This window comes from Convolutriloba macropyga, chromosome 11 (assembly GCF_964194025.1).
Source record: "Convolutriloba macropyga chromosome 11, txConMacr16.3, whole genome shotgun sequence".
In the NCBI taxonomy this organism is placed as follows: Eukaryota; Metazoa; Xenacoelomorpha; order Acoela; family Convolutidae; genus Convolutriloba; species Convolutriloba macropyga.
The window spans coordinates 35,015,779-35,262,091 of NC_134478.1; the positions used below are offsets into that span (position 1 = coordinate 35,015,779).

Sequence of the window (246,313 nt, forward strand, 5' to 3'; positions counted from 1 at the left end):
ATGGCCATTGGAAGGGTTTTTTGTGCGAGAAGGGTGTCCAAGTTTTTCCTAGAACTCCCGTAAACCCATCACAGGCACTTTTCTTGGATATTGTCGAAAGCCTTGAGGTCTGCAAGGGATAAGTGTGAAAACCATAGAGGAGTATTGGAACAACATAGGCGAAGTAGAGCGTGTACTTGATATATGATGGAGTGCTCCAAGGTATAGTATTGTTAAGCTTGTAGAAAGCTTTGTGGCTGTTGGTGACTTTACATTGAGTGCGCGTGCTCCATTTTAAATTTCCGTTGACATAAACTCTGAGATCCTTCTTGTACTCTTGTTGCGGAATTGTGATGTTGGCGCGCTCTAACATGGGCTCGAAAGTCACAAAATGAAATACATAGGCTCTTTTTTGCGTTGACTAACATCCCGTTAGCTTGATTCCAATTGTAGAAACGTACAAGATCATCATTGAAATTAATGGAGATGAAATTCAGTTTCACGTCATCAGCAAGTAACCACATAATGCTGTCCAGAAGAATACACGACAGGTCGTTGATAAAAATCAAGAAGAGCAGGGGCCCAAGTACTGAACCCTGGGGTATTATACTAAAAAATATTGTGTGCATCGAAGAAAACCCAGTGATTAGTACTGCTTGAAATCTTCCGATGATGTAACTTCGAGACCAGACCATTTCGAGTCCAGACCATTTTTTTGCAGTTTCACTAGTAGAACGGAATGTGGCACACGATTAAAGGCTTTCTCGTAATCGAAGTAAATTGAGAATAGTATGTCTCCCTTGTTGAGATAGAGGTAGGTGACGCATTCTAGAAGCTGAAAAGTTGTATCTTTTATTGACTGGAAACCATACTGTCTCTGATAACTTTTATTCATCAGTAGATCAAAAGGAAATGTGTGGAGTAGTTTTTTGAATATCAATGAGATCTCGGGTAGCAGACTAATGGAACGGTAATTGGTGATTTCACTGTTTTCAAGCGTCGTATCTGGCCATGTGTCGGTGAGAAAAGCAAAGTGTGGTTGGCGCTTAAGCAGGAGGGTTTCGAGGTCGGCTTCTTTTTCCAGTGATATCATTCCTCGTCAATTCAGAAGAAGAAAACAAAGGTAAATTAGCTTGTCGATTCTCTTTAACTTGTTTGCTAGAACATCTGGGGATTTGGAGTGGTCCAAAACCGGGTTCCCATGACAAAGTTTCAAATTCAAAATTTCTATTTCGTGTTTGGGGATGCCTTGATTTAAAAGCTTCAAAGGCGAATTGAGCAGTTGTTTCTCCAGGGCTCGGTTTTCCGGAGTTAGCATTGGTTTCAAAATGAACTTGGTGTTCTTCAGCATATAAGACTTTGACAGGGCTATCCGTTTGTGTCCTAATGCTTTTGGAAAGTCGCTAGTACTGTCCTAGGCTTATGATGAGGAGGGAGCTTGCCAATTCGTTGGACCTCTTCGATGGAGCAAATGGACGGAACTACTTTTTCAATCAAATTTTTTGCTGTAGAAATGTCTTTTCATGTCTTTCGCAAGACTTGGCTTATGTTCGTCGATCCTAAAAACTAGTATGGAGTGGTCCAAAATAGAGATTTGGAGAAGTTCTGGTGCCACTGCAGGCGGTTCAGAGGGGCGGGGCACGGGTTTCGAAAGTTCAACTTTGATGTTGTTGACCTCCGATGAAGAGGAATTGGCCAAGGAGTTTATCTTCGTCAATAAACGTTTGATCTCTTTAACGGATACGAAATGCTTCTTCAGCTCGTCAACGATTTCCAGACTTCGTCAGGTTTGGGTGCTGACATGGAGAGTGCTTCTTTAGCTGGACATTCACAAGACTCACAAAGCCAAACAAATCCTTGAACTTTTTTCAAATCAATTAACAGGGCTGCTTCATTTTTGGTGGAACCAAAAGTCACAAGTATGGCATTGCAGAGCTCCGTGCCCATCTTCATTGACATGCAGTGCGCAATTACCGCATGGGTTCCTAATGAAGTTGGATCTAGAAGGCATTTCAAAATAAGTCCCGAAGTCGAGATCGTGTTGCCCTCGAAACACTTAAGTTTCAAGGACGCACGCAGAAAACCCACAAAAGAACAAAACAATGAACTAACCTCAAGTCTTCGTCAACTGACTTTCTACTTGTGCTTTCTTTTTTTTGAAGGATGGGCGTTTCCGATAACCACGCTTCCTCTGGGCTAAGCAACTAAGATTTTTCGAGCTTTTAAGGACGGTTGAAAGAAATTTCAATTCCAAGTAAGCTGGTGGATGGACTAGACGAATGTCTTCAACAGTAAAAATATCTCTCCGTTTTTGAGTGGAAAGCAAACGGCTCCTGAGGTCAATTTTTACTAATTGAGAATTCTTTAATTGTTTCAATATCTTAGGAGCCGAACATCTCGCGGTGTAAACAATAGCAGCTAGTCGCGGCTAGAGTTGTTCGATAAGACTCAAAAAATTGTCAATACGACGAACGCAATTATTGTTTTAAGAATGTTTAGTTAAGGTATTGTTAATTATATCGTGCAAGATAACAATGTTGAACTTTTTGGATAACGTAACTTTTTGCAGAAGATATTGCAGTCTTTTAAGGGGATTACGTGAGGCTAGGTCCAGGGACTGCGAAACAGAATCGTCACAAGAACGTCTTCAACCCGTAGGGAGCAGTGTCGATGGCGTTTCGTAAAGAGCTGGCGCCCGCAATGAGGACCATTCAGAAGTAGAAGCTCAAAAGACACTGAAATTACGCATGATAAACATATCAAATATTTCTACCTTATAATTTATCACAACAATTAGGCAGATTGATCTAAATAATTCAGCATTGTGGCAAAAATTGTTTTGGTTTTCAACCGAAAGTATTTTGTTTCTATGTAAGTCTGCTGAAAAAGCTGAAAAAGCCACTCATACATTCCGCAAGCAGATTTGACAAGGAAGAACTGAAGTATGAAAGTTTTTGTTGACTGATTGCTGAATAATCAATAAAAGTTTTCTCAGCTTTGAGGGTTATGTCTTTAATATGAACCAAAAAACAGCTCAATATCAACACTGATCAATAAGTCCATCCCAAAACTGACACCAGATACGCTTGGCAAAAATTGAAATGTCTCGGGCAAGTTTTTATGTTGAATATGCATCTAAAGTGTGAACAAAAGCTGATTACAGTATATGTCGATGAATTGCAACGAGTTTGTACAATGGATCTTGCTTATTAAAACGAAAAAATGGAACATCTGCGTCATTATTTAGAAATGGCTGCGTCATTATTTTTTTAAAAGAATATAACTATAAAACAATTTTTGCTGACGAGCATCGCACAGAAGTAAACTTTTGGAAGTGGTAAGTGATGGTTTTCAAAGTTAATGCATTTACAAAAAAAATACACAATGCAGAAACAATGTATTATCCCTGCTGGATCTTTTTCTAACTGATACTTCAATTAAAAAATTGAAACAAAGTTGCTTCTATGTTTAATGTGACCATTGCCTCATTAAAAACGTGAAGTTTTTCGAATTTCAATTGAAACTAACATAAAGAAAAAAATCAAGGATGGCAATATTCCGGACGTTCCAGCAGCAACTTCCAATGGTAAATTTCATAGTATTGAGCAAAGTGGAGAATTCTTAAATTAACTGTTTTGATAGCAACAATTTATATAGTATACAGAATTAACTGAAAACAAGTATAGTAAGATGGCAAAAGTGGAAAATCTGGGTCATTGTTTGGAATTGGTCCTTTGGTAAACATAGGCCAAACCAAACTTGGTGAAGATGAAAATGTATACCATGTACTATTATGTGTTTTCTAAGGAAAGCATTCACAAGTGTCGAAAATTGTTCTGATTTTCTTCGTTGTGAAGGCAATCGCTTAAGACTAAACATTTTGTGTGTTATCAAAAAAATTCCCAGAAAGAAGAAAAAAATTGGTAAAAGGAATCTCATCATCTGTTTTCAACATACTAATGAAACATTCTTAAAGAGTGCTCTCGCGTCAAATGACCGACGTCTATTAGAAATTTTTCGAACAGAAATTCAAGGACAATGATATGTGTTCCTGGAGACTTGGCTGCTTCCGCGAAAAACTCAAAACGAACGCAAAATAAAATATCAATTAAACATTAACTCTGTGAGCTGTCTCTACCCCATGGTATACAAGAATACTAAATTATTTTTATACAATTAAATTGGTCTAGAGTCCTTTTTTTTAATAAAGAGAGCTCCTACTTAGGTCTAGAGATCTTAAAATCCGCAATTATTAAGACTATTGGTGATAAATGTTCCTCTTGAAAGTAACAGGATCTGATATGTACAATCGAATTGTCTAGCTATGGGTGCATCACTGATTTTAATACTGGCAGACATGTGGATGAAATAGTTTGAGGCATCATTGCAAAAAATAGAGCTCTGTGAAAATATCTTTTAATCTGATCAAAACGGGAATAGAAAAGATTGAAAACAGACAGTGACGTTCCGAGGAAAAGGAGTAGAATTTGAGCCATGCAAAAGATGTTTTCATGCCAAATGCCAAAAGATAACGAATAAGGAATAGGCCATCATGCAGGATGAGAGTCTTAATTGGAATAAGAAGCGGCTCTGAATACCAGTCTCCGGCTTTTTAGGTGTCACTGGCGACAAATCGTGATGTTCTTGTTGTAATTGAAATGACATCTTCGAAACTACCACGGTATTTAGTCCACCAAAAATCTACCTTCTTTCATGAGATCAATTCAATGGAGTTGTGGAATCGATAATTGCTTTAGAAAAGTTGCCTGGTTTCTTTAGGCATGAAATTGACTGAGAATGTGAATTTCAACAAAAGAACTGGCTCATGATTACGCCTCTGGAAATGTAGGTTTAGCAAACAACACAATCTCGTGCTCAAATAAAATAAGCTGATGAGAAAATAATTAAATTGTAGCTCTTCAAATTGAAATATTGATCAGAGCAATTATCATACTGGACAAAACTCCCCCTTCATAAGACGCGACCCCACGGAAAGTGATGCTATATTGAGCATTCAAGAATGCAGACTGGAAAAATGGAAGTTTTCTCTGATGAGTCTCTGTTTCAACACTAATGCTACAGAAACATAACGTTGTTAATCGTAAAAAGCACTTTATGCCATCAAACGAAATTTAGTGAACACAACCTTAACCAACAAGAAAAAAATCCTACAGAAGCTACATTGTGCCCATTCTCAGTTACGGTTCATAACTATGGAAACCAAGCAAATCGGATCTAACTTCAATTGAAAGCGTGCAGAAGAAAGCAGTGGCATGAATTTTTGGTTCGAAACCACAGCAATCATACAAATGTAGTCTAGTGATTCTTAAGATTTTATCATCATCGCTTTATCAAGAGTTGCATGCTGTCCTATTGTTTGCTAATATAGCGTCTGGAAAAGTTGATATTGACTGGCATAAATAAGTCTCACTTTCAGATATTGGAAGCACAAGAACGCAGACAACTCGAAATTTCCAGTGCCTCAACTTCGTTTGAAAAAATGGGAATCCTATTTTTGGAACCGAGCCTGTTATCTTGCCAATATACTTAACGATTTTTTCAAAAGCGAAATTTTGTTCAAAGAAGATTGCAAGAGTAAACTTTTGGATCTTTACTTTCTGTTCTTTTTCAATAAATATCACGAGAATATCTCACGTACATGGAGAATTGTTTGCGGTTGTACCAAATGCAAAGAAGTGAAAAAACTCAATTTCTCTTAAACTATGAGCTTAGAACTGCTAAAACTAGTCCTTCGCTATTCTTTGGTTCGGAGTGTTGAGACCTTAGAATGACAGACAGCTATAAACTAAAGAGATACAACAAACGAATGATTAAGTGGTTTTGTGTTAACGAAGACTACAGAATATCGATTTTACGGACGAACCTACTCCCACCTCTCTAATTTAAGGTCTCTAGGGATGTTGTTCTTTTCAGCAACATCGTCAATGGTCAATACAACAGCGACTTTTCAGAGCACCTTAAGACATTTGGATCTGACGAAGAAGAAGTGTTCTCTCCGAGATCAAATATGAATCCCAAAAACAAAGCTTCTGGTCTGAAGCTGTACAGGGCATAACACATAGTAAACATTCTTCAACAACAATTTGATTTCTTTGAATGCAAACTTGTAAAACTGTGCTCATCGAATTCATGTGGATCGTGAGCTTTGAAAGCCGTTGGTCCATAACAACCCTTGTACATGGAATTTCGCCTGCCTATGGCAAAACTATTGCGCCAGCTCCTTGATATAGTGCAGTGCAGTAACCTGGGTACCCACGAGCTCACCCATGATAATAATAATAATACTAATAATAGTAAAAACAGATAACCAAATCTGAGATTGGAGCTCAAATTTACTATCAGAGATCGGAGCTCAAATTTACTATCTAAGAATTCCTCAATAAAGTCAGGGCCATACTGTGGAAATTATATCCGGACCGTAAAATCTAAAATAATGACAAAAAGAGTGCACAATCCAATAAAAATTTTTTGCAAGTATTTATAAAAAACAGCATAATAGTACCAAGCAAACAGCCAAGAAAAAATAACACTAATGAAGTTTCGTCCACTTGTCAAAAACTTTCGCGGTGCCTATTATTACTAAAACTTAAATCATCAGCAGTGATTTCATTTGGTGTAATTCGTCAGATGGTCTCGAAATCGTTGTCTCTACTGTTCAGATCGGTTGTGAATAAACGCGTTTTTCTGAACAGTTGAAAATTAGCACATTCACTCCCATTCACAAAGACTAGAATGAGGGCTTATCAAAAAACTACAGAGTAATCAGTCTTCTGTTTAATTTATCAAAAAATTTCCTGAGATAATTAATTTTCACAAAGTATACAAATATGTATTTGAAAGCAGGCCGACGACAGTTTGGAATAAAAAATTAATCTCAACCTCAATTGTTAGTTTTACTTGTAAACAATTAAGCACTCTGCTATCAGAAATTTTCACAGAGCTAGCGGCACTGCATACAAGGAAAATGTTTAAAAATTACCATACGCAAGCGAAGTTGAAGTTCTGTTGCAGCTTCGTTATTTAAATGCAAATAGGACATAACTCATGCGCGTTCAGATGTGGAATTTGTAAGCTCACATCGAAGATCAGCAGAGAACTACAGATATCAGAAGCACGAGACTCGAACTAGCGTACCGCGATGTCACTCAATCGCTGCGGATTTACAATGTAAAAATCAGGACTGTATGACGGGATGTGCATTCGGTACCAATAAACGCCCCTGTCGTCTGAACTTGTAAGGAAAAAATTATACGAATCCATGATCTCAAATGTGTTGAGTTATAGCCACATACGGCACAACAAAATTGGAGAAAAGTTCTCGAACATAATTCATGATGCATGCAGGCACGTTGAGCAATCAATTCAGTAGCTAGCAGCCGAAAGCTTTAACAAAAAAGCTAACACTGATAAGAACTCGAGTTGACCGTAGAGCAAATAGCTGCTGGGAGTCTAGATTCACCAGAATTTTCTTCGACGTGACAGTTTTTTTTGTGGGGCAGGTCTTGTAAATACCAAGAACTCATTTCGAAAACTGAATAAAGTTTTTTTTGCTCGTGTTTTACTTCATGGGAAGCGTATGGTCGTCAGCAACATGCTCTATAAAGCAACTAACAGCAAATCTCTAAGACGGCACACACGCACAGGGATAGATTTTTCCACAATTATCTATACGTTGTTCTAAACGTTTAACTGAGATTCTAGCATATTACTCTAAGTTTTAACTATTGCGTTTTTCCGGTAACTTCATATACGCCGCTTTCGTGTTTCAAAGTGGGGGCTCACTATTCTGTCCATTGGAAAGCCATACCACCTTTTGTTTGTCGTTTATGTGAAGACGTAAGCAAAGAAGTCATTGAAAAGCGCACATTTTTTTTCATGACGCTCTATTGTCCGGGATAGCATAGCTAAATAGCATAGTAAAGACCTTGTGGGATTCCAAAAAGCTTAGATTCCAAAGAGTTGATGGATATAATATCAGTGACCGCCCAATCTCTGAAATGTAGAAATGTTTTCGAATACTTGTGTATGGTCTTGCAGAAGCACCGACAAGCTGTCCTTCTTGCGCAATCGGCCGTACACCAGCCTGTGCTGATGTCCAAAAAATAGCGTAATCAAGGACTAGCTATAAATGTTGTTTGATCACGTATACACCTGTGCTATGATCTTCAAAGTATGTTAGCTATCTGTGCTATATGAATTTGGATTCCAAACTTCGGGTTCCAAACATAACCATGGTTTCTATAGCCTGAAGTCATACTACTTCTTTTCTACTTAAATTATTTTCTATAAGGTTTGTTAAATTCAGGTTTTCATGTAACAATTCAAAGTATGGCTGAGTGACGAGTTCATCTACGAAAAATGGCTTCCAGCAGGCTGGTGGATTATTTTGTCATTATTGGCTACGATGAAAGCTCCGTCTGTGAGTATTCCATGGTTTGAATCATTCGGCTTCAATTCAGTGATCGACGAGTATTTTGTTTCAGTGAATTCCAAAAATTGTGGACAGGGTAAAGTTTTGTGGCAATGTCCTCCTGTTATAAACGATAAGCCGTTCTGGAATGACGGTTATTCTTTTCCACAGCAGTTGGCAAAGGTCAGTTTATATTTTGCTCAAAGGTTATTTTGACTCAATCAGATACAAATGAGCTTCAAGACAAATCATGCAGAGGCCTCAATTTACTTATCTGAACTAAGACGAGCAATTTTTATCAGAATTCACTAGAGGGTGAAACGTTTTGCGCAAAAGGCAAAATTTTACGATTATCTGAGCGGGAAATCCGAAAGTAAACCTGTTACTGATCTAAAAATTTAAATGTATATTTTGTCAATATCGGTAAAAAAAATGACCGGGTTGACCTTTGTGACCTGTTCAAAATTGGATAAACAGTTGGCATGGTTTCTGGAAAAATAACCAAAAAGAGACTGAAAATTCTATGCACTATAACAGAAGGGAATTCAGTCAATAAACCTTCAACCTAAATTTTTTTTAATCAAAAGAGTAGCCGTCTGAACTTCTGAAGTAACAATGGAGAAAACGGTGTTTCAACTGAAATTCGCTTTCTCGCTAGTGGTTTTTTGTTCACATGCGGCAATTTCACTTTGATCTTTTTAACGGTTTTGTGGATTTTTTGGATAGGATTTTTTCCCAATCCATTCATAGTTTATTCTAGGCCTAGTTTTTTGTTTGAAGCAATTTTTTTCATTTTTCTGTAGTGATTTTTTGTTCACATGCGGCATTTTGACATTGATTTTCTGTTTTTTTTAATTTTTTTAATCTGATTTTTTAGAAGAAATGGTTTTCCCAATTCACTCATAGTCCGTTCGATGTCTAGTTTTTTGTTTATTCAATGAACATTCTGTGCATTGTGCGTCAGGACTTGTCCTGCCATGTCTTTTGTTTCGTCGTCTGACGCCCTTTTTCGTTTTACATTTGTTCACAGAGCAAAGCTGAAAAAGTCAAATTTTCTGAATGATTTCTTCATCTCACTGATGGCTTTTGCGCGCGTGACGTCATTTCTCACTTTAGCAGACGTTTTTTGCATGATTAGATTTTGATCATAAGTGACTTACCTCACTCAATAAAATGACTTTTGCACTTTAAAATTTAAGTCTATTTTGGATTAGTTTAAGGTCAAAGGAACTCATATGTGTAATAAATGTCCCTAATGAAAAGGCTTCGGCGCAATGCATTTTAACAAGTGATATTAAATTATCGCTGAATTTTTTTCATAATTTTTGGAGCGGCGTTGGTAACTTTTTCAACTTATATCTGTTTCTATCTCTTTTATGTGGCACGCAAGTCTATTCTGCCGCAGCTATGCCCGCAATCTGCCGGCTATGTTTAGATTAAGGAGGCGTACAATTAATGTCAATTCTTGTGCAACTTTATATTCATAAGGTAATATTAACTATTCTGCAACAATTTTTTTACTATGCAGATGTTACTGTTGTAAGAATCAGCTCGAATTAAGTCAGTGCCTTCAAAACCAATTTACAAGCTTAAGCTCCTTACGGAGTACTTTTTCAACAACTTTCGTAAGAGTGAAACAAATTGATTTTCTTTTCAAGAGTTTGTTGAATGAAGTTACAGGCATTTATCTTTGAAAGCATTGAGAAATGCATAGTCAAATACTAGCAACTGAACTACCTGAATATGTTTAAGCCGATGATTTTGAAATCATAGACACTATTCTTTTGTCCTTAAAGAGCGACAGGAAGCAGACTCTCTTCAAATGTAATGATTTTTGCCCTCTTTGTTTAAAATTAATTATGTACATGATTACGATAAGCTCATTTCATAGCTGATCTTGTGTATTTCTAATTGCTCTCAAACAAAGTTTGTAGCATTTTTTATGCTTGTCTTTTGCTATTTTTCTACGACCAATTATTTCTATGACCACCGAGTGAAACGAATTAATCCATCATATATAAAGCACGAGTGCATCAAGTCTGAGTAGTTGTCTAAGTGTATGTTAGAATATAGTTCTGGAAAGCCTACGTCAACTAGAGCTCAGCTCGATAAGCCGAAGGATTCACAGAACTTTTTTTAAAATTATGTAGTCAAAATTTTGCTGCTGTAGGTATCAGATAACGGTGGTTTGTTGATTTTACAGAGTAACATGCAAAAAACAAAATTCTACCTCGTTCTGTTTCGCTTTGAATAAAATATTCGTACTGAGAACAGCCCAAAGTTAGGTAGTTGCATCAATTCTTCTGTTATGAACGTCACCCGTGAATTGATTTGCAAAATAAACGAAAAAATTGAAGTAGCTGGGCTTCCCATAAGTTTTTTCAAGAAGCTTGCCTTAAGGCGTCTCATCTCTTCCAAGAAGTTTGCTCGGTAAATTGCTCAATTTATACCACGCTGTAGATTACAGTTTGCTATAAAGTTTGATTAAGTGTTATGACGTGTATAAAAATATGAACGAAGCGTGCGCAATTACGTCTTGTAAGAGATATCCCTGATCCTAGAGCTCAAGTTCAGCTCTATTATAGTGCTTTTTATTCGGTGCAAAATTAGGGCCTATAAGAGATTTTACTAGTGTCTAGATATGCGTTTCACCGAATCTGTTGAGGAGACAAAATGGTGTGAAGGGTGGTTCTGAAAGTTTTCCACCCTACCCCCTGTCCACTCCTCACCCAGTGAAGGCAGGCTCCCTAAGCTTAAGCTAGCGAGTACCAAAAGCATTATCTCGCCAGTCGTTTGAGAACAATTTATCCGACGTTAGTCGGTTCTTTGTAGTTGCTTCCTTGTCATCTATTGATTGCGAAACCAAGCAAGGCATGAAGCAACTCATTATAATAAATTTAAATGGTTTTATGTGAAAGGGTCCCGAAATTTATTTTTGTTGCCTTAGATGGCGATGCCTTTGGGTTGGAGGTCGTCGCCAATATATCAGGAGCCAACCTACTTCTGCAGCCAGCTCACTAGTCAAACTGCCATGGATATAACTTTTGCCTGTTTTACAATGTATGAACCAGTAAGTAATTACTTAAACCGCCTGTTTTGACTATTTGAAAATTTTTCTTATTCTTTATTAGGATGATTTTGTTGTCAAAGATAAAGCGAAGCAATGCGAGACCAAAATGTTGACAGTCATGCGAGAATTCTGTACAAGCTCAAAAGCTGACAGAGTTTCAACGTTATCTCCTGTTACTGAAGAGAACAATTTTGAAGCAAAAAATTTGCTGAAGTTATTCATCGTGTAAATTGGCCACTGGTTGGAAGCATTGGAGTTGATAATCTTTGTTTTCTGTAGCTGCTACAGTTGGCGGACGAGACTTTGTTGCCGAGGGAGGCCCTCCTCTCTCCTAGGGCAGATGCGTTCAGTACAGTGAGCACAGCCTCTGGTGAAGATGTCGTCTACTGTCCCAAGTGCCTCATCATACTCTCTTCTCACAGATATCCCGACACATTCAAGGTTACCTAATGGCATCATTTGTTTAGTAGTGATTTTGGTCACGCCGAAACAGAAAATGGAGCGAAAAAGCGAGTGGTTTTTCGGCGTTAATTTTTTTTCGCTCTAATTTTAAAATAGAGTGAGAAAACGGTGTTTGAACAACAAAAATTTGGTTTCTCGGTAGTGGTTTTTTGTTCACATGCGGCAATTTCACTCTAATTTTTACTGTTTTTTCTTGATTTTTTGGATTGGATTGTTTTCTAGATGGTTTTCCCAATCCATTCACAGCTCATTCTGGACCTTGTTTTTTGTTTGAATTAGATTTTCATTTTTCGCTAGTGGTTTTTTTTGTTCACATGCGGCATTTTGACATTGATTTTTTGTTTTTTTTTCTTATTTTTTTATCTGTTTTTTTTTAAATGGGTTTCTCAATTCACTCATAGTCCATTCTAGGTCTAGTTTTTCTGTTTAGTCAATGAAAATTCTTTGAATTGTACGTCAGGACTTATCCTGCTATGTTTTTTTTTAAGATCTGTTCACACATTTTCATGATTTTTGAAGTCAAATTGGAGTGGTGATTTTGGTCACGCCGAAACAGGAAATGGAGCGAAAAAGCGAGTGGTTTTGCGACGTGAATTGTTTTCGCTCTAATTTTAGTGAGAAAACGGTGTTTGAACAAAAATTCGGTTTCTCGGTAGTGGTTTTTTGTTCACATGCGGCAATTTTACTTTGATCTTTTTAACGGTTTTGTGGATTTTTTGGATAGGATTTTTTTCTAAATGGTTTTCCCAATCCATTCATAGTTTATTCTAGGCCTAGTTTTTTGTTTGAATTAGATTTTCATTTTTCGCTAGTGGTTTTTTTTGTTCACATGCGGCATTTTGACATTGATTTTTTGTTTTTTTTTCTTATTTTTTTATCTGTTTTTTTTAAAATGGGTTTCTCAATTCACTCATAGTCCATTCTAGGTCTAGTTTTTCTGTTTAGTCAATGAAAATTCTTTGAATTGTACGTCAGGACTTATCCTGCTATGTTTTTTTTTAAGATCTGTTCACACATTTTCATGATTTTTGAAGTCAAATTGGAGTGGTGATTTTGGTCACGCCGAAACAGGAAATGGAGCGAAAAAGCGAGTGGTTTTGCGACGTGAATTGTTTTCGCTCTAATTTTAGTGAGAAAACGATGTTTGAACAAAAATTCGGTTTCTCGGTAGTGGTTTTTTGTTCACATGCGGCAATTTTACTTTGATCTTTTTAACGGTTTTGTGGATTTTTTGGATAGGATTTTTTTCTAAATGGTTTTCCCAATCCATTCATAGTTTATTCTAGGCCTAGTTTTTTGTTTGAAGCAATTTTTTTTATTTTTCTGTAGTGATTTTTTGTTCACATGCGGCATTTTGACATTGATTTTCTGTTTTTTTTTAAATTTTTTTAATCTGATTTTTTAGAAGAAATGGTTTTCCCAATTCACTCATAGTCCATTCGATGTCTAGTTTTTTGTTTAGTCAATGAAAATTCTGTGCATTGTGCGTCAGGACTTGTCCTGCCATGTCTTTTGTTTCGTCGTCTGACGCCCTTTTTCGTTTTACATTTGTTCACAGAGCAAAGCTGAAAAAGTCAAATTTTCTGAATGATTTCTTCATCTCACTGATGGCTTTTGCGCGCGTGACGTCATTCCTCACTCTCTTTAGCAGACGTTTTTTGCATGATTAGATTTTGATCATAAGTGACTTACCTCACTCAATAAAATGACTTTTGCACTTTAAAGTTTGTTTATTTTGGATTCGTTTAGGGTCAAATGAACTCATATGTGTAATAAATGTCCCTAATGAAAAGGCTTCGGCGCAATGAATTTTAGCAGGTGTTATTAAATTATCGCTGATTTTTTAAATAATTTTTTGAGCGGCGTTGGTAACTTTTTCAACTTATATCTGTATCTGTTTCTGTCTCTTTTATACGGCACGCAAGTCTATTCTGTCGCAGCTATTCCTGCAATCTGCCGGCTATGTTTAGATTAGGGAGGCGTACAATTAAGGTCAATTCTCATGCAACTTTATATTCATATGATAATATTAACTATTCTGCAACAATTTTTTTTTACTATGCAGATGATACTGTTGTAAGAATCAGCTTGAATTAAGTCAGTGCCTTCAAAACCAATTTACAAGCTTAAGCTCCTTACGGAGTACTTGTTCAACAACTTTCGTAAGAGTAAAACAAATTATTTTTTTCAACAGTTTTTTGAATGAAGTTGTAGAACGAATTACAGGCATTATCTATGAAAGCATTCACAAATGAATAGTCAAATACTAGCAACTGAACTACCTGAATAATTTAAGCCGATGATATTGAAATCATAGACACTATTCTTTTGTCCTTAAAGAGCGACAGGAAGCAGACTCTGTACAAATGTACTGATTTTTGCCCTCAGAGTAAGTTCATTTAATAAGTTCATTTCATAGCTGATCTTGTGTATTTCTAATTGCCCGATTAGTTCATTTCATAGCTGATCTTGTGTATTTCTATTTGCTCTCAAACAAAGTAAGTAGCATTTTTTATGCTTGTCTTTTGCTATTTTTCTACGACCAATTATTTCTATGACCACCGAGTGAAGTGAATTAATCCATCATATGTAAAGCGCGAGTGCATCAAGTCTGAGTAGTTGACTAAGTGTATGTTAGAATATAGTTCTGGAAAGCCTACGTCACGTCAACTGGAGCTCAGCTCGAAATGCCGAAGGATTCACAGAACTTTTTAAACTTACTTGTCAAAATTTTGCTGCTGTAGGTATCAGATAACGGTGGTTTGTTGATTTTACAGAGTAACATGCAAAAAACAAAATTCTACCTCGTTCTTTTTCGCTTTGAATAAAATATTCGTAGTGAGACCAGCCCAAAGTTAGGTAGTTGCATCAATTCTTTTGTTATGAACGTCACTCGTGAATTGATTTGCAAAATAAACGAAAAAATTGAAGTAGCTGGGCTTCCCATAAGTTTTTTCTGGAAGCTTGCCTGAAGGCGTCTCATCTCTTCCAAGAAGTTTGCTCGGTAAATTGCTCAATTTATACCACGCTGTAGATTACAGTTTGCTATAAAGTTTGATTAAGTGTTATGGCGTTTATAAAAAAAATATGAACGAAGTGTGCGCAATTACGTCTTGTAAGAGATATCCATGATCCTAGAGTTCAAGTTCAGCTCTATTAGAGTGCTTTTTATTCGGTGCAAAATTAGGGCCTATAAGAGATTTTATAGTGTCTAGGTATGCGTTTCACCGAATCTTTTGAGGAGACAAAATGGTGTGAAGGGTGGTTCTGAAAGTTTTCCACCCCACCCCCAGTCTACTCCTCACCCAGTGAAGGCAGGCTCCCTAAGCTTAAGCTAGCGAGTACCAAAAGCATGACCTCGCCAGTCGTTTGAGAACAATTTATCCGACGTTAGTTGGTTCTTTGCGGTTGCTTCCTTGTCATCTCTTAAGAAACCAAGCAAGGCATGAAGCAACTCATAGTTTAAATTATTATAATTTAAAGGTTTTATGTGAAAGGGTCCCGAAATTTATTTTTGTTGCCTTAGATGGCGATGCCTTTGGGTTGGAGGTTGTCGCCAATATATCAGGAGCCAACCTATTTCTGCAGCCAGCTCACTAGTCAACTTAAATGTTTTAATTCTTTTCCACAGCAGTTGGCAAAGGTCAGTTTATATTTTGCTCAATGGTTATTTTGACTAAATCAGATATAAATGAGCGGAAGAATTTTACGATTATCTGAGCGGAAAATCCGAAAGTAAACCTGTTACTGATCTAAAAATTTAAATGTACATTTTGTCAATATCGGTAAAAAAAATGGCAGGGTTGACCTTTGTGGCCTGTTCAAAATTGGATAAACAGTTGGCATGGTTTCTAGAAAAGAGACTGACAATTCTATGCATTATAACTGAAGTGAATTCAGTCAATAAACCTTCAAACTAATTTTTTTTTAATCAAAAGAGTAGCCGTCTGAACTTCTGAAGTAACAATGGTTGGCAATAGATGCCTAAACGTGCAATTTTTTCTTACCTCAATCCTTATTGTAGCAAAAGTTTTGTAAAAGCGGCAAAATTTTTAATTTTTTTCCTTTTATATGCTAATCTTTTTAAACCAATGATGGCGAAAATGTTGGAACGTATGATTTTATGGTGTAGATCTGTGGACAAGTTCCGAATTTAAGTATTTAAGTCGCTGAATTTAATTAAAGTTTAGGTTTTAGCATTAAACAGCGTTATGAATGCGAGAGCTACCCTATTTGAAGAAATCAGGACACGATTCTTCAGCAGTAATGAAACAAGGAAGTGCTTTCTTGCTTTGAAAATGCGGTTGAACGAACTGTTGAACTGAAGATGTACGTTTGGCCCCTGGGGTCATTGACGGGTGATTTGAATGCATGCATATCTGGCAAGAAAATAATAATACCAACTGTTGTAAAATCAACTGCGAAGCTGTAAGCTGAGCGTAGCTATATTGCGGTGCTTTTGGTTTTTTTACAGTTCAAAGAATTTGAGTTGTATTGGGGCGCTGTCTTTTTTAAGATCTGTTCACACATTTTTTGGATCGGATTTTTTTCTAAATGGTTTTTCCAATCAATTCATAGTTTATTCTCGGCCTAGTTTTTTGTTTGAAATAATTTTTTTCATTTTTCTGTTGTGATTTTTTGTTCACATGCGGCATTTTGACATTGATTTTGTTTTAAAAGTTTTTCTGATCTGGTTTTTTAGAGGAAATGGTTTTCCCAATTCACTCATAGTCCGTTCGAAGTCTAGTTGTTTGTTAAGTCAATGAAAATTCTTTGAATTGTACGTCAGGACTTGTCCTGCTATGTTTTTTTTACTTCGTCGAACTTTTTTTCGCTTTACCTTTTTGCCGCTTTTTCGACATTTTGCGTGAAATCTTGATTTCTCTAGGCTAGTTTCACTCTTCTTTCATTCTGCTCAATGTCCTTTCAAACAGCAGCTGCTCAGCAAAGGAATTCAAAATGAAGAGAGTCAGTATAAAAAAATCAAAGTCAGATGTAGAAACGGGATAAACCCATAAGGCCCATTTTTAGATGCCTGGTACTTGAACTTTGTTCTCATAAGTATTGATACTAGACCCTGTAGCCTCTCACGGAGAGACAGGAGTATGTTCAATTACGAAATGACATTAAAATAAATCGCACTTAAAAATGTTTTTACACAAAAATCAATTTTCGTTGATATTTTCTTTTCTTTCAATCGCAATAGAGTTATGAGAATCAACGGCGGCTATTTTCCGGCAATCTGCCGGGTATGTTTTGTTTTTCTATTTCAATCCCCATGTGCAGCAAGTGGGTCAATGGTGGCTACTTTCCGACAATTTGCCGGCTATGTTTTAACTTTAGTGAATACAGCCAAAGTGAAAAGAGCAAAATCAAAAAACGGGATCAACCGATAAAGTGGGGTCATTAAGTCACTGTGCATTAGGTTATCAAAGTTCATTTGAGTGGTTGTAGAGTGGCTTTCAGTATAGAAGTCGAATTAAGTGCAGTTTATTAGCTGCCTGTTTAATAGCTGCCGTCAGCCTCTCAACGGCCGTTATTTAAGCGCCCTCCTGTTTTTCAATTTGCTTTACCTTTTGATCACGTTTTTTGTTTTACATAAGTCACGATTTTCAGGCTTGACTTCTCTCTTTTTTCACTCACTGTTTCAACTGTCTGGATTTTAAACTTTTTCACGTATTGAATTACGTAATTTAGTGAATACAGCCAAAGTGATAAGAGCAAAATCAAAAAAGAAACGGGATCAACCGATAAAGCGTGGTCATTAAGTCATGGTGCATTAGGTTATCAAAGTCCATTTGAGTGTTTGCTAGCTGACATTGATATTAAGCTTATTAGCTTTCTGTATAGAAGCCGAATTAAGTGCTGTTTTAGAATCTAACTGAAAATGCGCGCCAAATTAGAACTCTTTTTGACGCTGAAAAACCGAAAAAATTGCTCACTTTGTCTCCTTTTTTCCTTTTTCTTTCAATCCCGCTGTGCATCAAGCGCCTCAAGACGGCTCTTTTCCGGCAATCTGCCGGCTATTTTTCTTAATTTTGTCAGTGACTGGTCTTATTGGCGCAAAAATGAGACGTCGAAGAAGCTATGTAAAAGTTTCAATGGATTTCTTATGTCTTTGACTACTTTGTCATAACTTGTTTCCAAAATATCAGCGATTTTGTTAGTCATGCCTAGTTTTGTAGTTCTTCTTTGTTTCATCACTTAGTTTCATTAATGATGGTCTTAGGTTTTATTGATTTACTGGTTTCAGTTTTTATCTACTGCTTTCATAGACTGAGATACCATTTTTTCGAAAGTTTTTTGTTGAGTTTAAGAATCTTTTCTTTAGTTGTTGAGTCTTGCCTATTTATGGTTCTATTTGTCACTTTCTCACCTTACTGAAATGCTAATGATCGTTTAATGGCTTTTTAAGTTGTATTTGTTTTGTGATTAAGGATTGTAGGTTGGGTTTTCTCACTTTGCCCCAGCAGATTTTCGAAAAGAATTTCGTTTTTGCCAAATTTCGGTTTTGATCCCTTTTTGCTTTATTTTTTGTTTTGTGTGCTTATTCTAAGGAAGCCTTGCGCCAATTTTTAAAGAATGTTATTCTTGTTGAGTTTTTTGAACTCTTGGTTTTGGGAAAAAGCTAATCTTAGTTCTGATGTTTCGGGGAAACGGTTGTTTGTAAGGTCATTAAGTTAAATATATATTTTTTTGATTGTATGTCAGGAATTGTCCTGTTTTCAAGATTCTTATACGAGCACTTGACGTCAGGAACCTTTCAAATTCGTTTTTTGTTCATTCATTCATTCAATTTTGACTGAGTTGCGTGCTCGTGACCTCTTTGCACTCTGGAGTGATTCGTTTTTTTTCCATTTGCTTGGTTAGTAGCCACCGTCAGCCTCCCAACGGTAATTATTTAGGCGCTCTCCTTATTCTCATTCGCTTTACCTTTTGATCAAGTTTTTGTCCCGCTATGTTTTACTTCGTCGAACTTTTTTTCGCTTTACGTTTTTGACGCTTTTTCGACATTTTGCGTGAAATCTTTGACTTCTCTAGGCTAGTTTCACTCTTCTGTCATTCTGCTCAAAGTCCTTTTAAACAGCAGCTGCTCAGCAAAGCATTTCAAAATGAAGAGAGTCAATATAAAAAAAATCAAAGTCAGAAATAGAAACGGGATAAACCCATAAAGCCCATTTTTAGATGCCCGGTGCTTGAACTTTGTTCTCATAGGTTTTAGTTACTATCTACAATGCTTAGTGGTATTGATACTAGACCCTGTAGCCTCTCACTGAAAGACAGGAGTATGTTCAACTACCAAATGACATCAAAATAAATTGCACTTAAAAATGTTTTTGTACAAAAATCAATTTTCGTTGATATTTTCTTTTCTTTCAATCCCGATAGAGTTATAGCAATCAACGGCGGCTATTTTCCGGCAATCTGCCGGGTATGTTTAAATAAACCTCCAATGTCAATGAAAATTTTGACAATAAGTATGTGCGTTGAAATAATAATTATTCAAATTCTTAGTAACATCAATGAAAATAAGTGCTCTGAAGGCAGCAGAATATGATAAAAATAAGATAAGTTGTTATTCATAGCTTTTTTCCTTGGCAGAACCCGCAGGTTTTTGAATGAGCTATCTCGTGCTAGTGTTTGATTTTTCAGTCCGCTCTGTACGTCCTTACTTGTACGTCCTTGTTTCAAAGTGTTCATGAGTTTACTTTGGGTATTCCAAACCCTGGGAGTTAAGTTCAATTTAGACCAATTTCAATAATTGAATTCAACTATCCAATTTTGTCTCAGTTGCGTTTCTTTCTGTTAGCGTTGCTATTTTAGCAAATTCTGTGTCAGCTGTACAATATTGGGATGCGAGAAGTGGCAATGAAGGAGAAGTGTGCTAACATTGAGACAGCAGTGGCAAATCTGATCGGATACACAGATGTTCCCACGCCTAGAATTGGTAAGAATCAAAACAAAACTTATTTAGATAATTGCAAAACAACTAAGCCCCAAAGATTCAGGGAATAAGTGAGCACGGAAAATTCTCTTTTACATCAGGTACATGCCTGAACTAATGACTGCTCAAGAACGGCTGAACTTGTATTGATGAGCTTGTACTTATCATAGAAACAGTGATTGTCTAAACTAGCTAAAAATCGGTTCCATGAATTCCATTAGTTTCCCAACGGCACTTCAGACGAGGGAATTTTTCCATGAAGGTATTTCTGTTTTACCTGTACTGAATATAATCTTAAGTTTTAGTTTTAAGTTTTTTCTGGCTGTGACGAAAGATTTTCAATGCTATCAATCTATTCATATGGTTCACGACTATTAGTGGCCGCATTTTGGAACCCGTTGTTGAGTTTTTAGGTTAAGAATTTTCATGCTTACTGTGATAATGTATTAAACTGCCTTCTAAAAAGTGCGGATAGTAGCCATTACTATTAATGCATGTAATTATAAGCCTGCAAAAAGATCAATTATGGCTGACCATATCCTACCAAATAACCCAGTTGAATGAAATTAAAACCAAACAAGCATGAAAAGTCAAGTTGGTGAAGTTTTTCCTGAAAGCGGATGCATGTATCATATGGACTGTGCCTTGCTTCCTAACCTCTGAGAGCAGACAAAATTTAATGCGTTAAAGAGTGGACGCAGCAAAGATCCGGACAGCGAAAATATGTCTGTGTTGCACTATTCATATTCAATTCAACCAAATGTGTAATGCTTTGCGCCTCTTAAATTGCATGATTGCGGAACAAGGGATTTTTAATTCCTCTCGTAGAATTCAATTATTGTAAACGTGTGTGTCTTTTTTATGCAAAATTTTCGCGTGACCGTTTTGACTTTTCGAGTGACTTTTAAGCCCTTGACTTTTTGCGTTATCTAAAATTCTCTCTCAATCAGAATTTCAAGCAGCTGAACTCAATTGGCGGCAATTTAATACTCAAAGTCAAAAAGTGCGCCGAAACTGGTGCCATTTCTCACTTTAAATCTTAATAGTGGTATATTTATCTCAAAGGTGGTTATTTAAAGCCCACTATTGAACTTAGTCCCATTTAGGCTCCCCCCCCCCACCGACTGAAGCAGGCTGCAATTGATTAGAGCTCCCACTAGTCGTACGAGAGCAATTCTTCCGACGTTATTCGGTTATGTTTTCAGACTTGCTTGACCTATAGCTACATCGTATCTGGGAAAACTGACATAGTAAAATTAAGTTAGCATAATGTATAAGGAAAAGTAATTTTATATATTTCAGCGAACTCGGGTGTCACACCGGATATTAATCATGTCTGGTCTGTTATTTTTCCGCCTGTTTCTTTCCTTTTGTTTCGATTTTGCTTTTGTTTGAACATGGAGTTATGGTAGCTATATATGTGAGTGTAAGCGAGGATTAATGTGTCCTAAAGTGATGTTATATATGCCCTGAAAGAAGCATTTCATCGCCGTTTCAGAATTTTGTCTCATGATTTCTTGACTTTTTACCGCATTTGTTTCTATGTAAGTATAATATGAACGTATTTGCTATCAACTCCTCTAGCAGATATGTATGAGATGTTGGCAATTTTTTCTATTTTCTTTCAGTTCTTAGTACTTACATTCTTTGAAAAATAAATGGATGAATAAAGCGTAAAATTTTGGAGTCGCAATTGAAATTTGTTGTAACGTTAAATTAAGTTGTCTCTCAACAAGCTGAAAATGTTTGTTCAGATAGTGGCAATTGTGTTAAGAAGTAGGAAATTCAGGGACAATGGGCTTCCTTTTTGTGTGTTGCTTGCTAAAAAAGTAAACTAAAATTTGTAATTATTAATAGCCGCCCTCATCTTCTCAGCCGGCTATTATAGCGCTCCTACTTTTTACAATTCAAAGAATTTGAATTGTATTGGGGCGCTGTGTTTTTTTTTAAGGTCTAGTCACACATTTTTTAATGACTTTGATCTTTCAAAACGGGATAAACAGGTAAAGCCCAGCGGGCATTAAGTTTCATTAGAGGTCCAAAGTGGACGTTAGTAGTCCCTCAAGTGCTTAGAGTGGTGCAGCTTTTGGGTAGCCTCAATTGAAGGTTAAAAGGTCATTTTAAGGAGTTTTTGGGCTCAAAAATGAGTTTTTTGTGATTTTTATTAGTTTTTTGTTTGATTAGTCTGAGTTTGAAGTTTTTAAAAGTTGATGAAGGCCTATTGGGAGACAAAATTACTCGTTATGACCATTTTACGAGCTATATGTTTTGGTACCACAAACACAAACATGCAAAATGATAACTATTTTTCGCAATTTTTTTTCACGTTTTTTTTGAAAATTTGTCATTTTTGAGTTTTTTCAGCTTCAGGGGGCAGGGAATCTCCTTCAAGGTTTGATAATAGGGCATTGTATAGTTTCTAGTAACAATGGATTGGTATTCAACATTTTTATGTCTCGCATTTTTTGATAAAATCGGTAATTTTTTTTAAGGTTTCCTAAAGTTTTTGTCAAATTTTTGATATTTGTCCATTCTCAAGCGTCAGGAAACGTATTCCACGGTCTGAAAAAAGTTAATGCATGGTTGTTAATTTCAATGCATTTGTTTTCAACAATTTAACTTTCCGAATTTTAAAAATTTTCTGATAAAATTTGCAATTTTTTTAAAATTTTTTTTTCAAAACATTCGTCTTTCAGTTTTTCTTGCCTAACTAGCCAGATAACCTCATGCAGGGCTTGAGAGTATGTTTTTAAATAGTTGCTAGGGTGCAATTGAATGGTTTTCAACGTTTTAATAGAACGGATTTCTGTTTTTTGAATGTGAAATTTTTAACAAAAATTATTGTCTATCGATCTTTGAACCAATTTATTTTTTAATGATTGGAATTGGGTTGCTGGATGGCCTCTACAGACACAGAAGGAATTCTTAGGATATTAATATCACAATTTTCAGCAACGTTTAATTAAAATTTGCAATTGATTTCTTAAGAAAAATTTTGGGTCATTTTCGAGTTAATCGATCTTCAAGGGTCAATGAATTTTTTCAGGCCTTGCAGATATAATAGTGCAGCAATTTCAGAAACAACAATTGGTTTTGAAAATATTTTTGAAATAGGTATTTTAAATGGGATAAAATTTGGCCTTAGGGGTAAAAGCTTCAAAGTTTTAGCAATGATTATATTTTTTTATTATTTGTTTGATTGTTAGTTTCCCAATTTTTTGATGATTTTGTTTGTGTTTTGGCTGACATTGTTCAATTGATCTGTTGGTCAGTTAGAGTAATTCTAAGTTTTTCATCTAATTCTTTGGATTGTATTTCAGGACTTGTCCTGCTATGTTTTTTACTTCGTCGAACTTTTTTCGCTTTACCCATTTTGCCGCTTTTTCGACATTTTGCGTGAAATCTTGACTTCTCTAGGCTAGTTTCACTCTTCTATCATTCTGCTGAAAGTCTTTTAAACAGAAGCTACTCAGCAAAGCAGTTCAAAATGAAGAGAGTCAGTATAAAAAAATCAAAGTCAGAAATAGAAACGGGATAAACCCATAAAGCCCATTTTTAGATGCCCGGTTCAAGAACTTTGTTCTCATAAGGTTTGGTTACTATCTATAATGCTAATTGGTATTGATACTAGAGCCTGTACCTTTTCACTGAGAGACAGGAGTATGTTCAATTACGAAATGCCATCAAAATAAATCGCACTTAAAAATGTTTTTATACAAAAATCAATTTTTGTTGATATTTTCTTTTCTTTCAATCCCAATAGAGTTTTGGGAATCAACGGCAGCTATTTTCCGGCAATCTGCCAGTCAACAAAGCTATTAATTGTTTCTTCCATTTATATATTGATCCAATTTCGTCTTTCATTAATAGCGGCTTCAGCTTATTAGCCGGCTATTATAATTTAGCATCTCGAGTAAAGGAAATGGAAAATCAGCTTCTCTAATAAAAGACAATCGCGGCATCAATTTTATTGATCTTTAGTATTTGATAGTGTTCCGGGACTTTTTTTATGAATCGATGCTAAAGTGCACATTTCCAGAGAGTAGGTCATTTGCAAAAGTAAACTTAATGGGAAAACAATGATTGAACTTAAGGCCGTAGGGCAGCGGAGAAGCATTTGTGAAAGGGCGGAATGTAGTCCACTCAAAGGCACTTTCATGGAGTTACGGTAAAAAAAATCAATTACTTCTATATCGGTGTTTCTGAATTTGTTTGGAGCTACAGAAAGAGGCAATTCTTTATCCACCGAATGAAAGAGATTGAACATATGGGCTTTTTCCAATATAATGTTTAGCGGTGAAATTGTTGGAAAGTTGGAGAGGCCGCAGCATTATTTTTAACGAAATGATACAAGGGGATCAGATTGTTTAATCTAATATCGAAAAAGCTGATCCGGCCAATCTCCCTCTCGGTGTATAAAGGAGCACTTCTTTATGTAGCCCGCAACAACAAAACCGGAAACCCCGATAAAATCAGTGATTAAATTTTTACTGACAAGCTACTTGAGAGTGCTTATGAGAAAAAACCACACTGGACGCCATCAGTCCTTTGTTATGAAGTTCTTCTCTACTTTTCTTGAGCTTTCAGCTCAATAATTATTGGTTACGATTATTTGTCAAGCTACTTGACACACTTTCAGCTATCATTACTAGTTACGATTTTTTGCAAAGCTACCTGACACCTTTTACTCTGAATTCCCAGCAAGCAGCTTCGGCACAATTTTTGAGAAATCAGAAGAGAAGGTGCGACTTAGCTTGGCAAATTATCGTAACTAATAATGACAGGACAGTGATGTGAAAGAATTGTTAGCAGATCTAGTATACTTTGACATTCCGGAGGACTTGGTAAACGAGGCCAACGTCGAGTTTGAGAAAACGGTTAATGAAGACGCCACTAACGAAAAATGCTAATTTTCAATCTCTAAATACTGACGAGATGCAAAAGTTTTGTGCCCAGCAAGCAAATTGCTTCTTGCGTACCCACGTTTCCTTGTTTCACTTGTTTAGGATCACTTCTAGCAAAACAGTGGCGGATAAGCCAAGAAAACGACTGAATCTGGTATTGCGTTATCTGTCCATATATCAACGAGGCAAACTAAGTCCGGACATTTGACAAACTAGTTCGAGTACTTTGAGACGTTCTAAACTAAGAATGTTTTGCATGTTAATTAAAGTCTTCTGAATGCTTTTAGGAAGCTGTGTAATGGGATGCGGTGGTTAACTCTTTTTATTAATCGGGAGTTTTTCAAGTCAAAGCTGGTTTTGGGCTTCACGTACACGTTTTGTAATATTAAAACGACAAACACTGACGAATAGGTTTTAATATCTGTTAGTGTGGCAGAATTGCGGCGAAGTTCTTTTCGTTTAAGCTTGCACTTAATTTTGAGGACAAGCTAGTAACCTATTATGTAGCACACTGCGAGACAACGCCTTGTATGGAGTATCATATCACACTTGAATTCACCCCGAGTTTTCGTAACTTTTGTTAATTGCTCTCAAACGAAGTTTGTGGCATATTAGTCGTGTTTTTTATTCTTTTTTAAAGCGATTTTTCTTTTGACCGATTTTTCGTCTGACCCATTTTTACTTTTCATCCTCAAAAACAGGGATAAACAGTTAGCGCCCAGTGGGAATTAAATTCTCTTAGAGCCTTTCAGCTCTCTGGTCTCCAAGTATGCGATTCATAAAAAATGTTTTGGAGACTTGTGAAGGGTGGTTCTAAAAGACGAGAGGGTGGCTCTACCCCCCCCCCCCACCACCACCACCACCACCACCACCAATCCCCACCTCTGCACATCGTTCAGGCCATAAGGACGTGGGCACGTACAGTCCCACACCCTCCCCCCCCCCCCCCCCCCCCCCATTTCCCCCTCCATCAATCCCTCCCCAGTGCACCCCCTCCCGCTGCGCTCGCCTCACTTCGCCTTCAATTATGCTAAAGCTAGCCTCACTAAAGCATAGCTAGCTACTGACAAAGCCAACCATTCGCCGGTAGTTTGAGAGCAATGAGCAATTCGCCCGACGTCAGTCGGTTATGTTTGTGTCCTTTATGTTGTTGCCATCGTTTGTTGAATTGGCTCTAAACTTAACGTTTTTTTTGCTCAATTTTGAAGTAAACCGAAAATCGTCTACTTTTTAGTGAACAATCGTTCGGAGGTATTTCGAAATGTTGAAAATGTTTTCACTTACTCTATGCAATTTATTGTGTTTTAGACAGTGCGCTGACACAACAGTTCGAGCTATTGCGTGGCCTTCCACAGTTGTCCTTCATAGTTCCGAAGGACTCCAAGATCCCTGTAACTGGCAAATCAGTCCTGGAGTTCTTCAACTATGTCGGAACTCACAATGCACTGGCAATTGTCATCGCTGTGCTGGCAGGAGTCCAGGTCATTCTGAGCAGTGTTTCGTTCACAAAACTTACGGAGTCTATACATGCTGTCATATCGCTGCTGTATCCACTGTATGAATGTGCCGATGGTCGACCGAATACTCGGATGTAAGTTACCTTTTTAACTCATCCTAAAAGGTAAAAAGACTTCGTGTTTCTCTGTGGTTTCGGTTGCAGGAGTTTGTTAGGAAATCGGGAGCGTAACGTGCTTGTTAATTCATACTCGAATATTTAGCTAAAAAATTTGAGGAAATGTAGTTCTGAGAAATTGTAGAAAATATGGACATTCGGTTATATATTGTAGGACGACGTGTGTTCCTGCACTTCCTTACGAGATTCTACCATACGTGAACTCACCCTTGCCCTTCATCTACGGGGTACACAGTTCCCTAATGGATGAGTTGAGGAGTCAAGGCGACTCGGAGTTGAGTGACAAGCTAGTGGCTGATCTGGACAACAGTGCAGTCCAACTGCCCAAGAATGAAGACGGACTATGTCTACCTGAACGGGTCCAGACTCAAGTGCTGGCTCAGCTGCAAATGGTAGGTCACTGTGAATATCGATTTGTTGTGATATTATGAGCTAAGAATGATAATTAGGTATCATATGGTAGAGACACAGGGGCTAAATTAAACGATGAAAATTCTATGACAAATAGAAACTTTGTACTTACTCAGTCAATTTATGCTATAATAACGTCATCCACTGTAATTGTTTCACAAAACTGCTTTTGTAATCTTAGATTCTGGACCCACACCTGCAGGACCGTGACAAGGCATTTGCACCCAGTCTTACAGCAGAGAGGTCAAACTCATCCTCGGATTTGCTCAACAACAACCGAAAGCCAGAAGCAATTGTAAGTTACCATCCACCTTGTGAAGTGTGATTCTTCTCCCATTACCAAACAATGCATTATATTGCTTAATAACAACCAGTTAGAAATAATTGCACTTTTCAGCAAATAAGTTGCATTAATGAAAATGTATCGTTAAGTTTCCAACCATTCCCGTGTCAACTATTTCGCGAGCTTATTTTTTAAGTTGTTCATGAGCGGGGCAGAGTACTAACCTGGCTGATATATGATTCGGAATAGTTACTACAATGTACAAAATTGTAAATGTATGAAAGTAACAGTCGGTATGTAGTAAATGTGAGGTTTGCTGTACTTCACCACTCCACATTAGACTGTACTTGCTTGAATGATGATGATCAGTAGTTTCGTTAGGAATTTGTTAATAAAATTTCTTTTATATTACAAGACAAAAGCGTTGTGCTTTTAATTGGTAAGATTGAATCTAGAATGACTCAAAGTAGGCAAAATGAAATCAGGTCAATATGCTTAAATAAGCTAAAATATGATCAGAAAATAACTCCAAGAGTTGATCACGAATCCACTTCTAAGTTCTATAACAAATCTTGATTTTCAAAATTGTAATAACTGTAATTTGATTCTGCCTGTCAATATATTACGTTGACAACAATATTAGCCTAGGTGCCAGGATTTCCGTGAAACTAAGTCCAGCTATGGCGATAATTGTTTTAGCTGTCAGTTGTGAGTATCGATAGATTTGTATCTTGAGTTATATGTTTTGTAGAGGCACAAATATTCGCTTGTATCGAGCACAGACTTTCTGTTAATTTCCACTTTCTAATTTGTGGGATGATAGTGTCATCTAAGCACCTTTTGTTTTAAGCTAAATCATCGAATTATTGTTAAATGAAACTTCTGTCAGACGTCTGATACTGTTGAACTAAAGAGGCAGCCAAAGCTCAAAATCTAGAATTAATTGCATGTAGAGGCTAATCTCGATCTTTCTATCCAATCAATTTGTACTTCAACTGAAAGCATTGTAGAAATCAAAGTGTATTTAAGATTTTTGATATTGCAACTGGATGACCGTGTAACGAACTTTGCTCAAATGAAAATGCGTAGCTAGTCTAGTTTTTGTACCCAGCAATTTTTGCTTGAACTTTGCGAGTAATCATAGATTTGCTCGTATTGCAAATTTGTATGGTCTTTCACGTCTTGTGCATCAGTCGAACCTCTTCAGAATGGCAAGAAGTTGAGCTGAGCAGATTTTTTCAAATTCTTTTGTTTTCAAATAAGAAATATTGAAGTCGAATCTGTTTCAATCCCGTCGAATCTGCCTTTTGGTAATTCGTTCATGCCATTTTAACTCAATTACGTGCGTGACGTCATTTGTCACTCTTAATGGAGCGAGTTTTTTGCTCATTCGTGTGAAAAATTTATTGGTCACACTCTCAAAAATGACTTACACACCCTGAAATTGACTTTTAATTGCTCTCAAACGAAGTTTGTAGCAATTATGTTAATCCTGTTGTTCTTTTTTAATAGCCGCCGTCAGCCTTTCAGTGGGTAATATTTAGGCGCTCTCCTTTTTTTAATTCGCTTTACCTTTTGATCACGTTTAATTGCTCTTGAACGAAGTTCATAGCAATTATTATAAACGTGCTGGTCTTTTTTATGCAGTTTCTTCGCTTGACCATTTTGCGCTTTTTCTGGAACATTCTTTGAATTCTCAAGTGACTTTTTCACGCTTTCGTTCTTCATTTTTGGGTGAACTCTATTGCTCTCACTCCGAAGTAAAGCTTGGTGCTAACATAAAATCGGTTGCAGCATAAGAAGTAGGGACTGATAGCTGAAAGCGAACTGCGTCTGGTTACTGATCGGCAGGTCAATGGTTCGAACCCCTGGGGTCAAATAGTTTTCCACCCGACTGTCGTTCAAGAGAAATTCTTCCAACATTGGTCGGTTTATGTTTTCCGTTTTACATAAGTCATTATTTTTACGCGTGACTTCTTACTTCACTCTTTCTTTCAACTGAATGGATTTTAATTTCTTTCACGTTTTGAATAACGTATTGTAGTGAACGCGGTCAAAGTCAAAAGAGCAAAATTGTGTTTTTTCTTTGAGGCGACTGATTTTCAAAAAGATTTCGATTTTTGTTAAATTAGTTTTTTGCGCCTTTTTTAATAGCCGCGTCCTCAATTCTAGGCGGCTATTATAGCGCTCTTAATTTTTTTTACTTCGTCTAACAGATTTTTTTCGTCTTACCGTGACTTCTTGGAATTGACTTTTTCAATGACTTACCTCACTCAAAAAATGACTTCTGAGCTCACTTATGAAACTCTAAATTTTATGAACATTTACTTATTGAAGGTCAATAGTGTGCATCTAAGTAGTGCCAAACATATGCCCTAATTCTTGAATATTAGAGTCTTGAGTTTTTGATTTCGAATATTAATTTTGGGATCTTTTCCGTTTGTGCCCCCCCCCCCCATATTGCACGTGCATCTGGGGGTGCAAAGAATATGCTCCCACTAAGCTGAGGGGGCACAAATGGAAAAGATCCTAATTTTGAAAAGCCCTATTAGGGCTTTCGCCTTATAGAGCTTATGTGTCTCATAAAAATGACAGTCCGAAGCTAACCCAAAAATTCTAGTGGTCTATGAAAGGACTGGTCGATCTGTCTGTTTTGTTTCTATAGTTGTTTCAATACATTTAACGCCACAAGCGTCTATCGCGGCTATTTTCCGGCACTCTGCTGGCTATGTTCAAAAACTTTTTCGCTAACCTCTCTTGACAAGTTTGTTGTATAATAAAGGAATTTTAATGATGCGTAGGGTCAATAGCTATAAAAAAATGTTATGTTCATGATTAGTTTTATGACATTATTTGGAAAAATAAATACTTCAAAATATTTTCAAACTTTGTTTTTGAGCATTTGAAGACATACGCTTTGCGGACTGAGCAGGTTCGTTCTTACTAGAAAAATGTTGATTTTCAGGTTAATTGATGTTTAAACATTAGATTGTTTTTCTGTTTTTCTATAATGCTTTTCTGTTTTTTTTTAATTCGCTTCACTTTTTAATCACGTTTTACATAATTCATTATTTCTCGTTCGGCTCTTGACTTACCTCACTCACTGCTTCAACTGAATTTTTTGTGTTTTTTCATTCATTGAATTACGTAATGTAGTGAATACGGTCAAAGTCAGATGAGCAAAATAAGAAGAAACGGGATAAACATATAAATCCCTGTCATTAAATCATAATGCATTAGGTTATCAAAGTTCATTAAGGCGATTGCTAGCTGGCATTAGTATTATGCTCAGTAGCCTCCGATTTAGAAGCGGAATTCAGTGTAAATGTTGAATCTAACCGAATGTGCAGATTTTACAGATCAAATAAGAACACTTTTTGTTACAGAAAATTTCTGTCAATTTGTATCGCGCAGATTTTTTTTCTCTGCGTCAAGTGGGGTCAATGGTGGCTATTTTCCGGCAATATGTCGGGTATGTTATGGGATTTTTCGCGTGACCAATTTTTTGTCTGACCCATTTGGCTTCTCATCCTCAAAAGTGGGATAAGAAGGTATCGCCCAGAGATCTTTAAGTGCTCTTTGAGCCCTTCAGCTCACTAGTTCTGAAGTAAGCGATTCATAGAAACTGTTTTGGAGACTTATACTTTTGGAATGAAGGGCGGTTCTTAGAAATTGATCCCACACAACCCTCCCCTCCCCAGCATCAGCTGCACTCACCCCCCCCCCCCTAATCCACCCTGCACCTCGTTCAGGCCATAAGGGCCCCGTGCAGCCGAAGACCCCTCCCCACCGTTGCCCACAACCTATTTCCACCCAGCAGCACCCACCCCCGCTGCGCCCACCTCTCGCCCCTTCAATTAAACTAATTAAAGCTATCTTAACTAGAACGTAGCTAGCTACTGACAAAGGCAACCGCTTGCCGGTCGTTTGAGAGCAATTCGCCTGGCGTTAGTCGGCTCTGTTCTTTACTTCAATTCAAGGATTTAAGGTCAATTCAGAGTGTGATACTCTATTTGGAGGTTATTTGAGAGCAACTAATGGAAGCCGAAATATATTTAACAGATTCTTCAAAAAAACATCTCGGCATTTTATAAAAAATATTGTTTTTTTGTCTTTTTTATATCTTTTTGAGACTGCAGATCTAGGAAGCTAATTCGGCTATTTTCTGGCAATCTGCCAGCTATGTTTTGAAATATTGCCAAGAAAAGTATTGATGTCTGAATAGCAACTCTCTGTAACTACAGTTTCAAGACAAAGATCTATAAGAAAATTTGGGAAATATTCGCTTTTCAGTTCTCAGTAAGTTCGGGAGCTATGTTAAGGGTAATGTGTTTTTTTGCATATTGTGTCCAAATTGTTTCGCTCTAATTTTAAAGTGGAGTGAGAATACGGTGTTTGAACAAAAATTCGCTTTATCGGTAGTGGTTTTTTGTTCACATGCGGAAGTTTCATTCTGTTTTTGGATCGTGGTTTTGTCTAAATGGTTTTTCAATCCACTCACAGATCCTTCTACACCTAGTTTTTTGTTTAAATTAAATTTTCACTTCTCGATAGTCGTTTTTTGTTCTTATGCGGCATTTTGACATTGATTTTCTGTTTTTATCTGATTTTTTTTAGAAATGGTTTTCACAATTCACTCATAGTCTTGTCTAGGTTTATTTTGTTTTTTAGTCAATGAAAATTCTTTGAATTGTACGTCGGGACTTGTCGTGCTATGTTTTTTATTTCGTTGTCGCGATGTTTGTTACGACCATATGACGTCACAACCACTTCAAATCTGCTTTTTGTTCATTCGTTCATGCAATTTCAACTGAAGTGCGTGCCTGACGTCAGTTTTTGCTCTTAGCTCAGCGAATTTTTTGTTCTTTCTCGTGATTAAATTTTTAGTCACAAGTGACTTACCTCACTCTTAAAAATGACTTCCTCATTCTGAATTTGGCTTTTCTTTACTTTTATTCGAAAAGATATGGTCAAGTGAATGTGTGTCACTCTAAATGAAGGTTATTGGAGGACATCAGCTAATAGATGTAGCAATTACATGCAGACTCGTAATTAAAATATAACATCTCAGCCTTCAATTTATAGTCTAACTTTTTTGTCTGTCTTTTTTTTACTGTTTTTTTTTGAGACTGCAGATCTACAAAGCTTTTGCGGCTATTTTCTAGCAATCTGCCAGCTATGTTCAGTTGTTGCTATTTGATTGGTTACTCGTCCGAAAAATGAATGTGAAGCTTTACCTCTTAATTTAGCTCTACATAGTTGCAGAGAAATCTCTTGCTTCATCGAATTGTTTTTGATTTTTCTATGAAACTTCTGTTTCGGTCGCCTTTCGGTGCTAGTAGCAGCGAATCGTTGTCATTCTGCACTTGGACACCATCTGTCTTTATGTGAAGTGATGAGGAGGCAAATTAGCAGAGACGCTTTTCTCTGATGCAAGAAATAATGTATAGGTTGGGTTATTTTTTTAGCAAAATCAAAAGAGGCGCGATAAACCGATGATGCCTTGTCATTAAGTCATTCAGAATCAGGTTATCAAAGTAGTTTTTGATAGCTGATATTGGTATTAAGCTTATTAGCCTTCCGTTTAGAAGCTGAATTAAGGTCAGTTTTAGATTTCAACTGAAACTGCACGCCAAATTAGAACTTTTTGAAAATGATAAAAACTGAAAAAAATTTGAGCAATTTATATCTTGGTTTCTCTAATTCGTGTTTCCTATCATTTTAAAACATAAGTATGCCTTACTGCATTTGTGGCACGCCTTTTAATTTCTGTTCTTGTTTCAATGTCAATCGGAGTTAACGGATTGAATGGCGGCTTTTCTCCAGAAATTGGACGGGTATGTTTTCTATCAAAAGGAATTGTTATTTTTTGAATAGCGATAGCTGGGGCTATTATTGGCCTTCTCTTGGTTTTTTACAATTCAAAAGAATTTGAATTGTATTGGGGCGCTCTCTTTTTTTACGATCAGCTCACACTTCATGATTTTTGGAGTCAAGGTGGAGTAGTAATTTTGTGAAACAGGAAATGGAGCTAAAGAACGAGTGGTTTTGCGGCGTGAAATTTTTTTGATCTAATTTTAAAAAAAGAGTGAGAAAATAGTGTTTGAACAAAAATTCGATTTATCGCGAATGGTTTTTTGTACACATGCGGCAATTTCACTTTGGTTTTTACTGTTTTTTTTCGAATTGTTGGATTGGATTTGTTCTAAAGGGTTTTCCCAATCCATTCATATTTCATTCAAGGCCTCGTTTTTTGTTAAATTCAAATATACATTTCTCGCTTTTGGTTTTCTGTTTCGGCTAGCGCTATTTTGACATTGATTTTCTGTTTTTTTGTTTTTTAATCTGATTTTTTTTGCCAATTCACTCATAGTCCGTTCTAGATCTACTTTTTGTTAGTCAATGAAAATTTTTTGAACTGCACGTCAGGACTTAACATGCTATGTTTTTTATTTCGTCGTCGCGATTTTTGTTACGACCATATGACGTCACAACCACTTCAAATCTGCTTTTGTTCGTTCGTTCATGCAAATTCAACTGAAGTGCGTGTCTGACGTCATTTTTGGCTCTTAGTGGAGCGAGTTTTTTGTTCATTCGCGTGATGAAATTTTTGGTCACACTTGACTTACTTCACTCTCAAAAATGACTTTCTCACTTTGAAATTGACTTTTATTTACTTTAATTCAAAGAGATAAGGTCAAATGGGTGTGTGTCACTCTAAGTGAAGATTATTTGAGAGCAGCTAATAGAGGCAGCAAAAACTTATACTGATTTTTAATCAAAATATAACAGATCAGCCTTCAATGAAAATTCGAATTTTTTGGTCTGTCTTTTTACTGTTTTTTTTAGACTGCAGATCTACAAAGCTATTGCGGCTTTTTCTGGCAATCTGCCAGCTATGTTTTGAAATATTGCCAAGAAAAGTATTGAAGTTTGAATTGCAGCTCTTTGTAACTACAGTTCCAAGACAAAGATCTCTAAGAGAATTTGGGAAATATTTGCTTTTCAGTTCTCAGTTAGTTCGGGAGCTATGTTCAGCTTAATGTGTTTTTGTGCATATTGTGTCCAAATTTGATTCTGCATTTTCCAATTTTATCTGGAAATCTCACGTTTTGCTCAGAGAGCCCTAAACGTTTAAAAGTGAATTTAAGTGCGTGGATTTAAAATTAAACGGACTAAAAATGTAATTTTATACCAGAAATTCATCCACGAATAGATTTGAATAAAAAATGCTCTAGATTTTAAGATTCGGCAAAGTGTTGTTGGCTAAATCCATTCAGAGCTGATCAGATATGTTAAAGTTACGGTAAACATTATTGGAGTTTTTTAATCAGCTTGTAATAATTTTAATCAGCTTGTCATACTTTTTTGGGATAAAGCCATTGCAATTCAGAACTAAGAGATTCCGTTTGCAACCGATCTACAAAATTATCGCAAATTATAATTTTGTCTGGGTAGCGGGCTTCGGTTAAAGTCGAGTTTATTATCGGCTAAAACCAGCTATTTACTAACAACTACATAAAATGAGCAACTGAAATGTTTTGATTTGAACATTTTAAGCCCCTATTTGTGATTTTTGTTGTTCATTATTATGCCCGATGTGGTGGTGTGATGGGTATTTTGGAGATTTGTGACATAACCGATTGGTAATTGTTCATTTTTAAGTTGGCTCCATTGTTTAAGTTATGGAATAGATTTGAGTTGTGTTAAAGCAGTTGGTGCGTACTAACACCCTCTTCACATCCTCGGGCTCTCTGCTTAACGTCTCGTCCACAACCTCTTCCTCCTCCACTCCATTCATTGGGGGTGGTGGTGGCACTATCAGTAGCCCCCTAACTTTCCCATCTAATGGGGGTGGTTACGGCTACCAAAGGGAAGCACCGCGAGAAATCCTAGCGGTATGTAATGAACGTGAACGGTTGCTGATCGAGAAAAGTTTGCTAACATAGGCGGCGGCTATACGCACTAAAATACACAAACAGGCATTTGGGGATTTACTGCTCATAGCAATGTTGTAAGCATTAAAAAAACGCTTAAATTTGGACCTGGAAATTAGATTGCCAAGGTCGACAATTGGGCGGTAATGAAAAACACGATTGAAGCGACTGCAAATCCCTGAATGCCCTATGAGTAAAAAAACGTGAAATACCGCTCGCTGCTTCATCATTTTCGTTAACTACTTCTGACGAGACTTCCTTTAATCGCAGTTCTTTTGATGCTTTCTTGCTTCGCATGCAAACGATAGCTTAACTAACATAATAGAAACATTCTCTTGATTTGGGCGCACATTGCAAGCATAGCATATTTGTGTGACGGAACTTTTTTGCTTCCATATTCAATTAAAATTTTATAGAAGCTGAATTCCCACCTTGAGCAAGTTTTCTTCAATTACAGATTACATTGAGGGTCTTATATTAATTAATGCAATTCCCTGTTCAAAGATTAGTTTCTATACCCTCTACCAGAAATTAATACAGTGGAGGTATTCTTGAAATGCATAAAACTTGGGAGAGATTCAAAAGCGTTTTCGTGGATTTTGGGGTAGAAATGAAATCTAAATGTTAGAGTTTGTGGTGTTGGAGGTGGGGAGCGGGTTCAATATTTGAGTATAAGAGGTATAGATTTGGGTTGAAAGTACATGGGTTCAAATATTCATTTGGTTGGAATTGGTCAACTATATACTTATAAACTACGTAGCATGCAGTACTCTAACCATCATAATTTTAGCTGATCATCAGGCCGTTTTCCTATGTTAACCAGTAGTCACTACAAAGTACTTTACACGTTCATGTTTTTATTATGCCTGCTATTTTGATGCTGCAATTATTCAGTAGCTGCTCATCTAATTCGAGCGAAAAGTATACAGACTGTCGACTAATTTTAGCGAAAAATGGTGTGATCGAGGGATTATTTCAGTTTAAGCCGCGCATGCGCAAGGTGTAGAAAGCTGTATTGCTACAATTCGATCTCAAAATACTCCTGAGTGTAAAAATTGCTTACAGATGATTCTAAATTACCTCGGCGATAATCAAGTCCTGTGTCCATTGATTCGTTGTCGCGAAACTAGTTAAATTAATTAATATCCACCTCGGCCTCTCTAATTAATATCGGCCTCTCAACGTCTATTATTTAGGCCCTCTCTTTATTTACAATCCAGATTTGGATTGTATTGGTGCTTTTTTTGGACTCAAAAATGTGAAAGTCAATGCCCCATCACAAAGCTAAGTGTTTGTGAAACGGCTGAACGAATTAAAGAGCAGAGAGAACTGAGAATGATCTTCAGTTCATGCAGCGTTTTTGAGAGTCAGAAATGTAGTTGAGAAAATTTTCTATTGCAGTTTTTTTAGTTTGAATTTTGCTTTTTCGGGTAAAGGGGGTTTTCTAAATCATGCTAGCTAGTAACCGTACGTTTGGAAGCATTTTGAACCATCTGTATGATATATTAGAGTTTAATGTGCAATCTGGAACTAGTTTTGTGATTTCGCCGTTTTATACGCTTTTTTTAGCGATTTTTGTACTTTTTCACGCTCTAAGTGTCCGGGTTTTTTGGTTGAAATTACTTCAGTTAGTTTTCGTGACTTTTTGATTTCGTAAATATCAATTTAAATTTGTTCTATGAAAATATTAGACTAAATTTAACAATTTTTTGCTTATTTTCTCATTTTTGCGCAATTTTCAGTTTTTTTTTGTTTTTCAGAACTTTTTCATGTTCAATTATTTACCAGGTAGGGTTATGGTTACGCAGTGAAAACAGATAAATGTTTGATAGCAGCTGTTTTATAAATTATTTTAATCAATTTTGCCAATTTGTGTAGTTTTTATTTCTTGCTCATTTTCTGCGTGTATTCAGTGTTTTTCGGTTTCGTGTAGATTTTCATTGAATAAACAGAAACTGATTCTTAAGGTGTGTTGAGAAAAGTTAGAAAGACTTTAAACAATTTTTAGATAATAGTATCAGAACATATAACAGATTTTATTTACTTTGTACTTCAATTCTTTTCTTTTTAATAGGCGCGTCCTCAATTCCAGGCGGCTATTATAGAGCTCCTAATTGTTTTTACAATTCAAAGAATTTGAATTGTATTGGTGCGCTGTGTTTTTAACCAAGCTGCCTCTCTAAACGCAGTGCGTTTGTTTATGTACCAATATCGGAGCGGCAATATTGTAGTTGAGACTAGTAAACTATTTTCTCACTCCATTCTTGGTAACTACTTGGAGGAAATTGGTTTTTAATAGCCGCCCTCATCTTCTCAGCCGGCTATTATAGCGCTCCTATTTTTTTTTTACAATTCAAAGAATTTGAATTGTATTGGGGCGCTGTGTTTTTTTAAGATGTGTTCACAAATTTTTCAATGACTTTGATCTTTCAAACGGGATAAACAGGTAAAGCCCAGCGGGCATTAAGTTTCATTAGAGGCCCAAAGTGGGCTTTAGTAGTCCTTCAAGTACTTATAGTGGTTCAGCTGCTGGTATGGCCTTAATTTAAGGTTAAACGGTCATTTTTAGGAGTTTTTGGGGTCAAAATGGTGCAATTTTTCATGTTTTTTGTGATTTTTTTGTTTTGATTAGTCTTAGGTTGAAGTTTTAAAAAGTTGATGAAGGCCTTTTGCGAGACAAAATTGCTTGTTATGACCATTTTATGAGCTAAATGTTTTGGTACTACAAACACAAGCGCGCAAAATGATACTAATTTTTACAATTTTTTTCAGGTTTTTTGAACATTTTTGTCATTTTTTAGCCCTGGGTGTCAAGAAACCTCCTTTAGGGTTTGATGATAGACTACTGCATAATTTCTAGTGGTAATTGAATGGTTTTCATCTTTTTACCATCATGAATTTTAGCATTTTTTGACCAAACTTGCAATTTTTTACATATTTTGTGACATTTATTGTCATTATTCTAGTTTCTTGAGTCCCAGGGGGCCAGAAAATCTCATCAGGGGTTAGATAATAATTTACTGAAAATTTTTTAGCTGCCACGGAATAGGTTTCAACTTTTGAATATCACAAATTTTAGCAATTTTTTTTTTGACAAAATTCGCATTTTCAGGTTTCTGAAAATTTTCGTCATTTTTCAGTTTTTCCAGCTTCACGGGCCAGGCAATCTCCTTTCAGGTTTGTTAATAGGGCACTGCACAGTTTCTAGCAACAATGGAATGGTTTTTAACTTTTTAATGTCTCCAATTTTAGCATTTTTTTTATAAAGTCTGCAATTTTTTAAGGCCTAAAGTTTTTGTCAGTTTTTGATATTCGTCCATTCTCGAGTGCGTGAAAACATATTTCACGTTCTGATAAAAAGTGACTGCATGGTTTTTATTTTGAATGGATTTGTTTTCGACAATTTAAGCTTTCGACTTTAGAAATTTTTTGATAAGATTTGCAAATTTTTTCAAGTTTTTCAAAACGTTTGTAATTTTGTTTTTTTTTCTTGCCTCAGTAGCCAGTTAACCTCATCCAGGGTTTGATAGTATGTTATTAAATAGTTGCTAGGGGGCAATTGAATGACTTTCAACATTTTAATAGAACGAATTTATCTTTTTTGAAGTTTGATTTTTTTTTTAAATAATTGCCTATCGATCTATTAGCCAATGAGTGTTTTAAAGCTTGGAATTGGATTACTGGATAGCCCCTAGAGACACAGAAATTATTCTGAAAATATTTGTATCTCGATTTCCAGCAACCTTTCTTTAGAATTTGCAATTGATTTTTTTTTTTTAATTTTTTGTTCATTTTCGAGTTAATCGACCTTCAAGGGCCAATGAATATTTTTCAGGTCTTGCAGATATAATACTGGACCGATTTCAGAAACAAAAATTGGTTTTGAACATAGTTTTGACATAGGTATTTTTCAGGGAGAAAATTTTGCCTTAGAATTAAAAGCTTCAAGAGTTTAGCATTGAGTATATTTTTGTTCAGTTTTGATTCTTTTAGTTTCTCAATTTTTTGATCATTTTGTTTGTGTTCTGGCGGGCATTGTTCAATTGATCTGCTGGTCAGGTAGATTACGTCTGAGTTTTTCATTCAATTTTTTGAATTGTATTTCAGGACTTGTCCTGCTATGTTTTTTTACCTCGTCTAACAGATTTTTGTTTCATCTTACCCTGCGTCCCGCGTTTTTGTTTTTTTAGGCCAATTGAGTGACCTACCACACTCAATAAAATAACTTGTGAACTCAATAGTGTGCATCTAAGTAGTGCCAAAGATATATGCCCTAATTCTTGATTGTTAGAGTCTTGAGTTTTTTCGAATTAATTTTGAAAATTCAATGGCCTCCAACATTTTAATAGAACGATTTTCTATTTTTGAAGTTTGAAATATTGGCCTATCGATCTATGCTCCAATGAGTTTTTTAAAGCTTAGAGTTGGGTTACTGGATAGCCTCTAGAGACAAAGAATTGATTCTGAATATTTATCACGATTTTCAGCAACATTTTCTTTTAATTTGCAATTGATTTCTTTTTCTAAATTTGTTCATTTTCGAGTTAATCGATCTTCAAGGGCCAATGAATATTTTCGAGGTCTTGCAGATATAATACTGGACCGATTTCGGAAACAAAAATTTGAACATATTTTTGAAATAGGAAAATTTAAAGGGAAGAAATTTTGCCTTAGGTTAAAAAGGTTCAATTTTTTGAGATGATTTTGTTTGTGTTCTGGCTGGCATTTTTCAATTGATCTGCTGGTCAGATCGAATACGTTTGAGTTTTTCATTCAATTCTTTGAATTGTATTTCAGGACTTGTCCTGCTATGTTTTTGTACTTCGTCTAACAGATTTTTAATTCGCCTTACCCTGACTTCTTGGAGTTGACTTTTTCAATGACTTACCGCAATAAAAAAAGACTGAACTCACTTATGGAACTTTCAATTTTATGAACATTTACTTGTTAAAGGCCAATAGTGTGCATCTAAGTAGTGCAAAACATATATGCCCTAATTCTTGATTATTAGTGTCTTGAGTTTTTGATTTCGAATATTTATTAATTTTGGGATCTTCTCCGTTTGTGCCCCCAGTACGTTATGCGCCCCTCAGTTACAGAGCACGTGCCATTGCATAGTAAGTTATTGTGTAAAAAATATTGCACGTGCATCTGAGGGGTGCAAATAATATGCGCCCACTAGGCTGAGGGGGCACAAAAGGAAAAGATCCTAATTTTAAAAAGCCCTATTAGGGCTTTCTCCTTATAGAGCTTATGTGTCTCATGAAAATGACAGTCCAAAGCTAACCCAAAAAGTCTAGTGGTCTATTAAAGGACTGGTGGTCGATCTGTCTATCTATTCTCTTTAGTTGTTTCATTTCATGGAAGGCGCCAAGCGTGTATCGCGGCTATTTTCCGGCAATATGCTGGCTATGTTTGCTAATTGCTCTCAAGCAAAGTTTGTAGCAATTATTTTAGTCCTGTCGGTTTTTTTTTTTTTGCAATTTTTCACTTGACCAATTTTTCGTATGACGCATTTGACTTCTCGTCCTCATAAACGGGATAAGGGGATAAACAGTTAGTGCCCAGCGGTCATTAAGTGCTCTTAGAGCCTTTCAGCTCACTAGTCTTCAGGTATGCGATTCACAGCATCTGTTTTGTAGAATTTTACTTATGGTGCGAAGGGCGGTTCTTAGAAATTGACTCCCCTCACTATTGCCAGCCCATCAGCCCCCCGCTGCGCTCAGTTACGCCCCTTCAGTTAAGCTAAAGCTAGCCTCACTAAACCGTGCCTAGCTACTGACGAAGCCAACCTCTCGTTTGAGAGCAATTCGCCCGACTTTAGTCGGTTATGTTTTTAGATTTGTTGTGGGTTATATTTATCTTATCAATTGTTCGTCATTTGTTGAATATAATAAAAATATACGAGACAATCTATTGTAAAGAATGATTTTGAATTTGCAACTTATGAAATTTCCCTATAAAATGCTTTTCTTATTTGATTTTTCCCAGATAATTTTTGTCTCCTTTTGTTTCAAAATAATCGGTCCACTGTAGATAATAGTTTTATGAATTTGAGGTTGGCTAGTGTGTAAGTTAAATTCAACTTCAGGTCGATTCCGAGTCTTTTGGATATTATTTGTTCTGTCCACACCTTTTTGACTTTTTAATATCAATGAGAAGTTACATTTGATTGGTGTTAGTCATGCTGATATATTAAAGGATCATATTTGCTGTTAGGTGCGGAGCCTAGTGTTTTTCAAACGACTTAAGGTGGAGTCAGAATGTGCTGTTTGTCCAAATTTATGGTTTTCGAGGAGAATTTTGTCTAGTGCGGCAATTTGACTTCCGTTTTCAGTGCTGTTGATTGCTGTTAAAAAGCTACTTTTATGTTCTGATTCCGTCTTTTTAAAATTTCTCGAATTGCTGGACTGGCAGCTAATGCATCTATGATTTTCAAACCATTTTTTATAAATCATAATGCATTTTTTTTAATACTCGCCCGTATTTTTTCTTGTTTCTATTATATCACTTACTTTCTTTTGTGGTGGTTCGCAGCGGTTGGTTTCGAGGCTTTGGTAAATCAAAATAATCGTTTCGGTTCAGCTGAATGGTTTTTTGCGTCTATTTTCAAGGCATTGAGGAAATGTTTTTTAATTTTTGCCTGTACCTGTTCTTTTTGTTGTATTATCAGTTGATCTGATTTGGAGCAGGTCTCATCGGTTGCTAATCAGCCACCAATGAACCTAATTGTTGATTCAATTTTTAGCTAGTGGCTTCTATAACCTTTACACTATCTTTCTTGAAAAAGTGTTTGCGAACTTTTGAGTTTTGCCTATATTTGTATATGTCTTATCTTTGAACTCTATTAATGGCACTTCTTACTGGTTGCTATTGAGGCATAAATTTGTTTCATTTCACAACAGTGGTGTTCATCACGTCAACACTATTTACTTAGAAAAAATGTTTGTTTTTGAGGTTTGCTCGTTTTTATTGCTTATCCTAGTAGCTAAATCTCAATAACAACAGTTTTTATTGACCTTCACGTCATTTGAATCGATTCTAAGCTATTGTTTTTAGTTTTTCTTGATGGTTTTTGTTACCAAATATTATTGAATTGTTTCGAATTTCTAAATCTTGCCTTCATTGGATGTTTTTTTGTCCTTTTTCTACCTAATGGAAAATCAAATTTTTAAACTCTTATGTAAGCTTTGCTGTGCTTAATAATTCTTTATAAAGTTTTATGATTTTTTGCTTTGAGGCCACTATTTTAAAAGATTTTTGTTTTTGTTAAGTTTGTTGGTTAAGTTTTTTGACACTAGTTTTGGAAAATGATTATTTTTCAGTTTCTTTATTTTTGCGCATTTAAAGACATACGCTTTGTTGACTGACGAAGTTCGAGGTTGCTTTAAAAATTTTGATTTTCAGGTCAATAGTTAATTAAATATTTTGGATTGTAATTCGGGAATTCTATGTTTTTTTTAATTCGCTTTACCTTTTAATCATGTTTTACATAAGTCACAGTTTTATCGTTTGACTCATGACTTACCTAAATAATTGTTTCAACTGAATCGATTTGAAGTTTTTCACTCATTGAATTCCGCAATGTAGTGAATACTGTCAATGTCAAAAAGTATTATCAAGAAACGGGTTAAACCGTTAAAGCCCGATCATTAAGTCTGTGTTTGAGGTCATCAAAGTTCATTAGAGCAATTGCTAGCGTATAGTATCAAGCTTATTAGAAGCTTACTTTGGAATCTAACTGAAACTGCACACCAACTTAGAACACTTTTCGACACAATATGTGTCTGTTTTGTCAATGGCGACTATTTGCCGACGATTTATCGGCTATGTTGTAAATTTTTTGGCTGTTTAAAGTTTCAAGATAATGGTGTTGCTTAATTGACTTTCTATGTATTTGATGGGCTGCTCTTATTGCTTGACGCGTTAAAATGTCAATGGAGTAGTTTTTCTTTATCGTGTCTGGAATTAATTCTTTGATAGCGAACATTGACTGCTTTTTTATGCTTTTTAATTGGATGGTTATCCTTTCAAGTTTTAAGTGCTCTTAGACAATATCTCCTAATTGTTTGGGTTATGTTGGCTTTTTAGTGCCGTGTTTTGTGTAATCGACTTTCGTTTAATTGGTTTTCGTATCACAGCCTTGACTTTTTGTCTCCAGAAAAGAGATGAATTGGTAATGCACGTTATCGTGAAGTGTCTCAAGTTTACAAAATTCACCGAGTTTGTCTAAAAAGAGCAAATAAAGTTTGATTAAAGTTTCGCTAAGCCAGTAGACTTAGTGATCATGTCCGGCATTTTTCAATTGGTGTCCAATTTTCAACAAAATTTTATCGGCCTAAATGTTTCACATCTTTTGCTCTGTTTTTTTTTTTACAAATGTTTTACCTTTTCTGGGTTTTTCTTGTAGTTGTCTTGTCAATTTGTTTGATTAAAGAAAGGTCCGATTGATGGCTTAAAAACGCATGAGCGATCCTCTGTAATGTTTCCTTTGATCAGCTTGAATTTAACGCCTCTTTTCTGTCTGTATTTTTTTTCTTTGAGGTGTTGTCTCTGGGGGCGACTAACGAGAGGAAAATTGGGCTCCTCAAGGAAAATTTTATTGTTTGAGGTCAACAGTTTATGCCTTTTTGTCTACAAAATGTTTAATGATTTGCTTGTTTATCGTTTTTTTACTTGTATAATTTGACAGCGGACCGCTGCCTTCCAGTGAAACCAAGTGAATCTTTGTTTATTTTAGTTTTCATCATAAAATAATTGACATGGGCGGCTATTATAGCGCTCCTACTTTTTTTTAAATTCAAAGAATTTGAATTGTATTGGAGCGCTGTCTTTTTTATTACGACTCGAAGAGGAGTATTGGAGAAGTCCTTTTTTTAATCAATTTTTGGAGTGAATTTTGAAGCGGGAAAAGAAACGCGTGAAAAAATTTGGAGTGATTTTGATGCTGAACAAAAGTAAAGAGCGGAGCGAAAAGAGAGTGGTTTTTGTTCACACCGCTGTTTTTGAGAGAGGGAGAATTTGAATGTGAAAAAATTTTTTCTAAGCGAGCGTAATTTTTTTTGTTCACGTGCGGCTTTTAAAGGCAGTTTTTTTGCAACTTTTGATGGTTATGAGGTTTGATTATTATATGGTATTCGTTTTAGGTTTGTTTTGATAGGAATTGAAGATTTCAAGTAGTTAATTTGCTTTTGATGCTAATTTGGAGGTTTTTGATCAGTTTTGCTGATTTTTAGACGAAATTTAATGATTTTTTCCCTGTTTTTTTTGTTTTACTGCTTTAAGTGGGATTTGAATAAAAGCTTGTTACCTAAGGAATTGTCAGATACCAATTGACTAAAGTTTTGTTGGTATAAATCATTTTTTTCTAAGGAAAAATTACCGAAACATTGAGAAATTTTAAACTCTTTCTCATTTTTCGCAGTTTTTCTTTTTTTTAATCTTACACAAGTATCTTACCCACCCTTTTATAACTTGCCCATTGTTTTTGCGAGTTTTCATTGCTCTAATTGCAAAGGAACTTTATTCGGCTTTATGTTTCCTTGTACTATTAAAAAAACTCATTTAGTTTTTATTGTTTTTTTTTGTTGAATTTGTTTTTGAATGCCGTTTCTATTCCTTAATTTTTCATGGCGTTTGTGGAGGTTTAGGGTTCATAATAGTTGTTCTAGTTGTTTAGTATTAATTTTGGGCAATTTTGGATATGAATCATTTTTTTTTGTTGAGAAATATGACAAAAAATGGCGAAAATTGAAACTATTTTTCTTAATTTCTTTCTTTGCAGTTTTTCGGTTTTTTTTTCTGTTTTTTGAGACAAGTTTCTTAGACTATTATGACATGTCTATTGATTTGCGAGCATCTGGATGCGCTATTGGCTTAAGAAAATTTTTCTTTGGATTTATATGCTTTTGTAATATTAAGAAATTTACCAACTTATTCCAGTTTTTAGTGCAATTTGTTTTTAAGAGCTTTTTTTTCATAATTTGGCCTCAGCATTTTTAAAACATTCACTTAAGTGGTTTTAGTAAGTACTAGTTGTTTTGAGGAAGTATTTTTGGCAGTGATAGTTATTTCGGGATCTCAAGTTATGACAAAATTTGCAATCTGCAAATTTTGTCATAACTTGAGATCCCGAAATAACTATCACTGCCAAAATTACTTCCTAAAAACAAGTTTCGGGATCTCAATTTACAACAAATTTTGATCAGATTTTTTATCGTATTTTAACAGATTTGATTTTTTTGTTTTTACTCATTTGTTTCATGGTTTTGTTTCAAAATAATCATAAATTAGTGAAGGCGAGTTTTGTTTGATGAGTAGTTGGATGGCGTTTAAATCGATTTTCTTTTCGAGTCGTTTCCGGAATTCTTCCGGCTATGTTCACACATTTTCATGTTTTTTGAAGTCAAATTGGTGTAGTGATTTTGGTCACGCCGAAAAAGGAAGTGGAGTGAAAAAGGAAGTGGTTTTGCGGCGTGAATCTTTTTCGCTATAATTTTAAAGTAGAGTGAGAAAACGGTGTTTGAACGAAAATTCGGTTTCTCGGTAGTGGATTTTTGTTCACATGCGGCAATTTCACTCCGATTTTTACTGCTTTTACGATTTTTTGGATCGGATTTCTAAATGGTTTTCCCGATCCATTCACAGCTCATTCTAGACCTAGTTTTTTGTTTGAATTAAATTTTCATTTCTCGTTAGTTTTTTTTTCACATGCGGCAATTTCACTTTGATTTTTACGGTTTTTTCAATTTTTTGGATCGAATTTTTTTCTAAATGGTTTTCCCAATCCATTCATTGTCCGTTCTTGGTCTAGTTTTCTGTTTAGTCAATGAAAATTCTTTGAATTGTACGTCAGGACTTGTCCTGCTATGTTTTTTAGTTCGTCGAACTTTTTTTCGCTTTATCATTTTGCCGCTTTTTCAACTTTCTGCGTGAAATCTTTTTGACTTCTCTAGGCTAGTTTCTTCTCTCATTCTGCTAGAAGTGAATTTGAATATCAGTTGCTCAGCAAATCAATTCAAAATGAACAGAGTCAGTATAAAAAATTGAAGTCAGAAATAGAAACGGGATAAACCCATAAAGCCCAATTTTAGATGCCCGCTATTTGAACGTCGTTCCTATATGTCTTAGTTACCATCTCTTATGGTTATTGGTATTGATAGTAGCCCCTGTGGCCTCTCTCTAAGAAACAGAAGTATGATCAACTACGAAATGCCTTCAAAGTAAATCGGACTTAGAAAATGTTTTTGTACAAAAATCTTTTTTTTTCTATCTTCTGTTCTTTCAATCCCAATCATGCTTATTGGTATCAACAGCGGCTCTTTTCTGGCAATCTGCCGGGTATGTTTTTTGCCTTCATTTGTTGGCATTCACCCTCATTTTTGTTAACTTTGACATTTTCTCGCTAACTGTATTTAAGAAACGATGCATTATTCAGGAGCTGAATATTATGATTTTTGGCTACCAATTTTAAACTGCGGTTACGTACATATTTTAATGAGGTTACTTTTTTTAAAACTGTGACGCCTTTATTTTTAACTTTTCATGAAATGTACGTTAGTTACTTTTCTTTGGTTTTCCCAAGATAATGTTTTTGGTGATAATTAGTTCGATTATCATCCAGGTAATGTGATTTTTTTAAATAAAATTATTATCATTATTTTTAAAAAATATATGTTTTCATTTATCCGTATTTTTTTCCGCTTTGTTTTTGCCTTTATTTTCGCCTCATGTGTTTTGATCGTTTTGAGACTGATAGTAGTATAGTGTGAGCAGATCAGGCCCCATTTTCGGAGCCGGTCATTAACCTATTTTGTAAGTGCTTAACTTGACGGGATTAAATTGATTTCTGTTGACAGATTGTAGAGACTGTTTGTCTGTATACAAACAAAAGATTCCATTAAGTACTGAATAGACTATTCAATTGGAGAAATGAATGGACAAAAGAAATAATTTCCGCCACTACATTGTAATAATTATAACCTGATAGAAAAAGGCTTTCAGAGAAAAAATCAGTTGTCTCATTTAACCCACCTAAGAAAGTTGTTAGAAATGGAAAAAGAAAATCTTCCTCAGACCCGTACCAGGAAGTACACTAAGAACTGTCGTCGAAAGAAAAAACATGGGAAAGTCATGAAGAAATGTATTTTGTGTTGCTATCTGGTATCCGACTGTAGGAAATGTGGACTCATTGAATGTGAGTCTGAAAACTGTCGGAAAAAAATATGTGCTGAGTGTAATTTCCAAATGAAGGCAAGATGTCCATTTTGCTTGGATTGGTTTGGTAGGGAAAAAAAACTTCCACTATTGGTACAAAGTTCTGCAAGAAAGAAATGAGGTTTAGATTTTTCCTAACTATACAACTCAGCCCTTTTAAGGGCTACCAGAGAAAAATCACCCTTAATATTTAGAAAAATATTAGGAGGTTCTTCTTTGAAAAGTTCTTAAACGAAAACTGAGTTGTTAGAACAAAAATTGCAATAAAATAAAGTTATTGATCACAACTAAAATGATGTTCCACAGCCGACTTAAACAAAGATATAGAACACACTGAACACACTTTATGTTAGATTATTCATCGAGAACTTAAAAAGCTTTTTAAACTTCCAATATAAAATTTATCTCTCAACGAAAGAACTTGAAATTTCTCGGTAAAGTAGCAAGAATTTTGAAGATCTGACGAAAAAATTTGCCCCTTTAGGAAACCCTATAGCACTATAAATTTTAACATTTTACAAAGTTTTTTATGTAAATTTCAAAATTAAGTTTCTTTGAATTTAGAGAATGTCTGTGTAAGTTTTTGAAAAATGGTATCTTATTTTACTACTTGCATTTTAACTGAGTTTTTGACTCGGAAATATCTGATGTATATCCTGGAGAAGACACGAAATGTTATGAGTGAATGGAATCTCCGTTTACTCCAAAAAAAAAATAAAAGATGACACTTGAATTAGCTATAAAGATAAAACCAAAGATGCAATGTACAATACAGAATATAATTATAGTTTCAATGGTTTTGTATGTATTCCATCATGGTCAACAATACGTTTTGGATAGAAGTAGGAGAGTCCTTTCTTCCGCATTTCATAGGTACAAATTTTCTCGCTGTTGACTGTCCGGAAACCTCTATTAACTGTGACAATCTGTTCCTGATCAAACAAGACGGATTTGTACTTCTCCAAAGGATTGTCATTGATGAGACTACACTGATTCAAACCCTTGCAGCTGATTTTAACGTTTTTGTGAGGTTCGTTAAAACAGCAGTATGTTTTCGAACATAACGCAACCATTTCGGTACACCGAAACTCTTCCTTGAATAACCCTGGAGTTCTTTGATCGTGTTTGTTGTGAGAAGTACAGCATTCCCGTGGAAAAAAGTTTCCAACATTGTCTGCTTGGAACGTATCTTTACAGTCGCTAGAGCGCAGTAGATTCCACACTTCTTTCATGTTCGGTTTGATGATTTCCCTAATGGATTTTTCGCTCATAGCAATGTATAGACTGTCAGTGTCCATTTCAAGGAACTCGAATTTTTCGGGATCGCAAAATCGATCAAAAAAGTTGTATACCAATTCAAGCATCGTAAGCTTGGCATATTGTAATATAAAAAACCCAACAATTAAGGGTTCTTTATGGTGAACAGTGCTATTTTGAAGATCAATTTCGAAAATTTTATCATCTAATTCATTGAAACTTTTGAAAAATTTGTTGTTCACTAGTTTCGAAACTGAAGGGCCAATAGCGTATTTTGTTTTTGTGTGGCGAGTCCTGTCCATGATCTGATATCCGTATGAGCTGTTTCCGATCAGTTTCATGGTTTCAGCAACAACGGTAGATTGAGAATTCAGATCTCCTTGTCGACGTGCTTCCACGACTGATTGTACGAAGGGTTTGAAACATGTCTTCGCAGTGTATTGAAGGAAAAAGTGGATTCTGTTAATGATCACTCCTTCATTCAAATAGAAAATCAGCAGTGGCGTAATAACTGGACCTCGTTCCAGTTTCATACTAGAGATCAACATTTTTCGTGGTTTACGAAGCAGATCGTTTTCTTCCGCAAATTTCATCATATGTTCTCCAATGTCATTCCTACTCACTTCGCAATTTTTGAAGATTGGTGGGAATTTTTCAAACTTTGTCTCAAGATGAGGAGGTACCTGCAGCTCACAGTCAACAACTCCGAACAACGTTCCATCTAAAATTTTTTGCAGTAACCTATTGCGGCTAAGAGGTGGGCAGTAAGGGAAATGTATCCTAAGAAAATCTCTAATGCCAAACTGATTTGTGTGCGTCCACTCTCTCCACTGACATTCCCAGATTTCGATAACAGATAAGCCTTGTTGCTCCAAGTAGTGACGTCGACGTACAGTTCTCTCGCGTCGTTTCATTCCTTCTTCAAGAGTGTTTTCTCGTACTGTTCTGTCTTGACAACCATGGAAGTGGTAAAAACAACCCATGGCCTCAAATACGGTCTGACAATGTGCACAATAACCGTCCACGAAAAATGGCCCGAACTGTTTCTGTTTTCCATGAGTAAATTGTGTTTGTATTGAACAGTCAGGTCTCGTGCCTTGAAGATAAGAAGTGACCATCAATTCGAAGAAGCTCTTTGTGTTTCTTCTAGGGTGGAATTTTTCTGTACTATCGGACCACTTCCATTTTGTATATGATCCACTTGGCATAGACTTTGTCATGGAATACGGATAGAGCTGGCTAGCATCAATTCCTACGATAGCCTTAAAAATATTCTGTGACCTGCCAATGAATGTGGTATCAACTTTTGCGTATCTAGTGAAAATTATTGAAGGTCCACCCGTGAGCCAGCTTCGTAGATAAGTATCATAATGCGCATCTTCTTTGGTGAAGGGGAAAAATTTTGTAGAAGTTGAAGAATGCAGAATTCTGTTGGCTAAATTCGGAAGTGTCAAACCCAGCTTGAGCATATCAACTTTTCTGTCATGATAAAATTGTACCATTTTTTGTAAAGCCTTCAAAGTAGGAACGACGTCTTTGTTATTATAGTACCGCAAGAAATCTTGAAAGGTTTGCATTCCGTTTGTGTTCCATACAATTTTAAGATCTTCGTAGTTTTCTTCTGCCGTTTTAGGTTGACATCTTAATTTTAGTTTTTTCTGAGCAACGTCTTCACTTATTCCAATATCTAATAAACTCTGGTAATCGTCAAAGTCTTTACCGAGTACGTTGCAGTTTTTCAGCTTACTGAAGAAACTATTGATGGGAGGCAACGATGGATAACTCAGTTTTTCTGAACTGTTGAACCATTCATATGGAAAAAATCCTTTTTGTTCTTCCATCCCATATGCCTTTAGAAACTTGTCTAGACTTACAGATCCTCCTAAGAAGTTCAAAATATCGAGAAACTGCAACCCCAAAAAATTCATTCCAATAAAACTGTTACTCCTGCGGATCACGGCTGGTGAACAGTTTCGCTCATTTAGCAGAATTTTGAGTAGAAATTCTTTAATCAGATTCAAGTCATATCTGGAACTGTTGAATCCGAAAACGGGTAAATCATCACAGTATTTTGAGACTTCCTCTTTGATCTGACTGAGTTTTCGTAATTCAGAGTTTCGTATTTTGACGTCGTAATCAATCTCGTCATCTTCTGAGATTTCTAGGTTTGCTTCAGCTTCTAAAAATGGGATGCTTGTTACCTCTATTTGATCAATTGGCTGGTTCTCTGGTAGTGTCTCAGTAATCAGATTTAACTTTTCGTCTAAATCATTGAAGACACTTTCGAACATTGATCTCATTTGAATCGAAGATTGTTGCGATAGTTCCAGAAGTTTATCCAGAAAACTTCTTGTCAATCGCATGGGATCAGGATCACACAGAAAAATTGCATCGGATAAAAGATTTGAAGTCATTGAAACACTAATTGGAACATGCTTCCCGACCCAAGAAACTGAATATGAATCACTTAGCGTCTCATCATGTACAGTGATAGATTCGAAATCAAATACTACCAGGTTGGAATATAAACGTAAACTTTCATCAAAGGATATGTCCAGTTCTGTTAACTTATCAAATATTGTTGTTCTTAGAAGGTAAGGTCCATTAGGATAGCGGTGTTTAATTAGTTCGTCACAGGTTTTGATATGGCGTTCCAGGTTAAACGTTCGGTTGAAGAACTGGTTACAATTATCGCAACGGAATTTCTTGAAGTTGATTAATGTCAGAAGTCCAGCATATATGATTGTCATACTGAACCAAATTGATTAACTTCTCATATTTCTTGGATGATCTTCTTGTTAACTCCCCGAGTAAAACATTTTCCTCATAGTAAATGGAATACAATTGAATATTACACTCAATTATTTTTTCTAAAACCTCCAATTGACCCATTTCAACTCCAGGGAAACTTTCCGTCGACTGCTTTGTAATGTTTATAAACTTCTCAAACAAAGTAACATACTGTTGCTGATATTCGGATTCACCGTAGAGGTGGTAAGCTACTGCCCGGAACATACACAAATTATCATCAAAAGGCCGATTCCTCGAATCTGATACAAAACATTTAACAAGCCGGTTTTGTATGAGAATGGACGGTAGTTGGACTTGATGACATCCCAGTGGAATATCCGTCAAGTGGTAGAGAAAAAACGTAACATTTATTAAACAGTGCAACTTCCACTTCGTGTCAGGACGTTGTCTCACTAAATCTTCAAATAAATCGTTCTTTTCGAGACTATTCAGGATTTTGTGTAAATCTCTTTCATCTGAAAGAACTTTGGGGGTTTCAAAAACTGTGTTGTTATTTGCCGGATAGAAGTATTGAAACGTTGAGTCGTCTTGAATGTTCTGAAGAACAAATCCAAACGCCAAGTTGATTTTAACAGAACAATGTAACTCGTCATATATGAATCTCATTTTATCCTTCAAAAACGTTATGCTGAACTCCTTCATTCGAAAGTTGTACACTGTTTTGTTTGAGGACTCAAATTTTTCATCAGTGAGAAAGTGCTTCACCGTCTCAATCTCTTTTAGTAAGTTAGGATCCTCGCTATATTCGGACAATGTCGACCTCAGAATGACTGTATTTGGTTCTGCTCATTTCCATATGACTTTCTTTCTTATGTTTTCTGAGTCCATAGAAAGTGTTGAACTGAGCCGAACAGATCCTACACGTGAATTTTTTGGAGATTGATTTTGAATGACTCTTTGAATGATGCTGTTTCAATTTTTTCTCATTTTGGAAGGACTCTGAACACATTGAACACTGGAGATTATGTTTGTTCAAGATATGTCGCTGTAAATTCTTATGGAGAACTTTAACATCACATTTTGGGCATTTTTGGGTCTTCATTGTCAAAAACTTGGAACTCAATCGATTTCGAACAAAAGTATAGATTACCCTCACTCAACGAATGCACCAAATTGAAGAAATCTTGGCCTATGGAAGATTGTAAAATAGATTCGATTCGCAGCAAAAGATGAGAATTAAACAAAGTTTGCTTGCAATGTCTTTTTTCCGATTGTTGCAATTGTTTTACAAATTTGAATCGTTTCCTCAGTAACCGCTTCCTAGCTACACTCGGTCGTTGTAAAATTGGAAAAGGAAGTTGTTGATGGAACTTGACTGCTGATAGTAGTTGAGTGCTCACTGGTCCAGAATCGTAAACTGAGTCTCTGAAATAAATGGAAACTGTAGTAAGAAGACAGTCTACTCGTTGGAAATAGTAATTTATGTTTTTGAATATTTTCGAAACAAGTAATGGAAATCTACTGTCGATTATAAGTAATTGATAACGGCTTTCGACTGGAAGATTAGGTAAATCGACTTTTTTCGATACAATAACGTTTTCGAAAGATGCTAAAGTTTTTGAGTTCGGACTTGATTCTAAACAAATAAGAACTGAATTGCAATTGTGTTTTTGATAAAAGTTTGGAAAACAAGTTTCATCTCCACATGCCATCAAAATACTTCTGTTGGAAAATTCTGACAAAAAATTTCCTAATGTTTAACTTTTTAAGCAGTTTCATTCACGCCCGATTAGTGTACTGGGTTTTAAATAAAATGATAAGCAATTGTTTTGAACGCAGTCTTTTAAAGCGTCACGTGAAACAAAATATATTCACGTGAGAATTTGAATCACTGAAAATTAACTCAGTGATTCAACCTCACAAGATTCTTGCCTGACTCATTAAATTGACAATAGATAACAGTAGTATTCTTTTTTCCAGGCAATAAGGATATTAATCATTCACGTGACTTTTTCTCACGTGAAGTAAGAACAATCACCAAAAGTATATCATTTTGAACTTTTACTTTTGCTCCGAGCAGTCTCGCTTCAATTTTTATTTAAAAAATTAATAGTAGAATGAGTTCTCAATCTTCCTCTACAGTACATAACTCTACCAACCTTTCAGCTGCAGAATCAACCAAAGAGACCGAGAAAAACAAATTTGGACTTTCTGTACTCAAGCAGTATCGTGAAGTAGGATTCTTGCAAGACTCTACGGATTGTCAACTTCTGTGGGATTTTATTGCCTGTCCATCTCGAGTATTTCGAATATCAATTCCTAAACAACAAGACTATGTGAACAAACCTTCCGATTGGATTCATTTTAAAATATATCGTCAATCGATAGAGCAAATGAGTTTACACCAAATTATATTATTATCAGTGAACGAAGCAAGAACACTTCTTGTTCATTTACCGAGTATTTTGCGAACAGTGAAAGAAAGTTTCTACAGTTTCGATCATAATTCTCAACGCCTCGAGGATCAGGACTATACAACAATAACACCTACCCAAGATCAACTTCTAGTTGACAAGATTTGGGAGGTTTGCCAAAGTCCCAGGAGAAAAATTAGTATTGGTTGTATTTATTATGATAAGGAAAACTTTGACAGGACCTACGTGAGTATTCGTTTGTACACAAGAGGTGCATCAATCGATGAATTCAAGAGAAAGGGAGTTCTCAGTATTAAATGGACAGAGATGGAACAACTGAACGATAAAGCAGAATTATTGATGGCAGAACTAATTCGAGAAAAACTCAGACATAACAAATTGAGCTTTCAGTGAACTCAGTAAATTTCAGACTTGTTCTTGTCCTTTTTTGTAGTGTTTTTGTTATTATTTATAAAACTGTGTTTGCAAGAAGTATGATTAATATTGGAGTCAAAAGAAAAATTTTGTTACATTTACGTCACAATAATCAACTTGAATTCTTTCACATAAAAGTTTTTGGTACACTGAGAAAGTAAAAAAAATTACAAATAACCCTAATCGAAGGAAAACTTTTACCAGTAAATTTACTCCCAACAGAAAACTTTTCTATTTCAAACGGAAGGAGACTTCTGAAAATTGGGACAGATACTACAGCTACACAAATAGAAATTTCACTTTCTCTACATAGAAACAATCATTTCGAGCTTAAACAATCCTTGGTACTTAAAACAACTGAGTACAATCAACTGATTGAATTTGTCAAGTCCTTGAAAATTCCAACTTCAGACGTTAAATTATCACCCTCTGTAACAGAAAATTTATCTGAAAATGAACCTTGAAAAAATATCTGAAATACAAAACAACATTAAGGTGAAAAAACATTTTGAAGATAACACTGAGAGAAAGAATTTTTTCCTAGCAGTTTGTTATTTTCATGATCCGAGCGTTGACCTTAAATTAATTAACGAAAAAGCTCCCTTTGGAGGAATCATAGGTATTGGAGATTCGAAATTGGAAAAAGTATTTGGAAAATTTAAAATATTCAAGCTACATGCTGTTTTGCACGATGCAGCTGGTTTTATGAAAACTAACTACTCTATGGGACCTGGATATGTATATTTCTCGAACCAATTCAGTCGCTTGAATTCATGCTTACTCGGTCACGTGAGTGGGATTATTTACTGCATATACCTTAGTATTGTCTACAAGAAAGTATATGAAAGTTTCAACCTGTAGTATTCATTTTGTTTTTAACAATGAGTCAAGTTGTTGTTGTGGAAATTGAAAAGTTTACAAACGGTGTTGTTAAGGAAATTGGATTATATAGAAATGGGATATGTATTGGAATTGCATTCAAACCACCGTACTCTTTTTCCAATATCACATCATGGGACAAAAAAAGGTGCAAATATTTGACTGAGAAGGTTCATATGCTTGAATGGAACTCAGGGACTGTACCGTACAATTATCTTCCTCATGTCCTGGATTTAATTTGCGAGTACAGAAGTTACGAGGTGCAGAACTTCTCTAACGCAGCTTGGGTTATTTTTATGAATAATATATTAGATGTAAGCAAACAAAAAAGAGCTGAGTACGTTTTCCATAAAACCAAAATGGAATTCTTCACGAAAGGAAGTGAAAACTGTACACTACTCGAAACAATTTTCAACAGACAGTTTTACGATCTCAATGTTATTAAATGTCCAGAAGCCAAGGACATTGCAAAAGAACTCTCAGAGTCATTCGAATATATTGGAGAATGTTCGTCCTATCCTCGAGAACATTCAGAAGTCATAGATCATTGTGCACAAAGGAGAGCGCACCTATATGGACTTTGGTTACAACATCAATTTGAAAAAATAAACTAGTAACTGTAAAGAAACTTAATAAACTTTCTTATGTATTAGTGAAACAATGAATTCATTCTTCCTATTTGAAATTCTTTAAACAGTCGCATAAGTAAAATGTCTGATGCTCCCGACATTGGTGGAGTGCAAAACATTGTCTTTGATTCCGACGCAAAAGAACGAAAACCTTGGACAATAATAGGCCAAAATTTTCAACGATCTCTTCTGTATTTTTTGTTCAACTGTCTTTTAGTTACCGCCCTTGTAACTACTAGCATAACGAGATTAATCTTAGCAGATAGTTGTGACGAGCGAACAATGTGGTATTCAGTTTTAACATGGTGTATTGGATACGTGATTCCACAACCGAGACCTTAGAAACTAAAATCCGTCCGCTGTTGATTTAAATCCGGCGGTACCGCCGACGTCGTTAATTTGAACCCGATCCGTTTTTGAAAAACGCCCGGCAACCGTGTATACGATGAACAAAGTAATTTCTACCAAAGAAAGAGTTTTTATGAGTTTGGTGGGTCCCAGCGGATCCGGAAAGAGCTACTTGATTTATCAGTTACTGAAAAATGGATCCTTTTATCCCGCATTTGACAAAATTTTCTATTTCTACCAACACTATCAACCACTCTATGACCAGATGACTGCTGAAATTCGAAACCTTGAATTTGTTGCCTGCTTAGACTTTGAAATGATTAACTCTTTACCAAACGACGGAACAAATTACTTGATTATATTCGACGACTCTTGCGAAGAGATTACAAAAAGCAAGGATTTCGAAAAAATAGCAACGGCTGGAAGACACAAAAAAATAAACTGTATTTATGTGAAACATAATTTATTTCATAAAAGTCCTTTAGGAAGAGATGCCGAGCTGCAAAACACTCATATAGTTCTTTTCAAATCACCTCGCGATGTGCAACAGATTGGGGTTCTAGCAAAACAGTTAGGGTTGGGAAAGCAATTAGTAGAATGGTATGCTGAGTCAACACGCGAAGCATACGGGCATTTGATGATCGATCTTAGTCCCAAAACACCAGACACCTTGCGATTTTGCACTAATAGTTCATCATTTCCTGCTACGTTTTTCCTACCGAACAGTAGCGCTCGAATCACAGAAATCAATGATCAACAAACAAAACTACTTTACTCTGAAGCTCTTTTTAGAATTCAAACCCAATCTCCAGAAAATTGTCCTACAGAATTGTTCCAAGGAACTAATTAGATTCATTTGTGAGTGTTGTGCAAATTTAGTCGAGGGTCATTTCCCAGAAATTCGCAAACGGGATCTAAAAAACTACGAGAAGATCTTGCAAAGACTCTTATCAAAGAAAACATTGCTGAAAGAAAGAAGGTTCTTATTAGCATCCGCTCGAGGACTGCAACTCATTCATCTTGTTACAAATCAGCTGATCTGTAATTTTGATGAACAATTTCAGTAAATGGATAGAAAAATCCAGAAGTTTGTACTAATACCCCACACTTATTGGGAAAATTTTCGAGATAATAGAGGAAAAACTGTACAAAAAACAACCACTTTTCCAACGGACGGATTGTTTACAGCGTTTAAACAGGGTGAAACAAATCAAACAAAAGCTCAGAGTGAAAAAGTTGATGCACTTGGAAATTCTTCGAATTATACGGAAAACGCAAACAATCTTGAATCGTTCTTTGGATCCAAAATCGGGAAAGATTACTACAAGAAACAGATTCTCAGTCTACTCTTGAAGGGTCCAAGTATAAAAATATCTAATGCCCGAACAATTATAGTAAACAATGTGGATACAGAGATTGGAGTGATTTCATTCATCAATGCCATTCGATCTCAGACAAAGGATATTACATCTTTACACGAAACTATATTGAAAGAATTAAATCTGCCAACTTCTCTTATCACGAACAAAAATGTCAGACAGAAGAGAGAAAAATGGATATCCTTCTCTTTCTGAACGAATTCATCTAACAAAACTTTATAGAGAAGGTAACGCAGCGTTTGGATCAGTTCGAAACCTACAGAAAGCAAGCGGACTCTCAAAAGCAAAAGTTGAGTATTTCTTGAATTCAAAAGACTCCTACACTAAGCACAAGGAAGCTATACGTCGACACAAAAGACTTCCAATTCACTCACGCTATGTAAACGAAATTTGGTGTATGGATTTAGCCCAAATAGACAAACTCTCAAGTGCTAACTCAGGGATAAAGTATCTCATGGTAGTGGTAGATCTCTTTTCTCGGTTTGTTCGGGTTGGACCAATGAGAAATAAAAGCGCAGAGGCTTCCAAAGCATGCTTTATAAAACTGTGCTCAGATAAAAGTAGTCTTGTGTTTCCCAAAAAACTCTGGATCGATCAAGGAAAAGAGTTTTTAGCTGATTTCAGAAATTTTTGTGAAGATGCCGGTATAAAAGTGTACAGTATACACAGTTAGAAGAAAGCACTCTTAGCCGAACGATACATCAGATCATTGAAAAATATTTTGTATCGTTACATGGAAGAGAAGAAAACAGAAAAGTATCTTCCGGTTTTACAAAATTTTGTAAAAACGATGAATCTGCGTATAAACACCACTACAGGATTACCACCAGAATCGGTTAAAAATGAGAACTTCCTGCAAGTTCTTTATAATAGTCAAAAACCTGTGAAAAAGAGGAAACCTAAGTTTAAAAAAGGAGATAAAGTGAGACTCGCTTTTGACAATTATTCATTCAGAAAAGGTTATAAATCACAGTACACAGATGAAATTTTCAGAGTGACCAGAATTGCTACGTTCCGTCCGATCCCTACCTACTTCTTGGAAAATATACAATCAGGTGAACAAATGAAGGGAAAGTACTACGAGGAAGAAATGCAAAGAGTCATTAAAAAATGAGTAGTTTTATAGTCGAGTTGGTATCTTCAGCTTCATCTGAAATTTACCCACAAAACTCCTTATCTGCTTTCACCAATTTCTTACCCGAACAACTTAATCTTGAAGGGGACTGGGAAGTTGCTTTGCTCGAAATATCATATCCATCGCTGATAAACAACGTTACAAGTGGAAAATTCTGGTACATTCACAAAAATGACAAGTACCAGAAGACAAACAATTACGTTACACAAAAAGATCTTGAACAGTTTATTCCTTGTAGGATTGAACCGGGTCTCTATCAATCGACAGACCAGATTCTTATCGCTTTAAATGAAAACTTGAAGAAAAATTGGAAAGGAAACAAAAAGAATTTTAATCTCAATTGGAGTGTTAATCAAGTGAGCAGAAAAATCGACTTCGAACTTCCTCACAAAGATTCGTTATTGGTTCTTGGAAGCCCCGATCTCAGCGCGATATTAGGTTTCCCAGTGAATTATTGTCTGGACAATACGGTTACAAAAAGTGTCTTTCCAACGGACATCCTGAGATTTCATTCTATCATGGTTTACACAGACATTATAGAATACTCGGTAATAGGGGACACCAAAGCTCCAATTTTACGAGGTTTCCCATTTGAGCAACGGCTTTCTCATGATAGAATTTCCGTCACTAAAGTCTTGAATAACTCGCGATTTGATAACTTACAGTATAGAAGATTACTGAAAAACTCAATTCATTCAATTAGAATTGAATTGAGATCACAAACTGGGGAACTCATTCCTTTTCTTTCTGTAGGAGTAACGAGGTTAACTTTAGTATTTCGTCAGCGATAAAATCATTTCCTTTAAACAAAACTTATGAAATGGTTGTTTATAACGCTTTGCCACATTTCAGTGGTGTACCCCGCCAACGGGGAAGAGGATTTGGAGCATTTGCTGGTACAGTTGCTCGTACCGCTTTTCCTATTCTGAAAAAGTATTTCTTACCCACTGCGAAGCGTATTGGACGCGATCTAATTGAATCTGCAGTACCCGAAATCGGGAATGTTGTTTCTGGTAAAAGTAGTGTTAAAAAAGCTATTAAAAAATCAGCTTCAACAACACTCCGAAAACAACTGGGTGGTGGAAAACGTCAACGAAAAACACAATCAAATTCACGCAAAAAACCCAAAGGTTCTCGAAGAAGAGCCATTAAAAAACAGTCACGCAAACAGTTCAGTCGCTCTGATATTTTTCGAAACTTAGAAGATTGATTATGTCAGCTTCTCACACTTGTCTTAACTTATTCGAAAAAGTTCCAGTTTTGGAACCAATTTTGTGGTCAAACGTTCAACAAACATTTCCAGTAAACTCTCTCAATGAAGCAAGTATCGACTTTCAAATCGAAACCGATCGGAACATTTTTTTAGATCTCTACGATACTTTCCTCTCTTTAAAATTCAAACTCGTTAAAGATGGTAATCAACCTATTGTGGATGGAGACAATACGTTTATGGTGAACAATATAATGCATTCTTTGTTTTCAAACCTGGAAGTGTATTTTAATAATGAACAAGTTTACACATCAAATGGACTATACGCTCACAAATCTTTTTTATCGAATGAGTTTTCTGGTACTCAAGGTACAAAAGATTCAATATCAGTTTGCCAAGGTTATCTTTATGAAAAAGATCCACATGATGTCGACGATGAAGCTTTCCAGGAACGAAAAAAAGTTGGACTAAAAGAAGAAATTGTTTGCTACGGACGACTTCATGCGGATGTCTTTACATGTGATAAGTTACTCCTGCCCAACGTGAACGTTAGAATTAAACTCATTCGATCGAGACCATCTTTCTATTTAATCTCTGACTTGGATAACGTACAGGCAAAAATAATTGAAGCTTCAATTTTCACTCGACAAGTGGCGGTTGATGATAGTTATTTCGGAAAAATTAAATCAACTTTAGCCGTTGAACCCGCCCGATATAATTATTTTGAACAAATTCCAAAAACTTACATTATTCCACGTGGACAAAATCAATTTATTCAAGAAAATGTTTTTAACAACGGTCCAATTCGTTCCTTTGGAATTGTTATGAATGAAAACAGTGCTTTCACTGGAGATAAGAAGGAAAATCCTTTTCATTTTCAAAAGTTCGGTCTTAGAGAAATTCGCATTGTGCGGGGTAACCAAACAATTGTAGAGATGAACTGTGTTAATGATTTCCGTCCCTACATTACAACAATGGAAGCTTTAAAGTTTAAGGAGGATGGTCCCAACGTTAAACTGGAGGATTATCAAAATCACTACCTTCTTTTCTTTGATTTGACATCGATGCAGGAATCTAATGTTGAGTTATACTATCCAGATATTGTTGCTTCCGGATTACGTTTGGAGTTGTATTTCAGTGACAACTTGAAAGAAACAGTTGAGCTTATGATTACTGGTGAAAAGCTGAGTACAGTTTTGATCAAAAACACAGGAGAAGTAACTAAACATGGATAGTGCTCAACTGTCAAAAATTATTTCACAAATTGGTCAACTCAACTACAAATTTCTAGGATGCTTTCCTGCTGATATGGTTCCAAAAATTATTCCTAGAAACAAGTTTTGCATAGTTAATTCGGATAAGTCGACTAGTTCAGGAACCCATTGGCTCATGCTAGCTAACCTAAACGACAACCTATATTTCGGAGACAGTCTGGGGAACAGGATTTCTACATATAAAAATATTCGAATATCTCAACGGGTTCTTCAAATGAATCATCAAACTCTTCAACAGTCAGACTTGTGTGGTTTATATTGTATTTATTTTGCATATATATTGTACTGTGGTATTGAAAACATTGTTGTAAACGATTATATTATTATGAGATTTTTTGCTTGTTATTTATAAGTACTTGTAATTTAACTATTTTGAACAAAACACCGTTTTACTTAAAGAAACAAACTTATGGTGAAATCTAAAAGTAGAAAACACAGAAGAAACTTATCTACTTATCACATACACATATACATAATTCATAAAAGTAGTCCCTTCAGTTTTATCAACACTCGCTGTCTGAATCAAAGATGAGTACTCTTCGCAGTTTTTGTCGCTTGGCAAAAAGTTTCTCGTTTTTTTCATCGTCGTCGTCTTCATCTGCGTCGTAGGAAGAGTTCAACTGTTGCGTTCGATATTTTCTCTTGAAAACTCTCTTCTTAGGGGCATTGAGTATTGACAAAGAAACATTTTTCTCTGCATCTGTTGAGTCAGAAAAATGTGGCTCTAAAATCGGTTTAATTGTCAAAATCTCTTTTAAAGGAGTTGATTCATTGCGGTTTGGACTCGCAAGTGTTTGCTCTTCAGATATCTCGACGTCGTCGTGCTTGTAATCAGGATCGCGATTTTCTTTCTCTGAGTCTGAACTCAATAAAACGACTGCTACAACATCGGAGTTCGGTAATGTACTGTGCGTAGTGGTTTTGGTAGCAACTTTGTCCTCCTCTTCACTATCACCTGTCAAGTCTATGACAACTGGTTCCGTTTTCTCAACTACTTCAGCGTTTTTATCCGATTCCAGATCTAACCATAGTCTGTCTAAATCGTTTACGCTATCATAAGTCAGACAGCGTCGAACCAGACCACAAGAAGCATTTGAAATTTGGTCTCCATGTAACTTTTTTGGAGCATTGGGAAGAGGTCTTTCGAAATGACTGCCGGGAGTTTCTTCTGCGTCACATAAGTTTCCTTCGTTCTCTACTTCTTCATGAACATTTAAGTTAGCAAAGAGACTGGGTGATAAAGAATCGTCAGCCCAACCGTTATCCATGTCTTCATCTTCATTAAGACACCAGCAAAACCTAATGAATTCAGCATCTCGGAAAAATCCTTCTTGGTTCTCGTATAAGTGGTGACAACTGAGCTGATAATCGCAGAAGTGAGCTCGTACGGCTCTACTCAGAGGTGTCTTGTCCGATACCTGCAATTGAAGATCTGTCTGCCGATTCTGGTAGAAGTCTACCACAAACTGCTTATAGTCGAGAGAGACTTCATCTGTCAGGCGTATGGCTGTAACATTCTCCAACAGAATACGTGGTAAAACCATCATTGGCTCCACTTTCCACTCATTCTCCATTTTTCTCTCCTTGATGATTGCTACATCCTCATTGAAATCGGGAAAGAAAAAATAGATGCGTTCTGTCTCGTTGACTTGGACTGATCTAGTTGCCATTTCTGTCAACAAAGCCAAAAATTAATGCTAGATTTTATTAATTTTCAATACCTTAAGATCAAATAGTTGTCATTTTTTTTAGTTCACTAATTACTTCAGACGACGGAACATTAGGTATTTTACAATCAAACATTGGGAAGAGTAGATAAGATTCAAGAATTCGTTTCAAAATTCAAAAAATTCAAAAGGGATTAAAAACAAATAACATTTCGTTTGTTTTCACACGAACTTCTTCTTTGAGATTAAGTTTATTAACAATACTCAAGAGAACCTATAAAGCTAACCTACCAGCCTACCAGCTAGCAAATTAAATTTATACGGAGAAATTGAAAGGATCTTGATTAAATCCTAATACTACTTTTCCTATGAAGTAAGAAAGAATTTATTTCTCCGAAGAAAAATTATACATAGAAATTTTAACAGATTATCTAGGAGAGGACAGGAGGACGAGGCGATGTTGCACTCTACATTCTTACCCTAGCTAAGTTGAAAGCAATTCGATAAGTTGAAAGCAATTCGATGTGACAAAATCGATTTTTTATTTATTTAAGCAGAAATTTTCTAAGTTCCCTAACTTCTTCAGTTTTGAGAAAAAATGTATTTTGATTATGTTTTTGAGGGTGCGGACCCTGCGAAGCAGGGGCCGTTAGAAATTTTTGATCTGTTCAATGTAGCAAACATTCACATGATATCTGAATGCATTTCATTACCTGCATATCGATGCCTTAAAAATAAAAAAAAAATTCGTTTAAAAATGAATTCACCTAACCGATTCTCTTAGTTTTTGATAAAAGTCCGAGGAATTCACCAGGTACACGTTATCCAGGAGAACCGACTCTGTTTTCATAGTATACACGATAAGGAAATAAGACTAGTAATTTTTTATTGTTAATTTCTTTACTTGTAAAGTATGAATCAGCACAAAAAAAAACTTACTACTGAAATTGAGCTGACAGTGAAGTTGAAGCTGATGAGAAATCTGACTGTGTTCACGTAATCGCTGATCTGAAGAGTACAATTAAAGTCTTTGTAAAGGACTTATCTGATAATCTAGCGTAACCAAAGTTATTTGTAAGAATTGACAGAGAAAAGAACAAGACAAAGGTAGAAGTTGCTGTTTGTTGCTGAGATTAAACTTGAAATAAATTAATTCGAATCGTGTTTACTGAGAAACAACGTTTAATGAAAAATCAACAACTCAGCTTTTCCGAAACAATAAATTACCGAGTCAGATTTATTCCGTTAAACTAGAAAGTGAATCAGATATCAAAATTTGAGATAATAAAACCCGGAAAAGAAAATGAAGAAAAACTAGTGAGTTATTAGAAAGTTTTTTTTTATTTTATCAGAAAACCTTAATAAAATTGGAAATAAGCAAATTCTACAGTAAAAATACTTAGGCAAACAAATCTGTAATGAACTGACGTAAACTGTTTTTCTCTCAACAATTTTTTTCAGGTTCAGAAACTCAAATTAAAGAACGAGTCAATGTCGTACTTCAACTGCGCAAGCGACGTTCTGTTCGAGAACAATCAGATTTAAATAATTGCGAATTAAAAGTTGTTTCTATCAACAAAATCGAAAAATTTTAAGTTTTAAAAACTTTTCAATTTTTGGGAAATTGTTAAATTCAAGGTTTTGCTAGAATTTTGCTAATGCAGAGAGAAATTTGTTAGTAAAGAGTAAGCAACTGAAAGAAAGAAGCGAAAGTGATTTAATAAAAATTTCTGAGCAGGAAATACTTCTAATCTAAAAGTAATCAATTCCTTTCCCAACCCTATCCCCCTAGGGAAGCAATTATCCTTTTGAAATTCCATTCAATTCATTATCAATCTCATTGACAGCTCTTGTCACATACTTCAGCTTTTTTAACAATTCATTTATTGTTAAGGATTCAGATAATCTTCTTTTGTAAAATCCCATTAGGAAAATAGGTTAATGACCGGCTCCGAAAATGGGGCCTGATCTGCTCACACTATACTACTACTGATGTTATTAGGTTATTAGGTTCTTCTTCTTGTTAGATTTTATTTTGGTACCTCTGATTGTAGCTTTTCATTTTGGATCTGTTTCTTATCATAAAGCTTTGTTTCTTGAAGGACGTCAGTTTGAATTTCGGTTTGAAAATTGGATAGAAGTTGAATTCCGAATCTCCTTTTGAGAGAATTAGGTTTTACTTGATCAAATAGTTATTTTGCTCGAGAAATTGTATTAATATTGATTTCTGTTTTCAACTAATTGTGAAATGTGTTACTCAATTCATTTTTTGTTAATTCTATTGAAAGCAAAAATAATCAGAATGGTATTGACCTCAGTGGTGTATATCGCTGTCCGAAAGGGAATACATTAAGTTTTACATGACTAAGCTTAATCTACCCTTTCTTTGACTTTTTCTATCTCGGCTGTATTTGGTGGGTATTAAAAAAAATGTTGAATTGCCTGTGGGAACGCGCATGGGTTGATCTCATTAATTTGCCTTGGGTTTGGTTGTGATGTAAAAAGCTAACCCCATATCTTATCGCTGATTAACCTCCATGTCTTACGCTATCCATAAATACTATTATGATGCTTTGTATCTGTGGTTTCTCTTTATATGTTTGCTCTTTGTTGTTTTCTTTATCTGACACATACGTTTTCTGAGGATATTACACCCGAGGTTTTTCTTGTATAGTTTAAATGACTCTGTAATTCACTGAGATAAACTTGCATGCCTCGGGAACCGCATGGAGTCCGAATTTTGAAGTCTTTTTTTAGCAGGGTAAAGTAACGTTTTTAGCAGAGTAACGTTTTTGCAGTTTTTATAAGCTGGTACTGTATTTAGGAAAATCTGCTGAGATATGGCATTTAAAAACGTGCACGTGAGCACTTGGTTTTAAATACCAAGGTAACGGAAACTAACTTGGAATTTAAAAAACCGCATTTGAGCAACGCCAAATAAGAACCGAATTAAGCTATCGTTTTTTTAATAGCCGCACAACGATAGCTGGGGCTCTTATTGGCCTTCTCCTGGTTTTTTTCAATTAAAAAAAATTGAATTCTTTTGGGGCGCTGTTTTTTTAAGATTTGTTCACACATTTTTTGATTTTTGAAGACAAATTGGAGCAGTGATTTTGGTCACGCCGAAACAGGAAGTAGAGCGAAAAAGCGAGTGGTTTTGTGGCATGGAATTTTTCACTCTGAATCTAAAGTTGTGAGAAAAGGGGCGGCAATTTCACATGTTTTTCACATGGTTAGTGAGAAAAGGGGTGGCAATTTTACATGGTTTTTCACACGGCAATTTCATTTTGATTTTTACAGTTTTTTTCGATTTCTTCGATCGGATTTTTTTCTTAATGGTTTTCCCAATCCATTTATAGTTCATTCTAGGCCTAGTTTTTGGTTTTCAAAATTTCCATTTCTTGCTATTGGTTTTTTGTTCTCATATGGCATTTTGATATTGATTTTCCGATTTATAATTTTTTTATCTGATTTCTTTAGAAATGGTTTTAGAAATTCACGCATATTTTGTTTATTCAATGAAAATCTTCGAATTGTATGTCAGGACTTGTCCTGCTATGTTTTTTTAGTTGTCAAGATTTTTGTTACAACCATATGACGTCAGAACCACTTCAAATCTGCTTTTTGTTCATTCGTTCATGCAATTTCAACAGAAATGCGTACGTGACGTTATTTTTCGCTCTTAGTAGAGCGAATTTTTTTGTTCATTTGTGTGATTAAATTTTTGGTCCCACGACTTACCTCACTCTCGAAAATGACTTCCTCAATTTGAAATTGACTTTTATTTACTTTAATTCAAAGAGATAAGGTCAAATGGGTGTGTCACTCTAAATGAAGGTTATTTGAGAGCAGCTAATTGAGGCAGCAAAACTTTTACAGATTTTTAATCAAAATATAACAGATCAGCCTTCAATGAAAAGTCGAATTTTTTGGTCTGTCTTTTTACTGTTTTTTTAGACTGCAGATCTACAAAGCTATTGCGGCTTTTTCTGGCAATCTGCCAGCTATGTTTGACTATTTTGAAATTATTTCCTTTTCTCTTGTCTAAAGAACCGCCTTTTGCTTTGACTCTAAGCTTTGTCATATTCCTTTAAATATATTGGTATTTTTTCCGGGAACCACAGTCACTATGGGCAAGAAATCGATCTGAGGCAATTTAAATGATAGCTCCAATATGCGATTTAATAGAAATAAATAATTATTTTCGGAAATTAATAACAGATATCTGAACATTACGAGTCATGGATGGTTCAGATTTTAATTTTTTGTATTTTCCAGCCACTCAGGTCGTCCAGCTTGGCCAAGACCCGGTCTATGCTTTCTATTTTCAAACCGCCTGTTACATCAGCCTCAACCGTGAGATATTTGATGTTGTTGCGGTAATGGCTACTTTTGCTCGTGATTTGACTTTTGGTTCGGGGGATTTTTCAATTACCCAGACACAGTTTGCTTTTATGTTGTGCAGTATCATGCAAAGTATTTCACGAAAATTGTGAGGATGAAAACGCAATGTTCAACCTATGTATCTTTTCCGTTATTTTCTCACTCACCCACTCCCCACTAAGCTTGGGGGCAAACGGAAAGCATCAAATTTTACATTAAATATGGGAAAATTGATGGATTGTGATTTCAGGTAAACACTATGGTAGGTGGTCTCTTGTTATGGACTATTACACATTACACTTAAGTTTCACCGCAATATTTGTACACACCTAGACTTAGCAGTACTTCTCGGATTTACTTGTCAATTTTATTGGTTATTACCTCCCGCGAAGTGTATTTTCGTTTTTGTTCAACTTGTGCAATAATTTTTTTCGAGACCTAAATAAATTTGGAAATAATCAAGTAAGCTGAAATATTGCAAACGGCATCTGATATGCAAATTAGTGAGAAATGTACATTTTATTTGTTTGACACTCGTGAACCGACAGCATGATTGGCGTATGAGTATTTTGTAGCTTTATCAGTGGTCACTTAGTTTAATGCGAGAATGAAATTGTGTTGACTAATTGTGAAACTTTGACCGAACATTCATCTTTGAAACCTATTCTGTGAGGCAATTGATTTGCGATGTCCTCATATATGTTGTAAAATTATTTAGGATATTCGATCATCACTCGAAGGTAGTAAATGACTCGAACGAAGGCCATATTAGCTAAATTATGTGTGTTTCTTTGTTGACGTGTTTGTGTTTTGTAGGACAAGAAAATTCGGGCAGTGTTTATGCAGCTGCTGGCACATGTGATGCACAAGTACAGACAGTGTCTGGTCGTAGTCAGGGTCCACCCGAATCCAGTACTCAAACTTGACAAAGTTAGATTCCTCGTATGGTGCTAGCGTTTCACATACTATTTCTTGCAGTTGTACAAACCGAACTTTATGAAAATGATGTTTTTTATCCAGCATTAATCATCTAATGAGATCGTGATAATAGCCTTTCCTGAAGCGGCGAAGGGATATCTAAAAGCGTTTTCTGCATGACGATAATGTTGTTGTCCAATAAGGAGGGACAACCAATCTGTCATGTCGTCTTCGCCTTGACTCGTCCGATGAGCGTCAAGATCAAAATCAAGAAAAAATTAACTTATCAATAAAGATATTGTTCTTAAGCAGCAAAAAATAGGAAAAAATGCAATGTTTTGTATTTGAGCATGTGCTAGGGGATTAGTAACTTAAATAAATAAATGGAACTAGGTTTTAAGAGAACCGCGATTTTTACAAAAAGCAAAAATCTATGTGCTTCTGTAACTTTTAATTGCTCTTGAACGAAGTTCAATAGCAATTATTGTAAACGTGTGTCTTTTTTTTCTGAGCAAATTTTTCGCTTGACCATTTTGTGATTTTTTTTCTAGAACATTATTTGAATTCTCCGAAGTAAAGCGTGTTGCTAATATAAAATCGGTTGCAGAATATGAAAGGTACGTGATTTGTAGCGCAGTGGTTAGTGGGTGTGGCTGTAGATGCCGAGGTCAGTCGTTCGAATCCCTGCGGGAGAAAGGTTTTTTTGCACATAAAGAAAAATTGGATCTATTCTGTTTCGGCCCCTAGTGTTTTTTATGACCCCCAGTTACAAATTCTATGTTGTTATTTAGCACGTTACTACGTAAGAAAATAGCACGTGCGTCGGGTCATAAAAAATTCATGCTCACTAAGCTGGGGGGGGGGGTCGGGGAACAGAGTAGCTCCGAAAAATTGATCTAGGTTACAGCCCCTGAATTAAATTGCCTCGCCTGTCGTTCAAGAGCAATTCTTCCGACATTTGTCGGTTTATGTTTATAGTCTTTTTCTGCTTCGAAATGGACGAAACGGAAATTACTCCCGGAAGAATAGTATACGCATTTATTTATCTTTTTCAATTTGCGATTATTTGCAATTTGTGATCGTTTTAGTTCTCATTCATGAAGGCGAGGCCTGATCTGGACAAGTCTTTTCTGGAGAAGTTCCTTAATGACAATATGCTATTCAAAAATTTCATTGAAGCAAGAGGCTCTCCTTTCAGAACTGTTGATCTAATGGATCACGTAAGTTGGTTTCATTGCAACATCTTAATCAGTGTCAGTGATTACGGTAACAGAATTCGGAACATTTCATTTGAAAAAACTTTTAGGGAAAAAGGGAAAATTATGCTGGAAAGTATCAAATAATCACTATTTACTTGAATTGGGAAAGTTTTCCTTCAGATGTTCAGAAAAATCTATCTGTAGTCCCCTAAATCACGCCGCATGACTTTCATGGATTGCTAATTATCGTTGCTAAAATACGTGTCATAAGACGTGATATGCATATTTTGACCGTTGTCGTTTTTAAAGGCTCTGAAACGAAATTGATATTAATATTATCCATGTTGGCAACATGATGCTGAATTTGCTGATTTTCAAAACTAGGAGACCAAATTTTCATGTGGGTGTCATTGGGCACTGAATAAGAAATATCCACTACCCAATTGTCAGACGATCAATTTTTTCGTCTCTCAAAGGGAGATATTTTTGTTAAACGTTTTTAGAACAAAAAATAAGATCACCGAACTGAAAATTTGGAAAGCTTTTTAATAACTCACATCAAATCAGATTTTTTTAATAAATCAGTCATACAATTGACTGAATTTACGTAAGTCAAGTCCCGACTTTCCTGTTTAATTTCAGACTTCCATCACGAACTGTTTCAACTGAATGGAGTTTAGAATACATTCCGAAAATTTACGCGAATACCTTCACTGTCATAATGCGAAATCTAAAGAATTGGGATAAACCAATAAAACCCGGGCACTAAAATTTATATTAACGGCTGAGTGCATTAGGTTATGAACGTTTCTTACGAGTATACTTCTAGTGGCTGTTAGTATTAAGCTTCTTGTCCTCAAACTTGGGCTGAATCCACCATATTTATTTAATACTTTGATACAGCGAACAAAAGTGGAACAATTTTTCAATCTTAAAAATTGCGCTGTCGTTTAATTTTTCTCTTTAGTATCAGACTGTTTCAATCCCAACGTCGGTCAGTGGGTGCAACGGTGGCTCTTGTCCGGCAATTTTGTCTATGTTTCGCAAACTGAAATTTGGCCTAATTTACTGTGATGATTTAAAGTCACATAAGGATATCTCAAAGTAATAAAGGGGTTATTTTTTGAGGGCAGCGTCACAAAACGTTAGTCAAAAATAATTCAACTTAGAGATTTCAAAATTTAGTAATTTTTACTTTCCTTTTTAAACCCATATGAGCATTTTTAAAGGCAGCCCTCATATTCTCAGCCGGCTGTTATAGCGGGTCTTTTGTTGAACAAAAATTTATTTCGCTTTACCTTAGTTCACTTCTGGCTCAACGTGTTTTTCAACATTCATTTAATTTAAGATCTCATTTTTTACTGAACTTTTTTTAACGTTAACAAATCATTTTGATCAGGTGTCAAACCTAATTTCATGACGTTTTGAGGAGTGGATTGACATTTTGACAAAATGCCATCGGATTTCAACAGTTATAATACATAATAGGGTTATATTTCTTGGTGTGGTAATATTTGTTGAAAATTGCAAAAGATTTTTAAAAATTAGTTTTAAAATAATGTGATTTTAATTTCCAGTTTTTGAGACCAATTCATACCTGGAGATATGTGATAAGAGTAGTTTCCTCGAATTGTGCTGCGTTTTGAACCATGTGTCTTGGCAAAATTTTACTCGACCTTTTTGTCTTTTCGAGTCATCTTTACATACTCGAAATCTTTGTTTTCGCGTAATCTAAGTTGTTTGATTAATAGCCGCGTCCTCAATTCCAGGCGGCTGTTATAGCGCTCCTAATTTTTTTCTAGCTTCGTCTAACATATTTTTGTTTGTCTTACCCTGACTTCTTGGAATTCACTTTTTCAATGACTTACCTCACTGAAAAAAATGACTCTTGAACTCACTTATGGAACTTTAAATTTTATGAACATTTACTTGTTAAAGGTCAATAGTGTGCATCTAAGTAGTGCTTGAGTCTTGAGTTTTGATTTCGAATATTAATTTTGGGATCCTCTCGGTTTGTGCCCCCAGTACGTTATGCGCCCCTCAGTTACAGAGCACCATTACATAGTAAGCCATTGTGTAAAAAATATTGCACGTGCATCTGAGGGTTGCAAATAATATGCGCTCACTAAGCTGAGGAGGCACAAAAGGAAAAGATCCTAATTTTGAAAAGCCCTATTAGGGCTTTCTCCTTGTATAGGTTATGTGTCTCATAAAAATGTCAGTCCAAAGCTAACCCAAAAAGTCTAGTGGTCTATTAAAGGACTGTTAGTCGATCTGTCTATCTAATCTCTTTAGTTGTTTCAATTCATGGAAGGCACCAAGCGTATATCGCGGCTATTTTCCGGCAACCTGCTCGAAATGTTTGCTCGAAATACAATTTTCATACAATACAAGCAGCCGAACAACTCAATTAACGGCAGTTAATTACAAGTAATCAAGAAACCTCCAACCCACTTACGATGGCCATAATAGAGCCTGCTCACAATGATAGTAGTTCGAAATCAGTTTTTTCGACGTTAGTATGTGTTTTTTTCAATCTAAAAATGTACGCATCTTTTTTGAAAGCTGTAAGCTGAATGATGCTTTAGTGCAATACTCTTGTTTTGCAATTCAAAGAGTTGAAATATTTTTTAGGTCTGGCTTTTTGAGACCAATTCACCCATTGATTTTTGAACTCAAATTGGGTAGGTGATTTTGATCTTTCCGAAACAGAAAATGCTTTTGCTCTAATTGGGGCCCCCACCTGGCGTCCAAGAGCAACTTTAGTTGGTTTTTTATTTAAAATTTATTATTGCAAACTTCAAATAGTAATATTATTTGTCTTTTCATATCATTCTCTAACCGCCCCCAATGTACAAGATACAATATAGTTTGATACACTCACTAGGAGTGAATTTGTAACTGCATTGCGCGAATAGTTTCGGAGCATAAATTACTTACCTCTCTAAATGACTTTTAGATAAGGGCCAAGTAAGGCCACTAATAATAATTGCGACCAAAATGAAATAGGAAACATCAATATTTTTTAAGAAAATATTTGAAATGGTTTTTATAGGTGTAATAGGTAACTTTATCAATGCAAATCAACTTCAATGGGACATATGATATTAGACGAAAACTCGATTAGGCGAAAGGAATTTTCGTAGTCATTAGGCAAAAAAAATCTGAACTAAGGTTTTGTGGAAAATATGCGAGTACCAATTATAGCTCCTAAAAGAGGTACTGCAATATCGGCTTGGAATTATTATGTATTTAAGTGAATATAACAATAGATTTCGTCGAAAAAATTTTAAAAAGACAATCAAAAATTGACCAGAGTTTTTGAATTTTGAGCATTTTCACGATGTAGTGTAACCAACTCCTCAATTTCTTTTTCAACCAGCAGCTTTAAATTATTCACATTAAAGCTGTCCAAAAGTATTTTAAACATTCACCATTCGGTCCCTGCTACTTTTTTTAAAGATCAAAATCATTGGCCTTGATGACATTGAGCAGAGTAAAAGAGATGCGAAACACTGCAAACAATGATACATTTTGCATGTACTTTTAACAACTCATTTTTATGTATAGGGCGATTTTTAGGGACTCTTGACAACTTTATAACATATTGAAATACCTCATATAAATGTTTTAACTGCTATTCGCCTAATTTTCACCAAAATTTTGTCCAGGATTTCGCCTAATGGCTACAAAAATTTCGTTGGCCTAATCGAATATTCGTCTAGTATCCCACCCACCGCTTCAATGCATGTACTACGAGTAAGTCTCTTTCAGATCGAATTTCTTCACTTGAGAAAATTTGTTAAGTTGACTGGCTACCTATGGGGACTTTTCACGGATAGAGGATGCGTATAACCTGATGCTCATGATTGTTGCACAAACAAAAACTTTAGTTACTTTTTGTCTGTGTTACGCTCTAACTCAAAAGTTCCATTTGTTTCAGATGATTGACTCTGATAATCTGGAGACGTTTTGTCCAAGCAAGAATTTTACCAAGAACTCCTACTACGAATCGATTGACGACTTGGCAGATTTTCTCGCACAAAATGTAAGTCGAATAGCAGTTCACCTGAGGTTGAATGATATCAAGTTTCTATCTACCTTCCTTTGCGATAAAGTGAATAAAGCGGGAGATATTGGAGACTGTTTTTTTGTGCTGATGTACTGCATGCACTTTTTCAGATTTGTTGGAGTGGCAGTTTAAAAAATTCTGAGGTTTTGCACTAAAACTCGACAACGCTGCTGATTTGAAATTTTTTTCTTTAAGAACAGGATGATCTGTGTTCTGAACATGAGCCTGGTGAATCATTGTGTAGCTTTCAACTCAGCGTAAATTGTAGGAAACTCCAAAGTCCACAACAGCGTCTATTTGTGTAACTCCATCGAGGAGGTGGGATGTGAACTATGTGTTCCCGACAGACTTGAACACTGAGAAAGTCACAGCTTCTGTCACCGAGGGTGTGGAGAAACGACAGAACCGCACATTTGAACACGGTCAAGCAAGGAAACACAAAATATCGACTTCCATGTCAGCACATGAGTTGCGTGTTGTACCTGGAACAATGCCGGAAGAAGTGGCTAGATCAGTTTTTGATTTGGACACGCTTGGCAATTGTGCTGCTGCTAACACTGTACAACTGCCAGCTGTTAAGGTCAGAAATTTTCAAACTTAATTTAGTAGGTTGGTATCCTGCGTTTTAGCGCATTGTTTGCTTTCTTAAGCTAAGCGAGAAGAAGCACTCTTTAGTCAAGGTCTATAAGAAAGTTTTATTAATAGCCGCACAGCGATAGCTGAGGCTATTATTGGCCTTCTCTTGGTTTTTTTTTTATTTCGTCGTCATGATTTTTGTTACGACCATATGACGTCACAGCCATTTTTTGTTCATTTGTTCATGCAATTTCAACTGAATTGCATGTGTGACGTCATTTTTCGCTCTTAGTGGAGCGAGTTTTTTTGTTCATGCGCGTGATTAAATTTTTGGTCACACTTGACTTACCTCACTCTCAAAAATGACTTCCTCAATTTGAAATTGACTTTTATTTACTTTAATTCAAAGAGATAAGGTCAAATGGGTGTGTGTCACTCTAAATGAAGGTTATTTGAGATCAGCTAATAGAGGCAGTAATAACTTATACAGATTTTAAATCAAAATATAACATATCAGCCTTCAATGAAAAGACGAATTTTTTTGGTCTGTCTTTTTTACTGTTTTTTTAGAGTGCCGGTCTACGAATCTATTGCGGCTATTTTCTGGCAATCTGCCAGCTATGTTCTAATTACTTTGGCTTTTTAATAGGTCTCTTTGAATTCCCAAAGTTGGAGGCACATTTGTTTTACTTTTTTTTCGCCTTTTCGGTTTTTTGTTAGCAAATACCAACAACGATACACGGTTACCTTAAGATTTTATCGGAAAATCCAAGCGTTCTCCCGTTCAGCAAATTTATCAAGAAATCTGTACTGTGTCAAACTAGAGCGAAACCGGTTCTTTAAAAACCGTCCTTCCTAAAACTTATTTTAACTTAGCAATCCACTGAAAAAAATTTAAGAAAATTAAAATTAGAAAAATTCTTTCAATTTCTATCTCTTTTTTTAATAGCCGCCCTCATCTTCTCAGCCGGCAATTATAGCGCTCCTAATTTTTTACAATTCAAAGAATTTGAATTGTATTGGGGCGCTGTCTTTTTTTTTAAGATCTGTTCACACATTTTCATGATTTTTGAAGTCAAATTGGAGTAGTGATTTTGGTCACGCCGAAACAGGAAATGGAGCGAAAAAGCGATTTTTTCGCTCTAAATTTAAAGTAGAGTGAGAAAACGGTGTTTGAACAAAAATTCGCTTTCTCGCTAGTGGTTTTTTGTTCACATGCGGCAATTTCACTTTGATTTTTACTGTTTTTTCGATTTTTTGGATCGGATTTTTTTCTAAATGGTTTTTCCAATCCATTCATAGTCCGTTTTAGGTCTAGTTTTTTTAGTCAATGAAAATTCTTTGAATTGTACGTCAGGACTTGTCCTGCTATGTTTTTTACTTCGTCGAACTTTTTTTTCGCTTACCCATTTTGCCGCTTTTTCGACATTTTGCGTGAAATCTTTTTGACTTCTCTAGGCTAGTTTCACTCTTCTTTCATTCTGCTCAAAGTCCTTTTAAACAGCAGCTGCTCAGCGAAGGAATTCAAAATAAAGAGAGTCAGTATAAAAAAAATCAAAGTCAGAAGTAGAAACGGGATAAACCCATAAAGCCCATTTTTAGATGCCTGGTACTTGAACTTTGTTCTCATAAGTTTTTGTTACTATCTTTAATGCTTATTGGTATTGATACTAGACCCTGTAGCCTCTCACGGAGAGACAGGAGTATGTTCATTTACGAAATGACATCAAAATAAATCGCACTTAAAAATGATTTTACACAAAAATCAATTTTTGTTGATATTTTCTTTTCTTTCAATCCCAATAGAGTTATGAGAATCAATGGCGGCTATTTTCCGGCAATCTGCAGGGTATGTTTTGTTTTTCTATTTCAATCCCAATGTGCAGCAAGCGGGTCAATGGCGGCTAATTTCCGACAATTTGCGGGCTATGTTTTAAATTTAGTGAATACAGCCAAAGTGAAAAGAGCATATCAAAAAAGAAACGGGATCAACCGATAAAGTGTGGTCATTAAGTCACTGTGCATTAGGTTATCAAAGTTCATTTGAGTGGTTGCTAGCTGACATTAAAATTCAGCTTAATGGCTTTCAATATAGAAGTCGAATTAAGTGCAGTTTAATAGCTGCCGTCAGCCTCTCAACGGCTGTTATTTAGGCGCCCTCCTGTTTTTCAATTTGCTTTACCTTTTGATCACGTTTTTCGTTTTACATAAGTCACAATTTTCACGCTTGACTTCTATCTTTTTTCACTCACTGTTTCAACTGATTGGATTTTAAACTTTTTCATGTATTGAATTACGTAATTTAGTGAATACAGCCAAAGTGAAAAGAGCAAAATCAAAAAAGAATCGGGATCAACCGATAAAGTGTGGTCATTAAGTCATTGTGCATAAGGTTATCAAATTCATTTGAGTTCATTAGCTGAAAAAACCGAAAAAAATTGGTCACTTTGTCTCTTTTTCCTTTTTCTTTCAATCCCGTTGTGCATCAAGCGCCTCAACGACGGCTCTTTTCCGGCAATCTGCCGGCTATGTTTCTTAGTTTTGTCAGTGACTGGTCTTATTGGCGCAAAAATGAGACGTCGAAGAAGCTATGTAAAAGTTTCAATGGATTTCTTAAGTCTTTGACTACTTTGTCATAACTTGTTCCCAAAATATCAGCGATTTTGTTAGTCATGCCTAGTTTTGTAGTTCTTCTTTGTTTCATCACTTAGTTTCATTAATGATGGTCTTAAGTTTTATTGATTTACTGGTTTAGTTTTTAGCTACTGTTTTCCTAGACTGAGATACCATTTTTTTTCAAAAGTTTTTTTGTTGAGTTTTAGAATCTTGCCTTTAGTTGTTGAGTCTTGCCTATTTATGGTTCTATTTGTCACTTTCTCACCTTAATAAAATGCTAATGATCGTTTGATGGCTTGTATTTTTTCTGTGATTAAGGATTGTAGGTTGGGTTTTCTCACTTTGACCCAGCATATTTTCGAAAAAAAATTCGTTTTTGCCAAATTTCGATTTTGATCTCGTTTTGCTTTGTTATTTTTTGTTTTGTGTGCTTATTCTAAGGAAGCTTTGCGTCAATTTTTAAAGAATGTTATTCTTATTGAGTCTTTTTTGAACTCTAGGTTTTGGGAAAAAGCTAATCTTAGTTTGATGTTTCGGGGAAACGGTTGTTGGTAAGATCGTTAAGTTAAATATATATTTTTTGATTGTATGTCAGGAATTGTCCTGTTTTCAAGATTTTTTTACGTGCCTTTGACGTCAGGATCATTTCAAAATTCGTTTTCTGTTCATTCATTCATTCATTCAATTTTAACTGAATTGCGTGCTCGTGACTTCTTTGCACTCTGGAGTGATTCGTTTTTTTTTCCATTTCCTTGGTTAATAGCCACCGTCAGCCTCCCAGCGGTAATTATTTAGGCGCTCTCCTTATTCTCATTCGCTTTACCTTTTGATCAAGTTTTTCGTTTTTACATTAGTCACGATTTTCACGTTTGACTTCTGACTTACTTCACTCCTTATTTCAACTGAATGGGTTTTAATTTCTTACATGCTTTGAATCAAAAGAGACGGGATAAATCGATAAAGCCCGGTCTTTAAATCTTAGTGCATAAGGTTATCAAAGTTCATTAGTGTTTGCCAGCTGACCTTGGTGTTGAGCTTATTAGCTTTAAGTTTGGAAGCCCGAATTAAGTATAATGTTAGAATCTATCTGAAACTGCATACCTATTTAGAATTTCTACACAGAAAAACAGAAAAGAAATTCAGTCAATTTGCGTCTTCTTTTTTTTCTGTTTCAATCCCGCTGTGCATCAAGCGCGGCAACGGCGGTTATTTCCGGACAATCTACCGGCTATGTTTAAATTTTTGGTCACGCGTGAAATAATTCGCTGAAAAACTTTCAAAATGAGTTTTTACATTTTTTTTGAGGAGATAGGGTCAACTGAGTGCAATTGAAGGTTATTTGCTAGCATCTATTAGAAGAAGTATCTGTCTTCTTAAATCTTTCTGAAACTGCTTATATGCAAAGGTATGGCGACTACCTTCTGGCAATCCGCCAGTTGTTTTTATAATTTGGGTTCCTCTGAAAATTTTGAACAATGGCAATCTCCCTTTCTTCAAGCTTTAAATTTATAAAGAATGAAAGTTTCAAAATGTCGCTTTAGAAGCGTCTGGACGGACTGGAGAAATGCATCAAGAGTATATTCGAGGGCAGGATAAGTGACGTATACTCTGGTCTGGACGCCTCATTGAAAATCCTGAACAGTACTCTGAGTGCAAAACGGTTATTAGTGCATCGTCTGAGAGAACACGCGATAGATCCGCAGTACGACAACATGCGTCAGGTGGAGTTGAATGTGCGTTTATTGCACTTTTTGGCACAATTGGTAAACGAGGCACTCGTGTTCGAAGATGGAACGGAGGTCGACCATGACATTGTGAGAGGGGTTCTCAGTATTGCCTCATGCTACTACTCGGTGAGATTTTGAGAATACATTTTACCGGGGATCACCAGTTTTCTGACAGAAAACTGGTGCCAGGAAAATGGCAAAATACCCATTGCTCTGAAACAACAGACGTTGAGTTACTTGAAAATTGCTTTATTATTTGCAATTACATTTTCACAATTGGAATATTTGCCACTAAGATCAAAAGAAATAAATTTCCTTATTGCTGAAAATTATATGACTTTGGGTATTTGGCCAATATGCAAAATGCCATGTACACTGTAGTAATATAGAGTGACCAATAATGTTTTTGTCGCTAGGAAGGCGTTGAAAACTTCAAGGCGTTGAAAGTTTTGGAACGGTTTCGAATTTATTTTTGCACAACTGTTTGGCTGAAGACTGTGCATTTATCCAGATAATTGGGACATACAATATTCGCCATCATGCAACATACTTTATAAAAAGGACCAGGTATGTTAGACCAAATATTAAATCAGATATTCCCGAGGGTAAAAAAATACTTTTTGTTCTTTGAACACATTGATTATTGCTGCAATGTTGTGCCACTTTTGGATAATCAATTTGTTCAGCCCGAGAGTTGTTGTGATGTAGCTACTACGGAAAAATGTGATGTTATTTCTCCTTTCTATGAATAAATACATCAGATTTAAGTGAGCATCTCATGGAATCTTTGCTTTCACACTGAATCTATGATCGACTAATTGTATTTTCCTTAAAAGCGCACAAATCTGTTTTGTATCTGTGTTACGCTTTTTTATTCACTCCCTGTGTATTAACATTGAAGAGATTTAATCCGGACCACGTGGGAACTCTAAAGAGGGAGTCTCCAAGCAAAAAGGTTTGATTACTGTTATTAAATTAGATTCCTTACGGGGTCTGTTTCCTAGGGTACCAAATCCAAATTCATCCCACTCCACCGTATATTTTTTTACGTTCAAGAATTAAGACTATCGTGCTGTGTAATTTTTTCATAGAATAAATGCAAAAAATATCCATCTCCAAGTTGTGTAATATATCCTTTCGCAATGGTGAATTTGTTGAAAGAATAGTTTTGGTTGAGAATGATACTAAATGAACTTTTTTACAGAGCTGGAGCAGCGTAATTGGTTTTTTAAAATGTTAATTGTATATTGTGTGTAACGGCTGTCTCACGTATTATCAGACCCTAAAAACATATGCCAAAACGTGCTTGTTGTCTTCACGGGTAGAGGGAACAGATCCAAGAGTCTGTATTCAAGTTCAAATACTTGAACTTGAAATTTACGATCAATCTTAAGTTCAAAATTTTTAAATTAATTTTGTTTCTTTTCATCTTGTCTGGTGAGTCGCAAAAGCGATAACTTAGCTGGTTTTATTTGGTTTGCGCCGTCGTTTCGCATTTCAAAAACTCAGAGCAGTAATGTAGGTTTCAGTTGTATTGCCGTTAGCAATTGACATGCAGTTCCATTGATAGGCATGATTTTTAAAGGCAAATAATCCCGAAGCGGTATCTATTATATTAAATGTAAGTCGTACTTGAGCGCAATGCTTAACAGCGCTCCTACCTTCACATGATTTAACGATCCTTAAACATGCAGCCTACTCCATCATGGTTAAGCTCCTAATCTGCAAATGTTTTTGTGCTCATTAGGCATGCAGCATAGCAAAATTGAGTGACAAAAAGCCATGACCAAAAATTTGTGTATGTAATCAGTTCAATAGATAAAAGCATCAGGCGCCGGTAGCGCAAGGGATCACACCTAGGGATGTGAAGCGAGGGGCATGGGTTCAATCCTGATTCGTTGGCGAAAAGGATGCATGATGTAATGGTTAAAAATGGGATTTCTTTCTTCTCTTTCTTTCAAACCTTTCCCTTTTGTCATTTTTTCTCCTAATGTGCACATGTTTTGCGCGCATTAAGCTTGTCAAAATAGGCGAGCCATTAAAGCCATTGACCAAAATATGCCGGATTCAGAAAGAGCAATGGACATGCAATACGCATCGGTAGAGTAAGCCATAGAACCTGTGGCTGTTAAGCGAGGGGCATGTTTTCTCACCCGAGTTGATCGCAAAATTTTTCTTTTTTTCTTGCCCCACAAAACTGAAAACTGTTGTTTCTCATCCACTCCTGTCTTTCATTCGTGCTTCATCTTTCTCTTTAAATCCTTATCTTTCTCTGTTAAGGATCTAACTGGAATGCTGTATCACCATCTTTAAGCTCCAACCCTCACATTTTTAACCGTCCTTAAACTTTCATCCTAGCGTAATGCTTGCGTTTTGAGACGAGCTATAATGCCATATTTAAGCTACTAATTTGATCATTTTTTGCACACATAAAGCGTGCCGCATAGTAAAAACCAGCAAGCCAAATAGCCACTAACCAAAAATTTGCTCGTTAGATAGGTCAATAGGCATCCGCAACAGGCATCGTTAGCGGAGAGGACAAAACCAATGACTGTCAAGCGAGGGCAGGGGTTCGAGTCTAATTAAAGGCGGAAAATTACGCATATTTTCCAGGACCACAATTTGATAAGTTGGTTTTCTTTTTCTTTCGTTAATTTTATTTCGTTTCTTTTCTTTCCTTCCAATCTCTCTCATCTGTCATATTTTGGCTTGTAATCCGCACATGTTTTGCGCTCATTAAGCCTGCCAAAGCAGGCGAGCCATTAAAGCCATTGACCAAAAATCTGCTGATTGAGAAATAGGGATAGACAAATGCAACACGCATCGGTAGCGTAAAGAGGGGTGTGGGTTCGAGCCCGAGTTGGTGCCGGAAATGGCTTCTGTTTTTGGCTCAGAAATGGTGAATGTTGTTTTTCATTAACTACTGTGTTTCCTCTTGCTCCCCTCTTCTTTAAATTTCTTTAATCTTTCTCTGTTATATTTTTTCATATTTTTATTATAATTGGACTGCTATGTCAACATGTTAAGCACCTAAACATCTCATGTTTTAAGGTTCGTCATTTATGCAGCCTAACGTGGTACAGAGGTTTTGAAACGCGCTATGCCACCTTGTATAAGCTCGTTATCTGGGCAAGTTTTAGCGCTTCTCAAACATGCAACTCAGCAGAGCCAAAAATGTTGTTTAACAGAAAGTTTTTGCTACATAGGGTAAATAGACGCAAAAATAGGGGTCAGTAGCGTAGGCGTTGAAACCTATGCCTGGAAAACGGGGCGGCATATGGGTTCGAAACGGAGTTGGCACGAAACAGAAAACCGATTTTGTTCTTTTTACCACTCCAAGAGGACTATTGGTATTTGTTTTTTTAGTTGAAGCAAATCGGCCACTTACTTCTGTTTGAAATTTTAATTAACATTGCTCAGTTTGTTTCTGAATCCTCAGCAGTTAGTAGCCTGTGGTAGTGTTTAAGGTAGAAAGGTATTTTGAGACGTTTTGAACCTCAACAGACAACCTAGGACTTAAGTTCATGATAAAAATGGCAATTGCTTTGGACTCCCGCTCCACCTTCCTCTTTGCACACCGCTCCTCCCTCCCTCTCTCACCTCTCTCTCTCTCTCTCTCTCTCTATTTATCTCTCCCCTCCCTCTCCCGCTCTCACCCTCATGCCTGTGACCAACCTCTGCTGCGTAGTAAGGACAATGTGTGCAGAAAAGTTGCGTATTCCCCTCCCTCAACCGCTTTGACCCACATATGCGCCATTTTTGCCCGCATTCACTTTTCTAAGCCAACCCAGCTACTACCAAAGCCAACCATGCGACAATCCTTTGAGAGAAATTCGTTATTCGCTTTTATTTTTTGTTTCTTTGTAGTAAATGTACATATTTAATTGCTCTCGAGCGAGGTTTGAGGCAATTATTGAGTGTCTTTATGCAGAATTTGACCCTTTTGTTCTAGAACATTATTTCGAATTCCCATCGCGAGTGACTTTTTCACGCTTGCTTTCTTGATTTTTGTGTGACCTAAATTGCTTTTAATAAGAAGTTAAGGCTGCCGCTAAAGAAAACCGATTGTAGGAGAAGCAAATACAAGGACCTGATAGCCGAGATATTTATGGTTCCGTATATTATGCGGAGGTGCTGGATTCCAACCCATCTTTTTTCGGACTTTTTATGCGCCCATGAAAAATTATCTAGGCTACAACCCCCCTTGAATTGCCCCGCCTGTCGTTCGTTTATGTTTAATTGCTCTCAAACAAAGTCTTTAGCAATTATATTAGTTTTGTGGTCCTCTCCTAACGTGATTTTTTGCTTGACTGATTAATTGCTCTCAAACTAAGTTTAGCAATTATATTAGTAATTTGGTCTTTTTAATTGCTCTTGAACGTGTGTCTTTTTTATGCAAAATTTTCACTTTACGGTTTTCGAGTGACTTTTACGCCCTTGACTTTTTGCGTTTCGCGTGATCTAAAATTCTCTCTCAGTCACAATTTCACGCAGCTGAACTCAATTGCGGCAATTTAATACTAAAATTCAAATGAAAAGTGCGCCGAAACTGGTGCCATTTTTCACTTCAAGTCTTAATAGTGGTATATCTTAACCTCTAATGTGGTTATTTGAAGCCCACTATTGAACTTTTTAGTCGCATTTAGGCTCCCCCTCCCCGACTGAAGCAGGTTGCAATTGATTAGAGCTCCCACTAGTCGTTCGAGAGCAATTCTTCCGACGTTTAGTCGGTAATGATAATGTGATTGTTCGCTTGACCGATTACCCCAGCCTCTTCAAACCCCCAATCCGAACCATTGCACATCGTTCAGGCCATTAGAACGTGCCCCCTGCAGCCATAGCGCCGGGGGCCCCTTCAATTGAGCTAAAGTGAACTTTACCCCAAGCCCCTTCAGTTGAACTTCCAATCTCCTTCAATTTAGCTAAAGCCCCTTCAATTGAGCCCCAAGCCCTTCAATTGAGCTAAAGTGAACTTCCCTAAACATTGCTCCGACGAACTGCTCGCCATCGTTTGAGAACAAGTCACCAGATGTTTACCTAATTTGTAATGTTTACGGTAAAGGTTTCCTTGTATTTTATTTAAATGCGGCAAATTTTGGATAACTAAGCTTTTTCAATAATATTGGTCCTGTTACAACAATTTTGCATAGCCAATTTGACGTCGTTTGTTTAGATGTTTTTTGACGAAACTTTAGCTTGAGTTAGCTTGAGCTAGCTTGAGTTAGCTTGAGCTTGCTTAATAACTCAAGCTAACTTAAGCTGGCTTTTTTTGACGTGTTCGCTTCCACTGAGATTTGTGATGTCTAATGATTCTAATATTAACATCAAAATAAGTCCACTGAAGTAGTATTACGAATTTGAATGATCGATTACTTCACATCTTACTGTGAATGGAATGTTTGAGAGCAATTGCTTTTTTTGAGGCATGTTGCTTTTTGCTTTGCTTTTTGATCTGTTTTGTTGCATCTCATGTAGTGGTCGGGTATCCGAAGGTACTAAGTTATATTTTGAGCCTTATGGCTCACTCTTTAAGTATGCTATTCGCCGGAGATATAGATTTATATGAAGGGTGGTTCATAGAGTTTCACCCCTCCTCCTTTACCCCCTCTCCGCCTCAAAGTTAAACGCCCCTCACCCACTTGTTACCCCCGAACACTCGGCCTCCAACCGGAGAATTTTTGCCTGATCGATTTTTTGTCTTGCCATTGTCTCGTTGTCTCAGAAACGGTGTAAACTAGTAAATCTTGGGGTCATTAAATCTCTTTTCGGTGGTTTTAGAGCTGCTTCTTCTGACGTCGTTTAATCCTTTGTTGTTCAAAACTTAGCGCAAAAATTGGTCGACAAACCCTAAGACAGGTTCTGTATCTGACAATTTTTCAGACAGTTTCCATAGACCAACCGCTGTTACATTTTGGTTTAGAAAACGGTGGAAAGTATTTATGAGGTTTTCATGGAAACAGACCCTTTTAATCTCCCTGTCAATTTGTGTTATGATAACTCATTTCCTCACTCTGCGCTAATTTTCTTGATAGACACTTAGACAGACCAGTCTGCATACTAACGTTCAATTAGATCAGGTTGTTTCCATGCGATATGTTTGATATGTCTTCTCTTTAGAGTGCAATGCTGCATAATAGCGATTTCAACTGTTTTGAGGCAATTGTATTTGAATAACACTACCCTCGCCTGATTGATCATCACAAATCTGTCCTAAATGTTAATATTGATCTAGGAAGGTTATTTTGCGGCGAATTTTTTACTGCATGTAGCTAAAAGAATAGAAATTTTTTTAAAAAGTTCAATTTAGCTTTCGTGTTTAAAAAGTTATAGGAACTGGAAACGTGAATTAAATGCAATAGATAGTATGGCTTAAAACTTTTTAAACTGTTTGATAGTCACCCTCATCTTCTCAGCTATTATTGCGTGCCTGCTTTAACGTTCCAAAGAATTTGGATTATGTTGTTGCCGTGTCTTTTTAAGCTGTTTTGACACATTTTTTTCGATGACGACTTCGTTTTCGAGGGATATTAAAGTGAAGCCCAATGAGCGTTAAGTATCATTTAGAGTCCATAAGCGGCTTGGGTAGTCTTTCAACCTTTTTTTTTACCAAATTTGAAGTGAAGACAAATTCGCGGAAAACATAAGAAAGGTCAGGTTCTGGATTTTTTGTGCATTTTCTCATGTACTTTTTGGATCGTTTTGAGGTTCTAGTTTAATGAGTTTTAGATTATTTTATAAAATATTTTTGTGGTTTGTGTTAGCAATGCCAGTTAGATATCAGATTCAAGAATTTCGGCCACTTGGAAGTAATTTTGACTTTTTTTGGTTTCCCTTCTCTTTGCTATGCCCAACGAAGTTGCTCGATTCTGAAAAAAAGTTAGTTCAAGATGATTTTGGTACGAGTAAATTGGGTTTGAACACTCAATCACCGATGAAACTGTACATATTGGAGATCATTTCTGCAACGTTTCCCATTTGTTAAAATTGTTACCCTTAATTGCTCTTAAACGAATTTTGTGGCAATTATACTAGCCATATGGCCTTTTTGACCGATTTTGGCTGGACCGATTTTTGCTTGACCGATTTTTCGTCTAACTCTTAGCTTCTTTTCTTGAAAAATGGGATAAACAGGTAACGCTAGAGGGCATTAAGATCGCTTACAACCTTACGCCTCACTAGTCTCTTATTATGCAATTCGCCAAAACTGTTTTGAGGAGACAGTTCCATGGTGTCAAGGGCGGTTCTTAATCTTAAAAGTTTGATGGACTCACTGACCCCTCGCACTCCGCTCAACCCCCTCTCCCATGCTAGCATCTAAGCCTCCTGCTACTGCTCGCCGATAGTTTTGATCTTGAAACTGGGTTACTGCGTCAATTATAGCTTGTAATGTTGTATTTGAAGTGATAAACACCAAAAATTGTCGGTGATTATTGGGATTTTTTAAATAGGAAACCTAGGTATTTGAGGCTCTAATACCAAAGGGGTCTAAAATTTAATTGCTTTTTTCTTTAGTTTGCGAAACTTTTTGTCTCTTTGGCTGGTGATGTTCAATTGGTCTGCTGGTCAATTTGACTTTTTTCAAGGTTCGAGTTCAATTATTTGGATTGTATTTCACAAAATGTCCTGGTATGTTTTTGTCAAAACTTTTTTGGTGAACCTTATTTCACAGGTTATCCAAAATTTTGCGTGAAGTTTTTTCCGTAGGCTAATTTTGATATTCTCTCTATGCTCAAAGTGCTTCTAAACAGCATTTGATCAGAAATTCAAACTGAGGTGAAAAGAGTGGGTATCGATAAACGAAATAAAGAAAATGGAGACGGGATAAACTCATCAAGATCAGTTTCAGATGCCCGCTTTTTAAACTCTGTTTTGATACGTCTCAGCTGCTAGGTAATTCGTTTTGATACTAATCCACTTATCTCGCATTAGGAAGCAGGCATGTAACTAGCTCCAGAATCCAATCAAAATCAGCAGTTGATTTTTTTCTGTTTTTGTTTCCATCGTAATTGGGGTTATGTAAATCAAAGGCGGCTATTTTCCTGTATTGTGCTGGGTATATTTTATGTGGTTTTGATATCATTAAAGGGATATTTTAAACGGCTTGAATTAAATTTGCCTAAATCTTAATAACCGCTGACATTATTAAAAACTAATTTTAAGAAAAGATTTTCTGATGGTTTTTTCAGTTTTCTGTTGGTTTTAAAATATGACCCAAGTTTCCAGGTTCGTATGCCCAGGGGTTGCATATAGCTAAGATCGGCATGATGACGTGAGAGTTTGGTTTGATCCCAAATTTTTTCAACACGATAGGTGCAAACATTGTTGTTTACGTCACATTTTTGCTTAAGCAATGTTTTTCTAAATAGTTGCTCCAGATCTGAATTTTATTTGGTACTGTATAATAGCCGCCCTCATCTTCTCAGCCGGCTATTATAGCGCTCCTATTTTTTTGTTTTTAATAGCCGCCCTCATCTTCTCAGCCGGCTATTATAGCGCTCCTATTTTTTTTTTTTTACTTCGTCGAATAAAAAAATGTTTCGCTTTACCTCATTTTGCCGCCTTTTCAACATTTTGCGTGAAATCTTTTTGACTTCTCTAGGCTAGTTTCTCTCTTCTCTCATTCTGCTAAAAGTGAATTTGAACATCAGCTGCTCAGCAAAGCAATTCAAAATGAACAGACTCAGTATAAAAATTGAAGTCAGAGTTAGAAACGGGATAAACCCATAAAGCCCAATTTTAGATGCCCGCTATTTGAACGTCGTTCCTATAAGTCTTATTTACCATCTCTAATGCTTATTGTTATTGATAGTAGCCCCTGTAGCCTCTCTCTAAGAAACAGAAGTATGTTCAACTACGAAATGCCATCAAAATAAATCGGACTTAAAAAAATGTTTTTGTACAAAAATCTTTTTTTTTCAATATCTTCTGTTATTTCAATCCCAATCATGCTTATTGGAATCAACGGCGGCTATTTTCCGGCAATCTGCCGGGTATGTTTTTTACTTCGTCGAACTTTTTCTCGCTTTACCCATTTTGCCGCTTTTTCGACATTTTGCGTGAAATCTTTTTGACTTCTCTAGGCTAGTTTCACTCTTCTCTCATTCTGCTAAAAGTCCTTTTAAACAGCAGCTGCTCAGCAAAGCAATTCAAAATGAAGAGAGTCAGTATAAAAAAATCAAAGTAGAAACGGGATAAACCCATAAAGCCCTTTTTTAGATGCCCGGTACTTGAACTTGATGCTTATTGGTATTGATATTAGACCCTGTAGCCTCTCACTGAGAGACAGGAGTATGTTCAATTACGAAATGACATCAAAATAAATCGCACTTAAAAATGTTTTTATACTAAAATCAATTCTTGTTGATATTTTCTTTTCTTTCAATCCCAATATAGTTATGGGAATCAACGGCGGCTATTTTCCGGCAATCTGCCGGGTATGTTTCAAATTTTACATGTAAAGTGGCGTGGAGTTAAAAAGAGGCGTGGAGTTAAAAAGAGAGCAATTGATAAGAAACAGTGATTAAGCTGTTCTCTACGAAGTGGGATTAAACATTAATCTATTTTCTGGGATAGTTGCTAATGTTCTTCGTTTCTGCGACTGTTTGTTGTTGGCACAAAGTTTTCCAAAAGCTGTTGCAGAGGTTTGATGAATACAGTTTCCTTTGAAAGAAGAACGGGCTGTTAAATGTTTACATTTTTGAATGATAATATTGCAAGAGTATGGGTATGCTTTCTGTCAGCAAGCGTGGTTTTGAATCCGAAAGCTTAAGACGTGATTGTGAAAATTGGGTTGTTTTAGCGTCTGAGCATGCAGAATTTCTCACAGATGCAACAGCATATGGCTAAAACTCAAACTAGCAATTTTGGAACGGTGACGGACATTGAATGTGTGCCGCCCACGCGGCTGCCCCACCAGTACCTGTGCACTCTAATTCAACATCACCCAGTGTGGCTTTCCCACCAGTTCTGGATCCATGCCTTTTACCTGGGAGTTGAGAAACAGCTACACAAAATGTACGCGAGGTGTAACGGACCAGATGACAGGAGTACAATTCAGAGAGTGGCAGACCAGGTAAAAGCTTCAAATGCTTTAGTGATGAACATATTATCTATTGATTGCGAAATCCCTTTTTTGTCAGTTGTAATCGTCAGTGGATAAGTCGATTCACTGCCAAGTGCCGTGATGAAAAGCGATGATGTGAAGGTAATTTAGTAATGGTGTGATTAGTTCTGCGCTGTTGAAAAGAAGAAAATGTGATAATGATTACTCCTTGCAATATAAGTTTCATGTGATATGATCTCCACATAGCATCAGATTTGAGTTGTCGCTAATATTTTTGAATGTACGCAGCTTAAACCAAATCGTTAAAAACATTAGCTCAGAGGAGGTAAAATTTTGTTCTTCGTAACAGTTACCTGCTGTCGATAATGTATATAGCTTCAGTTTCCACGTTTAATAATTAGAAAATCAATAAGCTGGATTGTAAAACCGTGTGCGTAGTGATGCGAGCATAATAATTGAAATCCTGAAACTGATTTTCAGTTGAAAGAAAAGCAGAAGTGGGAAATGGAAGGTCTAACCAATGGCTTCTCAGAATCAGAGATTGACGCTAATGACGAGACTAAAGAGTCATATGAGCAGAAGACGCGTGAATTAGCCAAGTCGGAGAGACAGAACGCTTTCTCACAAACCCTCGACTTCCTCAATCAGATTGTACAGCTTCAAATGCCACTCAAAACCCCAATGTTCAGTTCCAGGGTGCCTGCAGCCAAGACATACAGCTCGAAAAGGTCCACGATGGTTACATGACAATATACCCAATGCCAAAATACCCAATTTGTTCCCTTTCTATTTTTAATACCCAATTAGCACTCGGTATTACAACCCTGTTTTTCTCATTAAGTTAATAATTTAATTGCTGTCACAATTGCCCATATGTTTGTCTCATGGTAATGACTATCCTAGTCTTTACATGCCGTGCAAACTCAATTTGTACAGTTTTGCATATGATAATCTGTTTGGTACTATCAAATATGTTAACAAAAAGGTGAAGTATCCATTAACATGAATCTTAGATTTGACATTTCTCCTTAAACCACCGTTCAAACTCATTTTTCGAATGCATGGACGCCAACTAACATTTGAATGAAGTTCCGCGAGAAGGTTCAAAGTCTCATGAAATTAGGTCAACCATGAGTATTTGTTTGGTTTGGTTGTAGTGGAAGCACTGGTCGGGATGATGATGACAGGGAGACTGGTCCGGGAGGGGAGAGCAGTCCGGGAGAGATTGAGAAATTCCTGAAAAACTTCCTCAGGGATGCCATGGAGAGCACAGAAAATAACCAGCATTACACTGACACCGCATTCGCCGAGCTACAGAGTTTGTTCTTGTGTTCACTTTGTATTTTCCGCTATCTATAATGACAGCTGCGAATCTGTAAGGTGAGCGGAGCTATATCGCGGTGTCCTTGGTTTTTTCGACTAGAAGAGGAGTATTGGTTTTCTTGAGGTTTTTTTTACCGGAAGTACCATTCGTTCAGACGGCGTTTTGACCTAAAAGTAAAAGTGAGTAAAATTGCCTTGCGAACTTTTTTCTGACAGAGAGAATTTTTTTTAATCATGCGCTGCGTTCAATGAATGACTTTTTGACTTTGAAAAGCGCTTTTGAGACAATAGCGCGTATAGATAACCCTTTTCTTCGTCCAATTTGCACAGTTTTTTGCTTGTATTTTTTGCGGAAATAATTTTAAGTCGATGATGTATTAATACGCAATCCTCTGAAATTGATACCGGAGTGTTTTTGACAGCATACTAATGCGTTTTAAGTCAAAAATGGGCACATATTTTTCTATGTTTTAGTTGATTTTGTTTTCTCAGTAATTTTGTAATTTTTGGATCTTGGCGTTATTTTTGTCGCAAAGAGATAGAGTATATGAAAAATTTCCATTGATAAATCGTGGCTTGAACGCTTTTTTCAAAGTATTGTGTTTTTGTTTTCTAAAATGGTTAACTTTGCTAATCCGATTTTGGTGGTTTTTATCAATATGTTTTGTCTTTCGTTTGTAATTTGGTTATATTTATTGGAAAATGTTTGGCTGCGAAGCTGTAAGGTGAGCGGAGCTATATTGCGATGTCCTTGTTTTTTCGACTAGAAGACGATTGTTGGTTTTCTTAAGGTTTTTCAACCGGAAGTACCATTCCTAAAGCGTTTTGTCCTAAAAGTAAAAGTGAGTTAAATTTCCGTGCGGATTTTTTTTCGGAGCGAGAAGTTTTTTGAACATGCGCTGCGTTCAATGAATGACTTTTTAACTTTGAAACTTCTTTTGAGAGAACATCGCGTATAGATAACCCTTTTCTTTGTCCTGTTTCCTGAGTTTTTTGTTTATGTTGAAATATTTTTTTTAGTCGATGATGTATTGATACCCAATCCTCTGAAATTGATATCGGAGTGTTTTTGACGGCATATTTTTCCATTTTTTAGTTGATTTTTGTCTGTTTTTTCATTAATTCCGTTGATTTTGGATCTCTAGGCGGATTTTTTGTCACAAAAAATTAGAGTGTATGAGATAAATTTTCATTGATAAATCGTGGCTCGATAGCTTTTTTCAAAGTATTGTTTTTTTGTTTTCTTAAATGGTTAGCATTACTAAGCCGATTTTGGCGGTTTTTATCAATTTTTTTGTCCATTGTTTGTAATTTGGTTATATGTACTGGAAAAAGTTTTTCTGTGCACCGTCCATGAATTTCAGGTTTCTGATAACAACTGTTTTTCGGCGTTTCGATTTCAAAATGCAGTGAAAAATTGCTCCACAATTGCGATTTCAACAATATTATGACAATTTTTTTGCAAACTATTGTTTAATGGTTTGACCCGTCGAGCTCTGCGATCACTTTCTTAGTATAGAAGGAGCATGGTTGTATAAATTTACTCAGACTCGAATGCTGAAAAATGAAATTTTCTTGTCTTTCTACTTAAATTTCAATTTCATTTTTTAAATGCTATTATTTAGGGTTCTCCTTTTTCCTAATTTTCTTTACCTTTTGATCGCGTTTCTCGTTTTACATAACTCAGGATTTTAACGCTTGACTCGTGACTTACCTCATTTATGTTTCAACTGAATGGATTTTAAATTTTTTACGCATTAAATTACGCAATATAGTGAATACGGTCAATATCAAAAGATTAAAATCAAAAGAATTGGCATAAGCCGATAAAGCTCGGTCATAAAGTCATTGAGCATAAGGTTATCAGAATTCATTCGAGTGTTTGGTAGCTTTGTATTAAGTTCATTATTTTTCAGTTTAGAAGCTGAATCAGGTGTACTTTTAGAATCTAACAAACTGCACGCCAACTTACAACACTTTTGACACTAAAAAAGGGAGAAAAATCGCGGTCAAAGTCTCTCCTTTTTTTCGTTTTGTTTCAGTTCAGATCAGCACCAAGCGCGTCAACGGCCGCTATTGCGGCAATCTGCCCGCTATGGTTTCCAATTTCATTTTTCCCCAGTTTCATTTTTATTTTAATTACAAATAGTCGCTGCTGTTGCTGTCATTATTCTTCAATTGCTAGAATGTATCATTCTAGTAATACGCATAGTTTAATTTTGACTAATGTTTTTAGTTCTTTAGAATTTAGCGTCTTTCTTAGATTTTTCTCATTGTTTTTGGGGGCAATTGATTTCTAATATACTTTATCATTGAGAATTTTTTGAATTTGGATTTGTTTAGTCTACAATTTAACTACGAAGTCTACAAAGTTTTGTCTACAATTTATCTGTTGCTATTATTTTTGGAACTAGGTTTTGGTAATAAACGATCTTTTTTGTGTTTTGAGTACTTTTCTGTCTTTATGTCTGGATTCTTTGATCTTTTTAATTAAGTGATTTCATAAGTTAATTTTTGAAGTTGTTTGAATATTTTTGGTCTTTATCTCCATCAAGAGATGAGAATGTTTTTCTGTCTGAAATGCTGTGAAGCTAAAACGAAAAATGTCTGTTTTTGAGTCCTAAGTTTTAGTTTACTTTTTTAAATTATTCAGTTCGTGTTCTAAGAAAATCTGCCTCATGCATCCACTTGCTGTTTTTTGCGTCGTAGAGTTACTTTGGTTCCAAGTTCCAAAGACCTTTATCCTTTTTAGACAGTTCAGTTTTTAAGCCTATCAGTTTTTGTCTTTTTTAAAGAGTTATAACTTTTCAATGTTATCAGATAGCGATATTTTTCTCGAAATTTCTTAGTTAATTTTTCTGTTTCAATTATATTGATGTTTTGAATCCGTATCGTTTTATTAATGGCCGCACAGCGGTAGCTGGGGCAATTATTGGCCTTCTCTTGTTTTTTTTATTTCGTCGTCGCGATTTTTATTACGACCATATGACGTCACAACCACTTCATATCTGCTTTTTGTTCGTTCGTTCATACAAATTCAACTGAGCTGCGTAAGTGACGTCATTTTTCGGTCTTATTGGAGCAAGTTTTTTTCATTCGCGTGATTAAAGTTTTGGTCCCATTTGACTTACCTCACTCTCAAAAATGACTTCCTCACTTTGAAATTGACTTTTATTTACTTTAATTCAAAGAGATAAGGTCAAATGGTTGTGTGAGACTCTAAATGAAGGTTATTTGAGAGCAGCAAATAGAGGCAGCAAAAACGTATACACATTTTAAATCAAAATATAACATATCAGCCTTCAATGAAAAGACGAGTTTTTTGGTCTATCTTACTGTTTTTTTGAGACTGCAGATCCACGAAGCTATTGCCGCTATTTTGTGGCAATCTGCCAGCTATGTTTTCAATGATTTCTGATGTCTTAATTTTTTTTCTACTTCTGCTTTAATAATGTCTATTCTCAATTCTTTTTCTTAATAACGGGGTTTCAAATTTTAATTGAAACTGGTGAGGTTATAAAAATTTGTTTTAAGACAAAAGGCTCACTAGATTCCAAGTATTCGATTCAGAGAAACTGTTTTCGAGACCTATAGTTTAGGTGTGAAGGGCGGTTCTTCGAGGTTGAAGAACTCTCCCTCTCACTAGCCCCTTAACCCCTGCCCCTCCCCAGTGTTGCCCCAGCCCTCGGAGCACCCCCCTCCCCCCGCTGCGCTCAATTACGCCCCTTCAATTAAGCTAAAGCTAGCCTGACTAAACCGTGGCTAGCTACTGACGAAGCCACCCGCTCACGGTCGTTTGAGATCAATTCGCCCGACGTTAGCCGGTTATGTTTACGTTTTTGATTTCTTATTCCTCTTCATTTTGTAATGTTAGTTTTTATTGCACATCTCTTCGAGTCGCTTCCGGTATTCTACTGTCTGTGTTTTTTGTTTTGTCGACTAACGCTCTTATTTCGCCAGACGTTGGTGTGTTATGTTTTCGGTTCGGTTTTTGATGTTCCGACGCTTCGAGTAGCTTCCGGATTTGTTCAGGTTATTTTTCGTTTTAAATTTGTTCACAACGCGAAGCTGAAAAAAATCAAATTCTCTGACTGACTTATTCCTCTCACTAACTGCTTTTGCGCGCATGACGTCATTTTTCTCTCTCCCTTCTCTCTCTCTCTCTCTCTCTCTCTCTTAAAAAGTTTTCTAGTCGGTTACGTGATTACATTTTGATCATGTGTGACTTACCTCACTCAATAAGATGACTTTTGCACATTAAAACTTAAGTTTAATTTGATTTTGTTCAAGGTCAAAGGAACTCCTATGTGCAGTAAAGGTCTCTAATAAGAGGCTTCTGTGGAATGAATTTTAACAAGTTTTATTAATTTATCGCTGGATGTTTTTTAGCCTAGTTTTTTGAGCCTCGTTGATTTTTTTTAAATTTAGATCTGTATCTGTTTCTATCTCTATTATATGGCACGCAGGTCTGTTCTTTCACAGCTATTCGGGCAATCTGCCGGCTATGTTCTTCATTCAGACCCAGGGGCCAGAAAACATCCTAAGAGTTTTGACAAATTGTTATTGGCCATGGAATAGTTTTTTAACTTTTTATTGTCACAAATATTAGCAATTTTTTTTATAAAACTTGCTTTTTAACTTTTTTGGAAAATTTTTGTCGGTTTTTAGGTTTATACAGCCTCAAGAGCCAAGAAACTCCCTCTAGGGTTTAAAAATAGGTGACTGTATAATTTCTAGGTTAAATTACTTGCAAGATTTTAACATTTTAACGAATTTTAGCATATTTTTTTTTACAATTTTTGCCATATTCTAATTTTTTTTGACATTTATAGTCATTATTCAGGTTTTTGAAGCTCAAAGGTCAGAAAACTTCCGTTACAGTTTGATAATAAATTACTGGAAAATTTTTGTTGGTCATGGATTATTTTAACTTTTTAATATCAAGTTTTGCAATTTTTTAAATAAAACTTGCAATTTTTTTTAAGTTTTCTTGCAATTTTTTTGTCATTTTTAAGGTTTCTTTAGTCTCAAGAGCGAGGGAACTTCCTCTAGGGTTTAATAATATTTTACAGTAGATTTTATAGATGTAAAGCAATGTTCTTCAAGATTTTAATATGAATTTAGGCAATTTCTTAAAATATTTTCAGTTTTTTAATGTTTTTGAATTTTTTCCGGCGACAGAGGCCCTGAGAACTCCTCCAAGGTCTGCTGCTGCATATTTTCCAGAGTCTATGGTATAGTGATCAACATTTTTTATTACTCCAGTTTTAGTAATATTTGGATAAAATTTAATCTTTTCAAACTTTTGGAATTTTTTTTGTTCCAAGTGTATGGATCTTTATGAATCTTTGAAACTATTCCACTATTGCAGGCTTGAAACAGGGATACTGGATAGTATCTTAAAAAATGAAATGGTTCTTAAGATAAAAATATCTTGAATTTTGGCAAGATTTTGTTAAGTTTTTGCACTTTTTTTCCAAAATTTATCAATTTGTCCTTTTCGATGACCATTACTGGCCAACGAACTTTTCAAGTCTCGGAGATGGGTTATTTCACAGAAATTTTGAGACAAAAAATGTTAATTAACTTTTTTTACTGCGAAGTTGAAATTTTTTTGGATTTTGCCTTTTTCAGTTCTTTTCTATATGGTTTTTTTTATTCTTGAGGCTAGAAAACTAGAAGTTGCAGAGTCGGATCCAATCATGGAAAATGTTCCTGTCTCTTTTTCTCTCTGTCGGTTAGGGTTCCTTTCCTCTTCTTTTCTCGTTCACTTTTTTTCTCTCTCACTCTATCTCTCTCTCTTTTTGTTGATGCCGCACTTCAGCTGCTGTTGTGGCGTAATGTCATCATCTCTGATCCTCATTAACAATGAGTTATAGTAGAAAGTTTTTTAGTCATAGACGATCTAACAGGCACTTTGTAGGAAATCATTGTTAATTGCTCTCAAAAGCAATAAACTTTTTTGCAGCAATTGTCTCTTTGCAGTTTATCGCTTCACTGGTTTTTCGTCTGACCCAGTAGACTTTCGTCTTAAGAAACTAGATAGACGTAGCGCCCAGAGGTCACTAAACTGTGGCTAGCTGCTGACGAAGCCAACTGCTCGCCGATCGTTTGAGAGAATTCGCCCGGCGTTAGTCGGTAATGTTTTTTAAATTAAAATTTTATACTTAGTTATATTTTATATGCGCTCTTCTTGTTTATTACATTTCAAAAATTCAAATTGTATTGGTGCGCACTCTTCATCAAGATGTGGTCACGCTTTTTCTACCTCTTTCGCCAATGAGAAGTCAAATTGAAGCAGTGATTATAATCACGCTCGAGTGATGGGAGGAAAGAAGAGCGATGATTTTTTAAGGCTTCCGTTTTTTCATAAACCTTCAAACTGTTTTTGTTGTTTTCTCTTCATTTTCTGCAGGAATACTTTCAAAAGCTGAAATGTGTATTAGTGTCAGGTTGATCTTATTCAAACACCTCCAAAGGCAACTTATTGTTTTTCAGCCATCTTTGAACAATTTAGCTTATTTTTAATAGCCGCCCTCATCTTCTCAGCCGGCTATTATAGCGCTCCTATTTTTTTTTACTTCGTCGAACTTTTTTTCGCTTTACCATTTTGCCGCTTTTTCGACATTTTGCGTGAAATCTTTTTGACTTCTCTAGGCTAGTTTCTCTCTTCTCTCATTCTGCTAAAAGTGAATTTGAACATCAGTTGCTCAGCAAAGCAATTCAGAATGAGCAGAGTCAGTATAAAAAATTGAAGTCAGAAATAGAAACGGGATAAACCCATAAAGCCCAATTTTAGATGCCCGCTATTTGAACGTCGTTCCTATAAGTCTTAGTTACCATCTCTTATGCTTATTGGTATTGACAGTAGCCCCTGTAGCCTCTCTCTAGGAAACAGAAGTATGTTCAACTACGAAATGCCATCAAAATAAATCGGACTTAAAAAATTCTTTTGTACAAAAATCTTTTTCAATATCTTCTATTCGTTCAATCCCAATCATGCTTATTGGAATCAACGGCGGCTATTTTCCGGCAATCTGTCGGGTATGTTTTGTATTGAGTTTCTGGATTTCGACTGTTTTTGTAGTTCTTTTGTTGATATTTAGTTTCATTAATGATAGGTATCAATGACTAACTAATGAGGTATATTTTAAATAGTTTGCTGAAGTTTCACGGTTTTAAGGAAGTTGACAATACATAAAGTAGAAAAAGTAGCAGTTAAAAATTACTGTGACCTCTATTGACCGCTGTTCTATCACGGGTTTGTTATTCTGTCCCTTAGTCCCACTAATCACTGGTCTTGAGGCTCTAATGAATCATTTAAGTTTATTTATTCGTTTTGATGCACATATCTAACGGTTTTCACAGTACTTGGTTTAAAAGATTAAGTGATTTTCTGGAATTAGCCAGTTTTGTAGTTTTTGTGTTCTTCTGTCACTTAGTCCCCTGATGACAGGACTTTAGACTCTGTAATGAGTCATCTTTGCTTCAATTTTTTAATCTTATTTTTAATCTATGGTTGAAGTTTTGCTTCTGTTTTTTTCAATCTAACAACCTAGTAAAACCTTATTTTCAAAATATATTTGATTTTCGGGATCTAGCATGTTTTGGTTGTTTTCGGTGTTCTCTCTTGTAGTGCCACTAATGACAGGTCTCATTAGTTCTCTGATGATTCATATTTGAAATTAAGTTTTTATAACGTAAGGTTTTCTCGATCTTGACAATTTGTTTACCAAAAATGAGTTCTTACATTTTGACCACAGTTTTGTTTATTGCCTGCATTTGTTTAGTGGTCTCTGAATGGTTTTCATTCAAGTTGGTATCTGATCTATTCCAATGGATAGTGCAACAGATGAACTTTTAATGTTTGAGTGCAGTGGCCTTGATGCATGCCACTTGTGTACAAAGACAGATGTGCAATGTGTTTTACCATATGCCATGTGCGTTGTTCTTAATATAAAGTTGAAGTTTCCTCTTTGAGATCCAATTTTTATAGGTTTTTTAAGTTGTTGGTTCTTATAACTTTGATAACCTTATCTTCCTAAATAGAGAAATAAAATAAGTTTTTATTTTAGGTTTTTGTAGCATGCTTGCTCTATTTTTTCATGGATGTCGTGGTAAATAATATTTTTGCTGTTACTGACTCTTCTTTTAAGGAGGCTAATAGTGTTTTCTTCGATTGATTCCATTCTTTGAGTTATATACCAGGACTTGCCCTGCTATAATTTTTAAATTCGCTTTACCTTTTGATCACGTCTCTCCTTTTACATGAGTCACGACTTTCACGTTTGACGCCTCACTCACTGTTTCAATTGAATGAGTTTTAATTTTTTCACTCATTAAGTTACCCAGTGTCGTGAATACTGTCAATATCAAAAAGAGAAAAATCAAAAGAGATGAATAAACGGATAAAATCATCTAATCAGTGCATTAGATTATCAAAGTTCATTACAGTGATTGCTCGCTGGCATTAGTATAAAGCATAATAACCTTCAGTTAAAAAATTGAATTACGTGTAATTTAGAATTTAACTTAAACCACACAACAAATTAGAACACTTTTTATTACCAGAAAAAATATGCATTTTTTTCTGTTTCAATCCTGATGTATGTCAACGGCGTCTGTTTTGCGGAAATTTTCCGGCTATGTTTTTCATTGACCTTCTGGTAGTAAATGAATTTCAGCTGAAAAATGGAAAGGCTGATTTTGTTTTAAAGCTATTATACGGTTAGTATTCAATTAACTGTTGTATATTTAGAAAAAAAATACGTTGATGTTTTTCTCGATAATCACGATGAATTTCTTGCGTTTTCCTTCATTACGTTTTTCTACCTGAAATTTTTTATTTGCTCTGAAACGAAGTTTGTCGCAATTCTGTCGCCTATTTATAAATATTGCAATATGGAAGCTTTGCTTGACTATTGATACATTCTTTAACAATCGGTTAAATATTTGTTCTATATTTTCTAGACATAATGGAGCAACAGGCGCAGATTCTCTCTGAGATTTACACGGCAGCTAAAGAGGGTGACGATGCTGCTTTCTACCCCCAGAAGTTTAGACCGGTCCTCCTTCCTAAGGAGTTATACGTCTCTGCTACCAGCCCGGAATTGAGTGGCGAAGAAGGTATATGGAGAGAAAATAAGAGTGGTGAAACGTTGACTAAAATTTTACTGTTTTATGGGGGAGGGGTTACTAGTTAAATTTCTGGTTTGGCGATATGTACTTGTCTACAGAAAAGGAATTTTAAAGTATGCAGTTTGCAAAATATATAAAAATAATTTTGGCAAATATTTTTGGAGATAATGAGACACTGCGGACTTCGGTTCAATATTCAAAGAGGCTTATTGCTTTTGTTTCGGGTGTATTGGGTACCCAAATTGTAATGGCCTTGGATGTAAACCTTGCCGTTAGAAGCCGAAGTTTATAAATAACCAAAGTTAACTCAGCGTTGTTTTTACAGGTGTGCCTATTCGGTTGCTGGCAGACACGAAGACGTTGATGAACCCTCTGAATGCAGATCTACCCTATCTGCCGGCCAATGGCAATATCTACCTGACTAACTACCGCCTCATTGTAATTGCGCACCCCAGACATGTGCTCACGTGTGACCAACTCATCCACAAAAGCTTCCCACTCTCAATGTTGCTCAAAATGGAGAGGGCGGAGGAAAAAATCAGAGGCGAATCTTCAGCAAATGCTTCCAAAGAGGTCACCTTTCACAGAAAAGTCTGGCAGTTCGTCTTCACAAATTTTCAGGTTTGTTATTGAAAGCCGTCGTTAATTAATCAAACGGCTATTATTCGGGTACACTTTTTTAAACAAAGTAGAAACGCTGTGATATTTAGTACATAGGCTTCAGTTTTTATTTTTTTAGGGGTCAACATCCGCTTTCCTCCTGCAATTTGTCGGCTATGTTGTTTTGTGCTGCAATTAAATGAAGGAAATACTGAATTTATGTCGGTTGAATGACTCAATGTAAGATGTTTAAGCTCAATTCAGTTTTAATTGGTTGGTTTGCTTGAAATGGTCCATTGAAATGGAACTTACCTTTGAAATGGTCCATTAAAATAATGCAGAAAAGAAAAGAAAAGTTGTAGAAGTCCTTTGACCGTTACAGGTAATTCGAGTTGTGTTTGACGCGGACGTGGCAGCTCACGTGAGTGACAAGAGAGCGGAGGCATTTGTGGACAAGGTGAAGGAACTGAGAAGGTGCAATGATAATTACTCTTATGCATTCATGCCCCCCTACATCTTCGAGTGTGCAGGGGGCATGAGCAATGTGAGTGGGAGAGACCACGGGTACCACGATGGTCGGGAGTTTGTCATGACCAGCAAACACAAGAGCAAAACTGCTAAGTAAGTCCACTATGAGAAATTATGAACTATCAACGAATCTGAACTAAACCCTCACGGTAAAGATCCCGTTTGAATTAAATCGATCTCCAAATTTGTGTGGTATTAATTCGGTCGCAAACCGGATGATTTACACTTGAAAATGATATTACTGTAGTGAGGTCCAATTTTCTATTGTACCTAGGACGAATACAAGGTCAGATACAGGAGCAAACATTTTTCTAACTAATTGCATTGCTTATGAGCTTGTCTCTTATTTCCTGCTCAGTTCAACTTAATTTTTAGACGCGCAAGCCTTGGCTTTTTGTTACATTCTAAACTGCCAAAAGTTTTCGTTCAGCACAAGGCTCTCGTTGCATTGAGAAAGCCAGATAATAATAAGCATGATTAATTGCTCTCCAACGAAGTTTGCAGCAATTATATTAGTTCTGTGGACTTCCTATGTTTCGCTTGGTCCTTTTCGCTTGATCGATTTGTATTCTGAATCTTATGACTTTTCGTCCTGAAAAACGGAATAACAGGTAACGCCCGAAGCGCATTAATTTCTCTTAGAGCCTTTCGGCTTACTGGACTCTATGTATTTGGTTCACCGAAACTTTTGGAGACACATTCATGGTGTAACGGGCTCTCCCCTCCCCTCCCCCCCCCCCCCACACACACATATATATATATTACCGCATCACCACCCCCCCCCCCCCCCCCCCACGACCCTTCAATTTAGCGAAAGCTAGCCTCCCTACCCAGTCGTTAGAGAACAATTCGCCCGATGTTAGTGGGTAAGTTTTGGACAATAGCCATAGGTATGGTAAAAATAATTACCTTTGTTGTTTGTTGCTGGCCTTTAACTCACTGCCTAATTAATATTCTAATCGATGCTTTTGCCACTTTTACAGCACACTTCGATCATCCAGATATAGGTTTGTAGATAAGCCAGTAAATTGATCAAATAACAACTATACTGATTATGCAAGCTTTTCCATGCGTAAAACACTCTTCATTACTAAAATTGCGCACTACCAATCGTTGTTCATATTTTTCGTTTGGCGAGCACTGTTGGCATAACACAAAAATTAATGGCACTTTACCATTCTACAAAATTTCATGCGCGCCAAATTATGACCGGTATAGTATTTTGGGTTATGATTGGTCTTTTAGTTGCTATCTAATTGAAAGAAATCTAATCTAAAAGAAATTTATAGTGAATATTGATTGCTCTCAAGCGAAGTTTAAAGCAATTACTGTAAACGTGTTCGTCTTTTTCATGCAAAATTTCCGCTTGACCGTTTTGATTTTTCGAGTGACTTTTGCACCCTTGACTTTTCCGTTTTCGCTGATGTTAATATCTTTCAATCTCAAACGCCGGCAGCTGAACTGAAGTGGAGACAGTTTCCTACTAAAATTCAAATGAAAAGTGCGCCGAAATTGGGGTAATAAATAGCAGCCATCAGCCTCTCAACGGCTATTACCTTTTGATCACGTCTTTCGTTTTACATAAGTCACGATTTTTGCGTTTGACTTCTGACTTACTTCACTCACTGTTTGAACTGAATGGATTTTAAATTGTTTCACGCATTCAGTTACGCAATGTGGTTAATTCAGTAAAAGTCAATAGAGCAAAATCAAAAGAGGAGCGATAAACCGATGAAGCCTTGTCATTGAGTCATTCAGAATCGGGTTATCAAAGTAGTGTTTGCTAGCTGATATTGTTATTAAGCTGATCAGCTCTCACTTAAGAAGCTGAATTAAGTAATGTCTTAGAATTCAACTGAAACTGCACGCCAAATTAGAACACTTTTTGACAATGAAAAAAAAACAGGAAAATTTCGGTCAATTTATTTCGATGTGCATCAAGCGCGTCAGTGGCAGCTATTTTCCGGCAATCTGCCGGCTATGTTTTTTTTATTTCCGCCCTTGATAATTTTGTCCGCGTCACTTTTTGGCTAAATTTATAGTTTAGGATTTCCTTCTTGAAAATTGTTTGTCAAACAGCTCAGAATTTTCATTTGAACTTTTGATTTTGTTTATATTTAGTTGCCGTTTTAAGTTTTTATCTGAATTTTTAAGAAATGGTTTTCCTAATTGACTCGTAGTCCGTTTTATTTAAATGGTATCTTTGTTTTTATGATTTTTAAGTTTTCACAAAAATTTTTGTAAAAAGTGAAAAAAAATTGGACAATTTATATCTCTGTTTTTGTTTCAATCCCAACGTGCAATAAGCGCGTCAAAGGCGGCCAATTTTCTGCAGTTAACCCTTCTGTAATGATAAGTTTTTAGTTCTAGTTTTTTATAGTTGCACTTGTTTAAACCCCTCAATGGCAACTAATTGTTTTTAAGACCTAGACGCTGTTTGTTTTCGTAAACTATTAATGATTGTTGGATCGTTATTGTTTCTGCAGATCTTTGTGTTTTGTCACGTTTTCTCACTAATGACATGTCCAATTAGTTCTCTGGTTAGCCGTACTACAATTGATTGAATCGTTTCTATTCATCTAACGGTTTTTAACTTCCTGTTTTCGAAAAAAGTTTTAGGAAGTTTTTGTGGCAGCTTGTTTTTTATTTGGCTCGTTTTTGTTGTTCTGGCACTCAGTTGCTTGTTTCAAGCTTTGTTATATTTTGTCTTGTGTACTAGGTCTACTATTTATTTATGTCGATACTAATACGTAATTCCTATCATTACAAAACAAGTATGCCTTACTACATTTTTGGCACGCATTTTAATTTCTGTTCTTGTTTCAATATCAATTGGAGTTAGCGGAATGAATGGCGGCTTTTCTCCAGAAATCTGAAGGGTATGTTTTCTATCGAAAGAGATTGTTCATTTTTAAATAGCCGCACAGCGATAGCTGGGCTATTGTTGGCCTTCTCTTGGTTTTTTTTTACAACTCAAGGAATTTGAATTGTATTGGGGTGCTCTTTTTTTCAGATCTGTTCTCACATTTTCATGATTTTTGAAGTCAAATTAGAGTAGTGATTTTGTTCACGCCAAAACAGGAAGTGGAGCTAAAAAGTGAGTTGTTTTGTGGCGAATTTTTTTTTTGGCTAACTTCTCACTAAGAATGGTGAGAAAACGGTGTTTGAACAAAAATTTGTGTTCTTACTAGTGGTTTTTTGTTCACATGCGGCAGATTCACTTTGATTTTTAAAGTTCAATTTTTTGGATGGGGTTTTATCTAAACGGTTTTTGCAATCTATCTATTGTTCATTCCAGGCCTAGTTTTTGGTTTGAGCGAAATTTCTGTTTCTCGCTATTGGTTTTTCGTTTACATGCGGCATTTTGACATCGATTTTGTTTTTTAACTGATTTTTTTTAGAATTAGTTTTTCCAATTCACTCATAGTCAGTTCTAAGTCTACTTTTTGTTTAGTCAATGAAAATTCTTTGAATTGTACGTCAGGACCTGTTCTGCTATTTTTTAAAATTTCGTCAAGATTTTTGTTACGAGTATATGACGTCACAACCACTTCAAATCGGCTTTTTGTTCATTCGTTCATGCAATTTCAATTGAAGTGCGTGCTTTACGTTATTTTTTGCTCTTAGTGGAGCGAGTTTTTTGGGTCTTTCCGCGTGATTAAATTTTTGGTCACAAATGATTTACCTCTCTCAAAAATGACTTCCTCATTCTGAATTTGGCTTTTCTTTACTTTAATTCGAAGAAATAACGTCAAGTGAATGTGTCACTCTAAATGAAGGTTATTGGAGAGCAGCTAATAGAGGCAGCAATTACATACAGATTCGTAATCAAAATATGACATCTCAGCCTTCAATGAATAGACCAACTTCAATGCACCCCAACTGTCTTTATGTGAAGTGATGAGGAGGCGAGTTAGCAGAGACGCTTTTCTCTGATGCAAGAAATTATGGATAGGTTGGGTTATTTTTTAATTGAATTTTTGGATATGCTGCACGTAGGGTAACTTCGTTACTATGATTTTGTATTGAGTATCTGAAGCTAATTTTCTAGTAATGTTTTCAGTACGGGACTTGAGCTCTGGTAAGTGAGTGACCAAAGAAACAAGATTGTGATATTTACTTTTCAAGCGATTTTTATTTGAGAAAATCGTTGTCAATTTATCAATTGCCTTCAGAATTGTTATGTACTCCAGCATTTGTTTGTTATTCAAAGCTGTGTATATGTCATCACTTAAGAAAATATTATAATAATTTTGTAGCCTTTTCTTTGAAGACGACGGAACAATTACGCTTTTTTAGTCCATCAATGATCGTCTTCAGTCGAGAAGTTTTGTTCCTTGTATACTTTGTGTTCTACTGCTCTTTTGCCTGTTAATCAGAGGTGTTTTCTGTATCTTTTAAGATTTTGAATTTTTTGAACTCGATATGTTGGCAACGATCTCTTTTAACTTTTTAGCCTGTGACTTTTACTTACCTAACTATTTCAACTGCATGAAGTATACAATCATTTTCACGGTAAATAATGCCATCGCGCCAGGCACGTGTATAAATGTAGAATGACTAGAGCGAGTTGCTATTCTAAAATAAATGCAGTCAAAGTCGAAGTGGAAATGGGCTAAAACCGTGGAGTCTATATTATTATCAATTGCTCTCGAACGAAGTTTGGAGCAATTATATTAAATAAGTGTCTCTTTATTAATGCAAAATTTTGGCTCGACTATTTTCTATTATTCTTTTGATTTTACTTTTTGAGTGACTTTTTCGTGCTGGATTTTTGGGTCACTTAAATTGATCTTTTCCAGTAATTAAGTATTGTTCCTAAACAAAATCAATTGTAACATAAGTTATCACTGGGACCTGGTAGCCGATTGGTTAATGATTCGGTATATTACGCCGGAGGCCCCTCTTTTATTGGAATTTTTCGCACCCATAATTATCTAGGTTTAACATCTGCCGTGTCTGTCATTCGAGAGCAATTTGTTCAGTGTCAGTCGTTCACTCTTTTAGCTGCGAAAGTGCAAGCTGATGGAGACCATATTGTGGTACTAGTGGCTGTTCTCCTTAATTGCTCTCAATAAAGTACGTAGGAATTACATTAGTCCTGTTGGTTTTAATGCAATTTCGGCACTACCGACTTCTGATATTTGTCGTCTCGTCTAAACATTTAAATTTGTCCTTAAAAATGGGGATAAACAGGCAGTTCACGGAGGGTGTTATGTCGCTGACTAATTCTCACTTTGCTAATCTCAAAATGTACAAATCTTTACACATTCGTTGACCCCAAGAAACTCTTTCGATATGTTAGTTTTTAACTTCACACTTTTTTAGGATGTTTATGGGAATTTTGGCTGCAAGCTAGCTTTTACCACAAACTCACTCAGCTCCATGACCTCATTCGATTTTTACTGAATCTAACTTGTAGGTGAACTATAAAATTTTTGGTTAAATTTTGGAATTCTGATGAAATTTATTGATTCGTTTATAAAACTATTGTTACTATTGAAGTGTTCAATCGGCAAGAAAATTTGAGTAATGTAGCTTCAAAAATCATAAATAGGCTGTAAACCAGTACTGGTTAATTTCTGGCGTGATACATTTGTTTTAGATTTTGGTCTTCTATTTGTAATAACCGCCGTCAGCCTCTCAACGGCTATTATTTAGGCGCTCTCCCTTTTTACAATTCAAAGAATTTGAATTGTATTGGGGCGCTGTCTTTTTTACAATTCAAAGAATTTGAATTGTATAGGGGCGCTGTCTTTTTTCTACGACTCGAAGAGGAGTTTTGGTTTTTACGACTGGAAGAGGAGTATTGGTTTTCTCTCGGTTTTTTTTTTACAGGAAGTAGATTTGTTCACGCGGCATTTTGACCTAAAAGCGCAAGTGAGAAAAGCTGTCTTGGTGAACAGATTTTCGCTAAGCGAGAGAAGTTTTTTGATCATGCACTGCGTTTAGTGAATGACTTTTTGACTTTGAAAAGTAGTTTTTGACTGAATTGCACATATAGATGACCACTTTTAGCCGTTTTTTCGTCTAAGTGGCCCAATTTTTTTGCTTTTAATTTGGTTTCTTCTGGAAATAATTTTTATTCGATACTATATTAAAATGTCAACCTCGGAAATGGATACCACTGTGTTTTGCAGAGCCTGAAAATGCGTTTCAAGTTGAAAATTGGCACATAATTCTTGATTTTTTAGTGAATTTTTGGCTTTTTATATTAATTTTTTCATTTTTAGATCTTTTAACCGTCTTTTTGTCAAAAATCAGTTAATATGGCAACTGCTCTTTGATAATTGCTATACTCAACGCCTCTTTCTACCTCGATATAATTTTGTTTCATAAAATTGTACATATGCTAATCCGATTTTGGTAGTTTTTTTCCGATTTTCGTCAGTTTTTCGTTTGTCTTTCAGTTGTAATTGCTGGAAATAGTTTTTTTGTGCAACGTGAGGGACTTTAATTTCGTTTCAATAAAAAATCAGTCCTTTTTCGGCGTTAATTTTTGAAAAAAACAGTTAAAAGATTTTCATAAATGCAGTCTTAACTTAAAAGTTCTTTGACCATTTTTTTGCAAAATGTTTCAATGTTTCGTATTTATGAATTCTGCTTTTTCCTATTTTTGTTCTCTTCAGGAGGATAGATCTTTGTATCGGATGACTAGTTATCTTTTCTATGTCTCGAATGCTGAACATTGAAATGTATTCGTTTTTCTTGAATTTTTAAAATTGATTTTTAACTTTCAAAAATCAAGAATGTCTTTATGTTACGGTGTTCCTTACATTGTGCCCATATTTACATTCTAGTGAGTATCATTCTAGTTATGTCCTGGCACCTGCATTTATTTTCGGTATATTGATTTTTTGAGTTGTAAAAAATGAATGATTTCAGCTTTTTGTTAGATTTTCGTCATTTCTTTGGTTTGCAATTAGTTTCATTCAACATAAGGCAGTACTGAAAGTTTGATAGCACGCTTTTTCCAAAACTGCCACTTATGACTAAGTGCTACAGTTTTCTTCCGGCATCGGTAATAATGAAAACGATTTTTTGCCTTAGAATATTCTGCTGCTTATGTCTTTTCTAAGATCAATTTTATTTTTGATTTAGTATGAAATCATGTTTTCTAGCTTATGTACAAGAAAACAGGTGTGTGTTGTTTTTTTGTCTGAATCGCAGTGATTAGAAGTGTAATTATAGGTGTTTTCTGATTCCTAAATTTGAGCTTTCCATTTTCTAAAGAATCAACTTAGTTTCTAAGATTATTATCTGCCGTTTGCTTTCGCAATTTTTTTCAGGTTAGAATCATGAATTATTTGAGGGCTATTGATAACCTTGTCAGCTTTTTCAGACTATCAGGTTTTTGACCACCTTAAATATCTTTGATTTTTTAACGTTACCAAACGTTTTCAATAATATAAAATTTTGCTGCATTTTGTTTCTCTTGTTGACAGTGGTTTAAGTTTCACCAATTTTTAGAGCAGACCTGGAGAGGTAGTGAGTTAACGGTTTAATACAAAAGGTAGTGGCTTCCGTTGCAATTACGGTTTTGTTTGTGAATTTCTGACGCTTCGAGTCGCTTCCGGATTTCTTCCGGCTATGTTCTTAAGGTTTTTTTTTAACGGAAGTAGTATTCGTTCAGGCGATGTATTGACCTAAAAGCGAAAGTGAGTGAAATTGCCTTGTGAACTAATTTTTTCTGAGCGAGAGAAGTTTTTTGATTATGCGCTGCGTTTATTGAATGACTTTTTGACTTTGAAATGTAGTTTTTGACTGAATGGCACATATAGATATCCGTTTTTAGCCGTTTTTTCGTCTAAGTGGCCCAGTTTTTTTGCTTTTAATTTGGTTTTTTGTAGTAATGATTTTTATTCGATGCTGTATTGAATTGTAAACCTCGGAAATTAATACCACAGTGTTTTGGAGAGCCTGAAAATGCGTTTGAAGTTGGCACATATTTCTTGATTTTTTAGTTAGTTTTTGACTTTTTTTGTCTAGCAATTTCTTCAATTTTGGATCTTTCAGCTGTGTTTTTGTCAAAAATCAGTTAGCGTAGCAACTTTCCTTTGACAATTCATATACTCCACGCCTCTTTCTACCTGGATGTAATTTTGTGTTTGTAAAAATGTACATATGCTAATCCGATTTGTGTAGTTTTTTCCCAATTTTTCTGGTTTTTTTTTGTAATTTGAATTTAATTACTAGAAATAGTCTCTTTGTGCAACATGGGAGATTTCAATAAAAATCTGTTTTTGGCATTCATTTTTTTGGCTTTAAGTTTTTGAAAAACAGTTACTTTTTTTTCATAAATGCAGTCTCAAAAATTTATTGAACATTTTTTTCTGCAAAAGGTTTTAATATTTTGTTTGTTTGAATTCTGCTTTTTCTTTTTTTTGTGTTTTGTTCAGGGGATGGATCTTTGTCTCGTTGTCTTTTCAACATCTCGAATGCTGAGCAATGAAATGTATTCGCTTTTTTTGATTTTTTGTAACAAACAACTTTTCTAACTTTCAAAAATCAAGAATAAGTCTTTTTGTTACGGTTTTCCTTACATTGTGTCCATATTCATCACATTCTTGTTTTTATCATTCTGGCTTTGTCCTAGCACCTTCATTTATATCCGTTATATTGATTTTTTCAGTTGTTAAATTTTGAATCATTTCAGCTTCAACTTAAGGCAGTACTGAGAGTTTGCTAAAAAACCTTTTCCAATTTTTCCACTTATTACTATTTATTGCATTTTTCTTTGGGCCTTGGTATTGCTTTAAAACGATTTTTGGCCTTTGATTATTATTCTTTTGCTTGTCTTTTCTATGATTAGTTTAATTTTTGATTCAGTAAGAAATCATGTTGTCTAGAATATATACATAAAGGAAGAAGTATATGTTGTTTTTGTCTTAATTGCAGTGACTAGAAATCTAATTGTGGTGGCTTTTTGATTTTTAAATTTGACCATTCTTTTTTTGAAAAATTTAGCCTGGTTTCTAAGATTGTTTTCTGCCGTTTACTTTCGCGATGTTTTTGATAAAAGAATCATGAATTATTTGAGGACAATTGATAGCACTGTCAGCTTTTTCAGCCAGTCCGTAATTTGACCATCCTCAATATTTTGGACTTTTTTAACGTTACCAAACGTTTTCACTAATATTAAATTTTGTTGCATTTTGTCTCTCGTGGTGACAGTGGGTTAAATTTCACCAATTGTGAGATCAGACCTGAGGAGGTAATGAGTTAATGATTTATTATAAAAGGTTATGGTTTCAGCTGCAATTAGGGTTTTCTGTGAACTTTTGATGCTTCGAGTCGCTTCCGGAATTCTTCCGGTTATGTTTTTTTTAAGATCTGTTCACACATTTTCATGATTTTTGAAGTCAAATTGGAGTAGTGATTTTGGTCACGCCGAAACAGGAAGTGGCGCAAAAAAGCGAGTGGTTTTGCGGCGTGAAATTTTTTCGCTCTAAATTTAAACTAGAGTGAGAAAACGGTGTCTGAACAAAAATTCGCTTTCTCGCTAGTGGTTTTTTGTTCACGTGCGGCAATTTCACTCTGATTTTTACTGTTTTTTCGATTTTTTGGATTGGATTTTTTTGTAAATGGTTTTCCCAATACTTTCACAGCTCATTATAGGCCTAGTTTTTTGTTTGAATTAAATTTTCATTTCTCGCTAGTTTTTTTGTTCACATGCGGCATTTTGATATTGATTTTTGTTTTTTTTTCTTTTTTTTTATCTGTTTTTTTTAAAAATGGTTTTCTCAATTCACTCTTAGTCCATGCTAGGTCTAGTTTTTCTGTTTAGTCAATGAAAATTCTTTGAATTGTACGTCAGGACTTGTCCTGCTATGTTTTTTTTAAAGATCTGTTTACACATTTTCATGATTTATGAAGTCAAATTGGAGGAGTGATTTTGGTCACGCCGAAACAGGAAATGGAGCGAAAAAGCGAGTGGTTTTGCGGCGTGAAATTTTTTCGCTCTAAATTTAAAGTAGAGTGAGAAAACGGCGTTTGAACAAAATTTCGCTTTCTCGCTAGTGGTTTTTTGTTCACATGCGGCAATTTCACTTTGATTTTTACTGTTTTTTCGATTTTTTGGATCGGTTTTTTTTCTAAATGGTTTTTCCAATCCATTCATAGTCCGTTTTAGGTCTAGTTTTTTTAGTCAATGAAAATTCTTTGAATTGTACGTCAGGACTTGTCCTGCTATGTTTTTTAATTCGCTTTACCTTTTGATCACGTTTTTCGTATTACATAAGTCACGATTTGCATGTTTGACTTCTGACTGACTTCACTCAACTGAATGGATTTTATTTCCTTTCACGTATTCAATTACGCAATGTGGTGAATACTGTCTAAGTCAAAAGATCAAAATCAAAAGACGAGATAAACCGATGAAACCTTGTCATTAAGTCATTAAAAATCAGGTTATCAAAGTAGTGTTTGCTGGCTGATATTGGTATTCAGCTGATAAACTTTGAGCTTAGAAGCTGAACTAAGTAAAGTTTCAGAATCCTACTGAAACTGCACGCTAAATTAGAACACTTTCTGACACTGAAAAAAAAACAAATCAATTCGGTCAATGTATCTTTTCTTTTTCTGTTTCAATCCCGATGTGCACCTACCTCGACAACGGCGGCTCTTTTCCGGCAATCTGCTGTCTACTTTTTTTTGTTTCCGCCTTTGATGATTTTGTCCTTCTCACTTCCTTGCTAAATTCATGGTTTAGGATTTTCTTCTTGAAAACTGTTAGTCAAACTGAGCTCAGAAGTTTTTGCAGGTAAAATTTTGATTTTATTTTTTATTTAGTCTCCTGTTTTATTTTTGCTCCTGTAACAGGAATTCATTTCATTGCTATACCTAATCTTTGGTTCTAAATCTTAAACTTATTGGGTTTTTTTTCGATAGTTTCCTTTTCTTGCTCTACTTTGTAAAAGATTGAGTAGAATATGAGGGAATCGGATGTCGAAAAAATATGCTTTGTTTTTACTTTGCTTGATATTTCACTTTACTTGTCTCTAGTCGTACAAATCTTTAAATAATTACACAATCGTTGTGTTGTTTCCGTAAAAGTTCTCGATAGGTGATATTTTGAAATCACTATTTTTAGGATGCTTTTGATACAATTGTTAGTAAATTTGCTATGATTACAGCGTTTTTAGCCAATATTGAAACCTTGTACGTGTTACTAGTTGGACATGACTGTTTTTTTTGAAAGTCCAAAATGTTTTGCTTTTTAATAGCCGCCGTCAGTGTCTCAACGGCTTTTATTTAGGCGCTCTTCTTACTTTTACAATTCAAAGAAATAGTTTTAGAATGCAACTGAATCTTCACGGCAAATTAGAACACTGTTTGACACTGGAAAAAAAAAACAAAATTCGGTCAATTTTTCTCTTTTTTTCTGTTCCAATCCCGATGTGCGTCAAGCCTGTCAACGGTGGCTGTTTTCCGGCAGTTTGCCGGCTATGTTTCTTTTTAATAGCCCCGAAGTGATAGCGGCTATTATTTTGGACATCGTGTTGGACATTTTTTTTAATTCGCTGTCTCCATCAATGATTCATGCGAGCAAACTTCTTCGTATTGAGTTTTTCAATTTCAGTGACTTCTACTGCTTTGCAGTTAAAATATGTGTGCGTGACTTTACTTGTACTGTTTTTATATCAGTTGCCTTACTTACCTCACTCAAAAAAATTACTTCTGAACTCGCTGTGTAAACTTTGAATTTTTGGAACATTTACTAGTTCAAGGTCAATAGTGTGCATCTAAATAGTGTCAAAGATATATGCCATTTTTGAGTATTAATGTCGTGAGTTTTTGAATAATTGCTCTCAAAGAAATTGGTAGCTATTATACTAGTCCTGTTGGTCTTTTCTTTATGCAATTTTTCGCTTGACCGATTATTCGTATGACCCTTTTGACTTTTCGTCCTTAAAAACGGGATAAACAGGCAGTGCCCAGCGGACATTAAGTTTCATCAGAGGCCCGAAGCCTCGTGTACTAGTCCTTGAATTCCTTAGAGTGGTGAAGCTACTGTGAAGGCCGTCGTTGAAGTTTAAAAATTTTCTGAGCCCAAAATGTTGATATTTTTTGTGGTATTGTCATTTTTCGAATTTTGTGCTGGACGAGTCTAAAATTGAGGCTGGTTAAAGTTGATAGAGGTCTTTTGCAAGGCATGTAATTTTTATGACCATTTTAAGAGCTATTTGTTTTGGTACTTCAAACGAAAAAAAAAACCCAAATTTAAATGTTCACAATTCTTTCAGGTTATTTAACCTCCTCTACAGTTTAATTATACGCCACTGCTTAGTTTCTAGATAAAACAGAATGTTTTTCAAGATTTTAACATCACGAATTTTTTTGACAAAATTTGCAATTTTCTTTTTCAATTTATTGTCATTCAGTTTTTACAGCGTCAGCGGAGAGAAAACCTCCTTAAGGGTTTGATGATAGATTACGGGACACTTTTCTGGCCATATTATATTTTTCAACTTTGTATCACAAATTTCAGAAATTTTTTGTGAAAAGTTTTAATTTTTTAAATTTTTCAAAATAATTTGTTTTCTTAGGTTTCTCCAGCCTCAAGATCCAAGGAACCTTCTCTAGAGTTTAATAATAGGTTACTGCATAGTTTCCTGATGTAATGGAATGTCTTAATGGATTTTAATAACTTGAATTCAAGCAATTTTTGCAAAATGTTTTCAAATTTTTAAGTTTTTTTGAATTTGTTTTTTTTTTCAGGTTATGGATCTTTACAAGCCAGTGAAATTATTTAAGGTTTGAAATAAGGGTATTAGATAGTCTCTTGAGACAATGGTTTTGAAGATTTTAATATCTTGAATTTTAGCAAGATTTTGTTAAAATTTGCGATTGTTTTACGATCATTACTGGCCAACAAAGCTTAGTCGGTTATGTTTTTATTCATAAAAGTGTATTCATAAAAGTTCTGTTTCGTCTTTACCGGTTGTATTGTTTTTGTAATACCATTGCTGACCTTTGTAATTAGTTTTCTAAGCAAGCATTTGTTAACATGTACAATAATTTCTGTTGATAGTAAAATGTTTATATGGCTTTGTTTTTATTTGTTGAATTTTATTTGGTCTCAAACTAAAGACTTTTAGAGTTTTGCGCATATGCGTCGACCGGTTGGTCGACGTCTATGTCGATATCGTTTATGGCAGGTTCAACTTAAGTTATAGCGAGGCAGAATTAAATCTTTTTAGTGGTTTAGTGGTCTTATTCGTTTCATCAATATTGATAAATAGTTTTCAATGTTTTAATAACTCTAGTTTTAGCAATTTTTGATAAATTTTAATTAAAGTTTTCGGAAAATTATGTTCCAAGTTTATGGATCTTTACGAGCCAGTAAAACTGATTAAGGCTTGAAATAGTGATACTGGATAGTCTCTTAAGACAATGAATTTGGTTTGAAGATATCAATATCTTGAACTTAAGCAAGATTTTGTTCAAATTTGCAATTGTTCAAAATTTTTCAATGTTTGTCCTTTTCTGAGTTTAAAACTCATTACTGACCAACTATACTTTTAAGTCTTGCAGATGAGCTACTTGACAGAACTCCAGAGTCCAAAAATTTTTTTGAACTTTTTTTCACTTCAAAATTTTTGAATATTTTTGTCCTTTTCTGAGTTTAACGATCATTACTGGCCATTGAAAATTTCAAGTCTTGCAGATGAGAAACTCAACAGAACTCCAGAGACCAAAAATTTTGGTTGAACATTTTTTTCACTGCGAAATCTGGAAATTTTTCTTTAAAAGTTGTACTAATCAAATTTTTCTTTGATTTATATACTAACAAGCTTAGAAAACTGAAAGTTGCAGGGTCGAATCCCAGCATGGAAAATACTCCTAGCTCTCTCTCTCTCTCTCTCTCTCTCTCTCTCTGTCAGTTGGGGTTTCTTTCCTTATCCGTCTGGTTCACGTTTTTTCTCCCACTTTCTCTCTTTCCTTAACTCTTTTTGTTGATGCCAAACTTCAGCTGATGGTATGCGGCGTGAGGTCGTCATCAATCATCCTCATTTTAGCAGAAATGTTTATATCATTGTTATTTGCTCTCAAAGGCGGTTCATAGCAAATAGATTAATCCTGTTTGTCTTTTTATGCAGTTTTTCGCTTGACCGATTTTCTGTCTGAACCATTTGACTTTTCGTCCTCAGAAATGGGTTAAAGGGGTAGCGCCCAGTGGGAATTAAGTTCTCTTAGAGCATTTCAGCTCAATAGTCTCCGAGTATGCGATCCACAGAAACTGTTTTGGAGACTTGTACGTATGGTGTGAAGGGCGGTTCTTAGAAATTATTCCTCAACCACCCACCGTCACCTCACGCCCCTTCAATTCAGCAAGTGTTAGCCTCACTTAACCTTGGCTAGCTACTGAAGCAGCCAACTGCTAGCCGGTCGGTTGAGATCAATTCGCTCGACGTTAGTCGGTTATGTTTTTGAATATTAATTTCGAAAACTCCATTAGGGCTTTTCCTTAGAGAGTGTATGTGTCTCATAAAAGTGACAGTCCAAATCTAACCAAAAAGTCCAGTGGTCTATTTAAGGACTTGTGGTTAATCTGTATCTTATTGCTTTTGTTTCACTTCATGGAAGGCCTCAAGCGTCTGTCGCGGCTTTTTCGGTAATCTACCAGTTAATAGCCGCGAAGTGATAGCGGCTATTATTGGGGACATCGTTTTATTCGTCGTCTCCCTCGATGATTCTCGAACTGACTTCTTGACTTGACATTTTCAATTACCGTGATTTCTACTGCTTCGAAGTTGAATTTGTGTGCGTGACGTCATTTCTGCTTTTAGGTCAATTGTGTGAGTTACCTCACCAAAAATTACTTCTGAACTCACTAATGGAACTTTAACTTTTATGAACATTTACTAATTAAAGTTCAATGGTTTGCATCTAAGTAGTGCCAACCGTATATGCCATAATTATTGAGTATTAGTCTATTAGTTTTTGATTTCGAATATTAAGTTTGAAAGAGCTCTATTAAGTCTTTTTCCTTATAGAGCGCATGTGTCTCATAAAAATGACGGTACGAATCTAACCCAAGTCCCGTGATCTATTAAAGGAGTGGTGGTCGATCTGTCTATCTTAACTCTTTAGCCGGCAATCTGCCGGCTTTTTTAAAAGAATTTTTAAGATGACTGTTTCACGCAAGATCACGGAGGGTATTAAGTCGCTGAGTATTTTGAGAACTTTTGTGCAATCTCTTAAGTCTTAATCGTACAAATTACCAAAGCTACCGAGAAGATCATTGTAATGAGAGTTTTTGAGTGGTTCAAACCTCCCCTCTCGCTTTCGTGCTACGTTAGTCGGTAATGTTTTTAATCCCCAAATCGCATTCTTTGTTTTTTTTCTTTGTCATATCGGCATGGCTCAATTTTGTGCGCAATACCATGTTTGTTACGCTTGGACGTGATTTTCCAGCTACATTCCGTTTTAACTTTTGTAATAGACTTTTTTGCTTTTTAAACGGCTTTTTAAGGATACCTCAGGTTACTATAATCTTTGTCAATAAAAGACAACGGCTAATTGAAGGCCTGTATTGAAATTTTGGTAAAGAGATAAAAAAAGCATTTGGTCATGTAAAATAACGAATAGTACATTTCTATATTATAAATGTCCGTTTCAGTTTTTTATGGATTGCAGCATCGAAAATTCCACTATTTTAATTCGATACACTTTGCTATGTCAATACTATGTCTGTTTCGGCAGTCTGCCGGCTATGTTTCTTTACTCTATGCAATTGTGTTATTACTATCCTCCCATATAGAGGCTGGATTAATATTGAACTTTTCAAAGCTTGTGCACGGTTTATTGACTTCTTGATATCAATGAAGAATTGGCCGGTCCTTCTGATGTCTTAATGCAGATTTTTTTTTTACCTATTAGAACCTGTATAATGTTATCAGCTAATGTTTTTAATTGCTCTCAAACGAAGTTTGTAGCAATTATATTAGTCCTATCGGTCTTTCTTTAATGCAATTTTTTCGTCTGAAGCTTTTGACTTTTCGTCCTCAAAAACAGGATAAACAGGCAGCGCCCAGCGGGAATTAAGTGCTATTAGAGCCTTTCAGCTCTGTCTCAGATCAAAATGTTTTGGAGATTTATACTTATGGTGTGAAGGGCGGTTCCTAGAGGTTGAAGACACCCCCACTGTTGAGCCCCCCCCCGCACTATTCCCCCACCACGCTGTTGCCCCCTACCCCACTGTTGCCCTCTCCACCCCCATCCCTCCCCATCAGCATCAGCATCCCCCCCCCCCCACCCCACCCGTGTCTACTGACGAACAACCGATCGCTAAAAAAACACGTAATTTTGTACTAATTTTGACAATTTTTTACAAGCCTTTGTCGAATTTTTAGGTGTCAAGGAACCTCTTCTAGGGTTTTGTAAAATAGAATACTACATAGTTTCTAGTGGTAGTGGAATGGTTACAACATTTTAACATCACGAATTTTAGCATTATTTCGAAAAAACATGCAAATTTTTTCATTTTTTTTCTACTTTTTTTTCATTATTCACGTTATTCCTGACGCAGGGGCCCGAAAACGTCCTTAGGGGTTTGATAATCAGTTACTGAAGAAAATTTATATGCCCTGGAATAGTTTTTCAACTTTTTAATGTCACAAGTAGCAATTTTTTTGATAAAACTTATAGTTTTAAGTTTTTTGAATTTTTTTTTGTCATTTTTTAGGTTTCTCCAGCCTCAAGAGCCACATAACCTCCTCTAGGGTTTTTTTATAGTTTACGGCTTAGCTTCTAAATGTAATGGAATTTTTTTCAAGATTTTAATGTCCGCAATTTTTAAATATTTGCAATTTTTTCATTTTTTTCAATCTTGTTGTTTTTTATCGTTTTTCCGGTACCAAGGTCATAGGGACCTCCTCCAAGCCATGTTGACAAGCTGTCGCGTAGTTTCTAGAGTTAATGGAGTGGTTACCAATATTTTAGCTTCTCCAGCTTTAACAATTTTTTTGATAAAATTCAATTTTTTTTCGAATTTTCGGAAAATTTTTATCATGTTTCAAGTTTATGGATCTTTATTAGCCAGTGAAACTATTTAAAGCTTGAAATAGGGATACTGGATAGTCTCTTGAGACAATGGTTTTAAAGATTTTAATATCTTGAGTTTCAGCTAGATATTGTTAAAATTGCGATTGTTTTCAAAATATTTGAATATTTTAGTCCCTTTCTGAATATAACGATCATTACTGGCCAACAAAGCTTAGTCGGTTATGTTTTTATTCATAAAAGTATATTCATAAAAGTTTAGTTTTTTTACTGGTTGTTTTGTTTTTGTAATACCATTGCTGACCTGTTTAATTAGTTTTCTAAGCAAGCATTTGTTAACATATACAATATTTTCTGTTGATAGTAAAATGTTTATATGGCTTTGTTTTTATTTGTTTAATTTTATTTGGTCTCAAACTAAAGACTTTTAGAGTTTTTCGCATATGTGTCGGCCGGTTGGTCGACGTCTATGTCGATATCGTTAATGGCAGGCTCAACTTAATTTATAGCGAGGCAGAATTAAATCTTTTTAGTGGTTTTGGTTTCATCTAACAATTTTTTGCACTGATTAATATTGAACTTTTCAAAGCTGGATTAATATTGAACTTTTCAAAGCTTGTGCACGGTTTATTGACTTCTTGATATCAATGAAGAATTGTCCGGTCCTTCTGATGTCTTAATGAAGATTTTTTTTTACCTATTAGAACCTGTATAATGTTATCAGCTGTTTTTAATTGCTCTCAAACGAAGTTTGTAGCAATTATATTAGTCCTATCGGTCTTTCTTTAATGCAATTTTTTCGTCTGAAGCTTTTGACTTTTCGTCCTCAAAAACAGGATAAACAGGCAGCGCCCAGCGGGAATTAAGTGCTATTAGAGCCTTTCAGCTCTGTCTCAGATCAAAATGTTTTGGAGATTTATACTTATGGTGCGAAGGGCGGTTCCTAGAGGTTGAAGACACCCCCACTGTTGAGCCCCCCCCCGCACTATTCCCCCACCACGCTGTTGCCCCCTACCCCACTGTTGCCCTCTCCACCCCCATCCCTCCCCATCAGCATCAGCATCCCCCCACCCCACCCGTGTCTACTGACGAACAACCGATCGCTAAAAAAACACGTAATTTTGTACTAATTTTGACAATTTTTTACAAGCCTTTGTCGAATTTTTAGGTGTCAAGGAACCTCTTCTAGGGTTTTGTAAAATAGAATACTGCATAGTTTCTAGTGGTAGTGGAATGGTTACAACATTTTAACATCACGAATTTTAGCATTATTTCGAAAAAACATGCAAATTTTTTCATTTTTTTTCTACTTTTTTTTCATTATTCACGTTATTCCTGACGCAGGGGCCCGAAAACGTCCTTAGGGGTTTGATAATCAGTTACTGAAGAAAATTTATATGCCCTGGAATAGTTTTTCAACTTTTTAATGTCACAAGTAGCAATTTTTTTGATAAAACTTATAGTTTTAAGTTTTTTGAATTTTTTTTTGTCATTTTTTAGGTTTCTCCAGCCTCAAGAGCCACATAACCTCCTCTAGGGTTTTTTTATAGTTTACGGCTTAGCTTCTAAATGTAATGGAATTTTTTTCAAGATTTTAATGTCCGCAATTTTTAAATATTTGCAATTTTTTCATTTTTTTCAATCTTGTTGTTTTTTATCGTTTTTCCGGTACCAAGGTCATAGGGACCTCCTCCAAGCCATGTTGACAAGCTGTCGCGTAGTTTCTAGAGTTAATGGAGTGGTTACCAATATTTTAGCTTCTCCAGCTTTAACAATTTTTTTGATAAAATTCAATTTTTTTTCGAATTTTTGGGAAAATTTTTATCATGTTTCAAGTTTATGGATCTTTATTAGCCAGTGAAACTATTTAAAGCTTGAAATAGGGATACTGGATAGTCTCTTGGGACAATGGTTTTAAAGATTTTAATATCTTGAGTTTCAGCTAGATATTGTTAAAATTGCGATTGTTTTCAAAATATTTGAATATTTTAGTCCCTTTCTGAATATAACGATCATTACTGGCCAACAAAGCTTAGTCGGTTATGTTTTTATTCATAAAAGTATATTCATAAAAGTTTAGTTTTTTTACTGGTTGTTTTGTTTTTGTAATACCATTGCTGACCTGTTTAATTAGTTTTCTAAGCAAGCATTTGTTAACATATACAATATTTTCTGTTGATAGTAAAATGTTTATATGGCTTTGTTTTTATTTGTTTAATTTTATTTGGTCTCAAACTAAAGACTTTTAGAGTTTTCGCATATGTGTCGGCCGGTTGGTCGACGTCTATGTCGATATCGTTAATGGCAGGCTCAACTTAATTTATAGCGAGGCAGAATTAAATCTTTTTAGTGGTTTTGGTTTCATCTAACAATTTTTTGCACTGATGCTCTTTCTTGACCTTTGCCGGATTTGTTGATTTTTTTCTCATTCTCATAAATAACAGATTTCATCTGCACTGAGATACGGTATTGGTATTTTGAATTCAATTAGTGTTTTCGCTTTATACCTAAGGTTTTTTTTTAACCATAGAAATCATCGATCATTTTGTGATCTTTGAGTCTTGCTTCCATTTGTTCTTCATTTGTCTTGATGTTGTTTGTCATATTATTGTTTAGTGTTGGCAGTGAGGTCATTAATTTTGTTGGTTACAATTGAGGACTGTTCAAGAGTTCATTTTTTTTTTCTTAATACGTCGTCTTCCTCTTATATGGTTTCATCATCTGATTACGCGCCAAGTAATCAGAGCCACTTTCTTGTCTTATACCACTCACAGGCTGAATGAAGTGAATTTTTACTCTACTCTATATTAGGATTTTTAAAATCGTGTGATTATTTTCGTTTGCTCAGTGGTGATGAATTTAGTCACTCAGTGAATTTAGTTCTAATACGCTAATGTGCTATTTAAAAATAGAGAGTTTCTGTTTTGCCGTAGTTGTTTGTTACAGCTGCAAAATTGTAAGCTGAAAGTAGATATAGTGCGGGATTCCTTTTTTTTGTTTTGTCGTCTGACGCACCTTAAATTCCTCTAAAACAAAGTTTAGCATTTATATTAGTCCTGTCGGTCTTTTTTATGCGATTTTTCGCTTGACCGGTTTTTCGTCTGACCCATTTGACTTTTCGTCCTCAGGTACCGCCCAGCGGGCATTAAATGCTCTTAGAGCCTTAAAGCTCACTAGTCTCCAAGTATGCGATTCACAGAAACTGTTTTGGAGACTTATACTTATGTTGTGAAAGGTGGCTCTTTGAGTTTGACCCCCTACATCCCCCCTCTCACTTAAATAATAGACCAATATCTATAACGAGCATGCTCTTCAAGGTTTTGGAAAGCCAGTTCTGCGCCAAGTATTTTCAAATTTGAATGAAAACAGTATTCTATCATCGAGAGAATTTCGTTGTAGTGGCTTTCTCAACGCAAGACGCTTTTTTTCACGGAAACAGTGAGCTCCAAAATTGATAATAGTGAACTGGTCTCAACCGCTAGATTAAAGCCTTTGACTCAATTAAACATGACATGCTGTATCAAAAATTGCTTTTACTTGATTTTGAAAGGAGTGCTCATCAATTTATGCAGACATTTACTCAATACTGACTTCAAAATGTTTGTGCAAAAAACACGGGAGACTGACTGGATTGAACTCTGCTAAGGTGTAAGTTATGGAACTTCCCTGGGATCTGTAAGGTCAATGATTCGAGCTGGGACATCATTAATCAATGCAATGTTGTACAATACGCAGATGATACCTTAGTTTACGCTTCCAGTATAGATCTTGAGACATAGCGAATATAAAATTAAGGTTCTCTTGGATATAGTCCATAAACAAATCGAAAAGAGATTTCATTGTTTTTGGTGACAAGTCCAGTAATCAAGTTTTTAATCAAAACATGCTCTGTGTTAAGGGTCAAAAGTTGGCAATTAAAAATGAAATTAAATGCAAGAGTTTTTTCTCGACAAAAATATAATTTACCTAGCGAAAAATGTGTTGTGAAAAATGATCTGTGAAATAAGAGCCTTTTTTTCAATCAAGAGCTCCTTGACAGTTCATACAAGATGGGCTATTCGTGAGCCATTTTCATAGTCTATAGTGTACTGTTTTTGAGTGGAATGAAACGTTCTCTTCTATGGCTAATCAAACAGCAGTTAAACTTGGCAATGAATTCTTTACAGAAGAAAATATGACACATCTCATGACTTAAAGTTACCCTATCAAATCTTTCTATTCGAAAACATTTTGAGGATTAATGAAGACATTTATTTGACCCAATTTTTTTGTCGAATAGAGCACCAGTTGTCTTAAAATTAGTGGTTCATATTCTACAGTACCAAAAAAGCGCACAGTTTTATTTCATTTGTTCGTCAAATACATGTCACATTAGCTTAAAAAGTGCTTTTTCTCAAGAGATTTGAGAATCTTGCAACGATTTCATCGGATCCAACTATTAATAATCTCAATTTTCAAACTGTGAGTTAAAAATCAGGACCCTTTTCCGTGAATTTTCAAAGTTCTCAAACTTGGTTACTGGAGCATATCATTGAGACTTTAAATTCAGCTAATGTTCATCAACTTTAATGATTTAATTACCTCAATTTCCCCCAACTCATCGTCAATTAATTTGTACATTTACCCTACACTATGATTAATTGCTCTTGAACGAAGTTCATAGCAATTATTGTAAACCTGTGTCTTTTTATAGCTGCGAAGCTGTAAGCGGAGCGTAGCTATATTGCGGTGCTCTTGGTTTTTTTGTTTCGTCCTCTGACGCTCTTTTTTCGTTTTACATTTGTTCACACAGCAAAGCTGAAAAAGTCAAATTTTCTGAATGACTTCTTCCTCTCACTAACGGCATTTGCGCGCGTGACGTCATTTCTCACTCGCTTTAGCGAAAGTTTTTAGGTTATTTGCGTGATTAGATTTTGATCATACGTAACTTACCTCACTCAATAAAATGACTTTTGCACTTTAAAACTTAATTTTAATTTGAATTTGTTTAAGGTCAGTCAAATGAACTCATATGTGCAGTAAAGGTCCCTAATAAGAGGCGTCTGTGGAATGAATTTTAACGAGCTTTATTAATTCATCGCTGAATGTTTTTTAGCCTAGTTTTTTGAGCGGCGTCGTTTTTTTTTTCAATTTAGAACTGTATCTGTTTCTATCTATATTATATGGCACGCAGGTCTTTTCTTTCGCAGCTATTCCGGCAATCTGCCGGCCATGTTATGCAAAATTTTCGCTTGACAATTTTGACTTTTCGAGTGGCGTTTACGCCCTTGACTTTTTGCGTTTCGCGTGATCTAATATTCTCTCTCCAGAATTTCAAGCAGCTGAACTCATTTGGCGGCAATTTAATACTAAAAGTCAAATGAAAAGTGCGCCGAAACTGGTGCCATTTTTTACTTTAAAATTTATTAGTGGTATATGTTAACCTTTAATGTGGTTGTTTGAAGCCCACTATTGAGCTTCTTAGTCCCATTTAGGCTCCCCTCCCTCCCCCTGCCCCCGATTGAAGCAGGCTGCAATTGATTTGAGCTCCCTCTAGTCGTTCGAGAGCAATTCTTCCGACGATTAGTCGGTTATGTTTGGCATAGTAACTAGATCTGTCTTTGGACTTCCTGTGTTTCATTTTTATACGAGTGTTTTTACACGGTTTTTAATTTTGATTATAAATGTTGACAGCCAGCTTGGCTTAATAATAGGTTTGTCATTTTGGCGTAAGCTGAAAAAAATTAACTGCTGAATACTGGTGTAATTAAGTTAAATAAATGGATCATAACTTTTTTTGAACTAAATGGGAAAGTAACGTAATTTCACCTGATTTTTTGGTTTCATTTTGCTGCGACGTGAGTTTTTATTTGCCATGCAAATGACAAAAAAGCTCCCGTTCTTTAAAAGTCTTCCATGTAAAATTATGATTGGATAATTGTTTTTGTAATGTTACGGAAATGGTGCGTTGCAGGTTCCTTGCGATGCCTAACAAGTTGCTGACATTGAGCAGTAGTGGCAACAGCAGTCAACAGCGCAAGTTTGGAGGCAGTATCTCCAGTACACTGGCTACCCATGGAGAAATAGACGACAACCTCAGTTAGTTCACCATCCTAACAAAACAACAATCTAACAAACGAACCTAACTAAAGCCTATTTGTTAATCTAATAATCTGACTTCTTTGAACTGTTTTTGGAAGAATACCATTTACAGTTCATATTATACCCGTATATTCATATAACTGTAATGGATACTGCAATCTCCTATAAGGCTCTCCAAACCATTAATATTGCTTTGACGGTCATTAGTTTGTTCACTCAGTCAAATAAAAACAATTGGCATGTGAAGGGGCACTGTTCCGTATTTTTAAAATCCAACCGTGCATATAGCGGCTGTCAATAGCTCTCAAACAAAGTTTAAGATAATTAGTGCGGGCCTGTTGCGCTTTGTTCAATATTTTTGTCTTAAGCTGTTTACCACTGACCTTAAATTGTTGACAACTTGTCAGCTTCTCAATTGAGTTTGATTTCCACAGCAATGGCATTTTTGTTTTCTTTCTTTTAGCCGATAGTGATAGCTTTCCAACAATGCGGGGTTGTCCTCAAGGCCACAACGGCTATAATAACAACTCGCGTCCGTCAACCCTAGTGTTGGAGAGAATTGACAAGGGACGAACTGTTCGAGACTATCACAGACTCGAGCTTGGAGGCTCTCTTATCGAATCAACAGGATCCTCAGGTCATACACACACATGGGGCAAGAGCGCCTCTAAGGTGGTCGGGGGAGGTGGTGCTGACAAGAAACACCCCGAGTTCAGAATATCAACAATCAATCATAATTTTGGCCTGTGTGAAACGTTAGGTTTTTCCGTATTCAATTTTATGTTCTCAAAAATAGTTTTACTAACGAAAAAAAATATTTGTGTAAATATGGGATATTTACTGCGGTTAACTATTTTCATTTGATTGAGAACTATATAGCAGCTTGTTTCGTTTGCTAATGAAAATTGAGAGTGAGTGAATTTTGAAATTCGATGCGTGAAATCTGGAACCAACGATCCGTGTAAATTTTACCATTTTGCTGGCGAAGGAATTCCTGGTCAGAGCAGCCAGACGATTTTCCTTCGTGTGATGCAATATATGCTGTATATCGTGTATTGCAGGTATCCACAGGCGGTGGTGGTACCCTCGGGTGCGACAGATATAATAGTGAAGAAGGTGAAGGAGTTCTACAGGACACACCGATTGCCTGTCATCACATGGAGAGATGCACGTGGCAATGGGGCTCTCCTAATCAGAGCATCCTGCCTCATCAACTCTAGGAATGTGTTCCAGCCCTTTAAAAAGTCACAACGTAAGTTTCTATTCTATCTCACTATTATTCCACCCTCATGGGTTATGGGAACTGTTTCCTTCTTCCCCTGGCGGAGTACGAACCTTAAGAACTCGATTTTTATCCTCATAATGATCTATAGTAATTATAGCTGTAAGCTGAGCGGTGTTCCTGGGTTTTATAATTCAAAAATTAATTATCTTTTTTTATAGCTGCGCAGCTGTAAGCTGAGCGAAGCTATATTCCGGTGCTCTTGGTTTTTTACAATTCAACGAATTTGAATTGTATTGGGGCGCTGTCTTTTTACGACTTGAAGAGGAGTGATGGAGAAGTCCTTTATTTTTAATCAATTTAATTGGAGAGATTTTTGAAGGGGGAATGAAACGCGTAAAATTTGGAGTGATTTTGGCGCTGAACAAAAGTGAAGAGCGGAGCGAAAAGAGAGTGGTTTTTGTTCATACCGCTGTTTTTGAGAGAGCGAGAAATTGATGTGTGAAAAATTTTTTCTAAGCGAGCGAAAATTTTTTGTTCACGTGCAGCATTTTAAAGCAGTTTTTTTATTTATTTTGGTTAAGAGGTTTGGTTATGATTTTGTTTTAATTTTAGGCTGGTTTCGGTAGTGGTATGAAGTTTTCTGGAAATTATAATGAATTTTATAATAATTCGGAGGTTTTTAATATATTTTGCTGATTTTCGGGCTAATTTTTGCGGTTTTTTTGACGATTATTTTGTTTTACTGGCTCAAATGGGTATTGAAGAAACGCCTTCTACTTGAGCAAGTTTATGATAACAATTGGTTACAGTTTTGTGGGTAAGAACCATTTTTTTGTTGAGAAATATGACAAAAAAATGGCAAAAATTGGAACCATTTTTTAAAAAATTTTTTGCAGTTTTTCGTTTTCTGTTTTTAATTAAGTTTCTTTGCCTATTATGACTTGCCTATTGTTTTGCGAGCATCTGGATACTCTATTGGCTGAAGGGAATTTTTCTTTGGGTTTATATGTTTTTGAAATATTAAAAAATTTAGTAACTTTTTCCATTTTTTCAGTGAAAGTTGTTTTTAAGAGCTTTTTTCATAATTTTAGCCTAAAGTATTTTTCAAAATTCACTTAAGTGGTTTTTGTAAGTACTAGGTGTTTTGATGAAGTTATTTTGGCAGAAATAGTTTTTTCCGGGATCTCAATTTATAACAATATTTGATCAGATTTTTTATCATATTTTAACAGATTTGATTTTGTTTTTACTTTTTTGTTTCATGACCTTGTTTCAAGATAATCATAAATTAATGAAAGCACGTTTTGTTTGATGAGTGTTGAATGGCGTTTAAATGGTTTTTTCACTTCGAGTCGTTTCCGGAATTCTTCCGGCTATGTTTTTTTTAAAGATCTGTTCACACATTTTCATGATTTTTGAAGTCAAATTGGAGTAGTGATTTTGGTCACGCCGAAACAGGAAATGGAGCGAAAAAGCGAGTGGTTTTGCGGCGTGAATTTTTTTCGCTCTAATTTTAAAGTAGAGTGAGAGAATGGTGTTTGAACAAAAATTCTGTTTCTCGGTAGTGGTTTTTTGTTCTCATGCGGCAATTTCACTCTGATTCTCTCATTCTAGGCCTAATTTTTTGTTTGAATTGAATTTTCATTTCTCGCTAGTGGTTTTTTGTTCACATGCGGCATTTTGACATTGATTTTTTGTTTTTTTTTATTTGATCTGATTTTTTTAAAATGGTTTTGTCAATTCACTCATAGTCCATTCTAGGTCTAGTTTTTCTGTTTAGTCAATGAAAATTCTTTGAATTGTTCGTCAGTACTTGTCCTGCTATGTTTTTTGTTTCGTCGTCTGACGCTCTTTTTTTGTTTTACATTTGTTCACACAGCAAAGCTGAAAAAGTCAATTTTTCTGAATCACTTCTTCCTCTCACTAACGGCATATGAGCGCGTGACGTCATTTCTCACTCGCTTTAGCAAAAGGTTTTAGGTTATTTGCGTGATTAGATTTCGATCATACGTGACTTACCTCACTCAATAAATTGACTTTTGCACTTTAAACTTAAGTTTAGTTTGAAATTGTTTAAGGTCAAAGGAACTCATTTGTGCAGTAAAAGTCCCTAATAGGAGGCTTCTGCGGAATGTATTTTAAAAAACTTTATTTATCGCTGAATGTTTTTTACCTAGTTTTTTGAGCGGCGTCGATTTTTTTGTTCAATTTAGATCTGTATCTCTTTCTATCTCTATTATATGGCACGCAGGTCTATTCTTTCGCAGCTATTCCGGCAATCTGCCGGCTATGTTCTCCAATTAATCTCTATCTGTTTCTATCTGTATTTTACGGTACGCAAGTCTCTTTCGCAGCTTTTCTGGCAGTCTGCCGGCTATGTTATCCCTTAGTCTTTTTGATCATGTCTCATTATCAGTTCCTAACTTGTGATGTGACTTCTGCAGAGTCACGTAACCATGCTTAAAAAACGAAAGGCGCACGTCTTAAATCGACAAAAAGCAACGGAAGTCAACTTCTGGCTAAGTAGCAACTTGTTGCATTTTAACTTCTGCACTGCAGACTTTCGGAATTTTAAAATATACACGTGTTTCGAGTAAATCTACTTAATGGCTTCAAGTTTTGTTAATTGCTCTTAAACGAAGTTTGTAGCAATCATATTAGTCTTGTCGGTCTTTTTTTATTTGATTTTTTGCTTGACCGATTTTTCGTCTGACGCTTTTGACTTCTCGTCCTCAAAAACTGGATAAACAGGTAGCGCCATTAAGAGCTCTTAGAGCCTTTCAGCGCTGTTTCAGGTCAAACTGTTTTGGAGGCTTGTACTTATGGTGTGAAGGGAGGTTCTTAGAGGTTGAAGACACCCCCCACTGTTGACTCCCCCCCCCCCCACCCAATATTGCCCCCACCCCTCCCTGCACCGCGCTGTTGCCCCCACCCCTCCCTGCACCGCGCTGTTGCCCCCACCCCACTGTTGCCCACCCCCTCCCCATCAGCCCCCAGGTTCACTTCCCCCCATGGCTACGTCTGAACAGCCGGTCGGAGGAAGTGGAATGGTTTGAACATTTTAACATCACGAATTTTAGCATTTTTTTGACAAAACGTACAAATTTTTTCAGTTCTTTGTGACATTTATATTTCTATATTCACGTCTTTCCAGACGCAGAAAGTTAAAAATGTCCTTAAGGGTCCTTAAGTTACTGAAAAAATTTTATTTGCCATGCAATAGCTTTATATTTTTAATATGACAAATTTTAGCAATTTTTTTTTTTATAAAACTTGCATTTTTTTAAGGTTTCTGAAATTTTTTGTCGGTTTTTAAGTTTCTCCAGTCGCAAGAGCCCAGAAACCTCCTCTAGGGTTTGACTATAGGATACGGCATAGCTTCTAGATGTAATGGAATGTTTTTCAAGATTTTAATATCAGCAATTTTTAAATATATTGCAATTTTTTCAAGTTTTTTTTTAATCCTATTGAATTTTTTATCATTTTCTGGCACCAGGGTTTCAGGGACCTCCTCCAAGGTTTGACCATGAACTGTTGCATAGTTTCTACAGTTAATGGAATGGGTATCAATTTTTTAGTGACTCCAGCTTTGGCAATTTTTTGATAAATTTTTTCTCAAATTTTTGGAAAATTATTATCTTGTTTCAAGTTTATGGATGTTTATGAGCCATTGAAACTATTTAAAGCTTGAAATAGTGATACTGGATAGTCTCTTGGGACAATGAAATGGTTTAACGACCATTACTGGCCAACGACTTTTTTAAGTGTTGCAGATGGGTTACTTGACATAACTCAAGAGACAAAAAAAAAGAGTTCTGAACCTTTCCACTGCGAAATTTGAATGTTTTCTTTAATGTTTTGCAATATTGCAAATTTTTAGTTTTTTAGTTGCAAATTTTTAGTTACAAATCTCAGTTTTTTATTTGAGTTATTTACTAACAAGGCTAGAAAACTAAAAGTTGCAGGGTCGAATCAAGCTAAAGCTAGCTTCACTAAACTATGGATGGCTACTGACAAAGTCAACCGCTCGTCGGTCGTTTGAGAGCAATTCGCCCGACGTTAGTCGGTTATGTTGGTGGTTTTTGTCTTGGACAGCACTTATAATCAAAAAGCTTTTGACAAATTTTTTCTGCTGGTTTTAATGCTTGTCCTCAATGATAAGTTCACAGTGGCCTGCTTGATCGGATTTTTCCCGTTTAATGGATTTTTAGCTAATGTTTTTGTTGACTTAGATACCGTTTGTTTCAAAAGATTCTTTGGAAGTTTTGAATCTAACCTCCATTTGACTGTTACCTGAACGGAATTAATCAACGATGTGGCGTATGCTCTGGATTTAGTAGCTGTTGATGTTTTTTTGGATGCCACTAGTTTTCTAAAGATTTGCATTTTTACGGGATTTCTTATATGCTATACTTAATTGGGCTATACTTAATTGCGAATTGGTCTATACTTATCTAAGGACGCGTAGTATCAATAGCTATGTAATTTGTTGTTATTTTTAATAGCCGCCCTCATCTTCTCAGCCGGCTATTATTGCGCTCGTATTTTTTTTTACTTCGTCAAACTTTTTTTCGCTTTACCATTTTGCCGCTTTTTCGACATTTTGCGTGAAATCTTTTTGACTTCTCTAGGCTAGTTTCTCTCTTCTCTCATTCTGCTAAAAGTGAATTTGAACATCAGTTGCTAAGCAAAGCAATTCAAATTGAACAGAGTCGGTATAAAAAATTGAAGTCAGAAATAGAAACGGGATAAACCCATAAAGCCCAATTTTAGATGCCCGCTATTTGAACGTCGTTCCTATAAGTCTTAGTTATCACCTCTAATGCTTATTGGTGTTGATGGTAGCCCCTGTAGCCTCTCTCTAAGAAACAGAAGTATGTTCAACTAAGAAATGCCATCAAAATAAATCGGACTTAAAAAATATTTTTGTACAAAAATCTTTTTTTTTCAATATATTCTATTCGTTCAATCCCAATCATGCTTATTGGAATCAACGGCGGCTATTTTCCGGCAATCTGCCGGGTATGTTTACTGTCTAGTTTTGTACATATTTTGTGAGCTGTTAGCAGTTTTTTTGCTTTGCGCATTTAGGGTCGTGTACTTCGTTGATGGTTAAAGTTTGATGGTGCTGGAAAAGGGATGATGTTATGTTCATTAGTTAGGTAATGATTTAGATGCTATTACAACTTTTTTTTTCTGTGATTTTTTGTTTTTTTCTCACAACACTCAGTCTTGTTTTGTCTGACTTAACCCGCTCTACGTTTCAATTGAGTTGATATTAGAATTGTGTCCTCAAATAACGCAAATACGGTCAAGGTCAAGGAGGGAAATCAAAGGAAACGGGTTAAACCAATAAAGCACAGGCACTGAGACTTAATGTTCAAAGACAGTCTTTAGTTATCAAAGTTCCTCAGAGTGTACTGCTAACTGGCACTAGTTAATATTTTTGTTCTCCAATTTGGCAACTAATTTCAACGTGTTGGTAGAATCTTTTAAAACTGCGTGCCAAATTAGATCATTTTTGACACCTGGAACAAAAACTAGGTTGTCGTCAATTTTCAGTTTTTCATTGTGTTCCACACCTGACTTCGGTCAATGGGGTCACTGGCGGCTATTTTTGTGCAATCTGCCGATCACTTTTTAAATCTGTGCAAACTTTTTCAGAATTTTTGAAGTCAAATTAGAGAAGTCATTCTGGTTATGCCTAAACAGGAAACCGAGCGATCGTGTTTTTTGACTAATGATAAGGAATCGAAAAGGTTCATTGAACAGAAAATGGCTTAAGCGATATTTCACCTGCTGCAAATTTGTCTTTTTGATCTCTTCGTTTTTACTGACACCTTTTTACTGTTTTTGATCTGTTTTTCTAAATACGTTAGCGAATCAATTGATTTTGCTCAAGCCTAAACAGGAAGCTAAGCGCAAAAAGAAGTGGTTTTGAGGCGTGGAATTTTTTGACTAATGATAAGGAATGAGAAAAGGTTGTTTGAACAAAAAATAATTTTATCTATTGTGGCTCTTGTTCACGTGCTACAATTTGTCTTTTTTTTTGGTTTTACATTCGCTTTTTTACTCATTTTGATGGGTTTTTTTAAATACGTTCGCGAATCAATTCATAGTAATTTCTTTGTCTGGTTTTTTGTTCTATCGATCAGAAGTCTGTATATAGCTGCGAAGCGGTAAGCTGAACGTAGCTGTATTGCGGTGCTCTTTTTGCGGTGCTCGTCGTATCTATATTGCGGTGCTCCTCGTCTGACGTTCTTTTTCTTTTAACATTTGCTCTAGAGCATTCTTGCGCTTGATTTTTCCAGTGAATTTTCAGACTTGTGCTTTTTGCGTGACCTAAATTGTTCACATTCAGTAATTATGTCTGCTGCTAAAATAAAATTGATTTTAAGTTGAACGGTTACAAGGGCCTGATGGCCAGCAGAGTGGTTAATACTTGTGATTCTGAAGCCCAGGACTGGGTTTCGAATTTCTCTGTTGTCAAAACTTTCTGCACCCAAAATTGTTCTCAATGATACACCCCGTTTGAATTAAAGTTAAAGTGGCCGCGATAACTTTTTTCCGAACTCATTTCCAAACTATTTTACGGCAGGCAAATCTTTTTCGCAGGTATTCGGCCAGTCTTCCGGCTATGTTAATTGTACTATGGGACTTATCCTGCTATGTTTTTTGTTTCTTCTGACGTTCTTTTTTCGTTTTACATTGCTCTCTTTGCAAAGTTGAAAACGTCGGAATGAGTTCCTCTCACTAGTGGAATTTGAGCGCGTGACGTCTCCCCTCTCGCTCTCTCTCTCTCTCTCTCTCTCTCTCTCTCGTTCTCTATCATACGTGAATTACCTTGCTCAACGAAACGAGTTCTGAACGTTACAATTTTTAGTTTGAAAGAATTTAATGTCAAAGAAACTCATGTTCAATTAATATCCCTAATAAATTAAGGTCCCGAGTCTTTTTAACTAGCCATATCAGTTTATCGCTGTCCGTTTTTCATGGTTTTTTAAGCGCCATCAATAACTTTTTATATTCATTTCTGTATCTTTTCTCATCTGTATTCTACGTACGCAAGTCTGTTCCTCAGCTTTTGCGGCAATCTACCGGCTAAGTTATAATTGCTAGTCTAATGTGTTAATTACAATATGCAATCCATTTTCAAAAATAAAACAGGCATTTTTTTGTGCAAACAGTTTTAAGAAAGCAAAACGTTTTCACCAGGGAAGAAGGAAAGGCTTGTTTTGCATTGTTTTGCCTCAACGTTTTTCGAGCAGTTTTTGAGTGTTCTTTGCTTCACGTCATCGGAGTAAAGAGCGAATATTTGATGAATGAAAATGATTTCTATCTTCGCATCTTGCCGATGATTAATTGCAAGAATTTGCGCCATTTTTTGTAACATTTTATGTCAAAGGATATAGGCCTGACCGGAATTATCAGTGGAAATCCATTTCCTTGAATCTACTAACAAGCTTCCCATATTAATCGAGACATCTATCCAGGGGCGCTTCTTGTGTCGTGCTTGTAAAGTGGTATCTGCTCTTGTGGTTCTTGGGATGTTAGTTCTCCACATGCTAATAGACTATGTATAAGTTTGAGCTTATATGTTATCTAAATCATCTTGTCATAATAGTTGAAATATCATTGCTTGAATTTTAATATTCAGGGACAAAGAAACGGAAAGTCCGGTTCTGCATAACTTGTGTGTCGCAAGGTATTGCCACCATCTTTGGCACTTATTGGTTGCGAATGCTTGATAGAAATAATCGGGCCTTTGCTGGTCAAGCTTTGTTTGGATATTTTGATGATCATGTATAAGTCTAAATGTGACGTTTTTGCACATGCTTTGTTATGTCCTTGTGATCTTCAATGTGTGTATTTTTTGAGCACCTATAATAAAATCACAAATTGACAGCAAGTAATATTTAATACTTTTTGGGTTGCATTGCACACTGGCTCTTTACATATTAGCTCATTAATCCAACAGGGGTTCTAATTATGTAATTTGCTAATAAATTTTTAAGATATGACTGTAATGATTAGACCAAGGTTTCAATTATACCTTGATCTGCCGCTCATTTTACTGTACATGCGATTTAATAGGATACAGAAGGAACTTCATAAAGCGAAGAAACATGAAGCTAACTGTGGTTTGGCTATACTTGTTTACAGTAATCAAGTTGTTGAATTTGTTCATGCTGTGTGATAATTTTTGACACACCCTCAATGGCCAAATTGTTCTCATTTGAATAGTATGACCCCTGAATTGCTACACAGAACAGTGCAGATATGCTTGCAAGCTCAAAAGTTATATAGGGATAACATGTAAATTACACTTAATTTAGCGCTCTTATCTTTTTGGGGTGTTCGGACATACGATCATAGACAAAAACAGTCTAATTGTATTAACAAAAGTTTAACTCCAAATTAAGCAACTCGATTTCAGTTTCGATCAAATTAGTATTATTAGACTTAAAACTGATTGTTAAATAAAATGACAGGTTTAATGATAATTGACGTTCCTACAAAAGTCAAAACGAGTCCCTCCCGATGTTCAGCGTCATTATTTTAACACAAAATGGTATTAAGAAATTAATAAATTAACAAAAAATTAATGGCTTTTTAAACCTTTTTAAGCCATATTAGCCACCCACAAATTGCTGATGGTGCATTTTCTGAGCGGTGCAGTAATAAAAAATTCAATGCCAGAGTCAGACTACGCAACGAACTAATCGAAAATATTTCAAGTCGTAGACATCTACCAAATCTAGCGAGAATACCACATGGTTTGAACAGAGCAGCAATGGCCGACGAATATTTGCGGGTCAACGGGAAATGAAAGAGAAATGAAATCGAACGACAGCTGCTTTGAAACAAGGACATTAGAGATAACGCAGCAGCAGCAAAACTGTCCCCCAATTAGTGAGCACCCGTCAGTCAAAGGATTTCAGATGCCAGCTGGCAAATAGCTCACAGTGGCGAGAAGGTTTTTGTATTATGAATCGGGCCAGAAGAGGTTAACGAAAATAATTATGATTTCACCCAACTTTGCTGGCCTCTGATCTGATCGAACAATCGGATGACTGGTTCTGTGTCGTGTCTAATATTCACATATGCCGCAAAATCTACCGAAATATCAGGCGTATGTTTTAAGATTGGGGGTGTGAGTGTATGTGGATAACAGTTAAAGCAAGCAAACTACTTCATATTTTTTTCAAAAATGAAAATATCTGTTAAGTTTGTCCGAGATATCTGTTTTTGATAAGGCGTAAGCATCTGTGGCTCGAATTTGTAACTTATCAACGCTCGCCTCCGCTTTTATCCGCGGCAAGAGTGTTGTCTACAAGTATCTAATTTCGTGATAGTTTACGACATATCAATTAGACCTAAACGAAAGAAAGCCTTACTACCCTCATGACGGCTCTGAAATAATTACTTAATAAATTTGAGCTTTATTTTTAGGCTCATTTAGGGAGTTTTTTGAAGGATTAAATGCCCAAATTTTTCGTCACTGGTTGCATTATACGTTAGTACGAGTGATAAAGTTCATGCCTCTTTGTCATTGATGTCCACGGTAAATTCATCGATTTTTGATCTTGGACATCTCTTACATTAAGTGAAAAAATGGGACAAATTGTTAAGTCTGCATAAGGTCACAAAAGCCTCAAAATTAACAAATATATCACTTTCAAATTAATCACCCTGAAGTTACACATTTTATTTCTTTTGCGCTGAAGGTTCCAAGGTCGTTCAGATATGTAAGTATTTTGGTCTGAGTTCTCTAACTGCTCTGCTCATTTATTTTCACAGGTTGCTCTCAAATAACTTTTTTGAACGATCTTTAGTCTTTTTCTTACTGTTGTGTTCATGTCTATTTACATATTGTTTTATCTGTCAAACAAATGGAGCTTTGACCTCTTTTCTAATGTCAACTCTTGTGGGGCATTTTCCTCCATGTTTATCAATTCAAACGTGTAAAACTTGTAAGTTTATGGAGCTCAACGTAAATAAAAATTGAAACATTTAATTAATAGCCGCCCTCATCTTCTCAGCCGGCTATTATAGCGCTCCTATTTTTACAATTCAAAGAATTTGAATTGTATTGGGGCGCTGTCTTTTTTAAGATCTGTTCACACATTTTCATGATTTTTGAAGTCAAATTGGAGTAGTGATTTTGGTCACGCCGAAACAGGAAATGGAGCGAAAAAGCGAGTGGTTTTGCGGCGTGAAATTTTTTCGCTCTAAATTTAAAGTGAGTGAGAAAACGGTGTTTGAACAAAAATTCGCTTTCTCGCTAGTGGTTTTTTGTTCACATGCGGCAATTTCACTTTGATTTTCACTCTTTCGATTTTTTTGGATCGGATTTTTTTCTAAATGGTTTTTCCAATCCATTCATAGTCCGTTTTAGGTCTAGTTTTTTAGTCAATGAAAATTCTTTCAATTGTACGTCAGGACTTGTCCTGCTATGTTTTTTTTAAGATCTGTTCACACATTTTCATGATTTTTGAAGTCAAATTGGAGTAGTGATTTTGGTCACGCCGAAACAGGAAATGGAGCGAAAAAGCGAGTGGTCTTTTTGACTTCTCTAGGCTAGTTTTTCTCTTCTCTCATTCTGCTAAGAGTGAATTTGAACATTAGTTGCTCAGCAAAGCAATTCAAAATGAACAGAGTCAGTATAAAAAAATTGAAGTCAGAAATAGAAACGGGATAAATCCATAAAGCCCAATTTTAGATGCCCGCTATTTGAACGTCGTCTATTCTTTCAATCCCAATCATGCTTATCGGAATCAACGGCGGCTATTTTCCGGCAATCTGCCGGGTATGTTTAAGTATTAAGTTGAATTTTCTGTGAAAATTTTTAAAAGCTGCATTTACTGAAAATAGAGGAAAAAGAAATAAGGTGCTTTTGGTGTCCTCTTTGGAATAGCCTCTTTGGAAAATAATGATAAAACAAAATGGCTGGTCTGTTATGTATAGCATATCAAAAACAGAAAAGAGTATGAATCCAAATCATGCTTATTCTGATTGCCTCTAGTGATAACCTAAGTATGATTATTTAAGTTAGTTGTTTAACGGTAATTAGGACTGGCAAAACAAATTTGTTGAGCAATATTGAACAGGTTATCGATTCTTTCGCTATTCGCATTACCTCTACTCTTCAGCTTCTGGATCATAACCTGTCTGTTGGCTTTTAGCACAGTAACTAGCACTTGGAATCTGTTTGTTACCCCATCCTAACGCAATTTTACGTTGTTGCAATTTATGGCCCGACAGAAGAAGAATTTATCCTATTGAAATAAAAAATAACGGCGAAGAAATTGTAAACGAGCAATTCTGAGTAATTGTTGTTCCCTGGAGTTATTAGAAACAGATCCGCAATGTTCGTTACCACTTTGAAGAATTGTGACGTCATGTCCAGCGTACACTCACTCACACTTTTCAGATAACCGTAGACTGTGTAAGTTTTGCTGCTTCTATGCCTAACACCTATCCTGTTCTCCCTTTCTTGCCAACAATCTATCTGTTGCAGCTAGTTCCATTCCTTGGTGTTTCCTTAGATATAATGGAACAATTACTAATATTCTTAATATTCTATTTATCGTTAAGAGTGTAGAAATATCGGTTTTAGATAACCATGTTGTACCGTACTGGCATAGTAGTTTTATGTCCGCGTTAATGCAATTCCTAGGTACAATTCCTGTGATTTGTTAGATGTGAATCAACTATTTGTAGGTCCCTGATAATATATCCAATCCTCCAATGGGATGTGGGGGGAGGGGGGTTGGGGTTAGAAACTCTATGAAAGAGACTGAAAACTGACTTTTTGAATATTTAGAAAAAATGTCAAATGTGTATATCCGCAATTGTGTGGTAGTTGAGTGTGTTCGAATCAGTTAGATTGTTGGTATGAATTGTGTGGCTTTAGCAACATCTGATTAATGTGCTCTCCTGTTGGCATTGTGTGCTATCGCTCCTGTGATGATTAGACAGCTTAATGTGTCTTCATGTGCTTTATTATAGAACAGCTATCTGCATCATGATGTACAATTGTTCTCATAAAAGTGGAGTGCACGCTTGCCAATTAGAACAATAGTTTTCCTAAATTTCGGATATTTGATGCAGGTTGAGTTTTCCTTTTTAAAACTTCAACACTTGTGCTCTATGAGGTAGTTTTCCATTAATATTAGCATGCCGATTACTATGACTTGTTATGTAATCTTTTTAATAGCCGCACCGCGATAGCTGGGGCTATTATTGGCCTTCTCTTGGTTTTTTTTACAATTCAAAGAATTTGAATTGTATTGGGGCGCTGTCTTTTTACGACTCGAAGAGGAGTATTGGAGAAGTCTTTTTTTTTTAATCAATTTTATTGGAGTGAATTTTTAAGCGGGAAATGAAACGGGTGAAAAAATTTGGAGTGATTTGGTTGCTGAACAAAAGTGAAGAGCGGAGCGAAAAGAGAGTGACTTTTTGTTCATACCGCTGTTTTTGAGAGAGCGAGAAATTGATGTGTGCAAAAATTTTCTCTGAGCGAGCGAAATTTTTTTGTTCACGTGCGGCTTTTAAAAGCAGTTTTTTTGCAATTTTTCTTTTTTTATGAGGTCTGATTATGATATTGTATTGGATTTGAGCTCGTTCTGATAGGAATTGAAGGTTTCAAGTAGTTAATTTGAGTTTTATGCAAATTTGGAGGTTTTTGATCAGTTTTGCTGATTTTTCGACGAAATTTAATGTATTTTGGCCTTTTTTTTTGTTTTACTGCTTTAAGTGCAATTTGCATAGAAGCTCGTATCTCAAAGAATATCAGGGATATAAATTGATTACAATTTTGTTGGTATAAAACATTTTTTTTCTGAAGAAAAATGACAGAAAAATAGAGAATTTTTCAACCACTTTTTTAATTTTTTGTTTTTTTTCGTTTTTTTTTCAATCGTAGACAATTTTTTTAGCTTGTTATGACTTGCTCATTATTTCGCGAGCATTTCATTGCTCTATTTGCTCAAAGTAACTTTATTTGGTTTTGTTTTTTCTTGTAAAATTTAAACACCTTACGTTTTCTCGTTTTTTTTGTTCATTTTGGTTTTAAATGTCGTTTCTATTCTTCCTGAACCTTTGATAGCATTTGGGGAGTTTTCTAGTGGAATTCAGTTGTTGTAGCTCTTTTGGATGTCTCTCATTTTGATTGATATTAGTTTTGAGTTGTTTTTGTTAAAGAAAATCGAGTAGATCAGCGCAAATTTTGGCCACTTTTTGTCTTTTTTTCTAAGTTTTTTTGCCGATTTCTTCCAATTTAATGTTTTTTTGTTGGTAACTTTTTCTCAATAAGAAGCATTTTTGTAGGTGTTGATTCTATGAATTTGCACTTGAAGGCTTAGCAGGGCAGTTTTCATTTAAACAAATTATACAAAACTCTAATTCGTTAAAGAGTTTTTCTTAGTCTTTTTTTAGTTTGTTGTTTAACGTTTCTCCGCAAGTACTGGGTGGGTGATTGATCTAGCCAAATATATAACTAATTGATATCTATGAGTTATTTATGGGAAGCTGCATGTTATCTTTTTGTAGAGAATTTTGTTTGGATTTTTAGAGAATATTTTTTTTTGCTTTTGTTCTTTGTCAAGTTTCCACTTCTCCAGTCTTTTCTTTGTGAATTGGTTACAATGTCTGTCGATTTGTAATATTCTGGTGATGCATCTGATTAGTGAGAATAGTCAGATTTCTACTTCGAGTCGTTTCCGGAATTCTTCCGGCTATGTTTTTTTTTAAGATCTGTGCACACATTTTCATGATTTTTGAAGTCAAATTGGAGTGGTGATTTTGGTCACGCCGAATCAGGAAATGGAGCGAAAAAGCGAGTGGTTTTGCATCGTGAAATTTTTTCGCGCTAATTTTAAAGTAGAGCGAGAAAACGGTGTTTGAACAAAAATTCGCTTTCTCGCTAGTGATTTTTTGTTCACATGCGGCATTTTCACTTTGATTTTTACTGTTTTTTCGATTTTTTGGATCGGATTTTTTTCTAAATGGTTTTCCCAATCCATTAATAGTTCATTCTAGGCCTAGTTTTTTGTATGAACCGAATTTCCATTTCTGGCTGGTGAATTTTTTTGACATGCGACATTTTGACATTGATTTTCTGTTTTTTTTTTTTTAATTTTTTCTGATTTTTTTTTCAAAATGGTTTTTCCAGTTCGCTCATAGTCCGTTTTAGGTCTAGAGGTTTGTTTGATCAAAGAAAATTCTTTGAATTGTTCGTCAGGACCTGTCCTGCTATGTTTTTTTTTAAGATCTGTTCACACATTTTCATGATTTTTGAAGTCAAATTGGAGTAGTGATTTTGGTCACGCCGAAACAGGAAGTGGAGCGAAAAAGCGAGTGGTTTTGCGGCGTGAAATTTTTTCGCTCTAAATTTAAAGTAGAGTGAGAGAACGGTGTTTGAACAAAATTTCGCTTTCTCACTAGTGGTTTTTTGTTCACATGTGGCAATTTCACTTTGATTTTTACAGTTTTTTCGATTTTTTGGATCGGATTTTTCCGAAATGGTTTTCCCAATCCATTCATAGTCCGTTCTTGGTCTAGTTTTCTGTTTAGTCAATGAAAATTCTTTGAATTGTGTGTCAGGACTTGTCCTGCTATGTTTTTTTATTTCGTCGTCATGATTTTTGTTACGACCATATGACGTCACAGCCACTTTTTGTTCATTCGTTCATGCAATTTCAACTGAATTGCATGTGTGACGTCATTTTTCGCTCTTAGTGGAGCGAGTTTTTTGTTCATGCGCGTGATTAAATTTTTGGTCACACTTGACTTACCTCACTCTCAAAAATGACTTCCTCTTTTTGAAATTGACTTTTATTTACTTTAATTCAAAGAGATAAGGTCAAATGGGTGTGTTTCACTCTAAATGAAGGTTATTTGAGATCAGCTAATAGAGGCAGCAAAAACTTATACAGATTTTTAATCAAAATATAACATATCAGCCTTCAATGAAAAGACGAATTTTTTTGGTCTGCCTCTTTTACTGTTTTTTTTGAGTCTGCAGATCTACGAAGCTATTGCCGCTATTTTCTGGCAATCTGCCAGCTATGTTATTAATTGGTCTGCAACAAGGTTTGTAGCAAGTATTTTAGTCCTGTTTGTCTATTTTATCATGCAATTTTTCCACCGACCAATAAGAATTTCGTGACTTTTTGTCTTGAGAAACTGGTAAACCCGGGAAACTAAGTCGCTGAGCAGTTCTCTTAGACTTACTGGTCTCTAAGTTTGTGCATCACTTACCGAGAACGTGTATAGTGCGAAACCCCCCCCCCCACTATCTATCCGTTCCATTTTGCTGCGTGCCGGTAGATGATTGGGATACTGACAACTACCGAAGGCAACATTTTGTCATTCGTTTGAGAGCAATTCTTCCGAAGATAGTTGGTTACGTGTGGTGTGGTCATCCCCAGTGGGTTCAAATACTCCGACCTCATATGAGGAACAAACATAAAATGAAGTTATTCATGCCATTTTCAATAGCCGCCCTCATCTTCTCAGCTGCACCTCTGGCGGATTTATGCCTTTTTAAATTGCTCTCAAAGGATGTTGGTATCAACTATATTAGTTCTGCGGTCTTTTTATACAATTTTTTGCTTGACCGATTTTTCGTTTGACGCTTTTGACTTTTTGTCCACAAAAACGTGATAAACAGGTACAGGCCGGAGGACACATAGTTCTCTTAGAGCCTTACGGCTCACTAGTTTCTGATTAAACAGTCCACCGAAAATTTATGGCGTAAAGAGCGGTACTTAGATCTGAGAGTATGACCCCATTCCTTTAACACCCACTTAACTTACCTCTCCCCTACCCCTTTCCAACCTCTCCACTGCGTTCCACGCGTAACCCCGCACCTTTGCCCTCACTCGATCTCACCAGCTGGAATGAATTGGCGTGAATTCACTTCTAAAACTCAAATCAGAAATATCAAAATTCTTTAACTGCTCCCAAACGAGGTTTGCATCAAAAATATATTAGTACTGTTGATCTTTTCATGCGATTTGTCATACTACGGATATTTGTTTGAAATTTATTTGTCTCACTATTGGAGGTGCGTTCTCAAAAGTCGCTGAGTAGTTTTATGTCTTCACTAGTCTTTAAGTGTGCAATTTTTTTTTTGAAACATGTAAATTACTGAGACTATAACCCTAAGGTTAGATATCTACATGCTCTAAAATGTTAAATAAATTAATCAGCATTGTTATTAATATAGTAATCTTCAAATTGTGGCTCTTCGTTTTTATAGGTAAAAATAGGATTTGAAGGCTCCTATTTGTCTATTAACGGGTACTTTCCTGTGTTGATCGAGCAAAAACTCGGTTAAAACATTTTTAAAGCAAGTTTTACTGTTAAAAGTTCTTATTGAAGAGGGCAATTTGTTCCATTTTTGAACGCTTTTCAAGATTAAAGATTTGTTATTCCACTTCGTTTTCGTTTTCTTTTTTTATAATAATTTGATTTGTTCTGTTGTTCTGTCTGGCGTTATGGCGACTAGTAAACATTTTAAAATTTTCGGATGTTTCCCATTGTTTTATATCTGTTTGTAGCTTCATTAGGCTAACTTTTGAGATAAACAATTCGGCTGGTAGCATACGATCCTTAATGAGAAGATCAATGGAGTGGTCAAATTTTTGACGAAAATAACAAACTTTTATTCCCCAGTTAATATGCCTGTTTATGCGGTTTATGTTTTTCACTGTAAGAGTTTGAAGGAATACTCCACTGAAAGAAAGATGAGAGAGTACAACTGACTTGAAAACATCAATTCTTACTTTCAAAGGTATTTGATTTCTTACAAGATATAAAGAAGGAATTGCATTAGCCATTTTGATTAAAACTGAATTCAGGTGATTTTCAAAGGTTAAGTTTGAATCAATTTGTACTCCCAGATAACGACATGCATGAGCTGGTTTGATAACTTCGCCTTTAAAAGAAATTTCTGGATCCGAATTAGTATGATCTGTAAAGAATAACATCTCTGTTTTATCGGCATTTAATGTGAGTTGATTCTCTGTCAGGTATTTGTCTGTTTGTTCTAATATTTTTTCAATTTTTTGGGGAATATTTTCATTACGTTCGAATTTGCATATAATACTAGTGTCATCAGCAAATTGAACAACATCATTTTCACCTTCCAGCTTTTCAGAAAAATCGTTGACATATAACAGAAAAATAAGAGGTCCTAACACAGTTCCTTGTGGAACACCATGATTAATAGTTAATTTATCTGATAAGTCATTACCCAGTTTTACGCCTTGTGTTCGATTTTCGAGAAAAGATTTGAGAAGTAAAATTGTTGATTGAGAGAGGCTGAAATTTTCAGCTTTCTTGAGAAAGATTTCATGTGAAATTGAATTGAAAGCTTTTGCAAGATCTAAGAACACAGCACCTGTGTCGTTATCTTGCTTATTTCCTATTATTTTTTCAATAAAGTAAAGAACAGCATCAGTAGACGACTTTCGAGATTGGAAACCGAATTGTTTTTTGTTCAAGAGCGCAAATTTTTCAAGATATTCTAATAACTGATTAAGTAAAAGCCTTTCAAAAACTTTTGCAAAAGTTGGTGTTACAGAAATTGGACGATAATTCGTTAAAACAGAAACATCTCCTTTTTTGAAAATTGGTGTGATGTGTGCATCCTTAAGAGTTGTTGGAAAAACTTTCTCTTGAATACAATCGTTAAATATAATCTGAAGATGTGTCCCAATAGCATATTTTCCGGATTTCAATGCCCAAGCATTGATGTATCCCGGCCCTGGTGCTTTGTTGTTGTCTAGATTGTCAATAACTTAATAGATTTCCCTCAAAGTAAAAGGTCTAAAATTAAACTCTTGAAAAGTTCGCTCTATTTTTTCGACGTTCAATGGAACAATCTGCCCTCTGTAGATGCCCATTTCGCTGAAAACTCTGTTAAAAGCGTTACATATTGATTTTTTATCTTTCGTTTTTTTACCATTCTCATCAATTTCAGTGATGTTTGGACTGTTATTTTTCTTTCCAATTTTTTTCTTAATGAATTTCCATTTCTCTTTTGTGGTTTCAATTTTCTTAAAAAAATCCTCTGAAAATTGATTTTGTGCTTCTTTTAACTTTCGGTTTACAAGTTGCGATATTTTTTAAATGACGCAAAAGATTCAGCACTTTGTGTCAGTTTGTACTCATTGAAGTAACGATGTTTCTCAGAAACTAAATGTTTAATTTCTTTTGTCATCCAAGGTTTTTCTGAAGTAGTCTTTTTTATATTAGAAACTAATTTCTTCTCTGTTGGTGCATTTGAGTATTGTCAGAAAAATTTTGTTAAACTCTGCAAACATTTCATTGCAGTTTCTTTGTTGATAAACTGTTCTCCAATCTGCAAGAGCCAGATCTCTATTAAATTTTTCCTCGACAAAATTTTTTGTATCTCGTTTAAAAAAAAATTTTGTTTTTCTTCTAACAACAAAAGTTTGCTCTGAAAAAATATTACATTATGATCAATATCGAAAGGAGGTAAGCAGACTTTCCAACTAGTGATTTGCTTATTAGACGAGAAACAGTGATCTATCAAACTTTTTTTTTGTTGCTTATGCGTGTAGGAATATCAATGTTAGATAACTGTAATCCTAGTCCCTCCGCTAAATTCTGAAGGCTTTTCTGCCCAAATCGCCAGTGTACAAATCGCCTAAGCTGCCGAGAAGACGTAAGTTTGCGGGGATGAGGGGCAGTTTTCTTGGAAGTACCTGTTTTTGATTAATTGCTCTCAAACGAAGTTTGTAGCAATTATATTAGTCCTGTCGGTCTTTTTTTAATGCGATTTTTCGCTTGACCGATTTTTCGTCTGAAGCTTTTGACTTTTCGTCCTCAAAAACGGGATAAACAGGTAGCGCCCAGCGGGCATTAAGTACTCTTAGAGCCTTTCAGCTCTGTTTCAGCTCAAACTGTTTTGGAGACTTATACTTATGGTGTGAAGGGCGGTTCGCCTCCCCCCCCCCCCCTGTTGACCCCCACCCCCACTATTGCCTCCAACCCCCACCACGCTGTTGCCCCCCATCAGCCCCCGGTGCCCCCCCCCCGTGGCTAGCTACTGACGAAGCCAACCGCTTGCCGGTCGTTTGAGAGCAATTCGCCCGATGTTTAAGTTTTGTTAATGAACTGAGAAAAGAATGGAAAACTGGAAGATTTGGAATTTCTTCTCCGAAATGTTTCGCAAATCTTTTTAGAGGGCTTTTTTTAGATGATTTAATTATGCATCGGAGGTCTTAATTAAGCTTTTGTTAAAAAAAACAATTTGCAGCGCAGTTAATGCCAAATTTTTAGCGATAGAAGAGAAAAGATATGATTATAAAAGTATAAAGAAATTTTTAAAAAAGTTGCCCTGAACTAATGGCAAACATGTTCCTTTTTATAAGATAAAGTTCATGAGCAAAGAGGAAGTTTTGAATCCGTCGTTAAGTTTGATATCATCATTTGAAGTCATATTTTTCTCTCTCTCTCTCTCTCTCACTATAAGTTTGTAATGATCTTCAACAGATCGTGTCAACTGTGTCTTAGTGTGTTTATTCGCAATATCTGAGTATTAATCATTACCTGCTCCCGAGCCTTGAAATTGAAGGCAGCATCCTGGTGAGTTTGATTGTCACACAACCTCGGATGTAGTTAAATGACTGTTTGCACTAAATTTATTATTAATAGGCTTTCCATTTTTCGTACTTTTTAACCAAGCCGCTTCTCTAAACACAGTGCGTTTGTTTATGTACCAATATCGGAGCGCCAATACTGTAGTTGAGACTAGTAAACTATTTTCTCACTCAATTCTTTGTAACTACTTAGAGGAAATTGGTTTTTAACAATTCTATTAGTTTTGCTTTCAAAATGTGCTGATTTCAAAGTAACCTTCATATTATCTATTAACAGTGACCTTTATTGTTAACCCTATTTTAGCGGTCCAAAGTGTTCAAGATGTCCAGTTTGGTCCTGGCTCAGGCGGCGCCAGTTCCTCGTCTGCGAACTCTACAAAAGAGTTCAGAGATTTCATCCGGGCTATGTTGGACGTGATCCCTGGTGCAAAAGATCACGAACATATGCTGGCTTCTCCAAACCCAATGAAGAGGTCATCTAGATCTTCAAGGTATGAGAACTGATACCTGATCAAATAAGCAGGCATTAGTATTCAAATATGCCTTAATTAGAAATCAATGCGAATGCACCCTTCACTCAATGTTTTTGAGCTAGAACTATTTTGATGTCTGTTTATAGCTTAGATGTTCTCAAAGCGATATAAAAAAATCTAGATAAAGTGATGTAAAAAATTCAGATACTTCAATATGGTAAGAGTGCAGATAATAGTTTTTATGCGCTTCCTGCATTTTGGTCGATGTTTCAAGTCGCAAACAAGTACTGCATGTTGTAGGAACTTGTTTGATCTGCAGTAAGTTCTTATTGTGTCAAGTTGAATCTGTTTCTGGGATTTTGTTTACGATCACATCCAAAATCTTGATTGACCTAATTGTTGTATAACTGTTGTTATTTGTTAATAATACAGTGAGTGGGTAAAAACTGTATGCTTATTTCGCCCTCATCTTTTGACGTTCAATTGTGATGTAAAATAATCTTAGGAAGTGATTGTTAGCAAGATTCAGCTCTCTATCTGTGAATTTTCCATCCTGATTCCTGAATTTGTTCAAAGTGAGAGAGTGAGTGGGTCTTTGGCTATTTAGTGTTGACTTGCAAGGGTACGTTTCTTTTGATACCAATTAGTCACCATTAACTTGGGGTGTAACCGACAAACCAACATAACAACAAGAATACGTTTGCTGTATAAGCTTCAATTTGATGGCCGAATATAATTGGGTTCCTATTCAAACGCTAAACTGAATTATATTTTGATGTTATTATTAACCTTTTTGTTGCTATGAAGGTTGAGTGAATGCCCGAATCCTGTAATTTCACTTTAATTGCTCGATTACACTAATTCAGTTCTCGTGTGAGAGATACCATTTACCACAACTCATATTTTGTAGAACAACGATTAATATTCAACATCATATATGAGAAAAATGAAATCAATTTGGGGGAATGTATTTCAAGCACATCTCACTATTCCTTTTGGTTTCCTTTTGTTGTGTTTCTGGGTATATTTGTTATTTTGATTATTACAAGATCTGGGACACAGGGTGATGCTTGTATGAGTTAATTTGGTCCGGTTGATCAGTTTTTTTCATACTTCTGTTTTGACGTGATTATTACACTTTTTTACAGCTGCGAAGCTGTAAGCTGTGCGGAGCTGTATTGCGGTGCTCTTGGTTGTTTTACAATTCAAACAATTTGAATTGTATTGGGGCGCTGTCTTTTTACGACTCGGAGAGGAGTATTGGTTTTCTGAAGGTTTTTTCGACTCGAAGAGGAGTATTGGTTTTCTTAAGGTTTTTTAAAACCGGAAGTACTATTCGTTCAGACGCTGTTTTGACCTAAAGTGAGAAGCATTGCCGTGTGAATTAATTTTTTCTGAGCGAGAGAAGTTTTTTGATCATGCGCTGCGTTTAGTGAAAGACTTTTTGACTTTGAAAATTAGTTTTTGACTGAATGGCACATGTAGATAACCGTTTTTAGCCATTTTTCGTCTAAGTGGCCAAGTTTGTTTTGCTTGTAATTTGTTAATTGCTCTCAAACGAAGTTTGTAGCAATTATATTAGTCCTGTCGGTCTTTTTTTTATGCGATTTTTCGCTTGACCAATTTTTCGTCTGACGCTTTTGACTTTTCGTCCTCAAAAACGGGATAAACAGGTAGTGCCCAGCGGGCATTATGTGCTCTTAGAGCCTTTCAGGTCTGTTTCAGCTCAAACTGTCTTGGAGACTTATACTTATACTTATGGTGTGAGGGGCGGTTCTTAGAGGTTGACACCCCCCCTTTGTTGACCCCCCCACCCCCACTATTGGCTCCACCCCCCCCCCACCGCGCATTTGCCCCCCCCCCACCCAGTGCTGCCCCCATCAGCCCCCGGTGCACCCCCCCCCCCCGTGGCTAGCTACTGAGCAAGCCAACCGCTCGCCGGTCGTTTGAGAGCAATTCGCCCGACGTTAGTCGGTTATGTTTTTTTTTGTAGAAATAGTTTTTATTCGATGCTAAATTTAAATGTAAACCTCGGAAATTGATACCACAGTGTTTTGCAGAGCCTGAAAATGCATTAGAAGTTCAAAATTGGCAAATATTTCTGGATTGTTTAGTTAATTTTTGGCTTTTTTTCTATCATTTTCTTTATTTTTGGATCCTTCAGCCTTCTTTTTGTCAAAAATTGGTAAATATGACAACTTCCCTTTGATAATCCGTATACGCAACGCCTCTTTCTACCTCGATGTAATTTTGTTTCACAAAATTGTACATATGCGAATCCGATTTTGGTAGTTTTTTCCATTTTTTCTGTTTTTTGTTTGTATTTTGGTTTTAATTACTAGAACAGTCCTTTTGTGCAACACGAGGGACTTTAATTTTGTTTCAATAGGCATTCATTCATTTTTTAGCGTTTAGTTTTTGAAAAACAGGTAAAGTTTTTTTCAGTCAGTGGTCTTTAAAACTTTTTGACTTTTTTTTGTATGTTTTGTATGTTTAAATTTCGCTTTTTCTTTTTTTAATCTGTTCAGGAGGATGAATCTCTGTCTCGGATGTCTTTAGCTCGTTATCTTTTCTATTTCTCGATTGCTGAACAATGAAATGTATTCGTTTTTCTTGGTTTTTTTAACTTTCAAAAATCAAGAATCAGTCTTTGCTACGGTGTTCCTTACATTGTGTCCATATTCTTCACATTTTAGTTTGCATGATTCTAGCTTTGTACTGGCACCTAGATTTATATTGGTTATATTGATTTTTTCAGTTGTTAGGATTTCAGCTTTTTCTTAGATTTTCGTCATTTCTTTTGTCTTGTGTTAAGGCCGTACTGAGATTTTGCTAGCAAGCCATTTCCAAAATCGCTACTTATTACTAATTTTTGCATTTTTCGTCCTGTCTTGGTATTGTCTTTAAACAATTTTTGGCCTTTGAATGTTATTCTGTTGCTTATGTCTTTTCTATGATTACTGTAATTTTTGAATTACTATGAAATCATGTTGTCTCGCATATAAACAACAATGAAGAAGTGTGTTTAGAGTTTATCTTAATTGCAATGATTTGAAATATAATTGTAGTGGTTTTATGATTCCTAAATTTGAGCATTCTTTTCTGAAAAAATTTAACTTAGTTTCAAAGATTATTATTTTATCTGCCGTTTGCTTTCGCGATCTTGTTGAGATTAGAATCATGAATTATTTGAGGGCAATTGATAGCCCTGGTGAATTTTTCAACCTATCAGTATGTCGACCATCCTAATTATTTCGGAATTTTATAACGTTACCAAACGTTTCATCAATATATAATTTTAGTGCTTTCTGTTTTTCTTGGTGACTGGTTTAAATTTCACCAATTTTTTGATCAGACCTGGAGAGGTAATGGGTTAATGGTCTAATACAAAAGGTGATGGCTTCAGCTGCAATTGATTTGTGCAACTTTGGCGCTTCGAATTGCTTCCGGAATTATTCCGGCTTTGTTTTTTTTTATGGGAAGTACTATTCGTCAGACGATGTTTTGACCTAAAAGCGAAAGTGAGTAAAATTGCCATGTGAACTAATTTTTGCTGAGCGAGAAAAGTTTTCTGATCATGCGCTGCGTTTAGTGAATGACTTTTTGACTTTGAAAGAAATATTTGACTGAACGGCACTTATAGATAATTTTTTTAGCTGTTTCTTCGTCTAAATGGCCCGGCCCAATATTTTTTGCTTATAAATTGTTTTTTTTTTGTAGAAATATATTTTTTTCGGTGCTATATTGAAATTTAAACCTCGGAAATTGATACCACAGTGTTTTGCAGAGCCTGAAAATTCGTTTGAAGTTCAAAAGTGGCACATTTTTCTTGATTTTTCAAGTTAATTTTTGGCTTTTTTCTATTAATTTCTTCATGTTTGGATCTTTCAGCCGTCCTTCTGTCAAAAATCAGTTAAAATTGCAATTTCACTTGGATAATTCATGTAGTCAATGCGTATTTCTACCTCAATGTAATTTTGTTTTATAGCATTGTACATATGCTAATCCGATTTTGGTAGTTGTTTTCCAGTTTTTCTGTTTTTTTGTATTTTGGTTTAAATTACCAGAACAGTCCTTTTGTGCAACGTGACTTTTTTTTCGTTTTGGTAAAAATTCAGTCATTTTTGGCGTTAGATTTTTGAAAAACAGTTAACTTTTTTCATAAATGCAGTCTCGAAAATTTTTTGACCGTTTTTTGAAATTTTTCGTATGTTTAATGCGGCTTTTACTTTTTTGTACTGTTGAGGAGGATAGATCTTTGTCTGGGATGACTCGTTGTCTTTTCTAAGTCTCGAATGCTAACGATGAAATCTATTCTTTTTTGATTTTTTAACTTTCAAAAATCAAGAATCAGTCTTTGCTACGGTGTTCCTTACATTGTGTCCATATTCTTCACATTATAGTTTGCATGATTCTATCTTGTACTGGCACCTAGATTTATATTGGTTATATTGATTTTTTTAGTTGTTGGGATTTCAGTTTTCTCTGAGATTTTCGTCATTTCTTTTGTTTGCAATTGATTTCATTCAACATAAGGCAGTAGTGAGAGTTTGCTGGCAAGCCTTTTCCAAAATATCTACATTTTACTAGTTTTTGCAGTTTCCGTCCGGTCTTAGTATTGTTTCTAAACGATTTTTTCTATGATTATTTTAATTTTTGAAATAGTATTTAATCTGTCTAGAATATATGCAAAAAAGAAGTATGTGTTGTTTTTGTCTTAATTGCCGTGATTAGAAATCTAATTGTAATGGTTTTCTGATTCTTAAATTTGAGCATTCTTTTTGGAAAAGTTAAGCTTAGTTTCTAAGGTTGTTATCTGCCGTTCGCTTGCGCGATCTTTTTGAGTGTAGAATCATGAGTTGTTTGAGGGGAATTGATAGCCCCGTCCGCTTTTCCAGCCTATCAGTATTTTGATCATCCTAATTATTTGGGACTTTTTTACCGTTACCAAAAGTTTTTTACACAAAATTTTGCTGTGATTTGTTTCTGTTGGTGCGTGGTTCAAATTTCACCAATTTTTAGATTAGACCTGGACAGGTAGTGAGTTAATGGTTTAATACAAAATGTACTGGCTTCAGCTGCAATTGCGGTTTTTTGTTAAGTTTTGACTCTTCGAGTCGCTTCCGGAATTCTTCCGGCTATGTTTTTGTTAAGATCTGTTCACAAATTTTCATTTTTGAAGCCGAAATGGTGTTGTGATTTTGGTCACACCGGAACAGGAAGTGGAGCAAAAAAGCGAGTGGTTTCGTGGCGTGAAATTTTCTCGCTATTGTTTTAAAATAGAGTGAGAAAAAAGTGTTCTCTCTAGTGGTGTTTGGTTCACATGCGGCTTTGATTTTTACGTTTTTTTTTCGATTTTTTGGGTCCCTAATAAAAGGCTTCCTCGGAATGAATGTTAACAAGCTTTATTAATTTATTGCTGAATTTTCGTTACCTAGCGTTTTGAGGGGCATCGATTTTATTATCCAATTTAGATCTATCTGTTTCTATCTCTTTTATACGGCAGGCAAGTCTATTCTTTCGCAGCTATTCCGGCAGTCAGCCTGCTATGTTACTTCAACATGAAATCAATCGATCTTATTTTTGAGTTGGCAGAATTTTTGCAAGTTTTAAAATCGGTGTTTTAAGTGCTCTCAAACTACGTTTTTAGAAATTATATTAGTCTTTTATCTTAAGCGATTTATCGATTGTTCAGTTTTTCTGTCGGACTATTGGACTTTTGTCCTCAAACACCGGATAAATTGGTGAAGCCAAAAAGAAATAAGTCGCCGAGCAGCTCTTTTCTACGGATAGGTTTTGCTGTTCTTTGAGTATACGGCTCACAGAAACTGCGGAGGAGGTATAAATAACATCATGATTTGAATATCAAATTTGGAAATTTTCAACCTACCTCTTCCCACCTATCAAATATTAACCCGCCAACCAACCAGTGCGGCTAACCTCCCTAATCAAGCTACCAAATCCGACTCATCGCCAGTTGTTTGCGAGTAATTCGGCTGATGTTATATTAGACTATTTTTTAATTGCTCTCGAACAAGGAAGTTTTATTCTAAACGTGCAGCTTTTATTCTAAACGTGTGTCTTGATGCAAAAATTTTGCTTAGCTATTTTTGTCTAGAACATTCTTTCGATTTGACTTTTCGTGTGATTTTTTCACGCTTTACTTCTTAATTTGTGCATGATCTAAGTTGCTCTTGTTCATAAGTTAAGTCTGTAAGAAACGATTGGACAAGATTTCTCAAGGGCCTGATATTCGAGTGCTCAATGCTTCGGTCTAGCACGCAGTGTTCGAGGGTTTGAACCACTCCCTAGTCTTTGGACCGATCAAAAAATATTATTTAGGCTACGCTCCTTCTGAAATAATTTGCCCGCCTGTCGTTCGAGAGCAATTTTTTGGACTTTCTCGGTCTATGTTTGTTATACCGAAAAAGAATAGACTGAGATCAGTGATTCGGGATAAATTTTCTCTACAGGATTAAGATAATGTAATAAAGCACCATCTTCTTCTTCTTTCCGTTACATCTCCATTCGGAGATCTGGACCCGGCATTTGGGTAAAAGTGTTCGGGATACTTGGTTGCTTCGTGAGACTTAGTTATTTCTTGTTTTCCTTTGTTGTACTACTTGCAGTTTTGGAGGTCGTCTGGAAGCTCTGCGGTTAACCCTCTATTGGGTAAATTGCATGGCTTCCAGGCCTTTATAAAGGTCTTTCGACAATACCTGGACGAACTCTGGATCGGCGTGGAGTCCATCGCCGCTGGTCCCGACAAACGTGAACTTCTTGTGTTCGATGAAGAGTACTTTCCTTTCTTTGCAGACTGAGCGGCACATCTTGTTCATCTCGATAATCTTACTTTCGTAGCCTTTGCGACTAGGCATCTTGCTTACCGCTACTATTAGCCCAGCTTTCTTGTACTGGTCGATGATGGATCTCACGAGTGCTGTCCAGAACCGTCTTCCCGTTTGCCGGAGGTGAATCGCCGTATTGATAAGCTTGAAGTCGGCTTCTCTCCAAGTATTGGTACAGGAAGTATCTCGTCCGGCAGCGTAGCCTAAGCTAAACGCACTGTCGGACCCAGAGCCCCCCTGGTTTTGGTATTTGCTCGTGCTTATTTACTCCGCACCCTTAAGCACCATCTTCGTGTATCTTTTTATCACTCTCATCATCATCTTTGGTTTTATTTAGATGTGAGAGTATTCAAATTTGCAAACAGTTGGCTAGCTTAACCTCTTTACCTTTGCTTTTTGCAAATACTTGCTGTTAGGAGTTAAACAAAAACTTGAAGTTAAACAAAAAAGTTTGAATTTTTGTTTTGTATATTTTCTCCGATTTTGAGCAGCTTTAGGCTCTATGTCTTTGTTCAAATTTTTGCTGAAGCCATCAGCCTACTGTAGAGGAGAGCTGAGTGAAGTCCTTGACTCTTCTGAGAGATAATGAGAAGTCTTAAGCTAGATATTTTCAATCTATTTCTTTCTAAATATATTGATGCAGAATACATTTTGGGTTTAAAATCACTTTTCTAATTAATAGCCGCCCTCATCTCAGCCGGCGCTATTATAGCGCTACTGTTTTTTTCACTTCGTCGAACAAAAAAATGTTTCGCTTTACCTGATTTTACAGCTTTTTCAACATTTTGCGTGAAATCTTTTTGACTTCTCTGGGCTAGTTTCTCTCATTCTGCTAAAAGTGATTTTGAGCATCAGTTGCTCAGCAAAGCAATTCAAAATGAACAGAGTCACTATAAAAAAGTGAAGTCAGAAATGGAAACGGGATAAACCCGTAAAGCCCAATTTTAGATGCCCGCTATTTGAACTTCGTTCCTATAAGTCTTAGTTACCATCTCTAATGCTTATTGGTATTGATAGTAGCCCCTGTAGCCTCTCTCTAGGAAACAGAAGTATGTTCAACTACGAAATGCAATCGAAATAAATCGAACTTAAAAAATGTTTTTGTACAAAAATCTTTTTTCAATATCTTCTATTCTTTCAATCCCAATCATGCTTATTGGAATCAACGGTGGCTATTTTCCGGCAATCTGCTGGGTATGTTTAAATAATTGTTATCACTCAACGTGCAGTGACGTGAGTGCGCTAAATACAAAAGTAATTTACGGATCTTCAGTAATTAATTCTGTGACTAATTGGACTTCAACTCTGTATCTCGTGAAACGATAAGCAAACTTATTTCGCTTCTGTTACGCACAAATTGGTGGTCGTAATTTTTCCCTGAATTTAATGCAATAGCTCAGCCTTCTAATTAAAGGTAAAAAACAATTTTGAGGAAAAAACGCAAATTCTTTTACTTGTTCGCAATGCTTGGGTTTGGAGTTTTTCCTATAGAGGACTTCTCATGGTTTTATGTAGTTGCTGCTGACAGAATTTTGAAGCAATTTTTGAAGTCGTGTATTTTAAAATTTTATTTATGCGTCTGTAAATATAATTATTTTTTTAAGTTTTTTTATTGTTAATACTTTTGTCTGTATTTTGATTACTTTGTCGTCCTTTTTGTTTAAGGCCTGATCCCTAGGTTCTCTATCGCTCTCACTCCCTATTAGAAGTTCTGATATATTTCCGAGCTTTTTAGGTATTATTGACGGCCACCTTCATCTTCTCAGCCGGCTATTATCGTGGGTCTTTTTTACTTTATCGATTAATATTGTGTTTCGCTTTATTTCATTTTGCAGCTTTTTCCACATTTTGCGTTTAATCTTTAACTAGTTCTTGCCTATTTTTAATTAATATTGCACGAAGTTTGAAGCAATTATTGTAAACGTGATGGTCTTTTTTGCCAATTTTGTGCTTGACCGTTATGACTTATCGAGTGACATCTACGCTCTGACGTTTTTGACCTGCGTGATCTAATTTTCTCTCTCATCCGCAAGTGTCATCAGCTGAACTTACTGAACTCACGTGGCGGCTTTTTAAAAAATCTCAAATGCAAAGTGCGCCGAAATTGGTTTGTTCTTTTCTCTCTGGGTTTTATTAGTTGTTAAAGTGGTATATAACATCTACTGACGTCATTTGAAGCCTCTTAGTGAATTTAGTTACTCCTCACTTCCCGGATGAAGCAGGCTCTATTAGATTCGAGTTCCCACTACTTTTTCGAGAGCAACTGTTCCCACGTTAGTTGGTTATGGTATTAATAGCTGAACTAGTATTTCACGCATTGATTTACGCAATATGGAGAATACGGTCAATGTCAAAAGAGTAAAATCAAAAGAAATGGATAAGTCGATAAAGTTCTGTCATTGAGTCTTTTTGCATTAGGTTATCAGAGTTCACTAGAGCGAGTGCTAGCTGCTTTTTTAAGCTTACTAGCTTTTCATATAGAGGCTGAAGCTAAGTATAGTTTTAGAATCTAACTGAAACCACTCTGAATACGAACACTTTCTTGGAACTTCGGAAAAAAAGCTGTCAATTTTTGTTTCTTTTTCAATCCCGATGTGCGTAAAGCGCGGCAACGGCAGCTATTTTCGGACACTTTTCTGGCTAGATGTCTCCGCTCATTCAGCTCAAAGTGCTCTGAAACTTCAGTTGCTCAGCAAAGCAATCTAAAACGAACAAAGCTAGTATCAAAAAACGAATTCGGGGATAAACACAAAGCCCAGTTTTATGTTCCCGCTACTTGAACTTTGTGATAATAAGTCTTCGTTGCCATATCTAATACCTGTTGGCATTGATGCTATTCGCCCTATCCTCTTTAAGAAACACGAGTGTAACTAGCTACCAGATACCAAAATCTTGATATTGTCGAAATTCTTGTGCGAGGGATTTATAAAAGTATTTCAGCTGAATTAAGTGCTATTGTTAAGGAATTGTGGGGACAGGTTTTGTGCCTGGACTTTAAACTATTGCTCCGTCGTTACCCTGGAAAGGTTTGATTTCTCCTATTTTGTTGTCAGTGTAGACCAATCAATATTGTAACCATCAGAGCTGTTTACTCCACCTTATAACTGCTTTAGCTTTAGCTGTTTCCAGCAGAAGGCGAATGCAAAACGGGAGAAGGGAAGAGTTAATAACTCATGACCCTGTAATAACTGAATGGTGTGATTTTGTTCTTGAAGGAATGGAATTTCTGATCTTGATAATCGCTGCGCTTATGATTTCCACACCCTTCTTAGCCCTTTTTTTTTACATATCAAAGGATTGTTATTAACAAGTTGTTCATGTTGTAGCCGCACTTCTAGTGAAATGCTGGGACCAGGTAGCTATGCGAGCAGTCCCAAGAAACATGGCATTAGTGGAGGCAAAATGAGCAAGCTGGCCAACAGAGTTACCCACAATCTCGGAACCCTCACTCATGGATTCGGAGGTATTCCAAAGTTATGATATTTGTGATACTGTGACCTGGATAATATGCCTAAAATGTCCCCATTAACAGTAGGAAGGTCATCATTGCACAGAGAATTAGTGACTGGATTGCATTTCGATCGAATATGTAACTGCAAACATAAAAGTTATCCAACATGTGATCTCAAGACGAAATTTTTGCTGAACGAATCAGCTTAGCATCAATCAATTCTGAATCCTTTTATTTACATTTATCGGCTGGCATAAATGATTACGCGCGATTTATATGACTTAGCAAGCGAGCAGTTCCGATCAGTTCGTCGTGTGCTTCATCTTATGGGACAAAAATTGATTTTCACAAAATTGTCATCAGCCATTGTCCGAACAGCTTTTTGTGCGTATGCCACTAGGCGGATATTCTTTTCAAACCAGAGCACCCAAGCATAATATATAGTTAGTCGCTTTTGTATGCAGCTTCGCATGTTATTGATTACTAAAGAAATAACCCAGCAAGCGCTTTCTTAATAATGGGTTACCTCTCACGTTTCGAATCAGTTTCAAATGAATTGGTGAAGACAATGTTTTCGTAGAATTAGCATTGCTCGAAAATTGATGACTGGAGTTTATACCAGCAGTTTTTTCTAAAAAGGGGACAATTGACATTGGACATACGAAATACCATTCTGACAATCAATCTGTGTTTAAAACGAAAGCTTTGTTCGAATAATGGACAGACAGAGGGTGGCTCTCAAACAACGTAGATAACGCTAGTTAGGACGTCTGTATTTTCACTACTCGAAGAGGTTTATGGGGTTTTATAGGTTGATTTCGAATCGAAAGTGGGCATTGATTTATAGCCGTTTTTAATTGCATTCAAACAAAGTTTGTAGCAACTAATTGCGTCCTGGTGGACTTTTTAATGCGATTTGTAGTTTGAAGCTTTTGATTTTTGTCCTCAAGAACAGGATAAATTGGTATAAAGTCATAGGGCATTAACGGCATGTTCAGGTCTCTGTTGCGCTTAGGTCTCTACTAGTCTCCAAGTATACGTTTACCAAAACTGCTGAGGTATAATTTCATGATTTGAAGGTCAGTTTTGGGAAGTTTGGGTTTCCTCTTGAGTTATCCCCCTTCCTGGTGTTTTCTCGCCCCGCCTCCCGCAGCCACCTAATGAGGCTGCTAACAAAGTCATCACATTGCCCTCTTCAATCGTTTGACAGTAGTTCGTTGTAGTTGATTAGAAGAGACTACTAGAAGAGATATATCTATCTCTGGTTTTCTCAACGATCAAGTGTCATTGAAATACGATGTAAATTTCACTGCAAAAAAAAATTCTTTTCAAGTGAAAAAAAAATTTTTTAGTCAATCTGCTGAAGATTTTTAAAAAAATGGTTTTTGTTCATTATTAATGGCCGCCGTCAGCTTCCTAGCCGGCTATTATAGCGCTCCTATTTTTTACAATCCAAATGTATGGAATACACTGATGTGCTGTCTTTTTTTAAAAATGTTTTTGCGCATTTTTCTGATGACTTTTAGCTTTCGAAACGGGATACAGGTAAAACTCGGCGGGCATTGAGTTGCTGCAATAGAGATCCTCAGCTGGCTTTAGTAGTCTTTAAGGTGCATAAAATACTGAATTTGCTGGAACTTCTACAAGGTGAAAAGGTAACATTTGAAGTTTTGAACACAAAAATTGTGCTGTTCTAGTTTTTGTCCATTGTTTGATATTTTTCTTGAGCAGGACTTCAATTGACATTTGCTTGAGCTCCTAGTAGTCTTGTGCAGGCTAGAATTCTCTTCATAACTGTTTTTTATATGGTATATGTTTCGTTAATGCAAACTTAAAATGTTTGTCTTTTTGATGTTTGTCGTTTTAATAGCGGCCGTCAGCCTCTCAACGGTCATTATTTTGGCGCTCTCCTTTTTTAAAATTCGCTTTACTTTTGATCACGTTTTTCGTTTTTAGGTCACGGTTTTCACGTTTGACTGACCTCACTCACGGTTTCAACTGAATGGATTTAAATTCTTTAACGCATTGAATTACGCAATGTGGTGAATACGGTCAAAAGAACAAAATCATAAGATCAAAAGAAACAGTTTCAGCATATAAAGCCCGGCCATTAATTCATAGTTCAGTAAGTTATCAAAGCGATTGCTAGCTGGCATTAGTATTATGCTTAAAAGCCTTCAGTTTTGAGGCTGAATTAAGTGTCTAAGAGTCTAAGCAAATATGCACACCAAATAAAAAAATTGACACTTGAAAAATACTATGAATTTCTCTCTTGTTTTCTGTTTCAATCTCAATGTGCGTCAAGCGGATCAACGGCGGCTTTTTTCCGACAATTTACCGGCTAGTTTTTGTTTATTGATCACTGTGAACCAATGAATTATTTTCAGGGCTGCGAAATGGGATACTGGATAGTCTTTACAGGCGGTGGAATACTTTTCAACATAATAATTTCACATATTTTAGTAATTTTTAATAAAATTTAAAGTTTTTTAGTTTTCGTAAATTTTTTTGTAAGTTTTTCGAAATTCAGGGGCCAGGTAAACTCATCTAGTGGTTAATAATTGATTACTGCATATTTTCCAGTGGCAATCGAGTTGTTTTAACCATATTAGTATCCAGATTTTTAGCTGTTTTTTAAAGATTTGCATAATTCTTTTTGAAAATTATCATGGTCCAAGTTTATCGATCTTTAGAGGCTCGTGAACTTTTTTTAGGCTTTAAATAGGTTACTCGATGACCTCGACTATCTCGAATTTAACAACAATTCATTTTCGTGTTATCTTGTGAGGTTATCGATCTTTCGGGGACAATGAATTTTGTTTTTTTTCTGGCGGATGGGTTACTGGACAGATTCGTCAGAAAAAAAGGGTTTTGAGCATATCGCGAAATTTAGAAACTTTCAATAAATTTTGCAATCATCAATTTTTTCAAATTTTTGTCACATATCACGAGTTTTTCTATCTTTGGTGGCCAATGAACACCATGCAAGGCTTGTGCGTGGGTTAATGGTTGTTTTTAAAAGGATCAAATTTGGAGTTTCGCAGTGATATTTTTGTTTAGTTTGATTATTTTAGTTTCCCTAAAACTTTTGAAACTGTCTTTTTGACTGGCATTGTTCAATTGATCTGCTGATCAAATGAAGTATTTCAATCAGTTCTTTGGATTATAATAAAGGATTTTGCCTGCTGTTTTTTTTTTAAATTCTAGAATAAAAACTTGTCTGGCTTCACCTCATTTTGTCGCCTTTTCGATATTTTGCGTGAAATCTTTTTGAGTTCTCTGGGCTAGTTTTCTTCTTCGATCATTCTGCTAAAAGTTTTAAAGAGAAGTTGCTCAGCAAAGAAATCTAAAATAAACGGAGTCATAAAAAATCAAAAATACAAGCGAGTTAAACCCATAAAGCCCAATTTTGGATGTCTGGTACTTAAACTTTGTTAATAGAATTCTTAGTCGACCTCTGATGCATTTTGACATTGATACTAGCCCTTGCCTTTTCTCTTTAGGAAACTGGAGTACGCATAACTACGTAATTCAATCAAAGTAATTCGCACTTTCAAAACGGATCAGTGGCGGTTGTTTTCCGGCAATCTGCCCAGTACGTTTCTGAATTAGAAAAGAAGTTTAAAAGCAGACTTACTTTTGACTCTTTTTTCGGCAAAAATGCTTTGCCACATCATTGAGATTTTTTACCATTTTCTCTTGACATCTGAATATCTTCTGCAATTGGGATTTTTCGTGGCATTTTGCCAATGTGTGCGCCTTTATGGTAGCCTCCTTTTCGTTTTTCAAGTCTTTACCGCTTACAGTGAGCAAAAATATAGGATGCGTTGCTAAGAGTTGTTTTTTGAATGATTGACAAGCCAGTCTTTTATGACATGAGAAAAATTGTATTTTTATCAGGTTTTCCTTTTTTGCGTTTCCCGAATTTTTTTGTGCGTTTTCTCTCTCGTAGGCATTGAACAGAGTAGGTGCATTGTTATGTTCATTAGCATGAGGTTTCTGCAGGTTTTCATTTAAAAAATGGTAAAAATGTCTTTAGTTTTTTTGTTTTTTTTCTGTTTCGTGTTTTCTGTGTATCGGTCTTATTGATTGGGCGATCAATTGCAATATCTTTTTAAAAAACAAAGCTGACGGTATTGGAGGCTTGTTTTTTAATTGCTCTCAAATGAAGTTTCTAGCTAGTCCTGTCGGTCTTTTTTTATGCGATTTTTCGCTTGACCGATTTTTCGTCTGACGCTTTTGACTTTTCGTCCTCAAAAACGGGACAAACAGGTAGCGCCCAGCGGTCATTAAGTGCTCCTAGAGCCTTTCAGCTCAAACTGTTATGGAGACTTATACTTATACTTAGGGTGTCAAGGGCGGTTCTTAGAAGTTGAAGACACCCCCTCTGTTGACCCCCCCCCCCCATTGCCCCCACCCCCCCCCCACTGCGCTGTTGCCCCCCCCACCTCAGTGTTGCCCGTAAATCAGCCCCCGGTGCACCCCCCTCCCCTCCAGAGGCTAGCTACTGACGAACAACCGCTTGCTAAAAACCCAAATTTATACTATTTATCAATTTTTTCAAGCTTTTTGAAAATTTTCGACTTTTTTAGTTTTTTATCATTCTTAGGTGTCAAAAATCCTCCTCTAGGGTTTGATAATAGGTTATTGAATCGTTTCTAGTGGTAATGGAATGGTTTCAACATTTTAACATCAAGAATTTTAGCAATTTTTTTGACAAAACGTGCAATTTTTTCAATTTTTGTTGACATTTTTCCCCTTATTCAGGTCTTTCCAGACCCAGGGGAGCCAAAGAACCTCCTCTAGGGTTTAAAAATAGGTTACTGAGTAACTTTTAGATTAAATGGAATGTCTTGCAAGATTTTAACATCACGAATTCTGGCATATTTTAAATGTTTTTTGCCAATTTGTCCAATTTTTTTACTTTAATAGTCATTATTCAGAGTTTTTGAGCCTCGAGGGTCAAAAAGCCTGCGTTAGAGTTTGATGATAATTAACTGGAAAATTTTTGGTGGTCATGGATTAATTTTCAACTTTTTGTCTTTTTTTAGGTTTCTCTAGCCTCAAGGGCCACGGATCTTCCTTTAGAGTTTGATAATATGTTACTGCATAAATTATAGATGTAATGGAATATTCCTCGGAGTTTTTAATATCACGAATTTAAGCAATTTTTAAAAATTTTGCAATTATTTAATGTTTTTGAATTTTTTCGGCAACAGAGGCCCTGGGACCTCCTCCAAGGTTTGATAATAAGCTGCTGCATAGTTTCTAGAGTTAATGGGATGGTGATCATCATTATTTTACTCCAGTTTTAGTCATATTTGGATAAAATTTAAATTTTCGAATTTTTGGAAAATTTTTTTGTTCCAAGTGTATGGATCTTTATGAGCCTGTGAAACTATTTCAGGCTTAAAAAAGGGAGACCGGATAGTCTCTTGAGACAATGAAATTGTTCTTAAGATATTGTCTTAAATTTTAGCAAGATTTTTTTAAAGTTTGCAATTTTCAATCTTTTTCAATTTTTTTGTCCTTTTCTGAGTTTAGCTGTTTAGCGACCATTACTGGCCAAAGAAACTTTTCAAGTCTCAGAGATGGGTTACTTGACAGAACTTTCGAGAAAAAAAACGATTTGAAAGTTTCCTTATTACGAAGTAAACATTTTTTTTTAATTTTGCCTTTTTCAGTTTTTTATATGATTTATTTATTAACAAGGTTAGAAAACTAGAAGTTGCAGTGTCGAATCCAATCATGGAAGATATTCCTTTCTCTTTCTCTTTTTCGGTTAGGGTTCCTTTCCTTCTCTTTCTCGTTCACGTTTTAGCTCTCTCTCTCTCTCTCTCTCTCTCTCTCTCTCTCTCTCTCTCTCTCTCTCTCTCTGTTGATGCTGCACTTCAGCTGCTGTTATGTGGCGTAATGTCATCATCTCTGATCCTCATTATCAATGAGTTATAGTTGAAATGTTTTTATCATAAATGATCTAACAGGCACTTTTTAGGAAACCATTGTTAATTGCTCTCAAAAGCAATTTTTAGCGAATATATTAATCTAGTTTGTCTTTTATGCAATTTTTCGCTAGGTCGATTTTTCGTCTGACCCAGTGGACTTTTGTCTTCAGAAACGGGATAAAGAGGTAGCGCCCTGAGGCCAACCGCTCGCCGGTCGTTTGAGAGCAATTCGCCCGACGTTAGTCGGTTATGTTTAATAGTTTTTTTTTGAAACGCAATTTGTAAAAAGGTTTGTATCACAATGAACTAAATAGTTGAGTTAATTAGTTTCGGGAGTTATTTGTTCCTCTTTTTGTCTGGATTTCCTTCGAGTTGTTCTTTTTTGTTTTCTTTTACCAATCGCTTTCGTGACGTCTTTTAATCAAAAGTTAAGTCGTCGTCTAACTTACCTCTTAGTGAATTGACGTTTACATAGAGAATTTTTGGTTTAATTGAGCACATGAAATGACACTATTTTGTTTCATTGTATCCTTTTCAAATCTTACAGAACCCACTCGGTTTAATATGCTACACCTACAAATACACTGGCCCACTTATCATCTCCTCAAACTTTCTCACGCTCGCCTATACCGATATCCTTACCCCTACCCCAACACTTAACCACCTCGAAAACAGATGACATTAGTTTTTACTTTTCAGTTCCGAGGAGTGAGAAATGTAGTGTCCTTGTATAAAAATTCACATAATAATTTTTAATAGCCGCGTCAGCAATTCCAAGCGGCTATTATTGCGCTTCTTTTTACAATTCAAAGAATTTGAATTGTATTGGGGCGCTGTCTTTTTTTTACGACTCGAAGAGGAGTATTGGTTTTCTCTCGGTCTTTTTTTTTACAGGAAGTAGATTTGTTCACGCGGCATTTTGACCTAAAAGCGAAAGTGAGAAAAGCTGTGTTAGTGAACAGATTTTCGCTAAGCGAGAGAAGTTTTTTGATCATGAGCTTCGTTTAGTGAATGACTTTTTGACTTCGAAAAGTAGTTTTTGACTAAATGGCACATAGATAACCGTTTTTAGCCGTTTTTTGGTCTAAGTGGCCCATTTATTCGATATTATATTGAAAAGTCAACCTCGGAAATTGATTCCAGTGTTTTGCAGAGCCTGAAAATGTGAAAAAGTTGAAAATTGGCACATATTTCTTGATTTTTTTAGTAAATTCTTGGCTTTTTTCTATTGTTTTCTTCATTTTTGGGATCTTTTAACCGTCTTTTTGTCAAAAATCAGTTAATTTGGCAACTTCTCTTCGATAATTCATATACTCAACGCCTCTTTCTACCTAGATGTAATTTTTTTTTTAAATTTACATATGCTAATCCCATTTTGGTAGTTTTTTCCAATTTTCGTCAGTTTTTTTGTTTGTAGTTTTGTTGGGTTGTAATTGCTAGAAATAGTCTTTTTGTGCAACTTGAGGGACTTTAATTTCGTTTCATTAAAAATTCAATCATTCTTTGGCGTTAGGTTTTTGAAAAACAGTTAAAACTTTTTCATAAATTCTGTCTTAAAAGTTTTTTTGACCTTTTTTTTGCAAAATGTTTCACTTTTTCGTATTTATGAATTGTGCTTTTTCCTATTTTTTGTTCTCTTCAGGAGAGTAGATCTTTGTATCGGATGATTAGTTATCTTTTATATGTCTTGAATGCTGAACAATGAAATGTATTCGTTTTTCTTGAATTTTTTATTGATGTTTCAAAAATCAAGAATGTGTTCTTGTTACGGTGTTCCTTACATTGTGCCCATATTCTTCACATTTTAGTTAGTATCATTCTATCTTTGTCATGGCATCTACATTTATTTTTGGTATATTGATTTTTTCAGTTGTTAAAAATGAATGATTTCAGCTTTTTCTTAGATTTTGGTCATTTCTTTGGTTTGCGTTTGATTTCATTCAACATAAGGCAGTACTGAGAGTTTGATAGCCAGCCTTTTCCACAATTTGCACTTAAGACTATTTACTTCAACTTTCTTCCGGCCTTGGTATTAATTTAAACGATTTTTTGCCTTTGAATATTCTTCTGCTGCTTATGACTTTTCTATGATCAATTTAATTTTTGAATTAGTATGAAATCATGTTGTCTAGCATATGTACAACAAGAAACAATTGTGTGTTGTTTTTTGTCTTAATTGCAGTGATTAGAAGCGTAATTGTAGGTGTTTTCTGATTCTTAAATTTGAGCTTTCTGTTTTGAAAGACTCAACTTAGTTTCTAAGATTATTATCTGCCGTTTGCTTTCGCGATCTTTTTCAGATTACAATCATGAATTATTTGAGGGCAATTGATATTCTTGTCGGCTTTTTCAGTCCAGCACTTTTTTGACCTCTTTAAATATTTCGGTTTTAACGTTAGGGCTTTCTCCTTATCGAGCTTATGTGTCTCGTAAAAATGACAGTCCGAATCTAACCCAAAAAGTCTAGTGGTCTATTAAAGGACTGGTTGTCATAGCCACAAGCATGTATCGCGGCTATTTTCGGGCAGTATGCCGGCTATGTTTATTTAATAGAGTTTGGTTGTTGATAGTTGCTAAACGGTACTTAACTTGTTCATTCATTCATAAAATTTTTGGCTGAGTTGTGACCGTGAAGTCTCTTCTCACTCTTACGGGCGTGAGTTTTTGTCATGCTCTTGTATAATTTTTTGGTCACACATGATTTAGAAAGTTTTAAAAACAAGGTCGCTATCAATTTGAGACATCGCAAATTATTCTTTTCGTAGTTTGTTTCAATTTTTCGTCGACATTTTTGAATTGCAGCTCTACGGAGCTATCGCGGCTGTTTCTGACGACTTGTCAGCTATGTTTTCGGCTCTTTTTGTTTCGGGAGGTGTTGGGTTTGGCTAGCATTCTTATCACTTATTTTCCTTTTTTTGGTAAGAGAAAGATGAAGTCGATTCTCAAATTGATTACTTAGTTGTTAAAGTATGAAAGGTGGCAAGATGTTTTAATACAACGCTCTGATTCGTTTTCGGAATTTTCTGGCTATGTTTTTTTTCAACTGAAGCACATTGGCAACTAATTTTTTTTCGAACCTTGACTTATGTTTTCGAACGTTTTTGAAGGGGACATTGAGAACATTTAGAGAATTGTTAGTTTTTTGATCTGCAGATTTTTGAAAGTTTTGATCACTTAGGCTTGACAACCCATCTATTCCTGATTTTAAACTGATCAACAAACACGAAAAGTTCTCCAATTTTTAAATGTTCTGGAATAAAGTGAGACATTACTAATAGCTCTCACACGAAGCTAATAGCAATTAAATTAGTCCTGTGATCCTTTTATGCGATTTTTCGCGTGACCCATTTTCTTTCCGTCTCACTCCTTTAGCTTTTCGTCCTCTTTATCTCCTTTTTTTCTTTTTAATCTTTTCCCCAGGGGCCACTTTTTACCTGCTATGTTTTTAATTTTAGTTTTTCGTTGATTAATAGCCGCATCAGCTTCTCAGCCGGCTATTATAGTGCTTCTATTTTTTTTACAATCCGGGAACTGGATTGGATTGGTGTTGTAACTTTTTTCGAAGATCTTTTCACACATTTTTATGACTTTGATCTTTCAAAACAGGATAAACAGGAAATGCCCTGTGCACTATAAGTTTCATTATAGGCCCTTAGCCGCGTTTAGTAGTCCTTCAAGTGCTTAGAGAGGTGAAGCTACTGGGAAGGCCGTAATCAAAGGTTAATAGGTCATTTTTAGGAGTTTTTGATCCCAAAATGGCGCAATTTTTCACGTTTTCAATTTTAAAAATTTATTGTTTGATCACTCTTGAGTTGACGTTTGTGTGTTGAAGTTGATAAATGTCTTTTGCAAGATATAATTGTGTTTTTATGGCCATTTCATCAGCTATATGTTTTGGTAATGCAAAAATGATCACAAAAAGTGATTTTAATTTTGTTAGGGGTTTGATAATATTTTTAATGTCACAAATTTTAGCAACTTGCTGAAAAAGATTTCAAGTTTCTGTAAAATTGTTGTCATTTTTAGTGTTTCCCGCCTCAAAGGCTAGAAAAATTCCTCAAGGGTCCGATAATAAGTTTTTGCATAGTTTGTAATTGCCATAAAGTTCTTTTCAACATTTTAGTGTCACAAATTTTAGCAATTTTTCGATAAAATTTGCATTTTTTAAAAAATATTTATCTTTTATGAACTTTTTGTCCCACTGGTCAGCTAACCTCCTCTAGGAATTGCTAGTTTGCTTTTGCTCAGTTGCTGAGACCAATGGAATTGTTTTCAACTTTTTATCACAATTTTTCTTCAATTTTATAAAGTTTGAATATTTTTCATTTTTGTAATGTTCCTAGTTTATCGATCTCTATGAGCCAATGCAACCTTTCCAAATTGGGTTTGAATAATTTTCTAATTTTTTTAAATATCTCATATTTCTCGATTTTTGCTCTTTATTGTCCAATAAACTTCTTTCAAGTCTTGTGAAATTGGGTTAATGAGTAGCTTTATTTGGATCTGTTTCTTTCCTTCAAGGTAAAAACCTCATGAGTTTTGGCATCGGTTATATTTTTGTTAATAGCCGCCTTCAGCCTCTCAACGGCAATTATTTAGGCGCTCTCATTTTTTTTCGCTTTACTTTTTGATCCCGTTTTTCGTTTTACGTAAGTCACGATTTTCACGTTTGACTTCTGACCTACTTCAATGTTTCAACTGAATGGTTTTTAAATTTTTTCACGGATTCAATTCCGCAATTTAGCGAATACTGTCAAAATCAGAAGATCAAATTCAAAGGTAACCATTAAGTTATTGAGAATTAGGTTATCAAAGTTCATTGAGTCTTCGCTAGCTGATCTTGGCATTAAGTTTGTTAACTTTATTTTTAGAAGCTGAATTAAGTATAAATTTAGAATCCAACTGAAACTGCGCGCCAAACTAGAACACATTTTTACACTGATTTTAGTTTCACAACTTTTGAGATTTTTTCTTTTTGACTGGAGTTGTTCAACTGATCTTCTGGTCAGCTACAGTAGGTCTTTGATTTTCAATGATTTCTTAGGAATGTATTTCAGGACTTGTCCTGTTTTTTTGTCCTGTTGCTTCTTCAATTTTTTTTACTTCGGCGTGCTGAATTTTTTTTTTGCTTTACCTTAGCTTGTTCAAACAAAAAACATTTTGCACTCTTCTATCGTTCTGCTTAAGTGTTTCTGGACAGCAGTTGCTCAGGATAGCAATTCAAAATGAATAGAGTCAGTGTCAAAAAACGAAATCATAAATAGCAATGGATAAACTCATAAAGCCCAATTTTAGATGCCCGTTACTAGAATTTTGTTCTTAGTTACCATCTCTAATGGTTTTTGATTGGTATTGATACTATCCCCTGTGTCGTCTCACTTTGAAACAGGCGCATGTTCAGCTCCAGATTGACATCAAATTAGTTTGCACTTTAAAACGGTTTGTGTAAAAAATTCAATTTTTTGATTAATTTTTCTGTTGTTTCAATCGCAATCTTGATTATGGAAATCAATGGCGGCCATTTCCGGCAATCTGTCGGGTATGTTTATCTTTCTATTATGGGGAAATTCAGTGCACAATTTTGATTTCGAATGTGTCTTCGAATCGTTTTCGTTATTCTTCGGTTTTTAGGCAAGTTTCGGCTGGATCGTTTTTTGTCAGACAGATTTGACTTTTTAATTGCTCTCGAACGAAGTTTGAAGCAATTATTGTAAACATGTCTGTCTTTTTTATGCATAAGTTTTGTTTGACCATTTTTGCGCTTGTGTTAGAACAATCTGTCCTTTCGAGCTTCACTTCATTTTGAGTGATTTTAATTGCTCTCATTCTGAAATGAAGTTTTTTTAATAATATAAGAATGATTGTTAGCGGTTGAATAACATCGCCGTTGTAGCTTCGTGGTCAAGATGTCTGACTGCTATCCTGGAGGTCGCTGGTCAGAACCCCTATCAGGTAGCAGGTCCAAGTTTTTGCACCAAAAAATTTAAGCGATGCCCCTAAATTATAAATTACCCGTGCTTGTCGTTCGAGAGCAATTGATCGGACGTTAGTCGGTTTATGTTTGTCCGATGGCTTTACTGGTCTCTTAAGAAGACTAGAAAAGGAAGACTTGGGCCCGTAACCCACCCCTCCACCACAGATAGCTCCACGTCAATCGTTTGAGAACAAGTCGTCTGACATTGTCCCGTTACGTTTTGATAAAGTACTGAATAATTAGCACTTTGATAAATTAATCAGGTGACATAGATTGTTCGCATGTGTAACACCGATAACTGCCGCAATGTAATCAATTGGTAGATGTTGCTGATTAGAGGAAACAGATACTGTTTGTAAGTAGAGAAAGGTACCTAGATGTGTGTTGATTCCTACCTATCTATGTTTGTATGTTTGCACTGCCAGGAGGCGGCAGTAGTGGTCTTGGCTCCACCCCAAAAACACTTTCCGTGCCCAAACGGTTGTTCATGGTGGGCAATAGTAGTAATAGTAACAGCAGTAGCACTACTAGTAAGTACATTTAACCACACCCCCGTACCTTCCTGCATATGTACCTACTTCACCCACTTTCTTCGCTGTTTGTCAATATGTTGAAGCTTTCGATCTTATTTGGAAAATAAATTCGAGAATGGCGTGTTATGGTAATAACGGTTTATTTTGATTAAAAAGTTTGACTGTATTATACTTCCTCTGAATATAGAACCTTGAACGAATCAATTATCTGCTCTTTTTGACAAACGTGGAAAGTTATCTTTCTTGATTTTTGGCAGAAGTTGGACGCCCCACATAAAATCGAAAGCTGTTGCAATAATTTGTAAATATCTCATCACTAAAATTTGCATCGACTTCTCAGCCCACCCTTTACACCAGACATCTCATTTCTTTCCATCTTAGATATGGACTGAATCATTAAACGGCAGCTTTTAATTGCTTGGCTTCTTTTCGCATGGTTTTGTAAAAGCTGCTGTGAACCTTTGAGTTCCTGACTTATTTTAATGCACCAAAACACTAACTTATTGGAAATCTGATTCTTTAAGTTCGGGTTTTATTCTTGCGTGGCATTTGTTGAGACAACTGTTGCTGAACAGTGTCTTTTGCGGAGATATTAGTCTTATCTGAAATCTTTAAACCGCTATATAAACCCTCGAGCGAACATAATTTTTTCACCTTTTTCTAGACTACTTGACTTTAATGCATACTATGAACTGCTAATGTAATTAGCCGTCAGCCTCTCAGACTCTATTATTTAGGAGCTACCCGTTAATTACAATTTGGTGCTCGGTCTTCTGTTTTACAATTCAAAAAGTCAAAATTGTATTGGTGCGCTGTCTAAACGACACCAAGAGGAGTATAACTGTAGCGTATTTTTATGACTCGAAGAGAATTATTGGAGAAATTCTTTTTATAGCTGCGAAGCTGTAAGCTGAGCGAAGCTATATTGCGGTGCTCTTGGTTTTTTTTTGTTTCGTCGTCTGACGCTTTTTTTTCGTTTTACATTTGTTCACACAGCAAAGCTGAAAAAGTCAAATTTTCTGAATGACTTCCTCCTCTCACTAACGGCTTTTGCGCGCGTGACGTCATTTCTCACTCGCTTTAGCAAAAGTTTTTAGGTTATTTGCGTGATTAGATTTTGATCATACGTGACTTACCTCACTCAAAAAAATGACTTTTGCACTTTAAAACTTCAGTTTAATTTGAATTTGTTTAAGGTCAAAGGAACTCATATGTGCAGTAAAGGTCCCTAATAAGAGGCTTCTGCAGAATGAAATTTAGCAAGCTTTATTAATTTATCGCTGAATGTTTTTACCTAGTTTTTTGAGCGGCGTCGATTTTTTTTTTCAATTTAGATCTGTATCTGTTTCTATCTCTATTATATGGCACGCAGGTCTATTCTTTCGCAGCTATTCCGGCAATCTGCCGGCTATGTTAAATCAATTGAATTTTGAAGTTGGAGTGAATTTGAAGCAAATGAGAGTTAATTGAAATGCGTCAATAATTTTTGGAGTAGTTTGATTGCTGGAAAAATCGATTTGAGTGAAGAGTATTATTTGTTCATACCGCTGTTTTCGAGACAGCGAGAAATTGATGTGTATAACAACTGTCTATGAGTGACGTACATTTTGTTCATACGTGGCCATTTCAGCAGTGTTTTCATTAATTTTGGTTGTTAATGATTGTGTTTGTATTGATAGTGTTTTAAAGTTTTTTGGTTTTTAGTCTTATGGTAATTTCAGCCATTTTTGCAAATTTTTTGGCTACTTAAGCTTTTTTGCCCATTAGTTTGTTTCATTGCATTCACTGCATTGGGGTTGAATAGACGCCTATTGCTCGAAAGAATTTTGAGATCTCAATTTATCAAATTTTGATATTAAACAGTAATTATTTTGAGAAATTTAACAAAAAATAGAAGAAATCTAAGTTTTTTGTCAATTTCTCGCAGTTTTTCAATTTTTACTAGAAATTGGATAGTTTGTGAGCCTGTTTCCTATTCTGTTGTTGATTGATTTTTTGTTTTCTCCATTTGATTTTAAAAATTTAGTTTTATGTGCTCTTATATTATTGGAGGAATTAATTGATTTTTTTAAAAGTTTTGTTGGTTTTTAGGCTAAATGACCCCTTAGTTGGCTTTGAATTGCTTTTATTATAGCTGCAAAGCTGTAAGATGAGCTCAGGTGATATATGTGGTGATCTTGGTTTTTTGTTTCGTCGTCTCACGTTCTTTTTCGTTTTACGTTTGTTCACACATCAAAGCTGAAAAAGTCAATATTTCTGAAATGACCTGTTCCTCACTATGGGCATTTGCCGGCGTGACGTCATTTCTCACTCTCTAGCAAAATTTTTTATATGTTATTTGCGTGATAAGTTTTCAATCATTCGTGACTTAACTCACTCAAAAAAAATGGCTTTTGCACTTTAAAGTTTAAGATTAATTTGGATTAGTTTAAGGTCAAAGAAACTCATGTGTGTATTATAAGCCCCTAGTGAAAAGGCTTCTGTTCAATGAATTTTCACACGCTTTAATAATTTATAGCTAAATGTTTTACATAGTTTTTAGGAGCGTCGACAACTGTTTCAACTTATATCTGTATCTGTTTCTATCTCTATTATACGGTACACAAGTCTATTCATTTGCAGCTTTTCCGACAATCTGCCGGCTATGTTTGCTTTTTGACAATTTTTTCGGTTGTTTTTGTATTTAGTAGTTTGCTGAAAGTTTGTTTTTGGCCGAAACGACTCTTCGAGTCGTTTTTGGAATTCCTCCGGCTATGTTTAAGATGTGTCCACACTTTTTTTCGACTTTGATTTTTTGTTGCTATCGATGTCAAATTAGGGTTTTAATTTTAGTGGATTAGTAAAAGGAGCAAAAACAGGGGTGGTTTATGTCGCGAAACTTTTCAAGCTGTTTTCAAATTGGAGGTAGATATTGGTGTTTGATCAGATTTTTGCTTTTGAAAGCAAAATTTTATCACGACCGGCAATTATACCTGCGTTTTTGCTGATTTTTATCCTGGTTTTGCCGAGTTTTTTGTGCCTATACTAAGTCTGATTAATAGTGGGTAGAGCTAGCTATCTGATGAGGCATATTTGAAGCTTCTCAATTGTTCAGCTTGCATCAATTTTTTTATAATTTGACCCTACTTCCCAAAAAATGTGGGTGATTTTCTGCTTTTTGCCCGTGTCTGTTGTCTTGTTTATGAAAGGCTTTCTTGGCTAGCTAATGATACATTACAGAAGTTATTCAAGTTTTCCAATTTATTTCTAAGAGATTTCAATACTTTGTCAGAACTTGTTTTCAAAAAATGTCGGATTTTTGGAGTGTTGCCCAGTTTGTAGCTTCTTTCGCTTTCCAGTTACTCAATCTCACCAATAACAGTTCTCATTGGCTCTCTAACCCATATTTGAATCTATTAATGTGTTTAATACTTTGACTTTGTTTCTTTCCAAAAAATATCATTAAATATTTTTAGTTTTGACCATCTTTGTTGTTAGAATTGTTTTTTTTTAACGGCCTGGTGTATGGCAGATTCGTGGCTCTCTAGTGAGGCATAATTGCTTTTTTTTCGTTCATATAAAACTGTTTTAACACTTTTATTACTAGTTTGGGAAATAATTTCAGTGATTTTTTTGAGTTTTGCTTGTATTTGTAATTTTTTTGTCCGAAGACTTAGTATCGTTAATGAAAGGTCCTCTTTTGTTCTCTTGTACGTCTAAGTTAACTCAGCCGTTATGTTAAGTAATTTTAACTCAAGTAGAATATTTTAAGTTTTCCATCAATGGTTTGTTGAATGACTTCAAGGTCAAAAAGCGAAATCAGAATTGGGGTAAACCAACAAAGCCCGGAAACTAGTACTTCATGGTTAAAGACATGAATTCGTGCAAGAAGTTTTTCAGAGTCTTTTGGAGTATATGGCTAACGGATATTGGTACTGCGCTCAATGTGCTCATATTTAGAGGCCAAATTCACCACATTTTTGAAGCTATCATTGTAAACGTTTTTTTTTTTTTGAATTTTTTGCTCGACCGTTGCGTTATTGTTAGAACATCCTTCGCTCTTTAGTGACTTCGTCACGTTTGACTTCTTAGTTTATGCGTGTTCTCAATCTGAAATTACGTCTGTTGCTAACACAAAGGTGGTTGTTAGTGAGAATTTAGCAGATCCGGTAACGCTTATGTGTGATTTGGTAAACTGCCTTCCGGGTGCGATTTTTTGATCCCACAAAGTTTTTCATAGCTGTAAAATGCCCCCAGCCCTCGTTCAGAAGCAATTTTACCGAAGTTCCTCGGTTTGCTTTCAATATCCACCGTCAACCTCTCAAATGCTTATAATTTTAATAATTTTAGTCTCACCTTTATTTTTTTGAATTCGTTTAACTTTTTTTGTTTTACGTAGGTCACCATTTTTTACTTCTGACTCATCCCACTCACTTCAACAGAATGGAGTTTTACATGAACTCAATAAATCGATGTAAATACGTTTAAGGTCAGGAAGTGAAATCAGGAGAAATGGGATAAACGAATAAGGCCCGGGATTCTAATGGTTAAAAACTTAGTGCATTAAGTTATCAAAGTCTATTGAAAATTAAGGGAAAATTGATGAGACAGCCGAATTTCTTTTGGTGACAGTGGTTTTACTTGGTGAGGTAATGAGTTAATGGTTTAATACAAAAGGTAATGGCTTCAGTTGCAATTACGTTTTTTTTTGTGAAGTTTTAATGCTTCGAGTCGCTTCCGGAATTCTTCCGGCTATTTTTTTTCTTTGTTGGACGAGTATGGTGAATTTAGCCTCTAAATTACAGGACATTAAGCTCAATACTAATAACAATTAGAGTATACTTCTAATTGTTATTAGTATTGAGCTTAATGTCCTGTAATTTAGAAGCTAAATTCATCATACTTGTCGCTTCTATTGAAGCTGCGGACCAAATTAGAACAGTTTTGCACACTTGAAAAAGAAATTCGGCTGTCTCATCAATTTTCCCTCAATTTTCATTAGCCGGCTCAGCTTCTCAGCCGGCTATACTATAGCGCTCCTATTTTTTTGCCTCGTCGTACTAAATTTTTTTTTGCTTTACCTTAGTTCACAGCTTGTTCAACATTTTGCGTGAAATCTTTTTGACTTCTCGAGGCTATTTTCACTCTTGTCTCATTCTGCTAAAATTGTTTTTAGACAGAAGTTGCTCAGCAAAGCAATTCAAAATGAACTGAGTCAGTATCAAAAAACGAAATCAGAAATTGAAACGGGGTAAACCCATAAAGCCCAAATGTAGATGCCCGTTACTCGAACTTTGTTCTTAGTTACCATCTCAAATGCTTATTGGTATTTATACTAGCCCCTTTGTCGTCTCACTATGAAACAGAATTATGTTCAGCTTCAAAATGACATCAAAACAGTTCGCACTTTTAATTTGTTTGTGTACAAAATTCATTCTTTTTCATTAGTTTTTTCTCTTCTTTCAATCCCAATCTCGGTTATGAGAATCAATGGCGGCTATTTTCCGGCAATCTACCGGGTGTGTTTCTCGTACTCTTTCAGTCCCATGGTCGATCAGTGGGCTGACCCGCGGCTTTTTTCCGGCAGTCTGACGGCTATTTGTTGTTATTAGAGGTGAATAAGTTGCCGAGGACTACTTATTTGTTTCCCGGTAGAATGTCCTACAAAGTAGCCGGACTTTTACGTGTTTCAAAATTTTTGTTTTCATCTCGTAATTTCTTAAAACTTGCGAGGCTGAAGTACTTACCGTTCCTCATACAGATGTCGTGGCTTAATCAGGTTGACCTCCTGTTTGCTTGATTATGAAATCGACATCTTCCCAAATTAATTTTCTTAAAAATTGTGGGGTGATTCTTGGTATGGTGGAAGATTGTTCAATATCGCCGCGGATACATCTGATTATACTCGAGCAATATATAAAAATAAATAGTCAATGATATAGTCTCTGGTTAAGTTTCTTGATTATCTCATTATTTATGAATTATCGTTTCCCATTCTGTGTGTTTGAAGTGGTCCATAAAAATTGCGCTGTGAACAATCGCGCTTTTTAAAATTTGGCTATTGAGCAAGCTCTGGTAGTGGGCAAATGGTAGAATGTGAAAAACATTGTTTGGCTTTGCTCCAATTAGGGTCACAGCTAGTGCTTTCAACAATCATTCGATTTTCTCGATGTCTTCGCACCTCTTATTGTCAGCGCCAAAGCTCATCACTGCGTCGTGTTCCTGCAAGATTTGCAGTTTACATTTTTAATGTTTGTTGAATGCGTTAGCAAGACAGTGTGGTTAATAATTGGGTAAATGGATGCTTCTTTTCATCAATTTCAGTTGGCTAATATTCTCTTCATAAATTTCAGGTGTTCAAAAGAGGAGGGGGCTTAAATCAAAGTTGAACGGTGGACTATCAGCCACCGATTCGATGTTCCCAGGCGACTTTGAGTCAAGTGCTAACCATGCCTCCACCTCCGCCTACGACAACGATCAGGGTTGCCATAGTGATAATTCTTCTTTCATTATGGATGGAGTTTCGGTCACCAGTCTCCCCTATGCAATGATGGAGACGAGGAATCCTGCGCCACTTTTCATATTTGTGGGAGATGTCAAAGACAAGGTAAAAATTAATTATAAACAAATTGTAATGAGTTGGTCGGGTGACAATAACACTTGAGATATTTCTTTAGATATTTTGTTAACTGCTCTCAAACGAAGATTGTAGCAATTATATTAGTCCTGCTGGTCTTTTTTATAGCTGCGAAGCTGTAAGCTGAGCGAAGCTATATTGCGGTGCTCTTGGTGTTTACTACTCGAAGAGTATTGGTTTTCTTCAGGTTTTTTTTAACGGAAGTACTATTCGTTCAGACGCTGTTTTGACCTAAAAGCGTAAGTGAGTAAAATTGCCGTGTGAACTATTTTTTTCTAGAGCGAGAGAAGTTTTTTGATCATGCGCTGCGTTTAATGAATGACTTTTTGACTTTGAAAGTAGATTTTGACTGAATGGCACCTGAAAGTAACCGTTTTTAGCCGTTTTTTCGTTTAAATGGCTCAATTTGTTTGCTTGTAATTTGGTTTTTGTAGAAATTATTTTTATTCGATGCTATATTGAATTGTCAACCTCGGAATTTGATACCACTGTGTTTTGTGGAGCCTGAAGATAGCGTTTCAAGTTCAACATTGGCACATATTTCTTGATTTTTTAGTTTTTGTTTGTTTTTTTTTTCTATTAATTTTGTCATTTTGGATCTTTTAACCGTCTGTTTGTCAAAAATCAGTTAATATGGCAACTTCTTTTTGAAAATTCATATACTCAACGCCTCTCTCTACCTCGATATAATTTTGTTTTATAAAATTGTACTTATGCTAATCCGATTTTGGTAGTTTCTTTCCGATTTTTGTCAGTTTTTTGGTTTCTAATTTGGTTTTACTTACTAGAAATAGTCTTTTTGTGCAAGATGAGGGGTTTCAATTTCGTTTCAATAAAAGTTCAATCACTTTTTGGCGTTAAGTTTTTGAAAAACAGTTAACACTTTTTCATAAATGCAGTCTTAAAAGTTTTTTGACAATTTTTTGCAAAATGTTCCAATGTTTCGTCTTTATGAATTCTACTATGACTAGTTATAGTTTCTATGTCTTCAATGGTGAACAATGAAATGTATTCGTTTTTCTTGAACTTTTTAAATTGATTTTCAAAACTTCCAAAAATCAAGATTGTCTTTCTGTTACGGTGTTCCTTACATCGTGCCCATATTCTTCACATTCTAGTCAGTAACATTCTAGCTTTGTTGTGGCACATACATTTTTTCGTTAAATTAATTTTTTTCAGTTGTTAAAAAATTGAATGATTTCAACCTTTTCTTAGATTTTTGTCATTTCTTTGGTTTGCAATTGATTTCATTCAACATATGGCAGTACTGAGAGTTTGCTAGCAAGCCTTTTCCAAAATGTCCACTTATTACTTTTTACTGCAACCTTCTTCCGGCCTTAGTGTTAATTTAATCGATTTTTTGTCTTTGAATATTCTTCTGCTGTTTATGTCTTTTCTATGATCAATTTATTTTTTGAATTAGTACGAAATCATGTTGTCTAGCATAAGTACAACAAGGAAGAAGTATGCGCTGTTTTTGGTCTTAATTGCAGTGATTAGAAGTGTAATTTTAGTAGTTTCTAATTCTTAAATTTGAGCATTCTTTTTTGAAAAGATTTATTTTTGTTTCTAATATTATTATCTGCCGTTTGCTTTCCCGATCTTTGAGATTAGAATCGTGAATTAATTGGGGGCAATTGATAGCATTGTCAGCGTTTTCAACCTATCAGTATTTTGACCGTCTTAATTGTTTCGGATTTTTTTGACGTTACCAAATGTTTTCAATATTATGAAATTTTGCTGCATTTTGTATCTCTTGGTAACAGTGGTTTAAGTTGACCAATGTTTAGATCAGACCTCGCAAGGTAATGAGTTAATGGTTTAATACAAAAGCTAATGGTTTCCGCTGCAATTACGGTTTTGCATGTGAAGTTTTGACGCTTCGAGTCGGTTTCGGAATTCTTCCGGCTATGTTTTTTGTTTCGTCGTTTGACGCTCTTTTTTCGTTTTACATTTGTTCACACAGCAAAGCTGAAAAATTCAAGTTTTCTGAATGACTTCTTCCTCTCACTAACGGCATTTGCGCGCGTGACGTCATTTCTCACTCGCTTTAGCAAAAGTTTTTAGGTTATTTGCGTGATTAGATTTTGATCATACGTGACTTACCTCACTCAATGAAAAGACTTTTGCACTTTAAAACTTAAGTTTAGTTTGAATTTGTTTAAGGTCAAAGGAACTCATTTGTGCAGTAAAGGTCCCTAATAAGAGGCTTCTGCGGAATGAATTTTAACAAGCTTTATTAATTTATCGCTGAATGTTTTTTACCTAGTTTTTTGAGCGGCGTCGATTTTTTTTCAATTTAGATCTGTATCTGTTTCTATCTCTATTATGTGGCACGCAGGTCTATTCTTTCGTAGCTATTCCGGCAATCTGCCGGCTATGTTAAGCAAAATTTTTTGTACAACCGACTTTTCAGTTTTTTTTCTGTCCATTTAACTTTTGGTCCCCAGAAACAGAATAAACAGGTAAAGCCCGTAGGGCATTAGATCACCGAGTTGTTAGTTCCCTTAGAGCCGTAGGCTCTTCTTAGTCTGCGATTAACCAAAACTGATGAGACATAAATTCATGGTGTGAAGGGCGGGGGTCCTCCATTTTCTTTGCCACACAGGGTGGTTGGTAGCCAATGCGTTCGAGCTTTTGCCGCGCGGAGGTGACACAAACATCACCACGCCCTCACTTTCACTCCCTACTCCCCAGCGGTCATCCTCCACCGCACGCTCGACCCCCCTTTCCGCTTGCACCACCTCCTCGATAAAGCTTAAACCAGCCTTCTGAAGCCGCAGATAGGTGCTGACAAACCAACCGCTCGACAGTTGTTTCGGAGCAATTCACCCGAGCAGTTAGTCGGTAACGTTTAAAAACTATAGCACAGTGTAAGTAAACAACATCTAATGTTGTATCGCATTTGAGTCCGTTTTACCGTGTCTCAAACACAATTTAAGCAACTCTCGTTGCAATTAGAAGAGTTGTATAATTTACCGATAAAAGAACTTGACGAGTACTACAGAATCTTGAGCAGTAACCAAATTCTGCTTTAGAATTAGGCTATCTTTTTCTGCCACTCTTTTCTCGCCATTGTTGCTTTATGAAAACAGGGCCAGAGTAAAGTAGTACAATCAACTGCTGTGTGGCGTAAGTAATGCAACTGTTGTAATCGCAACAAGAGCTAATTAATTGCTCTCAAACGAAGTTTGTAGCAATAATTATATTAGTCCTGTCGGTCTTTTTTATGCGATTTTTAGCTTGACCGATTTTTTGTCTGACGCTTTCGACTATTCGTCCTCAAAAATGGGATAAACAGGTAGCGCCCAGTGTGCATTAAGTGCTCTTAGAGCCTTTTAGTTCTGCGTCAGCTCAAACTGTTTTGGAGACTTATACTTATGGTGTGAAGGGCGGTTTTTAGAGGTCAATGCCCTCGGTGCAGGTCCCCCCGCATCAGCCCTCGGTGCACCCCTCCGTTCACCCGTTTATAGCTACGAATAACCGCTCGCTGAAAACGCAAATTTATATTATTTTGCACAACTTTTTCAAGCTTTTTGAAAATATTTGATTGTTTTTAATTGCTCTCAAACGAAGTTTGCAGCAATTATATTAGTCCTGTCGGTCTTTTTTTTCGGACCGATTTTTCGTCTGACGCTTTTGACTTTTCGCCCTCAAAAACGGGATAAACAGGTAGCGCCCAGCGGGCATTAAGTGATCTTAGAGCCTTTCAGCTATATTTCAGCTCAAACTGTTTTGGAGACTCATACTTATACTTATGGTGTGAAGGGCGGTTCTTAGAGGTTGAAGACACCCCCACTGTTGACCCCCCTCCCCTATTGTCCCCAATCATCCTCGGGTGTAACCCCCCTCCCGTGGCTAGCTGCTGACGAACAACCGACTTTCTAAAAACGCAAGTTTATACTATTTTGCGATTTTCAAGCTTTTTGAAAATTTTTGACGTTTTTTGATTTTTGTTAGCCCTAGGTGTCAAGGAACCTCCTCAAGGTTTTAAAAACAGGTTACTGTGTAGTTTCTAGTGTTAATGTAATGGTTTCGACATTTTACCATCACGAATTTTATAATAAGTTACTGACAATTTTTAATGGTAATGGAATAGTTTTTCAACTTTTTAATGTCACAAATTTTAGCAATTTTTTGATAAAACTTGCTTTTTTCAAGTTTTTTGAAATTTCTTGTCGTTGTTTAGTTTTTTTCAGCCTTAAGAACCAAGGAACACCCTCTAGGGTTTGAAAATAGGTTTCTGAATAATTAAGTATTAAATGGAATGTCATGCCATATTTTTACATCACGAATTTTAGCATATTTTTGATCTTTTTTGCATTTTTTCCACTATTTTATTTACATTTATAGTCATTATTCAGATGTTTTGAGCCTCCAAGGTCAAAAAAGCCTCTGTTAGGTTTTGATAATAAGTGATTGGAAAGTTTATGTTGGTCATGGATTAATTTTCAAATTTTTAAAATCAAGTTTTAGCAATTTTTAAAACTTGCAATTTTTTGTCATTTTTTAGGTTTCTCTAGCCTCAAGGGCCGCGGAATTTCCTCTAGGGTGTGATAATATGTTACTGCATAGTTCTCTCTAGCCTCAAGGGCCTCATTTTTTAGGTTTCTCTAGCCTCAAGGGCAACGGAATTTCCTTTAGGGTTTGATAGTATGGCAATGGAATGTTCTTCAAGATTTTAATATCACGAATTTAAGCAATTTTTTTTGAAAAATGTTGCAATTTTTTCCTGCAACAGAGGCCCTGGGACCTCCTCCAAGGTTTGATAATAAGCTGCTGCCTTGTTTCTACAGTTAATGGGATTGTGATCAACATTTTTTAAAACTCCAGTTTTAGTAATATTTAAAAACTTTAAATCTTTTAGTTTTAAAGTGACTTTTCAATTTTTTGAAAAATTTTCATGTTCCAAGCGTATGGTTCTTTATGAGCCAGTAAAACTATTTCAGGCTTGAAAGGGATACTGGATAGTCTCTTGAGACAAGGAAATGGTTCTTAAGATTTTAATGTCTTGAATTTTAGCAAGATTTTATTAAAATTTGCAATTTCCAAATCTTTTCAATATTTTTTGTCCTTTTCTTAGTTTAAGGACCATTTCTGGCCACCGAAACTTTTCAAGTCTCGGAGATGAGTTACTTGACAGAACTTTCGAGACAGAAATTGTTTTGATTTTTTTATTGCGGAGTTCAAAACTTTTTTTTTTAGTTTTGCCTTTTTCAGTTTTTTTTTCTATGTGATTTATTTATTTAAAAGGTTAGAAAACTAGAGGTTGCAGTCTCGAATCCAATCATGGCAGATAGTTCTGTCTCCTTCTCTCTCTTTCGGTTGGGGTTCCTTTCCTTCTCTTTCTCATTCACGTTTTGTCTCTCTCTCTCTCTCACACACTATCTCTTTGATGATTCCGCACTTCAGCTGCTGTTATGTGGCGTAATGTCACCATCTCTGATCCTCATTATCAATGAGTTATAGTTGAAATATTTTTAATCGTAAATGATCTAACAGGCAATTTTAGGAAACCATTGTTAATTGCTCTCAAAAGCAATTTGTAGCAAATATATTAATCCTGTTTGTCTTATGCAATTTTTCTTGTGTCCGGTTTTTCGTCTGACTCATTCGACTTTCGTATTCAGAAGCGGGATAAAGAGGTAGCGCCCTGAGGACACTAAACCGTGGTTAGCTGTTGACGAAGCCAACCGCTCGCTGGTCGTTTGAGAGCAATTCGCCTGAAGTTAGTCGTTTATGTTTGGTTTTTATTATACCTAGGTGTCAGGGAACTTATTCAGGTCTTTTTAATTCAAGGGGCCAGAAAACCTTGTAAGAAGTTTGATAATAAGTTAATGACAAGTTTTTATGGGCCATGGAATAGTTTTTCATCTTTTTAATATCACAAATTTTAGCAAGTTTTCGATAAAACTTGCATTTTTCATGTTTTTTGAAATTTTTTGTCAGGTTTTTCAGCCTCAAGAGCCAAGGAACCTCCTCTAGGGTTTGAAAATGCGTTACTGTATTTTTCTAGAAGTAAAACAAAGTCTTGCAAAATTTTAACGTCACGAATTTTAGCATTTTTTTCGACAATTTTTACCATTTTTTTTTGTTTTTTTTTTTACATTTATAGTCATTGATTTTTTGAGCCCCATGGGTCTAGAAACATTTGTTAGGGTTTGATAATAAGTGACTGGTAAATTTTTTTTGATCATTGATTAATTTTCTACTTTTTAATATCACAAGTTTTACAAAATGTTTTTTTAGATTTTTTGTCAATTTTTTTAGGTTTCTCTAGCCTCAAGAGCCACAGAAGCTTTCTCTAGGGTTTAATAAATTGTTACTGCATACTTTCTACTTGTAATGGAATGTTTTGCAAGTTTTTAATATAACGGATTAAAGAAATTTTTCAAAATAGTTGCAATTTTTTTTATGTTTTTGAATTTCTTCGGCATCAGGGGCCTTGGGACCTCCTCCAGGGTTTGTGATGAGCTGATGCTTAGTTTCTAGAGTTAATGAAATGGTGATCAATATTTTTTATGACTCCAGTTTTGGTAATTTTTGGATTCATATTTTTAAATTTTCGGAAAGTTTTTTATTATGTTCCAAGTTTATTGATCTTTGAGCTAGTGAAACCTTCGGGCGTGAAACAGGGATACTGGATAAGACAATGAAATGTTTCTTACGATATTAATGAAATTAATATCTTGAGTTTTAGCAAGATTTTGGTAAAACTTGCAATTGTTTACAAAGTTTTTAAATATTTGTCTTTTTCTGAGTTTAACTACCATTACTTGCCAACAAAACTTTTTAATTCTCGGAGATGGGTTACTTGACAGAACTTCCGAGGCAAGAAATGGTTTTGAACTTTTTTCACTGCTTGGTTGAAAACTTTTGCTTTTAATTTTGCTTTCAGTTCTCTATATGATTTATTTACTAACAAGGCTAGAAACTAGTGGTTGCAGAGTCGAATCTCATGGAAAAAATTTCTATCTTTTTCTCTCTCTGTCGGTAGGGGTTTCTTTCCATTTCTTTCTCGTTCAGGTTTTATCTCCTTCTCTCTCTCTCTCTCTCTCTCTCTCTCTCTTTGTTGATGTGGCACTTCAGCTGCTGTTATGTGGCGTAATGTCATCATCTCAGATCCTCATTAGTCATAGTAGAAATGTTTTCATCATAAATGACTTAACAGGCACTTTTTAGGAAATCATTGTTAATTGCTCTCAAAAGCAATTTGTAGCAAGTATATTTATCCTGTTTGTCTTTAATGCAATTTTTTATTAGGCGCATTTTTCGTCTGACCCATTTGACTTTTGTCTTCAGAGACGGGATAAAGAGGTAGCGCCCAGTTTGCATAAAATTCTCCTACTAGTCTTGAAGTCGTTCAGCCCACTATTGTTATGATTATTATTTTTATTAAGACTTCGTGGGTATGCCACTGGGAAATCACACCCCGCGTTTACAATCTAGGATTGGCACGACAGTTTGTACATAAACAAATAAATATCCAAGTACAGGGATTGTTTTCAGTCAATGTCCATTAAAATAACTCCACATGTGTTCAATAAGTTTGTTCTTCAGATTCTCCGGGTTTAAGAAATCAAGAGCTCTTAGGACGACGTTTATTCTGAGTCCAGTCCTATACCAAAAGTTTTGCCTCTGTATTTCATATCTAGTGTCTGGAAGCACAACACGTCTCCTCCCGCTGTTGGTGATGTTGAATTCTTTCGAAAAATCGACTTTGTACCTTCCTTGCAAGATGTTACTGAAAAGTAGAAGGTCTTTAAGCACTTTAATGTAGAGTGGTGGTAATAAGTTTGATTTGACCAAAGCATCCTTGTAGTCTAAATTTCCGCAAATCCACCTCAGAACCTTTTTATTGAATTTTTCAATGATTTCGAATTTCGTTTTTCTTAGTTCCCAGCATTCGGATGCAGACATTATCGACATTGATTTTGTTGATCGGTATAGGTCGGCCTTACGCTTGGTGCAAATGATCGGGGACGTACTTCTCAACCGAAAGAACGATTTTCTGGCCATTCCAACTCTTACTTCCACATGCTCGTTCCAGTTTAGTAATTCATCCATGAACAGGCCAACGTCACGAACAAGGCTTTTGTGGTTTAAATTTCTTCCATCCATAATAAAACAAAAATCTTCTGGGGTGTTCTTATTTCTACCGTACTGAAATTCGCTAATGGAACATTTTTTCAAATTGAATAGTAGATGGATTTGCACACTCCAGTTGTGAAGGGCTTGTAAGTCGGTTTGAAGTTTTTCTGAGGATTCTTGTTCAGGTCTCGCATTGTAAAGCAGTTTTAAATCGTCAGTGAATGGTAAGGCTAACGATGAGAAAACAACATTGGGGAGATCGTTTATGTATATCAGGAAGAATAATGGTCCAATACCGATCCCTGTGGTACTCCAGATGTTACAGTTCGCTCATTTGATAACTGGTCACCTATTCGCACTCTGTGTTCTTCCTAATAAATAGTCTTGTATCAGTTCGAATAAAGCCTTGGGGATGGGAATTTGATGTAACTTTTTCATCAGGATACTATGTTTTATTTTGTCAAACGCTTTGGAGAAATCAAGTAAAATAAATAAATTAACAGAGTCTCTCGAGTTCAAGTGTGAGTAAATATGAGATAAACTGTATAGTAATTGTAGTACAACAGAACGTCTTGGCCTAAAACCAAATTGGAATTTGCTTATACGATCAGCAAACGCAGTGTAAATTGGTGCAAAGATAAATTTTTCAATTGATTTTGCGACAATGTTTAATAGCGTAACTGGCCTATAGTTCAAAACTTCTCTTCTGTCACCATCTTTGTATATCGGACTGACAATACCAGTCTTCCAAGCAGATGGAAATTTGCGCAATCGCTTGATTTTACAGAACAAGTTTTTAAGGGACGTAGCTATTGATCCCCCGAATCTTTTAAACAGTATTGGTGGTGTCGAATCTTGACCTCTGCTCTTCGAGAGGTTAAGTAATTTAAGCTCTGTTTTGATAAAGTCTTCCGTAATTGAGATGTCATTTTCCCCAAAATTATGCTGTTCGCTTGGTTCGAAGTATTCATAACCGTCATCAGTAACTACCGTAGCAAAGTCATTATTGAAAAGGTTTGCTTTCTCGAGATCTGTGCTAGCTTCCCTTTTCAAGTTTTCAGATTTTATGACTGGTGGTAGACTATCCTTTTTCAGGCTTTTCAAATAGTTGTAGATTCGTCCTTTGTGTCTGCTGGCAGAAAGCTTTTGTTTGTACTCGACTCTATCGTTTATTTGCAATTGATCACATTCCTCAGTGAGCTTTTTCAGTTTTTCAGACGTACAGAGTCCCTTTTTCTGTAGTTTTCTCCGCTCAGTTTTAATCTTGTTCATGTAATGGGATGTCTCTGCTGATGTCCATGGAGGCAGTAGTTGTCTATTTTTAGTTCGAACAGGAACATGTATTTCGATCAGTTTAAGTATCCATTCATACCAGAGATTCGTGTTAACATCCACATTGCTATAGCAGTACGGCTTGAATGGGTTGGCAATAATAGCCTCATTCAACGAATCAAAATCACAATTGCAGTAGCTAAAGTATCTCGTTGATGAATTTTCTGAAACTTTACTATTAATGGATACATTAATCGTGATGGGGAAAATGGTCCGAAAACCGAGAAAGATTTCCGCACAAAGTTGTATCATTGATGATTGGATCTTCATTGCACAACACAAGATTAAGAAGGCTCTTCTTTGTTGTATTGAAATCGATGTATTGTTTTAAATTCATATCGAACAGAAGCGAAGCGATCTGATTTTCAGATTTGTTTGCAGAATCATATGTACTCCAGTTAGTGTGAGGCATATTGAAGTCACCGGATAAGAGGAGACGCTTGGAGCACGTTTCCTCAATGAGGCGGAATAACTTCTGTAAATCCTCAATAGATATCCGGTATTTGCTTCCCGCCGGAGGGTTGTAGAGAACTGCGATGTAAAAAGGTTCTAGGCCAATTAACTTGGTAACGCGAAGTGAAGATTGAACTGATAAGGGTAATTCAGCCACACTTTTTCAGCCATTTCCTCGGATTTGATTGTTTTCTGCACAGCTATCACACCTGCACACCACTGTGACGAGAGGCATCTGATTCAGTTGATATATCGCCTCGTATAATATCATAATCGGGAAGGAACAGTTCCGCACTTTTTATGTCAGTAGTGAGCCATGTCTCAGCTAAAAGTAAAACGTCGAAATCAAGTCTGTATACATAGTCAGCAAATTTAATTCTTTTGTTAAAGTTGATCAAGCTTCTTACATTGTATAGTAAGATATTGATAGATTTTAGTCAGAAGCCGAATGCAGCAAAGTTTGAAACCGTTTTTCTGCGGCGTTTTTGAACCTGTAGCTGACTTGCAGTTCCCCTAATTGTGTATCTGTAGTTTATTGAGTCGTCTCCATCCTTATTTTTAGCTTCCTCGATCATTGAATTTATTTTTTCACGGGTCTGTCTTGAGCAGTCATGAGAAACACTGATCAGTTGGAGTGTCGAATCTGTTTCCTTCAAATTTCTCAATGATCTAAAGATGCTAATCTATCCCTTTTCTCTTTGAGGACAATTTTTAGCGGTCTCGGTTTTGGTGAGCCTTCATTGCTAACTTTCCCAATTCGTATAACTATTTGTATTTGGTTTTCATCCAGATCAATCCTTAAGCCATCTTCGCAGATTTGATGAAAGACTTGTAGGTCCTCACTTTCTCTTTCCTTGGGGGTTTCGAGTTTGCTTTCTGGAACATTAAATAGTACGAGATTGTTCTCCCGTTTTTCATTGTTCTCCTTTTCTTTTTCCTGCTGTTGTAGAGTTTCTTTCATTTATTTTCTTCATGTTTGGTATGGGAGTCGGTACATTGCTTTTTTGCCATGATGTCTTGATTTGATCCGGTATCTGCTGCTGTTTTTCAATGACTAAATTGATTTTGTTCTCAAGCTTTTGTTCAATATGCAACATTCTTTCATCAATGAATTTCTGCACTGTGTTTTCAAGCTTAATCTCGTTCAGTTGTCGATCAGTTAACTGCTTTTGTTTGCAGGCTAGCTTACTGCCGATTTCATTGATATCATCGGGTTCATCTCTGAGAAGTTTTTTACCACTCTCTTCGCAATCTTTACACAACCAAATAAGCCCTGAAGTCTTTGCAGACATCTAAGGACACTTGTAGCAATGCCGGAACAATCACCGGCGTGGTACCAGCAACCACATTTAAAACACGAAACTGATCCATCTTTGCATTCAAGATTACAGGTACCACATGGGTACTTCGTTGATAGAGTTCTAGCTTCATCTCCCATTTTCAAAGAGTTCAAGAAATCAAGAGTACAAGCCCCTTCCTACCAGTTAAGGTTGCGAAGGCACTTTTATTTGTAGAATGTCGTAATCGTCTGAGCCCCTTCCTACCAGTTAAGTTTGCGAAGGCACTCTAGCAAAATCAAAATCAAACAACACACTCGTGCTTATAACGAAAGATAAACAGATCGAATAACTTTACTACTTAGAAATCGTCAGAGCCCCTTCCTACCAGTTAAGGTTGAGAAGGCACTCCAACAAAAACAAACAACACAATCAAAAAATCAAAAATTACCTATTGAGCTGTTTCTTTCCTCCTTTTCGCTTTTTCTCTCTCCTTCTTTGATGGCTTGTTTTCCTTTGGCTTACACTGTTTCGACCTCTTCTTCTTGTCTCTCTTGTAAAGGCTTTTCACGTTCTTTCTGTGCCGCCAAACAGTTGAGAGCAATCGGGCTTCAAGTTCAGTGGACGGGTGGGTTTGTTTTAGGTCGTCTAAAACTTTGAAATCTTTACTCTTGCAATGGGATAGAAGGTTTGATTTAACGTCTAATATGTTAATTTGGCTCTCCAACAATTTGTGAAAAATGTCAGGGGCTCCTTCACGTCTACAATACACAACGGCTTCGATTCGATTACTGAATTCACGCAGTATTTCGATTAACTTTTCAACACTTATGGCCCTGTAGTTGTTGCTGTTATGTTTGTTTATCGAATTACTGATAACGTCGTGCCAAATTATAACTTTGTGTTTTCTGGCAGGTGTACCCTGTCCTCTCAGTAGAGTTTGTAAGACCTTCAATGGGTTTTTAGCGTTCTCGTTGAAGCTGAGCCCTCCAAGACTGTAACTTCTGCCAAATAATTCACTTCTGAATTTGTAGGGTATCCTTTTGATTGTAGCATTCAGCGAGCTTGCACCAATTATGTAAACCATAAATGCTGGCCTCTAAAATCCCTTTCACGAAAAGGGCTCTCAATAATCCGGTCTTTTCATACAAACACTATTTAATAAGTCATCAAGTATGCGTCATCAAGTATGCGATTAACAGAAACTGTTTTGAAGACTTATACTTATGTTGTGAAGGGCTGTTCTTAAAAATCGATCCCAAACCCCCACCCACCCACCGCCCGCACATCAGTCCCCCCAATCCGCCTTTTCACCCCCGCTGCAGTGCACCCCTGGTGAGCTCACCTTACGCGCCTTCAATTAATCTGAAGCTAGCCTCACTAAACCGTGGCTAGCTATTGGCGAAGCCAACCGCTCGCCAGTTGGTTGAGAGCAATTCGCCCGACGTTAGTCGGTTATGTTTAATTGCTCTCAAACGAAGTTTGTAGCAATTATATTAGTCCTGTCGGTCTTTTTTATGCGATTTTTTGCTTGACCGATTTTTCGTCTGACGCTTTTTGACTTTTCGTACTCAAAAACGGGCTAAACAGGTAGCGCCCAGCGGGAATTAAGTGCTCTTAGAGCCCTTCAGCTCTGTTTCAGCTCAAACTGTTTTGGAGACTTATACTAATGTTGTGAAGGGCGGTTCTTATAGGTTGACGACACCGCCACTGTTGACCCCCCCTATTTCCCCCACCCCCACCGCTCTGTTGCCACCCACCCCACTGTTGCCCGCCCTCGGTGTAACACCCCCCCCCCTATGTGCCAGGAAACCTCCTCTAGGGTTTTATATTACGTTACTGCATAGTTTCTAGTGGTAGTGGAATGGTTTCACTAATTTTAACATTTTAACATCAAGAATTTTAGCCTTTTTTTTGACAAAACGTGCAAATTTTTTCAATTTTTTCGACATTCATAATTTATTATCCACTTGTTTCCGGACAAGTTGCCAGAAAACGTCCTTAAGGAATTGATAATAAGTTACTGGAACAATTTTATTTGCCATGGAATAGCTTTTAGTTTTTTAATTTGACAAATTTTATCAATTTTTTTTATAAATTTTTTTTCAGGTTTTTGTTGACTTTTAGGTTTCTCTAGCCTCAAGACTTGAGAAACCTCCTCTAAGGTTTAAAGTAGAAACTGTATAATTTTTAAATGTAATGAATTGTTTTTGCAGATTTCGACATCACGAATTTCAGCTTTTTTTTTTACAAAACTTGCAAATTTTTAAATTTATTGTCAGTTTATTATCGTCATTATTGTCATATGCTCAGGTTTTTCAGCCTAAAAGAAAATCTCCCTTAGAGTTTGATAATGAGTTACTGAAAGATTTTTGTTGGCCATGGAAAAGTTAAACTTTTATCACAAATTTTAGCAGTTTTTTTTTGCATTTTGAAGTTTTTTGAATTTTTTTTGTTTTTTTCTTGGTTTCTGCAACCTCAACAGCCACATAACCTCCTCTAGAGTTTGAGCTTAGGTTACTGCATAGCTTCTAGTTGTAATGGAAGGTTTTCAAGATTTTAAGATCTGCAATTTAAATTATTTGCAATTTTTTCAAGTTTTTTTGAGACTTCGACTTTTATCATTTTTTCCGGCACCAGGATCCTACGGAACTTCTCCAAGGCTTCGTGAAAAGCTGTCGCATAGTGTCAAGGTTCATGGAATTTTTATCAATATTTTTAATGACTTCAGCTTTTGCACTTTTTTGATAAAATTTAATTTTTTAAATTTTCAAAAAATTATTATCATGTTCCAAGTTTATGGATGTTTTTGAGCCAGTAAAACTATTTAAAGCTTGAAATAGTGATACTGGATAGTCTCTTGAGACAATGAAATTGTTTTGAAGATTTTAATGTGTTGAATTTTAGCAAGATTTTGTTAAAACTTGCGGTTGTTTTCAAAATTTTTGAGTGTTTGTTTTTTTTTCGCAGTTTAATTACCATTACTGACCAACGAAGTTTTTCAAGTCTTGCAGATGGGTTGCTTGACATAACTCAGGAGAGAAAAACTAGTATTGAACATTTTCACTGCAAAGTCTGGAAGCTTTTCTTTTAAATTTTGCAATATTTTGCAAATTTTTTAAATATCAGTTTTCTATTTGATTTGTTTACTAACAAAGCTAGAAAACTATAAATTGAAGAGTCGAATCAAGCTAGCGCTAGCTTCAATAAAACGTGGCTAGCTACTGACAAAGCCAACCGCTCGCCGGTCGTTTGAGAGCAATTCGCCTGACGTTAGTCGGTTATGTTTACAAATAGTACCGCATGGTTGTGATTGCCCTCTTGTTATGGTCCGCTTCGCCTTGGAGTTTGATAACTTCTCTTTGGTGATATCTGATAACTTTTCGTTACTGTTTGGTAATATTCATTCTCAACGATTTAAGCGTCGATTTTGTCAGTCATGAATGACAAAATCGATTTTAAAATAAACTTTTCAAATATTTATCTAATTTTGTATTTTTGGTTAATTACCTCATCTATAATAAGCTCTTTCAAATCTGTTTCAGAAAAACCCCTTTCTGAACATTGGAGAAATAGCTGAAATCGTGCCTGTGGAGGTTCTGAGCTCCAGTCGTCTTCGAGATTGTTTCACAAACCTCCTCAGCTCACTCGCCCCACCCGATGCTCCCAAGAGGTCTAAGTTTGGACCACCAGATGCGAGCGACCTTTTCTCCACTGACGCTAGTGGTGGTAAAAGTGGGAGTAGAGAGCATGTTGATAAATGGCTGCAGCAGGTGTCTAAGTTATTACACGTGGCAATGCAGGTGGTGTCAGTCATGGCACAGGGCAAGTCGGTGATGCTGTGTCTCGAGGACCATAATGATATGACTGCTCAGGTATTTAACATCATACATCGTTAGATTTTTATAGCCTTGTTTGAACAATCGTGTCCGTGAACAATCTCATTTCACATGAGACGATTTTATTAAACTGAAATGATGGCTTTCAAGACAAGAGGTAATTGACTTTTGGTAATTGACTTTTCCCCAACAACGCCTGAGGTCATTTAAAATCAATTAGAGTTTGTTTTGGCTGACATCCGACCTTCTTATCAAGTTCTCAAATATCCTCTTTTGTTTGTGATACTCTACAGCTCTTTTGCCTTCTAGCAAAGTGATGCAATTAAGTCTAATAATTGTAAGCAAGAAAGATCTGTCTTGGAATTGTTGAAAAACGTATAAAGAGAATGTTTACTTTTAGGTTGCCTCGTTGGTTCAGCTGGTGATGGATGCAGAATACAGGACGGTGGAGGGCTTTTGCACTCTAGTAGACAAAGAGTGGCTATCTTTTGGACACAGGTTCAAGTACAAGACAGGACAGCTGGACTTCCCCTCCAACGGTTTCTGTCCCACCTTCCTCCTCTTCCTAGATGCTGTCAATCAGGTGCGTCTTATAAAATTTATTGCTTTCTAGATAATCATGGCTGCAAAGGGTCACACATTTGCTCCAACATATTTTGCATTTTAGAATGATTAATTGCTCTCAAACAAAATTTTAATGCTATTTTTCGCGTGACCCATTTTTATTCTGACCCTTTTAACTTTTCGTCCTCAAAAACCCGCCTCAGTCAACCCCCCCCCCCCATCAGTCACTCTCGCCCCTACTCAACACCATGCTTGGCCGATCAATATCTTTCGAACAGATATACTGCAATGGCATCATTGAGAAGCCCCTGAAAAACTGAATCTATTGAAGATACATTTTAATTTGTTTTTATTGCTGCGAAGCTGTAAGCTGAGCGGAGCTATATTGCGGCGCTCTTGGTTTTTTACAATTCAAAGAATTTGAATTGTATTGGGGCGCTGTCTTTTTTTTATAGCTGCGAAGCTGTAAGCTGAGCGAAGCTATATTGCGGTGCTCTTGGTTTTTTTTTGTTTCGTCGTCTGACGCTCTTTTTTCGTTTTACATTTGTTCACACAGCAAAGCTGAAAAAGTCAAATTTTCTGAATGACTTCTTCCTCTCACTAACGGCATTTGCGCGCGTGACGTCATTTCTCACTCGCTTTAGCAAAAGTTTTTAGGTTATTTGCGTGATTAGATTTTGATCATACGTGACTTACCTCACTCATAAAATGACTTTTGCACTTTAAAACTTAAGTTTAATTTGAATTTGTTTAAGGTCAAAGGAACTCATTTGTGCAGTAAAGGTCCCTAATAAGAGGCTTCTGCGGAAAGAATTTTAACAAGCTTTATTAATTTATCGCTGAATTTTTTTTACCTAGTTTTTTTGAGCGGCGTCGATTTTTTTTTCAATTTAGATCAGTATCTGTTTCTATCTCGATTATATGGCACGCAGGTCTATTCTTTCGCAGCTATTCCGGCAATCTGCCGGCTATGTTATGATCTGTTCACACATTTTCATGACTTTTGTTTTTTTTTGAAGTCAAATTGGAGTAGTGATTTTGGTCACGTCGAAACAGGAAATGGAGCGAAAAAGCGAGTGTTTTTGCGGCGTGAAATTTTTCGCTCTAATTTTAAAGTAGAGTGAGGAAACAGTGTTTGAACAAAAATTCGCTTTTTCGCTAGTGGTTTTGTTCACATGCGGCAGTGTTCACTTTGATTTTTACTGTTCTTTTTATAGCTGCGAAGCTGTAAGCTGAGCGAAGCTATATTGCGGTGCTCTTCGTTTTTATAATTCAAAATTCAAAGAGTTTGAATTTTATTGGGGCGCTGTCTTTTTTTAAAGATCTTTTAACATATTTTCATGATTTTCGAAGTAAAATTGGAGTAGTGATTTTGGTCACGCCGAAACAGGAAGGGGAGCGAAAAAGCGAGTGGTTATGCGGCGTGAAGTTTTTTCGCTCTAAATTTAAAGTAGAGTGAGAAAACGGTGTTTGAACAACAAATTCGCCTTCTCGCTAGTGGTTTTTTGTTCACATGCGGCAATTTCACTTTGATTTTTACTGTTTTTTCGATTTTTTTTGGATTGGATTTTTTTCTAACTGGTTTTCCCAATCCATTCATTGTTCGTTCTAGGTCGTTTTGAGTTGTGAGTCAGGACTTGTCCTGCTATGTTTTGTTTTGTCGTCTGACGCTCTTTTTTCGTTTTACATTTGTTCACACAGCAAAGCTGAAAAAGTCAAATTTTCTGAATGACTTCTTCCTCTCACTAACGGCATTTGCGCGCGTGACGTCATTTCTCACTCGTTTTAGCAAAAGTTTTTAGGTTATTTGCGTGATTAGATTTTGATCATACGTGACTTACCTCACTCAATAAAATGACTTTTGCACTTTAAAACTTAAGTTTTGTTTGAATTTTTCTAGGTCAAAGGAATTAGTGCAGTAAAGGTTACTAATAAAAGGCTTCTGCAGAATGAATTTTAACAAGCTTCACTAATTTATCGCTGAATTTTGTAACCTAGTTTTTTGAGCGGCGTTGATTTTTTTTTCAATTTAGATCTGTATCTGTTTCTATCTCTTATATGGCACGCAGGCTTATTCTTTCGCAGCTATTCCGGCAATCTGCCGGCTATGTTTTTCAATTTTTTGGATCGAATTTTTTCTAAATGGTTTTCCCAATCCATTAATAGTTTATTCCAGGCCTAGTTTTGTGTTAGAATTAAATTTACATTTCTCCCTAGTGGTTTTTGTTCTCCCTAGCCGTTTTTTGACATTGATTTTCTGTTTTTTTTTCTTTTTTGATCTGATTTTTTTTAGAAATGGTTTTCCCAATTCACTCATAGTCCGTTCTAGGTCTAGTTTTTTGTTTAGTCAATGGAAATTCTTTGAATTGTTCGTCAGGACTTGCTATGTTTTTTTGTTTCCGTCGTCTGACGCTCTTTTTCGTTTTACATTTGTTCACACAGCAAAGATGAAAAGACAAATTTACTGAGTGACTTCTTCGTCTCACTAACGGCGTTTGCGCGCGTGACGTCATTTCTCACTCTCTGTAGCAGAAGTTTTTCGCGTGATTAGATTTTGATCACAAGTGACTTATCTCACTCAATAAAATGACTTTTGCGCTTTAAAACTCAAAGTTTAATTTGAATTGGTTTCAGGTCAAAGGAACTCATATGAGCAGTAAAGGTCCATAGTAAAAGGCTTCTGCAGAATGATTTTTAACAAGCTTTATCAATTTATCGCTGACTGGTTTTACCTAGCTTTTTGAGCGGCCTCGATTTTTAATTTATATCTCTCTGTTTCTATCTCTATTGTACGGAACGCAGGTCTTTTCTTTCGCAGTTATTCCGAGTTTTCTTTCGCAGTTATATCTGCCGGCTATGTTATTTTATCGAGGATAAAATGAGGCTCATGGGTTTTTTCCACTGTTACCTTTTCACTATTCAGAACGCCTAAAACTAATCTAATTATACTTTAAATTTTATGTTTGTTGGCTTTGGAATAGCTGATGTCGATCTGCTTAGTAATCTGAGCCTTCACTTGGTTCTTCACATTTCAAAGAGTCGTTTTCCTTATTCTACTGGCTGTGTTTTGTTTTGTCGACTGACACTATTCGTTCACACATCAGAGCTGAAAAGTTTGAATGACTTCATCCTCTCAATAATGGCGTTTGCGCGCGTGACGTCATTTCTCACTCGTTCAAACTTTTTCGACTTATGGCTGTATCTGTTTCTATCTGTATTATGGGGCACAAAAGTCTATTTTGCTGCCATCTGCTGGCTATGTTTTCAAGATTTTATTGTTGATTTTTCGGATTACATCATCAACTGTTTTGTGTTTTTTTTTTCGTATATTATTGGCTATCTGTAGTCTACGGTACTTAAATCCTTTTCTAGACGGTTTCGTTATTCTTCCATCTGTGTTGTCGGAAGTTAAAGGGATAGCCTAAAACGAGGCCAAAGTCTGGAGATCAGAGATTGGCTCTTACCTCGGTTTTAATGTAATATCTGTAGTCGTGGACCTCTTATTATCAGTCCAAAAAGGTTTTTTTTCCTTTCAAGTTACGAATTGTTCTCGGACGTTTTAAGCAAAGTTTGAAGCAATTATCGTCATGCGCAGGATCGTCTTTTTATGCAGGATTATCGCTTGACCTTTGTTTCGACCTTATAACATTATTTCGTTCGCTTGAGCGATTTACGTATAATTTCTGTCATCAGAAATGGGATACTGTATAGGAACTTGTAGACCTTGCGGGCATTAAAGTGTGTCCTAGAGTTTAGTATGCTCTTTATTTGTACGGTTCACCAAAGCTGCCTGCTAAGTAGAGCTTTGAGGCGCCAAGGAAGTTTTGCTTTAATTTAGATCTCATCCCTCTTTTTGCTGCGTCATTTTTCTATTAGTCCTCTCCAAAGCACTACAACCAAACAACTACCACTTGCCTGCTGTTCGACAGCAATTTGTTCGATGATAGACTACTACGTTTCAATTTTAACTGGACAATCAAATGATTCATTCTTTCAGCCTACGTTGGCTGTTTCTACTTATTATATTGGGTTCAACTTCGTTCTCCGCTTTCAAGAAGTCACGAGGAGCTATAATGTATGTTGATGTTTCAGGCGCTGCTGCAACACCCTAGTGAGTTTGAGTTCAACTCTTTCTTCCTGCAGACTATCGCTTACCACCACATGTCCAACAGATTCCCCACCTTCCTCGGAAACAGCGAACTGGACCGCCTGAACCTCATGGTACGCACATACTCATAATTCTACTACCGTCATGCTATGTGTTCAGTTTTGCTACATTAATCAATCTTTTATGGTGTGAAAATATAAGCAGAGTTGCGAATAGAAGAGTATAAAAGTATAGAAGAGAAGAGAAGTATCTATAAAAAGTATAAATTTTATGTACCTTATTTTGATTGTCATCGGTACTTCTAATACTTGCGATAAAGTTTCAGTATTGTGGCAAAAATTTCACATTTATCTTAATTTGTATAAGATTTTGTTTACCAGAGTAATGGAACCTCAGTTATAAGCGATGTGAATAAGTGAGTAACAGATGTTTTCTGTGTTTCAGAAAGACCTTCGATCTAACACAGTTAGCATGCATGAGACAAAATTTATCATTTTACTGGAGCAATTTGACCTCGCACATGCTCATGTCTTTGATAATTCTCTCATTTTGCCTGTTTTGCATTATTCTTCAAGAAGTGTATTTTACATCTGTGCAACTGCGTTGATATAATCCACACTTATGAAATCATTTAGCCTCGAGTCCCCAAAAATTTTAGATCTGGGTTTAAAAACTTTGATATTCTAAGACTTCTTTTGAGCGTTGAATTCTGTTTGAGGACATTTGGGTATCCACTTTAAGAAGTTAAAGAAGTGTTAGGAACTTTAAGAAAAGTTAGGAAGAGTCTCCGCTTAGGAAAATTTAGGAAGAAAAGTTAGGAACTCTCCGTTTCAAGAAGAATTAGGAACTCTATGCTAGCCAGGCTTTGTTTTGTGGATTTAGTTTTGGCTTGTCAATCTCTTTTGTGGAGAGATACGAAGGGACTATCAATGAAAAGGTTTTGAAAAGTTAAATCAATACTTGCAGAGAGTATTCGACATTTTTCAATTCTAGAAGAAAAAATCAGGCTTCAAAACTTTTAGGGTCTCTGAGCAGTAGCACCCACCCGCCTCAACCTCTCTCCACATTCCACCCCTAACCCGCACCCTCCCCTACTCCGCTCAACATCGTCTCCGCTCCCCATTGTTATTGAGCCCCTTTTTCTACACTTCCCCCTCTCAGTTAAACGTTAGCTATTACCCTAAGCGCAAGATAATAATGACGAACCCAACCGCTTGACAGTTCTTGAGAGAAAATTGCATTACGTCAGTCGGCTATGTCCTTATAGCTGCAAAGCTGTAAGCTGAGCGAAGCTATATCGCGGTGTTCTTGGTTTTAAAATGCAAGAATTGGATTGTATTGGTGTCCTGTCTTTTTTTGTAAGAGGTTTTTAAACATTTTCATGATTTTGATCTTACAAAACGTGGTAAACAGGTAAGGCCCGGTGAGCATTAAGTTTTATTAGAGGACCAAAGGCGGACTTAGTAACCCTTCAAGTGCTTAGGGTGGTAATAGCCGCCCTCATCTTCTCAGACGGCTATTATGGCGCTCCTTTTGCAATCTGGATTTAAAAGTCCATCAGGTGCTTAGAGTGGTGCAGCTGCTGGGATTTCCTTAATTCAAGGTTAAAAGGTTATTTTGAGGAGTTTGTGCCCACCATTTTATTGCGCTTTTTCGTCTTTTTTCGAGTTTTTTTAATCAATTTGGAATTGACGTCTATCAAAGCTGATAAAGATCTTTTGCAAGATACAATTGCTTCTCCGACCATTTTATTTGCTATATGTTTTGGTACTGTAAACATAAACAAGAAAAATGATACTAATTTTTTTCTTTTTTTGAGATTTGTTTGCAAATTTTTCTTGTTTTTGTTCTTTTTAGACTCAGTGGCCATAAAACCTCTTCTAGGGTTTGATAATAAGTTACCGCATAGTTACGGCAATGGAACTGTTTTCTACATTTCAATGTCACCAGTTTTAGCCATGTTTGATAAAAGTTGTATTTTTTCTAGCTTTTCTGAAATATTTGTCTTTTGTTTAGTTTTTCTTGTCTCAACGAGCATGCAACTTCCTCTAGGGTTTGATAGTAGATTACTGCATAGTAGCTAGGGGCAATGGATTGGTTTTCAACGTTTTAGTATCACAAATTTACAATATTTTGATAAAATTTAATTTTGTGTTCCTAGTTTATTAATTGCTCTCAAACGAAGTTTGTAACAATTATACTAGTCATGTTGCTCTTTTTTAATGCGATTTTTCGCTTGACCGATTTTTCGTCTGATCCATTTGTCTGTTCATCGTCAAAAACGGGATAAACAGGTTGCGCCCATTTGGCATACAGTGCTCTTACGGCTTTTCAGCTCTGTTTTAGCTGGAACTGTTTTGGAGACTTATACTTATGGTGTGTGTCTAGCTACTGACAAACAACCGCTCGCTAAAAACATTCAGTTTTGTGTAATAATTTTTATATAATTTTTTCAAGATTTTTGAAATCTTCTGTCATTTTTTGAGTTTTATTGGCCCTGGGTGTCAAGGAAACTCCTCTAGGGTTTAACAATATGATACTGTTTAGATCCTAGTATAATGGAATGTTTTTCAAGATTTTAACATCACGAATTAAACTATTTTTTGACCAAATTTCGATTCTCTATATTTATTGTCATTATTCAGGTTTTTTCAGCCTCAGGGCTCAGAAAACCTGCGTTAAATTTTGATAAGTTTTTTTGGAAAATTGTTTTTGGTTATGGATTAGTTTTATACTTTTTAATATCACAATATTCAGAAGATTTTTAAAATTTATTGTCAATTTTTAGATTTCTCCAGCCTCAAGATTGACGGAACCTCCTCTAGGGTTTGATAATAATTTACTGCATAGTTTTTTGAAGAAATGGATTGTTTTTCAAGGTTTTAATGTCACGAATTTAAGCAGTTAAAAGTATATGAAATTATTTTCATGTTTAGTATTGGTTTTGATTTTTTTAAATTTTTTTGGCACCAGAGGCCCCTGCACCTCCTCCAGGTTTTGATAATAAACTGTTTCATATTTTCTAGAGTTAATGGAGTAGTTATCAATTTTTTAATGACTTTAGCAATTTTGGATAGAAAGTTTTCGGAAAATTATTATCATGTTCCGCGTTTATGAATCTTTATGAGCCAGTAAAACTATTTCAGGCTTGAAACAGAGATACTGAGTAGTCTCTTGAGGCAATGAAATGGTTTTGAAGATATTATTTTTTTGAGTTTTCGGAAGATTTCGTTTAAATTTGTTTGTTTCAAAATTTTTGAATACTTTTGTCCTTTTCTGACACTATCGACCATTACTCAACAACGAAATTTTTCTCTTGCAGATGGGTTACTTGACAGAAATCCAGAGATCAAAAAATTTGTTTACTGCGAAATGTGGAAACTTTTCGAATTTTGCGCTCAGTTTTTTTCTATATGATTTAATTACTAACAATGCTAGAAAACTAGAAGTTGCAGAGTCGATTACCATCATGTAAATAATCCTAGATCTCTCTCTCTCTCTCTCTCTCTCTGTGTGTGTGTGTGTGTGTCGGCTGGAGTTTCGTTCCTTCTCTTTCTCATTCACGTTTTGTCTCTCTCTCTCTCCCACTATCTCTTTGATGATGCCGTATTTCAGCTGCTGTTATGTGGCGGAATGTCATCACCTATTATCCTCATTAACGCTGAGTTATAGTAGAAATGTTTTATCATAAATGAATTTACAGGCACTTTTTAGGAAACCGTTGTTTCTCAAAGATTTTAATCCTGTTTCTTATGCAATTTTTCTCTTGACAGATTTTTCGTTTGACCCATTTGACTTTTCGTCCTCAGAACTGGGTTAAAGAGGTAGCGCCCAGTGGGCATTAAGTGCTCTTAGAGCCTTTCAGCTCAAAGACTTATACTTATGGAGACTTATACTTATGGTGTGAAGTGCGTTCTTAGAGGTTGAAGACATCCCCACTGTTGACCCCTCACTATTGCCCCCCAACGCGGTGTTGCCCCCACCCCCACTGTTTCCCTCATCCCCAAACTCTAAATCCTCAATGATTATTTTGTTGTTTATCTTGTTTGAGTATTTTAGTTTCTCAATTTCTGATATTGTTTTTTTTGGCTGGTATTGTTCAATTGATCTGCTGGTCAGGTACAGTAGCAATAAACACTTTTGCGCCTTCAAATTTAAGATCAATTTGAATAAATTTAAGGTCAAAGGAAGTCCTGTGTGTAATAAATGTCCCTAATAAAAAGGCTGCTGCGGAATGATTTTTAAAATTCTTTATTGGATCTATTCCCCTCCCCCTCAGTGTTTTTACTCCCCTCAGTTACAAATTATATGTTGTTAAATAGCACGTTACTATGTAAACAATAGCACGTGCGCCTGGGAGAGGGGCATAAAAAATGCAAGCCCACTAAACTGGGGGCGAAAACAGAATAGATCCGCTTTATTAATTTAAATGCTTATACTTTTTACATAGCTCTTTGAGTGGAGTCGATTTTTCGTTTTATATCTGTATCTGTTCTATCTTTCATACGACACGCAAGTCTATTTCGCATCTATTCTGGCAATCTGCCGGCTATGTTTGTTTTCTGACGCTCTTCTTTCGCGTTTCATTTGTTCAATCAGCAAAGCTGTAAATGTCGAGTTTTCTGAATGAATTCTCTCGCTCTTGAATTTAAGGGTCAAAGAAACTCATGTGTGTACTAAAGGTCCCTAATAAGCAGGCGCGAGTGGTGTCAATAGCGCAGCGTCGATAAATTTTTCAACTCATTTCTATCCGTCTGACGCTTCTACCTTTTTGTCCTCAAAAACAGTATAAACATGTAAGACCAGGATGGTATTAAGTGGCTGGGCAGCTCTCTTAGAGCCTTACGCTTTACTGGTCTCTCATTATGTGGATATTCATGATTTGAGGAGCGGTTATTAATCTTAAGAGTTTGATCACAATCCCCCGTCCACCCTCCTCATCCTGGCGATTTGCATGTATGTCTATTTTGCAAATGTTCCGGCAGTTTGCCTGCTAGGTCAAGATATATTATGAAATGCGCCTCTTTAAAATGCTAAGAAAAGTTTCCTAAAAGTGGGTTCAAAACTACTGCATTGACAAGCTGAAACATAAAACATGGTGTTACGCACTGACTTTAGTGACTTTCTCGAGGTGTTATTGATGTTAATATTTGGAGTAATTAACTTGAATTATCGTCATTGTACAAGGACTTATGTAGATGTTTCACAGTGCGATTTTTAGCCGATATATTTTGAATAAAGTTAGCTTGTAATAGCCTTTTATTGAGCGGTTCAGATGCGTGATGTATCCACTAATTTGCCTCGTTTTTTCAAAGATTTATTCTGTCGCGTTTAGCTCTAATTAGGCCTGATTTTACTTGGTATTTTATAAAGACTTTCCAGTTCAATCTTTTATTATTTCGCCAAGAATTAATCAATAATTATTAATAAGAAGTTTCCAAGTTCTATCAAATTTTTAGAGGTATTGATCAACTGATTGTCAGGCTGGTTCTCCGGTGTTCTGGTGATTGTATGTTCCGCAGGGCTGTACCTTGAGCTGTATTGGTCCTTCGCAAATTTTTACTGATCTACAAGTTGGGCAATTTCCGCTTTTGTACGTCTCTTGATGTTTGTTAAGTACATATACAAGTTCCATATTAGCACCTACTTTATCAGAATAATTACTTCACCAAATACATAATCTCTCATGAAGTTATTTACCAATTATGCGAATTCATCATCAGGGAACTCAAAAAGTTAAATATTGAGGCTTTTAGGCACTTAATATGTTTATCAGTAAACTGTCAATCTGCTGTTGTTTTTAATAAACATAAACCAATTAGGGGTTACAGGCCTAGATTGAAATACTAGCTATATATGGCCTTGAGATCTATCTGAATATGAACTAATTTATAGCACTTATATATGGATATTTAAAGGAAAATCATCACGTAACTATGAGGGACGAAATAGGGGCGTGACACATGGGTAATAAGTTCAAAATTATTGACTCTGGGAAATTTTTTGATAGTTTTTTTTCTGGTGGAGATAGTATACTGTTTAGCCTTGACTTATAGCCTTTAGTTTGGAAGCTGAATTTAGTATAGTTGCGTTATCTAACTTAAACTCAATTTGTTTTTCTTTTTCTGGTTCCATCCCGATGGGCCTCGCGCGTCAAGGGCGTTTATTTTCCCGTGAAATCTGTTGGCTATGTTTATACATGACTTGCATCACTCAGCAAAATGACTGCACGGTAAAATTGACTGTAACGTCGAGTTAAATTTATTTTGTTGTCAAATAAACTCAAACTCAGAATAATTTGTGCTATGTAGGTAGCTAGTAATAAATTTGAAAAATAGTGAACTTAACTACTTAATATTGTCAAGTGGATGTTCAGGGGCCACTCTTAAGTGTTTCAGTAACTATCAGTTTCACCGAGTTTAACTTGAATGTTTTGCATAATGTCTACAAAATTGTCTATTTTTCATGATGAGCAATGATTCTAATTCAGGATAGGGCATGGCATATCTATGAAACTATAAGTACTTTGATATCCGTTATGGACAGCTTTATAGATTCCACAATGTTGATAGTTTTACAGTCAATTCAAAGCAACAATGTGGTGACATTACATTACATCAATTATGTGGTGACATTGGTTTGGTTATACACAACGTGTCTCATTCTCTTCAGCGATCTTCGATATTTTAGCTCAAAAAGTTTCTCTATTTAATTGGGGGACGGCCTCAAGAAACTTCTGGTGTTGAGAAACCGAAACAGCTAAGAACTTGAAATTAGTTGTTAAATTTACCTATGACGCTATCGCTTGTAACAGAAAATTGATCCTGACTGATGTCTCCTGTTTGATATATTCTAGATAATGAAGTTGAGCTTGCTTATTTTAATGCCAGTGATTAGATTGGCGCTTATTTTTTAGCTTGCAAACAATGGGGTATGCATAGCAGTTGCTGATGTCAGACGTGAACGTTGTGTAGTATTCTTTATTTTAATTGCGTTGTTTGTTTGTTCAGGCGGCTTTGTTTGAGAGTGAGGCTTCGAGTACGCAATACGAGGGGAGAGACGGATTGTGGCGGTGGATATCTGCAGTGCATAGTTCCAGTCCCACCTTCATCAACTACGCCTGCTCCACCTACAAGGACTCAACTGGGGTCAGTAAGCCCCCCCCCCCCCCCCCAGCCTCACGCTGTGAAGTTAATGGTTCATAAGTTTGCATCATTGGAATGTTAATTATGCCTCGATTCTGACGTTTTGTAGATATGAATCATAGCTACACAATGCTAACATATCTTGATTTCTATATTTAATTGTCTATATTTGTATTTAATTGTCTATATTTGTATTCGATAGGGGAGGCGGTTGAAAAATTCCAAAACAAAAAAATTTGGCGGCAGCAATTATTTACCTTTTAAATTCATTTTTATAGCTCTCATTTAAATAACTCTCATTTTTGTGCAATCGGCATAACGGTTTGCAGTTACCTAGACACAGCCTGAAATATTAAGTTTTTTTTTCAATGTCTCTGAAAATCATGATTTTTTCAAATTTTTAAAATTTAAGGTGACCAACTGCTGATGGGAAATTGTTACCGATTGTTTTGCTTTTTTGATATCTGAAACATTTGAATTAAAATAACCGTGTGTTTAATGGTACATGCTGACAATTTATAAATCGAAGTCAAACATTTTTGGATAAAATCTCTAATAATTGACCGTTACTCCATATTTGCTTACACTTTGATGCCACGAAGTTCATGCTTGTGTTCTTCATTTATAAGTGATTACAATTGCTTCGAGCATTGCGAACTATATTTTGTTGCTGAAATAAAACTAATTGTAGCATAGGATGGCACTAGGGACTGAAAGCGAGTGGTTAATGCTTCTGTTGAAGTCTTAGGAGGACATGGGTTCGAATCCCACTCTGGGTGGAATTCTTTGCACCCATAAAGAAAAATTTATCTAGGCTACAGCCCCAGAATTCAATTGCCCCGCCTGTCGTCTGAGAACAATTTATCCGACGTTAGTCTTTTTGTTCTTAGTGTTGAAGTTTCTATTGGAACGGGTTTTTGTCTGAAGAATGTTGCAAACCTGTTTGAATCGATCTCCTTGTACGTTGTTCTTAGTTTTTGCTCAACAAATTTTTCGAAATACCTTGAAATTTGAAAAATAATTCTTCACCCGACTCTTCGGTTTCAGATGACGAAAATTGAACTAAAATATATCCGTGTGAGTATTCGGAAAATAGCGGACTCTTACAGTTGCCATTTTGTTTTTTTTTCCGAGCAACTTATAGTTGCCATTTAAGTTTCAGGAATGCCGTTTTGTACTTAAAAAATCAATGAACCTTAAAAAACGGACATATTTGCATATTTATTGGGCGCCAATCAGTAATTCCGATCAGTTGTTGTGATCAAGTGGCTCCCTGTTTTAAAAAGCTGATCTCTATTGGGACTAAATTTTTGAAAACTTCATATTTGTTTTTCCCCTGAACTAGTTTTGTGAAAAAAGGGTGTTTTCTAAATGCCTTTGGATCAAGGAAAAATTGGTCTTTGTAAGAAACTGACTGCTAAGCGATTTGCGAGAAATGCAAAAACCTATAGCTAGAGCGACCCACAAAAATTGTTCGCATTACCAGGATGGCACAAAATTAGAAAGATTGTGGGCATACAATCGCGTCACCGAAAAGGGTTTTCGATCTACCTCGTTTCCCGACCCATAAAAGCAAGAAATCTTGGTGCCCATAAAAACTTAAAAACGATACCAATGTCTTTTCCTTTAGCTTTAGTGGGAGCTTTTTGTATGTGATCCAGTCATGCTCACCTTTTATACACATTTTATGAACACATTTTATATGGTTTTCGATGGTTTCAATATTCTCGTTCTTCGCAACTTGGAATTGTTTAATCAGTTTCTATGATGATGTGATTGTAATCAAAACGCCCTAGTTATACGACAAGCTCTGATTTGGAATGTCCTCAATGCTTAATTGTAAATCGATCAAAGTCACCGTCATAATAAAATGACCGGTTGGTGGCCAACGGGTAGGCGATGGGACTGACCTCTCACATTCTCTGCATTATGTTCTGTTCATATAACCAGCTCAGGTATTCGTATTGATCTAGACAATCAATATATACAAGAGTAGAAGTGAACTTTTGACCTGAAGTTGTATTTAACAATGATTATGAGTATGATGTGAAATGATTGTATGACTAGTATTTTCTATATTTGGGCGCTGCTGCTGTAATAGCTATTCGAGGAGGATGATCAACGCAAACAAGTTCGAGTAAGTTAATTTCATGCTCGCAGATTGCAGCACATCTATTCAATCCAATCAGTGTATATATATTGTCTGCATGAGTATTACAGGTTCTCTTAACCGGCGAAATTTGAATGAGGGAAGGCGCATAGCCGCTGTAAGGTTGCATAGCATCCAAAGGTTCCAAAATGAATTGTTTTTGCTATGTTTTTTTAAAGTTTTGAAAATCAAGTTCTTTTCGCGCTCATGTCTCGTAGTAGTTTGTCATCGTTTAATTTTGTTCTAATATTGTTTTTCTGTGGAGTTTTTACCTCTAGCTTATGTGTACGCGTCTTATCATGCCCCCACCTTCCAAACCCATGATCTAAACTCATGATAAACACGGAAATCTCAGAGGGCATTAGGCCGCTGACCAGCCCTCTGAGCTCTTCTAATCCAGTGTACAGTTCATCGAAGTTGGTTAGTCTTTTTGGCGGATTGGGCCCCTCCCTCGCAATCCCTTCTGTGGCGAAATGGATAAAGCCCGGGAGCACTAAATTGACAGTTTTTTTGGAGTGTTACTAATCGCTGAAGTGGAGATGCCTAAAATTTACGATAGTGAGATTATGAAAGCTTTTACGCGTGGTAGATACTAAAATATAGTGTTAACAAGACGGCTCGTGCGAGTCTATGCGTAGCACAGAATGTTCCAACATACTTTTCATGGTTGCAAAAAGAACTTTTGAATTCTGTCAGAGACAGCGTTTATCCAAAAGCAACTTATATGCAATAAACGTTGCTTTTGGAATATACTTTGCAATATACTTTGCAATAGCGCAATTTAATTTTACTGTTTGAACCAAAAATGACGTTTTTTTCGGGAGACAAAAACTCTCCAACAAGTTCTAGAAAGATAAGTGTATAATTTGAAAAACACGGACACAGAAAAAACATACAGACACGCACACCACCCATTACAAAAAAACATCAAACAAATAAAAAGCACAACTAAAGAAAACTTTTTTTTCGAAATTGTTCACTACTGAAGGTTTTAAGTCTTCTTGGCTTTTTTTTCTAAAAAACTAGGCGTTGACTTTTTGAGGAAATTGTATCGGTTAATGTAATTTTGTCACTAAACTTTGAAATGCAACTTTTTGAAGTTCTTAGTGAGAATAATTGGAGACGAGTCCTCAAGCAGATTTGTCATCGAGGAGACTTAAAAAACGCAGTTTTGGTTATGGTCTTATTTCTTAAAGCAATTTAGCAACTAATTTGTAATTTTTCTCATGTCTTTTCCGTCAGGTTCTGCACTCTGCCTCTGTTTGTGTCCAACCTTTAAAGAGACTAACTATGTCAGACTAATTCTTTTTTTCTCTGTGTTTCTTTCTTACACACACATACTACGCGCACTACAATCATAGACCATTTTTTACACATCCAAAGCGCACACAAATAAAACCCCGACACCAAAAAAACTAAAAATTTTTTCTTGGCATTTAATCGTTACTCAAGGTTCCTCAGTTCATTTTTGTCTCGATAGTTTTTTTCTGGAACATCTGGCATGGGTTTCCTGAGGCCATTCTATCGGTAATCATGAATTTGACACTAAAATCAAATGAACTTTTGGAAGTGTTTTAAGTATTTTGTTATTTTTGATATTTCATGAACATACTGTGAGACATTTTTCAAAAGCTCGCTGACGTGTTACCGGTGAGATTTAAAAATACATTTGCTATTGGACACAATTAAAGCTGAAATTCATTGTAAATAAGTCATTTTTTTCTGACAGTTTTTATATTCTGCATCTTGTTGTCTAACCATTGAAGGAATTCTCTCTAACACTCTTCTCCTTTTTCTCTCTTAAAGACAAAAACATATTGAAACAATGCACACCTATACATGCATCCTCAGAAGCGTGCACACACACAAACACAAAAACAGACCTCGCCACCAACAAAAAGTATTTTTAAATTTTTTTGGCATCTCATCTTTACTGGAAGTTCCTCACCGTTCATTTCTGTTGATTGTATTTTCTGGAAAACTAGGTTTGGACTTCATGAGGTATTTGTATCCTTATTTGTAAAAATGACTCTATATCTGAAACGAGCTTTGTGAAGTTTTTCGATATATTTTTCTCATCTTTGATGTTTCATGAGCTTAATGGGACAAATGTTACAGGCGTGTTATCAGCGAGATTCAACACACACAATCTTGCTATTGAACAGATTGGAAGTCAAATGTTTAAGCCAATTTATTGTAAACTATTCAATTTTTCATGATTTCTGGCAATTTTTTCACTCGCCTCTATTTGTCTAACTATTAAAGGCACTATTCCTCTCTCTCTCTCTCTCTCTCTCTCTCTCTCTCTCTCTCTGCTTAATAAGGACCAAAATTTACAAATACGCACATCCATACATACACTCACACAAGCAAAAACACACTAACATTTCTCGCCACAAAAAAAAACATTATCGTTTTGGCCTGATCTTTACTCAATTTTTATCACCGTTCATTTATGCTCTGATCGTTTTGCAGTAAATTAAGTGCAGACTTCGGATTACCAATACATAATTGTATTGGTAATAGTAAAATTAACACTTAATTCTGAAATGAACCTAATGAAGTTTTTCGAGACATTTTGTCATGTTCGATTTTTCATGCGCATAATTGGCCTATTCGTTTTTTTTTCAATCTTGTAGATATGGTTACAGCTACATTTGATTAATACAATTGTGGTTTTGAATATATTCAAAACCGCATTTTTAAACAAATCTTTATAACGTAAGGAGTTTTCCTATCTCTTAATATTTCTGGCAATTTTCGCACTCTTCCTCTTGTTTTGTCTAACATGCAAAGAAACGTTGAAAGCTGTTCATAAAGGCTCTTATTCAGTAGCGTTGAGCAAAATTTTTTTTTCAGTAATTTTTGCGTTTGACCCTTTCACTCTTTTAAGTAAGAGTATTTTAAAGATATAGGAATTCTTTTTAAATTTTTTAATTTCAATGTGAACCGAAAAAGAAAGAAGTTTCGTCTTTTCTTTCAATTTTTTTCGTATTTCCCAAGAGCATTTTCACAATCAAAAGCAATTTGGTTTTCCTATTTACAGAAGCGTGCAAAGACTGGAAAAGATCAGTTCGAAGATCAATTTCAGAATTGAAAAGTAATTTTCTCATTTTCAAAAATATTTGAACATGTATTGATCTTTTCAGCCTGGCAATTCATACACTGTCACTCTCAAACTCATCTTTGCTTCATTATGCTAGAGGTGATTATTTCGCTTTGACTACATCTGCTTTTACTTTATAAAGATTACAAATAAGAAAGATAGAAAAGATTTCGTTTTTAACAAAGAATGTGGTTGATTTGATATTCATTTCATGAAAACGGTTTTTTTGCGTCTCCAATGTTCTGCAAAAACTCTTATAAATATTTTTTAATAAATTGGTGAGAATTTTGAGAATGACAAAAGCAACTTAAGAGTTTTGAAACGAATACATTTATCTGCCTTGTTTTTTTAATTTCAAACGTGATTTTTGCTATTTTGAGAACTCTGAGAACTATTTTGAGAAATTGCCTGCATTCTTTTTTTTCCAACAAAAATTTTGATGAGGAGGAAAAATGGTTTGTTCATTAGTTTTAACCAGCAAAAAACAGGGGGACGCATGGAATTATTTTTTATACAACATTTAAAAAAAATAATCGTTTTTAAAGAATTTTTGGGTCATTTAGTTTAAATTGTTAGTTTTGAGCCTTGAAACTGAAGAATTGCTGAAAAACTACATAACCTAGCTAATTTTACTAGAAGTTTTCCGTTTATTCCTATCCTAATTTTCAACGCGAATCTATCCCCCCTGATCGATTTTTTGTCCTTAATTTTTCAGTATTTCCTTCGAAATTTTCGTTAAATTTCTGATATTTTTTGTCAATCAAAACTAGATGGCCAGGGCTACAAATTGCTATCTTTCTTTTTTCACTACTATGCGTTAAAAATGAAAATTTGGTTTTAGGGAAAAACGAGCCTCGCATATATATTCCCCCATTTTTAATTGCTCTCAAACGAAATTTGTGGCAATTATATTAGTTTTGTCGGTCTTTCTTTAATGCAATTTTACGCTTGGCCAATTTTTCGTCTGACGCATTTGACTTTTCGTCCTCCAAAACGCGATGTACAGGTAATGCCCAGCGGGCATTAAGTGCTCTTAGAGCCTTTCAGCTCACTGGTCTTCAAGTGTGCGATTCACAGTTTTGGTTGACTCCCCCCCCCCCCGTTACGGTCACTTACGCCCCTTCAATTAAGCTAAAGCTAGCCTCACTAAATCGTGCCTAGCTTCCGCTCGCCGGTCGTTTGAGAGCAATTTGCCGGAAGTTAGTCGGTTATGTTTAAATTGTTCGAACATTAATTATTTTCATCACGGCTGCACTTTCCAACATTATGATCTAATACAATGGGATCGCAATATCTGTGGCTGACGATCTGCCAGCTATCGTTTTTAATTCTGTATTTTTAGAAACCCTTTAATATTGTCAGCAGTTCAAGTTTTCTTCTAGCAGCTTTGAATTGCTGTCGTACAAAATTTGAAGCAATGATGTTGTCTTGTCTTTAATTGCAAATTTTCGCTTGACAAATTTGACTTTCTATTACATCCAGCTCTCTTTAAAACTTGCGTGATCCAAATTGCGCTTTTTTAAATAAATTTAGGCAATGCTTCCTTTCATTCCATCTCGACTACGGCTCACTGTGGATTTCAATATGGCTCACTGTCCAAAGTGTTTTCTAACGGTTTTAACATGAATTCGTCGTATTTTTTTCCAAAATTCTGTCTCAGTTTACTATTTAGTTCTGTTCGATTTTTTTGTTTTATGTGATTTTTTCAATATCGTGTTCTATACGAAATATTGTCAATATGGTGGGAACTAGTTTAGCACTATCAGTGTAAGGTCCTTAAACAAGAACGTTTCAGTTCTCATGAATTGCTAACAACTTTCACATTTTGAAAATTTTGTTTTGAGATTTTTTCTTACCATAATCTCCCAACGGTTTGAAATAGAATGTGCCCACCAAAGTTATTGAATGTAACCATTCAATGACGAGAATGTAACCATTCTCGTCAAAATTTAAAATTGAGTAGACGATGAACCGTTAATGCCCTGTTTTCTCTTTAATTTTGATGCTATTTGCATTTGCTATTAGTGAGACTGCTTTGGTCCTTCCATTGAAAAGCAGAATATAACTTAACTACTAAATGCAAGAATAGTTTTGTTAATCTAAATAATATTGTCCTTCATTTTTTCTTCCCTATCATTGTTTGATTCCCAATCGAAGGGCTTCTCTGATATACATTTTCATATTTTTGATGAACGCAATTATATCACGTAGTATTTGCCATTAGAGCCTCAAGGTTAGGGAGGATTTATGAGTTGCAGCAATAATCCAAAAATCAAGGCTCTTGTTTTCAAAGTTTAATACACATCAGTCAATTTTGAACTGCTCTCAGTCTTAAATTTGATTGTTGGTACTGTTTATTGGTTGCTGAGTACTGTTTGTATTTTCATGGGATTTCATGTATCTGTTTGATTGCTTTCAAACTCAATCTGAGAATGTTCATAAAAAGGTTTTTCTTCCGAGAATCATCTGTAATAGTAAAACGTATTTTATATACCTTCTGGTTAACCTTCCCGATATTGCCAAAATGTGCGAAAATTTTGAAAGAGCAATGTGACACTGCTTTAAGAAACGTTGGCTGTGTAAAAGTATAGAGTTTTGGTTTAATCTTTCAAAACAATAAAGTTATCGATCTGAGAACTGCAAACTAATTCCTGGGAAACCTGCACTCGCATTCTTTTCCTTGGGCTTCTCCGGTGATTTGTGGCATAAAATTTGATATCTCAATTTGTGTTGCTTGCCAACCCTAGATGAAATTGCTGCATAACTAGGCAGCTATAGTATCTGTGGTCAATAAAACGGCAAAGTTGAACTACATTGATCCATGTTGCTACTACTGTGGTGTTTTGCAAAAGTGTCCTTCAGTAATGCCCTAAAATATGACATTTGAACCAATTGCATCTTCAAGCGTGAACTAGAAGCGACTTTTGACCTCTTTTGTGGCAGTAGTTTGCCCTTCAGTGACGAATCCCTATAGCTTGTATTGTTTACTGTTGAATATGAATTGTGGTGTTGTCGTGGTAGCATGCACCATCTTTGATCTTGTTTGTACGAAGGATTACCACTTGTTCCATTATGCAAATGTCGTACTTCATGCATTACCAGTGTTAGTGTCAGTAAATGGTGATTCTCAAAGCGTAGCGTCTTCTAAAATTAGTGTCTATTATACAGATTACCGTATTTCGTGTTAGTACCTCTTGCACTCGCTTAGTCTCTAAAATCAAAATTCATGCAGCGTGCAGAGCAAACTGCTGAAGAGTTTTGATTGAAAACTTATAATAATCAATAATTGAAAACAAAGAAGAATCATGCATTTAAACAAATTTAGAAAACAAATTTAGATAGACCTTAAATTGATATGGATTTGGGACTGAAACGTCTGAAACGAACAATCATGCATTTAAATATCAGATAACATTGAAATTGTTTCACTGAAATTTGGCGATGAAAGTCCATTGGGTTAAAAGTGTTAGTTTGAAACGGGTACGCATATACCTCTGAATTAAAGGTCACTCGGTGCTCTCTAAAACTTGTTTGATGAATTTTGTGAAATTTGAGAGACTGATTTGATGGTTTGTCTTCCATTTCTGGGAGGGAGACTTGGAGACGCCAACTTGTTCAAATGAGTTGTTTAATGTCTATGGGCTCTCTATCTTTCTGTAATTCGAAATGAGGCTCTTATTTTATATGATGCATGTAGCATATCGGATTTTTGCGTGATCATGCATTGTCAGTTGAAATTGTCCAAACTAAATTTGCCGCGATAAACTTGCCGCTGATCACCATTTGTGGGTTTTAAGTTCTGTGGTAGACGTGCATAGTATTCCAAAAATCTCAGAGTTAAAATGGTTCTGCGAATTGTTTTTGCATGCTCAAAACCTTGAATCCTCTGGTTTTGCAGAATTTGAGCAGTCATCAATTAAAGCAAAATTGAACGTGAATATTATCAGATGAGTTGATCATATATTTGCTAGAAAGCATGCTCCTATTGCTATTTGGTTTTCGGATCGTTTTTTACGATTTTGTTTATTGTTTTTAGTTTGTCTACAATTCTAACTGCCTATTCCTCAACTGGTCCGTTGCATCACTGGATCTGTGGAGTTTCTACACTCCAGAGTCTCTTACGGATGCCAATCTGTACGAACTGGACATAGAAGCAAATCCCAGACAACCAGAACAGAAAATAGCAATTCCAGGAACCCCGGCAGAGGCTGCTCCAACTTTGGAGAATCAACAGAGTCTGGTCAATGCAGCGGTGTCCCTTGTTACTCTGCAAGATGAGGTTTCAAACTTCTTGAAGCGAGCTATTGACAATGCTGTAAGTTGAGTAACATATCATTTAGCGTCAAATGGGGAATGGAACGTTTTTATTGTACCAGACGTTTAACGTTTCGGCAGTCTTTGGTTTTTAACTAAACCCATAGATAATTTATCTACAAAATTTTGAGATGAAAATTGAACAGCAGAACACATCCTTGAAAATTGAACCACTTCCTGTTTGTCATTATTTGCTATTGAGGCTATGCCTTTCTCCTAAATATGTTTCCAACGAAACCCTGCTATTCCTTGTATGAAACTGAAAAAGAATTATTCTAAGAAAATGAGGCGTTAAAATTTTAATGTGGGCGTTTTTGTTCAGATTCTGGATCCTGGTCAGACGATCAACCAGTACTACCGCACCAGATGTCCCCAGAAAAGACCACAGCTTAGTTATAACGCTCAAAATGATCACATTCAGGTTTGAAACTTCTCTATAGTCAGATCATTACTCTTTTGTGGAAAGTGTTTCTTTTCACGCATTTACTGAACGATAACGATAGGATCCGCTCTCTCATCAGTGTATTTCGCTTACAATCTTCGGTTACGCAGCTTTAGCTGCAGGATATCATTTTACATCAAAGCAAACTATCATTTCCGATTTTACACATAATTTTTATTGGGAAGAAACACGAAGATCAGTAATGTGCGTTCGAACATGGTGTTCCAACCCGTCAGCTTGAGAACATAGATATCTGTTTAATTGCTCTTGAACGAAGTTCATAGCAGTTATTGTAACCGTGTGTGTCTTTTATGCAAATTACTCGCTTGACACTTTTGCACATTTCTAGAGCGTTCTTTGACTTCTCAAGTGACTTTTTCACGCTTTCGTTCTTCATTTTTGAGTGATTTCTATTGCTCCGAAGTAAAGCGTGTTGCTAATATAAAATTTTGTCGGTTTATGTTTAGAGGTGTATTCGTATCTAGAAAAAACCTATATAAATAAATTGGTTCTCGTACTGCAAGAGTGGATTGACCAGTCTTTGTATAAAAAGATAATCTCCAGCTGTTGTTTTTTTTGGAGAATGAAACATTTATTTTGAACACCCTCCTTGGTTAACTCATTGTCAAGCTATTAGGTAGCATTTCAAAGTCATAATCCAAGTTTTGAATCACAGCAACTCTCAGATTATTGGCCCCTCGTCATTTACATGTTGAATTATTATGTGAATCAAAACCCACACAATCGTGGTTTTCAATTGGATTAGTAGAACCCACAATCAGGTTTTCGGTTGGAATAATTGAACCCACACTATCGGGTTTTCAATCGGAATAATGAAACCCTTAAACTCGGGTTTTCAACTTGATATTCAACATTCGAGATGCCTAGACATTAGGGAGATGCCTAAGTCACTAGACATTAGGGAGGCTTCTTTTTTTGATACTGGCTCGCAGGTCTGCGCTTCTTGCTATCATTATTATAGCGTTTCCTCGCATTAGTGTGAGAAACCCATTGAGCAAGCGTGTTGAAAGCAACTGACAAACCAGCTGAGTGCAAACTTCTGTTCTCAGTGAGTAGAGCTATTCGCTCTAATGTCTTTCTCACCAATTCAGAAAGTCCACCAAATGATTCAACAGCCATATGAATGAATTGAACACCTATGTTGGAAGATTGTTGGAATTACTGCTCAAACTTCCGTTCTTCAGCAGCTCTTAGCTCAAATCAGACTTCCTCGCCGCATTGGAATTAATACTGGGTTCCAGTGGGGAGGTGATGGTTACATCCAGATCCACTGGCTGTCCAGCAGACTAACAAGGTTAATTTAGATATCATATCCAGTCGCGAATTTGTTTCTGCTATCAGCTTTTTTCTCACAAACTGGCGACAGGTTGGCAGCGCTGCAAGCGGAGAAAAATTGTCCCTGAGTCCATCGTGCATCGAAATCGTATCGCCCCGGCCGTGGCATGTAACAGCATCATCACCGAGTGTATGCATTGATCCTGTTTTACAATAAGGACGCTTCCTTGTTACGTAGTGGCGCCCAGTCGTGCGCAGCTGCACGTTTGGCAAGTGATGGAGACCGAGAGCCGTTATGGGAGCTCCCGATTACCAGGCTCGTGATTGAGGCTCGAGAGCTTGACAACAAAGGAGCTTTTTTCCCTTTCGGATGTTTGCTTTTTAATGAATTTTTTGAGAGGGACCTTGTCGAGCACTTCCTGTATTTTGTTTTGAGTAAGCTGCATTATTGACAAACCATTTAGTTCATCAGTCATTTTGGTAAAGGTTTGGTCTGCTGTCGGACTTTGGCCAGCTATAAGTTCTACCAATGTACCCGACTGCGATATCCAACCAATATAGACTGCTTTTATCTGGCCAGTCATTAGTCTAACTCTGATTCCAGTCTTATTGATAGGAAACTAACCTTGATGCCATTACTCATTGGACAAGACTGTACCCAGTAAAAATGTAACGCGGTTCTTTAACGAGGAGTCAAAGAATCGGGGGATCCAACAGCGACCCCAGTACTTCAAATTGCTCTTTACTATTTCTTTAATTTCTATCAACCGTATTCAGAGCTCCTTTTGACGAGACCTCCCATTTGTCTGAGCCGCAAGTTTTGCACGAGACTCAAAATATCTAAGGCCTCGTTAAGTTCGGTTTCTGTTCCAGCAACAGTACCATCGTCAAGTCAAGGTAACAACAGTGCTGGTTACGATTGGTTATTTTTGGTTCAATCTCTTTTACTATAAGCTACAAGGTCAGGGAAAACAAGTGTGCCCAAGGGATCTTGTTGCACTCCGAATTGACTAGTTACAGTTTTGTTGGTGTAATGAAGATGAATGTGCTGTGAGTAGCAATATATGGCAAACGATGCAAGACTTGACATTAAGGTATCGACTACGATTTTGTTTGTTTGGCTATGCATTTTGCAACCAAACGTCACAAGACCTCGCCCACAGCTGTAGGAAGCACACCTTCTTTTAATTTCTTTAAAGCAGTTAAAGAAGCACTGCAGAAAACTGTTGCCACCGAAACAGGGAGATTACCTCTGCTAGTCAAATTCACTAGCTTTGTTATTTGTGTAATAGCTTGTTTATATTGATCAGGAGCTTCGCAATTAACTGCGCGCAAAAGGTGTTCGGGATACCTTTAAGATGGACCATTAGCGAAGCAAATACTGATGGTTCATCAAACTGATTCGCTTGAGTTTTAAGCTCTCTAAATGTTTGAATTTTATCTGGCGCTACTCCATCGGATGAGACAATTTTTGCTGCTATCCCGAATTGGGCAAGTGCTTCTGTGGTTTTCTTATCGGTTTTTCTTGGGGAACAGCGCCTTGGCACGAGCTGCCAGTGTTTCTGAGGCGTCCTTAACGGTTTTCTGGATTGCTTCATCGATGCAGCTTCATACCAAAGATAGGCGTAGTCCCCCGCTTTCCAGCGCTCACACCTTTTTTAATAATTTCTCGTGTTTTTTATTCAACCCCTATTAGATGCTCGTAACATGCATTTACTGATGGCAAATAGCTTCTTCCAGTTTTCTGTGCAGTTTGGCTGTGAGACACAACCCTCGATAAATTTAGTGAGAACGTCCGACCAACTTATTCGACATTTGGCAGGTATGTACCGTAGTGCTGGAATCTGCTTCTCGCAAATTGGTTCCAGGTCGGGCAGTTCTATAGGATTCATGTTTGATGCACCAGGACTCCCCTCTGTGCTATTTGAACTTGTTTCTGTTTCACCAGTCAAAACTATCTGGTCAATGCTGGCTGCTATGTCACGGGGGAAGCTATTTGACAGTAGCAAGCTAAATTGAGCGTATGCTCAAATGGGTTCTGAGCACACCCACTGGTGAAAATGTGGTCCCCAACTTGCATAACTGATTTTAGTTCTGTTGTGTTGGCGGTCTTTCACAGTTATTTTAAACAGTTTGTCTTTTTTATCAGATTAAAACAGCACTATCAGCAGGGGTCAGTGTCATCGACTGTCAAATTGCGCATTGACTGTTAATCCAGAGGATTGGTTTCCTTCTGTTAGGTTCTATTAATTTCCAGCTTATAAACCCTGTCCTCAGATTGCTGGGTGACTGAAAATAAATGTTTTGACGAAACGTCAATTTCATCATTTAATGTAAACAGAGAAGTCGATTGAAGAAAAGGGTTAATAGAGTAAACTCACTCTTGTTCAAAATTTTGTGAATTAGCAGGAAATATCATATATGTTTTTCATAATCAAAACACCGCATAAATGATTTTTTCTTCAAGAATTTTCATGACATAAAAATAAAAATAAAAAAGTGCTCGATAAAAAAAACTCGAGAATGCTCGCTAAAATATTCTATGCAAACACAGAGTATTAAGCGCTACAAAAATTAAAAATGAAATAATAGTATGGCGTTTCATCTCTCCAATTTGAAAGGAAGGTAGTGTTCGAGGTAGTTTGATAATTTTTGTGCAGTGTTGACAAAAACAGGGAAAAACCTTGAACCTTTCAATTTTTAATACTTTAACAATCAGAGTTCTTTGTGAATTATTACTGACCACTGGCTTATATTCATTCTGAGCAAACAAATGGCACTTTAATTACAAATGATATCAAGAATAGTTTTTCACTGGCGGAGTTGCTGACAAAATGAACATTTTTGTAGAAAAATTTCTGAAAACTTCAAATGACTTATAACATTTCGGTCTCGATGTTTGATCGTTAAAAACCGTCCTTAGCTAGGATGCGTTCATTGGCTTATTATAAGCTGGCAGAAATGTATAAAAACAATAGATGTGTTAAAATTTACGCTGTAATAATATTTAAATGGAATTTGAGCATCAGGCTTTGAAAAAATAAAAACGAGCGTTCGAAGTATTTCTACGCTTGGCAACAGGTTCGCAGCTATGCTAATTATTTTAGTTTAATAGTCGACAGAACATAACCATAAGAATTTGCAACTCCATACAACTCTTTTGTTTAGAATAAAAGACTTTGCGTGGGAAAACAGAACTTTTGGGAAGAACATTAAAATGTTTGGATACAATGCTGTTGGGGTTTTTCTTGAACCATTTTGCATTATTGATATCGTATATAACTGATGAACTTGTTAAATTGCTCTCGAACCAAGTTTGGAGCAGCTATTGTAAACGTGTGTCTTTTTATGCAAAATTTTCACTTGACCGTTTTCTTCTAGAATATTCTTTCGATTTCACCTCTCGATTGACTTTTTCACGGCCGACTCTTTGATTTTTTTAGTGATTTGAATTGCGCGCATTCACAATTGAAATCTGTCTCAAAAATAAAACTTATTGTGAGTGATGACCGTACAGAGCCCGTGTAGAACTGTGGTTAAGTTAATGGCCTGGACTCATCCGAACCCCTCCGTTGTCTGAAGGTTTTGCACCATAAAAGCTTCTTCAGCCTATGCCCCCTTTCTAAATTGTTTGCCTCGCCGGTCGTTCGAGAGCAATTTGGCCGACCTTAGTCAGTTTATTTTTTTATATCTATTATTAGTTAAGTGTATTTGAAACGTGACGAAGTTTGAAGACTTTAAACATCATTTCTTCGAGAAATAGAAAATATCTCTTTAAGCGGTTCCATTTTTCAAGGGCTTTTGAATAGTTTTAATCTTTCCGCAAGCATATCGATCCGACAAAACTGGCTCAACAGAAAAGAATTTGGCTGCTATAAATTTCCTGGCCTCCATTTCATGGAGGGTTTGAACGAAATTAACAAATGCCGGTAAATTATCTTTGATAGGACTTCTAATTAACAAACTGCTTCAAGTGTCGTTGAGAAAATTCGGGTCTCTAAGTTTTCCGATAGCTGCTTTGTCGTAAATATACCACAATATATGTGCTGTTTAGAGCGGATTCAGATCATTCATCCCTATTCACGTGGACAACATGCTGAAAGACCTAGCATACAAGAGTCTGTCCATAATGGCCAATCAGAGAGGCAGTAGTCTCCTGGCACCGTCAAATCAAAATGCGGCTGCAGAGAGCGGCACTTCCTCTTCCAATATAGCTCATCAGTTTGCAATTTTGGAGTCTAATTTAGAGCATTGTGCGATTTGTAAACAGAGGATATCGATAGCAGTCCCTGGTTAGTCAATTGGTAGTGCTCATTGTTTCCCATAATACTGGAAAAAAGGTCTATTCACTTAAAAATCTTTTATAGCTTCGGAAACGGCTAGTTGAAAAAATGATTTCGTGTTGCCTCGCGCCCCACCTGATACTGAAACTAGATAATTTTATTCAGATCCGATTTCACGGGGTGCTACTGAATAGAGCAGTTATTCGATATACATATCAAATTTTTTGGCCAATATTTTCTTTGCAATTCTATTTTAAGGGGAGATAATAGTATTTTTGGGTATATTTTTGTTTGTAGTGATGAAATTTTTTGAGTTCTACTTGGTGTTTATTCGATACTTTGATGCAATTCTGTTGTGCTTTTTTAAGGCATGACCTGTGGTATTTGTGACGTGATGCTACACAAGAGTTGTCAGCCTCAGTGGTCCAGACCCTGCAAGACTCGAAAGAAAGACAGTGTGGCCAACCCTCTTGCAGGAGTGGCCATGGTCAAGTCACCCTCCTTCACGTAAGTTCTCTTCAACTAACTCCTAATCTCTGGACAACTTGGCTCTTATCTTGGTTCTTTCGCACGCATATTTAGAAAATGTGAACAAATTTTAGATGCATGTAACGAAGTGCAACTAAATGAAGTTGGTTATAAAATTTGATTGGTGAAATTATGAGGTTTTAGCCCCCCCTTTCATACACATTTTGATTGAAACAGGATATTTTAAAGTAAAAAGAACAGGATTTTATCCGTTGGGACCTAGACGTGCGGCACCGTGAGGTGAAGAGGAGTAATTTGTGAGTAGAGGGAGAGTAATAGTTTTCGGGACAAACAGACTTCTCTGGCAAGAAGTTCGTGAAATTGTTGCTTCGAATATTAGAATTTCATGCTTAACCCCGGCTTTGAAATTTGCAACTGAATCGAGAACAATTGAGAACTGGTGAGTTAGTAATTTCTATTTTCATGCATGTAGGTACAAACCAGGAGGTGATAGTGGAGTTGATATCTCGATCTCCAAATCGCACAGCGGATCAACAGCTGGAAGTGACTCGGATCAGTCGAGACGGAATACTACGGGGACACTAGTGGCTACTCAGTCCCACTCCACCACCCTAGTGAACACTAACAACAATACCAACACCCCTAGTACGCACGATAGTCCTGTGGCTCCTTATGGAGGAGGGGGCAGAACTATGACTAAGAATGACACCATGTCTAAGTACAGCAGTAGAAGAGTGTCATCTGAAAAGGTCTGCAAGTTGCTATTTTGTATATTCGCGTTATGTACTCGAAACTGCTCTGCAAGTATTTAATTAATCAAAAATGTTCCGTAGTTGTGAATGAGTTCTAATTTGGGGGAAAATAGTGCCAAAAGTCGGAGGCATGCATGGGATGCCAATCTGGCCCATTTCCAAAATTTTAGAGTTCAAGTGCACTTATTTGGGTCCAATCTCGGTTTTAATCTTTTTCCTCTTCTGCCTGATTTGATCCCAATTGAGGTCTCAGTGGCTTTTCATGCAGTCTGCTTGGCTCAAAATTAAGAGCTTTGAAAATAATAGATTTGAAAACGTAACGTTAGCCCAGCTATCTCTCAAAATTGGTTTTTCTATTTAAGATTTCTGGAGTAAGTGAATTGATCAGTCCAAATTGGTAATGTACTGTCTCTCTGTGCCGTCAATTACAAACCACACCTTCGATGTTGTTCTTTTCATTAACCACACTTTACTATCATTTAACTTATCCTGCTGCGTTTCGAGTCAAGTGTCGAATCATAGATGCGTATATTGATAGAGATTGGAGTGGGTTCTTTTTGTAAGACTGCGTTTGTAACGTGACAACTTGGTGGTAGTTACACCGCGGAATAAGCGGATAAGATCAGCAGTGCATCGGATGAGCAATGTGATCTTAAAGTATGCATACACTATGAGATGAATAAAAACTTTGAAACAGGCTTCTTGACTCGTCGAGGAATGAAATTTCACTCTAGAAAATTATTAGTATTTCAGTATGTCAATATAATAGACAACTATTTCGGATTTCTTTATTGTAAGACCATTATTAATAGACGCTATTATCTTCTCAGCCGGTTATTATAGCAACCCAATTTTGTTTTTTAACATTTCAAAGAATTTGTCTTGTATTGAATTGCTGTCTTTTTTTACAATGCAAGTATTCGGATTATATTGCTGCGCTTTTTTTTCACCCATTTTCCGCTTTTTCCACGTCCGTTAGAAGTCAAATTACAGTGATGATTTTAAGCACGCTGGAGTACTAAAGGGAATGAATGAGCGAGTAGATTTCAAGCGAGCTTTTTTTCAAAGTACCTTTAAAGTTGAACGAGAAATTGGTTGCGGTTCAATATATTTTTGATTTTCTTTTTTTCACTTGCAGCAATTTTACTTCGTCTTCAGCGTAGTTTCTTTTCTTGCGTGCTATTAATATGATACATGTGTTCTAATTTACTCTTTTCGTAATCAATTTTTATTGAATGCCTGATTTTCCCCTTTTTCTGCTGTCTTATCATTTAGTATCGTTAACGACTGGTCAAACTGGTTGCCTATAATGCATAAATTAATCTAATTAATAGTTCAGGTCATAGCCAATTGTGTTCGTCACTGACAATTTTTCTCAGAAATTTTGAGTTTTGCTAGTAATATGTTGAACTGTTTGTTGTCCTATCATTAAGTCTAATTAGGGACCAGTCCATTAGGCTACTATAAATATTTATTTTTTTCAATTTCATGTTCTCAGTTCAACGAAGCTAATGGTTTCTATGACTCCGACAGTAATTCTTTCAAAAAGTTTTGCGCGATTTTAATTGTCCAGTTTGATCTTCGATCGCTTAATATATTTAATGGTAGGTCACCTCTGTTCATGATGATGACTTAATTTAGCGTTTTTAATTGCTCTTGAAGCAAGTTCATAGCAATTATTGTAAACGTGTTGGTCTTTTTTAATGCAAATTTTTTGCTTGACCATTTTGCGCTTTTGATCTAGAACACCCTGACTTCTCGAGTGACTTTTTCACGCTTTCGTTCTTTATTTTTAGTGATCTCTAGTGCTCTCTCTCCGAAGTAAAGCTTTTTTAATATAAAGCCGGTTGCAGCATAGCAAAAATAAGGTGGGCAAATAGCACAGTCGGCAAGGCATTTGTTTATGAAACGGGAGGTCAATGGTTCTAATCCTGGTGCGGTCCAATATTTTCTCACCCCCTTTTCTAAATTCTCTCATTCAGAATTTCAAGCAGCTCAACTCAAGTGGCGGCATTTCACTACTGAAACTTAAAGGAAAAGTGCGAGAAAATTGGCGTCATTTTTTCACTTAAAATTTTTTTATTGCTTTTGTGATATATAAAGCTCTAATGACGTCATTTGAAGACTCAGTTACCCCCCCCCCCGACTGAAGTAAGCTGCAATATATTCGCCCCCACTAGTCGTTCGGGAGCAAGTTATGTTTAATTTTTCTGCATATAGGGTCTGTTTATATAGAGCATATGGGTTTCGTAAATTTTTTTTTCGAGTTACGAATTTTTTCAATGATTTGGATTGTAATTCAGGATTCATCATTTTATAAGTTTTTCTAAGATGTGTTCACAAATGTTTGCAACTGGAGTGGGGATGTTAACGCCAAAACAGGAAAGTGAGGGATTTTGCTGGTTGAGCTTTTTTTCACTCCAATTCTAAAGTGGAGTGCCTAAAGAGTATTTGATTAAGTTTTCGGTTTCTGGTAGCTAATTTTGTTCACATGCGTTAATGGTTGAGCAAATAGTTTTCAAAGTTGTTTCCAAGTACATTCAGGGTCTACATTTAAGTTATGTCAATAAAAATTCGGGACTTGTTCTGCTACGTTTTTCATACTCCAAAGGATTTGGATTGTTTTGTTGTGCTGTCTTTTTTAAGGATTTGTTCATTTTTAGAGTCAATGAGAAGTCCTATCAGAGTTGCGATTTTAATCACGCTGAAGTAGTAAAGAGAGCGAAAAAACAATAAGTTCTGAGGCGTGATTTTTCTCAAAATACCTTCAAAGTGGAGTGAGAAATTGGTGTTCGATTTTGTTACTTTGTTTTCTTATGTCTTAATTTTCTGAGAGGTCTCGGCAGCTCCCAAGAATGCTAAACCAATTATTGCTTGCATCATTTGACTCAGTTCATAGCTATTGCTTTCTATGAACTATACGCTGTTCGTTTTAAAAATAATATTTATGATTTTTTGCGTTTTGCGTGTATTTGTTGCACTAATTAGTGTTTTATCACTTATTCTCAATAATGACAAGTATCAAAGTTCTATAATGAATATATATTTAATTGAGAAATTCTTTCACTTCGTAGCTAATGCTTTTGGAGACTTTTGTTCTGTTTATAGCAAAAAATATAAGTTCTTTAGTTAAAAATATTGATTTATTTTGCATTGTCTTTATTTAATATTTAATCTCATTTTTGACAGCGTTCATTGGTTATTAGTTAGAAAAAACTGAATCGGATGTGTCCCCTGATTTCAGAGCAGACGTTTTTTAATTTAGCTTTCTTTTCAAAAATGATTTGAATTTTTTAGTCTTGCGTTTTGTCGTTTTTCTCGTGGCCTTGTCTTTCATTCTCAAAAACTACAATTCTCATTTGTTTTGTAGCGCGGTGTGATCCTGTTTGATTAAATTTCTAGCTAACTATTTTTGACTGAGATGACATTTGTTTTGAATGGTTAAAGTGAATTTGTGTTTCTTGCCTTCCTTTTTGTTTCAATTTTCCTCTTTCAGCCATTAGAACTGCCCATTAGAAAATTTTGAGTATTTTACGACTTTTACTGTTTCAAGTTTTATGGCGTTTAGGGATTCTGGAATGTAGTTGTGTGCTTGTTGTTCTTTTAGTCCATTGATTTTCAAAATTTTTCTGATTTCTTTCAATTTCAATAGTTTTTGCGGGTTTTTCGCTTCGTCTGGCGTTGTTCCCCGCTATTTTGTTTTATTGTGTACTCATTCTACGGATGCGTAGGGTCAATATTTCCATAGAGTGAAATTATTATCATTAATGCGTATCATATTAATCTAATTAGGGACAGTCCATTAGGCTACTATAAATATTTATTTTTTTTCAATTTCATGTTCTCAGTTCAACGAAGATAATGGTTTCCAGGACTCCCACACTAATTCTTTCAAAAAGTTTTGCGCGATTTTAATTGTTCAATTTGATCTTCGATCGCTTAATATCTTATGGTAGGTCTCCTCTGTTGATAATGATGACTTTCTTTAGCGTTTTTAATTGCTCTTGAAGGAAGTTCATAACAATTATTGTAAACGTGTTGGTCTTTTTTAATGCAAATTTTTTGCTTGACCATTTTGCGCTTTTGATCTAGAACACCCTGACTTCTCGAGTGACTTTTTCACGCTTTCGTTCTTCATTTTTAGTGATCTCTAGTGCTCTCACTCCGAAGTAAAGCTGTTTTCTAATATAAAGCCGGTTGCAGCATAGCAAAAATAAGGTGGGCAAATAGCCAGTCGGCAAGGCATTTGGTTATGGAACGGGAGGTCAATGGTTCTAATCCTGGTGCGGTCAAATGTTTTTCCACCCCCTGTCATCTAGATTCTCTAATTCAGAATTACAGGCAAACGTTCATTTTAAATAAAATATTTGTGATTTTTTGCGTTTTGCGTGTATTTGTTGCACAAATTAGTGTTTTATCACCTATTCTCAATAATGACAGTTATCAAAGTTCAATAATAAAACTCCGACACTTATCAAACTCCGACACTAATTCTTTCAAAAAGTTTTGCGCGATTTTAATTGTTAAATTTGATCTTCGATCGCTTAATATCTTATGGTAGGTCTCCTCTGTTGATAATGATGAATTAATTTAGCGTTTTTAATTGCTCTTGAAATAAGTTCATAGCAATTATTATAAACGTGTTGGTCGTTTTTAATGCAAATTTTTTGCTCGACCATTTTGCGCTTTTCATCTAGAACACCCTGACTTCTCAAGTGACTTTTTCGCGCTTTCGTTCTTCATTTTTAGTGATCTCTAGTGCTCTCACTCCGAAGTAAAGCTGTTTTCTAATATAAAGCCGGTTGCAGCATAGCAAAAATAAGGTGGGCAAATAGCCAGTCGGCAAGGCATTTGGTTATGAAACGGGAGGTCAATGGTTCTAATCCTGGTGCGGTCAAATGTTTTTCCACCCCCTGTCATCTAGATTCTCTAATTCAGAATTACAGGCAAACGTTCGTTTTAAATAAAATATTTGTGATTTTTTGCGTTTTGCGTGTATTTGTTGCACAAATTAGTGTTTTATCACCTATTCTCAATAAAGACAGTTATCAAAGTTCGATAAGAAAACTCCGACACTTATCAAACTCCGACACTAATTCTTTCAAAAAGTTTTGCGCGATTTTAATTGTTAAATTTGATCTTCGATCGCTTAATATCTTATGGTAGGTCTCCTCTGTTGATAATGATGAATTAATTTAGCGTTTTTAATTGCTCTTGAAATAAGTTCATAGCAATTATTATAAACGTGTTGGTCTTTTTTAATGCAAATTTTTTGCTCGACCATTTTGCGCTTTTCATCTAGAACACCCTGACTTCTCAAGTGACTTTTTCGCGCTTTCGTTCTTCATTTTTAGTGATCTCTAGTGCTCTCACTCCGAAGTAAAGCTGTTTTCTAATATAAAGCCGGTTGCAGCATAGCAAAAATAAGGTGGGCAAATAGCCAGTCGGCAAGGCATTTGGTTATGAAACGGGAGGTCAATGGTTCTAATCCTGGTGCGGTCAAATGTTTTTCCACCCCCTGTCATCTAGATTCTCTAATTCAGAATTACAGGCAAACGTTCGTTTTAAATAAAATATTTGTGATTTTTTGCGTTTTGCGTGTATTTGTTGCACAAATTAGTGTTTTATCACCTATTCTCAATAATGACAGTTATCAAAGTTCAATAATAAAACTCCGACACTTATCAAACTCCGACACTAATTCTTTCAAAAAGTTTTGCGCGATTTTAATTGTTAAATTTGATCTTCGATCGCTTAATATCTTATGGTAGGTCTCCTCTGTTGATAATGATGAATTAATTTAGCGTTTTTAATTGCTCTTGAAATAAGTTCATAGCAATTATTATAAACGTGTTGGTCGTTTTTAATGCAAATTTTTTGCTCGACCATTTTGCGCTTTTCATCTAGAACACCCTGACTTCTCAAGTGACTTTTTCGCGCTTTCGTTCTTCATTTTTAGTGATCTCTAGTGCTCTCACTCCGAAGTAAAGCTGTTTTCTAATATAAAGCCGGTTGCAGCATAGCAAAAATAAGGTGGGCAAATAGCCAGTCGGCAAGGCATTTGGTTATGAAACGGGAGGTCAATGGTTCTAATCCTGGTGCGGTCAAATGTTTTTCCACCCCCTGTCATCTAGATTCTCTAATTCAGAATTACAGGCAAACGTTCGTTTTAAATAAAATATTTGTGATTTTTTGCGTTTTGCGTGTATTTGTTGCACAAATTAGTGTTTTATCACCTATTCTCAATAAAGACAGTTATCAAAGTTCGATAAGAAAACTCCGACACTTATCAAACTCCGACGCTAATTCTTTCAAAAAGTTTTGCGCGATTTTAATTGTTAAATTTGATCTTCGATCGCTTAATATCTTATGGTAGGTCTCCTCTGTTGATAATGATGAATTATTTTAGCGTTTTTAATTGCTCTTGACATAAGTTCATAGCAATTATTATAAACGTGTTGGTCGTTTTTAATGCAAATTTTTTGCTTGACCATTTTGCGCTTTTCATCTAGAACAGCCTGACTTCTCAAGTGACTTTTTCGCGCTTTCGTTCTTCATTTTTAGTGATCTCTAGTGCTCTCACTCCGACGTATAGCTTTTTCCTATTATAAAGCCGGTTGAAGCATAGCAAAAATAATGTGGGCAAATAGCCAGTCGGCAAGGCATTTGGTTATGAAACGGGAGGTCAATGGTTCTAATCCTCATGCTGTCAAATGTTTTTCCAACACCTGTCATCTAGATTCTCTCATTTAGAATTTCAAGCACAACGTTCGTTTTAAATAAAATATTTGTGATTTTTTTGCGTTTTGCGTGTATTTGTTGCACTAATTATTGTTTTATCACTTATTCTCAATAATGACAGTTATCAAAGTTTGATATTGATACTCCGACACTTATCAAACTCCGACACTAAGTCTTTCAAAAAGTCTTGCGCGATTTTAATTGTTCAATTTGATCTTCGATCGCTTAATATCTTATGGTAGGTCTCCTCTGTTGATAATGATGAATTAATTTAGCGTTTTTAATTGCTCTTGAAATAAGTTCATAGCAATTATTATAAACGTGTTGGTCTTTTTTAATGCAAATTTTTTGCTTGACCATTTTGCGCTTTTCATCTAGAACACCCTGACTTCTCAAGTGACTTTTTCACGCTTTCGTTCTTCGTTTTTAGTGATCTCTAGTGCTCTCACTCCGAAGTAAAGCTTTTTTCTAATATAAAGCCGGTTGCAGCATAGCAAAATTAAGGTGGGCAAATAGCCAGTCGGCAAGGCATTTGGTTATGAAATGGGAGGTCAATGGTTCTAATCCTCGTGCTGTCAAATGTTTTTCCAACCCCTGTCATCTAGATTCTCTCATTCAGAATTTCAAGCACAACGTTCGTTTTAAATAAAATATTTGTGATTTTTTGCGTTTTGCGTGTATTTGTTACACTAATTATTGTTTTATCACTTATTCTCAATAATGACAGTTATCAAAGTTTGATATTGATACTCCGACACTTATCAAACTCCGACACTAAGTCTTTCAAAAAGTCTTGCGCGATTTTAATTGTTCAATTTGATCTTCGATCGCTTAATATCTTATGGTAGGTCTCCTCTGTTGATAATGATGAATTAATTTAGCGTTTTTAATTGCTCTTGAAATAAGTTCATAGCAATTATTATAAACGTGTTGGTCTCTTTTAATGCAATTTTTTTTTTGACCATTTTGCGCTTTTCATCTAGAACACCCTGACTTCTCAAGTGACTTTTTCACGCTTTCGTTCTTCATTTTTAGCGATCTCTTGTGCCCTCACTCCGAAGTAAAGCTTTTTCCTAATATAAAGCCGGTTGCAGCATAGCAAAAATAAGGTGGGGAAATAGACAGTCGGCAAGGCATTTGGTTATGAAACGGGAGGTCAATGGTTCTAATCCTGGTGCGGTCAAATGTTTTTCCACCCCCTGTCATCTAGATTCTCTAATTCAGAATTACAGGCAGAACGTTCGTTTTAAATAAAATATTTGTGATTTTTTGCGTTTTGCGTGTATTTGTTGCACTAATTAGTGTTTTATCACCTATTCTCAATAATGACAGTTATCAAAGTTCGATAATGAAACTCCGACACTTATCAAACTCCGACACTAAGTCTTTCAAAAAGTCTTGCGCGATTTTAATTGTTCAATTTGATCTTCGATCGCTTAATATCTTATGGTAGGTCTCCTCTGTTGATAATGATGAATTAATTTAGCGTTTTTAATTGCTCTTGAAATAAGTTCATAGCAATTATTATAAACGTGTTGGTCTCTTTTAATGCAAATTTTTTGCTTGACCATTTTGCGCTTTTCATCTAGAACACCCTGACTTCTCAAGTGACTTTTTCACGCTTTCGTTCTTCATTTTTAGTGATCTCTAGTGCCCTCACTCCGAAGTAAAGCTTTTTCCTAATATAAAGCCGGTTGCAGCATAGCAAAAATAAGGTGGGGAAATAGACAGTCGGCAAGGCATTTGGTTATGAAACGGGAGGTCAATGGTTCTAATCCTGGTGCGGTCAAATGTTTTTCCACCCCCTGTCATCTAGATTCTCTAATTCAGAATTACAGGCAGAACGTTCGTTTTAAATAAAATATTTGTGATTTTTTGCCTTTTGCGTGTATTTGTTGCACTAATTAGTGTTTTATCACCTATTCTCAATAATGACAGTTATCAAAGTTCGATAATGAAACTCCGACACTTATCAAACTCCGACACTAATTCTTTCAAAAAGTTTTGCGCGATTTTAATTGTTCAATTTGATCTTCGATCGCTTAATATCTTATGGTAGGTCACCTCTGTTGATAACGATGACTAAATTTAGCGTTTTTAATTGCTCTTGAAGGAAGTTCATAGCAATTCTTGTAAACGTGTTGGTCTTTTTTAATGCAAATTTTTTGCTTGACCATTTTGCGCTTTTGATCTAGAACACCCTGACTTCTCGAGTGACTTTTTCACGCTTTCGTTCTTCATTTTTAGTGATCTCTAGTGCTCTCACTCCGAAGTAAAGCTTTTTTAATATAAAGCCGGTTGCAGCATAGCAAAAATAAGGTGGGCAAATAGCACAGTCGGCAAGGCATATGGTTGAAACGGGAGGTCAATGATTCTAATCCTGGTGCGGTCAAATGTTTTTCCAACCCTGTCATCTGGATTCTCATTCAGAATTTCAAGCAGAACGTTCGTTTTAAAATAAAATGTTTGTGATTTTTTGCGTTTTGCGTGTATTTGTTGCACTAATTAGTGTTTTATCACTTATTCTCAATAATGACAGTTATCAAAGTTCGATAATGAAACTCCGACACTTATCAAACTCCGACACTAATTATTTCAAAAAGTTTTGCGCGATTTTAATTGTTCAATTTGATCTTCGATTGCTTAATATCTTATGGTAGGTCTCCTCTGTTGATAATGATGAATTAAATCAGCGTTTTTAATTGCTCTTGAAGGAAGTTCATAGCAATTATTGTAAACGTGTTGGTCTTTTTTGATGCAATTTTTTTTTCTTGACCAGTTTGCGCTTTTCATCTAGAACACCCTGACTTCTCAAGTGACTTTTTCACGCTTTCGTTCTTCATTTTTAGTGATCTCTAGTGCTCTCACTCCGAAGTAAAGCTTTTCCCTAATATGAAGCCGGTTGCAGCATAGCAAAAATAAGGTGGGCAAATAGCCAGTCGGCAAGGCATTTGTTTATGAAACGGGAGGTCAATGGTTCTAATCCTGGTGCGGTCAAATGTTTGATTTAAATAAAATATTTATGATTTTTTGCGTTTTGCGTGTATTTGTTGCGCTAATTAGTGTTTTATCATTTATTCTCAATAATGACAGTTATCAAAATTCGATGATGAATATATATATATATATATATATATATATATATATAATTGAGAAATTCTTTCACTTTGTAGCTAATGCTTTTGGTGACTTTTATGCTGTTTATAGCAAAAAAATATAACAGTTCTTTAGTTGAAAATATTGATTTATTTTGCATTTTCTTTATTTAATCCCATTTATGACAGATTTCTTTGGTTATTAGTTAGAAAAACTGAATTGGATGGGTCCCCTGAGTTCAGAACAGACGTTTTTTTTATTTTAGCTTTCTTTTCAAAAAATGATTTGTATTTTTTAGTCTTGCATTTTGTCGTTTTTCTCGTGGCCTTGTCTTTCAATTTCAAAAAATACAATTCTCATTTGTTTTGTGGCGCGGTGTGATCATGTTTGAATAAAATTCTAGCTAACTATTTTTGACTGAGATGCCATCTGTTTTGAATTCTTAAAATGAATTTGTGTTTCTTGCCTTCCTTTTTGTTTCAATTTTCCTTTTCCAGCCATTAGAACTACCGAAGAGTATTTTACGACTTTTACTGTTTCAAGTTTTATGGCGTTTAAGGATTCTGGAATGTAGTTGCGTGCTTGTTGTACTTTTACTCCATTGATATTTAGTGTTTTTCTGATTTCTTTCAATTTCAATAGTTTTTGCCGGTTTTTCGCTTCGTCTGGCGGTGTTCCCCGCTATATTGTTGTATTGTGTACTTTTTATACGGATGTGTAGGGTCAATATTTCCATAGAGTGAAATTATTATCATTAATGCGTATCATATTAATCTAATTAGGGACAGTCCATTAGGCTACTATAAATATTTATTTTTTTTCAATTTCATGTTCTCAGTTCAACGAAGCTAATTGTTTCTAGGACTCCGACACTAATTCTTTCCAAAAGTTTTGCGCGATTTTAATTGTTCAATTTGATCTTCATTCGCTTAATATCTTATGGTAGGTCTCCTCTGTTGATAATGATGAATTAAATCAGCGTTTTTAATTGCTCTTGAAGGAAGTTCATAGCAATTATTGTAAACGTGTTGGTCTTTTTTAATGCAATTTTTTTTGCTTGACCAGTTTGCGCTTTTCATCTAGAACACCCTGACTTCTCAAGTGACTTTTTCACGCTTTCGTTCTTCATTTTTAGTGATCTCTAGTGCTCTCACTCCGAAGTAAAGCTTTTCCCTAATATGAAGCCGGTTGCAGCATAGCAAAAATAAGGTGGGCAAATAGCCAGTCGGCAAGGCATTTGTTTATGAAACGGGAGGTCAATGGTTCTAATCCTGGTGCGGTCAAATGTTTGATTTAAATAAAATATTTATGATTTTTTGCGTTTTGCGTGTATTTGTTGCGCTAATTAGTGTTTTATCATTTATTCTCAATAATGACAGTTATCAAAATTCGATGATGAATATATATATATATATATATATATATATATATAATTGAGAAATTCTTTCACTTTGTAGCTAATGCTTTTGGTGACTTTTATGCTGTTTATAGCAAAAAAATATAACAGTTCTTTAGTTGAAAATATTGATTTATTTTGCATTTTCTTTATTTAATCCCATTTATGACAGATTTCTTTGGTTATTAGTTAGAAAAACTGAATTGGATGGGTCCCCTGAGTTCAGAACAGACGTTTTTTTTATTTTAGCTTTCTTTTCAAAAAATGATTTGTATTTTTTAGTCTTGCATTTTGTCGTTTTTCTCGTGGCCTTGTCTTTCAATTTCAAAAAATACAATTCTCATTTGTTTTGTGGCGCGGTGTGATCATGTTTGAATAAAATTCTAGCTAACTATTTTTGACTGAGATGCCATCTGTTTTGAATTCTTAAAATGAATTTGTGTTTCTTGCCTTCCTTTTTGTTTCAATTTTCCTTTTCCAGCCATTAGAACTACCGAAGAGTATTTTACGACTTTTACTGTTTCAAGTTTTATGGCGTTTAAGGATTCTGGAATGTAGTTGCGTGCTTGTTGTACTTTTACTCCATTGATATTTAGTGTTTTTCTGATTTCTTTCAATTTCAATAGTTTTTGCCGGTTTTTCGCTTCGTCTGGCGGTGTTCCCCGCTATATTGTTGTATTGTGTACTTTTTATACGGATGTGTAGGGTCAATATTTCCATAGAGTGAAATTATTATCATTAATGCGTATCATATTAATCTAATTAGGGACAGTCCATTAGGCTACTATAAATATTTATTTTTTTTCAATTTCATGTTCTCAGTTCAACGAAGCTAATTGTTTCTAGGACTCCGACACTAATTCTTTCCAAAAGTTTTGCGCGATTTTAATTGTTCAATTTGATCTTCATTCGCTTAATATCTTATGGTAGGTCTCCTCTGTTGATAATGATGAATTAAATCAGCGTTTTTAATTGCTCTTGAAGGAAGTTCATAGCAATTATTGTAAACGTGTTGGTCTTTTTTAATGCAATTTTTTTTGCTTGACCAGTTTGCGCTTTTCATCTAGAACACCCTGACTTCTCAAGTGACTTTTTCACGCTTTCGTTCTTCATTTTTAGTGATCTCTAGTGCTCTCACTCCGAAGTAAAGCTTTTCCCTAATATGAAGCCGGTTGCAGCATAGCAAAAATAAGGTGGGCAAATAGCCAGTCGGCAAGGCATTTGTTTATGAAACGGGAGGTCAATGGTTCTAATCCTGGTGCGGTCAAATGTTTGATTTAAATAAAATATTTATGATTTTTTGCGTTTTGCGTGTATTTGTTGCGCTAATTAGTGTTTTATCATTTATTCTCAATAATGACAGTTATCAAAATTCGATGATGAATATATATATATATATATATATATATATATATATATATATATATATATATATATAATTGAGAAATTCTTTCACTTTGTAGCTAATGCTTTTGGTGACTTTTATGCTGTTTATAGCAAAAAAATATAACAGTTCTTTAGTTGAAAATATTGATTTATTTTGCATTTTCTTTATTTAATCCCATTTATGACAGATTTCTTTGGTTATTAGTTAGAAAAACTGAATTGGATGGGTCCCCTGAGTTCAGAACAGACGTTTTTTTTATTTTAGCTTTCTTTTCAAAAAATGATTTGTATTTTTTAGTCTTGCATTTTGTCGTTTTTCTCGTGGCCTTGTCTTTCAATTTCAAAAAATACAATTCTCATTTGTTTTGTGGCGCGGTGTGATCATGTTTGAATAAAATTCTAGCTAACTATTTTTGACTGAGATGCCATCTGTTTTGAATTCTTAAAATGAATTTGTGTTTCTTGCCTTCCTTTTTGTTTCAATTTTCCTTTTCCAGCCATTAGAACTACCGAAGAGTATTTTACGACTTTTACTGTTTCAAGTTTTATGGCGTTTAAGGATTCTGGAATGTAGTTGCGTGCTTGTTGTACTTTTACTCCATTGATATTTAGTGTTTTTCTGATTTCTTTCAATTTCAATAGTTTTTGCCGGTTTTTCGCTTCGTCTGGCGGTGTTCCCCGCTATATTGTTGTATTGTGTACTTTTTATACGGATGTGTAGGGTCAATATTTCCATAGAGTGAAATTATTATCATTAATGCGTATCATATTAATCTAATTAGGGACAGTCCATTAGGCTACTATAAATATTTATTTTTTTTCAATTTCATGTTCTCAGTTCAACGAAGCTAATTGTTTCTAGGACTCCGACACTAATTCTTTCCAAAAGTTTTGCGCGATTTTAATTGTTCAATTTGATCTTCATTCGCTTAATATCTTATGGTAGGTCTCCTCTGTTGATAATGATGAATTAAATCAGCGTTTTTAATTGCTCTTGAAGGAAGTTCATAGCAATTATTGTAAACGTGTTGGTCTTTTTTAATGCAATTTTTTTTGCTTGACCAGTTTGCGCTTTTCATCTAGAACACCCTGACTTCTCAAGTGACTTTTTCACGCTTTCGTTCTTCATTTTTAGTGATCTCTAGTGCTCTCACTCCGAAGTAAAGCTTTTCCCTAATATGAAGCCGGTTGCAGCATAGCAAAAATAAGGTGGGCAAATAGCCAGTCGGCAAGGCATTTGTTTATGAAACGGGAGGTCAATGGTTCTAATCCTGGTGCGGTCAAATGTTTGATTTAAATAAAATGATTTTTTGCGTTTTGCGTGTATTTGTTGCGCTAATTAGTGCTTTATCATTTATTCTCAATAATGACAGTTATCAAAATTCGATAATGAATATATATATATATATATATATATATATATATATATATATATATATAATTGAGAAATTCTTTCACTTTGTAGCTAATGCTTTTGGTGACTTTTATGCTGTTTATAGCAAAAAAATATAACAGTTCTTTAGTTGAAAATATTGATTTATTTTGCATTTTCTTTATTTAGTCCCATTTATGACAGATTTCTTTGGTTATTAGTTAGAAAAACTGAATTGGATGGGTCCCCTGAGTTCAGAACAGACGTTTTTTTTATTTTAGCTTTCTTTTCCAAAAAATGATTTGTATTTTTTAGTCTTGCATTTTGTCGTTTTTCTCGTGGCCTTGTCTTTCATTTTCAAAAAATACAATTCTCATTTGTTTTGTGGCGCGCTGTGATCATGTTTGAATAAAATTCTAGCTAACTATTTTTGACTGAGATGCCATTTGTTTTGAATTCTTAAAATGAATTTGTGTTTCTTGCCTTCCTTTTTGTTTCAATTTTCCTTTTCCAGCCATTAGAACTACCGAAGAGTATTTTACGACTTTTACTGTTTCAAGTTTTATAGCGTTTAAGGATTCTGGAATGTAGCTGCGTGCTTGTTGTACTTTTACTCCATTGATATTTAGTGTTTTTCTGATTTCTTTCAATTTCAATAGTTTTTGCCGGTTTTTCGCTTCGTCTGGCAGTGTTCCCCGCTATATTGTTGTATTGTGTACTTTTTATACGGATGTGTAGGGTCAATATTTCCATAGAGTGAAATTATTATCATTAATGCGTATCATATTAATCTAATTAGGGACAGTCCATTAGGCTACTATAAATATTTATTTTTTTTCAATTTCATGTTCTCAGTTCAACGAAGCTAATTGTTTCTAGGACTCCGACACTAATTCTTTCCAAAAGTTTTGCGCGATTTTAATTGTTCAATTTGATCTTCATTCGCTTAATATCTTATGGTAGGTCTCCTCTGTTGATAATGATGAATTAAATCAGCGTTTTTAATTGCTCTTGAAGGAAGTTCATAGCAATTATTGTAAACGTGTTGGTCTTTTTTAATGCAATTTTTTTTGCTTGACCAGTTTGCGCTTTTCATCTAGAACACCCTGACTTCTCAAGTGACTTTTTCACGCTTTCGTTCTTCATTTTTAGTGATCTCTAGTGCTCTCACTCCGAAGTAAAGCTTTTCCCTAATATGAAGCCGGTTGCAGCATAGCAAAAATAAGGTGGGCAAATAGCCAGTCGGCAAGGCATTTGTTTATGAAACGGGAGGTCAATGGTTCTAATCCTGGTGCGGTCAAATGTTTGATTTAAATAAAATATGATTTTTTGCGTTTTGCGTGTATTTGTTGCGCTAATTAGTGCTTTATCATTTATTCTCAATAATGACAGTTATCAAAATTCGATAATGAATATATATATATATATATATATATATATAATTGAGAAATTCTTTCACTTTGTAGCTAATGCTTTTGGTGACTTTTATGCTGTTTATAGCAAAAAAATATAACAGTTCTTTAGTTGAAAATATTGATTTATTTTGCATTTTCTTTATTTAGTCCCATTTATGACAGATTTCTTTGGTTATTAGTTAGAAAAACTGAATTGGATGGGTCCCCTGAGTTCAGAACAGACGTTTTTTTTATTTTAGCTTTCTTTTCCAAAAAATGATTTGTATTTTTTAGTCTTGCATTTTGTCGTTTTTCTCGTGGCCTTGTCTTTCATTTTCGAAAAATACAATTCTCATTTGTTTTGTGGCGCGCTGTGATCATGTTTGAATAAAATTCTAGCTAACTATTTTTGACTGAGATGCCATTTGTTTTGAATTCTTAAAATGAATTTGTGTTTCTTGCCTTCCTTTTTGTTTCAATTTTCCTTTTCCAGCCATTAGAACTACCGAAGAGTATTTTACGACTTTTACTGTTTCAAGTTTTATAGCGTTTAAGGATTCTGGAATGTAGCTGCGTGCTTGTTGTACTTTTACTCCATTGATATTTAGTGTTTTTCTGATTTCTTTCAATTTCAATAGTTTTTGCCGGTTTTTCGCTTCGTCTGGCAGTGTTCCCCGCTATATTGTTGTATTGCGTACTTATTATACGGATGTGTAGGGTCAATATTTCCATAGAGTGAAATTATTATCATTAATGCGTATCATATTAATCTAATTAGGGACAGTCCATTAGGCTACTATAAATATTTATTTTTTTTCAATTTCATGTTCTCAGTTCAACGAAGATAATGGTTTCCAGGACTCCCACACTAATTCTTTCAAAAAGTTTTGCGCGATTTTAATTGTTCAATTTGATCTTCGATCGCTTAATATCTTATGGTAGGTCTCCTCTGTTGATAATGATGACTTTCTTTAGCGTTTATAATTGCTCTTGAAGGAAGTTCATAGCAATTATTGTAAACGTGTTGGTCTTTTTTAATAGTTCAGGTCATAGCTAATTGTGTTCGTCACTGACAATTTTTCTCAGAAATTTTGAGTTTTGCTAGTAATATGTTGCACTGTTTGTTGTCTTATCATTAAGTCTAATTAGGAACCAGTCCATTAGGCTACTATATGTATTTTTTTCAATTTCATGTTCTCAGTTCAACGAAGCTAATGGTTTCTATGACTCCGACAGTAATTCTTTCAAAAAGTTTTGCGCGATTTTAATTGTCCAATTTGATCTTCGATCGCTTAATATATTTAATGGTAGGTCACCTCTGTTGATAATGATGACTTAATTTAGCGTTTTTAATTGCTCTTTAAGCAAGTTCGTAGCAATTATTGTAAACTTGTTGGTCTTTTTTAATGCAAATTTTTTGCTTGACCATTTTGCGCTTTTGATCTAGAACACCCTGACTTCTCGAGTGACTTTTTCACGCTTTCGTTCTTCATTTTTAGTGATCTCTAGTGCTCTCACTCCGAAGTAAAGCTTTTTTAATATAAAGCCGGTTGCAGCATAGCAAAAATAAGGTGGGCAAATAGCACAGTCGGCAAGGCATATGGTTGAAACGGGAGGTCAATGATTCTAATCCTGGTGCGGTCAAATGTTTTTCTACCCCCTGTCATCTAAATTCTCTTATTCAGAATTTCAAGCAGAATGTTCGTTTTAAAAAATATTTATGATTTTTTGCAATTTGCGTATTTTTGTTGCACTAATTAGTGTTTTATCACTTATTCTCAATAATGACAGTTATCAAAGTTCGATAATGAATATATATTTAATTGAGAAATTCTTTCAATTCGTAGCTAATGCTTTTGGTGACTTTTATACTCTTTATAGCAAAAAATATAACAGTTCATTATTTGAAAATATTGATTTTTTTTGCTTTGTCTTTATTTAATCTAATTTATGACAACTTTCTTTGGTTATTAGTTAGAAAGAAAAATTGAATCGGATTGGTTCCCTGAGTTCAGAGCAGATGTTTTTTTAATTTAGCTTTCTTTTCAAAAAATGATTTGTATTTCTTAGTCTTGCATTTTGTCGTTTTTCTCGTGGCCTTGTCTTTCATTCTCAAAAAATACAATTCTCATTTGTTTTTTAGCGCGGTGTGATTATGTTTGATTAAATTTCTAGCTAACTATTTTTGACTGAGATGCCATTTGTTTTGAATTCTTGAAGTGAATTTGTGTTTCTTGCCTTCCTTTTTGTTTCAATTTTCCTTTTCCAGCCATTAGAACTACCGAAGAGTATTTTACGACTTTTACTGTTTCAAGTTTTATGGCGTTTAAGGATTCTGGAATGTATTTGCGGGCTTGTTGTACTTTGACTCCATTGATTTTCAAAATTTTTCTGATTTCTTTCAATTTCAGTAGTTTTTGCAGGTTTTTCGCTTCGTCTGGCGTTGTTCCCCGCTATATTGTTTTATTGTGTACTCATTCTACGTATGCGTAGGGTCAATATTTTCATAAAGTGAAATTATTATCATTAATGCGTATCATAGTAGCGTATTAATTTTTTTCTAAACACGAGATCTTGGAAACCGAAATTTTCTAATTTCTCTAGAATTTTGTTGGTTTTTGCCCATATCGGATCATGGATTTTGTGCTTGTTTTAGGTTGACATTGCTGTAAAAAGTGTCAGCTCATTAGTTTTATGTCATGGTACTTTTTATACTGTTAATGAGCAAAAATATAAGCGAGTTCTTTAGTTGCAGAAATTGATTTATTTTGTGATATAATTAATTAGTCTCATTTATGACAGGTTTCATTGGTTGTTAGTGTGAAAAAACGGAATCGTATTTGTCACTTGAGTTCAGAGCAGACGTTTTTATGATTTTGGCATCCTTTTCAAAGAGTGATTTTTTTAGTCTTTTATTTTGTCATTTTTCTCGTGGCCTTGTCACTGATTCTAAAAAATATACTATTCTCTTTGGCTTTGTACCGCAGTGTGACTTTGATCAAGTTTGATTCAATTGCTAGCTACCTTTTTTTAATGAGATAACGTTTGGTTTCAATTGTATAGTGAATTTGTGTATCTTTCCTTCATTCTCTCTTCTAATTTCCTTTATCATCCAATAGAACTGCTGAAATGTATTTTACTACTTTTAATGTTTTGAGTTTTATGGTTTCTTGCGTTTATGTATTCTGTAATGTAGTCGCGTGCTTATTTTACTTTGACTCAATTGATTTTCAAAAATTTTATGTCAATCTTAATAATTTTTAAAGCTTTTTTGCTTTGTCTAGCGTTGTTTCACGCTCTATTGTTGTATTGTGTACTCATTCTAAGGATGCGCGAGGAAGTGAAATTATTATCATTAATGCGTAATTTTTTTATAGCGTAATAATTTTGTTTCTCTTGGGAATCAAAATTTTCTAATTGTTTCTAGATTTTTTGTTTATTTCTCATTTAGGATCATGGATTTGTGCCTGTTTTAGTTTGATATTGCTGTAAAAAGTGTCAGCATTAGTTCATTCAATTCTTCGGCTATATTTTCACTTGGTCGGAAAAAATCTTGCTCGACTTCTCTTTGCTTGACGTTCATCCTGCTCAAAGTGCTTTTTAGCAGCAGTTGCTCAGCAAAGCAATCTAAGATGAACAGATTCTTTAAAAAAACGAAATCAGAACTAGAAACAGGATCAACCCATAATGCCATTAGATGCCCGCTTCTTAAACTTTGTTCTTATAAGTCTTAGTTACCTTGGCTAATGCTTATTGGTAATAATACTAGCCCCCGTGTCCTATCATTAAGGAACAGGAGTATATCTAACTGCGAAATGAAATCAAAAGTCCGCACTTGAAAAATCTTTTTGTACAAAAATCAATTTCCATTTTTTTTTTTGGTTTTTCAATCCTAGTCAGGTGTTGTGGGAATGAACGGCGGCTGTTTTCCGACAATCTACCGGGTATGTTTTGAAAGAAGGTGTTTTTTGTGTATTAGCTAGCCAGAGTATTTAGAATTTTCAATATAATTCGTTACAAAATCGGCAACGAGAGTGATGATGATAGTATTGGTGACGTGTTTGTTTGTAGGTAATAATGTACAAATTGACTCGGCACTTGAGACAGTGGAAGAAGCAGTCGGTGGAGTACTACCACGGCAGGAACATCCTCCGCTTCGCAGATCCACACTCCTCCGAGGCCAGTGGGGGCAAAGTGAAGGAAATACCCATGAACAGTATCCTCGAGGTCTCCATCCAGAAACCCAAGGACCATGACATTGTGCTACCCAACCACTTTGATGGATATGCCATGATTAGAGTTAGTAATTAATTATTAAAGGCCGCAAAACGATAGCTGCGGCTATTTATTGGCTTCCTTGGTTTTTACAATTCAATAAAATTGAATTGTATTGGGGCGCTGTCTTAAGATCTGTTCACACATTTTCATGGTTTTTGAAGTCAGATTGAAGTGATGATTTTGGTCAAGCCAAAACAGGAAGTGGAGGGAACTAGCAAGTGCTTTTGCGGCGTGACATTTTTTCACTGTAATTAATAGCCGCCTCAGCTTCTCAGCCGGCTATTATAGCGCTCCTAATTTTTCACAATTAAAATAGTTTGAATTGCATTGGGGCGCTGTCTTTTTTAAAAGATTTTTTCACACATTTTCATGATTTTTGTAGTCAAATTGGAGTAATGATTTTGGTCACGCCGAAACAGGAAGCGAAGCGAAAAAAGCGAGTGATTTTGATTCCCAATCCCTTTCTAGTTCATTCTAGGCCTAGTTTTTTGTTTGAACCAAATTTTCATTTCTCGCTAGTGGCATGCGGCATTTTGACATTGATTTTGTTTTTTTTATTTTTTTGATCTGTTTGTTTAGAGTTGGTTTTCCCAATTCACTCATAGTCCGTTGGTCTAGTTTTTTGTTCAGTCAATGAAGTTTCGATGAATTGTACGTCAGGACTTGTCCTGTATGTTTCGTTGTACTAAAATTTATTCCCTTTACCTTATTTCACAGCTTGTTCAACATTTTGCGTGAAATCTTTGACTTCTCTAGGCTGGTTTTTTCTCCCATTCTGCTAACAGTGTTTATAGACAGCAGTTAATCAGAAAAGCAATTCAAGAGTCAGTATCAAAAAATGAAATCAGAAACAAACGGCGTAAACCCATAAAGCCCCCTTATAGATGCCCGTTACTCAAACTTTGTTCTTAGTTACCATCTCTAGTAATTATTAGTATTGATACTAGCCCCTGTGTCAGGCACGTTCCGCTCCAAAATTTTTCATTAGCTTACACTCTTAATCTTACACTCTCAATCTTGGTTATAGGAATCAACGGCCGCTTTTTCCGGCAATCTGTCGGGTATGTTTTTTAAAGTAGACAGAATACGCTGTGTGAACAAAAAACAAAAATCCGCTTTCTTGCTGGTGATTTCAACATGCGGCAATTTCACTTGCAAGATTTTCACTGTTTTCGAATTTTTTGATCAGAATTTTTAAACTGATTTTCCCAATACATTCGACTGTCTATTTGCGGCCCAATTTTTTGTTCAGTAAAATAAAATAATTTAAATTTCAGGACTTGTCCTGCTATGTTTTATTTCTCTCAAACTAAATTTGTTGGAATTATAGTCATGTGGTCTTTCTATGCTGTTTTTAGCCTGACTGATTTAGCTCCCTAGTCTCTATGTATGCAATTCGCCGAAACAGTCTAAGAAATGTATGGTGTGGAGGGCGGTTCTTAGAGTTTGACCCCCCCCCCCAACTTCAACCCTGCACCTCATTCCACCAGTAACCGCACATACTTGCCCCTACGCATTTGCTGCTTAGTCAATAGTTTTTTCTTTTGTTTAATAGCCGTCGACGGCTATTATTTAGGCGCTCTCCTTTCTTAAATTCGCTTTACCTTTTGATCACGTTTTTCGTTTTACATTTGTCACGAAGACTGTTTCAATTGATTGGATTCTGAATTCTTTCACGCATTGAATTACGCAATGTAGTGAATATGGTCAATGTCAACAGAGCAAAATCAAAAGAAACGGGATAAACCGATAAAGCGCATTAGATTATCAAAAATCATTAGAGCGATTGCTAGCTGATATTAGTATTAAGCTTAATACCCTTCAGTTTAGAAGCTGAAGTAAGTATAGGTTTAGAATCTAATTGAAACTGCGCACGGAATTAGAACCTTTTTTGAAACTAAGGAAAAATTTTGTCAATTTCTATCTCTTCGTTTTTCTTTTTTGTTTCAATCCCGATGTGTGTCTAGCGCGTCAACGGCGGCTTTTTTTGGCAATTTGCCGGCTATGTTTATTTTTAGTGCGTAGTTGTTTTCGGTGCAAGTCAACTTTTGCCTTGAGTCGGTTCAGGAGTTCTTGCTATTTTTTACTTCGCCAATTTTTTCCGCTTTACCTTAGGTCAGAGCTTGTGAAACATTTTGCCTGAAAACTTTTTAATTTCTCTGGGCTGGTTTACTTCTTCGCTCAATCTGAATAAAATGCTTTTGAACAGCTGTTGCTCAGTCAGTATCGAAAAACGAAATCAGAAATAGAAACGTGATGAACCAGTTTTAGATGGTCAGTATTTAAACTCTTTTGTAATAAGTCTTAATTACCAGTTTGAATGTTCATTGGTTTTGATACTTATCCTTGTATCATCTGTTTAAGAAACAGCAGCATTTCAAAAGACAATTAAATTAGCTCGAAGTTCAAAAAAGTTTTTATTGAAGTCATATTTGTTTTCAGTTCTTTCAATCTCAATCGGGGTTCTGAGAATCAATGGCGAGTCGTTTCTGGCAGGCATTTCGCCTGGAATATTTGGCATTATCTTGGTTTTTACGAATCGAAAAGGAGTATTGGTTGTCTTCAGGTTTTTGTTACTGTAAATACTGTTCAAACTGCGTTTTAACCTGTGTTCAAAGTGGCGATAATAAATCGCCGGCTGATTTTATTTTTACTTAGCAAGAGGTTTTTTGTTCATGCGCTGCGTTTAATGGATGACTGTTTGACTTTGAATGCTGCATCAGAGACAGAATGGTGCATAGAGCCGACAACCGTTTTCAGCCATTTTTTCCATTTGTTTTAGTTTGGTTAGTTTGGTAGATTTTAAGCGCTCAACAATGCTTTTCGAGGGAAAAATTGTGAAAAATTAATTGCTCTCAAGCCTGCGGTCTTTTCCTGTTTCCTAGAAAACGGGTAAACAGGTGAAGCCTGGAGGTAAAGCTCTACTTATCTCCAAATGTACAATTCAAAGAAGCCATAACCATGGTGCAGACGCAGTTTTTGGCGGTTTGGTAAAAAAAAATGCTGAACCCAACACCTCTCCCTATCTCCAACACTCGCCCGGCCCCAAGCCCCTCATATTAGACCCCCTACTGCTACCCTCCTAAGCACAAGGTAGCTACTACGGAAGCCAACGGCTCGTCAGTCGTTTGAGAGCAATTCGCCCGATAATAGTCGGCTATGTTTTAATTGATTGCTCTGAAAATATTACCGATAATATTAGTCCTGTGACCTTTTTGCAATTTTTGCTTGACCGATTTTCTGTCTGAGCCTTTTAAGTTCATCTTTAAAAACAGTTTGAACAGTTGGGCATTAAGCGGCCGAGCAGCTCTCTAAATGCCCCCCCCCCCCACTGCTATCAACCCTAAACCCCACCTGACTTCTACCGAAGCATTGTGCTCCTGTTTTTGTGCGGCGAGAGGTTTTTCTATAAAATTGTTTATATACTATTTAGTTTTTAGCCATTTTTAGAAATTTTGTTGGTTTGGTTTATCGGAATAAGCTTTTTCATGCACCACTCGTTTTAAATTTCAAGTGGTTGCCATCTCAATTTCTTTAGCGTCAAAATCACTTCAGTTCAATAAAAATTTGTTTCATAATGACAATTATAAGTTTTTGATATTTTCTTGTAAACGGTTTTTTGGCAAATGTTTTGTATTCTTTGACGTCTTCAGCGTGCCTGCTATTTTGACTGAAAGTTGGCTCATTTAATTTTGTGATCCGCCAATGCCAAATATTGAAGGTTAATTGGTATTCTGTTTTAAATTGTATTTTAAAAATTATTCGGTAGCCTCCTCGGCCTTGTTTTTCACAACGGTCTTTGATAAAAATGTACACTAATTAGGTCACATAATTTTCAACTGTTACATTGACTTCATAGAATTTTCATTTCATTGAATACAATGCGGTTCTAGAAATTTCCTGGAAATGCGATATCAATTTTTAATAGCCGCCCTCATCTTCTCAGCCGGCTATTATAGCGCTCCTATTTTTTTTTACTTCGTCGAATAAAAAAATGTTTCGCTTTACCTCATTTTGCCGCCTTTTCAACATTTTGCGTGAAATCTTTTTGACTTCTCTAGGCTAGTTTCTCTCTTCTCTCATTCTGCTAAAAAGTGATTTTGAACATCAGTTGCTCAGCAAAGCAATTCAAAATGAACAGTCAGTATAAAAAATTGAAGTCAGAAATAGAAACGGGATAAACCCATAAAGCCCAATTTTAGATGCCCGCTATTTGAACGTCGGTCCTATAAGTATTAGTTACCTCTCTCTAATGCTGATTGTTATTGATAGTAGCCCCTGTAGCCTCTCTCTAAGAAACAGAAGTATGTTCAACTACGAAATGCCATCAAAATAAATCGGACTTAAAAAAATGTTTTTGTACGAAAATCTTTTTTTTTCAATATCTGTTATTTCAATCCCAGTCATGCTTATTGGAATCAACGGCGGCTATTTTCCGGCAATCTGCCGGGTATGTTTTGAATTTTTGTTCCCTCAAAGTTTCTGGAGGCTTGATTTGTTGTTAGCGTAAGAATTTTGCAAGAGGTTGAACATTTCTGCTCCCAGAGATAGCTACCAAAAATCTTCTTCAAGGACGTGATATTGATATCGGGCAATTTATCTATTATTGGTTCTTCCTCAATTTTTGTAGTTTCGGACATTAAACTTGTTTTTAATTTTAAGTTTATTTTTTTTTTAAAAGTTGTTGTATTGATTATTTGCTCTCAAACAGAGTTTGCTGTAATTATATTAGTCCTGTTGGTCGTTTTTTTATGCGAATTTTTGCTTGACCGATTTTTCGTCTGACCCAATTGACTTTTCGTCCTGAAAACGGGGATAACAGGTAGCGCCCAGCGGACAGTGAGTTCTCTTAGAGCCCTTCAGTTCAATAGTCTTAAAGTATGCGATTCTTAGGAACTATTTTGGATACTTATACTTATGGTGTGAAGGGCGGTTGGTGTTAGAAGGGCAGTATGGTGTTAGAGGTTGACCCCCCGCTGCGCTTACCTCTCACCTCTTCAATTAAGCTAAAGCTAGCCTCTCAACCGTAGCTAGCTTCTGACGAAGCCAACCGCTCGCCGGTCTTTTGTGAGCTCTTCGCTCTGACGTTAGTCAATTTTCTATCCCTTTTTAAAGTTGTAGTGTGAGTTGCGATGATTCAATTCTTTCGAAAAATTTTACCCCAATCTTTTCTTGTTTTTAACTGCTCTCAAACGAAGTTTATATCAATTTTATTAGTCCTGTGGTCTTCAATTAAGCTAAAGCTAGCCTCTCTAAACCGTAGCTAAATTCTGACGAAGGCAACTGCTCGCCGGGCGTTTCAGAGCAATGCGCTCCGACGTTAGTCATTTATGTTTATCCCTTTTTTAAAGTTGTAGTGTGAGTTGCGTTGCGATGATTCAATTCTTTCTAAAAATTTTACCTCGGTTTGTCTTCTTGCGTTTTTAATTGCTCTCAAACAATGTTTGTAGCAATTTAATTAGTCCTGTGGTACTCATGTGACCGATATTTTGTCTGACCTTAATATACTCTAAGAATGCGAGTCACCAAAACTGTTTTGAGGAGATTATTTCATGGTGTGAAGGGCGGTTCTTAATCTTAAATGTTTGTTACGGCCATAGGACGTCAAGCTCACTGCAAATCTGCCTTTTGTTTATTCACGCCGTTTTTTAGACTGAACTGTGATCTTTTAATAGAATGAGTTTTTGGTTCTTACCGCACTTTGGACTTTCAAAACGACTTCAAGTGTTGAGGATTTAAGGTAAAATGAGGACGCCTCAATCTAATTGAGTTTATTTCGTTTAAACCCGCAAATTTTTCTCCACAAAATGCTTCCCCAAACCCTGCGTATCCCTTCAAACCATACATATTCCTTATTGTTAATGTTAATAGTACTAACTAAATAATTGGTCGAAATTTCACTGGAGTAAAATAATTGCAACCATTAACATCCATCCGCTATTTATTCAGTTTGAACTATTCACTCCTCTTTGTGTTCAGATGCGACTGACAAGCAGGGAGTACTTTCTACTTGTGCAGAATATCAGAGACGCCGAGAAATGGGCCGATCTCCTCAGCAACCGCATTGCAGATTAGCACAGCACAAACCTCAATTCTCTCACAGCAGCCAATCAATAAATCTCATAGATTCGAATAAAAGGTTTACTTTAGATAATTTAAGAGAAGATTCTTGTGCTCAAGACAGTTGTTAATCTAGTTTGTTTTCATTTAACAGTGCTGTTTGTTTGTGTGTCAATCCAACACAACAGACACAGCAGGTGCAATACAATAAAAACTGCTTCTAATTTTTACTATGACCAGTCGTCGATTGTCTCTTAAGAACAACCTTAACTCGAACTCAAAGTCTGACCATTTTCGCTAAAATATAGATTTGTCTCAAATTCAGAATAAACTCAATTTTTGTTGTACAGATTAGTTGGACAATTTAGATCGAACATTTTTATCATTCAATTGTTCGTTTGCTGATGTAATTGACGTGAATTGAAAAAAGTTTTCAAAATATGTTCGAATCTTTTCGTGTGCTCTATTTCCTTTAGATTAACGTGATTGCTCAAACAAAATTCATCCAAGGCTATTTATTGTATACGGTAGATACAGAGAACTATGAATTCTTATTCTATTTGTAATAATAATTTTTATCTCTTCGCCATTTCAATAATTTAAATTTCAAATTTCTGTTTTCATTCGATTGATTGTTTTTAACAGGTACGGTGAAGTTTTATAGCTACACGCAGTGATTCGTTGCAATCTCTGCTCTCGGACGAAGTTTGATTAGAAGCAATTTGTGCTCTCGAACGAAGTTTGAAGCAATTATTTGTGTCGTATCTTTTTCACTCGAAATTTTCTTAGACCAATTTGACTTTTCGAGTGTCTTTAATTGCTCTCTAACGAAGTTTGTACTAATACCGACCTTTCGTCAGCTATTTTTCCTTCAGACCAGTTGACTTTTGGGCCTCAAAAATGGGATAGCCCTTCACCTCAATGAGCTAGATAAGTTATTAAAGCAGTGGAGGTGACTTCTGTATAACTCGATATAGTGTTTATTAATTGCTCTTGAACGAAGTTCATAGCAATTATTCTAAACGTGTCTTTTTATGCAAAATTTTCGCTTGAGTTTTGACTTTTCGAGTGACTCGTACGCCCTTGACTTTTTGCTGTTCACGTGATCTAAAATTCTCTCTCGATCACAATTTCAAGCAGCTGAACTCAATTGGCGGCAATTTAATACTAAAAGTCAAATGAAAATTGCGCCGAAATTGGTGCCATTTTTCACTTTAAATCTTAATAGTGGTATGTGTTACCCACTAATGTGGTTACTTGAAGCCCACTATTGAACTTCGTAGTCCCATTTAGCCTCCTCCCCCCGGACTAAAGCAGGCTGCAATTGATTAGAGCTCCCACTAGTCGTGCGAGAGCAATTCTTCCGACGTTTAGTCGGTTATGTTTTAAAACAGAAAATGCCGCAATTGCGGGTTGTTTTGCATGGCTAGGCCTCAATATCGCAAATGGGGGAGGGGGATTTCGGATCATTCCTAATTGCTCTCAAACGAAGTTTGTAGCAGTAGTAATAGTCCTGTGTTCTGACGGATCAATCACCGCCCGCCGTTCGAGCCCAATTCGTCCGACTTTGCCCTCTGACAGCAGAAATGGGACCGATCAATGAAGTCCGTTTTGATAGCCGGGTGATAACCTCGAGCGATCCGTAGTAAAAAAAAATAGAAAAAAAAAACGATTTTATCGCAAGCAGCGCGGCCCTCGAGAAAAGCCTATCAATAGCAATCCGGGGTGGTCGTTAGCAAAGACAAGCTGAGCGGTAGGGTAGGTTTCTCAAAAATACGCTCGGAAATAGGGACTGCTGAAGAAGATTTCTGAAACTGCTAAAATTGCTACTATAGTTTAATTAACTTCCACCAATTTCTCTTTAGAAATCGCTATTTCCGAGCTTATTTTTGAGCATCCGAATTGCCCAACTGCAGAACAGCCAGAGCTCCATAGCGTGTTTGTCTTTGCTCACGATGTATCCGGATTTTTAACGATATGCTTTGCAATTGCTTGCAATATCGGTAACTATAGTAGAAATCTGTGCTCTGTGAATCCATGCTAACTAGATCATGTTTTTTAAAGCAAAATTGAATTGCTTATCTGAAATCAAAGCCCCAAAATGCTTTCAAAATGAGTTTGTATTTTCAGCTACAGGCGGTTTTGTCTATAATACCTTGACCTTTTGAGCATATGCAATAAATCAATGACAAGTATGATTTGAGTCAAATTTCTCGCAAACAGGCGAGGGGTGTCTTTAGTTGTAGCGAGCGCTAACTGGGAAGTAAGGAGGCAATCCGCACTGCATGTGTGAGCTGGACGAAACTGGTCAAGAAAAAATATTGCTCCACTGCATCAAAATAGTTCACACTTTGTACAACCATCACACTTTGTACAATCAGTTTTTGTTCCTTGGATTATGCGAATCAATGGCGGCTATTTTCCGGCAATCGCCAGGTATGTTAAAGCTTTGGATGAGATTTACGGTTTTCTATAAGATGAAAAGTTCGTTGCGCTATTCCTTCTCTCAAACCCTTTTTTATTTAGGTGATCTTTATTTATGGTGACAATATTGCAACAGAATGAAAATATTAAAGATGGAGCTTTTAAGTTTGTCTAAAAACAAGCAGAATGGTCAAGAAAAAATGTTGCTCAAATAAGACGTACATCCTTATGCATTCTGCTTGTTTTTAGACAAACTTGAAAGCTCCATCTTTAATATCTTCATTCTGTTGCAATATTGTCACCATAAATAAAGATCACCTAAATAAAAAAGGGTTTGAGAGAAGGAATAGCACAACGAACTTTTCATCTTATAGAAATCCATAAATCTCATCCAAAACTTCTAACATACACTGGCGATTGCCGGAAAATAGCCGCCATTGATTCACATAACCCAAGGAACAAAAACTGATTGAACAACCTGTGAACTATTTTGGTGCAGTGGATGCATCAATGCCAAAAAGCATTAGAGATGTTAACAAAGACTTTAGATGCACCGTGCATCTGCAATTGCGCTTAATGTGTTTATTCCTTTTCTGTACCGTCGGTACTGATTCTGTTCACTGCTGAGCAACTGCTGTTTAAATGCACTGTGAAGAATGAAACTAGCCTAGATAATGCAAAAAGATTTCATGCAAAACGTTGAACAAGCTGTGAACTATGGAAAAGAAGCAAAATTTTTTCCACGCAGTACAAAAAGGAAAAAAAATCCATTGACTAAACGAAAAACTAGACATGGATTGTGAAAAACTATTTCAAAAAAATCAGATCACTAAAATCTAAACATAGCCGACAGATTGCCGGAATAGTTGCGAAAGAATAGACCTGCGTGCCATATAATAGGGATGGAAACAGATACAGATCTTAATTGAAAAAAAAAATCGACC

The 246,313-nt window shown here is 35.8% G+C and overlaps 1 protein-coding gene across 16 annotated transcripts; it reads left to right on the forward strand.

Annotated features, from left to right (window-relative positions):
* Window positions 1-8,303: 8,303 nt before the first annotated feature.
* LOC142349375 (myotubularin-related protein 13-like) lies at window positions 8,304-243,560 on the forward strand. 16 transcript variants are annotated; one of them, XM_075400867.1, is made up of 45 exons: window positions 8,304-8,419; window positions 8,484-8,593; window positions 11,358-11,480; window positions 11,760-11,921; window positions 19,767-19,890; window positions 26,100-26,382; window positions 26,579-26,816; window positions 27,017-27,130; window positions 34,831-35,016; window positions 67,849-67,962; window positions 69,039-69,170; window positions 73,093-73,197; window positions 73,490-73,801; window positions 77,955-78,266; window positions 79,042-79,095; window positions 87,940-88,212; window positions 88,684-88,931; window positions 89,361-89,521; window positions 98,497-98,652; window positions 98,990-99,285; window positions 99,647-99,885; window positions 100,776-100,799; window positions 122,753-122,877; window positions 123,344-123,635; window positions 123,942-124,132; window positions 133,834-133,854; window positions 144,047-144,233; window positions 144,516-144,533; window positions 144,823-144,837; window positions 154,390-154,526; window positions 166,859-166,963; window positions 173,299-173,552; window positions 188,281-188,610; window positions 188,975-189,157; window positions 193,231-193,359; window positions 193,691-193,711; window positions 200,257-200,394; window positions 202,493-202,528; window positions 209,683-209,961; window positions 210,283-210,381; window positions 215,753-215,990; window positions 216,350-216,488; window positions 216,943-217,219; window positions 236,679-236,906; window positions 242,865-243,560. In XM_075400867.1, the coding sequence occupies exons 1-45, from the start codon at window positions 8,359-8,361 to the stop codon at window positions 242,958-242,960; spliced, it is 7,365 nt and encodes a 2,454-aa protein (XP_075256982.1). In that variant the 5' UTR covers window positions 8,304-8,358; the 3' UTR covers window positions 242,961-243,560. The 16 variants fall into 16 exon arrangements, with proteins under 16 accessions (XP_075256982.1, XP_075256984.1, XP_075256985.1 ...); XM_075400869.1 differs by lacking the exon at window positions 133,834-133,854 and adding an exon at window positions 135,540-135,554; XM_075400870.1 differs by lacking the exon at window positions 100,776-100,799 and adding an exon at window positions 103,856-103,873.
* Window positions 243,561-246,313: the final 2,753 nt, after the last annotated feature.

What these genes read in the sequence shown, in the direction of transcription:
- LOC142349375 (XM_075400867.1), top strand. Translation starts at nt 8,359, where the DNA reads ATGGCTTCCAGCAGGCTGGTGGATTATTTTGTCATTATTGGCTACGAT. An exon ending in TTCCACAGCAGTTGGCAAAG is followed by an intron (nt 8,594 to 11,357) that starts GTCAGTTTATAT and finishes TTGTTGCCTTAG; the next exon opens with ATGGCGATGCCTTTGGGTTG. An exon ending in GATATCGATAGCAGTCCCTG is followed by an intron (nt 215,991 to 216,349) that starts GTTAGTCAATTG and finishes TGCTTTTTTAAG; the next exon opens with GCATGACCTGTGGTATTTGT.